General features: G+C 35.2%; 12 protein-coding genes across 12 annotated transcripts; 6 read left to right on the top strand and 6 right to left on the bottom strand.

The window, feature by feature from the left end:
- Positions 1–1,500: 1,500 nt before the first annotated feature.
- Positions 1,501–15,291, top strand: LOC136815324 (uncharacterized). Its single transcript, XM_067071763.1, has 4 exons — positions 1,501–2,773; positions 9,952–10,055; positions 11,184–12,500; positions 12,812–15,291. The coding sequence occupies exons 1-4, from the start codon at positions 1,530–1,532 to the stop codon at positions 13,141–13,143; spliced, it is 2,997 nt and encodes a 998-aa protein (XP_066927864.1). The 5' UTR covers positions 1,501–1,529; the 3' UTR covers positions 13,144–15,291.
- Positions 15,292–19,253: 3,962 nt separating this feature from the next.
- Positions 19,254–24,221, top strand: LOC136815325 (green fluorescent protein-like). The gene is made up of 6 exons (XM_067071765.1): positions 19,254–19,297; positions 19,938–20,088; positions 21,888–22,144; positions 22,761–22,927; positions 23,284–23,405; positions 23,852–24,221. Exons 2-6 carry the CDS (start codon positions 19,996–19,998, stop codon positions 24,053–24,055), a joined length of 843 nt encoding a protein of 280 aa, XP_066927866.1. The 5' UTR covers positions 19,254–19,297; positions 19,938–19,995; the 3' UTR covers positions 24,056–24,221.
- A 6,298-nt stretch (positions 24,222–30,519) lies between these two features.
- Positions 30,520–33,786, bottom strand: LOC136815326 (green fluorescent protein-like). Its single transcript, XM_067071766.1, has 5 exons — positions 33,735–33,786; positions 33,030–33,283; positions 32,458–32,624; positions 31,651–31,772; positions 30,520–30,885 (listed from the first exon to the last, which is right to left on the bottom strand). Exons 2-5 carry the CDS (start codon positions 33,245–33,247, stop codon positions 30,682–30,684), a joined length of 711 nt encoding a protein of 236 aa, XP_066927867.1. The 5' UTR covers positions 33,248–33,283; positions 33,735–33,786; the 3' UTR covers positions 30,520–30,681.
- A 4,733-nt stretch (positions 33,787–38,519) lies between these two features.
- On the bottom strand, positions 38,520–128,493 carry LOC136815327 (uncharacterized). The gene is made up of 44 exons (XM_067071767.1): positions 128,222–128,493; positions 122,326–122,371; positions 122,009–122,107; positions 120,872–121,024; positions 119,855–120,001; positions 119,232–119,477; positions 118,098–118,226; positions 116,248–116,292; positions 115,618–115,668; positions 108,909–109,094; positions 108,433–108,603; positions 106,425–106,883; positions 105,146–105,361; positions 104,039–104,575; positions 102,467–102,771; positions 101,677–101,716; positions 100,159–100,598; positions 99,442–99,649; positions 98,124–98,391; positions 97,184–97,334; positions 95,743–95,865; positions 95,039–95,299; positions 94,134–94,768; positions 93,273–93,359; positions 92,558–92,797; positions 90,136–90,427; positions 89,337–89,589; positions 88,524–88,636; positions 87,616–87,735; positions 77,699–77,842; positions 77,368–77,504; positions 76,212–76,353; positions 74,895–75,662; positions 59,754–59,972; positions 58,515–58,635; positions 57,680–57,842; positions 55,599–55,968; positions 54,672–54,918; positions 53,171–53,287; positions 44,910–45,154; positions 43,141–43,707; positions 42,037–42,238; positions 40,511–41,722; positions 38,520–39,857 (listed from the first exon to the last, which is right to left on the bottom strand). Exons 1-44 carry the CDS (start codon positions 128,258–128,260, stop codon positions 38,554–38,556), a joined length of 12,018 nt encoding a protein of 4,005 aa, XP_066927868.1. The 5' UTR covers positions 128,261–128,493; the 3' UTR covers positions 38,520–38,553.
- Positions 79,580–81,446, bottom strand: LOC136815317 (uncharacterized). The gene is made up of 3 exons (XM_067071757.1): positions 81,337–81,446; positions 80,496–80,756; positions 79,580–80,143 (listed from the first exon to the last, which is right to left on the bottom strand). The coding sequence occupies exons 1-3, from the start codon at positions 81,389–81,391 to the stop codon at positions 79,776–79,778; spliced, it is 684 nt and encodes a 227-aa protein (XP_066927858.1). The 5' UTR covers positions 81,392–81,446; the 3' UTR covers positions 79,580–79,775.
- A 9,330-nt stretch (positions 128,494–137,823) lies between the features above and the next one.
- Positions 137,824–165,944, bottom strand: LOC136815346 (protein mono-ADP-ribosyltransferase PARP3-like). Its single transcript, XM_067071788.1, has 12 exons — positions 165,758–165,944; positions 165,042–165,354; positions 164,183–164,380; positions 163,624–163,774; positions 162,934–162,992; positions 162,328–162,495; positions 160,910–160,972; positions 159,629–159,712; positions 158,353–158,430; positions 145,064–145,241; positions 139,812–139,958; positions 137,824–138,426 (listed from the first exon to the last, which is right to left on the bottom strand). Exons 1-12 carry the CDS (start codon positions 165,898–165,900, stop codon positions 138,257–138,259), a joined length of 1,752 nt encoding a protein of 583 aa, XP_066927889.1. The 5' UTR covers positions 165,901–165,944; the 3' UTR covers positions 137,824–138,256.
- Positions 146,387–155,779, top strand: LOC136815348 (uncharacterized). Its single transcript, XM_067071790.1, has 7 exons — positions 146,387–146,612; positions 147,943–148,120; positions 149,963–150,075; positions 150,230–150,401; positions 151,530–151,655; positions 152,589–152,910; positions 154,506–155,779. Exons 1-7 carry the CDS (start codon positions 146,448–146,450, stop codon positions 154,684–154,686), a joined length of 1,257 nt encoding a protein of 418 aa, XP_066927891.1. The 5' UTR covers positions 146,387–146,447; the 3' UTR covers positions 154,687–155,779.
- A 6,394-nt stretch (positions 165,945–172,338) lies between the features above and the next one.
- Positions 172,339–181,980, top strand: LOC136815358 (uncharacterized). The gene is made up of 9 exons (XM_067071801.1): positions 172,339–172,409; positions 172,809–173,009; positions 174,193–174,285; positions 175,164–175,313; positions 176,269–176,340; positions 177,355–177,489; positions 179,011–179,231; positions 180,934–181,147; positions 181,910–181,980. The coding sequence occupies exons 1-9, from the start codon at positions 172,367–172,369 to the stop codon at positions 181,978–181,980; spliced, it is 1,200 nt and encodes a 399-aa protein (XP_066927902.1). The 5' UTR covers positions 172,339–172,366.
- Positions 181,981–182,273: 293 nt separating this feature from the next.
- LOC136815328 (src kinase-associated phosphoprotein 2-like) lies at positions 182,274–188,049 on the top strand. Its single transcript, XM_067071768.1, has 7 exons — positions 182,274–182,311; positions 183,550–183,600; positions 183,802–183,828; positions 184,311–184,391; positions 184,555–184,638; positions 186,334–186,396; positions 187,773–188,049. Exons 1-7 carry the CDS (start codon positions 182,290–182,292, stop codon positions 187,964–187,966), a joined length of 522 nt encoding a protein of 173 aa, XP_066927869.1. The 5' UTR covers positions 182,274–182,289; the 3' UTR covers positions 187,967–188,049.
- A 5,242-nt stretch (positions 188,050–193,291) lies between these two features.
- Positions 193,292–206,834, top strand: LOC136815329 (uncharacterized). The gene is made up of 2 exons (XM_067071769.1): positions 193,292–193,847; positions 206,073–206,834. Exons 1-2 carry the CDS (start codon positions 193,353–193,355, stop codon positions 206,565–206,567), a joined length of 990 nt encoding a protein of 329 aa, XP_066927870.1. The 5' UTR covers positions 193,292–193,352; the 3' UTR covers positions 206,568–206,834.
- A 1,098-nt stretch (positions 206,835–207,932) lies between these two features.
- LOC136815330 (4-aminobutyrate aminotransferase, mitochondrial-like) lies at positions 207,933–218,606 on the bottom strand. Its single transcript, XM_067071770.1, has 15 exons — positions 218,337–218,606; positions 217,012–217,091; positions 216,413–216,442; positions 215,895–216,012; positions 215,553–215,602; positions 215,028–215,108; positions 214,393–214,485; positions 213,711–213,840; positions 213,072–213,220; positions 212,225–212,362; positions 210,673–210,734; positions 209,868–209,973; positions 209,177–209,323; positions 208,790–208,901; positions 207,933–208,456 (listed from the first exon to the last, which is right to left on the bottom strand). Exons 1-15 carry the CDS (start codon positions 218,422–218,424, stop codon positions 208,320–208,322), a joined length of 1,521 nt encoding a protein of 506 aa, XP_066927871.1. The 5' UTR covers positions 218,425–218,606; the 3' UTR covers positions 207,933–208,319.
- Positions 218,607–223,698: 5,092 nt separating this feature from the next.
- LOC136815331 (UBA-like domain-containing protein 2) lies at positions 223,699–227,417 on the bottom strand. The gene is made up of 3 exons (XM_067071771.1): positions 227,103–227,417; positions 226,918–226,974; positions 223,699–224,429 (listed from the first exon to the last, which is right to left on the bottom strand). The coding sequence occupies exons 1-3, from the start codon at positions 227,208–227,210 to the stop codon at positions 224,280–224,282; spliced, it is 315 nt and encodes a 104-aa protein (XP_066927872.1). The 5' UTR covers positions 227,211–227,417; the 3' UTR covers positions 223,699–224,279.
- Between the last annotated feature and the right edge of the window lie 10,563 nt (positions 227,418–237,980).

A 237,980-nucleotide genomic window follows, 5' to 3' on the forward strand; every position in this document is an offset into this window, starting at 1 on the left:
CATTCTTTCAGGGGCAAAATTTTGACGATCAATATTTCCCAGGGCATATTTTTTGGCCTCTGTAAACTAAAAACTAAGCTTTTGTCAGTTTTTGATATAATGGCAGAAAAAGTTAAAAGCACAATCAAAAATAAATATTGCAATGTGCGTGATGTTCTAATGAAATTTAGGGGGAAAAAGAACATAACTAGCCTAAGAATTGAGTTCAACTGAAATTTCCTCAACTGATGTATGGTCTTTCAATATTGATTCATGTTCAATTTTCATTCAGTCAGGATATGTAATTACTCATTTACTTTTCCAGTTTTAGTTTTTGATAGCATTTGGTTTTTCATCTCTTTTATTTCAGAATACAAATATTAATTGGTGCAAAAAAAAATCAATGAACGATTGATGGTATATTCATTTTTACACTTGAACATATAAAAACATTGTGTCAATATTTTCTTTTCCTTGGTGTAATGTTTGTGTCAATGCTCTGTTTTCTAAGGACAGTTAAGAGAGTAAGAAAGCTTTTGTTTTAAACCAATTCAGTGTATTATATTGCAGTTTTCTTTGTCATTTTTAAGCTCCTCTTATAAGTGAAAATAGATTTGATATACAGTATGTTATTGTTATTAAAGTAACATACTTTTAAGAAAAGTAATTCTCTTTTTACATAAAGTCGTCAATCTCTCAAAAAAACGTTTGAATATGTTATGGTGTTGTCTTTTATCACATAACACGTTTATTAAAAGACATTAGGTTATTATGTGTACAACTTTATTAATGAGTTTTTATTAAGCAACTGTCGTTTATTATGAAATGTGTTTTCCCTTTTGTTTAAGATCCTCTTTGTTCAGTTAACTTGGCAACAGCTATATTTTTCTATTAAAAATGTTCATTCAAAATGCAAAAAAAGTTGTTATTCATTTCTCAGTTAATTGTTTTTGATTTTAATTGCTGCTTGTGTCTGCTGTAGATGACTGCTTTGGAGAATAATAGAAAGACGTTTGTGTATTTTATGACTTTCGAAGCAATTTAGCATTTTTTTCTTTCCATCACTTCCCTGCAAAATGGAATGATTGATACTCCTTTAGAAATTGATTGAAATAGCTTGATTTGATTCATTCTCCAGAGACAAAGTGTAATTTCTACAATTATTTTTCTTTAGTTTGACTGAACTAAGAACACCATATCAATTTTTATTATCCTTTGTTTACCATTTACGATTTCATAGTGTAGCTGAAACCAGTGTTTAGTAATTTTACTTGTTTTATTTAAAATTGCAGTGGTTCAATCAAGAAGATTAAACACAAATGTAGATGGACTGATTTTTATTTACTATTTAATGTTTTACACATTCAATTTGTTTGCATTTTTATCTTGGCAACCAGTTGCTGTCTGGTATCAACCATTTACATAGCATTTTTCATGTTTTTTGAATTTCAAACTCGCTGATTTTTGTGTTGTTGTAAATTTAATGCATACGATAGTAAATATCCCACTTCTCTTTTTAAGGATTATGATTAAACAATACTGCATAACTTATGGATAACAAGGAAGTCAAAGAAAAACAATCAAATGTCTCTTCAAACCTGTTTGCATTAGAATGTCTAGCTACTACCGCAGGACAGCTTCATGAATCAGAAAAATGGAAGAAAACTGAAGATGAAGATACTTCTCATCAGTTAACATCAAATTCAGGTGGTGAGATGACGGAAAAAATTAGCAGTAATAAGGTCCCTGTGGTTCAAATGGCACCAATGTCCTCAACAGAAACAACTTCTTCACTCTTACCGTCAATGAATATGGGAAATTTCTATCCACCACCGTTTCCTCCCACACCACCAAATACAATTCGACCATTTACAGATTTCACCTTTCCTCCTCCATTTTCGCATAGTCCATTTCGTAATTTCATGGATATCCCAGCATCAGGCTTTGGAATCAAAATGGAAGATATGCCTTGGAGGCCAACACTACCACCAGTAATTCCTTCAACAAGAGAAAGTAACGAAAAATCAAGCCCTGCATTGTCCTCGGATACAGAAAAATCAGCTTTTGATATTGTTCATAAAAGGAACTCTGTGTCACCTAATTCAACAAGTAGCTTTGACACAAGTATGGCTACTTTCCCTACATCTGATGCTGCTTCTGTATTAAGCAATGGAAGTAGTATACCTCAAGAGCCGCCACAACAGCCACCATTGCTGTTTCGCCTTGATCAGCCACCTAGTAATAACTCTTTACTAGAAACTTTAGTTCAAGAGAGTCAAAAAATACTCTCTGGTCAGGACGAAGAGGGCTCAAATGCAGCAAATGAAGATGGAAAAAGTTCCAAAAAGCAAGGATCTAAGAAAGATGCTAAGCAAGCAAACAAAACTAATGACGACTTTAAGAGAGCTAGAGAAATGGTCCTCATCTCTCCACAGAAGAAGAGTAGAAAACGTAGTGGTTTGCATTCTGTCAGTGATGTCAAGAGAGCCTATGGAGGACCGCCATTTAAACCTGGGTATACACCTCCCGCAATAAACACTGCAGAAAGTGCCACGTGTTGCTTTTATGAACATACTTTACTTAAAATGGCAACAAGAGGTTTTTGGAGTGGTGACCGTGGACCATTGCAAGATGTGTTTCGTTTGAGTCGTGTAGAGAACTCTGACTTGCAGTACGATATGAAAGCAGTGACCAAACATTGTTACAATGTGGTCAAACAGAAGTTGGAGAATGCTAACGGTGATAAACCAATGATGTATAAGCACATGCGCAATTATGTTGATGAGTTGGATAGGTGAGTTGAAATTCTTATTCTAACGTCTTCTTCATCATATAAGTATTTTTATCAGCTGTAGATAAAAGATGCTCAATAGGGATAAGGCCCGGGGAGTACTACCCTTACTGTCTGACGGGGGTGCTCCGCTGAAGTTCGAAAAATGGACCCTACGTGGGACTCGTTTTTCAAAAGTTTTGCCGAAATTTGCGAAAAAAGTGACCCTGAATGAGACTGAAATTCCAAAATGTTCTCAAATTTTCTAGTTTTTCCCCAAATTTTCCAAAAAGGCACCCTACGAGGGACTGATTTTTCTATTTTGGTGTTTTTGTGACCCTACCTGGGACTCTTGGAAGTTAAAAAAGGTACTCTGACCAGCGGAGCATCCCCGTAACCCATTTTGCCCTAGTACCTCCCCTACTTGCTATGAAAGTATTTATATACAGATATCAGTTTTGAGTTTTAAGTTAGGCTCAAAAGGAAATATACTGTTTGATTGAAGGGTTTAAAGTTATAATTTATCTGCCATGGTTATTCATTGTGTCTAAAAATTATTAGATTATACTGTTTCTATCTTTAGAACACGTTCAATCAAAGAGTTAATTGATTGCGGAAAACTAAACTTTTTTGTTTGAGCTATTACTAAATTGGGATCTCAAGGGGAATGTCAGCCAACAGATTTAATAGCTAGCAATAAAAAATACAAACTGACACTTCTACAGTGCAGTGTAATAATTTTATTTTCAAACACTGTAGTACAAATGAAGCTGTATCTTTTTGAAGAGTTTATTTACTACAAAAACATCTTTTCGCGATTGTTTCTATCAAAATAATCAAAACAAGAGAAACCTATACATGCATCATTCGTGATACTTGATATTGTGAAATCTGAGAATGCTGACAAAATACTCATGATTTGTCAGCTGAGTTATTAAAAAACAATGTTTTTCTTTCATTCTCTGATGTGTCTCTATAATATTGTATTTGCAAATCAATCAGGATTTACATGATGGCGCGATTTTTTTCTAGTACAAATTACTTACAGTAGAGATGATACAGAGTACCAAGCTACTTCCCTATTATGTCATTTTATTACAGAGTTAAGCAGTATTTCAAAACTTGAGCAAAAATCGCCAACAGCTTTTGCTGAAAGTTATCAAAAAAATTTAGAACAGCAATATTCATAATCATGCTTAAGTCCTTAAAATGCTCCCACGTGACCATTACGTAAGCGTTCGACCTATTTGTTGTTTTTTTAATATTTTCTATAATGAATTACAAGTTCTTTTTCATAAGAGATAAACAACTCTTATAATTTTAGGCCTTCTTATAGAACTTTAAACCATGGGAATTAATTTTCGGTGATTGTCGTTTTTGCGTTTTTTTTTATTGAAGTGTTGTGAACATTTTTAATTTTACTATTTAACTTTACTATTAAAACTTTTATTGGTGGGGTAAACTTTTGCTGCTACGCTTAGTTTCCTTCTTTCCTTCTTTCTTTCTTGAATGTTCAATATTTTTAAAGTGTTTATTAAAAGCTCTATAGAGAAAAAACGCATAATCATAGAAAAGAGCTTTTCGACTTGTAAAATTCTGTGAATTTCTTTGATGGTACGATGTTTAAAAACGGAAACGTTTTAATTATAAGAAAACTTTTTAAAGCATTATAGTTCATCCTTATTTAAAGGTTGGTTTCCACTGTGACAAGTATGCGACAAAAAACTTGAGTAATAATATCAAATCGTTTTAACAAACATTCGAACTAAGATTCGTTTATGTTCGAATTTTAGAGTTTAGTGGAATTTCGAGTTTTATAAAAACTCCCTTCTATAAAAAGCAGTATTAAGTCTCTTAACGATAAAGTAATTAAAATATGATCAATATTACTTTCACACACAAAACCATGAATGACGTCTTTTCAAATAAGAGCAATTCTATTCATTGATGACTGACTGACATTTCAGTGATGACTGTGTTTAATAACGTTTTCATAAAAGCTACTTAATTTTATAGTGTACTATTATTCATTTAAGATGTTTTCAAAGTGATAGCTCCTATTTTTAAAAACATCAATTTTTTTTAAACGCTTTCTTTCATCTAGAGATCTTACAAGCTGTCTGTAAAAAGCAATCACTTTTTGTATTTTTTTAAATATAGTTCAGTACATCAAAAACATTTTAAAATAACTTGAATAAGATTTTGAGAACTAACTTTGCAAAGAATGTTAGATTAGATTCCCTTTTCACACATCTAGAGATTGCAATAACAAGATATATAATGTGTCAAGACTACAGGCTAATAATTTCGTATTTCAAATCACTCTGCAGCTGACCGGACAACTTAAAACAAAGGTCCAAACACGTAAATTAGCAGTCGGAAGAAAATTTTGTCCGCGCTGGCGAAAAATAGTCGGAGGGGCTCTATGTCAGACTCAACACAGACTCTATTTTCCGCCCCGCAACATATTACGTTTTATAATATACAACTATGCTATATCATAATATCATAATAATATATTACACGGACGATAGCATTGTATATAGCTTCCATAAGTTCCTATAAAAAATTCGTTTCCCCTTCTGGGTAATCAGATTTTTTAATAAATTTTCAAAAAATGATTAGCTAGAATTCTTAGATAATGAGAAAAAGTACTTAATATCTAAATGAAAACAAATCAAAACTTGTTCATTTACATGTGTTTTGAATTCGAGATCTCGAAGAGCTATTTATCTATAAACCTTAGGCTTCTGCTCATCCTCTAGCGAAAAAAGTTTCCTACATAGGAGATATATCTATAGAGGTTTGCGAATCAAACTATATAAACCTTTGCAAGTCTTCAAGTCTTTTATAAAATCTTCTCTCTCTAAGAAGCGCTCGCTGTGTCATTGGCCATAATATTTAATCGTAGAAATTTTAGCGAAACTAATTTTAGCGTTTTAGCGAGTTTTCCCTATCCACGCGAAATTTTTTGAAATCGTGATTCGCTAAAATAAATCTCGCTAAAACACGCCGAATCGCCAGACCGCTAAATTTTATCCGCGCGAAATTTCTGGTTGTATTGGCTTGATACATTTTAATATAAGTATTCGCTAAAATTTATCTACGCGAAATTTTTTGAAATCGTGATTCGCTAAAATAAATCCAAAAATAATCAAGATTTTCCTGACTCGTTAATATACGCTAAAATTAGTCCCGCTAAAATTTCTACGATTAAAGTACACGCTTTTTGGACCTACCCCGGTGGGGTGGAGGTCCTATAAATTAACCCGTGTTCGTTAGTTAGTTAGTTAGTTCGTTCGTTCGTTAGTTACCAACTTTTCTCGAGATTGGCTCATTCAATTTTTCTGATTTTTTGCACAAAGGTGCATTACTATAAACCCTCGAATGTGACGGAGCCCGATTTTCGAAAAAAAAAATTTTCCGGCCGGTAGAACCGGAAATGTCCCGAAAAAAGCGGTTTTTTGAGATTTTCTCGAGATTTTATCATTAGTTTTTTGCGATTTTTTGCACATAGATGCACATTAGTACTGCCGAAAAGGTGTCGAAAACCGTTTGCCGAAAAAAAATTTTTTCCGGTCTGTAGAACCGGAAATGTGCCGGAAATCGTCGTTTTTTTCACATTTCCGTCACATTTTTTCAACTTATTTAATTGTTTCTTTACAGAAAAATGTTCTTTATGATGGATGCCCAAAACTTAGCATTGTTTGATTTTCCAAAAAAATCATCCTTTGAATCCGGAACTCCTTTAAAAATCGCCGGAACAGGCGAAAACCGGCGTAAAACGGTTTTCCTTCATTTTTTCAACTTATACTCGACAGATTTTCATGATTTTTCGCACAATGATGTAAAATGGCAATGCCCAAAATGTGACAGAGCCCAATATTCGAAAAAGAAATTTTTCCGGACGCTAGAACCGGAAATGTCCCGAAAAAAGCGGTTTTTTGAGATTTTCTCGAGATTTTCTCATTAGTTTTTTGCGATTTTTTGCACATAGATGCACATTAGTACTGCCGAAAAGGTGTCGAAAACCGTTTGCCGCAAAAAAATTTTTTCCGGTCTGTAGAACCGGAAATGTGCCGGAAATCGTCGTTTTTTCACATTTCCGTCACATTTTTTCAACTTATTCAATTGTTTCTTTACAGAAAAATGTTCTTTATGATGATGCCCAAAACTTAGCATCGTTTGATTTCCAAAAAAATCATCCTTTGAATCCGGAACTCCTTAAAAATCGCCGGAACAGCCGAAAACCGGCGTAAAACGGTTTTCCTTCATTTTTTCAACTTATACTCGACAGATTTTCATGATTTTTTGCACAATGATGTAAAATGGCAATGCCCAAAATGTGACAGCTAGAGCCCAATTTTCGAAAAAGAAATTTTTCCGGCCGCTAGAACTGGAAATGTCCCGAAAAAAGCGTTTTTTTTAGATTTTCTCGAGATGAATGATTGATTAAAGTGTCGATATTATTTTTCTTTCACCGTTAAACATCGATGCGTTTCTTAATTGCTTTCTCCGTTCCAATAGATATATAAATCGAAATTTAAAATTATACATTACTTCCATTAAATTCTAATTATTCGTTTTATAAATAGGTAGGTCCATTAAAGTATTACTTGTTTTCATAAGAATGTCCATGATGAAAATGGCAAAAATAATTAAGAATAATGCTAAGAATATCACCATCATGGAATTTGACTACTCAAGCTAAGAATGCCATTTCTAGAGCATTTTCAATTATAAATTGCCAATTACCCCTAAGTAAGGATCACTCCTTCACGAAAATTCCATTTTATGCTTGAGACGTATGTACCGAATGTTAAATCTAGTCTCAATTAGGATCCTAACCTAAGAATGCTGTAAGAATTTTTAGGATGATTTTCCCAAAAAAAGTTAAGAATATCCATGATGAAATGGATTTACACCATTCTTATAAAAAAAAAGCGTGCATACAGTGTGTACCAAAACAGGGGGCATATTTCTTTATAAAGTAAAATCCTCAAAACTCATTATCTAAATCGGGCTTAATATTTGAAATAAGATTACAATTCTCTGTTCAATCAATAGATATTCAATTCCCAAGATGATTGAATTATTAAATATAATTAAGTCATAAAATTTGGTATAAATAATGAGGATTTTATTTTGTATGAAAATGTGTCAGCTTTGTTTGGGACACGCTGTAATATGTTCAAATCTTTCGAGTTTTCTAAACGTTAATTTGTGAATGATAAGTAAAGTCAAACAGCCTCACTTTGAACTTAAACGGTTATATTTCCCTTGGTGGTCGAGTTGAAAGGGAATTGACTGTACTGTACCTTACCAATCAAGAAAAGCTTGTGTTATTTCACGTCTCCTGCTATTCAAAAATAATTTGATATTACGTATCAAAATCGTGTAACAAACATACAACAATTATTTTGTAATATGATCATTTTATTTGTTAAACTACACTACTACCGTATTATAATAATGGCACGTCGTCTTGGATGAGTTTTATAAATTACACACTGCTGTTTGTTTTTAAAAACATCTTACTATAACGACGTTCAAATGTTCAGGCCCGTTAACAATCTGAGATTATACATCCCTGTGTCAGAGATGTGAACCTATCCTCCATCGATAAATGTGTCAAATAAATACCCCATTTAACAGGGCTAAGGTTTGACCGGGGGCACTCGACTCAACCATAACGTGAAAACAACCATACGTGCGGCCCAAAATTTGGCCTTTTAAAAATCGGACCCTTAAAGCCTTAAGGGCAGATAAAACTAATCGTGAAGTTTATGTAGGGGCTCTTCATTCCCAAAATCCTGCATAATTCAGAAGCAAAATTTAAAGAACAAATGCTTATTTGTTTGTAAAATCCATTTTCTCGGACGTCTCGGACGGAAAACGATGTTTTGACCAGTTTTGACCACGGATTCAAGAGAAAATATTATCCCCAATGGGAATATGTACACGGAAAGATGTTCTAAATTTTTGCACTTTTTTTTTAATTTCTACTGTATTTTGGAACTGTTTAACAATGTAATTTGACTTACTCACATATTAAAAATTGGGTAAATTTGAATTGATCAAAAATTTCTCAATAGGTCATTGAAAACTGGGCTGTGATAACTCCTTCATTTTTCCTGTTTGTATAGTGTTTCTAACGTAACACCAAAATGACATGTCAATACCAAGTAAATGCTAACAAAATCATTTCAATCTTTTGTTGACCAACCCATTTCAATATTACTTCCCGTACCTTCTTTTAAGACTTTTTATTTATTGTGATGTTTTCACGTCTTTCCTCTAAGCACTCTAAAATCGAAATCGTTATGACTTTCAAGTCAAGCATACAAATAAAACCTGCCCCAGCCGGCACACAACGTTGTTTTAACGTTCATCTAACGTTATATAGACGTTGTGAACGTTAGATAAACGTTAAAACAACGTTGTGTGCCAGCTGGGGCAATACATCTATCTACGTTCACGACACAAATCAACAAAAATAATCTTTATTCTCTTCAATATGTTCTTCCGTCTCTGACGTAATCTTTGAGCAGATTCTGATACTCATGATAAAGCTCTAAAGGAGTGGGCCAATTTTCTATCGGAGAGGGATGGTAGTCGGTCTTTGATTGTGTTATCTCCAGTCCTTATCTCCTTAAGCGAATGTTTGATAGTATATCAATGGACTCGGCTGGGGTTCATGCCCCCGCTGGGGTTCAGGCATTAAAGTCTAAAGCTCGAAGGGTTAGAGTAGAATCTCTAACCCTTCCCAAGCAAGCAATAGTAAAGCCACTTATTTCCCATCCAGAACGTGCTTAGAACACGCCTCAATCATGACAACGGATTGTATCTAGCGGTTCCTTCGTTTTTGAGGACTGCATTTTTTGAAATCTAGCGTTAGATTTTACTTTCAATCCGGCGTTTGTGTAAAAACCACGTGCAGGCATTCTGGATGGGAAATAAGTGGCTTCATTTCCCATCCAGGAGTCTCACCCTTAGGGCTTGGAAGTCAATGGGTTCAGGCCTTCCACTGCGAAATCCGTGACATGGTCTTGCGAAACTCCGTAGTTTAAACAGTCCAGATATTGAAAATTTCCCCGATATTCAGCACTTTAGCGTGTTAGAATGCAAAATTTCTACATCGGGTATCAGATAACCTCACATGTGAAACTCTGCTTTGACCATTGATTCTTTCTTTTCTTTAGTTACTTGGAACGTATTTACCCAGTGTCTTCGATGGCAATCAATCTGTACTTACCGACTGCTTCCGATTACAGCATTGCAACATGGCATGGAATCGTCCCTACAGGTATAAAAGGATTCTCCTACGTAGGCTTTATATTTATAGTTTTCGAGGGCGCTTTTCAAATAAAATATTATTTTTAAAAAATTTCACGCTTCATACTTTCTAAAGCTTCGTATCTGGGCCTATCGGGGAAAGTCAGTCTGAAATAGCGTTATTCAAAGTATATTACTGCAGGGTCAAAATCGAAATTTTCTCCCGTCGGCTCAAACCATGGTTGCACCCCCATAGTCAGTATATTTTTGGCACCTTCCGGTACATGGTATGGGCCCTGTTCTCTGTTGTCAGACCCGATATCTACGGAAATTTCAAAATTCATACGCTACGTTCTACGTGAGAAACAATCTGGTACAGAGTAGATTTATAACTGACCACCGTTTGTTTCTCATACTGACGCTGGATTGAAGATAACACTTATCGCCAAATTGTGAAAAATAATCCACGCCAAAACAAAGAAATCACTAGATTCCTAAGGTTCCTTTTCTTCTTGCCCGGGAAAGGTTGAAGATTCCTCTCTAACTATCGGCTTTGACGATTTGACTACTACTTTGGACATAATATCATCATTCATTAAATGTTTTTAACGTTTTTTGGTTTTGATCAAGCCTGAAAATGTTCTAAGAATGTTCATATTTTGCGAGTTGTTTGGTGTGATATTAGAATATTCAAAAAAATAAGGGCGGGGTCCGATTTTAGTCCTGGGACGAGTTCGTTTTCTCACATTCTCTTTTACTTTTCGTTTCCAATTTTCTCTTTTAGTTTTAACTTTGAAAGTATATTTCAGCTTGAGATATCTAGCATTCACTCGCTCGAAATGAATTTTTCTCAATATCACGAATAGCTCCATAAATTCGCTCAAACTGGCGTTGAATATAATATCAATGAATACTAAATAAAGAAGCTACTGTTCTACTTTTTATTTGTCTATTTTAGAAGAACATTTATGTCAGGGAAAATTCGTTGAATTTAGACATGGTTCATAAAAAATTTAAGAGTGAAAGTTTTCTTACTTTCATTTTTATCCTTCCCTTTTCACACCATTCTTAATGTCATTATTTTTTGGGGGCTAGTGGCGTGAAAAGAAACTGCAATAATATATTGTAATGATGTAATGTGTTTTCATCCATTCAACAGGTTGGTCAGAATACCGTCGCGCAGTCGTTATTCGTGAAGTCTTCGAAATTCTTTACAACATTTCATCGACCGAATCAGAGACGATACCTGAGTACAAAACGTATTTCTTTTGTAAACCCGACACGGATAAAGAGCTCTTCCCGTTACCCTTTGAGACAGCTAAAAAGAAAACAAGCGACGGTGAACAATCTACTGAAGAAAATTTAGACAGTGAGGCCAAGGATCAGAATAATAATGGCACCTCGGAAACAAATAATAACGAAAGAAGAGAATTCGACTTGGTGGACGTTAAATATTCGCGCGCTTTCGAAGCGCTTTGGAGGCGGGTCGCTCCTCACGAACCTTACGTCATATTAGCTGACGAAACGAAAACAAGCTTACGAGAGTATTTCGAGAAATTCCCTATCGAGGTTCACGCGCCTTCGGACGAAACTTTAATCGTTGTCGACGATAAGAAATATAAAGCTCGTAACATTTTAGGATTTTTCCGCCGCGGTGTACAACTTGTCGATTATTCGAAAGATACCGGCTCTATGGTCATTGATACGATATCTACCATCAGAAATGTTTCAGCAACCAGCGCGGTCCGTAAAATACCTCCCGGTCGGATTAGCAAACTGGTCCATCCGGAATTACATTTAGAAAACTACACGAACACTATTACGCAAGTGGGTTTAACTAATGCCGACGGAAGCCCGACTGAGGTGCCGGTAAAGGCGAAAATAAGACGTCGACGTACCATTAAACACCGTAATTCAGACGGCGTAAACGGGAAAGAAGAGAAGGTAAAGAAACGCAGAACCAAACATACGAATAGCCAAAGCTTTGATAATGATTTTAAGCACGTGTCACCGTTCGCCTCGACTGATCCTTTTCTAACGCCCACTCCGCCCGTTGTTGAAAAACTGGCCAGTATAGAGTCTATTTGTAACGCCATGAAAATTGAGGGCGGTGGAAATCCATTAAAAATCGAAGGCGTTGATGATAAACAATTTCCAAACATGCTAACGCCTTCCGCCATGACGGCAAGTTCGTTACCGTCTATTTCGTCACATTATCCAGTCTTCACGCCCCCGCCCATTCAAAGAGTCAGCTCGGCCGAAAGTCCGAAATGCTTATCTGAAATTCGAACACCTCAGCGAAGTGAGAGTGGTGGGAGTGGTGGTAGTTATAGCGTGGAATCGTTTTTACCGAAGGAAAACGATAAAATATCGAATGAATCGAGAGACCCAAGGGAATCGATGTTAGACATGCATAAACTGACGATGACTAATGCGAACGATTATCGAGTTAATCAATACACACAGACAATTTACGGTACATACAACACGATTTTTACATATATCTTGTTCATGAATTTTACTAAGGAAAAGCTGTGGTTTTGCTATAAGTTTTGATTTCAAATGTCACCACAATATCACGGAAGTTTATGTGCCTTTTTCGTTAATTCTTTCGAACGCTCTGTTTTTCGAAAGCTAGCATTTTCGTCTGAAATTTCTACTGGCGAAACAGAAATTTAATTCTTGAATTACCCGAACTCGTGCTTTTCTTTTCAATGGGTTTAAAACTTCAATTTTACAAATAATCATCCATTTTATGTTTAATTATTTTCACCCTCTTGTTTTCAGATACGCCACCGCAGAGTAAAAACGACGCCCTCTTAACACCCAACCTCTTTTCACCTGATATTTTATCACCCTTCACCTCGCATCTTCAACAACATCCAAGCAACGTCCAATCACCTCTAAACCTACCGCCCTGTCCACCCGGTCCGCCCGACCAACAAATGTTCTCTTTACACTTAATGATAGACTCTTACAGACGTGCTGCTAAATACCTGTTGGACACTGCTAACCATCTTGAATTAGTGGCTCGTCATGGTAACCACGTAAACAATAACACACCTAGCAACAAGAAGCAACCGCCGCATAGTGACGTAACCAAAAAGGAGGACGACTAAATGAGATTAATATAACAAAATTTATTGATTTGGAAATCTGTTTTAATGCTCAATTTAGGGTTATATCTTTATGTAGTGTGTTCGGGAAAATACGGAACAATATTCATATCAACAAGGCCGTGAAGTAATGCATCTTTGTGGCTAATCTGTATAACTCAAACACGCACGGGGAACACAAGTTAGCTAGAGTTAAGGACATTTCGAGATATGAAGTAAGATTTATAAGGCAACGTTAACTGAAGGGGCTTGTTCGAGTTAAGGAAAATCCGACTTATAGAGAGTCGAGTTAAAGAGACTCCACTGTATTATAATAATATGAAAATCCTTCGTCACTATCTCCCCGAGGTAATTGAACATACTTTTGACAAAGAAATTAAATAATTAAAGGTTTCAAACTTAACAACTGGCGAGATTTTATAAGGATTTTTCTTCTCTTTTTAAATCTGTTCCGCTTTTTCCCCGGGCACTCTGTGTTTCTCATTTTATTACGATGTGCTTGGTTAGATGATTATTTAAAATGATATAATAACATAAGGGTGTTGATAATTATTAAAGTTTGTCTGCTACAAAGTTTAGCCTCTTTGGTTCTTGCATTATGCTATTAATTCTGTTGGAGAGCTAGATTATTTTTCCTTTTTTCTTGTAAGAGGATTTAGAGCATATAGGTATTAGCGTAACGTGTTGGAGGTAATAAGAATACTATATTTTTAGCTATGTATTATATATTTTGTTAAACGGCCGGTTAATTTGTAGACTTCTTGGATAGCATTTAGCATCAGTCAATTTTCTTCTTCACTCGTTAAAGTTAAGTCATTCCATTAGCTAAAAGAACCAGGCCAGGTCCTGCGGTCAAGGTTGTATGGTGAAAGCTTTTATCATTGATTCATAGTTTTAGATGCCTAATGAACTTATTATTTAATTTATTGATCTTTCCACTATCCTCACTCTCCGAGAATATCAACCGTCCAGTCTGTTCCTCTAAAGAATCCTGCATTGTAACGCACATGCGTAATTTATCGTTCTTTAAACCATATGTAGTTAATTCCCGTAATAAACTAAGAGAAATGAAAGTGTCACTTTAGGTCGGGGTTGCGGACAGCAAAATTTGTCGTTCTTTTTGTCTATTTTTAGTAAACGAAGGGTTCTTTAGACCCCTCGTCATTCAAAACATTTTTAGTTGTCAAAAGAAAGGTCCCTTATTTTGCTGTATAGAGATTGTCACTTACTTTATATTATTGTTACTTATAATGTCTCCCAGGCTCCTCCTTCCCCGTTTATTAGGTACCTGAAAGTTTTGTGGTTGATGATAATACATTATGTCCCAATTGTAAACACCGGTCCAATAGATAACTAACTAACTGTCCTTTGGTTGTATATTTTTGGGTGTCATTTTACTCCTTTAAAGTTTTGTTAATTATTGTATGTAAAAAACGGTAATATAGATTCTTTATTTTTTTGGTTGTTTTTATATACATATGCTATATTTTTGGAGGTTTTTTTTTCGTTTATTATTTTTGGACATGACTAAAATTTATTCTTTTATTTTTAAAACCGTAAAAAACTGAAATACTGCATGATTTGCATTTGAACGAAGAGCGTTTTCAATTTAACGATTTCAATATTTTAAAATAGAATTTGAAAGTTTTTATACCGCTTGTATACTTTTACGATAGGTCTTAAGACTTGCTATTGCAATGTCAAGTATAACGACATTAGGCAACCTCGTCCCCATGTATCCAAGGCTTTATTTACGTTACTTTGATGGACACGAGAGATGTATGGTGCTATCAGTATCAATAAAGCAGAATACGCTTGGAAGGAGGCTGCCCAAAAGGCTATCCATTAAAGAGTGGATTTTTCCTTTTTTGAAAACTAAACAGACAGAATTATAGGAATGACGATTACCTATGATATGATAAAATATTGAAACCGACCGCCATCTGACTGTCAAACAACGTTGATTCGACGCTTTTCTAACGCCCCTATAACGTTAGTTGAACGTTGAAACAATGTCGTTTACAGCAATAGCTTGAATGCAAACATGCACCAGACATTATTAAAAGGCTAGAGATGATTTGTAAATATTGTAATGGACCTTTTGATATATCTCATGGCGAAATATCTTCGTAAAAATTATACTCGACAAAATATTGTTGTATTCTTTCCCCAACTCATCATACATTGTCTTATTATTTAATCTTGAATGCCTCAAAAACAAAATATCTTCGTAAAACTTATACTCAACAAAATGTAATATGATTCTTCTTTTCCCAATTCCATCATGCGAGGTCAAGAAAGTCTACGAGAAGAGAGTTTCAATAATTTGAATACCCTTTTAAGTTGAATAGTTTATGGCCGTCCCTTGACGAGAAGGAAATTCAGTCCCCTGGTGCTTACGCGTTTATGGTGACTTTACTGCAATAGAGAAGATAAGTATATATGTTTGTTAAGAATTTTTGTTGCTTTTTTTATAGAGGAAAAACCGGGGGGGTTAAAGAAATTCGGCCAGAATATGGCGAATAGTCAAATACACTGGATCAAGATCAGTTAAACCTTTGGGGATTTTGGAAATGGACGAGGAAAATAGACAATGTGATATCTCTGAACATATCGAGGGGTAAATCACTTGAAAAAAGGTGTACGATACTTTTTGACTTTTTGAATTTTCATTTGACTTTTTGACTTTTTATTGACTTTTTTCAAACTTTCATTTGGACTTTTTCCAACAAAAACGCCCACCGCCTTCGGGCGCCCAACATTTTCCGCCCAAATCTGTCAAAAAACGCAAACCACCTATAAATTTTGCTCCACCCATCCGCCCATTCAAGAATTTTTTTGACTTTTATAAGACTTTTTTTGGCCCAGCGCTAGCGATAGGGCCTTTCATTTGCAACTTTCCGTCCGTCCTTCCATCCATCTGTCCGTCCGTTTTGGTAGAAACGGCGCTTAAAACCAGTAACACACTTTTTAATTTTGCCGTTTGGAGAGGGAAAAGGTTGCTAAAGTCGGATACTGGCTACAAAAGATATATTTTCTGATTCCGCGCTCTTTCAAAAACAATTTTCAAAACAAAACAAGATGGCGGTCGAAGCGAGGAGGTTGATTCATACTTTCTTGAACATTTTCTTTGCTTTAGTGGTCAAGAGACTTTCAAACCAAAGATATTTTGTAATGGTTTTCTTTTATAAACCTTTTTCAACATTCTGCCATATCTTATAGTCTTTGCTCAAGTTTTCATAACGTTTTATGAGTGAAAATTCTACCTTAAATTACTTTTATTTTTAGTTTATTGTTTTTGAGAAGACTTTATTTTTAAGAAATAATGGCTTCTGATATAGAAATAAATAAACTGAAATGCAGCTCATGTGTAAATTTGAATAAGATTGGAACTTTTTCCTTGATGCTACACAAGAAAACAGTCACTTCTGGATCTGTCCCTAACATGTAACAACGGTCAGTGGTGGGACGTGGTATGATTTTCAAACTCAACACATGATTATTAAAAGTAAACTGATTCTGGAATTTGGTAATGGAAACTAAAATGGACCTCATGTGTAAATTGGAACAAGATTGGTACTTTTTCCATGAGGCTACGCGTGTGAAAATGGTTATTTCTGGATCTGTCTCGTTTGACGATTGGTGCAGTGGCTTGATTTTTCAAATTCGACACAGAATTATTCCAAGCTGATTATGGAATATGTTAGCGGGGACTAAAATGCAGCTCATGTGTAAATTTGAGCAAGATTGGGACTTTTTTCATGATTCTACGCATTAAATAAAATTAAACGGACGGTGGCTTGATTTTTCAAACTCGACTCACATACCGTCAACCGTCTCTAACTTGGGACCATTGGTCGATACATATCTGGTCTGTATTTTCACTTACTGTAAAATCGAAAGAGAAATCGTGTATTTTTAAATACGCCTTTCCTTAACTCAAATCAAATGACTTTGGAAGTTTGGTGAAATGGTGGCCGAATTGCCGTCCCATGTTTGATTATTTAAAGTATATAAACTGATTCTGGAATCTGTTAATGGACACTAAAATGCAGCTCATGGGTAAATTCAAACTAGATTGAACATTTCTCATGGTTGCAAGGCATGAACAGTGAAAATGGACTTTTTTCTAAAAATTTTCGACTTTTTCTTTGACTTTTTGACTTTATTTTTGACTTATTGACTTTTTCTTTGACTTTTTCACTTTTTTTTGACTTTTTTTTTGACTTTTTGTAGAGGTGTACGATAATTTTTCGAGTGATTTACCCCTCGGAACATATTTTGAATCTAGAGGCTTTTCTTGTATGTGTACATCATGATACTAAATAAAGCATAAGATAGAATATCATTTGTAGGGGGGGGGGTTTCATGGTTGGCGGAGGAGCGGAATCGGCCCTTTTTTCGGACGGAGTGGCGGAATTTGGCGAAAATTTAGACGGAATTACGGAAATTGGGTTCTCTGACGGAGACGGGAAATTAAACAATTTTAGTGCGGAAAAACGGAATTTAGCAAAAAAAATTGCGGAATATCGGAATTGGTAAAAGATATTCAAAATTTACGGAATTTTCGACAAAAATATTGAATTTCAAAGGAATTCTCGGTGACGGAATTTTGGTTCAATTTAAGACGGTTTGACGGAAATCGGAGAAAAAATTGGCGGAATTGCGGAATTGGGTACCCCCTGAAACCCCCCCCCCCTTTGTAGCTTTCAAGAATCTATTTTTTCATGAAAATAGACAATTTAGCCTTGGGTTTGAATAAAATTTTAAACCCCAATGGAAAATTCGGGAAATATTTCTTACAATTCCAGCCCCACTGAGAAATTGAATTTAATGTCAAACCCATTCGAAATTTAAATGTTGAAAATTAACCTCCAAAACCATCCCTCGAGAATATTTGAGCTTTGGAGCAATAGAATTTTAATTTACATTCGTGAGAGGTGTTTTTCTTCTATGATTTTTCAAAACCATCACAAATCTTGCTTTGCCTTATATAGCGCACCTTCTCTCTGATCATTGAACTAAGGTCGGTAAACTGCTTCGAGAATCTTGTCTGAAAACGACCAAGGTCTACACCATCGACCTAACGCACTCAGTAGATAATATATAAGGAAAAGTGGGACCTTCATAACTTGAACCAGCGCGGGGGGATGACACAAATTTGTTCGTGTTATGGAAGTTTTGAGTAAGGTTTATAAGGCATTGTTAATCTTACCCTTGCTTTGTTTTCACGCCAAGGTCAATCTGGTGATAAATTTTAGTTTCAATCTGGTGTTTGTGTAAAAGCCACGTGGATCACGTGGATCATGTTTTGGATGGAGAATAAGTTGCTTTGAGGATCTAGCCCAATGAAGTATAAGCCCTAAGGGCTAGAATCGAATCTTTAACCTTTCTCAGGCAAGAAAAAGTGAAGCCTTAAAATATGCGCCGTATTTTTAACGACGGATTGAATCTAGCGATTCGTTTGTTTTCAAGTGATATCTTTTTCAAAATTTAGGTGTAAATTTTAGTTTCAATCTGTCATTTGTGTAAAAACCAGGCAAACCACGCTAGGCCGTGCAACTTTGGTACGATTTGGTAGGCTTCAAATCATACCAAAGAGATTCGATTCTAGCAGTTCGGGCTCATACTTCATTGATCTAGCCTCTTCAAAATCAATCGTATAACCCTCAATTAGCAAAACCAATACATCGTAAATCCTGTTCACCGGGTTTGTCACCATAATTCCCTTGAGATGTAAGAAGATATATTTTTTGTGTTGAAGGTCATAAAGTAAAGGAACAGTTACAATAAACGTTTTTTTTTTGCAAAAGAACATCCAAAAATTTTGAAGCCTTTGGATGTTCTTAACTTTTTGGGTGTTAAGCCTAGATATGTTCTTAAAATGTTCTTTATCTTGTTCATCTTGTGACCATTTTTACCCATTTTCCTAAAACAAATTTTCGAGTCCGTAAAGACTTAAAATGTTATTAACTTGTTAGCATTTTGGCCATCGAAGCCTTGTGGTGTTCTAATATAGTTTGTTCTTATAAAAAAGCCTGAAATCACTGTCCTGGGAATTGCCATTATAATTTCCTCGTTATAAATCGATATAAAAAATCAACAATTTATGAAAGTTGCACAAGACATCTTAAGCACAAGACATTCATTCAAGTAGGTACGGTTTTATTCTTTCCTAAACTTTCTTCTGTCTTTTGATTTCTTTCAATGTGACTTTGTTCCAATACTTTGGAAACTAATTTTCGATTTCTGACACCTTGTGGAAAAATATTGCAGTGATTTAACTATACAAAACTATTTTTCAAATTGACAAACTTCTAAGACGATACAAAAGTTTCTTGGCAAAGGGGCCAAGAACTTTGATTATTTCTGCTGATTAGATCATAGAATTTGATTTTTGGAGTATATTTCTTCTTATTATATACCTGTAGGCAAAAGCAGCCATTGAATAATTCCTGATATACCATGGCTATTATACCACGGTAGAATTTTTTTTTCAAATTTTGCTTTCAAAGTTTGAGTTTTTTTGTTGCTCTTGTTGTTATCAAAGAAATTCATTAAAATAAATCTATTGTCAATTTCATGAACAAATTTTATGACTTAAAGTAATTAAGAAAATCATTAAGAAAGAAAGACATTCGAACGTTCGATTATGGGAGTGTTTTAAGTGAAACGTTTGGCTCGGTGATGTATATTCAACTCGGCTTGGCCTCGTTGAATATTACATCACCTCGGGTTAATAAATCTCAATAACCAACTTTTACCCATTGAATATCTGCTTATTGTTAAACTCGCAGATCTCTTGTTTCCTGGCTAACACACATCCAGTTCTGACGAAGTAAACAAATTCAAAACATGAACACTATTATAAGATGCTATCGAGTAATGGAAGTTCGAAAAATCGCTTACAATTCTCAAATTAGACGGAAATGTACACTTTTAGAGAAGGTAGGAATATATATTTATTGAGTTACGAGGCACAAATATCTGAACAATTCTTGATATGCGTAAGTCAAGATGACGTCATATTTTTTAACGAAAGCACCCAAAAAAGCCGGTTTTTGACCTCTATCTTTAGTAACAGAGGGATCAAATCCCGGCTTTTTTAGGGTGTTTCCGCTAGAAAAATGACTTACGCATATCAAGAATTAACAATCAAAATTTATGATTCCATATCGAGACTGTTCTTTCCAAATTTTAGCCTTATACTACGAAAGCACCCAAAAAAGCCGGTTTTTGACCTCTATCTTTAGTAACAGAGGGATCAAATCCCGGCTTTTTTAGGGTGTTTCCGCTAGAAAAATGACTTACGCATATCAAGAATTAACAATCAAAATTTATGATTCCATATCGAGACTGTTCTTTCCAAATTTTAGCCTTATCACTAATGTATAGGTTCGTTTTATACCTTTTTTACTGAAATTAGATAAGCAACCTTTTTCAAAGGAATATCAGGGTCTTCATTTCCCCCGAAACTTTCAAAAACGTCTTTTTTAGTTGTGTATGTTATCTTTAATCTATTCTAGGTCGGTGTTTTTTACACTTTTGGCGAAAACGTGACATTAAATTTTCTAAAAAACGGTTTTTCTTGAATAATATAAGTTTCAACGAGGATTTTGGGATGAAATCTTCCAAAAAGGTGGAGCACACGAGCTTAGAGCTTTGGTTTTGGTCCCAGGAGCGAAGAAGGATTCAATATTCCAAAATATTAGATTTTATGAACTTTGGAATTATGAGAGTTACGTGGCTCTTGGATTTATTCTGATGGTCTCAACATGTCACACGATCTCCATATTTTATGAAACAATGATGAAGAGCACTTTTGGATCCGAAATTCCATCCGGAAAACATCTCTGAACTTGAACAATTATAAAAGATACATTTCATCGTTAAAATGGGCTGATTACAATCCAAAATCAATCAAAAGTCAATTGCACTTTACGTTAAAACATTCTCAGATACCAAAAAGTGCGGTTTAAACGAGCGTTTTAGGAGGATTAAAAACTCCAATTTAAAGCGATTGAAGTGGTGCACCCAACCCCAGCCCCAACTTTTCGCAAAATGGAATTATTAATCCTTTGGGGCTCTATCTGAGCTTATTTTAAGGCATAGACGTAACGACATATCACGTATAACGTAAAAAATCAGTTTAGAGCCTTGTAGGATATTTCATTCCAGACTAATACGCTCATTTTGGATAAGGCAAAGTATGCTTCTTTCAATGAAGGATTCCATAATCCTTGGATGCTCTATTCTAGTGGAAAATTTTATTTTCGTGGTCTTAGGGACCCAAACCTTCCAAATAGTTAAATTCGAACTACTTAATGTCAAATAAACATACTCCAATCCTCAGTTCAAAAAGACTCAAACTCAAAAAGAAATCAGGAATAAGTAATTCCAAACTGCTCCCAGCTGGAAGATTTTTTATTTAGGAATAGAAAGTACATAAATGCTCCATCCTGCAAAATTTCAGTTCTAAAGCCACATTATATCAAAAGTTATTGCTCATGGAATCCATAATCCATTTTCATTATGGAATCGTTTAATCCTAACGTGCTCCTAACTTTCAAAGGTTATAAGTACTAGCTTAGTTTCTCTAGAAGGCTCGGGAAAAAAGGAATGGAATCTTCAATCCTTTGCCGATCCCCTGATATCCAATTAAGAAAAGGTGCACTTTGTATTTATTTCTAAAACGTGTTTTAAAAAACTTCACGTTTTCGCCAAAAGTGTAAAAAACACCGACCTAGGTATTCCGTGCACAAAACTTAAATCAAGCTGCTAAAATGTCATCTACAGCATTAACAGAAGGAGGAAAATTATTCGAAAAAGAAATTCCATACATTACCGAGCTCGAAGGAGATGTGGAAGGAATGAAGTTCACCATCAAAGGTGAAGGGACTGGAGATGGAACTACTGGATTGATCAAATCCAAATATATCTGTACTACTGGTGATCTTCCCGTACCTTGGGCTACCATTTTGAGTAGCTTATCTTACGGTGTCTTGTAAGTATAGCCACAGATATATAAAGCCCGATGACGGTAGGAAATCCTACCAAGGTATTAAAATAGAATTTCAGCGCGTGACCAATCAGAAGCTTCGTGAGTTTTCAAAATTATAGCAACAATATCAGCTTATCTTATGGTGTTTTGTAAGTATCACAATTAGAGGTCCGAAACATATTGTCTACTTCACCTGTTTTGATGGAATGGCAGTCTTTACACCTTATTTTTGGGGTAAATTTAAACATTTAGGCAAGAGTGGAAAAAATGGTGGAAGAGCTTTTCTACTTTTAACACCCTTTAAACGTTTTCGTTAAGAAAAGCATGCATGAAAAAAATCTGGATTTTCATTGGGGTACTTTTCTTTGTTTTTTTTTCTTAACCTGAAAAGGTTCTTTGGCTTCCTTTATTTTTTGTTATTCCAAAATGGCTTCACTTTGGAGACGCTGGTCTACGCGCTGGGTATTCACTACCGTGGCTTGTATGTAAAGATTTTCAAGAATTGTTTGAAATGCTAGTTAAGTGGGCCTATTAGTTAAACACATTTTCAAGGTCTTTTCAAAATAAGCTATTTTTGCTCAACCAATAGACTTCGTTATTGCTTCATATATTTTCATAGCTGTTTCGCCAAATATCCACGTCACATTGCCGACTTTTTCAAGAGCACACAACCTGACGGTTATTCACAAGATAGAATCATTAGTTTTGATGACGATGGTCAATATGACGTCAAAGCAAAAATCACTTACGAAGATGGAACCCTTTATAACAGAGTCGTGCTTGATGGTAAGTAGGTCACACGCATCCCTCTGATATATTTTTATAGGGGATATGCTAATCCCGTGTATTAAATTCCCGTCCGAGAGTTACCCTAAATTTAGGGTAACCTTACAGCCTAGACGATCCCAATAATTTGCATGACATCCATATAACATACTTAAACTTTGAAACAAGGAAGAGGTGGGTGTAGAGGATACAACAATGACAGTAAATTTGCTCTACTTAACTCTTGTGACCAATTTGAAATTAAGCTTTTTGATAAAGGTACACATATGGTTATAGGAAGCCACTTTTCTGAGGATCAAAAGTATTTGAAATGATCATTTTGATATTAGGCTACTTTTATTTATTTTACTTAACAGGCACTGGATTCAAATCTAACGGTAACATTTTGGGAATGAGAGTTCTTTACCATTCACCACCGCACATCATCTACATCCTTCCTGATCGTAAAAACGGTGGCATGAAAATCGAATACAATAAGGTAAGGTCTTACTCTTATCAATTAGGTTTTTCATAACAGTTTTAATAAACCTTTTCAAAAATTACGTCACGTGCATCCTCATTATCTCGTATTCAAACAATCACCATAGTGATTATATCCCTTGAGAAAATTGATTTTTTTATGAATAGAAAGTAGTTTTAATAAAATCCGCTGCGAGTTGATCACCTTGGCAATAATTTCAAAACGAGGCAAGTGATGTCGTGACGTCATTTATGAAAAGGTCTATTAGTTTGACCCATACTTTGTGATTTTACGGCATACAAATTTTCGTCTCTTTGTTTTTTAAATTTCGGCCAGAATATAGAGGGTGCATCTTTTCGGTCATGAACGCTGTACAAAATACTCATTCCAATTCAATCGGTATTTGCCAGCAAAAACCATGTTTCCAATGTCGATTTTAGTAATCAACGATTCTCCTTTTTTAGGCTTTTGACGTTATGGGTGGAGGACATCAAATGACTCGCCACGCCCAATTCAACAAACCATTAGGAGCCTGGGAAGAGGATTATCCAATGTACCATCATCTTTCTGTTTGGACATCTTTCGGTAAAGATCCAGATGATGATGAAACTGACCATTTAACCATCGTTGAAGTCATCAAAGCTATCGATTTGGACACTTACAAATAAAGTTCGCATCTCGCCCGTAGTCGAATGTCAAAGCTTATAAAATAACATTCGGCTGACGTAACAGTTTTATTTTGAACACATGTTTTTATATATATTCCTGTAAATTTAATAAATTTTGCACAAACACTTGCATTGTAAAAAGAATACAAAATTTCATGACAAAAATGTTATTCCATCTATTGCTTACTCTTAGGTTCCAAATAAACGGGGGGTTCGAATAAAAGGGGGTGGTGGTGGATGATTTTCGAGATTTTAATAAACCGGGGGGGACTTTATTGCCGGGGGGTTTGGAAATTGTACTTCTAAAAACCCATGATTCGAACTATAGGCTAAAATCAGACTATTTAGAGCAAAATAGCGGGCCTTCTCTTTAACAACTGAAAATTTTCTTAAAAATTAATAAACGGGGAGTCCTAATAATGTCTGGGGGGGCGGGGGCCGTTAATTTGTAACATAGAGTACTCATCAATTTTAGTTGACAAAAACCCCTGTCTCAGTAACCCGTTAGAGTTTAAATGGTCACCGGTGTAGCCTGGAGATCCATGCTATGATTTCTTATTCTATAAACTGATGGCGAAATATATAGCATGGTATGGGTTGAGAGTTTGAATTTCTCAGACCCTAATAACGGTTGAAAAAATAGCCAATCAAATTTTATTATTGTTTCACTGGTCACATGTTAGCTATGCTAGCGAATATCAACACACCTTGGGCATCATTATGCGCAAGGTTGTTGATATAGCTATCAGGTCCTAGAGATAATTGGATGAAGGAAATAGAATATATCGGAGTTCATAGAGTAAAGACATAAGAAAACCGTAGTTACAAATTTTTACATTTATCACACCCCCAGAACAACATTTTGTTAGCTCACAAGGCTAACAAATGGAGGTTCTACCGAGATCCTAATGGGTCTCGGACCATTGTGCTGTTCTGGGGAATGTAATAGAAATGAGAAAATCTGAAGGTTCTTTAACAAAGAGATCAATATTGAATGAATTCTTATGAGTAGCAGTAAGTCCTGAGTAAGACACTAAACTGTTCCCGGGCTCCTTTGAGCAAGGTCAGCACCCGGAAGCTCCCCTTTGTCAGGGTTACGACGAAGTTAATTAGCGTATAATGGCAATTACAAGAGGTACGTGTGTACGAATTTTTGTGATTTGCGGGTATTTGTGAGAAAATACGAATGTTGTGACTTACAAATATTTATGGTGAAATATGAAATAAAGAATTGTGGTGCAGTAAAAGCAATTTGAAGATTAAAGATTTAAGGCGCAATACAAGTAAAGAATAGAAAATATAAATGGAAACGTAAAATTGAAGAACTGAAATTTGAGTATATTCCAGGAACGATAACGCGTTAACGAAAGTCCATGGTTTGGGGATATGTACTGATGCCTTGTGCAGTGACAGCAGAAACCATGGTTGAAAGTCGATCGCATGTGCGAATCATTCGCAGCGAATAAGAATATGTATACATAATGTCAGAGCACGCAATCTTCGAGAATTCATCCTCGAAGGGCCCATTATCGAGGACGTTGACTTGAGTTTGCAAGCCTGAATAGAAATAAAATGTCATAGAGTACGTATCATGAGTAATATAGCCGAAGGAAGGCGAGTAGCAATACACAGATGAATATGTTCCTGATGAGAAAGACAACGGTGTATTTGCTTAACGTAAGCACACATTGAAATGGTAGTCCAGCAAGATTACACATTTAAACGCAAACACGCTTTGGGAAGGCATCTAATAGAAATGAAGTATTAAACAAATAGAGGCACCAAAGATTATGTACCGTATGGAAAAGAGAAATCCCAGAAAGATATAAAGGAAAAACTTTTGAAATCAGCAAAAGGCTAAGATAGAATTCAATATAAAAAAAAAGGGGGATGAGAAATATCATGCGCAAAATGAGAGAAAAATTAAAGTAAAATTAGAAGATTTAAATCAAAACCAATAAATCAAGCATGAACACATGCTGAATGTGAGGAAGCAGTCAAGCGAATAACTTGACTAAATTCAAAATTTCATCACAGAAGATGAAAAAAGTTGTTTATCAAGCTGAAAAGTTTTGAAAACAAAGCAAACAAACGAAATATTGTCTAGATGTTTCGAGAAATGTACCGAAGAAGTGCATAATGTCAAACAGAACTGTTTTAATGATGCACAAACAATCGAAATGAACAAAAAATTGGTATTGCACAAGTGGTTGAAAAGAATGCCCAAAATGAAAGTATGCACATGGCTGCATAAAGAAATAAACATACATTTGAACGCAATTTGTTTGCAATTAAAAAGATAGTTCGACATAACGAATCAAAAGTATGCACAAGAGATGGTTTCGCAGTGGGAAGAGATTAACCTCAACAACAGAAGAAAGCGAGTCAAAAACAAGCTTATCTTCAATCGAAGAAAACGAAGAAGCTAAAAAGAAACAGTCAAACACACCGTTATCAATAGAAGAATGATTAAAATGTCCTGAAAGACATAGTTTGGTGGTCAAAGATGTCCGAAGTGAAGGAACGCATGGTTTCACTGAGAAAACAGAATAACATAACAAAACATTATGAAGAAGCTGCCCATGGTTACGTCGCAGTAAAAACGATTGCATCGACAGAAGAATGCTAAGTTGATCCATGGTTGTAAGACGCAGAGAAACGCAGTAATAGCTTTCCAAGATAATTATGCGTTATCAGATTCTTAAAAGTAAGGTGAATCATGCGGAACTCGACAAGAGAAATCTGAACTATCTTCATCAAGAAACTAAAGCATCAAAATTCTGATGAGAACAAAGATAAGAAGTATTATTATGAGCATATGAACAATGAAGAGAGACATAGATTATAGCAGAAAACTTAAAGCGCAAAACGAAAGACTTCAAGCCAAGATTGAACACTTTCGTGAGAAAATGAGTTTCACTAATATGTGAGTGAGTTTACTTGGAAATAATTGCGCAGTTAGTGAACGATATGAAAATTCGCTACCCTCCATCGCATTGAAAATTGACACTCATTCTATCCGACGACGAAGTCTTTCTGACACTAATGGTTCAATTAACATTTTATTATATCACTAGAAATAAATATTTTATTATTTAAGGCTGTGAACCGTTAGGGTACCAGTAAAAAGAAATTGTTTTATTTAAAAGATTATTTTACAAAATTTGTAGTATTTTATTAGGAGAAAATGTGGAACATTTTTTATTTCAACGGGGCTGTTAGCTATGCTAGCGAATATCAACACACCTTGGGCATCATTATGCGCAAGGTTGTTGATATAGCTATCAGGTCCTAGAGATAATTGGATGAAGGAAATAGAATATATCGGAGTCCATAGAGTAAAGACATAAGAAAACCGTAGTTACAAATTCTTACATTTATCACACCCCCAGAACAACATTTTGTTAGCTCACAAGGCTAACATCACACTTTCTTAAAGAAAGCGCAAGTTTCGAAATTTGGTTTTTATTTTAGTAAGTGAGGACAGCGCTAAATTCGAATTTCTCACTGTAATTTTTTTGAGGCCAAAATTGGACTCACAGCTCTAACCCGTCAAGTATTCATCAGATTTAAAAAAAATACGCAGACGGGTTCCTGTCTATCACCGGTGTGGCTAAGAAAATAACAGGATTTCACCGGGCAGATTTTTTGACTAGTTAATTCGCGGGGTTGGAAAATTTGGCCGAAATAAGAGATTTCCAATCCTGGAAATATCTTGTAAATATGGAAATATGACTTTTATATATTTCCAAAGCTTAGGAAATAGTGTATTTCATTATATTTCCAAATCTGAAAATCATTGAAATATTATATTTTCAGAATATTTCCAAATTTTGGAAATATGATATTTCCAAAACTTGTGAAATTTTCACCTGATTACAGTTTTTTCATATAAAGACCAGTGAAATTTTTTGATGCTAGGACCTCTCTATTTTTAGTTTAAGCCTCAAATTGTTCTAATATATAAAATTTTCATCTACCCAGAAAACCTAAATATAAGATTTTCACCTATGAACGTTCTGAATATATTTCATTTAATCGCGAGGGTTAATTCCTTAGAGGAAGAAATTATTATGAACACGATATTTGTTACCAAAAAAAACTTTTAAACAAAAAAAAACTGATTTACGGTCCGGAATAGCACACATTTGGGGAATGAAAAAAATCAAATCTGGAAGGAAATTAATTTTCTGATGGCCGAATAAATTACATTATTTTGGGCAGGAACTTGATTTACGGGCTTTCGACTAAATCCGCCAAATCCATCAAATTTTCTTCTTTTAAATTAATTTCACAAGACCCCTAAAAACCGAAACGAATATCAAAGAAACTGTTGAATTAAAAAGGAAAACAATTTTCACACAATGCATAAAGAATTAATTAAAAATTGAACAAAACCGATATAATTCTGAATTGATGTCTGCCACAGCTTCATTCAATTTATCTTGAATCAGGAAAATTCATTTTATTCATTACGTAATGTTTTCTACGGAAAGACCCCGGTTTTTGCCAGTAGTGGCAAATTTTATACAACTTTTGTCTAGTTTAAATTCGCCACTACTGGCTAAAACCGGGGTATTTCCGTAGAAATCATTACGTCATGAATATCGTGAATATGAATCCTAAAGAAAACTCCGAATATATTTTCAAATAATTGTTTATTCTGACTGATGATAAACTAAATGCAAATTTTGATTGAAAATAATGATTAGCCCAATTTTTTGGATTAAACTTGTGCCAACCACATCATTGATATGCATCGGGATTCCAGGAAATATTTCCATATTGTACTACTTTTTGGTCAAATGTTGGAAGAATTTAAACTCGTATCACATGTTCATCATATATCTTGCTTTAATGGATTTGATTATATGTGTTTTGAGATCGTTTAACATGTTACCAATATTGTTCGCTCCAGAAACAACGTTAGCCATATTCATTTGTAAAGATATATGGTTACTGCCAACAGCTTTTTCAACTACTTCAATTATGATTCTTTGTGGAGTTTCATACGATCGGTATCGTAAAATTACGAAACCATTCGCTAACAAATTATCAAAATGGGTTGTGAATGTTATATTTGGAATTTCTGTATCCATTGGAGTTTTCATTTTTGCTCCTTATGCCGGTCGAGGTAAACTGGTCGATAAGAGTATCAAAGTTTGTCTTGTTATAACGAAAGATTTAGCCAATGAAACTGTTTTAGCAGCCAGTATAATCCATTTTCTTTTCTCCTGTGTTGTTCCCATATCTCTGATATTATTCTTCAACGTCAAGATTTTTAAATCCCTCAAAAAGCAATGCAAAGAAAACCCAACCATCAAGCAACAAGCTGCATTTCAACGGCATTTGAAAGCATCCAAAACAATCAAGTGTTTAACAATCATTTCATCTATATTCGTTTTTATACCAAATATTTTCTTAGTAACAGTTTCTACACTTTTTATGGCAACCTTGGTATCAAATTTTCAAATCCAATTTCCTGATGAAATTTTGGCCATTATGGATAATTTGATTTTCATCAATACTATAGTTAATGTATTCGTGTATTGGGTACATGTGAAAGAATTCAGACATTATTATCGAAAGAAATTTTACAAACTGCAGAGCACTGAGTATGAATTAAACTTGAAAAATAATACGAGCGTTTCTTCGTCTTTTCGTAGAAGCGACACTATTTGATTTGAAGTATTATGATTTTTTATTAGGGAAGAATTTTCGAATTTATTGTAAAGCACCGCCTCTAGGTTTCATATATTTTGGAAAAACATTTAAGAAAAGCAAAACTAAAGTATGTCTAGTATGAAATTTCTGCAAAATTTTCAAGGTTTAATAGCGGCTTTCAATGTTTTTTTGTGAAGTAACCAGCGGACCCTAAATTCACGCAATCACGCAAATTTTCTGTCGCGTGTAAATATACGAGTAAATATACCTTTATTTGTTGTTATAAAGGCGTACCTTTGATAGATGCTTTTAAGAAGATACTTAGTTACGTTCTGACACTAGAATCAGAAAGATGTCTCAAATTTACTGTTTCTAACATTCACGCAATAATCCGACTTTTCAGAAAATAGAAACATTGGAAAATCGGGAACACGTATTCACGCACAAAATAGCCCAGATTCACGCATACACGCAAGCTCAAAATTGTTTTAGTCACTCTGCCTCCGACTCAATATTCATTACTCGCTATGGACTTGAAATCTTTTGATTTTAAAGGCCTCCAGCGGTTTGCATGAATGCGTGAATGGGCATTTTCGGTTGCGGTTGCTTATAAAGGAAAAACGGTAAAAGGGAATTTAGGTAAATATATAGAAAGGTAAATATTTTGTCACCGGTACAATAAATTTCTATTTTGAAAAATTAAGTATTTAGATATTAATATAATTCATATGAGTAAAAACTATTCCTGATCCACTAAGTTCACTACCATTCCTTAAAAGTTTTGAAAAAATAAACAAATATATAAATAATCTGATCTTTAAGCATGAAAAAGTGCAAAATATCAAGTTTTAATTCCTAACATCTATGGAAAATTCTTATATGAAATAATTTTTGACCTGCTATTTCATTTTTCTTAAAGTCTTCAGAATTCGACACGCGGGCAGGTATTATTTTTTAAAGTCTTAACGGTAAGTATCCAAATCGATAGCTTTGATGACTTCAACGATGGTTAAATGGTCAGTTTCATCATCATCTGGATCTTTACCGAAAGATGTCCAAACAGAAAGATGATGATACATTGGGAAATCCTCTTCCCAGGCTCCTAATGGTTTGTTGAATTGGGCGTGGCGTGCCATTTGATGACCTCCACCCATAACGTCGAAAGCCTGTGTAAAAAATAATTAAGATACAAGGTTATTTATACGTTTTTAAAATAAGGACATCAAACAATTTTGAAGTTTTCTGTTGGAATCCCATCAGCGGCAAAAGTTTCGATATTTCGGGAAATGCATCAAAAACTTTCAAAACTTAGCAATACAAAGAAAGTGTCAAAGAATAGAAGCTCAGAGTGGAGGATGGGAAGGAAATTTTTTTGCGTCACTTAAGGAACCCGGTATGAACGACATTCGGTTATCGGCTGATGTCCTCAACATTTGGAGTTTTTAATCTAAAATTTTATTAAAATGTTCTTATATTCACCGTTTTTGAGTATTCTTGTCTATTTTCATAAGAAATCGGATGTTTTAAAGTCCTCTAAGGCTTTTAGAAATGTTCTTAACTTGTTCTTGATATTTTGGCTATCAAAGTCATATATTCTTATATATATTGTTCTTATAAAAAATGTGCAGCTGGCTTAGGCTGGTGGTGAGCCTTGATTTGAAAATGTGACAATAAGATCTTCCACTAAAAATCGTCTTGTATTCTACTGGGTGCGCCAAAAAAAAGTATGACAGGGTATAAAAGTTTTGTCAATTCGTAATTTCTACCAAAGTTGAAAATTTTGACTAGAAAAAAAACCTCAAAAGGTCGTAAAAAAGTCAAAAAGAAGCAAAATTTTCGAAATTAAGTCTTTCACCTCTTATGGGGGCAGTGGGGGTAAGAAGTATTAAAAACTATAATTAAAAACATTATTGATAAGAGCAAGACCTTACCTTATTGTATTCGATTTTCATGCCACCATTTTTACGATCAGGAAGGATGTAGATGATGTGCGGTGGTGAATGGTAAAGAACTCTCATCCCCAAAATGTTGCCGTTCGATTTGAATCCAGTGCCTTTACAGTAAAATGAATTTGAATCGTTTTTAAGAAAAGGATCACAGCTGGTAATAAGTGTCTAATTGACAATGGTTAAAGCAAGGTTTTTCAGAGACAGAAAATGGATTTTAGACAACAAACCAGCACATATTCTTGAAATTTTCGTTAACTATCTATAGAATTTTGAGACAGAAAAGTATCTTTATATACTCCACTAAGACGAGAATCCAGTGGTCAAAGCAAGGTTTTTCTTCTGAGACAGAAAATGGTTTTCACACAGAAGATCAGCACATACTATTGAAATTTTGGTGAATTATCTAGAACTTTGAGGTAGAAAAGTATGCCAGCAGGTAAAAAGTGTCTAATCGACAGTGGTTAAAACAAGGTTTTTCTTCTGAGACGGAAAATGGATTTTAGACAACAAACCAGCACATATTCTTGAAATTTTCGTTAACTATCTATAGAATTTTGAGACAGAAAAGTATCTTTATATACTTCACTAAGACTATCCACTATCCAGTGGTCAAAGCAAGGTCCTTTGTTTGAGACAGAAAATCGTTTCTACACAGAAGATCAGCACATATTATTGATATTTTGGTGAATTATGTAGAATTTTTAGGCAGAAAAGCATTTTTTTATACTTCACTATGACGAGAATACGTCTAATACGGTAGATAATTTTTAAGACAAATGGAAATCAAACCTTTAAGCACGACTCTGTTATAAAGTGTTCCATCTTCGTAAGTGATCTTTGCTTTGACGTCATATTGACCATCGTCATCAAAACTAATGATTCTGTCTTGTGAATAACCGTCAGGTTGTGTGCTCTTGAAAAAGTCGGCAATGTGACGTGGATATTTGGCGAAACAGCTATGAGAAAAATATCAGCAGTTTTATCCAACAGGAAAAGGGCATATTACAGATGGATTTTCACAGAAAGATTTGGCGAATTTTGATCGGGCGAATCTATACTTCGACCAAAATGATTAAAAACGTCTCGAATATTGTGCTTTTGATTAGGGAGTCTCAAATTACATGGAGCTATACTCACAGATTTCTGTAAAGCCCTAAGGTCTAGATGGCGTACTTTAAGCTCTTCCAAGCAAAAAAAATTGAATATCGCAAAAAATATTGTTGCCATTATTTTGAAAACTCACGAAGCTTCTTATTGGTCGCGCACTGAAATTCTATTGTAATACCTCAATGGGATTTCCTACCGATAACGGCACACTTTTCAGTGCTGCTCGGGCTCTATATATCTGTTGCTATACTTACAAGACACCGTAAGATAAGCTACTCAAGATGGTAGCCCAAGGTACGGGAAGATCACCAGTGGTGCAAATATATTTGGCTTTGATCAATCCAGTAGTTCCATCTCCAGTCCCTTCACCTTTGATGGTGAACTTCATTCCTTCCACATCTCCTTCTAGCTCGGTAATGTATGGAATTTCCTTTTGGAAGAGTTTAGCTCCTTCTGTCAATGCCGTGGACATTTTGGTTGTAAAAGTTTTTTCCTGAAAATGGAATCCCTTAAAAACGAGAATGGAAAGTATCGCATTATACAAAAATGTAATAAAAAAGAAATGTAATAGCAGAAGCAAGAAGTAAATACCTTTAAAAAAAACGAGAACGGAAAGTTAAGACAAAATATGCAAAAAAATTAAAAAAGAAGAAAAGTAATAGCAAAAGCGAGAAGTAACAATTATGAAAATACGACAACCCCTTCGCCTCATGAGCCTGAGGCCTCATCTCCATAACTCAAACTGACAACACACAATAAAAATAATCAATATTACCGTATTATGTCGAATAAACACCCTCCTTCTTTTAAACCCCCCCCCCTCGAATAAGCGCCCCTCCTGAAATTCAAATAATTTGACAAACGCCCAAGGGCTTTTATTCGAAGTTATACGATAATTGTGATAAATCAAGGTTTAAGCATCAAGAAGACAATCTCCTTGAATTCTAATACCGTCTTACCTTTATAGAGTTTTCTTTTTCTCGTCTGAACTTCTTTACTGAAGATGTTCTTGAAATCTTCTCCCTTTTATACCATTCGGCCAAAAGCCTTGGGGTCATGATCGCCCATGCTTTCACAGTTGAGTTATGTATTTTTGTCGCAATAAGCTGTTGTTTATCAAAACCCACATCAACCTTTCAATGGAAAGATTTTCCAGATTTGACCTTTATTGACCTATCGATAAATAAGGCGCATAGATTTTTCTATAAGAATATTTTTGTTGACCTTTCAAAGATCCAGGCTTGATAAGAAATCTTGAAAAAGTCACTCCAGGGTCATAAACTACTTTTACCCACCCATTAAAACTATCTGGGGAACTAATTCTCGAGTAATAATTTTTCTCAAAAATTACAGTGCTTGTAGTCTAGCAAGCCAGACGGCTAATCCAAACATAGTAGAAATAAAGCAAAAAGTAATGGTAATGGAGGGAACACATTTTAGTTTATATAAACTAAATCCCGTAACAATAATCGTATTATAATATAACGCCTATACTACTATGATTACACTGTATTACAAGCATTATAAACGACTCCAGTCTATAGTGCTCTAGATTATCTTTTCAACGATTTGTTAGATTTTAAGCATTGGTTAAAAATGATAAACAAACCGATTTTTTTCAACATTCAAAATGTGCTAATAAATAAAATTTGTAACACCCTTTGATAAAATACAGATAATTTATTTAGGCCGCCCTTCTTTTACACTTGTCAAGTAAAGCTTACATATTGATAAAGGTCAAACACGAATGTCTGTATTATGCAAATCTCCCTTAGAAAAGTCAGAGGTTAAACGCTCAATTAATCTACTAGTGTTGTATTAAATCTTTTTACTCAGGATTTCATACTCCATTCGATGATAACAATTATATTTGTTGATGAATTCAATCATAGAAATTTCTTTACTCCTTTTTTGGGTGAAGAAATCTGCCTGTAAAAAACGTTAGTCTTTTACACCCCCCTCACCGGAAAATTTGGCCAAAATATCGCCCCCGGTGGAAAATTATCCCCCAATAATCAAATAAAGCAATCCTCACTGCAAAATTTTATGCTATTTTTTCTATCCCACTGAATTTTCTGGACATGACAACAAAAGAATTGAAATCTCCAGGCATAAAAAATGTGGGAATATCAATCTCCATCGTGTTTCAGTCCGTTACTTTTACCCCAACTGGCAGATTTTTTTTCTTCACCATTTTCAAGTTTTTTTTGGCAATATTTACTGATTTTTCAAGGTTTTTGAGCAATTTTTTGGATATTTTCAAGGTTTTTCAGAACTTAAATTGATTTAAATAGTACGATATCTCTAGTGTTCTTGACGAGGTGCGTGATAGGCTATTACCAGCATTTGATCCATAAAAAATGATTGCGAGTGATGCGATCAAGAAAATTTTTGGAGCTTTAATATCAATTCCAACAAAGGCACCCTACAAGGGACTGATTTTTCTATTTTGGTGTGACCCTACCTGTGACTCATAGAGGTTGAAAAAGGTACCCTGACCAGCGGCGCATCCCCGTATACCAAAACTTCAGTGAGGACCCAAGCTAAAACTAGACAAGTATTATACTGTGACAAGCATGCTTTTTCATGGCTTTCAAGGAATTCTATCTTTCAAGGTTTTCAAAGTCCCGAAGACACCCTGAGTGATTTTAGTGACAAGAAAATGGTTGGCACACAACGTTGTTTCAACGTTCATCTAACGTTACATGGACGTTATGAACATTAGATAAACGTTGAAACAACGTTGTGTGCCAGCTGGATATTTTTCTTTTAAAATTTAGTCAAGGGACGTTCAGCATTAGATATGGAAACCAAGGAAATCCCATCGAAATCTTAAAAGACTGAAATGGAAAGCTTTTTAGCAAAATGTAAAACATATGAAAGTCTTCCATTCGAATTACAGTTCGGTAGCGAATCTTTCTAGAGTTATGTACTTATGACCTCATACTTCGGTTACGTCATTTTCACCTTGTATTACTTATTCTATTAATCTTGAATCATGCTTTTTTTTAGGACAAAAAAGTGAAATCATAATCCATCTCCAACAGTGAAAAACAGAGGTGATAATCAACAAATTAAACTCATGATCAAAATTTTTGAACGAAGCACGCAAGGGAAGGTTATCTGAAAATTACGATAAAATACACGTTTTTTTTATGAGAACAAACTATATGAGAACATAAAGCTTCGATGACCAAAATAAGAACAAGTTAAGAACATTTTAAGGCTTTGTGGACTCCGAAACACCTGATTTTTAAAGAAAAATGGGAAAAAAATGCTCACAAATTATGAAAATAAAAACATGTTAAGCCCATCCAAAGGCTTCAAAATATTTGCATGTTTTTATAAAAAAGTGTATGATGGGTGAGCACGGCCCAAAATAAAAAGATTAATCCACCCACAAGATGGGGGAGATACCTAGCTGAGGCTCTTCACAAGAAGATTTGATAGTTTAAGATTACATAACTGCGAACAAGGAAATTGATAGTCCTACTGTTAGCCTGGTTAACCAAGCCAGGTTTTACAAGGCCAAGATACTGACGGCAATATAGCGTTATCGGCGCTTTAATGATTTTTATGATGTACGGAATTTTGAAAAACTTTTCAGTCACAACTTACCATCAGATTTTACCAAGTGACTGAATCAATCTGGATTAGATTTCTAGGATATCCTACTGTGTATATCTGGAAAAAGTTGACCTGTGCAATGAATTGGCTTTGATTTATATTGAGGTTACGGTGGACCTCGTCTTTCTCGTCAGATCAACATCTCTTAAAAAATGGTTTGGTTTGGATCTGGATAATTTAAAAATACTTCACGAACCTACTTTAATTTAGTCTAGGCGACTAATACAGACATTGTAGAATTAAAGCAAAAAGTAATGGAGGGAACAATTTTAGTTAATACAAACTAAATCCCGTAACAATAATCGTATTATCATATAACGCCTATACTACTGTATTACACGCATTATAAACGACTCTAGACTGAATCGCAGACCTCTATAGATATACTTCCTATAAGAAACTTTTTTCGCTAGAGGATGAGTAGAAGCCTAAAACGACTCCAGTCTAACTTTAATTAGATACAATTTTATGGGGATTGAAATTTGAAGTATTCGCGGATTTGGGTGTCGTTAAGTCTCGGTAAAATGGCAATAAGTAGATGCAAAAGAATTATTGTAGAGGGTGATTATCTAATTTTCACTGATGATTGGTCCCTGAGCACCATGAAACTCTGAGTTTGAAACATAGATATTGTGTCAACTCTTTATTATTATGCAAAAGATTTATTCAGATACGATTATTTATTTACGTTATATATTTGTAGAAATTATCTTTGAATATTTTATTGAAAGCATTGTACGATGTTATGCATATTGTTAAACAAAATAAATTAAGATCTATTATTTACAATTAATTCACAATTTAATCGTACATTTGCTCGTACAATATGGAAATATCTCACTCGTTCCGGATTTTCCGTATATTTTCCTCGCCTAAAGGCTCGGAAAATATTGAAAAATCTCGCAACTCGTAAAATATTTCTCATATTGTACTCGCAACTGTCCGATAACTATTACTTATCTGTTGAAATTTTACCGCCAAATTTTTTTTTCACGGAAAATAAGTTGAACTTATTCGCAAAAAGAGTCTGTTTTACGAAATGTTCACTAAAAGAGTCCGAAATATAGGGGTTTAAGGAGTATTAAAACTGCTTGACGATGTTAAATAGTTGTTTTATAAAGTGTTTGGATATGAAGGGCTCTTATGGTATTACGAAGTTAAGGCTTGATAAACAGTCAAATGGTATTATAAAGTTAAGGCTTAAAATTTCAATCAAAATTGAATCCAATATTATGTAAAGAAGCTTGCTTTACATAGAATTCAGTTGGTGCAGTTATAGCGGCATCAAAGAAATAAAACATTGATTTAAGTAGATTTAAAAGCCTGAGAATATAAATACAATAGTCTCTTTAAGACGAACGAACTCTACAATTCAAATGTCTCTTTAACTCGAACGAGTTTTTTCGGGTTAACAATGTCTCATAAACCTTACTCCATAACTCGAAATTTTCTTAACTCGAACAAATTTGTGTCCCACGTGCGGGTTCGCCATAAAAATTGGTCAAAACAAACTTTTTCGTCTGAGACGGAAAAATGAATTTCATAAATTAGCACATAATAATCTTGAGAAGAACTTCGGTGAATCCATAGTCATTATAAAAAAACCCGGTCCGGCAATGTATTGTTTTAGCTTTTTGTTCAATTTTCTTTTGTTACAAACAAAAGGCAAGTTGCGATTTGCATACTTTTTGATCACGTTACCAAAATCTCCTCTTGGGATTGGTCTATTTTCTTATCACATGATCAAAAAGTTTGCAAAATAAATGGATTTTGGTACGTAAGCTCCATCTTTTAACAATAAAAAGAGACAAAAGCCTTCCAGACCAGTGTTTTTATAGTGACTATGGTGAATCTTTAGCCTGAAAATCCTTTTTAAATACTTCATCGAGACGTAAATCAGTCTTAGATGGAAAAACATTTAAAGGTTTTGTTTTTAGATAAGAGTGATATCGTTTGCTTACTCATCAATTTTAATTCACAAGCTTTTTTACTTTTCATATTATTAAAGGAAAAAGCAAACAAAAAGTTAAAACTATACTTTCCAGACCAGGGTTATTTATACGAACTATGTTTTAATGTTCACGCAACGACGTTGTTTAGGTCATGCAGATATTGATGTCGCATTGACGTTATGAATGCTGGTTGAATATACTATAGTTTTGGCGGAGCTTTCTTCTTCATTTTCTTTTGTTTTCCCTTCCCGCTTTTCTTTCGTTTCTTAGTACTCGGTCCAGTCTTTTCTGTTAAGTTCGCTGTCGTTTCATTGCTACCATTTTGTTGAAGTTTTTTCATAGAGAAAATATTATCAATAGCCAATATGAATTGATCCGCCGTTTTGGATGCTTCGTTGTCAGACATATCGTTGCTAAGGTCGTCTATTTGAAAATGTAAATCAGATAAAGTGAGATGTGACTTGATTGACATGTACGATTTCTTTGTCGGCGATTCGGAAAATTCACCGACAGTCGATAAAACGGATTGTTTTGTGAAGAGATTTCGTCGTTTCTTTTTATGATTTTTGTCTTTTTCCGAACGCTTAAGATCTTCTTGTTCTTTAAGGTTTTGGATGATTCGGTCTGTTGGAATAACGGAATCAATACTCGACGCAACCGAACTTATAGTTTCTCTTCGTTTTGGTTCAACCTGGTTCAAATCTAACGGCGGTACGACGTTTTGTGGTCCAGGACACGGCGATTTCGGTTTATGTTTTAAAAGTGCTTTATGCATGGCGAAAATTTCTTCATCAGTATCATTATCGGTGCTACTCGAATTCCGACGACTTTTATTTTCGGTTCTCGTCAGCTTTCGGTTTTCCTTTCGCCAGTTCAAGTGCTCCTCGATAACACTCGCGTCTGGCATAGTACCCGTTCCTGCACGGCGTCTCATGGGTACAAAGTCCGTAATTTCCGTATAAACGACCGATGATTTTCGTGACTTAACGACAGGGGAACCTCGGGATTGTTTAGGACCGATCATTGAAGAGGAATCCCGAGTTTTAGAACCGGGTCTAGAACCGGATCTAGAAACGAGCGATTCTCGCCGAACCGACTGTCTACGATTTCGTATATCGTAACTTGAGATTTTTCTTCCTCGTTTAGGAACTTCGGGACTGGGAACAAACTCAACAACTTCTGTGGTAGAAATCTTAACACTACTTCGTTTACGGCGAGGTATCGATGTCTGTGATCCGGACCCAACTAAAGAAGATCTTTCATTAACAAACACATCTTCTTCTTCATTCAAGTTTTCCTTTTCATCTTTATTGGACATGAATGAAGTCTCGGCTACTTCATGGCCTTCATGTAATAAATTCTTAGTAGAACGAGCAGAGTCCATGGCTAAGTCGTCTGGAATCAATCTTCTTTCAGGAGGTTCGACTCGTCTTGCTGACGAATCACCTTCAAGAGCATTTTCGATCTCCTCTGAACGATTACTTCCTTTGAAACCAAGCAAACCTAAAAACAGAGAGAAATAAACAATCAAAGTCATAATATTTGAAAAAAAAGGGAAATCTTACAACCACGAGCAATATGGAAGCGCTCTAGATTAGGTTGGAAGGGTAGAGTTTTAACGCTAGACCTTAGGATCTGAGGTTTCAAAAGTCCAAGAATGGTCCAATAGGGCTCAGAATATAGCCTGGAAGTCCATAAACCCCTCCCAAATTGAAATATTCGAATAAATTTATCAATTAGGCCAAAAGCGACTTCCTCGCTCGAATTTTAAAATACTAAAAACGAGGAATTAACCAAAACTCTCAATATATTTTGACCGAGATTGAAGGTTAGCTTATCAAACTAGAACACTGCCTTTGAGCACTATTCTATTGGTTGTAGGTTCATTGGGCTATTCCAGTAATAGTCTGTACCCCCTATGTTGAGGAAGTGTGACGTCCAGGGTGATCTTGAAAATAAAAATAACCCAGGGGTTCTGGCTTTTCAAGTGTAAAAATCCAGGGTGGTCAATAAATGAAGTGGAAAATCCAGGGTGGTCAATAAATGAAGTGGAAAATCCAGGGTGGTCAGTAAAACGATGTCGAAAATCCAGGGTGGTCAAGAATGATAAAAAAATCCACCAATTCGACAATTAGCGGAGAAGCTTTAAGTCTCACCTTTGAATTTATCCCAAGTGTAGTCAATCATTTCATATTCATTCTTCTGTTGAGCCACTTCAAAACGAACTTCAGTGATCGAATCATTCAAAATCGAGATATACATATTCATCACAATTAAATTCACAAAAATATTAAATCCAAAGAAAAACGCCGGACCCAGGTATTCATTCACTTCATCAAATTGGTGATAAGAGAATTTACCAAGTAGTAAACTGATAATTGACGAAAATGAATTTGATATTGTTTTATAACCATCCAAATAGTTACCGAAGGTTAAGTGTGCAAGTAACGTAAACGCAATGATCACTAAACCAAACGTAATAGCGAACATAAGTAACGGGAATCCGGCGCGACGTAACGTTGAAGATAACATTGATATACGTTTATTGAAACGTAGAAGTTTAATAAATTTGACAGTAACGCAGAAACATATTAAAGCCACGATATACGTTAATAAGAAGTCAAGTTGTGATGCAAAGTATAGGTTGACGTATTTTTGAGGTACTTTTCCAGGGATTTCTTTAAGCGTTTGACGTGTATAGTAATCACGATACAAGTATAAAATAACGGTGACCAACGATAAAATAAGGTTAGAGAATTCAATCAGATTCCAAAAAGCTTTGAAATATTTCCAACGTAGTTTGTATATGATCCGCGCTTCACGTATACAGAATAGTATGGTGTATAGTAGGAATAAAACTTCTGATAAAATCACAAAGAAAGTGTAAGATGACGTATATCGGTATAATTTGAACGTAATGACTGTTTGATAAAGAACGACACCACCCGTCGCCGGTTTCTCAAATACGATATTGACGGAATCAAAATACGTCGTTGCTGGATGGAATAACGCCATTTCGACGATGACGGCACGAGTGTATTGGTCAATCCAACGTTTCTCTTTTAACTGATCTAAGAATGCTTTATTATCTTCGTTTCTGGTTTGATTTTTAGGGAATAACTCAATGATGTAACCTCCACCTGAGTAGGTATTATATTCAGCTGGTATGGGGTACGTATCAAGTTCATCCCATTTGTGATATCTCCATGGTTTATGATGTGGGATATGTTTGGTATTCGTTGGATAGTCGTAAGGTTGGTCCCATGTGAAAAGAAAATCACGATCTTCTTGGTCAAAGAAACGGTACTCGTTATGGCATTGAAATGAAGATGCTTTCTTTGGAAACACTTTGGTGATTGGACAATCCACTTAAAATGAAAATAAAGATAATCGTTTTGAAGACGAAGAAGATCTAAGCAATTTCTACTTTAAATAAACGATTTCTTATTTTTTTGTAAGACTTTAGTCTGAAAGGGAAAAACGGCGTAAAATAAGTCTTGGTAAGAAGATCAAAATCCCTGACAAATGCCACAAAATATAAAGGTACCTTCAAATTCAATAGAGAAAAGTTTTGAAAGTTCTGGTTTCTTAACTTTTCTGTTGAATTGACGTCAGACTAGGCTTAGTAATAAACCCCAAGCAGTTTCCCTTCAGCCAATATCAAACTAAGCTATATTCTTACTCTTTTTGGATCGAAGCTGTCTGATTCGTGCACCAGTCAATAATTTGGTATTCAAATCATTTGTATATAATTTGCTAGGGAAATTCCATACATCATAATCGCCTTGATGTCTAGGATCTAATGATGTATACCAGCGCTGTGGGTAAAGTTGTGGTAAGAGGACTTGCTCCAAATAATCCCATATGTCTTTATCACGTGTCACCTAAATGAGACAAAGATTGAAAATTCATGATAGTTTGGTCCGGCAATTGAAAGTTTAACGGCCAAATCAAGTTTTAACTACAGATATCTTATATAAAACACTAGATAGAGCTACCCCGTCTCTAGCTGAAGAAAATTAATCTTTGATAAGTAGACCATAGTTCGCTGCCGGCAATTTGATTGATCAAGCCTATCTTTTGCTTTGTCGCTTCGCGCCATTCAGGTTTTTTTGCTTGGTCGAACAAATTGTCGGTGCCGAACCGAGACCTACTTTTAGCAAAGATGGCGCATTATTTTGCTTCACCTGCCGTTGCTTGGGAGATACAAAGTAGCTTTATTTAGTGTTTTATATAAGATATCTATGGGTTTTACGTCTGAGATGGAAAGTTGCACACATTCTTTGCTGAGTTGCGCAGAATTTTGAGACGGGATAGCCTCATTACATGCTTCAAGGCGGAATAACTTTTAACACTTTTAACAATTATCATCAGCGAATTAATGAAGCTGGGTCAAACGAGAGATCTTTCCATAGAAACAGGGCATGAAATTGAAAAACTTAAAGTGTTAAGAGCCGATAAAGTTTACTATAGTATGACCCCTACTACAGGTCAAGAGCATATTTTAACCACAGCCAACTGCTGACGCCTCTAAAGTATGTGTCAAAAAGGAGCGCAGTGTTTTAGTTTTGGTATCGTTGGAAAGATATTCAAATGCACTTATATTCTCCACTAATATTCATGATATTCATGACGTAATGTTTTCTACGGAAATACCCCGGTTTTAGCCAGTAGTGGCAAGTTTAAACTAGACAAAAGTTGTATAAAATTTGCCACTACTGGCAAAAACCGGGGTCTTTCCGTAAAAAACATTACGTCATGAATTACATTTTCAGATTTCATTTACCTTTGGAAAGATCGTTCTCGATTCGAAGTCCTCCATATTTGTCACCGTGAAAGTTTTATTCGAAATTTCAGTTTCATTCAATCCACTACAATTACCAAAATATTTCTTTTTCTCCACAATGATTGTCTCATTACATTTATAAGTATATACAACTTCCTTCTTCGGTCGTTCCGGCGCTTCTTTCAAAGTAAGCATATAATCAATATTACGGGTAAGCTGGAATGCGGAAGTGTCCCTAGCAAAGTAACCAATCATAGATACAATAAGCGCATAGACTAGATACAAGACCAATTCTCGTAAAATAGATTTCATCTTCAGCTCTTTAAAACGTATTGTACGCATTTTCTTTAGTTTCAATTTGGGAGGTGGTTTTACGAAATCTGTTCGAGTTCTCTGAAGTATAGATTCGTTTTCGAGTCGGTGTAACCATTTCTGATCTTTGGCAAGTTTCTTTGCATCTTTGTTCAGATTTTCTTGTTCTTTGTTTTCAAGCTTTTTGTAGAATTTGGCCACCACCAATGACATAACAAAGACTTTGAGAGGTTGCATCAAAATCACATCTTGAATCTGTTAATAACAATACGATGAAAAAAATTATAACGAAATTGTATTTTTAAGATCCGATTAGATAATGGGAATTTAGAGGGTAGAATATAGAAAAGCTAAGATGATAAGAGATATTATTACCTTAAGGAAAGAATTTTTCGCGAGAAGAAATTTTCGCGGAATTTAATTTCGCGAATGAGCCGATTTTAAAAGTTTCACGGAGTTTAATTTCGCGATTGAGAAGAAATTTATCAACTAAGATTAACTTTGAAGCATCACGGAGTTGTTTATATTTGATAAAAAATACACGTTATAATGCTTAAAAATCAATCGTGTCCATCTTTTTTGGTAATACCTGGTCAAAAACAACAAAATAAAAGAAGAAGGAAAAAACAAATTTCGCAGAATTCAATTTCGCGATTTCACAATTTTAGTGTGTTTCGCGGAATTTAATTTCGCGAATTACACCCAAATTCGCGAAATTAAATTCCACGAAAATTTCTTCCGCGAAAATTTCTTCTCGCCAAAATTTTTTCCCTTAAGGTATAGGAAATAGACAGGCCCAGTACCTCTTTACATGGGATGGGTTGGCCCAAAGGAAAAAGGTATATCCACTTGTTATGTGAACAACAGCACTGGGAAGGGATCAAAACCACTGACCTTTATTATAACCTGGTTCAAGTTTCTCAATGCCGGCCAAGCAAAATCTTTGATCGGAGTTTTTTGAATGGCGGCACTACTCAATAGCGGTGTAAATGCATCGAAAACGCTAGATCTATTTTCCCTTGAAAACGTTTGATGATATAGCGCCGCTAGACGTTAATATTTAACACTGCATTGGCTTCTTTACGGGTACAAATTCAAAAAAAAACTTAGATAAAAAATGGCGGATATAGCTTGATCCAGGGATATATAAAGGCCAGTGATCAAAACTCATCCTGAAGATCGTTATAGCTGATAATCGCACCGATACCTCGTTTCCAGGGTATCCATGTCTGGTAGTGGCACCAGACAATACCCTAGATTTCCATCTCGTACCCAAAGCCACTTGCATCATTTTTTTAATTTTAGTGATGAACGTGCTACAATCCTTTCGTGAACGCTATCAGAATCGTAAAAAAGCCAATCAAAGGGAATGGGCTCGAGTTTGCCTAGATTTTCAAAATAAACTGGGACGATATTGGCCCGCTACACTACTTAAAGCGCCTGTAGTTTTTACTTACAATTCCTACGGCAACCGAAGCCAACCAATTGATAGACTTGTTGTTCCCGAATACAAATCCATAATACGTAATTAAGCCTGCTGATCCAAATATGGTCAAAAGACATAACCCCCATGTGGGATATAAGACCCAATGTGGGAATTTGAACGGCTTCTTTTTCTGGTTTTTCTTCTTCTGTTTTTCTTGTTCTTTCACCATCTGTTTGACTCTCATGGGACGTGGACCTTTCTCACTCTTGCTTGAACCTGAAAATGGAAAATAATAGCTTTACAGGAGTTATATTTTCTCTAGCAGGACTAATTTCCGCTTGATTTACCGTTCTAGAAGCAAATATGACCGAGTTTATGTATCGGAGGATATCGAGGGCGACGGTAAGTTAAATCGATACAAAACAAAGTCGATAGTTGATGTACGGCTCTATATTGCCTTTGCTCACCTAAACAGACGACGGTATTTTGGTGTTTTTACCGTCGTCGAGCAAAGTGGACAGCGATTTCGGCGATGTCAGCTTTGTTTTATACCGTCCCCCTCGATTTATCTCGAATACATAAACTCGCTATGATTTCATTGTGGGGCAAGTCTAGCTTGCTTTCCGATCAGCCTGTGAAAAAGTGCCGTGGCGTGAATGAAGGCTAGAGAGAAAATTCGTCCGTCGTCGTGATTTATCTATCGATACTTAATCTCACTATTGTTGAAATGTTACTTTAATCGTAGAAATTTTAGCGAGACTAATTTTAGCGTTTTAGCGAGTTTTCCCTATTTTCGCTAAAATAAATCTCGCTAAAACATGCCGAATCGACCGATCGCTAAAATTTATCCGCGCAAAATTTCTGGTTATATTGCCTTGATACATTTTTAGTACCAGTCAATAATGTAACACAAGTATTCGCTAAAATTTATCCACGCGAAATTTTTTGAAATCGTGATTCGCTAAAATAAATCCAAAAAAAATCAAGATTTTCCTGGCTCGCTAATATGCGCTAAAATTAGTCTCGCTAAAATTTCTGCGATTAAAGTAAGTGTTACTCCAAGAATGCTTGATCTACCAAGTGAGGGCGCATGATTCCAGCGGAGTCTCCATAACTGAAACACACACGGGGAATTGAAATTTGTTCGAGTTATCGGAGACTAAAGGGATAATAAACACTGTTCCACTTAGAGAAATAGTGAAAGGTTCGAGTTCTGGAGACTCCAGTGTACAATTCTCAGAAAAGAAGATACCTACAATTTGCTTTACACGTTTTTTTAATAAGAACATAAGGCTTCAGTGGCCAAAATGCTAAGAACAAGTTAAGAGCATTTTAAAGCTTTGCGGACTCGAAAACACCCGATTTTTAAAGGAAATGGGTAAAAATACTCACAAAATGGAGATATATAATAAAAACATTTTAAGAACATTTTTAGGCTGGAAACCCAAAAAGTTAAGAACATCCGAAGTTTTCAACAATTTTGGATGTTCTTATAAAAAAAACGTGTACACTACTTTTCAGTAGTAATTTCAGTAGTTTCATGTTAACCGAATTGTATAAAATAGATTATTCGAACCTTAAGGCTTGGGGACACGAGAAGTTTTTTTTGCTTCATCCCACCAACACAAGAAAAGTGCGTGTCCCATGGTTTCTTTTTTTGTTTTCATGGAACAAAAAGTGAGGGAAATATCCAAAAGACATCCGAGTCAAGTCCCAACTTCATAGTTTCTTTTTTCAAACGAAAAAAAACTCGACTCCGTAAATTGTCTTAACGGGGCCTAAGGTGACGCGCATTGAAATATTTTTTCACTTTTTAGACTTAATAGAGTCAGTAAAAAACCACGAAATCTAATTACTGGAAATTCAGACTTTTAAAAGCATCAATAACATAATTGGATACATAGCGTAAAAGTGACAACAACCGGGCAGAAAATATGACTTTTGAAGAAAAAGAGATATTAGAGAGAGAAAGAGAAAAATTTATAATTGCTCCAAGAAATTTGATCTACTTTCACTTTTAGTTGATAGTATTTCCATTGACGTCGTACGATTATTTTGGAATTTTTATATCAACACAGAAAAAAAGCAATGGAAGGCAATGAAAGGCAAGTTGTTATTTGTTGGTATTAGAGAAAGTATAATTTTGATTGCAAAGTTATTACACGTATTGTTACACGTATAATTTTTATTTCTCTGAGCAGCAGGTAAAACCTAACCTGAGATTGTGATTGTTTTCTGCCCACCACACACTGAAATTGTAAAGGGATGGGTGAAAACATAACAATCTGACGAATATACTATCTTAAAATTGTAAGGACGCGTTTGTCTAAAAGGACTAGGAACAACAACAAAGTTACGTGATCGTGTTTATGAATAGGACGCTGTATCAGTGACTTTCCGGCGCACAACAAGATTCTTGTTGAAGAATTTTCCGTAGGAAAACTATTTTCCTCAGATGGTTAATTTTCAAGGGCCTCCAGAGGTTTACCGTGCCCGTAAGAAAATTATGAATATCTGTTATCACAGCGTATTCGTAATATACTGTAAAAAGATAATTACTGTCTCACAAAAATCTGCTCTCCTGCGCAAATTTTGCGCCCCACTTGTCTAACGCTACTGTATCAGGTTATTAAAACCTGAAAGAAAAGTGGGAGGATCCGAAAAGAGTTTATGAACATTAATCTAAAAGTAATTACTAAGTGATAATTTATAAATGTGAAATTTCCTCCTTTAATATGGAATTTTATTTCATCCATGTTAAAGTTTCTTGTTCCGTTTATAATCTTTTTAGTTGTTGTTAGGGAAGAGAGATATTCAGGTCCAAAAAAGCTAAGAATATTCATGACGTCATATCTCAAAATTCGTAAAGGTTATGCTCGCGCTGAGGGGGGGGGGGGTGATAAATTTGTTTTATTTCCTTTTGTTTAAAAAATATTGTGTGAGCAAATGGTAGGAAATAAATCAACCGCTTTAACTCTCCTTATAAACAGATTTAATACACAGTTAACCTTCAGCAATATCGTAATGGGCCATTCCATTTTATATCAATACAGGGGTGGACGAACTTTTCCAGGGGGTAAAAAGTTATTCTAAAATTTCCAGTGTGTAAAAGACTGGATTTAAGAAAAAATAAATTTTTTGATACTGGTTCTAATAAATATCACAGCATATATCTGAAAATGACTATGAATGAGTTTTGTTCTGGAGGCCCGGAAAACCCGAGTTACAAAAACCCGAGTTACGACGAATGCGACGTCACAAGTCTCAAATTATGACGTCATAAGGGGACTTCTTAACTCGTAAAAGTTATTTTATGTCGTTATATAACTCGAATTATTTATTTTTTTAATTTTGTTTTCGAGTTACGTAACTCAAAAAATTATGTTTTTCGAGTTATCTTGTTGTACAGGGGAAGAACATTTGAGAGGTCGAGCAAAAGAAATTCTAAGAAAACTTATAAACGTACTTGCTGTATGCAGTGGCGTGGTGGGAAAATTTCTCTGGGGTGGCCAAGGCAAACATGGCGCCCTATTTAAAGATTTTTTTGTTTTTGGCGCCCCTCTAAATTTATGGACACAAAAAAGAGAGTGTGCGAGCGAAGCGAGCCAGAAAATTTTGAGGTGATGAGGGGCGCCTTTTTTGTTTTTAAATTTGTCAATCTTTCGATATGGGCGCCTGAAAAATCCTTCTTGGCGCCCCTAATTTTTGGGCGCCCCTTCCCAAAAGGGCTCCGCTGGGGGGGCCTGGCCCCCTGGCCCCCCTGCCACCACGCCACTGGCTGTATGTCAATTATGCCGAAGGCACTTTTAAATTCGCGGAAATAAGTGAAATCATTTCTACTGATTTATTTCAAGTTTTTTATTCCCAAAGATGTTTCATTTTTATATTTAACATTTTTGAGATCATCAAAATTACAGCATAGTATAAAAAACCGCGGCTGGAATGATAACATCTCAACTTCTGTTGTTCTATCTCTGTCGTATTTGATGACTATTTTTTGATCAAGAGATCAGTAATGTAGCATCTTTAATGGTAAATTTTATTGGTTTGTCGTTAATACTTACTTCTCAGTGTGTTTTAGACATTAATAATATACCCTTGATAATACACTTGCATTATAAAATCATTGTAAAGGAAAGATCAACAATAAGAAATTTAAACAAGCACAAAATGGCTGGGCTGAAAGAACTCAAAAATAAACAAAGTGCCTCGAATGCCTTCGCAATATTTCAGTGAAATCTTTTTAGAAATCAATGAAAAAGTACATCTAGATAATACTGTGAAAGTTTCAAGCCAGCACCTTCAAAATTTATTAATCAAACTGACAAGAAAGTTGTCATCTTGAATATAGTTCTTATAATTTCAATTTTAGCAAAAAACTATTTCCACAAAATACCCCTAAAATATGTCCAAATTAGTTCAAGTGTTCTATTGGGTACAGATTCAAAGATATCGAGCAATAAAAAAGCTTTTTGTGAAGGAAAATAAGAGAAAAATTTCAAAAACTATCTACCGATAATAAACTGAGCATTTTGATGTTCTTATAAAGCTCGGAGACAGAGATAGAACAGCAATTAACTGAGAAGACAATGTGGTACATATTCCAGCCGCGGCTTTCTTATACTATGATTACAGGGGTGAAATTGAAAAAAGAGTGGTAGAAAAAAATCTTTTAGTGAGCTAAAATAAAAAAAAGATGTCGGCTCTAGAAAAATTGGCAACATTTATCAAAAGCAATACAACCATAACTCGGTGCATGGTAATCTACAAATTTGGTGAAAACAGTTTTGGGAAAGAAAGAGAAACCGTAATGAATTGAATAAGGAAGTTGAAAATAGTAGTGGCCATTATGAAATAGCCTCTCATGCAGAAGATTACGCCATTAAGAGGCTGAGAAATGAATTGGAAAACATTCCAAGTGATAAGCAGTATGGATGGGTTGGCATATTTATCAATTATTCACCTTGCGGGTCCTGTCTTCAGTTGTTAAAGAAATTCGCCGAAGAATATCAAAATATTAAAATCAATTTGAAATATGTGTGGAATTATAGGAATACCAATCAGACCAGCTATCGTAATCTACCCAATAACCTAACCATAACACATTTTAAGGTTGGCAACTGGAAAACACTCGTTAAAGGTATACGAAGACTTTTACAAGATGAGCATCACCCCAACATGGAGGAATTAATGAGGTGGGTGGATGGGTTTCTAAAGAAATTCCCTATGGGATACAAACAAGCAATTTATATCATAAATCAAATCGTTTCATTCGAAATTTCTGCTAATCCATAAATTTCGGTTGCATCGAAGAATATCTAAATTTCAACAGGTGTTTTAACAAATAAAACACGTCCCTGGAACATCACACTTGCAACAAAACTATCATTATGATGCTCTTGAATTCTTATCTTTGAGGCATCATAAAAAAGATTTAGTATTTTCAGATGTTTTTGTACACATTGACTCTTGCTTATTCGAACTTGAAAGAGGAATTTTAGTCATAACGAGTTATAGAGAAATTCGAATTATAGAAAGCAATTTACAAAGGTATCTTCTCGAAGAGGACAAAAAATTGATTCGAATTATAGAAAAATTCGAGTCCGGGAAGGGGGGTACTAGGGTTGCGAGCTGACGGGGACGGGGTGCCGCCCGACTTTTGGAATCTTACCGGGACTAAAAAAGAGAAAACAAAGGAACATTTTGGGAATTTTACGACCCTTAGCGGGACAAATTTGACCAATTTTGACCAAATTTCGATCTTTCAGGGGGTAAAAAGTTGAAATTTTCCTATTTTTCCGACCCTTAGTGGGACTGAAATTTGATTTTTTGATTTTTCCGTCCCTTAGCGGAACTTTGGAAATCCAAAAAAGGTAACCTTAAGGGCGGCACATACCGTACCCCCCGGGATTTGAATCGAATAATAGAAGTTCGAATTAGTGAGAGTCTACTGTATCTATCTTTGTTATTCATTTTAATTGTTTCCATTTATTTCGAACATTGAATTTAATGTGTAGAACTTATTCTTTAAAAATTGTTCTTAAACTTCTGTACCTCCCGTAGTACAGTCCTCTACGGCAATGAATGTTAGCTGTAGATATCGGTTTTGTGTACAGACTAACTAAGAACTGAATATCCAAATTTTCTCAAAATATTAAACTTTTTTCAACTATCTATTTCATACTTTTCTACATATGCCTCATCGAAGTGAAAAGGGAGCCCGGTCCGCACGGCATACCCCTGTTCTAGACCACTAAAAACTTTTCTGTAACGTAAATATATGTCCAATATTTTTATTTATTTACTAGAAAGATAGAAAATCAACATGAATCAATACCATTCTTAAATCAAAACTCAAGAATGACTGCGTTAGAGAAACTAAAAGCATTCGATGGTTTGAATAAAGACAAACAAGGAAATGAGATTCGGCCAGCAATCACTCGATGTTTGGTGTCGTACAAACTGTACAAGCTACCTCAATATAAATTTTGGGAAAGAAAAAGAAACGAATCCGAACTGAACCTTGAGAATAACATGATGAAGTATCCATCTCCAAGCCACGCTGAAGTTTACGTTTTAAACAGGATCCAAGCGAAGATAAATGCAGGGCATCATATCATAGGTATCAATATTTATTGTAATTATTCACCCTGTGTTGGGTTATGTCTTGGCAAACTTAAAGATTTCGCCAAGAGGAACCCACATATAGAAATACTCATGAAATATGAGTGGCTGTATCGCGAGAATTCCTTAACCCACTATAGGGAGGACGTTTTACCGTCGAATCTGAAGATTGAGAGATTTAGTGTCGGAAGCTGGAAACACGTCTTACGCGCCATTATTGATGACGCCTCAAAAGAAGATATCTGGTACTCAAAGATATTAACAGAATGCCTAAAAATGATTGAAGAAAAATTCCCGATGGATATAAACTTGCCACAAGCGGTGCATGATATTTTGGAGGGGATTGAAAATCCACAGGGAAGGAGAAAGCAAAAAAGGAAAACGGTGGAGAAGAAATTTTTATAGAAAAGTGACGCACCTTTCCTCTGACAAACAGAATGAACTTATGCTTGCGCGGTGCGGAAAGGGAGGAAAGTTATTATTTTTTAATTCGTTTATAAATGCTTTGTAATTCAATGATACGTTAAATGCACTGACCTTTATATATCCCTGGACCAAGCTATATCTGACATCTTTGATCGAAGTTTTTCTTGAATTGGTACCCGTAAAAAAGCCATTGCAATGTTAAAAATCAACGTCTCACGGCGCTATATCAACAAGAGTTTTCGAAGGAACGTAGATCTAGCGCTCTCGATGAATTTACACCGCTATTGAGTAGTGCCACCATTAGGGTACCACTTTTCAAAAAACTCCGATCCAAGATTTTGCTTGGCCGGGATTGAGATACTTGGTCCAGGGTTTATAAAGGTCAGTGGTTAAATGATGTCCATTAGGCGAGAGCAATTTGATTAGTTGTTTTACGGGCCCGACCCTGAAATTCCAAAAATCGAAATAAAAATTGATTTTGGTTGTACATTTTTTTTTCACCGACTGCCAAATTTTCAAATTTTTGATAGTTTTTCCAACGTTTTGAGAATTTTTATTTTTCATTTTATCCATGGATTTGAGCTTTTTGTGTCTTTTTATTTTCGATTTCGCATTTTTGTCAAGATGTAATGATAGTTTATGCTGCCTTTTTAGGAGATTTTATAGGTAAATTCTATTTTCATTTTTATCTTTTCACCTAACGACCCACCCTCTTTTTTGGGTAGCTTAGCCCGTAAAACAACAAATCAAATTGGCCTCTCCTTAATTGTCCTTTGATGTACTTAATTTTTCTATAATTTCTAGTATCTGTATTAGGCTTTCTAGAAATTATAAATAGTCTTAAATTCAGTTGGGGGCCCTCAGTTAAGATATGTAGTACATTATTATTTCGAAAATCGGAGCCTCGAATTGTTCTTTATTTCTTCTTAGGTATGAATGTTTAAAAAAAACTTTAATAAAAAAAAACTTTGTAAAGAGTATCTGCTGAAGAAAACTCAAACAGTGAACACTCGTTTATTTGAATTTCTATCATTCTCCACTCCCCGTCAAAAGATAATTCCCTAGTAAAATAGTATTCCGAACAAATTTGATTCCCCCTTAGAGTTCGAATCAGGGAGGGAATCAACTGTACTTATGTAAGGTCATAACAGATCCTTTAGTTGAACGTCCATCTAACGTTTTTTTGACGTTATGGGCGGTATATAACGGACAAATTTAATACAGAATAGAAGTTTCACTTACGTCTTATGGAGTGACGTGGTCCACTACCGGCACGTCCACTACCGGCACGTCGACTTTTGCCGGACATTTTACGAATGGAACTTTCGATTTTCAGATGAGTGCTGGTTTTTCTTTTACCTGAGATAAAAAAACAACAACATAATCTTTGAGAAGTTTTAGTTTTAAATTCCTTCCCTTGACCCTCTTGAGTGAATTACAGTCGACACTCTCTACACGTTTTTTACAAGGAACCTTAACTTGGCTCCGAGCCTGGAGTTCCTTATTTTTCGAGAGAATTTCAGCCTCAAAGTTCCTTATCCAGTTTCCTTATTTACTAAGCTGCTAAGATTGGATTTGCTAAGTCACATACTTATGTATAAGTATAACAATGGACTAAAATGCAAAAAGAGACGTTTATTGAACGCTGTTTCGTCAACATTTTGTTATCTTTGTGTTTAGGCTTTGTAAATGTGTGCAAATTCAAGTTTAACTTTTTTTACTTTAAGTTTAAACTCTCTGTGACTTGACTTGTTATTCTCAGCCTGAGCAGTTCCTTAACAATTCTTAGTTTTTCGGACCATTTTGAGCCTCAAGTTCTTAACAAACGTGTTCCTTATGAAAAAAAAACGTGTAGTTCGATGTTCTACTATTCGATACGATCCATTATTCGATATTAAATAAAGTCAGTGTCAGGAAATTTTACTTTTACAAAAAACTAGACTTTATATTCAGAAGACTAAAGACTTTAAAAATATAAGTCTAAAATTTACGATTTAACAATATTTGTGTTAGGAAAACAGAGAAGTGTTCACCAATACAAAAAGTTTTTTTTGAAGATTTATCGTGTTTAGGCTTAGCCCGGGGTCCACTTAAAGCTTTTTTCATAGACTTGAAAGCGCAATCAAGTGACCCAGCAGTATTATGTTAATATTCTTTTGCTTAGGCGGACTGTAAAACAGTTTCTCATTCTTAATTACGTTTTTCAACTCCAAGTAGTTTTTTTGTAATTTGGACTTTTAACATTTTTATTCAAAATGGTGACCTCGCCAAATGCTCCTAGTCTTGACTTGACTGGGCTCAGCGTCATAAAAATTCAAAAAACACAGTTCAGCCAGAAGTAGTCTTTTTTAGGCTCCGAACTCACATCCACCCCAACGAGATGTATTTTATTTAAAATTTAACCACGTCCTCTAAATTATTTTATCAACAATGGAAAATTTTCTACGAAAACATCTCGGTTTTGCCATTATTGGCAAATTCACAACAAATATGATGTTGTTTAGGGACGCATAACCTCCTTTGAGGGTCTTTGCCTATTACTTATTAGTGGTAAATTTAAGATTTAGAGAGCTGTTAAAAATTTGTCACTACTGGTAAAAACACGGTATTTCCGTAGAAAACATTACGTCATAATTTCATGAATAGCCAAATATATTTAAAGAGAAAAGTCACCTGAGACAAGGCCTCTGCTCGGCGAAGTCAAAAAGACTCTACTGTATATATATTTAAAGACGTAACTTACCTGAGACAAGTCCTCTACTCGGCGAAGTCGAGTCCAATTCGTCTCTACTACCGTCTTGATGACGTCCAAACTCTCCATCTTCGTCGCTTAATGAACTCTCCCCCTCTGACGATGACGAAATTTCATTATTTCCTAGCATCCTTTTGGAGGTTTTTGAACGTGAATAAGGGTCAATGGTTTTAAATAAACCAACCAAAATGACGTTTACAGGGATGGTAATTAATGCTCCGATAATACCAACGTATACCTGGAATAAAAGCATTTAAAATATTTGTATTTAAGATAATGTAAGTTTAAAACTGCAGTAGAGGTGGCCCGAAAGCTCTATCCTATAGCTATCTATAAAATAATAGGCTGAGGATACCTATTCTATCCCTTTCTCCCCAATCTTGCGATCGTTTCCATTAAATGTTGCAGAGAGCAGCAAATTCTCTTTTCCAGGACCTCCGTTAAAAAAAGGGATTTGACCGCTGAATCGGGTCTTCGGCCGTTAATTCAGGTCCCCGGCGCCGAACGGTGGTCTACTAATTACCCAGCTGGCACACAACGTTGTTTCAACGTTTATCTAACGTTCACAACGTCCATATAACGTTAGATGAACGTTAAAACAACGTTGTGTGCCAGCTGGGTAAAGACGGCGCATTGCTTTGCTTAAGTCAGGAACCTAGTAGCTCTATAAAGTCTTTTATGATATATATCCGTATTGCAGTGGTAGAGCATCCGGCTACGATTTGCAAGGTTATGCGTTCAACCCCAGCCGTGTCATACCAAAGATTCTCAAAATGGTACTTGATGCCTCTCTGCTTGATGCTCAGCAATTAATTGAACGATCAAGGGTCAAGGGTAAGTGGAGCAATCCTGGGAGAAAATGTGGCGCCCTCCTCTACCTACGGGCCTTCAGGTCGCCTACTTATTTGTGATTATCACCTGTTGCCACGTAAATGAAAAGTTTCCAATTTTATTCTCCGTTGCTGGCGTTGCAGGCGCCTCACGCCCGTAAAACAAAATATTCGCTAGCATGACGGTCAACACAAGAGATATTGCTACGGATAGTCGCTGACAGCGTGTAAATGGACTTGTGGGCGGTCGGGCGTAGATTGATAACCAGATATGAGAGTCAGACATCTCCTTTTTAGCACTGTTGACAAAAAGATAATTGAAGTCTTGGAGTTCTACTTCTGTAGCCAATGGAACGATGCATTCAACTTTGATTTCTTCGTCACGATAAACACTTAACCATTGACCAACGATGAAAGTGAATTTTTGGTCTGTTTGAAGGTCAATGATATCAACGTTTCTGTTGGAAAAAATCATTGGGTTATTCTCTTAAAATGACAGAGTTTAATATAAAACAATTTTGCAAAAATTACAAGCAATGAAAAATATATTTCCCATTTATGCTGTAGTCTTTCAGAACTTTAAGAAAGGTCATATCATAGATATCTTATAAAACACTAGATAAAGCTACACTGTATTTCCTAAGCAACGGCAGGCAAAGCAAAATAATGCGCCATCTTTGCTGCAAGTAGGTCACAGTTCGTCACAGTTCGGTACCGGCAATTTGTTCAACCAAGCTAAAACAACTGAATGGCGCGAAGCGACGAGGCGAAAGATAGGCTTGATCAATCAAATTGCCGGCACCGAACTTTAGTCTACTCATCAAAGATGGCGGATGATTTCGATTCAAATAAGGACGGAGTAACTCTAATCTAGTGTTTCATATAAGATATCTGCGAGTCATATAGGCTGATTCCGCGTTACGTCATTTTCATCGACGATCAGTCATTTTTTATGAGAAAAGGCAGAAAGTAGTCCAGGTTGATTTTGTGACACCTTGTTTTAACTCAAGGTTAATAATAATTTCCCGTTTTTGTCTGCACATTGTTTACTTGTTTGTTTTTGTTTTGCGGGTTTAATTTATGTCAGTTAAGGCCGGTATCCACTTTCGCGCGACATGAGCGAAAACTTTTTGACATTTTTGTAAAGCTCATTGGTCGGTTGAAAAATGAAGCCATTCCATTGCCATAAATTGACGTAACGGATAAAAAAAGTAGAACTTCCTTTAACTTTTTTTTGTTCACGCGAAACTTTTTTATGACGTAATCTTTTCTTCAGGCAAAAAAGGTTAAGAAAAAAACTGTCGCCCATTTCGCGCGAAAGTGGAGACCGGCCTTTACAAACTTGAGCTTCGGTTGAAGATTGTTTGTAACTAAATTCTCAGGAAAATTAAAACACGCCTCAAATATTTTTGGCACCGTTAACACCCATTAAAGGACTTTTAGTTTTCCCTTTTAGAACTTGGATGTTTGGTATAAATTTCATGCTTCTATCATAAGCCAAACTAGAGTTATTCAAGAACAAGTTTGCCGATATCATTATCATTTAATTTCTTTGGCTGAAAAAATAATTAAAATACAGTCATTACTGCAATCCATGTCGCTACGCTTCTTTTGATGTATATATAAGTTGACATATTTTAACAGGTGCTAATAGTGCGAAAACTTTTGCAAATTTTGACGTGCCTTAATTTGCTCGAGATTTGCGGAATCAGTCTAGACCATAAAGGCTTGGGGTCACGAGAAGTTTTTTTTCGCGTAGGTGCAATGCAACATGCTCAATCCCACCAACCTAAAATGTTTTCTCGTGTATCCACCCCATTTCTCCTTTTACCAATAAAAGTGAAATCGACAACACTTTAATAACTAAACATTTGTGTGTCTTTCAACTAGAGAGAGGGATTGTACCAGATTATCCCTGGGACAAAATCAGCATGTCTTTTGGGTATCTCCCCTTTTTTGTGAAATGAAACAACAAAAGGAACCATGGGACACGCACTTTCTTTCTTGTGTTGGTGGGATGGAGCATTATGCATTGCACCAACGCGAAAAAAACTTCTTGTGTCCCCAAGCCTTTAATTTGCTCGAGTTTTGCGGAATCAGTCTAGACCATCAAAATAGCCAGACATAAATCAAAAAACGAATCCAGGAAGTTTGGATGATTGAACCCACCTGACATACCAATCATCTTTAGCATTATCATTCCACAAATGAATGAATACTAATTCACCAAGGCTGTGTGGTGTTGACAAAATAAAAACATCGGAGCTTGATTGTTGGAACGGCTGACGTTCGTCATCGCGTAATTGACGAACACCTGATTCGTCTAAATCTCCTATGGAAGAAAAGCAGTCATTCAAAAAAGTAGTACACTCACTGACCTTTATATATCCCTGGACCAAGCTATATCCGCCATCTTTGATTGGAGTGTTTTTGGAATTGGTACCCGAGAAGAAGCCATTGCAGTGTTAAAAATTAACGTCTAATGGCGCTATCTTAGGCCATTTCACAGTCGCAAAGCGTAATGGGTAGTCAGGACCGCTGCGCACTAAAAATGTCAACTTTCTATTGGTCCAAAGTTTTAAAAGATTTTGAAGATTTTTGCGTCTAGCCAACGGGAAGCCGTTATGGAGGCGCAATCAGTCTGATTACCCATGATCCATTTCGACTGTGAAATAACCTATACCCACTGAAAGTTATATAGCACAATGAGAGCAGTCTACGTAAAAATTTGAAACTTATGAAACTTTTTTTGGACCAGCCGGAATGCCTGGACAAGGCTATATCCGCCATCTTTGTTTGGAGTTGTTTTGAAATTGGAAGAAGTGAAAAAGCTATTGTAATGTTATGAATTAAAGTTTTAACAGCGCTACATCATGAAAAAGTACTCTAAATCTTTTGCTATACTGTGAGGTGCGATTGTAAAATCCCATTTCTTTTTACCAAACGTACCGTCAGTTTGTAAACCCACTCCCAACGGAATAATCATGGTAATAAAACCACTTACCTTTGATATTGATGAAAACGTTGGATATAGTTCCAGCACCAGCACGTCCACCAGTATATACGGTGACTTCATATAAATATCGATCTTCCGGTTTGTTGTCTGGAAGTGGTGTAACTCCAACCTGGAATGGAGATGACATGGAGGGTTTAAGTTTTACATTAGTGTTTATATCATCCAGTGGCTCCTATTGTTATATTGTGATCGATTTCGTGCTAGTGTCTAGATGGAAGTGGTGCCACTCCAAACCGTAGTTTTGATTGGACATGGATTAAAAGGTTTTGCTTTGAAAATAATCTGATTTTGTTTGCTTACTTATCAAATTTTATTTAAAAGCTTTTTCATATTGAATTGACACGGATGTGGAGCAAGATAGAGGAAAAGAAAAATAATTTTCATTTTATTCAGCACGAAATCGAACACAATATAACAATAGGAGACACCGGCGACCTGATTAAAAATATGTGTCTAATATGAAACGGTAACATTCATGTACAACTAAAACTTTTAATGACGATATGACATAATTTTTTGCAACGGGTTCATTCGGCGTTTCGTAGTGAACGCATCTATATACACCCCTGGTTAAATAAGACTACGAAAATTGACCAAAAGGTGGTGGTTCCCGGGAGAAGATTACATTGAAATTGTATCCTTTTTGCAAAGTTATCTGATTTCTTCTTCCGATTTCAGAGAAATTCCAGAAAAATTTGTACCCTTATGTTGAGGAGGTCTTATTTCGGAGACGTAACCTCCCTGGAATTATTTTCAATTTTTTCAGGACCCCCTTAGGTTTTTTTCTCATTTTTTGGACCACCCTGGATTTCCGACCTCTTTTCACCGACTTTTCACCTTATATAAATATAATGCTGCAACTTTTTGTGCTAACTGGTTAAATTTTATCGATGCAAATTTCAAAAGGATATTGTGCGATTTATGAAAACTTAAAAAGAAATATCTTTACGGGTTCCTGAGACAGGCTAAACTTCTTAGCCGGGATATGAGCTAAAAGCCATTGATTTATAACAAGATTTTGTGTGGGAAGAAAAGACTGATACAGTTTAGGGTGATAGGCAGACAAAAAATCGCCCGCGCGGTGATTGGCAGTTACGGTCGAAAACATATATTATATAACTCACCTCGGAGGCTTTCCCTGCATGCTAAAACAAATCTGATTTTTCATAATAAACATATGACTAGTCTATTTCTGTTTTTTTTTAATCTTAAACGTGTAAACCAAACCTTTGTGATATCTCGTCGATCAGCACGTCGTGTAAACAGTAACCCAACAAAATAAATCATCAGAATTGAGAAAATGACAGCTAAGAGAATAAAACCTTCTCTGATTTGTGCGATACCAATTGGCGTCAATGGGTTAGGACTGACGAAGAAATTGCCAAATGACGTCAAATGGTTTGTCGTACAGCCGGTAATGTCGAGATTTGTTGTGTTCAAATCCAACTGTAAAGAAAATAGAAGTTACATTCATAAATATTAAATTGAAAATTAAATGTTCAATAATTACGTTAAGAACAGCGAAAGTCAAAGCAGGGGTTTTCATTTGTGATGGAAAATGAATTTTACACAGTAAGTTAGCACACATTCTTGAAATTTTGTTGAGTTGCGCAGAATTTTGAGACGGTACGGAAAAGCAGAAATCCGTCTGAGACTTTAATACCACCCCTGTCTCGTTTTAAAACGATTAGTAAAAAGTTTCAAAGTGATTATTATCTATTAATCAGATCTCCAAACACTCTTTATAGAAAACAATACAAATCTAGGAGCATTAACTCGATCATTTTAAGTGCACCCTAAATTTTCGAGTTTCATAACTCGGTTTTTCAAGGTGCATCTAAAATGGCCGAGTTTATCTTTCACAAAACCAAGTGTGACGTCATAACTTGGGTTTTCAAGGCCTCTAAACTTTTCATGGTGTACTCTCGAAAAATGAAAGAAAGTCAATTTCGTACCCAGAGCTGCTTATAACAAGTTTTTGATTTTACTGATGAACATGATACCACCTAGACAGGAGACCTGTCCTGTATTTTTATAATCTGAGGTATATATGACGGGTACAAGTTGTGAGGCAGATTTCTGCCTCAAAAAATTACAGTGAGAGATTCGAATTAAGCGCTGTCCTCACTTAAAATTAATTAAAACCAAATTTCGGAAATTTTCTCTAAGAAATTGTGACCAGTGAAAAAATAACAGAATTTGATTGGCTGTGTTTTCAACCGTCATTAGAAAAATCTTGAAGGTTCAAACTCTCAGCCTATACCATGCTATATATTTCGCCATCAGTATATAAAATAAGAAATCAGAGCATGGATCTCCAGGCTAGATACCACCGCGACCTTTCGTCATATAAAAGTAAACTAAGGGGCTGGGTTCGAGTTTGGAAAAAAGCGGTTTAAAACCATGTTGACACTGGATTATGACAAACTTAAGTTGTGACGTAAATAATTGACGTCAAATAAAACTGTTGACATGAAGAAGCATTCAAAAGCATAAAAGGTCAGTTAGGAGATTTCAAAAAAGCCGAGGAAGGTGTATGTTATCGAGTTCAACATTGGAAGGTTTGGAAGTACTTGAAAAAGGTATGGTAAGTTTGCTCAAGGGTAACTTACTGTAATTCACAGTGTGTCCCGAAAAAAACGGACACATATTTTTATAGTTTATGAGAAAAAATTTTATGACTTGTATACTTAATATTTCAAACTCAAAAATCTATTCAATTATCTTGGAAATTGAGTATTTATTGATTGAACAAGGATTTGAATTCTTATTTCAATTATTCTAAGCCCAGTTTAGATAACGAGTTTTGAAGATTTTACCCTATATAAAAAATTTGTCGGTTTTTTTTGAGACACATTGTATATACGCACGGAGTTTAACATCCTGATCAACTCTAATAAATTACCGACCTGGGTCACCCAATTTTAGAGCCTCTGAGAGAATATCAATAGGCTATTTTTGTATCATATTCATCTGATCAGTCAACCATTGTCAACAGAAATCTGGAGCTTTTTGGCAGAATTTTATGCACCAAATTAAAATTTTGTTTTTTGAGGTCGATAAGTAAAAACATTTAAGTATATTGAGTTTCTTCAAAAGATAAACATTAGTTTAAAATTAATTGTCAATATAATCTCCCATAATCTGCAGCGAGGAACTTTTTTGGCTGTAACTTTTGTTAGAATTAAAATACGAATTTGAACAATTTTTTCTAAAGTAAAATTTTACGTGAGTGTGAAAAAAGCTTGAATCAAGCCTTGATTAAATACTGTTGTTAAAATAAAAAGGGTACAACACAATTCTTTACAGAAGTTTTTTTCTTCATTTTTCATCTTCATTTTCTAAATATTTTTTGATCTTTATCTATTTGGTAATAAAACACTTTTGAGTATCTTTTCTACAACCACAAAACTGATATTTAAATTCAAATTCTAACAAAAATTAAAATCTTTTTTGTCTCCGCTACAGATTATATTGAGACAAACTTTAATTCATGATATGCACCACTGCAATGTCTTCTGACATTACATCACGGAACCAACAGCTGATTGGTCGTAAGTGACGTAAAAACAGGCAATACGTCACTTTCAACCAATCAGCTATTGGGTGGAATGGAAGACATTGCAATGGTGCATATCATGAATATAACAAATAATTCAGGTTCATGTTCTAAGTATTGGTTCATGAAAATAAAGTAATTTTGCCTCGCCTTGTAAGTATAAATATGTCATAAAATTTCATTCACAATACTCTCGGCTTTTTTATATTCGACTTTTTCATTGAAGTTGATTTTTCAGCCTGAGCATTGTCATTGAAATATTTAATGTTCTCACCATTTCGAGACTAGACTACTACTCAAAGGTTTTGTTTTTACATAAGTGTTCCCGTTTCATATCAGACACATATTTTATATCAGGACAGTGTCTTCCTATTGTTATATTATGCTTATATAAGCAAAAAATGTTTTTCTTTTCCTCTTTCTGACCAATCTTGCTCCACATCAATCAGTCTCAATCCAATGTGAAAAAGCTTGTGAATTAAAATTGATGAGTAAGTAAACGTTATCACTCTTATTTAAAAACAAAATCTTTAACATCAGTTTTACTCAAAAGCTTATTTTACAGTAATACAAAAACCATACCTAGAAATTTGTTTATTTTTCGAGTGTTTGAGCTATTCCAACTTCCCGTACGGTTTTTTTTCTTTTTTTTTGACTCTGAGGCAGGATTGCTCCTACGTTTTGTGTTAAAAGGATAGTGGTCTGGAAATCGAGACTATTTCGAGAGTTAAATTCTTTGATCACATATTTTGATGACTTATGATAAAAGTAATAGCCTATTAATAGAGGACTTTCATACGCAACTTGGGCATTGTGGTATAGTTCATTTGCATTTGGTCGTTAACCTTGGTTGCTGCACAGATATTGTTCCTATTCGTACATGGTTGCTGCACAGGCGACTGTCATCGAATGCGTCTATATTTGTTAACATGACATAAAGCCTTCTGTAACTCAATCGAATGGAAGAAAAATCCATGTCATGTAAGGGGATAAGGTAGTGGGTCTAAAGAGCTAATCGGGCGCTAATTAAAAGCGTGAAAGTTGTAAAAATGGGTCATAAAGCCTCCTGTAACTCAACCAAATAGAAATAGAAATGAAACGACGTGCAAAGTAGTGTTGCATCGAAAAACATGGTGATTTTCTTTTTTACAGAAGGTTCGTGCAAAAAAATAAGGTAACAGATCGGTATGATCACTGGGTATGGTTAAAACTACTTCTGACTAAACTTTGCTCTCTGATGACTTTTGATGGGACTGAGTCTAGTTAATATGAGTCAATATTAGTCTCCGCAATGAACAGCTCCAAGCTTTTACGTTCGAACCGAAATAGATGGCGTAGTCTAGGTAAGGAACGAAGTAAAGTTGCTACAATTTTATCAGTTGACCAATTAAAGGCAAGGGAATCTAAGTCTAAGTTTTGTGAGGAAAATCGACTTCTAATTCTAATTAACGTAGCAAAATAATCTGACGTCAAATATATTTATTCTTGGAAAACAAACTGAAAATTGAATCTCATTGCTGTGAAGATTTCAGAAAAATGAAAACGCTCTTGTCAAATTTCATCAACAATAATTTCATTGATAAAACGGCCCAACTTTTTTCATTAAGTTGGTGCTTTTGTCTAGAAATATTCTTGTCGAAAAGATTGGTGGTAGAGTTGGTAATAAAATTTCTTGGTAGCAATATTTTTGAGAATTTGTTCGAACTTTCTCATTGAAATTGGTGGTTCTTGGAAATATTGTTGTTGAAAAGACTGTTTTTTACGGGGTTTTGTAAGATCTCGTCTCAACAAGTTCTTTAGCAGAGTTTGATAATTTGGTAATGAAACATTTTTGAATATCTTTTCTACAATCACAAAACCGCTATCTAAATAAACTGAAGATAGAATCTCATTGCTGTGAAGATTTCAGAAAAATAATAATAATAATAATAAAGCTTTACAGGTTTGCAGGCCACCGTGAAGACACATGGGCCTCTATAAACCGCTCGTACTTTTTACAATGATCTTTTTGAAATAGAGTTTTTTTCGCGGGCTTCCCCTGACTTTTCATTTTGTGTTGTCTTCATTGATTTTAGCATTCATTTTTTCGGCTTCCTTACACCATTCTTTAATTAACTGTCTTTCATTTTTGGTCAAATCCTCTGTCACTCGGTAAGGAAAGCGTTTTTCTTTTGTTATTGCTTAAAACACTGTGTTCTTGTCCTCTTCGTTCGTAAATGTGACTTTAATTGGTCGGTATCTCGCTTTATCTTCTCTTTCTTTCGTAAATTTCCCGATCCGCTGCGTCTCGGTAATCTTTATATTCCAATAATTTTATCATGGATAAACTCTTCGTCCTCGATTTTTGTTTCTTCTTCAGTTTCATCTGTCGATTCATTAATCCCATGAAAAATTAGGTTGCGTGTTGTAGATCGAATCAGCTGCTCCTCCTGTTTTTCTTTTCGAATCGCATCTCCAATGTTTTTCTCGATGTGTTTGGATGTGATTTTAGCGTAGCTCATTGGTGGTCTTTTCTCTTCTTCTGATGCTTTCAATCTTCTTTTCGAGCGTGGTTATTCTGGTGTCCATAGTTTCTTTCATTTCGTTGACCATAACATTGACGTCTTGTGCTTTCAAATGGTTTATTTCTTCGTCCTGCCTTTTCATCATATTCTCACAGGCTTTGATTTCGTTTTTGAATCCTTCAATTTTTGATGTTTCGTTTGAATTATACCTTTCCATTACCTGTGGCGCGATTTTGGTACAGTTTTGACACTGGAAACTTCTTGATTTGTATGACAAGCATATCTGGATCTGGTAAAGTGGCAGTTCTGTACAAAGATAATGGACTAAACGGTGGCACTTCCTGCATTGTAGGGTATCTTTTAGTGCGTTTTCTTCATTTATGATGCACTTTGACGGGCTGCAAAAGTCGTTTATTGATGGTGATTTTTGATTATTTTCTTGAATTTTTTCCGCCATCTTTGTGCATTTTTAGACGACAACCGTTCAGTTTTGAAAAGTGAAAAAATGAAAACGCTCTTGTCAAATTTCCTCAACAATAATTTCTCTGTTAAAACTTCCCAACTTTTTTCATCAAGTTGGTGTTTTTTGTCCGGAAATATTCTTGTTGAGAAGATTGCTGGTAAAGTTGGTAATAAAATTTCTTTAACAATAATTTTGAGAAATTGCTCGAATTTTTTCATTGAAATGGGTGGTTCTCTTGGAAATATTGTTTCTGAAAAGACCGGTTCTTTACGGGGTTTTGTAAGATTTTATTTGAACAATTTTTTTTGTGGAGTTTGACAATTTTTTCAATAAAGTTAATGATTTCCTTTGAAATAACATTTTGCTGAAAAGATATTTGGAAATTTAAGTGAAACACATAAATAGAAAGCTCACAGTAATTAATTTGAGAAATTTCATTAACAATATTTTTTTGATAGCATTGCAACCTTTTCAATCAATAAAGTTGCAGGTTGTCTAGGAAATATTGTTGATCTAATAATTTCTAAGGATCGCCTTTCGAAGATCGAAACTTCAGTACACCCGGGATTTTCAAACAATAAGTGCTCGGTCAGTAAGTCCCAATCTTTTCATTACAAGTTTTATTTTATAAGAACATCAAAATTTTTCGAAACTTTCGGATGTTCTTAACTTTTTGAATTTTAAGCCTAAAAATGTTCTTAACATGTTCTTATTTTCACTATTTTGTGATTATTTTTGATCATTTTCCTAAGAAATAGGGTGCTTTTGAATCCACAAAGTCTCAAAATGTTCTAAACTTGTTCTTATCATTTTGGACATCGAAACCTTATGTTCTTATATTGTTCTTAAAACGATTGCTGGTAGAAGCATGTTTAATTTTTTGTTATTAGGACCTTTAAATTTTGTCATCTAAGATGCTAGGCTGATTGCTATTGCATTTTTTGGAGGTTCTGATAACTTTTTTTATGAGGAGATTTAAACGTAAAAGTTAAATCATATTTCGGTCCGCACGCCCGCCAACACCCTCGCATCCAGCGGCATCTGAGCATATCATGTCATATCAGAGGGCGCCGTTCGGCACTTTCCACGGTTCGGCAAATTCCTAGCTTCCATTCTCCTCTGATAAACAGCTTCTAACCTTCTTTCTGTAAGTAGAGCTGTGCAAATTCTGACCAGAAAATTTTTTCTCACCCACCCGCCCTACAACTCATATACAAAGGTTGTAGGCATAATTATCAGGATTTTTATTGTTTATAAAAAGGAACAATTTTACCCAAAACATTTCCTGTGTAGTTAGCCAAGAATCATGCCAAATAATGAAGTACGAATCTCATTTTCTTACCCCTCCGTGCCTATGAAAGTACAAATTAAACCGATAATTAAACCGATTTAAACCGACCTTTTTTTATTGAAGTTGGTTCTTTTCCGGTATAGACTGTTGCTGAAAATAAGTCGAAAGAGTCCTTCTGAATGTACGAAAACCACAAAAACAGTATTTTCAAAAGAGAAGGAAATCTTTTGGCAAGTTATCTTATTCAGGCACACTTTAACACCAATTTTTCCTCGCTAAGGATCGTCCTTCGGAGGTCCAACACCCGACACCAAGCGGTCTTGTATAATTTTATCAACAATATTGTTCTGTCAATATGTCTCAACTTCTTAATCAAGTTGGTGTTTTTGCCTGGAAATATTCTTGCTGAAAAGATTTGCAATCTTTACAACAAGAATATTCCCAGGCAAAAGTCCCAACTTAATTAAAAAAAAATAGGAAAATGTGGATGGAACAACATGTTGATGAAAATGTTTAGAATTCCTTCAACCGTGAAAGTTGGACCTGCGCAATTTCAAGACAATTAGATTTTTTTGTGATGTAGATCTTTAGATTTTTTTTACCAGCATGCTAGGCTGTAAAATCTTGAGTTTGCGTAGGTCCAACTTTCACGGGTGAAGGAATTCTAAACACTTTCATCAACAATAATATTCCATCCATATTTTCCAATTTTTTTATTATATAAGTTGGGACTTTTGCCTGGGAATATTCTTGTTGTAAAGATTGCAATTCTAAGACGATTAGATTTTTTGTGATTTAGATCTTTAGATTTTTTGTCCAGCATGCTAGATCTGCAGAATCTTGAGATTGCGTAGGTCAAACTTTCACGGGTGAAGGAATTCTAAACACTTACATCAACAATATTGTTCCATCCATATTTTCCAATTTTTTTATTATATAAGTTGGGACTTTTGCCTGGGAATATTCTTGTTGTAAAGATTGCAATTCTGAGACGATTAGAATTTTTTTGTGATTTAGATCTTTTGATTTTTTGTCCAGCATGCTAGACTGCAAAATCTTGAGATTGCGTAGGTCAAACTTTCACGGGTGAGAGAATTCTAAACACTTTCATCAACAATATTGTTCCATCCATATTTTCCAATTTTTAATTAAGTTGGGACTTTTGCATGGGAATATTCTTGCTGAAAAGATTGCAATTCTAAGACGATTAGAATTTTTTGTGATTTAGATCTGCAGAATCTTGAGATTGCGCAGGTCCAATTTTCACGGGTGAAGGAACACTTGTTTGCGGTGAATTTCTTCGTCGATAAGTCCTTTTTGAATGTCAATTAAATAGTTACAATCTAGGATGACAATCGCTTTTACTGAATAATTAAAATTCAATCTCCGGGAAAAGTAATTTCAATTAAGTAGGAGGTATATATCAAACACCATAATAGAATTTCTTTAATAATATCTCTTGCAAATTATTTATATATTTTTTCGTTGAGAAGTTAATATATTGCTGGAAAATATTGTTGCTGAAAATACCGGTCCTTATCATACAGGTTTTTGTAAGATTTCATTGCAACAATATTTCTTTTTGGAGTTTGACAACTTTTTCAGTTGCTGATTCTCTTGGAAATATTGTTGTTGACAATGAAATGAAATGACAAAATAAGTTTCTAATAATTATTACATTTTTTTTTTTTTGGGGGGGGGGGGGGGTTTCTAAAATAAGCTTCTAATATTAATTTTTTTGGGAAATTTCATTAATAATATTTCTATACAAGTTTTACCACCTTTCATAGATTGCTTCAGTTCACTTGGAAATATTGTTGGTGAAATGGTAAAATACGCTTCTAATGTAACATTTTCTTTGGAAATTTCATTAACAATACTTCTTTGTGAATTTACGACCTTTTCATAGATTGCTTCACATTCACTTGGAAATATTGTTGGTGAAATGGTAAAATATGCTTCTAATGTAACACATTTTCTTTGGAAATTTCATTAACAATACTTCTTTGTGAACTTTACGACCTTTTCATAGATTGCTTCGGATTCACTTGGAAATATTGTTGGTGAAATGACAAAATAAGCCTCTAATATTAATTTTTTTGGGAAATTTCATTAATTATATTTCTATGCAAGTTTTACCACTTTTCATAGATTGCTTTAACTTCACTTGGAAATATTGTTGCTGAAATGACAAAGTTTCTAATGTTACATTTCCACATTTTCTTTAGAAATTTCATTAACAATACTTCTTTGTGAATTTACGACCTTTTCAAAGATTGCTTCGACTTCACTTGGATATGTTGTTGGTGAAATGGCAAAATAAGCTTCTAATATTACATTTTCTTCGGAAATTTCATTTATAATATTTCTATGCAAGTTTTACCACTTTTTATAGATTGCTTTAACTTCACTTGGAACTATTGTTGGTGAAATGGCAAAATAGGCTTCTAATATTATACTTTCTTTGGAAATTTCATTAACAATATTTCTTTGTGAATTTACGACCTTTTCATAGATTGCTTCGGATTCACTTGGAAATATTTTTGGTGGCAGAATAAGCCTTTAATAATAAACTGTTTGGGGAATTTCATTAAGAATATTTCTTGGCGAGTTTTACGACTTTTTTTATGGCTACTTCACTTGGAATTATTGTTGGTGAAATGACAAAATAAGCTTCTAACATTACATTTTCTGGGAAATTTTATTAACTATACTTCTTTGTGAATTTTACGACCTTTTCATAGATTGCTTCGGATTCACTTGGAAATATTGTTGGTGAAATGGCAGAGTAGGCTTGTAATATTAAATTTTTGGGGGAATTTCATTAAGAATATTTCTTGGCGAGTTTTACGACTTTTCTATGGCTACTTCACTTGGAAATATTGTTGCTGAAATGACAAAATAAGCTTCTAACATTACATTTTCTGGGAAATTTTATTAACAATACTTCTTTGTGAATTTTACAACCTTTTCATAGATTGCTTCGGATTCACTTGGAAATATTGTTGGTGAAATGACAAAATAAGCTTTTAATATTAATATTTTTTGAAAATTTAATTAATAATATTTTTGGCGAGTTTTACTACTTTTTCATAAATTGTTAATTCTTTACTTGGAAATATGTAATTGTTATCGGACAGTTGCGAGTACAATATGAGAAATATTTTACGAGTTCCGAGATTTTTCCGTACAATATTTTCCGAGCCTTTAGACGAAGGAAATATAGGGAAAATCCGGAACGAGTGAAATATTTCCATATTGTACGTTTCAGCTTCGTCTAGAAACTTTGTTGGTGAAATAATAGTGAGATACTTTTCAGATTTGTTTACTTTTTATATTCGTTTTTAACTAATTTAGCCTAATAATATCTATATTAAAGTGAACGTAAAAGTCAATGTATATTTGTGCTACAACGTAAAAATGCGGTTGTCTTTATCAAGTCAAAACGTCGTACACATACTGTGTTTTTTATGTTCACTTATATTTATTTTAATGTATATCTCTTGGACCAAATATATTATATTTACATCATTTAGGCCCCCATTTTTGATTTTGAAGAAAAAATAGTGAGATACAAAGTACAGACATTGAAATTTCAATAACATTTTGATTTCAACACCTTCTTCATTGTACAATCATGGTTGAAATATATTGAGAATTCCGGTTATTTTAACGTTTTTCAAGATTTAAAGTTACGGCGAGAAAGTCGATTTTGGGCTATCTCTTTAACTTAATCGAATATTTCAATTTGAGAGGGGTTGGCAAACTTCCAGGCTATATCCTGAGCCTTATTGATCTATTTTTGAACTTTTCGATCCTCAGATCCTAAGGTCCTAAGCCTTAAGTGCAGCGTTAAAACTCAGAGTTAAAACTCTACCCTTCGAACCTACTTTAGAGCACTTACAAATCGATTGTGGTTTCAAAACTTCCTGAGGAATTTCCCTTTTTTCTAAAATATTATGACCTTGATTGTAGTTTTTCATCAAATTGAATTTTCTGAAATGACTCAGTGATTGCTGAGAATACTTGATTAATTCTAGGTTTATCTGAAGAGGGTGATAACATAAAAGGTTTATCTGAAGAGGGTGATAACATAAAAGGTTTATCTTGAAGAGGGTGATAACATAAAAGGTTTATCTTGAAGAGGGTGATAACATAAAAGGTTTATCTGAAGAGGGTGATAACATAAAAGGTTTATCTGAAGAGGGTGATAACATAAAAGGTTTATCTTGAAGAGGGTGATAACATAAAAGGTTTATCTTGAAGAGGGTGATAACATAAAAGGTTTATCTGAAGAGGGTGATAACATAAAAGGTTTATCTGAAGAGGGTGATAACATAAAAGGTTTATCTTGAAGAGGGTGATAACATAAAAGGTTTATCTGAAGAGGGTGATAACATAAAAGGTTTATCTGAAAGAGGGTGAGAACATAAAATGGTTTATCTTGAAGAGGGTGATAACATAAAAGGTTTATCTTGAAGAGGGTGATAACATAAAAGGTTTATCTGAAGAGGGTGATAAACATAAAGGTTTATCTTGAGAGGGTGATAACATAAAAAGGTTTATCTTGAAGAGGTGATAACATTTAAAAGGTTTATCTTGAAGAGGGTGATAACATAAAAGGTTTATCTTGAAGAGGGTGATAACATAAAAGGTTTATCTGAAGAGGGTGATAACATAAAAGGTTTATCTTGAAGAGGGTGATAACATAAAAGGTTTATCTGAAGAGGGTGATAACATAAAAGGTTTATCTGAAGAGGGTGATAACATAAAAGGTTTATCTTGAAGAGGGTGATAACATAAAAGGTTTATACCTGGAACCCTTTTGAATGATTACGGTGAGTATGGAGCAGGCCTGCAACAAAGTCGAGACTATAAAGAGTATGAGAGTCGTTGAACGATTGTGTAAGAGAACGTTTTGAAGATGATAATTCTGAACCAAAGACACTCTGCTTTCAATAACACGACAGCCTGACAGCTGATGCTGAAATCACAAATTTGAATTGTAACATCTAATTTTATTTTATTTTTATTGAACGCAGAACATTTTTGGTGTTTTTTTGGTTTGTCCTTTTTGGCGTATTTCAGTTTTTTTTATTTTTAATTTCATTCCATTTACAGGTCTTGGCAATGTATTCATTATTATACAATCATATATTCTCTCTCAACAAAAAAAAAATTCTGAAGTTACCAAAAATGACTTTAACGTATGACATGAAAATAATTTGACGTCAAATTTATTCTTTGAAACATTATGCTTTTATTAGTATTAAAGTATTATTGTTAGTGAGTGATATATTGATCTTTTGTGTTTTCGTGTGAGATTTACCGCGTTAAATTTCACTGATAATATTTCTCATCTTTGATTTTCAACTTTTTGATCGAAGTTGACGCGTCGAGTGGAAATTATTTTGAAAGGATGTTAGCTAGACGGCGGTCTAAATTTTTAAGAATATTACCTTTATTTTCAGTAAATAATATATTATATTTCTTGATTTTTTCTTCTTTTCTATGCTAGCACAATGAATATCCTAATTTTTTTAGTTTTTTTGTTTAACAGTTTTCAGGCCAATTCCTCTTAGGGAATGGTATCTATTCATTCATTCATTCATTCATTCATTCATTCATTTATTTGGTAAAAATACTGTTGCTGAAAATTTTGGGTTGATATTCAATATAAGTTAACGATTTCGTTGCCTATTGATACTTTTGTCGGACAGACAGAAATATTGTTGTCCCAAAGATTAGCCGAAAATTTAGCGTTCTCGTTAAAAATAGTTTTTGCTGGAAATTTCATTAGCAAAACCTTTTTGTGAATTTCAAAACTTTTGCATCAAAGTTGATTCTTCACAGGGAAATATTGTTACTAAAAAGAAAGAATAAATTTGAAAGCAAAACTTGAAATGAAGTTTATGATCACAATTTTCTGGAAATTTCATTAATAATACTTCCATGTCAACTAACTAATTTGTCATCAAAGTAGATTTTTTACTTGGAAATATTGTTACTGAAATGAAAAGATGAATTTAAAGGTGTGTGTTTTTTATAATTATGTCATTGAAAACATTGAACCCGTAAAGTAAATTCGATGAAAACATTGCAACCAAAAAGATGGATTGGAAAGTTAAAATTTAGCGTAATTAACTTTTTTTGGGAAATTTTATTAACAATACTTCCATGTAAACCTTAACAACTTTTTAAAGAAAGTTGTTGATGCACTTAGAAGATTGTTGCTGAAATGAAAAGATGACTTAAGATTCAAACGTTAAAACTTCGCGATCTTAAAGTAGGGTTTTAGTTGAAAATTTCAATGACAATATTTCTTTTTTAAGTATCTCCAACCTTTTCAACGGGGTTGGTGCTTCGGACAGAAATATTGATGTTGAAAAGATTAGCCGAGGTTTAAAAAAGCGAAAATTTAGCGTTCTCGTTAAAAATAGTTTTTGGATTTAAAAAGTGAAAATTTAAGCTTAGCAATTAATTGTTTTCAGTAAATATCATTTGCTAAATTTCAGTAATAATGTTTTTGAAGGAATGGAACTTTTTCAATAAAGCTAGTGATTCCCTTAAAATAATTGTTGTTGAAAAAGTGGTAGGATAAATTTCAAAGTAGGCTTAGCATTGATTCTTTTCAGTAAATATAAATTTGCTGATATTTCGGTGACAATATTCAAATATTTTTAAAGGAGTGGAACTTTTTCAATAAAGTTAGTGATTTGCTTGAAATATCGTTGTTGAAAAGATGGTAGAATAAACTTCAAAATAAGCTAAGAATTAATAAGAATTAATTGGTTCTTAAAAAAAAAGCGTCTATAGTTAGAACAACTAAAAAGGAAATGTCTATTGTTTTTCTTTCGCTAAAATTTCTACAACAATATTTCCTGGCTAAATTTATCACTTTTTCAAAAAAGTGATACTTGGCTCGGTAGTATTATTGTTGAATTAAAAAGTTAGCGTAGTGGACTGTTGTTATTTGACTAATCCCGAAGGGGCTAGATCCGAAACTCACACAAACGCTAGATTGAATATAAAAACCTAACGCCAGATTTCGAAAAATATGCTGCTTAAAAACAAAGAAAGGGATAGATTCAATCCGTCATTCGACAGCATTACAATATATCAAGGACTGAAAATGACGAACTTTTCTAAGTATTTGACGGATATTCAGATGACGGAAAACTTTTCTGAGCCGGCGCAAATCTGAAGGAAGGCTTCACTTTTCTTGCTTGAGAAAGGTTAAAAACTCCTCTCTAGCCCGTTTGGGGCTTTAAACCCAATGTTCAAGCCTTGACAGCTCAGATACTTTTAATTTCATAAATTTTCAACAATACTCTCTACACTGCAAACATCAACTTTTTCAATGAAGTTGAATTTTGCATGTAAGTATTGTAACTGAAAATATGGGTCGGGATAGAGTGCACATTCCATGTTCTTGTGTAAGACTTCAAAAAAAAATATGGTGCCCTCTGTTTTAAAAAATAAACCAAATTAATGTAGAACAACAAAATAATTTTTCAAACATTAAAAAGTTGACTACCGCCGAAAATGTGCACGGTTGGTTATCAAAGGTCTTTTAATCTTTTCATGAGCAATATTCTCCTTTGTTTACATAATGACAGTTTCTTCAATGCTTCTATAGGCTGCGTTTAGACCAGCCTGGCATTTGTAATTGCTTGCAGTATTCTTTTGAATTCTATTGTTCCGCGCAATTGTTCGGTTTGTCAAATGCCTAATGATGCCAGCGTGTTGGCATTTCGTTGGCTTATGAAATGCCATTTTGAGCAAAGGAATCCCCTTTTCTGGCATTTCAAATCAAACAAAGGAACCAAAACAAAGAGAAAAATGACATTTTTGATTTTTTAAAGTATTTGCACGTTTTTTATTCAGTTCTTTCTATAGATTGTAAAATTTGCAAGATTTGCCATAGCCTAGCCCTACGGCAAAAAGTTTCAGTCTTAATGACTGCAGTTTTTGAGAAATTTCATGCTTTTCATTGTTTGATCTGTCAAAGTTGAACTTGAGGGAATCACCTTTTCAGTAATGACTCTAAAAAGACGATTCCTTAAATGCCATGACAGCAAATACAATGGAAAAGCTATTACAATCGAATCCCTCATGAGCAAATGCAAAATTACAAATGTCAGTTGGTCTAAACGCAGCCTATAGATGCTTTCAATGAGCGTGCCGTCAGCACCTTAGACTGACTACCCAATCCCCTTACATGGCATGGAATTATCTCCTATTTGGTTGAGTTACAGGAGGCTGTTCAGCCCATTTTCTTAACTATAGACGCACTCAATGAGCGCCCCGTCAGCACCTTAGACTGACTACCCGATTTCCTTTACATGGCAGGGGTTGACCCAGGCGAAGGTTCAATCACTTGCCAAGTGAACCGCTGCGAGTGGGAATCAAACCTCAGTCGCATGTGTAACAACCAAGGTCTATGACCTCTACAGCCCAGCGCCTGCGTGTATGAAAAGGTTTGCCCTCCAATATTGCTATTATTTAGCAATAACTGTGTGGCACACCTGAAAAGAAAAATTGGACATACCTTAACTCCATTTGTACGCCATGTCGAAGTCAACACGTCCCAGTACTTGCAATCCACGCAATAAATATTCAATTTGACTTGAAAAACACCTTTTGCGTCCAACACATCATAAGTGTACGGGTTTATAATTTCCATGTTCGGAGGGACAGGTCCTTCATAAATGAACGCAAAATGTACACTTGTGTTTTTATGGTAATCACTAAAGTTTGTGTTATCAAGGAATTGAGTCAAGTTTGATATGATGAATCCAGATTTAGTCAGCTCTGTAACAGCCGATTCGAGGTCTTCTAAATTACTATCGATTTGATCCATTGAAATTTCATCTTCAGTACAATTAACCAAGTTGTGGCTATTTTTAGGGTTAATATGAAACGCTAGATGGATATCATTTTCGAGGGCGGTGGGTGGTTCACCAATTCGGGCGTAGAAATGAAGCGTCACATTTTTATCTGTTGTATCATGAATATTGACGTCTGACAATGCGACAACAAAATCACAGTCTGTTGAAATTTTGCTGACGTTAGCAAAATAGAACTGACCTGGTAAGAACATCTTGATGTTGGTTGTTAAGAGGTCTTTTTCTTTAGCACTTTTAAGTTTCATCTTGATAGGTGATGATAGATTGGTGAATGTTAGAGCTTCTTTTCCGAGTTTGATGGAAAGTGAAGCAACCGTTCCAGTGTTTATTTTCGGCAATTTACTGTCTCCTGTATTGACTTTGTTTTCAGGCGTTTTTGGTACGAAAATGTTGCTGTCATATGCTATTCGCTGAGAATGAAAAAAAGATTAAAGTATAAGTTTCACGGACGAAAATCACGAAAATCAAATCGTAAAATATCATACATCTCCGCTCCTTGCCTATACTAGACCCAGGTTTTCGGGCTCCAAACATTCGATTTTTTGACGTCGTTTAAACTTTCAAAGCTCTCGCAGCAGGTAAAAAATCGAATTTGTTTTAGAACAATTGAAATCATGAAAGATTTAGAACGCCATGATTGAATGGCTTCTTTTGAAAAGGAGACCAGCAGTTCAATCATCTTCCAGAAAATTTTGGAGCGAGGCTCGGCTGTTCTCAATTTTTTTTAATTCAAACATTCCCTGACATTCCTTAAGTTGTTTTCAGTATGTTAATTTGTTTATATATGTTTACTAATGTTTCATTTAATCAATTTCGAGGAAATTTCTTATAATTTGTTCTGAGGTTTCGGCCAAATGCACTATGTACAATGATTCTTTTAAGTGCGAAGAAAAAATCAAAAGAAGATTCTAATTTTCTCATCAAATCAGCAAAACACGGCGGGGAAATTTTGAACTTACAGAGAAACTGAGTTCTCCAGTGGGATATTTTCGATCTTCAAACAACGAATCTGGAAGCCTGAATCCAATGGATAAAGGGCTTCCATCACCAGCAGTAGCATCTTCACCTTCAAATACCGCATTGGACAAATTGTATGGCAATCTGAAAAGTAAAGAAATATCGTAACATACATAATATGCTCATAGGCCCCGGTGAGATGTTTGAAGTAAGGGGGTCAAAGTTTTTGGGAAAAATGCCACTTTGCGCACCTCGCGCATCTTCACAATGGTTAATGCTACGAAAAAACTATTTTACTTTTTGTAGCTTCTGAACCGGTCTTAACAATAAAAACGATTTTTAATTGGATAAAAACAGGTTTTTGTCTTAATAAAAGTGAATTAACAGGATCCATAATGCTTTTCATTGTTATTATGACTCGGACAAGTTTCCTGGTCCCTTCAGTTAACAATTTCTTTATACTCCGTGACTCGAAATTTCCTTAACACAATAAATTTGTGTTTCTCGTGCGTGGTCGAGTTATGGAGACTCTATTAAGAGAAGTTAAACTTGTCCCCTATTTGATTAAAGGCAAAGGCGCTATACTTATAGTAGGGGTCGGATTTGGTGGTACTTCCATGGTATACTCTGAAATACATGCTGATGTCAGCCCGAAAGCTGATTGGCTTAACCGACAGTTATACGCGGTTTAAGAGTATAGCTAAAACTTTGTTATGTTTTCAACAGTAAACGAAAGTGAATGAAGACAAAATGTAAACAAAAAGATTGCAAAGGAGTTTTCGAATAAATTCACAATAGAATGTCTTCATTTAAAAATAGAAGCACTCGATTTCATTCAAAAAGAAAAAGACATTCTTTTTTTCTTTCAGTTTTATGTAAGTCTTTTTGTGTTGTTGTTGAACATTATAGCAAATTATATTCACTTTTTCGAATAAATTTTTTGGAATAAAATCACTTTTGGTTTTTGTTATGATCCAGCACTCCTAAATACTCCTCCGTATGGATGTTTGTGCCAATGCTAGATCAGCATTTCATAAATATACCATGCGTCGTTCCCTGTGCTTCTCAGTAAGCCCTACTCACCCCAAACTAAATGCAGCAGTAGAAGTGTTGATAAAAATATATACCGCTCTGCCGCAGAACATTAAAAGCCCCTACCTTTTTTCGACACTAAAACTAAAGGTTTCAGTTCGCCCAATAGCTGCTTCTTCTCCGGCGACTTTACGCATCAATAGAATGTCTAGAGCATGATCAATGGTATTAGAATGAGACGTGGAAGTGTTCGTGTCCACAACCTTTGAATATAAAAAAGCGAAAATTGAAATGACGTGCCGTTTATTGCAAAATTTGAAAAAATATCGCGAGGTAAAGAAGGAGATGTGGCGAAAAACGAGGTAGAAAAGCCAAAAATATCGCATGATGTTTTTATGGCAAGTGATAAAGGTATATAGTTTTTGCGAGATAACAATGAGGAAATCTAAAAGGATACCTTTTCTTGTTTCATGATGTTGGAAAGAGCAGTGAAAGTGGATTGCATTGTTTGTTCAAGTTGTTTGGCTCCAAAAGACTTATCACTGGCGACAAACATCTCCATTTCTTTGAGGGAGTCAGTCAGCATTTGATCGACTATATTCTAAGGGGCAAAGAAAATGAAAATAGTTGTATAATCATGATCGTCTTTGTCTTTATGTAATACCTTATCGGCCCTTTTTACGCCGGCCCTTATTGGCGTTATTTTTGCACACGCGGCGTAATAAGGGCCGAAAAATGACATACCGAAAAAATACCAAAACATGACATTTTAATGTAAATTTTAAACATTATTTACTAATTTGAAGCATAAGTAGCCATTTTTACAAGTTTTGGCGTTATTAACGGCCATAATTGACGTAAGCCCAATATCAGACTGTGGCGTAATAAGGGCCGGCGTAAAAAGGGCCGATAAGGTAATATACGTCAGATTATACGTCAGATAGTTTATGCTTTCATAAGGTTTGCCAGCGGCGGTAATGGCCTTTGTTGATGCAGTGGTTTTAAGAGGGCGGTGTGAAGGAAGGAGTGTTAAAAGGATAATTAAAACACTCATTTGAGCACTTCTTGCGGCAGAATAGTTTTCAAAAAGAGGCTCGTTACTTCTTCTTGGAAAATTAGATACACGGTTTTTTGGTAACAACAAACTATACAAGAACATAAGGCTTCAATGGCCAAAATATTAAGAACAAGTTAAGAACATCCAAAGGCTTTGCAGAATCTAAAACACTCGATTTCTTAGAAAAATGAACTAAAAAATACTCACAAAATGGTTAAAATGAGAACATATTTTTAAGAACATCCGAAGGTTTTCAAAATTTTCGGAAGTTCTTATAAAAAACAAGTGTTTGACACTTTTTACCAATAAACCGGAGAACATTTTGTCGGTTATCTTGATTATCTTGACAATGTATTGAATTTATTAATTAGTGTGGAAAATATGATGCGAAGGCAAGAATATTTTGAAAATGTTAAGAATAATAGGAATTTATTTTACTTTTTCCACTTTCCACAAAACAGCTTTAAGAGGAATATTTTTTCTCCGATTCTTTTCTTTGTCGAGCCCTGTATCGATATTGCCTATTTAGTAAATTCATGAAATTCATATTAATTTTAAAAAACGCTGATAAAAATTCTACTTTGTAGATATCCAGACTGTAATCTTGTTTTACTTTCGGTGTTTCTGGTTTACCGTCTGGTCTTCCTAAAGTGATTTACATTTGAATATTAGAATGTAGCCCATTCGTATCTTTTCATCCAGGCTACTTTGTAATAGGCTGCGTGCATCAAAGAATTGATTTAAAAATTTCTAGCATCTAATGGTATTTTTGTCTCGATCCTCCGTCCGATATACAAGAAGTGATTTATGCATAACTCTAGGACGAGAATTTTATACACGATAGGGGCTATGTCAAAACATATCAGTTCTCAGAGAAGATGCATACAGGCTAACTTTGTAAACGAGTTAAAGAATTACAAGGGGGGGGGGGGGGGGTTTCAGGGGGTACCCAATTCCGCAATTCCGCCAATTTTTTCTCCGATTTCCGTCAAACCGTCTTAAATTGAACCAAAATCCCGTCACCGAAAATTCCATTGAAATTCAATATTTTTGTCAAAAATTCCGCAAATTTTGAATATCTTTTACCAATTCCGAAATTCCGCAAATCTTTTTGCTAAATTCCGTTTTTCCGCACTAAAATTGTCTAATTTTCCGTCTCCGTGAGAGACCCCACTTTCCGTAATTCCGTCTAAATTTTCGCCAAATTCCGCCACTCCGTCCGAAAAAAGAGCCGATTCCGCTCCTCCGCCAACCATGAACCCCCCCTTACAACAACAGTCATAATTTTAGATCTAGATCTTTCAGAAAATATAAATGCAATGCAAAATAATAATAATACAAAAGAAGAAAATGTCATTAAAAATTAAATGCTCTTAGATAAAATGACAAAAATTATAAATTTAATCCCTTTAAAGATCGTTTAATTGGTTGTTCCGGCTGCATGGTTGGTCTGGATTTTTGTGATGGTTCAGGTTCTTCAATATCTTCTCTTTGGGTAAGTGAAAAATTGCTTGTGAAGGATATTTCTGTAGTAAGGTCGTCCGAATTTTTTGTAACATTTTTTGTAGATTCTTTTGAGCAAGATGCATTTTTTGTATCTGTATCTGATGACACATTTCTTTAATCGGTATGCACTGCATAAAATACAGATACGTTGGTATCGGACACGGCTGAAGATTTGAACCAAGTATTTTGTGCAGACTCGTTTGCCGTAGTAAAATTTCCTACGTACACAACGTACTTTGCGGAACTTGCGGACGATACGTTTGGTGATGTAGCAACGTACTTTTCGGTTTTTGTAGAGATAGATTTTGAAATATTTGATCAATGTCTTGTGACGAGGGTCTGGAAAAAGAAGAATTACAAAAATGAAGAAGTCAACCTTTTCATATGAATTTTGTTGATAACAGAAGGTTTTTATTGTTGCATTTTTGAAATTTAGACAGCATTTAGACAAGATTTTTAAAAATTCAAAAATGAAGCAAAATGGACTCAACTGCATGTGATTGGTTCGAAAGTAGATAGGATTTGGAGACTTTTTGAGAGGAAACCCGTGAATTAGGCTTGGCAAAAGAATTCTCGCAAGAAAGGTAAACCCAGTTCTAAAAGTAGGGGCGTTTTATAGGAATCAATAATCTAGACCAGAAGCGTAGACAACAGGGGTGCACAATTTGTGGAGGAGATTTCCAATGCATACCTTGGCTTTGTTGTAAATCATTTTGCTCATCTTCGTTCTTTTTGTCACTCTCTTCATCGTGTTCTTCAGTTGCTTCTTCTTCTTCATTTGTTTCTTCGTCATTTTGGTCATTCGCTTCTTCGTCACTTTCCTCTTCATCTAACGCGTCATTTGTTTCTTCGTCATTTGTTTCTTCGTCATTTGATGGTAATTCGTCACTTTGCAGAGCAGTTTCAACGTCGTTTGTTTGCAATTCATCTTTATTCGCTTCTTCTTCTTCACCTTTATTATAACATGAATTGTAAAAATGAATACTCTGAAGAAGTAACCGGATATAAACCTGAAATGTTCATTGATAATTCATACATAATGGCTTAGGGATTCTTACTAGAGCAGAGGAACAGGAATTCTTCTGTCTGAAAGGCATCTTTATTACGAGGGTAAGAAAGAAAGGTAACGCGAGCCATTTAGATTCACTGCCTAAGTTTAATCCCGAACACTTTAACGGGAGATTTCCAGTACTACCTGGAGTTTTTAAGTCAACAATCAACATCTACTGAATTCCCCGTGGGCTATTTCTTAGTTGGGCTTATAGGGAATGTAACAAAGCCCTCTCAATGCACAACTCTCGGGTACCTAATAAGCAGGGGTTAGAAACTTAATAATCAGGGAAGGGGTTGGAACAAAAATGTCATACAGCATAAATGGAAAATATGGAACTTTCAAAAATATTTTCTCAAAAATTAATAAGCGGGTTGGAATAAGAATGTCCTTGGTGAAAAATTAATTCGGGGGGGGGGGACGCTTATTGTATAATAAGTATTGTATCAACAAAACTTTATAAAATGTAAAAACAACTTACAATGTACAGTGTACACCAAGAAGGAGATAAGTAATAAAGCTTTCCAAATCTTCATCTTTCAATGCTTTGCTTTTGTTGATGTTTATCCTTGTGATGGTTGTCTTAAGAATGATTTTTCATCAACAAATATCATCCCTTTTATACACCAATGAACCAATAAAAATACAGTTTAAAAAATCTCCTTGGTTGAGAGCTACAAAAATTTCATAATCCAAAATTTGAAAAAAAATGGTCCCGAAATTAATTTTAATGACTTTGAGTGACGACTTCCTTATGGGCAATTTTTTCAGTTTCGTAGAATTAGACATCGAATTAAATCAACTTAAATTTGGCATGTTGCCATAGCCTGAAAATCGAACTTCTCAACAGTGCTCTGAAATTAAAATCGGAAAAAAAACATTTTGCTTGAGCTTCTTGAACTGATCGTAGGATTGAAAATTTATATGAATTTTTCATTTCCAAAAACTAAAAAACGCATTTTTAGCTAACTTTTGCCGTTTTAGATACTATTAAGACTAGATAGACAATTATTAAATTAATTGTTTTAGGGGCCCAAAAGACCGTAAAATTTGAAAAATTAAAATAAAAAATATTTGGCGGTCCAATTTTCAATTCAAATATTACGGAATTTAAATTTCCTAGGTTTTGAAAATTCATCAGCTTTTCCTAGTTTTCGAGAGTTTCATGTTAGCTATTCCTTTCGTACTTGGAATTATTCTTCCCGAGCTTTTAATTTTTTAATTGGTTGAAAGATTAGTTTTCCAAGGGAAATCTAGCCTTTATACTTGTCCCGACCGAACGACCGATCCTGTCTTAATGAATAACTTCACCCGTAATACAAAAAAATGATACTCTCCTCGCCTAATTTTACTGAAAATTATATCATTTTTTATTAAAATCTTTTCCTTTTTGGGGGTTAGGAGTTTTGCCTGCAACGTCAGTTTTGGGGCCATAAAAACTTTTGCCATAGGCTTAATTCGCAGCCCGCTCTCAAAAAAAGTCTCGAGATCCTTTTTACTATCGAGCCAATCACATATTCGGTTGTGTCCCATGAAAGATGCTATGGACCCTAAGGGTTGGCCCCCTACTATACACCGGACATCTTCATTCACAACATTCGTAATTTCAAGTAAGTATAGACATCCTTCTTTTGGACCCGCGACAACAATTTACCAAAATAGAGTAACTATGGCTCAATAGAAAGGAAGTATACGTGTATGATGGGTACACGAATAATATATGTGCGAATAATTTTCATTGGAAAAAAATCGCCATAAAAAAGAAAAATCTCTTGGACTGAATTTTGAAGTCGCTTAATAATTTACCTAAAACTAAAACTATTATTGGAAGCACTTTGCTGAAGAACTTTAGAAAGAACCAATGAAAAGCATCAAGATGGCTTAATAAAATTTGATTATTCTTAGCAAATCTCGAGAGTATTAATAGCATCCCTACTAAGGGTGTCTATACGAACATTTTTCTCACAGCTAAAAAAAACGTTTGGGCGACCAAAACGATTTTGAGCAACCCACAGTTTAATCCCGCACAATTGAAGACGGTAAGAAGTGACAATTTTACGTTTTACGTTGTTCTAGCCTAGTTAACTAATCCCGTTCTCACATGGCTAGGAAACACGACTAATACCAATATAGCGTTCCCGGCACTCTTCAGATTTTAAGCTAGCCTTGCTAGCTAGTTATTTAGTCACAACGTACCTTCAGATTTATCCTAGTGACTGAATCAAACTATTTTGGATTTCTAGGATAAAGTCGTTCTTTGCTCACCCAGGAACTAGAAAATCATAATCTAAACCACACCGCTGCAGAAAACACAGGTTAACTAAAACCTGCATACCCACCCTCGGATAACTTCGATATAGCACATGTTACATTAAAATAGTAACGTCATTGAACAAATTGCAGCTTTAAGCTACATTTATATCAAAATTTTCATCATTTTGTGGGTATTTTTGTCCATTTTCCTAAGAAATTGGGTGTTTTAGAGCCCACAAAGCCTTAGAATGTTCTTAACTTATGTTAGCCTTATGTTCTTATATAGTTTGTTCTTATTAATAAAGAACGTGTATTCCTAATATTTGGGCCATAACAGCGTTATGTTCATATATATGTCTTAAAAAAAGCGGGTCTATAACTTCAAAGTAAAATTATACAATAGGGAAAAAATATTTCACAATAATTTTTATACCGTTAGATAGGATTTTAATTTTTCTTTCCGAAAATCTAACATTTACTTTTAAACAAAATATATTACGCTGAGTATTCAAGATTTTCAGTTATTAATATGTTCTTAATGTCTTAACGATCAATTAACTCGAGATATCAAAAGAAAAACCGGTTTGACTACTTTTGTGATTTTAGTTTTCTTAGATTTTAAAATTCCAGAAGATTTTTTAAGTTGCGATTTTTATACCATTGTGATCCTCGTGAAATTGCGAATCTGAAAAAGTAAAACTTGTTAAAATTGCGTTAATATTTAGAAACAGTTAAACATTAGCACATCACGTCAAAAAGTTATAAGAAAATGTTCCCATAAAAAGTGTTCACTTTATAAAAGGTTTTAATTGATGATTAAGAAGCCACTGGAGGGTATCGGACCGAAATACAGTTAATACTCGCTATTTTGATAACAATTTCGGACAAATTTTATATTTTCAGAAAGCTTAATAAAAGATCTTTCGAATTGTGTAAAAATTATCACAAATAATTAAAAATTAAAAAAATTATAGCACATTGAAGTTGCTGACCCGTTTTTTTTAAGACATACTGTAGTTTCTTATAAAAAAACGTAATCGTAATCGTAATTTGCAATCAATTCATTAGCCAAACCAACAAAATTAATTATCGAACTAATTAATTGATTTCATGATGCCAACAATAGTACTGATGAGACATGTAAAGGAAGTGTAATTATCTGCCCACTGCCATGTGCACCTTGAAATTAGTACTAGTAATCTCATGGTTATAAGGGAAATTCGGGATAAATTTCCCGAGGTCAATTTTTAAATTTTTTGAAATTTCCCGAGTGCAACGAGGGAAATTTAAAACATTTCGAAATTTGACCGAGGGTAATTTATCCAGAATTTCACGAAAACAAGCAAGGGATTCCTGGTTTAGATTGAAATTTTAACAATTCTGAAAGACGTCAACTTAACACTGGAAATCAATCTGAAAATTTAAAAAGAAGTCTCAAAAAAGTCTTAGAAATGCGAATCGAGATAGTATTCTATTTACTTAAGCCTTTTAAGTTAGTAAGAAAGTCGAAAAAGGTGATGAATTTCCAAACGATGAAAATTTCACTCTTGCGGGAAATTACAAAATCTAGGAGGGAAATTACAAAAGCTAGGAGGGAAATTACAAGTTCGCGGGAAATTACAAATTAACCATGGCATGAACCCCCCCCCAGGCCGCAGGGGGGGGGGCTACAACCAAAATCTTCCTGAAAAAGGCTGGGGGCTGGATTTTTTTTTAATTTCAGGGGGTACCTATGATCTCTGGGGGTATCTAACTTTTATGCAGTAAGGTCTGGGGGCTTGGGGACTATATTTTATGTTGCTTTTATCTAACTATCATTATTCTTTTTAATTGTAAAAATATACAATTTTTTCATTTCTTGACATATACTCAAGTCACAGAGGGTACCAATCACAGGGGGTACCTACTAACGTCTGTTGTTTGGGGGTACCTAAAATTCAGGGGGTACCTATTTTCTTAGGGGGTACCTAAACCCCTGGTCCATGCCATGTTAACGTAAACAAAAACGTCAATCGAATTTCAATCAACCATGAGATTAAAGTAGTAATTTACACTATGTATACTAAATTAACACACGGAACACACTCATCAAGCCTGTTATCCAGCACAAGGCTAGGCTGCACACATCCCCTCTGATAAGTTTTGATATAGGGGATGTGAATCAGGCTCACAAAACCGTTCCGAACTTAGCAAAAAATCTGCTAACCAAAAAAAGAGTTGAATGATAGAGAACTTTGATTGACAGTTTGTCGTCTTTTGTTATCTTTAGAGTTTTGTTTGCTAATTCAATTAATTTCGATAAACAAAAAGAAAAAGGAGTTTCTAAACGTCGACCAGAAATGGCGACCACGACCAGCGACCACGACCGGCGACCAGATAAATTTGGGTTATCGAGTTTACCTGCTCTCTCCACCGTCGAGAACGTCCAAATCGAGTCCTGATGTGGCTTTCAAATGAACCACTGAGCATGTGGCTGAGAATTACTCTATAGCTAGAGAATACTAAAAGTGACTTTTGACGTTACCAGTCATTTTCTAGACAAAGTGACACTTTTTGACAAAAATATTGATAGGGTAGTTAAGTGTGATGCCTGTAAACTTTATTACACCAAATATTTTAATTGTACCGAATGAGATGCATTTAGTATGAATAGATAGAAATTGTCAGTAGGAAAAAGCTGGGAAGGCCAGTTTTAGAGATATCAATCTCATCAATTATTCTATTGTCCTTACATTGTCAAAATGACTTATTTTGACAAAATAATGATCTGATGATCAAATATAAAGCTTCCTAAATAAATTCCAGCACAAATTTTGCCACTAACCAATTATTGATGCCGAAAATACAAAAAGATACAAATTGATTATATATTCAAGCTCCAAGAGCGTTGAAATGGCTACTCTACACGTTTTACACGTGGCTTTATAATCACTACATGTGAGACCAGGTGAGACAGGGGTGAGCTTTACTCTTCAATTCCATAAATAAATGATCATAAGAGAGACTCTACGGTGGAGAAAGAGGAAAAACTCGATAACCCAAATTTATCTGGTCGCCGGTCGTGGTCGCTGGTCGTGGTCGCCATTTCTGGTCGATGTTTAGAAACTCCCAAGAAATAGAGGAGAAAGAGAGATTTCTAGCCATATGTTCTTTTTATTTGTTATCTTTATTTGATTTCTATTTACGTCATCAAATAACTCAAACAATACACATCGAGTTTTTTGAAAAATACAAGTCGCCAAAATTCTGCAAAATACAAAGCTATTCGGTAATTTTCTCGGAAGCGATATCAGAGCCCGATTCGCATCCCCTATATCAAAACTAATTTGGGGATGCATGCAGCCTAGCACAAGGCCCCCGTCACCGGGGGGGGCAGGGCAAGGGGGCCATGGCCCCCTTAATGTTTTGCAAAGTAATTTTTTTTACTTTAAAAAATCTTATATATACTGTTTAGAGGAGTGAAATAAGGGTGAAAAGTCGAAAAAAATTTTCTTCGCCAAACGTAATTTTTTGGCCCCCTCAATTCGATTAGCACGCCGTGGGCCATGCAGTAGACTAGAGTCTCCCTTTGACTGAACTTTGCTTTCTAATGATTTTGATGGCGCAGTGAAGTAGACTAAAGGATTTCGCCATCTTGAGTTTTTCACTTTCGTTTTCAAAAATCATAAGAAAACAACAAAACGATAAAATATATTCTAAAACCCAATCAAATTTTACGAAACTATGATAAAAACATGAAAATACCTTATTAATGGTTTAATACTAAAGAATGGTTCATTGGTCATGGTTTTATGTTTGTTTTTCTCTAAAAAGGGACTGCATCTAGTGGCATGTATTTGCTACCACCTCAAGCAAAGCCAAAAAATGGAGCCTGCCGAACTACACCGGCCCACTTATCAGCGCCATTCAGTCTATCAAAAAGCTATACCTTATCGGGGAAAAAATGTCCGGGGAAAGTGACGAAAATTTTGAGGGGGTGACGAAATTTTTCCCCGACATTTTATCACCCGACCAAAACTTGTACCCGATTTTTTCATAAAGGTATTACCAAATTAGTAGACTGATTGCAAACCTATTTAATTTTCAGTTTTGAATCATACACGCCTTCATTAAGAAACTATTAATTCTTAAGTGCATAGAAACTTATTTGATTGTTGTCAAATTAATCTATTTTACTTCTTTGCCATATTTGAGTGCTGAAGGTCAAAAAATTTTGAGGCATTTAATTTTTTCGAGCAAAGACAAGGTCTCTCTCCACTGCAACCTCTATTTATCTTTTCGCTTAAATCTCCATGAAAAGGGGAATGGGCCCAAGTTTGCGCGGGTCAAATGACATCAAATGTCTCACATAAGTCACTGATATTTGATGTCTTTCGACCCTCATAAACCCTATCCCCAACACCTTATGGCGTAAAGGTTTGATATGTTAATAGGGAAAACATAGCGCATTTTATTATATGCCGATTTTACTAAATAAAGTGTTGAAGTAGAACTTAAAGAGACTCACTCTGCTTTGTTGATTGATATTATCCTCAGTAATGGCAGCAACTGCATCTGTCAACACTTTAAATTCACCAACACTCTTCACTTTTTGTTCTGAAAGATTCTCCAATAATCTTTGCTTGGTCTAAAAGAAATTTTTTTTCACAATAATAAAAAAAATGAATACCTTAGGAAAACTAAGATTCGCAGGAAATAATGTTCGCTTTTTTAACCACAGATTTCTATAAAGCCCGAAGGGCTAGATGTCGTGCTTTAAGCTCTTTCAAGCAAAAAAAAAGTGAAAATCGCAAGAAATATTAATGCTATTGTTTTCGAAAACCCGCGAAGCTTCTTATTGGTCAAGCGCTGAAATTCTATTGTAATGTCACGTGACCTAGGTAGGATTTCCTATCTAACCTCGGCACACTTTTCAGCCAACACACGAAATCTAGCCTAAGTTTTATGAATCTATGTCCATAACATTAGAAAAATCATGGGTTTAATTTCTGGCAGGGGCATACCACCAATACCAATCAAGGGTAAACATGACAACCCAGAGAGAAAGAGTGCCGCCCTTCCCTACCTTCGGGTATATAGCTATCGAAAGAGGAGCCTTAGGGTACTAAGGACTAAGGACTAATACTAATTCATGTCAATAATTTGTAGATCACACCTAAGTAAGTAAGTAAGCTTGCGACCCGAAGGCTCCCTTTTCGTATAGCTGTCTACCCAAAGGTAGAGGAGGGCGCCACTCCTTTCCCTGGATTTCTCCACTTGATCCGTCTCTTTAGTTGCTGAGCATCAAACATAGAGGCATCAAGTACCATTTAGGGAATCTTTGGTATGACCGGCTGGGAATCGAACACACAACCTTGCGCACCGTAGCTGGGTGCTCTACCTTTATGCTACGGATCACACCTAAATTGTTTTTACCTCTTGAATATATTGAGTTTGGTTCACCACTTTCTCTTTTTCTTCTTCAAGGTCTATCGGCTCGTTCACTTTTTCCGATTCTTTGACAATCTCACCTTCTTTAATAACATCTGCTGAAAAAGATAGCAACGAAAATATTCGCTTATTATCCCAGCTGGCACACAACGTTGTTTTAACGTTCAAATAACGTTATTTGGACGTTATGAATGTCAAATGGACGTTGTTTTGACGTTGTGTGCCGGCTAGGATTCATTCCATTTAAAAAATACACGTTTTTTTATAAGAACAAGCTATATAGGAACATAAGCATTCGATGGCTAAATATTAAGAACAAGTTAAGAACATTTTAAGGCTTTGCATACTTTAAGAGCTACTTAGACTACACAATATATTGACGAACAATATGGTTTGTGGACCGTAATGTACGAAGTAAATAACTGGTAATCAATTATTAAAAGGAAAACCCAGCTCCCGACTCATGCCAAAAGATTACCCCTCTCAGTGCGGTCTGTTTCATCATCTTTGATTTTTTTCTTAAATATCCCCGTAATATTGCCAAAGATCTTAAGGGCCACTTAGATTACACAATATATTGACGAACAATATTCGACAATAAAGTTTTTGGACCGCAATGTACGGAGTAAACAAAAGGGGCTCCATTATAAAAAGGAATTTTCATTTTGTAAACAATCCCCCTATTATATTGTTGGAATATTGCAAATCGAGCTGACAACTTATTGCAGACACCTTTTCAATATATTGCCGACATTCAGCACCCTGACAAAATATTGTGTAGTGTATATAGCCCTTTACCATTTTTAGTTTCTTCTGCCTCGCCATCTTTGATTTCTGTTTTTTCTTCATCAACAACATCTTGGCTCATTTCTTTCAATAAAGAATTAATAACCACAGCTTTGGTTGAAGATGCTTGTATTGTATACGCAGGTTTGTCGAGAATATTTTCGATTGTGGAAGTAATCTTTTTCACTTGTTCTTGTCGTGTTTGATTTGTTTCTTCAGATCCTTTATTCTGGGAAGTTTCGATTTGAGAAATGATCGGAAAAATCTGAAAACGAAGAACAATAAGAGAAGAGAAAGTACCTACTTTCGCAACATTAAAAAGAACGACAGATTTCACTATCCACAACCCCGACTGAAAGTGACTGTATCACCCCTACGTATTCATTTCTCTTTGTGTATTGCGTATAATAACGACTAACAGTTTATAAATACGCATGCGTTTTAACTTTGTTTTGAAAATGAAACAATAGATGCGAAGTAGACACTTTCTCTTTGTGATAAATAATGTCGACCACCAAATAAGATGATAATATAGGAGAAATTCTAGGGCCCAAAGCAGTTTGGAATATCTAATGTTGGAGAATCGCTTGTCGGGAGGGTGATTCTAAAACAACAGTCAACTCTCTTTAATTCGAATCTCTATTATGCTGATATTTCTGTAATTCGAACTAAAATACACAAGTCCCCTCAGCTGGAAAATGGTTTAAATTACTCTCTGTAATTCAAATCTTTCTCTAATTTGAATAAAATTTTTGGTCACATGAAGATCGAATTAGAGAGAGTCAATTGTATAATAAACCAGTAAACACACCTGAACATCATTGTATATATCCGCATATTGCCCGTATTCATTTACCACTTTGGAAACAACGGTAATTGTATAATTTCGTTTTTTCAGGCCAATCGGTAAGTCAAGCTGAAGTGAAGATATGTGTTCAGAACCTGTGTTCAAAAGTGGTAAGTCTTTGACCAGAGTTGAAGTTGATGAATCAAATTGTTCAGATCCTATATCGTAGTAAAACATATATCGTATTATGCCGTCTTCGTTTTGCCAACCATTGCATTCCACTCGAAGTGACTCTCCAACGGTTGCAGATAAGGGGCTGAAAAATAGAGAAATTGGAAGAACTGTTGAGAATAAAAATGTAATGGGCTACATACACTACACAATATATTGTCAGGCAATATATTGATAACATATTGCTGAATGCCGGCAATATATCGAAAATTTTCCAACAATATAGGGGGACTGTTTACGGAAAGAGAATTCCTTTTTACAATAAAGTACCAGTTGTTTCCTTTGTACATTGCTGTCCGCAAACTATATTATCGAATATTATTCACCAATATATTGTGTAGTCTAAGTAGCCCTTTAAACATAGGGCGAAAATAAAAAAATGTAGTGTTTCCGGAAACCGGCCAGTTGGAAAAAAAATTCTAACCCGGCCGCAGACTATGGGTTCATCTATATGGTTCATCATGAAGAAAATCAAGTTGACCGTTCAAGCTATCAAAAGTCATTTGGTTAGATATTGACGCTTGTAAATCAAGTTTTGTTCGTTAGTAGTTGAAACATTAGTATTCAGGGCTTACTTCATACTGTTTGTAAATAAAAGTTATCTTTAAAGTTCTATTTCAATGATCTTGTTATGAAAAATAGCAACAAAAAAATCTTTTTTCATTTTTCCGGCCGGCCACATGGGAGCTTTCTTCCTTCACCCGCAATCCGAAAACACTACATTTTTTAATTTTTGCCTAGCATACACGCTTTTTTATATGAACATCCAAGGCTTTGGAAGCCTTTGGATGTTCTTAGCTTGTTCATAGTATTTTGGCCATGAAAACCTTATGTTCTTATATAGTTCTTATCTAGTTATATTGTTCTTATTAAAAAACCATGCATCATCAATTAAGATAACAGTACAGGAAATCATATATCTTATAGGAATTCTGTTTTTTTTTGAAAAAAAATGTATGAAATTTTTGAAAAGAGTAAAATTCACGCGCTTAATTTAAGCTGGTGGTATTTTGAAATACACAAAAAACATAACATTTTTGTTGGGGTGTAACCACAAAATTCTCAAGTGATTCTCTAGTGATTCTCAAGCGAATCACAAGTGATTCTCTAGCGAATCTCAAGCGAATCTTAAGTGATTCCCAAGTATGAGAACGAACGAATAAACGAACGAACGAACGAACGAGGTTATTAAGGATTAAATTTCGCGGATTTTGCAGATTTGGGTGTTATCCGCAAAAATCCGCGAAATAAAGTCCCAATGGAAATTTGAAAGGGCCTGCATCCGCGAAATTAAGTACCCGCGAAAAATTTGAAATGTTGAAATCTTTCTTCGATCCGCGAAAATTTTAAATTTCTATCGTCGTTTTTTTGTCCCGCAAAGGTAAATTAGGCACTATCATTGTTTTCACGTGAATACTTTTGAATTCTGTTTGCAAAATTTGGAATCACTTTAGAAAAATTAGATTTAATCCTGATCTGCAAAATTACGCAAAAAATCAGGGAACTCCTCATCCGCGAAATTAAAGTCCCCGCTAAATTTTTGAATTTTGCGGATAAGCCCAACCACGAAATATAATCCCCACGAAAGTTTATCCCATTAAAGTATTATGGTGAGAGCACATCCATAAACATTACCAATCTTGTACCCAGAGCCACTTGCAACACTATTTGATTTAACTGATGGATGTAACACAACCGTGAGCGAGAATCAGGCTTTCAGAATCATGAGAAAGAAGCGAGCTAGAGACTACTCTGTACCAGAGCCCAGCTGGCACACAACGTTGTTTCAACGTTCATCTAACGTTATATGGACGCTGTGAACGTTAGATAAACGTTGAAACAACGTTGTGTACCAGAGTGTATATCATGTTTAAAGCTTCGTAGTACACTCTGTGCATATTGTCTGTTTAATAAAGAAATTGCCGTACGGATACCTCTGCGATGAAGTATGATTTAAAAATAACAACACTTCTCTCATCGTTTCCCCTCTCTCACCAACACTCCATCGCAGCGGTCGGTTTGAAAAATCTCAAATAAGAAAAGACAATGACAACAGACCCTCCATGGCAATGGATTTTGAAATTAGCCGTAGATACTGGGTTTGTGTGCAGACAATCTCCGTCAAAGAAATGTATAAAAAATCATTAATAATCGCAATCATTTTAAAAATATTTAAAATCATAGCTAGAGACTGGGTTCGAGTTAAATAGATTACCTGACAACACATGTACCACCAGATGGCGTTCTTCCCGTCTCAACTTTCATTATAAAGGTGGATATTGATTGATTGCTACCTTCAAAATGAACACGTAATTGTAATTCATATCTTGTCGTCTGTGTTAGCTCGTTCTCTCTGATAACAAGATTAGGTTCTTTGAAACCTGTTTTTGTTTTATTGGGGTTTATCCATGGATTTGGGTAATCTCCTTCAAATACTTTCCATGCGGATATCAATCTGTTATGTAGAAAGAATAATGGGCTCTTTCAGAAAAATTTCGTTATGGGGGGTGGAGGATATATTATTGTTTCAATGATCTAACCCTGGATATTTCGATTTTTCAACCCCTGGACAAGTATCAAATCGACCCCCTGGACACTAAAATTTATCCCTAGACATTGCAAACTCACCCGATGGAGATGGCAGTTTTTCAGGATTTTTTCGATACCCCTGGACAATATATCTACACCCCCTGTGAACGGTTTTTTTTCTGGAAGAGCCCAGTTGACCGAATAGCCATGGCGTATAAAGCAGTCCCCAATTCTGGTCTGGTAAATTAGAAAATCAACATAGTGACCATGAAACTAGACACACTTTCACGGAAAATCTGTAGGCAGTTAGCCTATCTATAAAAGAATACGACATCTGTGACTGATACAGTCAAGGCAAGTAACGAAGAAAATTTAGGGAAATAAGTTTCAATCCATCATACCTAACATTTGAAGGACAATCATCACAATGATATTGAATAACCAAACGTTCCCTTAGATTGACTTTTTCACCACAATTTGATGCACACCTGCAACATCAAAGAAAAGAGGGTCAATTCTGTTAATGTATCAGATTGAGCTAACCTGTCCCTAATTGAAACAAAACAATCCACTATCTTTAATAATAAGTAGACCAAAGTAGATTTCATAGTTCAGTGCCGGCAATTCAATCAATCAAGCCCATTCTCCTGCCTCGTTTCTTCGCGCTATTAATTTTTAGGTTGGTTTAGCAAATTGCTGGGACCGAATTATGGTCTACTTATAGCAAAGATGGCGCATTATTTTTCTTCACCTGTCGTTGCTTGGAAAATACAGAGTAGCTCTCTACTCTTGTCTCCCGAATAGACGGGAGGGGGGGTCCGAATAAGCAGGGGGGGGGGTAGGAAAATTTTCTAAATTCTAATAAGCGGGGTGGATGGAATAAGAGGGGGGGGGGTAATTTGAAGACATAATTTTTTTTTAATTGATATCAATTTCAACAACAAAAGTGAAACTTTAACAAATGAACACGTAAAATAAGAACCAATACTAACAAAAAGTTAAAATTTTTAACAAGTTTAAGGTCTATCTACACTGTAATAAAAAATTTAATTATTCAAATTTAATTAGCAGGGGGGTCTTAATAAGAGCAGGGGGGGGGGTGGATTTTTTTTGCTCTTAACAATAAGCGGGGGGGGACGTCTATTCGGGAGACAAGAGTAGTGTTTTATATGATAATATCTGTGCATAAAACACCTATCAACGGTCCGTTATTTTGAGCTTCATTGTAGGAAATAGATGAAAGGTTATTTTTAAGTACTTACTTCAATAAGATATTCGGTGGTTCTCCACTGACAAATTTTATGGTCTGATTGTAATTGGATGAAACCCCATCACTGGTTATTGTAACTTGAAAGTCATAAGCCAAACCCTCAACAAAGCCATCAGTAGAAAGTTTTATCTCACGTGGACGTTCTTTTAATATTATATAGTCTCCAAGTGAATCATAATCTCTTCTATTACAGGGTTTATTAGTTGGAACATTGAATTGAGCGGCAGAAGTCATGTTAGAGATACGGCATTTCCATTCAAAAGTGACCAACGACTGATTAACAAAATTCGGATCGTTACTTTCAGAAGCATCTAATGTGAAATTATTCCAGACACGCGACGTCGTCGTTTCTCCATCATTTTCGTCTTCCGTTGGTTTAGCAACGTTGACTTTGTAAGGTACGACGCGGTACGTATCACCAATTATATACACGTGAAGATGTTTACGTAAAATCTTGATATGAGAGGCCCAGTGTTCGAACTTAGCGTATTTCCTTACGAAGAGTCCAATCTTGTGGTAGCCGAACCCAGGGTTCTGTTTCATGGTGTAGGTAATTGATTTGGTATCTATAGTAACATTATGGATATCCTGTCTTTCGTCAAATGTCAAATCTTTCCAATATGTAATCTGGAAAGGAAAATATTTTTTTTCAAGGAATCGCAAATTGATTGATTCTTTAACAGTTCAAAGAACGCGAGAAAATTCACTTTAAATAAGGGGACTTTTTTCTGGGACACCCGGTAGCATTCGTTAAATACGATTTTTTCATAACAACATAAGACGCCCTGGAGGAATTCTTCAACTTTTAATTTTTATTACCCTCAATAAATCAAACTATAGTTGACCCTGCCCTTAGCGGTCGATTCACAAAGACTTGACTGTTATCATAAAATTTACTTTGAAATTCTCATTAGCAGCACTGCAATCCGGTTCAAGATTCCACGTTATATAAGCCGTTAATCGGATTACAGAATCCCGTGAATATTTAATCGGGGAATCAAGGCTTCCGTGGGCAAACCATAAACTAGGATCTCGGCACTTGGTCACATTCACTTGAATGGTGCGGTGATGTTCTTGATTAGTGTTGTTTGCAATGACAGTTATGTTGTAGATATTGATTTCACTGTAAACATGAAACCGATTAAAACTAACCGGTACCTGGATAAAATGAGAAACAAATAATTGGTGACAACAGACTATTCCCTATGTTGAGGAGGTGTGACGTCCAGGGTGGTCTGGAAAATAAAAAATCCAGGGTGGTCTAGTTTTTTGAATGATAAAATCCAGGGCGGTCCAAAAAAAAATGAGAGAAAAAAATCCAAGGGTGTCCTGAAAAATTAGAAAAAAATCCAGGGGGTCACCTTTTTGAAAAAGATCTCCTCGACATACAAATGTTTTCTGAAATAGCCCAATATAGTTTTCGGTCCGTAATGTACGAAAAGATCAGGTGCTCTATTACAAAAAGGAATCCGAAAATATTGTTGGAATATTTGCAAATGGAACTGAAAATATTCTGTGGGCACATGTTCAATTTATTATGAATACTATAATAACATAATTGCCGACACAATATATTGTATGAACACAAAGAATCACCTTACCACAGCTTCGGCGTTTCGATCATCAACCAGAAGATCACTTTGATCACCCCAATCAATGGTAAAAACAGCAAAGGATCCTTCTTCGATCAAAACCTTCAAAATGAGTTGTTGCCCAATTGCTACCTGAAATTTAGAAATGTAAGTAAGTATACACAGGAAAAAATGAACATTTCAAACCTTGGAACGTGCAAGAAATACACCCGGGTTGGAAAATCATTTACATTCCCAGGTGTGAAATTTACTTTTCCAAGCCGGTTCTGGTGGCTTCCGGTGTAGCCGAGAATGAAGGAGTCTATCCCCTTTTCTATTTGCGCCAGACCTGGGAAGTCGAATGCTGAGGTGGAGCGCCGCACCGACCCTTAGCTCCCAGTAAGTTATCGCCTATATCAGATTACTAAATCTGAGCTATTCATTCGCTGAATTGGCGGAGACTGCTCTACCGACTGAGCTATAGTATATTCATCTGGTGGCTGGTGGCTGGTGGCTGTTGGCGGAGGCGGGAGTGAAGGAGTGCATCCCCTTTTCTATTTGCCCTAGACCTGGGAGGTCGAAAGCACCACATCTATCCAGGCCCCAGTAAATTACCGCCTAGTTCAGATTACTCAATATAAGCTATTCATTTGCTGAATTGGCGGTGATCGGGGATCGAACCCACAACCTTTGGATTGTAAAGTGAATGCACTACCGATTGAGCTACCCGACCATAGAAAAAATTATTATTTCGTTCTCAATTTCAATCTTGTTTCGATCGAATTGTAGGAAAATCATTTGAACAGATTTCACTCACTAAATATTTAACCGAAGCTCTTTAAGTTACCAGTTTTATAACCAAGTTAAATATACGCCCTATAGCGGAGGATGTTTAGACTATTTGGGCTGACCCGCACTTGTCTTAAAAGAAACGGGTTTCACGATTGGTGGAAGAGCAGAATCAGTTGCGGAATTTAACGAGAATCTGGGCGGAATTTCGAAAAATAGGTCCACTGTAAGAGATGGAATACTTTATCGGCCAAAACTTAGTCGGCCCTAAGTGACTAGATTTTGGCTTGGTGACTAAAATTAGAGCCGACTAAAGATTTGGGCCGACTAAAATTTGGGCCGACTAAAATTTGGGCCGACTAAAAATTTAGAAATTGCAAAAACTTAATTATTAGTCGGCCCTTAGTGACTAAATTTTGACGAGGTGACTAAAATTAGGGCCGACTAAAATTAAGGCCGACTAAGTTTTGGCCGATAAGGTATTGGGTCCGGAGAAATGGAATTTGTTATTTAGACGGTTTGACGGAATTCGGGAAAAAAAAGATTAACGAAATAGCGGATTCGGGTACCCCCTGGAACCCCACCGCTCAAAATGAATCGATGTAGCATTTGAATCTGTTCCCAGATTTCGGTTTTATCTTTTTTTCTAATATCACCTATACATTACCTGGGGGGGACTTACCTGAGGAGTATAATTTGGTCCTGATTTTGGACTTGCGTTTAAATCAAATCCTTTAAAAGGACATGCTACTTGAACGATAGTCGAGCGATTTGAAGATGAGATAGCATTGAAGGTTTTGAATGTGATGTTATAAGTTCCACAAGTGTTGTATCTGGAAAGAAAATGAAAAAAAGGCACTCAACATTCATGAATTTTGCCCTTATGTATTACAATGAAGTGAATATAGTCGCTCTCATGTTGTCTTCTGACCAGCCACCAGAACCGTTGGAAAACCAACGGATCCGGCGAGACTTGAAAAGTGCGTTTTGCTTAGAGGTGGATTCCCGGGGGGGGGGGGGTACTAGGGTTGCGAGCTGACAGGGGGTGCCGCCCGACTTTTGACCTTTTGACCCTTACCGGGACTAAAAAAAGGAAACAAAGGAACATTTTGTGAATTTTACGACCCTTACGGGACAAATTTGACCAATTTTGACCAAATTTCCATCTTTACGGGGGTAAAAGTAGCTGACAGTAGAGAGTGACAGTTAGTTGGTCTTAAAGCGGCTGTATTTATTTGTGTGTTTTAGTCAGAGAGTTGTTGCAATACATTTTTTTACTCAGAATTTCATGCTCTTTCAGATGGTACCAATCATTTTCGTTTATTTTAACTTTTGAAAATAAGTTATTTCTCTACCCCTCATTTCCCCTTGCAGTCTTGCCTATGGCACCACTATTTTGGTCACTAATCCGCGTCCTCCCTCTCAAAAATATCTTGTAATATACTGTTCTTTGGAATAGACTAAAAATGGCTAGATCGTAAAAAAGATGTCACGGGAACCCAGGCTTGGCCCCTCTACTAACTTGCTTAAAATCATACCATCAAAGCCTTATGAAGTTTGTTCTTATAAAAAACGTGTATCTCCCGTCTATGTTTACAAAAAATGGGCCTGATAACACTTACTTTTTCTGGATCTCCAAATTATCAAAACCTTCAACATTATATCGTGTATCCGTGTAATTATCACCAAAATCAATCACCATGGTAACATTGGTACCTTTCTTCATATTGATTGTTATTGTAACATTTTCGTTTTTAGCGACAATAGCTTTGGATGTTATGATTGAGAAATCTTGCTCTGATTTTGATATTGCGTTGAGAACAGAAAAAGTCGTGTATTCTGTGGCTGAACTGACATTGTTGGATAACTCAGCCCTGACATTGTAGATTCCTGGACAAAAACAAAGATAATATCGCGTCTGTGGAAAGTCAATAAGATTTTCTTAAATGAAGATAACCGCATGGGATTCGAATGTTTTGAAATACGAACGTTCGAAAATCTAGGGTAAAAACAATCTTTTTACGCAGACCTAGTTTAATGATGTTTGTAGCTGTAACGTTCGTTAAAGGTTTTATTTTTACATACGTATTCCCGTTTCATATCAGACACATATTTCATATCGGGACAGTGCCTTTTGTTATATTATGCTGATATAAGCAAAAAAATGCTCTTCTTTTCCTCTTTCTGATCAATCTTGCTCCACATCCGTGTCAATCCAATGTGAAAAAGCTTGTGAATTAAAATTGATGAGTAAGCAAACGATATCACTCTTATAGTCCAGTGGCTTATTATTTAAAAAAACAAAACCTTTAAAAGACATTATTTGACGGATCTTCTTGAGGAAAATTTACTAGTTTGCTGTTACATTTTCGAAAGCAGCCGGCGAGGCGACCTTTTTTTCCGATGTGTTCTGAGAGTATGTTTCAGCTAGAAATTTTGATCTGTTCTGATAAGATCTTCGAAAATTAATCAGCTAGAAATAATGATGTGTTCTGACGAGACAGGGTGAGTTATTTGCCGGGGGTATGTGCCTTCCTTAAGGGTGCATTTTTTGGGACCTTAAAGTCCCTGTAAAGATGGAAAAAAAACTATTTAAAAAAAAGATTTAATTTCAGTCCCACTAAGGGTCAGGAACATAGGAAAATTTCTACATTTTGCTCGCTGAAAGATCAAAATTTGGTAAAATTAGTCCCAATAAGGGTCGTAAAAACCACAAAACTTTTTCTCCTTTTTAGTGCCACTAAGGGTCCGAGGGTCGAAAGCTGGGCAGCACATACCCGTCAGCTCGCATCCCCCCGGGGTTATTTTATGCCGAATCAGTTTCACACATTCTTCCATTTGCTTACACAGCAATTTTAGGCAAAGAAAGTAAAACTTTCTCCCCCTTTCGGTGCTGCGCCGACGTTTCTTTAAAAAAAAAGCAAAATGTGAAAACAGTACCTGGATATGTAACTTCTATAATTGCATCATTAGTATCTAAAACCTTGGCGAATCCATTATCGCTGGTGATGATGTAACGGTAATTCAAATGCGATCCATTGGTGAAAGTGGTGGAGATAGCGACAATATCAGGAAAAAAAACATCTTCAAAAAGTCCATAGGATGGTTTAGGTTTGTCTCTCACAAAAGTGATGTTGACGATAGGTTCCTAATGTAATAAAAAGAATAAAGGAATAAGGACTATTTCTCTATCCAAAGAAATTTCCATTATAAGAATCCGAAAAAATAAATCTATCTACAATGGAATGTCAATAACTCGAACACGCATGGGGGACACAAAAAAGTTTGAGTTGGAAATTTCGTGTTATAGAGGAAGGTTTATAAGACATTGTTAACTGAAGGAACCAAAAAACTTGTTACAGAGGTTCAATTTAAAAAGACTGTATATTGTTTTGAATTAACCGTTTTTCAAAGAACTGGCAAGGTTCAACCAACTTAAAACAGTTAAAAATATATCTCAAACCATCTGATTATCCCTTTTAAAAAGAAAGCCAAAGAGTGCTCCATAACTTTCAATCCCAACCACATCATTAACCATACACGTAATATTTTCCTGGTTTTTACCAGTGGTGGCAAATTTGAGCTAGAGATACTAGCAAAAATCGGTAAGTCTTCGTAGAAAACATTACGTCATGAATATTATGAATAAAAGTTTACCTGATATTGCACAGTCACTGATGTTTTGATTGGATCATCTTCATTCAGCACGTTTCTAATGTCAGCTGAGAATCTCAAATCACCAGGTTGGGTCTTTACCATAGTGTGAGTATATTGGAAAGGATAAGTGAAGAAAAAACGAATTTTCAAATATAAAGGTAAACCAATAGGGTACGGTACGGAATTATTGATAGTGAAAAAATCGTCCGATAAAGGTTTAAGTTGAAAAGTAGTAGCGAAAGATGGTGTTATTTTGTCTGTTTTTACTTCGCTTCCAAGCATTGAATTGATTTTCGCGTAATTTATGCCACCGTTTGAATTTTCGTTCAAGTATAAAATACCCATGAAAGTTTGTGGAGGGATCACGATTGAGTGGTGGAATATGTCACTGATTGATATAACTTGTAGCCCTGTTTTGTTTAAGGGAATATCGTCCAATACTAAAGAGAAAGAGAAAATAAAAATAGCATTAGTTTGGGCATCCCAACCCAACTTGGAAAAATAGAAAAAACAGAACTATGTCAAACATGATTTATAGCTTGCTACAGTTCGTAATCTTTGATCGGAATAAGAAAATATACAAACAAGCTACATGTTGAATGGACCTACCTGATAAGGGCAGTCGAAAACATGTGGAATGATGATGAAAATGTTCAAACGAAAAAAAAGTGAAACAAGGCGAAAATAAAAAAATGTAGTGTTTCCGGAATGCGGGTGAAAATTTTTTTTTGTTGCTATTTTTGATAACTTAAGATCATTGAAATAGAACTTTCAAGATAATTTTACGTACAAACAGTAAGAAGTAAGCCCTGAATACTGATGTATCATCTACTAACGAACAAAACTTGATTTACAAGCGGGAATATCTAACCAAACGACCAAACGACGTTTGATAGCTTGAACGGTCCACTTGGTTTTCTCTATGATGAACCATATAGTCTGCGGTCGGGTCATTGGCTATTTTTTATGTTTTGGAGGAAAGGAGAACATTATCTTTTGGAAATCAAACCATGCTAGGCTTGAGAAGCAAAATTGCATGAAGAGTGTCGTGATCGCCGGGATTCGACGCAAGATTTCCTTCATCTTGATCCGATCAGTTGTTGCTTGTCTGAGAGGTGAACGTGCGAGTCGCACATTTACCCCAGACCAAGTAGCACTGAAAGATCAAAAGCTGAACGAAGTCTTGTCGTCTTTCCGTGAGTGAGGTTGTGATATTTTCATTTTTATTTATTTATTTAAAGACAATTAACTTTTGTAACACAAAAGACCCGTGCCGGGACTGGCTCCGGTAATAGTATATACCAGTTTAAGAAAAATTTGACATAAAAAAAAAAAAAATTTATAACATAAAAAAAAAAAAAAAAAAAAAATTATAACAAATAATCTAATTTGTCCCATCCAGGGTTTATTTTTCGCAAATGTTGGCATAAAAAACCAGTCCAACGTAAGGTCTATTTTTTGAACCTCAGAGGCAAGGGTAGTACCCCCCGGAATTCTATTAGCAGCTTGGTGACTTACTTTGAACATACTCAAAACCATCAGTGGTAAGTTTCAGCACCTAAGAAGGAAAAGCGTAGTATTAGCCAAATGAAAACCAAGTTTGAGATTTTTCCTTATGAAAATGGTAACTTTAAGGAATTTATGAAAGTTAGTCAATTGAAAGAAAGTGTACAGATGAGATCAGTACTGTATTCATAGGATCTCTGAAAGTTTCATGAGTATTTCTCAAGTCAAAAGAACAAGTTAGAATGGAAATGATCAGCTTGTTAGATTTAAACGGCACGAATTTTTAAAATTTCCTAAACTCTTTCCGTTTTCCTTATGAAAGTTAGTCAATTGAAAGAAAGTGTACAGATGAGATCAGTACTGTATTCATAGGATCTCTGAAAGTTTCATGAGTATTTCTCAAGTCAAAAGAACATATTAGAATGGAAATGATCAGCTTGTTAGATTTAAACGGCACGAATTTAAAAAAAGTTAAGTGCCATAGACGTTTCGTGGGCGTTGTTAAGTAGTTGAGTGCTTTAACACTGAGCTTTAAATATATCCTAGAGGCAGTTTGTTAATACCACCCAAGCAAAATCTTTTGATCAAAGTTTTTTTTGAAAGTGGTAAATGCACTACTCGATAGCGTTGTTAACTCATTGAGAATACTTTATGATATGGTGTAGCACCGTTAAACGTTTTAACATTATAATGCCTACTTTATGGATACCACTTTTTAAAAAACTCCGACTTAAATTGCAGATAAAGCTTAATCCAGGGTTTATGAAGGTCAGTGGTTGGGAAACTGAAATTCTTTACTTACACATAATTTTAAGATACCAACTTCTAATACATCCAGTTCCACCGTGTTTAATACGTTATCTTCTTTCTCTGAAACCAACGTACCCAGTGAATATCTATCCATGAAAGAGAAAACAAGTCCAACATGCTGGCCAGATTCAAAATATATATGATCGCTTGATTGACTGGACACGTAAGAAAGACTGTCTTCGAAGGCGTAATATTGTCCCTGGTATTTTGCTGTATCATAAAAAGACGTGTTTTGGATGTGATCAGATGACATCATTATTGATGGTGATGCGCCTGCTTCTTCTCGTTCAATGATATCTGAAAAAAATGGTAGAAACTAAAATAAAATGACTTAAGGCCGGTCTCCACTCCACTTTTTTTTGTTCGCACGAAACTTTTTTATGACGTTAAAAACTGTTGTCCATTTCGCACGAAAGTGGAGACCGGCCATTACGAAAAATGTCACGTGATGAACTGTAGAAAACCACTAGGCACATATTGTGCATTACAGAACGTACGAGAAACAGAGAAACGAAAAGGGTCTTTCAAACTGACTCTGATCGAGGTTGGTTCTCACTGTTTGGGGAGATTTATTGTTTGACACTGAAGAATACATGTGAGGCTGATAAATGCGTGAAGGAGTGAAATGAAGCAGAGGCTTCGCTGATCCAACAGTAGAGGGTTTTGGTGAAATGGTATTGATATTATTGACTTATTAAGACTGAATGGATTACTGAGACTTTATTATGTGGATTTTACGGTTATTTATTTTATTGAAGAATTGATGCATCAAACTTAAATCTGCTACTACTCGTAATTTGAATTTTAAAATACCTAACCGGTTCTCTTCCAATAATAGCTTGGGATTATGAACTAATCCGGGGACAAATATAAATATTGCTGTTGATGACTACTGTTGATGACTACTGTCGGGAGTTACTTATTGAGCGGTAGCGGCCCGCCCGCGACAATACGCCTAACCGTTAGCGGCGATGTTAGCTTTTGAGGAGACTGGTGATGGTTTTACAAGGAATTTAGGCTGCTCCTCGGTTAAACAAGAAAATTCAGCCAAAACACATGTCCTTGAAAAAAGTTATATTGCTAATCCTACTCTGTCAGCATAACGACCGTAGCATGAAGGTAGAGCACCCAGCTACGGTGCGCAAGGTTGTGGGTTGGATCCCCAGCCGGGTCATACCGAAGATTCCCAAAGAGAAGCGCCTTCCCCTGCCTTCGGCTAGACAGCTAGAGAAAAGGGAGCCTTCGGGTCTCCCTCGGCTGCGGTCGCAAACTTACTTACTTACTTGCTTACTTGTCAGCATAAAAGACCCGCCCCCTTTCTATATCATTGAAAATTGAAAATGCATTATTTTTCTCATCAAGAGAAAACTGAAAAAGGGCGTTTTTTGCAGAAAAACAAATACAGTGGAGCCTCCATAACTCGAACTCAAATGGGGAACACAAATTTGTTCATTTTTTACTGAAGGGATCATAAATCTCGTCCGAGTTTAGGAGACATTCAAGTTAGAGGTTCGAGTTATGAAGACTGACAAATGATGTTGGTATTATTCGAACCAAAACTTACCCAGGAAAAAAAAATCAAAGTTCTCAGTTGTTTCAATGTTGGGTTCAGCAAACGGTTGGAAACTTTCTACCAAGTGCAGCTTAATTCCAGTCCCAAAACCAATACTAATGAGAGCATCAACTGAAACTCCAGTCTTGACTATAATTTGAGAATCTGTAAGATTTCCTGTTGAAGGTTCTTTGATTTTAAGTACGACATTCTTGACAGGCCCTATTACATCTCTGTAGAAACTTTGATGATGGGTGTCTGGAATTTCCAATATTTCCCCCGTCTCATTGAAATTATACATGGTTGAATATATTGTTTGTGTAACGTAAATCAAATGTTGACCAGGGGGTAAATAAAGTGGCGACGAATAGTTTAATAATGGTGCACTAGTTGTTGTTGTGTTTATGACGGATTGGAAATAAGGATCACGTGACTGGAAAGGAAGAGATTGATTGGATATCGTATCAATTATTGTTAGATTTTGTTGGAGTGGTTGATAACCGTTGATTGTGATGGTGTAGTAAAAACGTTTGTCTGAAGCTGCAATCGCTGAAAAAGTAAGTTGATTGCTATAAAAGATTAAAGAAAAATAACCCAAATCAAAATTGCATATCAACAACTTTCTTCTTTCAAGAGATTTGGGTGGCAGAGCAGCATATGCCTTTTGCCCTTATTAAGGCCACACTACCCACTCAGCATTTTATGGTCGGCAACCAAGGCGCACGGCTCGAGCACTTTGGTTGAAACGCTTTTCTCAATCCACTGATCCAAAATAAGGGGAGATGTGCTGCATATTTCTCTTTTCTCTTTTGTTGAAATTCTTTTGCACACGGTATAAGAAAGAAAAATGTCTCTTCTGATTGGCTATTTAAAAAAGAACAATAGGAAAGCTGCACAGCCTAGCGAAAAAAGTTGAAAAGTTTCAACTCTGGTTGTGCTCAAAGCAACAGCCTTTGAAGGCTAGATTTATGTAATTTATACAATAAGATGTTCGCCGACCATAAAATGCTGAGTGGGTAGCGGCCTTTAGGACTCGTCAGCACTGCATAATGCACCCTGTGGCTAGACAGATCGAAAATACAGTCACGGCTATTAATAGAAGTTTGTATAAACACCTACCTTTGCAAATGTAGGAGACACTATTTTCATTGCTTATCATCACAGGAGCAGTTTTTCCATCAAAGAGGATACACTCCTTCGATGATGCAATATAAGAGATCTCATAGCAACTTGGTGAAGACAGACACTTTTGAAAACAATCTTGTTCAGAAGAGATATTTTGAACGGTTTGATATCGTACTTGTTCCATCATAGTTTTCAGGTACCTTTCACATTCTGAAGATAAAAATCATTAAAAACATATGAAATACCTTGAAGCGTAAAATGTTTTCTCGACAGGTAAAGCTCTCTTTCTTTTGTTAAAACCACACGGCCCCCGTCAGCAAGAGGGCATGCAGTTCGGCCATGGCCTTCGCAATGTTCATAACTTAAGCTCGTCATCGTTTTCCCCGGAATTCTTTTCGAATACATCTTTTCGACCGTAGTCGCGCGGTATTTAATTATCCCCCCAAACTCTATCGAATCCTTTTTTGACACCTTTTTCTATTGTCTATATATGCTAAAAGACTGGGACAAGTTTTAGTGGGATAAAGCGGACAAAAAAATGCCCGCACGGTAATTAGCGGCCACAGTCGAAAAGGTGTATTGACTCAAAAATGTGTTCTTAAACACCACTTACTTTCAGCCTCTCAAACTTCTCGTCAATCAACGTCAATCTACCCCAAAGTTTGGCTCCCTCAATTTACCGCCCATGTTAAAGACGTTGAATCTTAGTCATCACCCTCTTGAAGCTAACCAGAAAAAACTTTAAGGTCACAAAATGGGCAAAGTTCAAACTTTGGGAAATAATAAGTTTTTTGCCTGTCGACTGCTAAACTAGACGATGCTATCGTCCGTTTAGAGGGTCAGTAAACGCGGGAGAGTATATACGTACCGAGTCAGGGCGTCAGGGAAGTTTTCGGGAAAAAAGTGGCGGTAGAGTTTTGGAACAACTGTACACTGTACTCTAGTTACACTGTAAGCACCTCCGCCACTGTCTACTCCGCCTCAGGCTAACCACCATTATCAAATTTATCCCACCTCCTAAAACTATTCCCTTTTTTAGTGATCTTGTGTAGACGATAGGATCGTCTACTGCTAAACTAGCAAATATCTTACAAGAATCGTCTTCAAGATTTAAAGTAAGGAATAAAGTGCAATTTGGTATGTTTTTACGAGTAAATTAATGAGTAAACAAGATAGGGTTCAGTACTAGAATCCTACACACTGAACGGAAATTTTAGTATTGTGCAATCCTGATCAGAACAGAACAGCCTTGGTTTTATAGTCACAAACTTACCTAACGATTCCAAATCGAAATTGACGCCGTTCTTTGAAAGAATTTTGAACAAAAACATCCCTTTAATGTCGAAAGATGGCAGAGTGTAAGACAAAACATTGAAATCGGATACATGACATAATCGAGTATCATCATCTGCGACGCAGGGCGATGTTGAACTTCCCTGGCAAGCTGGCATCAAATTCTCGACACACGATTGGTTAATCCGGTCATCACGTGACAAACAAAAACATAAACCGCTCATAAAAGGTGCAGCACGAATAAAAAGTTGCTCTTCATTTACATTATTGAATTCAGCGCAAAATTTTGGACATTGCTCCAAAGGGTTGCCATCTTCGAATGTATCCCAACCGGAGTAAACTAATTGACCACTATTGAATTGTTGATGAAGATCTGTTCCGTTGAAGCATGTTTCACAAAGGTCTTTGGTAAGTTTAGCTGAATCATTAAACATTGAATCTATAATGAAAAGTTGAGTGAATATTTGCCATGTTATGTTTTGAAAAAATATATATTTTTGAAATTAAGATAAAAAGCTTTTATGGGACAAATAAGGAGATGTTTGGTTGTTTATTAAGGAGGGGGTAGGTGTGATTCCTGTAGCCTAGCTGACATACGATATTCTTTCAACGTTTATATAATATTCACAAAGTATACGTTAAGGCGAGGTCATTTTAATTTTTTTATTTTACGGGCCAAGCTACCCAAAAAAGATAAAAGTGCCATTTCATCTGTAAAATCTCCTTAAAACCGCATTCGTCAAAGCAAAAACTACTACATCATGAAAAAAATAATAAGTAGAAAATAAAAATACACAAAAAGCTCCATTTCATGGATTCAATGAAAATTGAACATAAAATTCTCAAAATTTCGTAAAAATTACCTATATGTATTTAGAAAAGTTGGCAGTCTTGTAAGCCAATGAATATGAAAATGTACTACCAAAATCAATTTTATCTTTATTTAGATTTTAGTAATTTCAGGGTCGGTCGGGCCCGTAAAACAACTAATCAAAATTTATTGGTTTCGCCTTAGATGAAGGTTAAAACAACGTTGTGTGTCAGCTGGGAGGGGGTACCAATTTTCTAAAAAAAACTTTCCGGGAGTAATTTTGTCCTAGGATATATGTACTGGGGAGTAATGATTTTATGGGAGTACTTATTTTCCTGTGACACCGTTTAATTGATTAAGTTTTCCCTCGACAGATGGGCAGCTTTAATATTCAAAGAAATAGAGAACATTGAATTTGAATTTTTTTCGTGTTATGTCGTGTGCTTTATTTAGTTACCACAAGAATTAAAATTAAATTTTTGTCCGCAAAAAAAGTATCTACGCTAATTTCTAATTTCTGGTGTTATTGTCTTTTCTGATTTGAGATTTTTCAAACCGACCGCTGTGATGAAGTGCGGGTGAGAGAGGGAAGACGACTAGAGAAGTGTTGTTATCTATATATCATACTTCATCGCAGAGGATTCCGTACGGAAATTTCTTTATCAAACAGACAATGCGCGCACAGAGTGTACTACAAAAGGATAAACATGAGAATCACTCTGGAGCAGAGTACGCGAGACTGCGAGAAAGCTGATCCTTGACGGCTTACATTTCAACATAAATGTATCGAGGATGCAATCTTTCTGCTGAAACTACGTGGTTGTGTTTGGCTTCCCTTGCAATAGTGTTTTGTAGAAATTTCACTTTTTAAATCGTTCTTTATATCAGAATATAAAGGCAGCACCTTTTTTGCAGGTTTTAATAGGTATCCACTGGTGTAACGAAAGAGTTTTATAAAGAAATTAATTTTCAAGTCATTAAGAAATACAGTTCTCGCTCTCTATTGGAAATTTGAAAGTAAGAAGACTTTGTTGGTTTGAATGAATGCCAATCAATACAAATAAAGATCACGCTGGAAACGTAATAATTGAATTGTCCGAAAGGCCATTATACACGCTATACAAAGAATGAGAGAGCGTCGACACTGTGTATTTCCAAATTTTCACAAAATAGTTACTTGGACAGGGATCTGTGTTACAATCATATGACTCTGATGCATTTCCATCACAGTCTGCTCCTCCGTTGTCAGGTGCTGGATTTGAACACATTCTCCATCGTGATTGAGTTCCTGTACCACATGGTTTCGTACAATCACTCCAATTGGTCCATTCAGTCCAACCACCGTTCACTAAAAGGGAAGGTGCATCGAGTCAAGGTTTAACAGTAAGTAGCAATTTCTCTGGAATTTGAGTTTTTGACTTATTTGAAAGGAAAATGTAGTTAAGGACTTCTTTGAGTCTTTTGAGTCGTACGTGATGTTAGGCCCAACTTCCGCCATTATGGAAGCAATCGTTCGATTTGCGTAAGGAATCGCCACTACAGATCGGAACGTTTGCTTCAAAGATGGATGAAATTGCATAATCAGAACCTCTAAAGTGAAGGTATTAAAGTTAAAATCTTGAATATATCATTATTAAATTCTATCAGTTTTACCAGGTGCACACGGAGCGATTTGACATGAAATTATTTCTTGTTGAGATGAAATTCCTAGACCACCACACTGATTTGATGAAGCCAAACTATTATCAACACACAAGCGAGTGCGTAAAGAAGTTCCCGTGTCACATGTTTGACTACAAGCACTCCAAAGACTCCATGCAGACCAATGAGCATCAGCACCTGAGTAATTAAAGAAATAAATAGATTACGGACAATTCTTTAGATCTCCTCTCAGGGGCCTTTTTTAGGTCCGGTGAACGGCAGATTTCGCCGTTCCAAGGCATATAAAATTACAATTCCCCGGTCTAAAAATTCGGCTCGCCACCACATGTACATATTCACGCTTATAAATACACTGAGTTCGCTAAGATTTCGCCGGCCTAAAATCTAGAATTCAACAGAGTTAATTTTTTTATTCGCCAACCTAGCAATAACAAACCAAAAACCATAAAAACTCTGATATGATATCATAAAGTACGTCTGTGAGGGGTTGGTCTAAAAAGCAGGGTAGCCAATTGGGGTAGCCAATTGGGCTAGGTTGTGGGGTACCTAAATATTTTACAGACCAGAATAGAAATACCGAAAATGAATGCATAGAACCACATTTTACTGACCAGGGAGCACGAATCTGATTGATACTTAGATTGATCATGTATGATTACAAAGATAAACAAAGATATAAATTACCACGTGTTAATGCTTGAGGAGTAAGAAATAGAGCTTCATTATAATAGAGCTATTTCAAAAGACTTTTTGTACCTATTATAAGCTGCCATATTAAAAAATTTTGAAAGGAATTAAAGGGAACGACGCATGGTATATTTATGAAATGCTGATCTAGCATTGGCACAAACATCCATACAGAGGAGTATTTAGGAGTGCTGGATCATAACAAAAACCAAAAGTGATTTTATTCCAAAAAATTTATTCGAAAAAGTGAATATAATTTGCTTTAATGTTCAACAATAACACAAAAAGACTTACATAAAACTGAAAGAAAAAAAGAATGTCTTTTTCTTTTTGAATGAAATCGAGTGCTTCTATTTTTAAATGAAGACATTTTCTATTGTGAATTTATTCGAAAACTCCTTTGCAATCTTTCTGTTTACATTTTGTCTTCATTCACTTTCGTTTACTGTTGAAAACATAACAAAGTTTTAGCTATACTCTTAAACCGCGTATAACTGTCGGTTAAGCCAATCAGCTTTCGGGCTGACATCAGCATGTATTTCAGAGTATACCATGGAAGTACCACCAAATCCGACCCCTACTATAAGTATAGCGCTATTGCCTTTAATGGTTTGAAACATCTAAACATGATATAAATTAAACAATAGATTCAATAACAAAGGATTGTTAAGATATGACAAGATTAGAGATCATAATGGCCCAAAGGCGATTTCAAAGCTATTATCGTCGAATTACAGCTTCACGGAAATAACAATTAAAAACATAAATAAAATCTAAATCTAAAATATTAAAAACTGTTTTGTATATATTTTTTATTCGGGTCTGTAAATTTTCAAACGAAGCCAAGATGGAAGACAAAATGGTGCCAGGTCTCTTGAGAAGTAACAAAGTCCAGTACCTTTGGAAAAAAGGCTATTGTGGCTGAAGTTCGAAAAGAATCTTAAATTTTATTACATGGAATCATTAACAAGATGTTGTATAGTTATTTCCACATGAAAACAGGTTTTAGATTTCAAAAGTTTAGGCAAAAAGAGGTACCCCATAACCTAGCCCAATTGGCTACCCCATTGGCTACCCTGCTTTTTAGACCAACCCACCTGTGAGTGCTAAATAATTTTGGTAGAAAAGTAGAAATTCCCAAAAAAAGGTTACTAGCCCAAAAAATGCGCAAGATATGCTGCAGGTCAGGGTGTCGTCTTGCAAATCAGGTAAAGTAGCAAGATGTCGCGTAGTCAATAAAGTATAATTTGAATGATTGCTTTTTTTCTTCTTTAAAGCTGGGTGTCCACTGAAAAAAAATAAGCTTGTCGCAAAAACCTGTTGACAAAAAATAAATCCAGACAATTGTCTGGAATTAAAAATCTATTTTTCTTTCTTACGACAAATAGTAGGGGGAATTTTGTTCGATTTTTTGGAATCGCTTGACTGTTTTGTTAGAAGCACTTGTTATACATTTTTGGAAAGCTAAGGGGTAGGGGAATCGAAATTACTATGTTTCCAATTTTTTTTCGGGCACTTTGGTGTGATTTTCGGACAAATATGACCGTCTCGGGTAGCCTGGTTAACCAAGCCAGTTTTTACAAGGCCAAGATACGGCTGAAGACAATATAGCGTTATCGGTGCTTTAATGATTTTTATGATGTACTGAATTTTAAGTTTGCCTTGAAAAACTGGCTTGGGCGAAGCGCGCGTTCATTTTTTGAACGCAGAAGTCGGTGAGACTCGGCGAGCATTTGGGCTCTTCTAATTGGCCATAATAGACCATGTGATAAGAAACGAAATTTTTCGTTTGTTTTGAAAACGCTTTTCACTTCTCAACGAAAGACTTTTTGAACATATTTTATTCTGTACTTTTTGCATAAATCTGTACTTTTTGCATAAAAAGAAAGATATGTTTTTCTCTCTCCCTCTTTTAATTTGAAAATCCTTTATATAACTGAATAAAAGAGAAGTTGAGTAAATAGGGAGGAGGGTGTATTTATTTAACAAATTCCTTATTTTTGTATTTTTGCTTTTTTATGCGAATGAGTTTTGGGAAATCTTTTGTTGAAAAATATGTGTTGAACTAATTATACAAATTTATGTGCATTTAGAAAAACGTGCCCGGGAAAATTTGAAATTTCGTTTCTGTCAGTTGATAAGAAACCGAGTTTACTTGTACTAAGCCAGATATTCAGTCACAACTTACCATCATATTTTACTAAGTGACTGAATCAATCTGGTTTAGATTTCTAGGCTACGTCTCGGGCAAAAATCATAGGGTTAAAAATTAATGAAAATTTTAGCTCGAGAAAACGGAGACCTGTTGTATATTTTTGGAAATCTCTCAAAAAATTAAGATTAGAGATATATTGCAAGTATAGGTGATTTCTGTACCTAACTCGAGATATTAACCCTTAAAAACCGTGTTTTTCAGCCAGAAACAGCTATTTTATCCAGTTTTTGCGCTTTTTGAAGCTCAATATCTCGAGTTAGGTACTGAAATCACCTATACTTGCAATATATCTCTAATCCTAATTTTTTGAGAGATTTCCAAAAATATACAACAGGTCTCCGTTTTCTCGAGCTAAAATTTTCGTTAATTTTTAACCCTATGATTTTTGCCTGAGACCGTCATATTTGTCCGAAAATCACACCAAAGTGTCCGAAAAAAAATTGGAAACATAGTAATTTCGATTCCCCTACCCCTTAGCTTTCCAAAAATGTATAACAAGTGCTTCTAACAAAACAGTCGAGCGATTTTACAAAATGCCCTCTACTAAAAGTAAAAAAATAATAAACGATATAGAATGAAAACGCTAATTCTTTTTCGCCCTATCGCAAATGAAACGATAGGTTTTTAATTCCAGACATCTGTCTAGATTTATATTTTTTTGCGACAAACAAATTAGCGATGAAGTTAATTTTTCCAGTGGACACCCAGCTTAAGGGTTCATGGTCAACTTCCACCACCTGCACAATACCTGTATTTTACGGACCAGCCGAAATCGTGTTCCCTTTTTTAACTTATTCATTAGGTCAAAATCGTTTTTATCTTAAACTTTAAAGTTTAGACCAGTGTCTAAATCAGCGAAAAACCAGCAAGTGAAAAACCAGAAAGCCACCCTACACAATCTTTTTCGGCCAGTACGTTCCAGGTGCATATTTTGAGCCTTGTTTGAAAATGGAAATCTTACTGGGTAGTTGGCACACATGTTGTTAGGGACTGCGAAAGACGGGGGTAAAATGGTTGGAATCGACCAAAATGTTGTTTTTAGGTTTTGGACCACCTATAACCATGGGATAAGTTTTAGAAGCATTCTTATCATTAAATAAATGTCCTGTAAAAGTTTGGTGGCCATAACTTTATTTTTTATGAAAATATGAGCAATTTTGTAAAATTTTGAATGGCAGACGACCTACCAACAGAAAATTGGATTTAGACAGGTGAGCGCGTCCTCAAACCCCCATGATGTTATACATTTTTGGAACTGGAAGAGATCAGCGCTGTTTGTTTTTTTTGTCTCATTGACCCAATCAAATCCTACAAAAAATTATTCAGTTTTTTCTGGGAAAAAGCCACTTTTGAGGGCTTTAGCTGTCCTCCCCGGCATTAAGACAAAGATAATATGAAATTTCAACCTTTTTTACATATTGTTTGTTAATAAAAATTAACATTTTCAACCGCGCTCTGCTGTCTTTTTTGGCTCAAAGTTTATTGGTATTCGAGAAATTCTACAGAATTGTCGAGCGCGTGTTTGTTTACAATTCGAAAGTTCAAAGTCCACGGAGAGTGACAATCTGCCAGCTCTCCGGTATACAGGATATTTTCGATTCATTCATAAATAAATTTGACGTCAAACAGAAAGGTTGTGCTCTTCGTTTATTTTTCAAAATGAAGAATTTTCAATAAAATTTCAAAAATATGGAAAAAATAGCCAAATTTCAACCAAAAACGACATCACCTGGCAAGATCCTGATCCCTGATGAAGATGCGAGTGACAACAATCGATGTACCGAGCATAATTGTATAAAAGACGATGAAAAAATGAGAATTCAATGTCATAAATGCCAACGAACGCTACATTATGCCTGCACTGGACTACCACCATACCAGTTAAATATGTTTTTAAATAAAGGTTACCGAAAATACGTGTGTATAACTTGTTGCTCTCCGGCAAAAGAACTCGGTAGAAAAGTTCATAATCAAGTGGAAAGAATTAAAAGCTGCACGCACACAGTTATAAAGAAATCGAATCGTGCGAAAGTATAATAAAAGTCAAAAGTGAGAGTGAAAAAAGTCTAAACACAATGATCAAAGATTTACAGGCAAGATATCAGGAATACATCAAGGATAAAAATCAAGTTACCAATCTAATACAGAGCCAGTTTTCCACGCTAGAAACAAAACTAACATCCAAGATAGAAGAGACGTTGAATAACAAGACTGCAAAAATTCAAACCGCAACAGAACCACGTAAGAAAAGTTTTGCTGAAGCGACTAAAAACAATGATCAATTAAGCGTAAATAGCATGAAACAGCTACTACGAGAGGAAAAAATCGACGAACAAATTGAGGACCAAAGGAAACTATCGACAGACGCAAATATCATTATCCATGGGGTAAATGAAAATGAAAATAAAGAAGATATCGATTTCGTTACTGAGCTTCTGAATGACGTTAATTTAAAGACTCAACCAACCTACGTCTCTCGTGTTGGAAAAGAATCTAAGGTTATGCGCCCAATCAAAGTTGTATTCAAAGACAGTCATAACAAATACAGATTCATGAAGAAGTTGACTGAATTGAAACAACACGAGAAGTACGTGAAATTAAGTATCACCGACGACTTGACAAAAATGGAGAGGGAACAAATCAAAGAGTGGAAAAAGAGAGCAGACGATATGAATAAAGCCAGATCGAATGACGATTTTAAATGGAGGGTACGAGGAAGCCCTCGTGAAAAATTATATTTTAAAAAGATTTTTTGTACAAGAACGGTTTAGAGGCCCTTGTGCCTCAACTGTAATCACCTTACAAATTGTAAAGTAGCGTTGACTTTTATTAGCCTTTGTTGCTACCTGTTCGTCAACTTGAAATAAACTATTACATACATACATACATTCGTACGGCAAACGAGAATTTTGAAAAAAAAAAATTGATAAAAAATTAAAACTTTGTCTTGAGAACCTTCGTGCCAAGTTTCAATGTTATAGCATTAATAGAAGTAAAGTTATTGCAAAAAATGTATTTTTCGACATAACCCCCGGATTTTCACTTTTAAACCTATTTAACCATGATTTTTACAAAAATCCTCGAAAATCGTTCCATAAAAAGGGTCATTTTCAGGAGATAGAAAATTTCATATCTCGAGAACGGCTTGGCCGATTTTGATGAATGACCCCTCATTTTTTTTCTTTTTTGATGCTCTTTCCAATGAGCATGGTTTCAATGCGCTAAAAACAATTTGAAAAAATCATTGCGGTCCCTAATGTTGTTTTAACGTTAATCTAATGCTCATAACGTCCATATACATTAGATGAACGTTGAAACAACGTTGTGTGCCAGCTGGGTTGGTAGTTAATGACGTCACCAATAAATGTGACATATTTCGGGCCATTTGATGAAATTTCATTAACAATCACGTTTTTTATCTATTTTTTACAATCTTTCAGATTGTGAATGTCGAAATTTACTTTTTGAAAAGTTTTGTTTAAAGTTGTTTGTATTGAAAAATGACGTCATCATAACGAGTTCACGACCTTTCGGTTTCTTGTTGGTTATTCTGGTGGTTTTAGCAAGAACGAACTCCTGTGCCAAATTTCAGCGATATATCTTTTTCGAGGTTAACATCTTTTTGTGCTAATTCTACCAAACTATGTAGCAAAAGCTCTACTGTTATCAGCTTTGTCTTGTAGTACAGCTTTTGCAGACTTTTTCGAGTGATTTACTTTTTAGTTTGATTATGTGAAACAAAATGTTAAACATGTTATAATATAATACATAATAAACAAGGAATCAAAATCTAGATACTTGTTATTGTAGTTGCAGCCGTAGAAGTTGTAGTCATTGTTGAAACGGGATCTGAAAGAAAATTGTTTTATTTTCATCGTGAAGATTAAGTTTTTGCTTCTGTCTGATACCGTAACTTGGTCTAATGTCGACACCCCTCCTCTAATTCCGACACCCTTTTTATCAGCTGAAATTTATAGAAAGGTTGAACCTGTTTTTCTTTGCTTAGTGGTCAGAGAGCAATAATCCTTTTTCAATCAGTGATTCAATCTTTCATAAATTATTCCTGTCTCTAAAGAAGGGTGTCGGAATTAGGCGAGGGATATCGATATTAGACCAACTTACGGTAATTAGATCATCGCTTCATATACATATAGAATGGATAGTATATATGGAAGTATATACCAAAATTTTCAGAACATTCTAAGAACATTTTAAAGTTTTTCAGATCCTAAAACATCAATTTCCTGAGAAATTAGACCGAAATACTCATAACATCCTGAGCATAAATAAAACTTTAAGAACATTTTTAAACTTGAAACCCAAAAATTAAAGGACACACAAAGGGTTGACGTTCTTATAAAAAACAGCGTTTAAGAAGATGTATTAACTGTTGGCTTTAAAACAATAAAAAAGTTTAACTTGACCTACTCTCTAAAGTAGTACTTGCTGTTGTAGTTGTTGTAGTCGGTAGTTCTGAAAAGAAAACATTTTATACCATTTTATTCAAAAGTCCAATCAGAATCTGAGCGGAAATTAATCGGAAATCTATTCAAAGACTTACATATTACTTGAAGTAATCCATTTCTAAATAATTTTAGAATTTTAGATCGTACCGTCATTATCCTCAAGGGTGCTGATTTTTACAACATAATATTTCATTTTAATATTGATACTTAAAAAAAATGCTCTTTTATGAGTTGAGCAAACATTAAAAATGCATTTTGACTGAATGCAAAAATAATTGAACTTGGGAAATTTTCTTTAAACGAGAAATTTTTTTCATTTTAAAAAATTGCAAAAATCACAAAAAATTCTGAAAAAGTTTCATAAAATCATAAAAATTACTAATTTTAGTACCAATTTACTAAAGAAATTCTCAATTTCGAGTGTGGATACCACCTTTTTGGTATTTTAGTACCCAATGGTACTAAAAGGATTTTAAAGTTTTTTGGGTATACCACCACGTCACTAAACATCATGATGTCCTACAATCATCCACTAAATATTTGAGACAAAGGGGAGTTCCCGGTGTAATTTTGAACACCACAACTGATTTTTAAGCGCCTTAAACTACAGTTGGAAAGTAGAATTTTAACTCTGAGTTTTAACATGAGACTTAAGACTTAGGACCTTAGGATCTCAGGATTTAAAAGCTCAAATTTGCTCGAATGAGGCTTGGAATATAGCCGAGAAGCCACCAAACCCCTCTAAAATCGAAATATTGAATGGAAGAAAGTGGAAGTGCTAAAATAGCAATTCTCGCCCGAACTTTAAATTCTGAAAAACGTTAAAATACACTAAAATCTCAATATATTTCGAGAGTGATTGTAGATTTTAGTACTGACCCCCCCCCTTGTTTGCTCTTATGTTCAAATAGGGAGTACATTACTTAAAAACATTACTTAAAAACATTACTTAAAGCTGGGAGTTCACTAAAAGAAATTGGTTCGTCGTTATTGCAACGGAGGTAAAAATACTGCGGAGAAAGAAACAACTATTTCCATTTTATAGCTTATTTGTTTTGGCCCTATCGTATAAAATGAAACAATAATTTGTAATTCCATTCCAGACATTTGGCTGGATTTATTTTTTATGACAAAAAAAATTTGAGACAAATTTATTTCTTTTCCAGTGGACATCCCGGTAAGAATTACGGTTATATCTTATCGGGGAAAAAAATGTCGGGGGGAAGTGACGAGAATCCCTCTAGGTGACGAAATTTTCTCTGACGAAAAAAAACCCCGACTAAAAAAAACTCCGACATTTTTTTCTCCGATAAGGTATTCAGATTTGTTCTATTCAAACTAATGAAACATAGGTGCATAAATCATTATTTACAGTCAAGATACAAAAGATACCATACTTCATGTCTTTACAAACTTCATTTGATATATAAAACTGTAAATTGCTCTGATGTCGACATCCCTCATCTAATTATGACACCCTTCTTGAGAGATGGGAATGATAGGAAGGTCTGATGTCGAAAATTGGTCTAATGTCGACATCCCTCATCTAATTACAACACCCTTCTTTGGAATTAGGAATAAAAGGAAAGTCAGAATAGCTGATTGACACAAAAACAAAAACCATTAAATCTAATTTGTCTATCTTGTCTCTAAAGAAGGGTATCGGAATCAGATGAGGGATATCGACATTAGATCATGATGGACATAGCTTTCCAATTTTTTCGAATGATCGGTCATAATGGGAATGAGTTGAAAAAACCTCACATAAATAATGATTAATTTTATATTGATAACAAGCTAAATAATATTTACCGAATTGGCAAAGTGGTAAGTATTGCTCTTGGCAATTGTTGAATTTAATTTTCTTTCCATGATAGAAGAGACATTCTCTGCTTCCATTGATCATCAGGGACGATTCAGGCTCTGGTAACCGTTGTCCATCTAACAAACAAAAAAACATAAATCATTTTATCTTGTAATATGATTTTTCAACAGTATAACACTTCAGACATGGTGGGTCCCCTGCCCCATGGGAATATTTGACCTTAATTTTGTCCCCGTTGAGAAAAATACCCCACATTTTAAGCCTCACTGGGAAATAATTAACGTTGTATTGCTTAAAAAGTTTCACCGCGGGGCTATGAGACAGTATCGTCTATTGTCTGACAATATATTGCTAGTAATAATATAGCCTTTAAATGATTATTATATATTAAAAGGTAAAAGGACAAATTTATTCATACTTTTAGTACAATACCTACTTTCCAGCATTCATAAAAACTGAAAAAATTAGGAACTTAAAAGGAGTATGAATACATGATTTGAGCTTTTGTGTCTACTTTTTGTCTGATCATAGTCATAGGCAACACGGGCCATCGCGGCGAAATTTTTCAACGGCCGTACAGGGAGTGCAAATAATTTTCAAAATGGCGGCGAACACTACGACTGAACCTGCAGAAAGTGAACTTGATTATTTCAATCATCAAGAATTGGAGACATATCTTGCTTCTGAACAGTTTGAGATAGACATAAAAAAGACACTTCTATATAATTGATTGTGCTGTCCAAAGATTTGTATTTCCCGACGGGGCATGACACGACATTAAAGCTGCAAACATCCAGATAAATCAACCAACAAACCCAAACGACCACAACAAACAGCCTCAGGAGAAGGCATCCTACCACTTGAAACATTCAAAAAACTATTGAAAAATAGCCTATTCTGGAGAAGAATGCTATCATACCAACATTACTTCACAGTTCAAACAATTTTTTCTATGACTATGGTCTGATTCACAAATTTTGGTGATTTACATGATTATGATAAGAGAAACGAAATTGGAAATTGGAAATTGGAAACTGGAATTGGCCAGATAGCCTGATGGAATGGTTGAGATTGCCGGTCATTATTTGAAATTTTATGAATTTGCAAAATTACAAACGTACCAATGCCCTTGTATTCGTAGTTATTGTAAAGTTTGTAGTTAGTCCACACCCTGTCCAAGGATGTGCCATTGATCTTCAAAGCTTCTAAATCTGAGTTTGATAATGGTTTTTTCATGAACATTTCATATTTCGTATAACAATGCTCAGTAATATCTATTTGACCAAATGACCATCCCGATAAATAAAAACATTTACTGTCAGCTGGAAGTACAGTGTAAGAAGATACTTCAGGGCAACTTCCATCATCTGTAAAGTAAGACAAAGTTGAATGTTGGTATCATTTCACATATTCAAAACTAAAATTCAATAAACCATTCCTTGTCAGTATAGCTAGGGTGATGTTGAGGTTTGATAATTTTGGGCTCAATTTCTGAATTATTTCTTATTTCTTCAAATTTTTACTATAAAACAGTAAAACTAAAAAGTAATTTTTTCGTTAGTTTGTGGCAAATTGTAGTAGACATCACCTCAGGCTGCCTCAGGGGTTAATGCATAATTCCCATTGTCCACAATCCTAATTTGGAGGGACTTCCCATTACTCATAAAGATATGATTTCCAAGAATTGTATACTTTGAAATTTGAACAATACACACTTAAAAACGAACTGAATTAAATTTTTTACCTTTCCTATCCACTTGACACACCGTACGGACCCTGTTCCCGCAGTTTTCTAAAGCAAACTCTTTAGAAGATACATTATATGTCACACATCTGTCAGCAGGTATAGGCTGATCCCAATTTTCGTCATCTTCAACCACTTGATTAAGGCCTTGAGAATGCAAAAGATTTCAAAACAAAATTAGATATTAATAGAGAAAAGAAAACCTTTATTCTTAATGGCCTTGAAAGATTCACGTAACAATTAACATAGTTTTTAACCCCCTCTGACAATTGCAAAGAGTTATTATTTAGGTGAATTTAAGTAGTGAAAAAACCCTGATAAAATGAACCATTCGACCTTGAACAAATCTGGCTTACATTAAATTTTGAAAGGGGGGGTGAAACTAAGGTAAAGGCTTGATCTAGACCAAGGAAGTAACCTCTTTCTTGTTTCTGACCAGGTTAAATAATATTGTTTAGCCAAGAACTATTTGTACAGATCGGTTTACTACAAAAATATACAATTTTAAAGATAAACCAACATAAACAGGTATTTAAGACCATGTTCGCACGTAACAGTTCTGTTTCGCTTTGAAACGAAATGAAGCCATTCTATTGGTTACATTCAAGTGTTACGTCACTTCTAACCAATAGAATGGCTTCATTCCGTTTCGGAGCGAAACGAAATCGTCACGTGCGAACATGGTCTAAAAAATCAATGTAAACAGCAAGGGTGCTAGCATAATAAAGATTCCTTACTATATTGTAAAGAAAAAGCTTTTTGGATAATCTGCCGTCATAGAATTATTTTTTTAGAAATTGAACTAGGTAAGTAAATTAAGTAAATCCCGCCTCGAGTCAAAAGTCTGTTGGCTTTCAAGAAATTGTCTAATAACATTACCAGTTCGCACGTGACAGTTCCGTCTCGCTCTGAAACGAAATGAAGCCATTCTATTGGTTACATTCAAGTGTTACGTCACTTCTAACCAATAGAATGGCTTTATTCCATTTCTTTCGAGAAATTGTCTAATAACATTACCAGTTCTTCCTGACCATACATATCTGAGCTTGCTCCACTTCCCAGCAGTCCAATACTCAACTGAATTATCTGCTCCCATAGCTTGTAAAGCATTAAAAATTGAATCAATATCATTGCCATCCCAAAAGGCCAGTGAGCTCCTTGAATCCAAAGCTAAAAATTATATTGAATCATTTGATCATTTGAAAGATTTTATTATAGACCTTTAGGCGAAAGCCATGGTCTATTGTGAATAACAAATTACTCCAACATACATCTTGCCCTCAGTCAGTGCGAACGGGAAATTTCTGTTTCTAGGCAAAAGCATCATGAAAAAAATTATGCTTTTTTGAGAAAGAATAATTTGGAAAAAGTGTTAACAGGTTTTAAAATATGAAAGCAATAAAGAAAATGTATATAGTAAATACAAGGAGTTCAACTCTTTAAAAAAATCCATGAAAATGAAACCTGTTTTTTGGAAGAAATAAAAGTGTTGTAATTGCAGAAGTTCGAATAACTGAAGGTGATTAGCCTATAATTGGCCCCTAGGGGTATATAAATCGTTTCAAATAACCAAAAGTTTGAATAACTGAATGCTTGAATAACCAAGAGTTTTTTTGCCCAATTTGGATAAGCAGATACAAGGCAAGTCCATCTTACTTTGAATAACTGAATTATTCAAATAATGGGCAGGTCGGAATAACTGAGAGTCTACTGTAGTTTCCTTTTACTGCTTCTTAAAGAAATAGGTTACATACTTGAATGGGATCCAAAAATCGAAAATATACTTTCCAAAGAAATGTAATCAAATCTAGCCTGGATATCCAATTCAATAATTGTGGGTTGCTAGGAATCTGCCAACCCAGCTGACACACAACGTTGTTTCAACGTTCATCTAATGTTCAGAACGTCCATATAACGATAGGTGAACGTCGAAACAACGTTTACAAACCCTTGGTTTACAAACATCTTTGTAGACTAAGTAGCAAACAGCAGGAAGTATCAAGCTATCAAAATAATTAACTAGTTTAAAGCTTGGATATATCCAGGCTATTCAAACCTGCACAATAAGATTGCACATCTAAATGTGAAACAAAAAAGTATCAAACTAATAATAAACTATATTTTAAAGCTTGGATATATCCAGGCTATTCAAACCTGTACAATAAGATTGTGCATCTAAATGTGAAACAAAAATATCTCCAACAGAAAAGCAGGAGTTTCCACTCTTTGTGAAACCAGATGGACAGTCATTTCCTAAAAAGAGGAAGATTTGAATGATGAAAATGACAGTAATACTGTGTATTGTGAAGTCCTTAAAAAAATGTAGGGCTATTTTTTGATTATCTTGGCAATATATATCTTTGAGTTTGAAAAAGTATAACAAACAAGGACACCTGCTCAAGAAAACTTAGAACTAATTCAAAATAACAAAAGCTAGTAACTTTGAAATTTAATACAAATACAATACTCACCAGCAACTTCTGTGATGAAAAATCCAATTAATAATATGTGCAATACCTTAAAATTGAAAATGAAAGTAGATAATACTTTGATGAGAGACCAAAATTTCATCCAAAACTATCAACCTTGGTCAGAATTTATGATCGAGCGAGAGAGAGAGCCGGTTTTCATTTTTCAAGCTAATACCTGTTCACAAAAAATAAATTTCTAGACATACTATTACTTTTTTTGTGACAGAGTAAAAAAATTATAAACAATGTTTAATGAAAAAGTTTTTTATTTCAAATAAAACAATAGGTTTTATTTCAATTCCTTTGTGGGATACAAATGTCTCTGAGAGACATAATATGTGCGTAAATAAAGCCTACGGGATACACTGAGACAAGGTTGAGGGGTTGTTGAAATCAGTCCAAATTACTGGTGATCAGTTTAAAAAATAAAGGATAATAAAGGATTAAACACAAAAGGCTAAAGCAAAAGATATGCAGAAAGTACACATATGTGTACATGGTATTTTCAGTTCTTGACGGAATAAACACTGTGAAAAACGGCACAGACATAATATGTACAGGCATATAAACTAGGAAAATAAAACAAATAATTACAAGAGCACAGTATAGTAAATAATGACACAATACAAACATGTATATAAAACCAACTAGCCAGCAAATGGCAAGTACATAGTATAGACGGTTCACATAAAGAAAATCTAAGAAAAATATCAGAATATTCGGTGACCTGCAAGCCAAAGACAATCTAGAAAGTTCCTGAAAGGGGTACAAAAATCACTAAAAGCAATCAAGCCTCTGTAAGGGTTCCAAAACCACAAAAATAAAAAATTGACTCCCTCGAAGCGTCAAAAACAACCCAAAGGGTCATAAATTCTTGAAATTTGGACTTTGGGGAAATAGCCTCTCTAAGGGTGGCAAAATCGTCTAAAAATGGTAGAAATTCAGTATCTTTAAGGCAAGCAAGGGTAGATTTTCAAACTTTGGTTCAGACATACCTGTTATCTTGCCAACCTAGTATCTCCCCCCCCGTGCAATAGTTCTTTAGGAGAATGTGACAGTCTATTGAATAACAAATTACTCCACATACATTACTTTCCCTCAGCCAGTAAAAACGTGCTATTAATCATCTTGTCTCTACAATCCTGACAAAAGGTTGTACACAACTTTTCAAAAATACATGAAAAAATTCAAAATAAGCTCTGAAAAGTAACCCATTTTTACCAGAGCCATGTCGTTTTTATTGGATGGAGAATTGGGTGACAAGTCTAGAAGCCTAATCCACTCGACATTTAAGGAATTTTTGCAAAGTCTTCAGGCCTTTTTTTAGTCTGAGATTGAAGATTAAAGGTTCAATAAGTTTTGCACTTCAACTTTTTCGAGAACATCTAATTAGACCATATTCGAGATGGTTTAATCAATTATAAACAACTTTTTAGAGCTCTCAATGCACCCACCACCCACCACCTGTGTGTGGCTGAACTTCACCCATTTTCAGTCTTTAGAAGTCTAAAATTCACAAGGACTGCTAGCAAGCCTGTGGGTGTCTTCTGCCAAATAATCACCTGTGGTTCATTAGGGGAATTTCCCAAGTGCTAAAAGGGCTTTTTTTAGCACTATTGACTAATTTTTGAAAAGTCTACAGACATGATTGTAAGCAACACTGCTGTGGAGAGACTAGTTATTCAAAAGACCGTCGCGTTCTCCTAAATATACCCACACAATAGACCTTTTGTATGGCATTTTTTTTAAGTCTTAGATAGATAGATTATGTAGTCAGAAGCAGTCGACGGAGAGATTTTTAGAAATATGTGTTCTTATCTTCTAGGAGACCACAATGTTATTATCTTCAATTTTGTTATATAAATGACGTGTTCTGGTTTCTAGGAAACCTCTATTGCACTATTTGTCTGCCTAAATTGATTACTACTTTATGGTTGGATGTGTTCTTAAATCTAGGAATAACATTTTGCCAAGATATACTTGCAAGATATTTGTTTCTTCCACGAAAGATGTATTTTGAAACTTTCTAGGGTTACTAGGCAACAAGATCAAATCAATTTTTTCTTGATTATACCACTGTTTCCTTAAAAGATGTGTTCTGAAGCTTTCTAGGGTTACCTAGACAACAAGAACACGTTTGATTACCTTGATTAAATAAACCTCTGTCTTGTCAGAACACATCATTTTCTAGCAGAGGTGGCAACTCTCACGCATTGGGTGTGAGACTCCGCATTTTCACATAGTCTCACGCAATTTTTGAAAGTTTGATTTCTCACAGTTTCTCACGCATTTTGGATTTTTGAGAAGAATTTCCCTGTTTTTCCGATTTTTGGAAAAAAGTTTTCCCACTTTCCTGATTTTCCGAAAAAGATTTTCCCGAATTTCCCATGGAAAAATGTTTACCTGATTTTCCGATTTTCAGAAAAAAGTTTCTCTATTTTCTGGATTTTTGGAAAAATTTCCCGATTTCCGATTTAAGAAAATCAGAAAAACTGGGCTAAGTTTTCGGATTTTATTTCAAAATTTTTATCTCACGCAAAATGAACATTTCAAGTTGGCAGGTCTGTTTCTAGCTGATTAATTTTCGAAGATCTTATCAGAACAGATCAAAATTTCATAGAAAATTAGAAAATAAGGTCGCCCCTCGCGGGCTGCTTTCGTGTAGTGCTAAAATACTACTAAAATATATAGATAGATAGAAGTCATGTTGAATAAAACCTCCACTGACTCAATCAAAATTTTTCTCCTGGTTTGAATCTTATCTGTCAGACCAACGATGTAAAAATAATAGATAACCAACTTGCCTTGATTCTCAAAAAACATCCGTGTTACGGTTGTAAAAATATTAATGACATTTTGCATCGTAAAAAGTGCAATTAAATAAAAACTTGCTTCATTTGCAACCTTCTATTGGACAGAATCGATCACGTGATGTATATTTTTCCAAAATTTGGGTTAGAAAAAGTGTATTTTCCTATAGGCAGCCTCACAGAAGGAATTTTTTAATTAGATATTATTGTTCTATAAACATTCATCTGTTTATTTTGTATCAGGCAACCTTCATGCACTTTTCATTCGTGAGATATCGCACTTCAAATCACACATATATTTTTCAGATAACAGCATTTTATGAGCGTTTATCTATCCAGATGAAGATTAAGTGGTATCAGGCCGATCCGTAGTCAATTTGTCTAAAGATTGGTACCTTTATCTTTTGAAAACAATTCCAAAATTTGCAGTAAATAACAATTCAAATTTTCTATCAATTCAGTGGATGTCAAAAAGTGTGTCAAAATCTAGCTAAAAGCATAACACGCACTGCACACAGAGCTTTTTAAAGGAGTGCTCATTTCAATAGGAAAACAATGGTTGTTCTCTTGGGAGAAGTCCCTTCTAGAGGTAGTTGGTTATCTATTATTTTTACATCGTTAGTCAGACCGTCTTCAATGTACACTCCTAGGAGATACTTGCTCGGACATGATGAACATACGGGGTTCCACAAGGATCGGTCCTCGGACCATATTGTTATTTCTCCTTTACATAAACGATATTGGTCAAAGTATTCTACCTTCTGTGTTCCACCATCTTTACGCAGACGATACCATCATTGCTGTCAGTTCTGACTGCCCCGTGAGGCTTAGAAAAGATCTATCTGGCCAACTTTCTGAACTCGGACATTGGTTCAGCCAAAATAAACTTACGGTAAACATGGGCAATACCGATCATATATTTTGGAAGAGCAAACAAGCTGAAGGAATGCAAGAGGTTGGTCCCTATCCAATTTCAAGGCGACACTCTTGAATGCAAGGAGAAAGTGAAATATCTTGGTGTAATCTTTGATGAAAACCTAAAATGGGATGCCCAGGCCAATAGTGCTCGCCAGAAAGCCTATCTCAAACTAAACAAGATAAAAGGCATCTCTAGCTTTCTTGACGACCACAAGAAAAAAATGCTTATACCAATGCCACACATTACATATTGTTCCAATTCTTGGAGCACTATGTCAAAGGCAAACCACAACAAGTTTGATTCACTCCTGAACAACATCTCTAAAACCATGCCCATCAATAAGACATTTGATCAGATTCTCGAATACAATAAAACACTGATGATGTTCAAAGGGATGCGAAACATTGCGCTAAAATATTTGTGTGATCAGGTAAAGCCTGCTAGCGAGAGACATGAACGCTGCACTCGCTTTGCAAGAGAGAATAATGTCGTTGTCTCTCTTGCCAAAAACACCTTTGCTAGTCGATAACGTTCATTACCTCAACCACACATCTGTGGAACAATCTACCTTTAGAGATAAAACAATGTCAATCCCTTTTATCGTTTAAAAACAAACTCAAAACTCGTATTTTCAATTAGAAATTTATTATTTATTATCTTAATCAGTTATTGTTCCATTTATTGTTCTGTTATGTTATACAAGTGGCCCTGGGGGAGACAATGGCTCAGCTGCCTAAAAGCTGATTCATTATTCTATGGCCAGCCACTTAAAATATTAGTCATTATCATTATTATCGGAATCACTTACAAAAAGTCTATGCTCAGAAAGTAAAGAAAAATCAATTCTTCGTTTATTTTGTACAATACTAAAGTTTAAATTTTTAAGTTCTTACCTCTTGCTTTATATATAAAACCATAAAACGCACATTTAATTTCCCGCGCTAATTTATTATTCGCGCCAAAAAACTATGGCTGTTGTTACGAGACCGATGAGCCTCGGTGATGGGTGGTTCATGCTTGGGCGGTAGACAGGGCGAATATTTTTGACGGTGTATTAATTAACTCGTCAATTTATGGTGCACCTTAATCTTACGAGTTAATTAACTCGTCAATTTAAGGTGCACCATAAATTGACGAGTTGAATTATCTACTTGTGACGTCATAATTTCCCATTGATGACGTCACATTAAACGTAACTCGTGTTTTTTAACTCGTGTTTTTTAACTCGTGTTTTCCGAGCCTCATTAAAAGGAGTTCTTTACCACCTACCATTTCTCTACTGGGTTTTCTTATGAGAACTGGATGTTTACCTACCATTTTTTACGGGGGAGAGTGAAGTATCCCGTGGTTGCCAAAATCAAAACAATGGAAAATTGTTCATACGCGTGCGCAGTCGACACTGTTAAACGCTGTATTCCCTTCTAATGGCTTTTGTGCCCCTCTTTGAGGGACTTTTGTGAAAAACAGAGGGACATACCCGGTTCCTCATTCTGCCTAAAAATTACCCCGGATTCGAATTTTCCGTCCCGCCTGGGTTCTATTCCATGATTCTTTTATGTCTGAATTTCGATCTTACAAATAGCCTTCGGTTTGCTTGGGTACGAGAGGCGTCTTTCATTTTAAAGTTAAGTACGGAGTTTAAGAGGTTTATGTACTACACTAGTTTGATTCCATGCATCCTCAGCTTTCATAAATTATAATGGCCATGAACATGTTATAATAATCAATTCAATGGGTATTGATATAATTTGTCGTGATTAAATAAAGCGCAAACCCATGTTTTCTTATTCACCAGAAAACAAGTTTATACACGACAATTATGAAAGATTCACTATGGTCAGAGCCCTTCAAAGATTACTCTTGGGTACCTAATAGCCGGGGGGGGCCGCTAATTAATTTTTCGAAAATTTTCCACTCAGGATATTCTTATTCCAACCCCCACCCGCTTATTAAATTTTGAGATTTTTTTCAAACCCCCTGGTTATTCCAAACCTCTCGGCTATTAGGTACCCGAGAGTAAAAAGATCGACTTTCGTGAACGGGTTTTACTACCAAGGCGGGTGTAAACGGAAGATTTGGCGGTCGTTTATTTTAAAATCTGTAATCACTATCTAATCAGAGCTTGATTTCACTGCAGATTAATTTGATATAGACTTTCATTGCTTACCCCTACTCCTAGCAGCTTCTTCTGAGACCAATACATCATGCTCTTACATCAGTATCAAGTTTCTTGTCCACTAAAGTGATTAACGTCTTTGAATGAGATATAATCAAAACCAAGCAGAAATCACAAGCCAAAAAAAATTTCAAAACTATAAAATGATAATTTTTTCAAATCTCACGATTTCATTGAGAATTATATAAAGCGGTTCTTTTTTTGGATATGTATGATATACTGCATGAAATATACTTTCGTGGTTAAACTTACTTAAACCGACTGAGAAAATTTAAACTTGAGAGACTTTTAATAGAATTGTTTGTAAATCAAAAAGAGCAGTCAATAGACGCTGCTTGAACTCGTGAAATGTAATATTGAATGTAACAAAAAGATATCATTTCTTCATTATTCAATAATTAATAAATATAATACCATTTGGAAACTGTATTCAATCATGAATTTTTTTAATAAGAATGCACTTTATAAGAATGTCCATGATAAAAATGGCCAAAAAAATAAGAATAATGCTAAGTTTATCACCATCATGGAATTTTTCTACTCAAGCTAAGAATTCCATTTTTAGAGCATTTTTAAATTATAAATTACCAATTGCCACCAATTGCCCCTTTCACAAAAATGCCATTTTATGCTTGAGACCTATGTACTAAATGTTAAATCTAGTCTGGATTAGGATTCTAACCCTCTAAATATTGTAAAGATATTTTAGGATGATTTTCCCAAAAAGTTAAGAATATCCATGATGAAATGGATATTTCCCATTTACACCGTTCTTATAAAAATAAAAGCGTGTATTATTTTTCCAACAAAATCATAAGAATATCATGAAAGAAATGCAAAGTTGATCAAAATAATAAGACAAAGTTTCTTTGAAATCACTGGTTCGATATCGTCGAAATCGTCTATCTATATAATAGAATTTCAGCTTTACGGTTGAGCAGCGTTTTCAGATAACTAAGTCTCCCCATGGCACACAACGCAGCTGGGCTAGTTTCTACTACTTTTGAGAAACCATGTTAAAAATATTTTGCGAAAAAAAAAAGTTTATTCTTATAAAAAAAAACCACTTATTCAGCATAAACATAAACAGTCTCTTTTTACGTAAAGAGTATTCACAATTGAAAACAAACAGTTACACGTGGGCAATAATATATAACCAAGGGCTAGAGTCAAATCAGCCATATTCATGGTATCCACCATTGCAATGTTTTCCACTGACCCAACAGCTGATTGGTTGGAAGTGGCATATTGACTGATTTTAAGTCACTTACAACCAATCAGATGTTGGGTCCGTGATGTAATAGTGAGGTTAAGTAAATCGGTAAAATCACGACGAGGAACGAAAATTTAACAGGCTAGTGAGTTTCAACCAATCAAATTTCGTATTTCCACTAGCCTATTACATTTTTCATCCGTCGTCGTGATTATCCCGACATACTTAATAACCTCACTAATGTTAGTCTAGCATGCTAGACGACTTAACTCAGTAAAAAATAGGAAGTAGAAAACTTGTCAGGAGCATCAATATAGTTTATTTTAACCATATCCCGACATAAAAATTTCCCGCTTTCAACAAAAACGTTATAAACGACTGGATTCCCAGTCTACACTAATGTCAGAAAACATTGCAATGGTGCATATCATGAATAGGATTTGAATTGACCTTTTTCCTACGCAGGTTGTGGGGGGGGGGTGGGCGTTTTTTTAAATTTCTTAGTTCATCAGATTTGATTTTAGTGTATTTTATGGAAGAACTCCAAAATTAAAAGTTCAACTGAAAATATTTTTGTTGCGTTTTCACCCTTTCCCTTTCCCTTTGACACTCCCTACTCCCCGAAAGTCATCTTTTCGACTGTTTTTGATTTGATTTTTTTCAGACAGGCCTGTCTGTTGTTGTTGAGTACTGTATGAAGATTTTAACTTGAATATGAAACTCTTTACCTTGAAATTTTGTCTTCACAATTAAACCACAGTAATGTCTATGGTTAAAACCAAAGACCAACAATTAACAAACTGTATCTTACTCTTATTAGGTTCTTAGTAGGGGGAGGGCTAATTGTCGGAGGGATTGGAAATTTTAATTCTAAAAACACAAAAATAAGCTAAAATCTTGCTTTATAGAGCAAAATAAGGAGCCTTCATTCCCTCTGTCAGCCGAAAATATTTTTTACGCGCGCAGCGCGTCTCCTTTGGTATAATGTGCGCGCGGTCGACTAAGTTCCTATATATCGCTCAACCACTTTCAAAATTCAAAGTTCGTGTATGACTACATGACATCAATTTTCGTATCAATTTTTAAATCCTCAGATCACTCCGATCGCAAGTGAAGGATCCTCAGTGCTTTATATTTTAAATGATGAGATTGCTCCAAAACAAAAATCTTCCAACCCCCGGACCTTATTAGGACCCCCCATCGTTTATTAATTTGTAAAAATATTTTCAGCTGACAGAGGGAAGGAAGGCTCCTTATTTTGCTCTATAAAGCCTGATTTTAGCTTATTTTTGGGTTTTTAGAATTAAAATGTCCAACCCCTCCAACAATTAGCCCTCCCCCTACTAAGAATCTAATAAGAGTAAGATACATTTTGTTTGTTGGTTCTTGGTTTTAACCATAGACATTACTGTGGTTTAATTGTGAAGACAAAATTTTGCTTTATAGAGCAAAATAAGGAGCCTTCATTCCCTCTGTCAGCCGAAAATATTTTTACAAATTAATAAACGATGGGGTGTCCTAATAAGGTCCGGGGGTTGGAAGATTTTCGTTTTGGAGCAATCTCATGATTTAAAATATAAAGCACTGAGGATCCTTCACTTGCGATCGGAGTGATCTGAGGATTTAAAAATTGATACGAAAATTGATGTCATGTAGTCATACACGAACTTTGAATTTTGAAAGTGGTTGAGCGATATATAGGAACTTAGTCGACCGCGCGCACATTATACCAAAGGAGACGCGCTGCGCGTAATAATGATAACGGTTTAACTCAGCTAGTTGTTGGTATTTTACAGACCAAAATCAATTATTTATTTTTGCAGTTTGAATTTTCTTTCAATTTCAACTGACGTTAATCATTAGGTAGGTCCATCCAGCAGAAAAACAATGATAAAACCCATGCATAATTATTACAATATGCATGATACAGTAATTATGCATGGCTGTATCATTGTTTTTATGGCTGGACTACATAATTATTCAATAGGGTGGCCTCTTTGAAAAAATATCTATAGTGGTCAGAGTATTTTCCAAGAATTTTCCCTTCTTCCATTTTTTTGGGTAAACCAGCTAAAATAATGTAAAGTCCTTCGAGGCGAGATACTTCTTATCTTTTTATTAATGTTAAAAGTGTACTGTATATATTGTTATCATACGTCTGTTTCATTTTGGAATGACAGATCTAGTCTTTAGAAAGAGAAATGAGTGAAAGCAAAATTTCACATGCATTTAATATCTGTATCTAGTCTACACGTTTGTTATTTTGTGAACCAGTAAATTTTGAGTCTCAATTGTTCTTGATCTTTTGAAATCTTCAGGCTTAAATGTTCTCAAGTTGTTCTTATATCTAGAATTTCTTTTGACTACTGATTATTCTCAAATCAAAACCTAACTTTCCAAAGGCAAAGTTCAATCGACAGTAGACTCGAGTCTAGCTTATTTTTTGCCACTTTGAGCATAAATTAATCAAACAGGGATGGACGAACCTTTCCAGGGGGTATTTTGGAGAAAAGGTGAAAATCGGCGTTTTTCCAAGGGGTCAGGGGTTATATTATCCACGGGTTTTTTTTTTTTTTTTTTTCCACAGGGTTTACGGAAAATCTTTGTTTTTTTCCTGGGGGTTTGGGAAAATTTTCCCATTTTTCCAGGGGGTATTTTTTGACCTGAAAAGGTTCGAACACCCCCCCCCCCCTGTATGGATATTAAATGAAATAGCCCAATGTATGGAGAGCTGTTTGTAGAAATATTCACTCGATTATTTTTTTGATAAAATTTAACATTATCATTCGGTAAATTCAATTATCATTCGGTAAATTCAATCATCATTCGGTAAATTCAATTCTCATTCGGTAAATTCATTTTACATTCATTTCAAAGTTTTCATTTGATTTCTTTCATTTGGTTTGATAGAAGTTTAATCTCATTCTGCAAGAAGTTCAATATTTTATTTTATTAATTTATTCAACCATTACTTTTAAAGGCAACACGTCATTTTTCATGTGGGTTAGGATCGCAACAGATAAAACCGACGTTTTTGTGACTTTTTTAACAAGTAGTAATATCCCCCATGATGCAACGGGTGGGTAGGGTAAAAGGGAAAACAAAATGTGCACTTTTTGATGAATACCCAGATTGCTCACGAGAATTTTTTGACCCGCATCCCACGCGATCGTATTTAATCGCCCGCGCATGTATGCTGTGTCCATCGCAAGAACAAGATTCTCCTCTCTTGAGACTTTAAGGTGGTCGTTAACAAACTTTTTGAAAATGTCAAAAAATATTCAAATTGAAATGTCTCAAAATGTATAAATGATATATTGTTGAAACTTTGTATGATGGTACTTCATTATTATGTTGTTCTAAAAATAGAAAAAATAATTAAAAATATCAAAGACGGGGGTCATGACGTCACTTCTAAAAATAGATTCGAAAATCTCTTGGCAGAAAAATCTCAGCAATTAGAAGGAGTTAGCTTTTGATATTTGGCAGTTATGTTACACTAGTGACCTTCTGTGATCTGAGTGAGAAAAAAAATTTGAAAAAAATAAAATCAGGGGGTAAAAACCCAAAAAACTGTTTTTTATAATTATAAAATCAACAAAACATTTTTTTAAAAAACTGTTTCACTCAGATCACACCTTTCCATGAGGGGAAGCTGTGTTGAAAATTTCATGCCAATCGGACCATCCAATCCAGAGATATTTCCGCCAAGAGATAAAAAACCCCCGGTTTTGCTGTTTTGCGTAAACTGGCCTTAAAACTATTTATTGCTGTAAAAAGAGGAAAAAAAAGCTTTTAATATGGGATTTTTGACATATTTCAGTTGAACTTGATGCACTTATCCAATTTTCAATATAAGAAAGAAAGTAAAGCCATTTTTTTTGCATGTGTCAGCAAATTCATGGCTTCGCCTGGAACCCTGAGATTTACCGCAAACATGCAAAAAAGTTGCGTAAACCTTACTTTTGCCTGCGAAAAAGCTAAAAGTTGGTGAAAAGTGATTGAAAATTATTCCCTAACCTTTTCATTGGTTAAAGTAACACATTTTATTGTAGAAAAGCAAATTTCCATCCCCATTACTTGAAATACAAGCTGCGCTCAAGTCTAGTAAAGAGCACTTTCACTTTCACTTTTGCGAAAACCCCGAAATGCACCAAAATCAACTATATCACTATCGAAACCCAACTAAAGGTGTATGGTTAGTTTCAAGAATATATTATGGACGTTTTTAAAAGTAAATTATCAATTAAATAACTTAAAAAGAGAGAGAAAACAGAAGAAACTTTTCACGTACCCGTCACACATTTGTGGCGCTGAAATTTGATCCCAATGGGGAGGAAATTAGAAAGATTATCAAGTAAAAATATTCCTTGGAGTTTTGAGAAGCTCTTTATATAAAATGGAAGCATTAAACCATCACTTACTACAAGAAAATAAGCCATGAAACAGTTATTCCCTTTACCAAAAATCCACACTTGAAGTTTGACAAGATTCAAGATGGCGGGTTTGTTTTGATTGTCATAAATCCGGAACTATTAACAGTACCGGTGTAAAATTTTCCGGAAATGTTCTTTGTGGCTCTAAGTAGCGACGGTAAAAATTTAGAGTCGCTCCAAGGACCAGAAGAGCGAATATTGCGGTTTTCGTGACGGGCGGCGGGGTGGGCGGTTAGGGCGGACCACAAGATCTGCTCAGGTAGGTGTCTAAAGACCTAAATTTTTCCACTTTCCTCTTCTTTATATCAAATAAAACTTTGGGATATTGTTTAGTAAGGTTCAAACTTTAATTTAAACCAAAAATTGAAAAATCGACCCAAAAAAAATGATCCTATCTCAGAAGTGTTAACGACCACCTTAAGAAGATTGGAAAGTGTCTTAATCATCCCAGATGAAAATAAGGAATATTTATGTAATCAAATTTATGGATGTAGTAAGTAAGGGTGGCTGAGTGGTTAAGGCGATGGTTTGAAGTACAGGCGGTGATCTGTTTTGAGAGTTTGAATCCCATACAGTGCGGTGATGTTTGTGTTATTTTGTCAGTGTTGAACAAACTTTTCTGGTTTTATAAGCCATGACTTCGTGTTGGATACGCACGAATCAGACGGATTAAAATGTCGTTCTTTCTCCAAAAAGGAGATGGCTATGACGTAGAGACGGCAAGACACGCTCTGCACCGAGACATGATGATCGATGAATCTCCATCAATTGAATTTACAGAATGAGAATAGAATTTACCGAATGAAAATAGATTTTACCGAATAAAAATAGAATTTGATTGATAATAATAATAAAGAATTTACCGAATGAAAATAGAATTTATTTTGAATGATAATAAAATTTACCGAATGATAATTGAATTTACCGAATAATAATTGAATTTACCGAATGTAAATTGCATTTACCGAATGATAATATTGAATTTACCGAATGAGAATTGAATTTACCAAATGAGAATTGAATTTACCGAATGATAATTGAATTAACCGAATGAAAATATTGAATTTAATCAAAAAAATAATCGAATGAATATTTCTACAAACGGCTCTCCATACCAATGTTCTTATTTTTTGACGCATTTTAGATCGTTTTTTGCCTCGACCCTTTTTGTGCCTTATTTTACCCTATTTTGCCCATTAACGGTCAACAAAATATCAGACATCTTAGCCTCAAGCCTGTTCTTAAATTGTTGTTATTATTTGGCCATTTCGAACCTCATTGTTCTTACAGATTTTTCTTATGAAAAAAGATAATAAGCGAAAACCGTGTTTTTTTTAATAAGCGAAAAACACGACTTTTTTAACAACCGAAAAATATGACTTTTAACAAGCGAAAAATGAGATTTTTAACAAGCGAAAATACCATTTTTAACAACCAAATAATATGACTTTTAAGAAGCGAAAAATGAGATTTTTAACAAGCGAAAATACCATTTTTAACAACCGAAAAACACGACTTATTTAACAAGCGAAAAATGAAATTTTTAACAAGCGAAAATACCATTTTTAACAACCGAAAAATATGACTTTTAACAAGCGAAAAATGAGATTTTTAACAAGCGAAAATACCATTTTTAACAACCGAAAAATATGACTTTTAACAAGCGCAAAATGAGATTTTTAACAAGCGAAAAATGAAATTTTTAACAAGCGAAAAATGAAATTCTTAACAAGCGAAAATACCATTCTTAACAAGCGAAAAACACGACTTATTTAACAAGCGAAAAATGAAATTTTTAACAAGCGAAAAGTGAAATTTTTAACAAGCGAAAAATAGGATTTTTAACAAGCGAAAAATGAGATTTTTTAACAAGCGAAAAATACGTTTTTTAACAAGCGAAAAATACGATTTTTAAGAAGCGAAAAATATGACTTTTAACAAGCGAAAATGGCCATTCCGTTTTAACCGTAATAAATAATTTTGAAACAAACGGCACGTCATATATGCGAGTGTCTCTAATTGGTCAGTACGCGCCCAGTCGCTGAGCAGAATTTTCGCGGGGTTTTTGATATTTTTCGATGCGCGCGCATAATTTATGGAAAAAGCTGACCTTGCAAAAAAAGATAAACAAATGAAAATGAAAATGCAGGTTCATTTCTAAACAAAATGGCCGCTGGAAAGGAGCCTTTATAAATGTGGCTGATGTTTTGATGTAGCTTAAAGTAGTTTTGAAAGTTTTTTGAGTTTGTAAAAGAGGTTTTATAGTTAGTTAATTATGTGTGTCTGCCTGGGTTAACAAAGTTTTGATAGTCCTGTCGACAAGGGTTCACTCACAGGCAGTATCAAACAAACTGTACCCAACTTTTTTAGTTGCACCAGACTCTAAAATTTTAGAAACTTTGTATGTTGAGGTAAGAGTGTTTTTTTCTGAAATTTTGAGTCTGGATACCCAGGCTAACTGTTTGCACTCAGTTCGAACAAAAAACGCAAACGGAAAATCTCGAAAACCCGCTGACCTCTCTCAGAGGTCAGTCAGGCAAAATCGTTTGAGTGAAGGTGCGCCAAATTGGTATCGTCCGTTTCTTCGAAACTCTCCCGCCGATTTTTTTCAGTATACCGCCATAACGCCATACCGCCATTTTTCCCGCCTTTATTATCACTGAAACGGACGATAACATCGTCTACACCCGACCAAGATTTGTACCCGATCTTATCCCCAACCAAAACATTTACCTGAAAAGGATTGAAAATTAGGGGGAAAGGGTATGATTTTCCGATTTTTGCTGCACAGTAAGGGTGCAATTTTAAAAGCCAATTTTTGGCCCGCACATACCGTCAGTCCGCGAACCCAGTGCCCCCCCCCCCCCCGGAGGGGTCCCAGCGGGGCTGCAAAACAGGAGTGTTATACAGCACTGAAATTGAAAAAAAATACTTAAAAACTCTAACCAATAATATATTACAAGCATAACAAAATAATTTGAAAAGTACAATTAGCAAAAAGCCCCTTCTGTGACAGTGAAATATACAATCAATTCATATACAATCAAAAAAAGATCAAAAGAAAAACAAAAAAATCCTAAAAATTAACCATATGAAAAAAAAACTACAAAAGTTAGAAAATAAGGTCTAATAGTAATAGCAAACTCAAACCCAGTCCCCTGTAAGGGACTCGCCATTTTTATGATCCTTATAGCACTTACGAAACGTCAATTAGTAAAGGCTGGTCTCCACTTGCGCGCGCTGCGATCGCATCTTTTGGCTTCAATCCTTTTTGCTTGGAAAAAAGATTACGTCATGAAAATGTAGCGCGCGCTAGAAAAAAAAAGTTGAACACTTTTCAACTTTTTCCAACCTTGACGTCAGATCGCGCCAATGGAGTTGCTTCATTTTTCTTTTGACCAATAGCGTGGAAGCTTTGCTCGAAAAAGTGCGATTGAAGCGGGTGGAAGTGGAGACCACCTTAAAGAGGCGAAAATGGTGAAAGTGGCTCTGGGTATGAGATTAGCCAAATATTAGTAGGTGAAAATTAACAATATCTAAAAGGGATCAGCTCTCGTGAGACAAGGGACCTTTAGCATCTAGGACGGCAACTTTGAATAAGTACGACAGGACTGAACAAAAAACAGAAAGGGCTAGGGTACGTTACATCTGATTCAGAAAGGTCTCAGATGAAGAATTTAATGGAAAGAAACTTATGAACTTTTCAATTTGCGAAAATTAATTCAGTTGAATTAATTTTCGCAAATTGAAAAGTTCATAAGTTTCTTTCCATTAAATTCTTCATCTGAGACCTTTCTGAATCAGATGTAACGTACCCTAGCCCTTTCTGTTTTTTGTTCAGTTCTCGTTGACGAGAAATCTAGTCTTCTGCTCAGCTTGCAAAATATTTTATTGCGTGAGCCTTATTTGCCAAAGTTAATTTTTGCGAAATGCAATAATTTTTCGAAATTTGCTTATTAGCAAAGTTTTCTTCCACTAAAGTATTTGTGGTTTAGACAAGACTCGTAAAAAGTAACTCTTAGATAAGCTAGTAATCTCGAGTCCGCCTAGCATTCTATTATGATAAAAACTTTTAATATAAACATTAAAAAAATCCACTTAGACAAAAATAAAAAAATGTAGTGTTTCCGGAAACCGGCCGGGTGAAAAATAATAATTTACTGACCCGGCCGCAGACTATGGTTTTCATCTATATGTTTCATCATAAAGAAAATCAAGTTGACCGTTCAAGATATCAAAGTCGTTTTGTTAGATATATTTCAATGATCTTAAGTTATAAAAAAGCAGCAAAAAAATATTTTTCCGGCCGGCCGCATGAAAGCTTTTTTCCTTCACCCGCATTCCGGAAACATTACTTTTTTTTCGTCTTAATACTTACTAATGCATTTTGAACTTCAATAGATACCTGATACGACACTGACTTTCTTTATAAACCAAATATTCACTTTGATGAAAGGATGTATAATCGAGGTCATTGCTGATTGGTTTACCCTGTGGAACAATGACGTCATTTCCATCCATTTGAATTGTAACTTCCTTTGATGGGTCTAAAAATTCAAATTGAAAAAAAAACAAAGACGAGTATAAAATTCGCATCCTAGACTTTTCAAGGGTTATTTGTGAGGCTCATCATTCGGCATTTATGATGTCACAATTTTGGTCAAATCGTCTCTCTCAAAAGTTTAGAACTAGAGAAAACAATGTACAAGTTTTTTTTATGAGAATACACTTTATAAGAATGTCCATGATGAAAATGACCGAAAAAATAAGAATAATGCTAAGAATATCACCATCATGGAATTTTGCTAATCAAGCTAAGAATGCCGTTTTTAGAGCATTTTTCAATTATAAATTGCAAATTACCCCCATATGTAATGCTCACTCCTTACAAAAAAATTCCATTTTATACTTGAGATGTATGTACTTCGCACTAAACAGCACTAAATGTTACTACAATGAATTAGGATCCTAGCCTAAGAATGTTGTAAGAATATTGTGTATGATGATTTCGACCAAATAGTTAAGAATATCCATGATGAAATGGATTTACACCATTCTTATAAAAAAGCGTGTACCCTTTTAATGTAATCTGTTTGGTTTATTCCTATGAAACTATCATGGGACTACGAGCTTGCCCTCCCTACTGTGGTCTACACAATAGACGGCTTAAGGCTTTAAGGCCTCACTCTTGGTCTATAGGCACTGCTATAGGCGGTCACTAGTAACCTCACCGGGAATTGCTTATTAATAGGTTTAAACATAATTGAAAATTTTCACAAAATATGTTTATCAATAGAGATTTCAAATATAAGAATATTTAAAACACAGCTGATTGGCTTAGGTTTGGCTATTGTTTCATTAAAACCTCAGTGCGCATGCGATTTATCCGAAGAAATTCAATATTCAAAACAAGAGCAGTGTGCATATCCTGAAGAGTAGGATTTTACGCTCGAAACGAAGGAACATATAACGTAGCCTATCCATATTTTTTTTTTGGCACTTTCAGCCTCGAGTTCTTATCCTGTTCTTATTTATAAGGTTAATTGAGGTATTTCAGGCTTTTACCCAATTTTTACTTAGTCTGAATCGCAGACCTCTACAAAACAACAGGTAGTATAGGAGCACGAATCCGTTAGTGGATACCAGCAGCCTTTATTTACTACTAGTAATTGCAGGCTCAGTATTGTTCTTAAATTGTTCTTATTGTTTGTCGGCGCGCGAGGTTGTAGTTGAACCCCCAGCCGGGTCATTCCAAAGACTTCTTAAAAATGGAACTTGATGCCTCTCTGCTTGATGCTCAGCAATTAAGAGAAAGATGAAGAGTAAATGGAGCAATCCAGGGAGAAAGAGTGGCGCCCTCCCCTATCTTCGGGTAGACAGCTATCGAAAGAGAAGCTTATTTACTATAAAAGAAAAAAGCGTATCAACTTACCTGGTTCTCGGCATCCTTGGGCCAGTACGGAGTCGGATCCCTTGGGTGCAGCCCTGAGTGAAGAATCGTCTTGGTGGATAATATGCTGCTTTCCAAGAGCGACTTCATTTAAAAACATAATACCAGTGCCATCGCGACTGCTTCCAACTATGAAAGTTAAATTGTAAAGTACAGCTAAGTATATAATGGACTCTTCCAGAAAATGTCCGGACATGGGGGGGGGGTAGAGGATATAGGTGGGCGGGGGGGGGGGTAGTGAAAAATCTACAAAATTTACCCTGTCCGGGGGGGGCGGCGTGTCTGGGGGTAATTTCGCCCTGTTTGATGGTAATTTTGTCCAGAGCATCAACTGATGCTTGTCCGGGGGTTAGACCTGCTGTCCGGGGGTCAAAAGTCACAATGTCAGGGGTGAATTTCCAAGAAATGGTATGTCCTCCAACCCCCACAAATTTTTTCTGGAAAAGCCTAATATAGTTTATCCGAAGGCTAGAGTTGAATCTCCTTTGAAGAATTTGAAGCCGCTTTTTATCCTAGATAAGTCGCACGACCCGAGTGGTTTTCATACAAACGCTAGATTGGAATTAACATTTAAGGGCTCTGACCATAGTCGGAAAATTTATTTTAGTATTTGAACATAAAAGTTATGTTTTAGGTTCTTTAACAATTTTAACAAAGAATTGCCTTTATAAATTACTTTTTAATCAAATCCCTTAACCCTTTAAATGCCGTTCGTATTTTTTAAGGTTCGACCTATTTGCCAGATGTCGGCATATGCCGACATGGGCAAAAGGTAGCGATTTTGACTTAATTTTCTGTATAATATATGAAGTATCAGCCAAGGACTATAATTTTGAGTTGAACATTGTTGAATAGTTATTTTTCAACATAGAAAAGCTTTTAACTATTATCTTTTTTTTCATTTAAAACCATCTAATACAAAATCTTTGTAGAAGTGTTAAATTTTGCGTCAAAGGAATGGAAAGTGCCCATGTCGGCAAATCCCGAGATCGGCAAAGAAATCGAAAGTACCCATATCGGCATATGCCGACATCGGCAGTTAAAGGGTTAAGAGTAATCAAGAATTTAATTGCAAAAATGACGTTATGAACTTTAAAAAGACGTTAATAATATGTGGCATCACCTTCTTTTATAAAAATTGCTAAGTTTTAATGGGTAATTAACCTTTTTGTTTCGAAGTTTTTTCAAACTGTCCGCAAAGAATTGAACTGTTTTAGATTTTTCGGAAAAATTTTATAAATTTAATACATCAAAAGTTATGGCTGTTTTTCTATGAAAAATTGGGAGTGAAAATTGGTCAAAAAGCACTATTTTCAAGATTTTGAAGCAAATAACTTTTAGAAAAATTTCCTAAGAAGAAAGTGTTAACTTCAGTCCGCCATCCGAAATGCGGCGCAATTTAAAACTTTACTTTTCCTTTCTTAAGGAAGTTTGAAGAAGTTTTATTCGTCTCTAGCCTTCGACTTAGAACTGAATACTTGACTTAATATAGAATGTAGTTATTATCATATAGTTGACAATCCCAAATTCAGACAATCTCTCAGACGGCTTAGAGCTCGTGGTCCACTTAGCTTTTTTGGTCGCCCAACTACGCACACGGCTCGAGCGCTTTGATCGCTGAGCGCTTTTATACTTCCATTGAAAATTAGAAAAAGGTTGCGCGTAAGAGAAATTCAAAACAAAAGCAATTGTACATGATAAAAACAAACACACAATCACTATGTTTACCTTCTCGCTGATTGGATACTTCAAAAAGAACAATAAAAGAGACACACAGCTTTGCGCACAAAGTTGAAATTTTTCAACTTTCAAAAAAGCTCACGCCGTTCATTGCGACAAGCTGTTATGCGCAGATATGTAATTTTTGCGCAGATATGTAATTTCTGCGCAGATATGTAATTATTTTGCGCAGATATGTAATTTCTGCGCAAATATGTAATTATTTTGCGCAACTATGTAATTTTGAGCTGCGCAGATATGTAATTAAATTTCTGCGCAGATATGTAAAACACGACCTTTTTGACTTGGTTATTTTTTGAAAAACTAACTAAATTTTAACATTAATTTTTTACATACAAGAAGTAATATCTTGAACATTGTTCTTGGACTAAGGCAAACATTTGGCGATTGTTGTTTTTATTACAAGCATCATCTTTATAAGAAACAAGTCAATATCTTTTTATCAAAATGATATTGGCTTTCGGCGTTTGGTTCTATCAAAGCAACTAGGGAACTGTGCTAATGAGGAAAATTTTGTTTTTCTTGTAAGCATCAGCTTTATAAGAACACAATTCATAACTCTTAAACCAATGATTATTAGCTTTCGGTGATCGGTATTTTCAAAGCAAACATAGGATAATGCTTGAGCTAGAAAATTTTGTTTTTCTTATAAGCATCAACTTTATAAGAACACAATTCACAAGTCCTAAACCAATGATTATTAGCTTTTGGCGTTTGGTTTTTTCAAAGCATATATAGGATTGTGCTTAAGCTAGAAAAATTTATTTTTTTATAAGCATCAACTTTATAAGAACACAATTCATAACTCCTAAACCAATAGATATTGGCTTTCGGTGATCGGTTTTTTCAAAGCATATATTATAGGATAGTGCTGAAGCTAGAAAAAATTTTTTTCTTATAAGCATCAACTTTATAATCTCAACACAATTCATAACTCTCAAACCAATAGATATTGGCTTTCGGTGATCGGTTCTTTCAAAGCAAACATAGGATAGTGCTTAAGCTAGAAAATTTTGTTTTTCTCATGAGCATCAACTTTATAAGAACACAATTCATAACTCCTAAACAATATTTGTTGGCTTTTGTTTGATAAATCAAATCTCTGAAAGCCTATTCCACTTAGAAAAAAACCTTGTTCTTATAAAATTCTAATAAACTAATGTTAGATTTAGCAAAATTCCCTATTTCTTTCGATAGAGCCATTGTGTCATTGTGAATGCCAATTCCACTTCAAAAAAAATTAAATTTGTCTCCTTTTAGATGGCTTAAAGTCAAATATTTTGCCTTAGTTTAATTTGTAAAGGGAAAATAAGAAAGACATGTAATTTTTTTAAATATCTTTAACAATCAGTGTCAAAATATTCCTGAATTGTGTAACATTCTTCAGAATTTAAAGTTCGAGCGAGAATCACAACTTCGATAATCCCACTCTATTTCATTGGATAATTCAATCAAATTTAATGACTTTGCTCGTAGATCGAGCCATGAAAAGGAAAAGGGAGTTTTTTTATCATAAATTAGTCCATGTATTGGTAAAGACAACCAATGGAATTTTACTTTATCTCACTGTAATGTAAAGAAATGCAATTCATATCTACAAAATCAATAAAGTTTACATAGGTGTGACTATCTCGAGTCGAGGTTCTATCGAAAATCTCATTTGTACTTTTCTATTAGGTTGTAAAAACTACCGTATTTCTTCGAATAAACGCCTTGGGCGTCTTTTTAATTTTAAGACTTTCAGGAAGGGTGTTAAAGAAAAGGGTGTTAATTAAAAAATTTTAAACCTCTCATTGAGGGAGTCTTTTTTCTCAGAGAAGGAGCGTGTATTCGTAGGAATACGGTAATTACCGAAAGGTAAATACTATTCTACCAAGAGTTATTTGATTCTCATAAAGTAGTTGCTTATAGGAAAAATTAATATGCTCATATTGTGCGCTGTCCCTTGTTTACTTTGTAAGAACTAATAAACGAAGGGTATATCACCGTCTATTAAGAGTTATTGATTTGATTCTTTATAAAGTATATGCTTATCAGAAAAATAAATATGCTCATATCATGCGCCGTCCCTTGTTTACTCTGTAAAAACTAATGACCGAAGGGTATATCACCGTTTATCAAGAGTTATTGATTTGATTCTTATAAAGCTGATGCTTATAACAAAAATAGTCACATCCATTTAAGGCGCTATTCCATTTTTGCTTTGAAAGAACCAATCAACGAAAGCTAAAACTTAGTCGTTGAAAAGTTATAAATAATTTTTCTTATAAAGATGATGCTTATAAGAAAAATAATTATTTTCATTTTAGGCGCTATTACATGGTTTGCTTCGAAAGAACCAATTACCGAAAGCTAAAACTTAGTGGTTGAAAATTTATAGAGAATTTTTATAAAGATGATTCTTATAAGAAAAATAATTACTTTTCATTTTAGGCGCTATTCCATGTTTCCTTTGAAAGAACCAATTACCGAAAGCTAAAACGTTAGTGGTTGAAAAGTTATAGATCATTTTCTTAAAGATGATTCTTATAAGAAAAATAATTACTTTCATTTTAGGCGCTATTCCAATGTTTCCTTTTTGAAAGAACCAATTTACCGAAAGCTAAACTTAGTGGTTGAAAAGTTATAGAGAATTTTCTTATAAAGAGATGCTTATAAGAAAAATAATTAACTTTAATTTAGGCGCTATTCCCATGTTTCCTTTGAAAGAACCAATCACCAAAGCTAAAACTTAGTGGTTGAAAATTATAAAGTTTCTTATAAAGATGATGCTTATAAGAAAAAAATTACTTTAATTTTAGGCGCTATTCCATGTTTCCTTTGAAAGAACCAATCACCGAAAGCTAAAACTTAGTGGTTGAAAAGTTATAGAGAATTTTCTTATAACGATGATTCTTATAAGAAAAATAATTACTTTCATTTAAGGCGCTATTCCATTTTTGCTTTGAAAGAACCAATCACCGAAAGCTAAAAACTGTTGTTATAAGATTATATTATATTCTTGTATTTGATAGGAATTAGCTAAAATACCTTAAGTCGAAAAAAAAGGTAAAAGTAATGGTAAAAGCTATCAAGGGGGTACCATTGATTTTAAAGATCGTGTTTTACATATCTGCGCAAAAATTTAATTACATATCTGCGCAGCTCGAAATTACATAGTTGCGCAAAGTAATTACATATTTGCGCAGAAATCACATATCTGCGCAAAATAATTACATATCTGCGCAGAAATTACATACCTGCGCACAACACAAGCCTTGAAGGCTTAATTTATGCAATAATCGAGCCGTGCGCATTCGGCGACCAAAAAAGTGCTAGGGTCTATTGGCAAAAACATAAACAAAAAAATGTGCTTTCTGTGCTCTTACTCTGGACATTTTTTTGTTTATGTTTTTGCTTTTAGCCAATGAGATGGTTTGTTTACTCGAAATTTTGGTGACTTTTTATACGAAGCAGTTAACCGTAAAAAGCTGTATTCATCGTAGTACACTTACCGTAAGCTGCAGATTTCGAATGTTCCGAAGCAAAGTAAATACCACGACCAACACGACCCCCTGAATGCGGCATGATTCTCAGACCACTTTTCAAAATGGCCACCACCACTGCTACGTTTGTCCCATGCCATAATAATTTTCGATGTTCAATGTCTTTGTGCTCGTCAAAACGTTTATCCTGGTAAAAGGCGAATGGGAGAATGAATTATCGATTCAATAAAAGAATAGTCGAGAACGCGAATCGTTCTTGGCTAAAGAAAAAATTAAACTCAGAAAATCACTTTTTATGAATTTTATCCGTTTAAATATCAAACACATACATTATCACTTATTTTGGCTGTACCAATTTTTAGTTAAAGAGATTCCCTTTTTTTTTGTATCCCGTCGGGAATTTTTACTTTAATATGACTCGGCCAGGGATCGAACCCACGACCTTGCGAACCGCAGCTAGATGCTCTACCTTCAAGCTACAGTCGCTCTAGAAAATAAGACAATAACACTTTAACGTTTTACTCATGACCACAGAAGGTTTCTGCAACCTAAATATCTCAAACATCTGATTATCCTTTAATAATTTATTTAAATTTGCTGAATTTTGAAACGGAAAACTTTTCAAATATGGGATGCGACAAAAATACGTACAGTATGGGAAGAACGATGAATAATGGCTAGATTTTGTTGAAATCAACTGTACTATACATCTATCAGAAAAGTTTGAAGTATCAGGCTTGAAGCATGAAACATGATTAAAAATATAAACTGTATCACGCGAAGAAATAAATAAGTAATGATTTATATGTATTTATAGCCCTATTGTCATGCCCCCTAAGCGAAACGTATTGAGTTTATGAAGGAAAGGTTATCATCTGCTGCTGACAGCTCGATCATGTTTATCAAGGGCACATTATATACACCATATCCATAGAGTTGTACGTCTCCCGTCGACGAATTGATACACATGAAACAAAATTTTTTTAAAAGAGAAAATTCAAATTTTAATTTTTTACATACTGTATGTAAAAGATATTTTGTTTATGAGAGTGTTTTTGGAAGGTTTAGCAAAAAATTTAAAAAAAAAGATTCGTTTCGTTTTGAATATCACGAAGAACAGAATAAAACTGAGTTACTTTAATATTAGCAAAAATAGTAGAAAGATTTTATCTTAACACAATTTCTTGATTTTTACTGGAGAAATTTTGGAAAATAAATTGGGTTTTCCTTTTTCTTGCCTTTTGTAATTTTTTTTCATTTTGATTTTAAGCCGATACGCAAAACATAAAAAATATGTTCATCTAGCGTTTTATGGACCTCATATGAACGTGAAATGGGCGTTATTCTGACATTATTATTTTGTCATAGATTGATGTGAAACAAAAGTAAAAAGATGATTGAAGAGCAATGCGTGACAGTACTATGTATTTGTTTTCTACTCTTCATCAGACCTCGAGATGTTTTAACAAAGGACTTGATCCTTCGTGGAGAAGATCGTGAGGCTTATTGGGAATTGGCGTACGATCAAAAGGTTCTGGATAGGACACCAATAATTGAGGTACATGTTTTTTTTATAAGAACAAACTATATAAGAAAATAAGGCTTCGATGGTCAAAATGTTAAGAACAAGCTATGAACATTGTAAGGCTTTGAGGACTCTAGGATCCCTTATCACCGATTCGATCTTCTGGAGTTACCTGTGTGTACCCCTAAACCCTTATTGGGGAAGTTGTTGGCCCAGAACACAAGTCACAAAGACCAACAACTCTCACCATGGAAACAAACAAAACTCAAATTGACATCACATTGCTAAAAAAGATATTTGATGTCACAAAACAAAACTCTATAAAAATCCCTGCCGTAAAAACGCTTACCGCGCCCATTGGTTTATCCTTGGAAGAAACACAACATCAACTAACATGATTAACAAACAACAATTTATACAAGCAACTAGATTTTTAAGAAATATACAAAAACAATATACATAGACGGCTTCAGATCCTTTTAATCGTCCAATATATAGCTTGTAAAGGTATATGATGTCTTTAGGTTCAAACAGTAAATGTAAAGGGCTACTTAGACTACACAATTATATTGACGAACAATATTCAACAGTATGGTTTGCGGACCGTAATGTACGAAGAAAACAACTGGAGCTTACAATATATTGCGAACATATTTTCAATATATTACTGGCACTCAGCAATATATCATCAATATATTGCCTGAGAATATATTGTGTATTGTGTAGTGTATGTAGCCCTTAAAAAGATGAAAGATGTTTTTGAAGGTTATTTGTCAGCTGGGCCCTGGTTTTTCTTGCGATTGAGAGCTTGACAAAATTGGGGAACAATCCTTGAAACAGTTGATTTATCAACTCCAATAACATCTCCCACAACTTGTTGGAAACTTCCACATGCCAAAAACTTCAAAGAAATCAACACTTGACTTTCCACAGACAAAGCGTGGTTTCTTTGTGTAGGTCTTTGCAGATCTTGTCTGAGAAGATTGGTTAAAAACACAATGCCTTGTCGTGAAAAACGAAAGCGCATCCGAATGTCCTCATCTGAAAAAGTGTTGTTATGCATAAAATCTTTCAGTCTGTATGTTCTTCGACGTCTTCTTTGGAAATTTCCATATAAAATCATGTTCATGGCGGCAATTTCTCACTTTGTTTTAAGCTTAATCTTTCCTTAATCCACCTCCCGAGCAGGATTAAGTTTTGGGGTGTTTAAGTCTAAGTTAATCTCTTTTTTAATCGTGATATTTTTTGAACAACAGACAAATTTTCGTTAATCGGCGCTAATCGCTATTTAATCCGGACTTAAGCTAATCGGCCGCTAATCCACTTTTGAACAACCGGGCCCTGGGTTTATCTAACTCTTTAGGTTAAAGTGAATGGCGATTTCGCGTGTTTACAAGCCTGTCTACAAACACCTGAATGTCGGTCAGTCAATTATGAAGCCAATTACAGCAGACAAAGATGTCAATTATTGAAATATAACCGATTGAACGCGCCAGTTTATAAAGATGCCCCTAATCCATACTGGAAACATTTTGATACAGGTATGATAGTATCCCAGCTGGCAAACAACGTTGTTTTAACGTCCATCTAACGTTATATGGACATTGTGAACGTTAGATAAACGTCGAAACAACGTTGTGTGTCAGCTGGGATGCAGATTATTTTATAAATTAAAAGAAAGAAACTTTGATTTATTTTTTAGAACTTTAAGTTTAATGCCGTCCGTATGGTCGACAATCATCAGCTAAAATCCAGGGTTTTTTTTGAACACAGATATCGTATTTCATCGACTTTCTACCTATCCAATAAGGTCAGCGAAAACCGTCTTTACTTTAAATCTAAGGACCCGTCCCCGTCCTTAAAAAATAGGGATCCGTAGATGGCCGTCCGTATGGTCGACAATCATCAGCTAAAATCCAGGGTTTTTTTTGAACACAGATATCGTATTTCATCGACTTTCTACCTATCCAATAAGGTCAGCGAAAACCGTCTTTACTTTAAATCTAAGGACCCGTCCCCGTCCTTAAAAAATAGGGATCCGTAGATGGCTATCAGGTTTTGCTAAGATAGATAAAAAATCAATGGTCAGATAAATAAGATCATACATTTGGAATCAAAGAAGTAATACTCGGGCTGCAAAATTATATCAATGTAGTCAAAACATGTGATTACCTTATCGGGGAAAACTTCGTCGGGGAAAAGTGACGAAATTTCGGCCAAAGTGACGAATATTTTTCCCCGACGAAAATTTTCCCCGGTCTTAATGCGCTTACCAAAGCCAGCAAGTGACGAATATTTTTCTCCGACGAAAAATTTTTCCCGACGAAGTTTTCCCCGATAAGGTACTAGAAAAAGTAGAAAAATATATTTTTTTTAAGAAAATCGGGCTCCGTCACATTTCAGGCATTGCCATTATGCATCATTGTGCAAAAAATCAGAAAAAAATAATGAGTCAACATTGAGAAAAGCTATATTTTCTTATTTGGTTAAAGGGAATTTCCCCAAAATACGAAAATCCGTTTTTTAAGGCGAATAAAAATTTTCCGGTAAAAACCACTTCAGCCATTGTTTAGAGAATCTTGCCATCCATCTTTGTTCAAAAAATCAGAAAAACCTAATGACAGGATTTTGCACAAAGTCCAAAAACCCTATTTTTAGGCAGTTTTTGGCCCAAATTTGCCCAAATATATTTTTTTTCGAAAATCGGGCTCCGTCACATTTTGGGCATTACCATTTCCCATCATTGTGCCACAAATCAGGAAAAACTAATGAGCCAATCTCGAGAAAAGTTTGTAACGAACTAACGGACGAACTAACGGACGAACTAACGGACGAACAGACGAACAGAGGTTAATTTATAGGACCTCCACCGGGGTAGGTCCAATAAATGTCATGTAACAAGCACGTAAAAACCTCGAGTAAAAGCATGACTTGTCTTCAGACTTTAATTTTGCAACCTGTCTCAATAAATTCGAACCAATAAAAAAATAAATGTCATGTAACAAGCACATAAAAACCTCGAGTAAAAGCGTGACTTGTCTTCAGACTTTAGAATTTTGCAGCCTGTGTATTGCTTACGCGAATTGGATGTTTGCTTCCATATTGGTGGAATATATCTTAGTCAAAACTGAAAACCACCTCTATTGTCTCTTCCAGAAAATGTCCGTACATGGGGGTGGAGGACTTATTGTCCGGAGGGTAGCGAAAAATCATCATTTGCCTTGTTCGGGGGATAAATTTGCTCTGTCCGGAGGTAGGTAATTTGGCTTGTCCGGAGGGCCAAAAGTCACTTTGTCCGGGGGTAAATCACTGGCAAGCGGTTATATCCTCCACCCCCCATATTCAATTTTTTTCTGGAAAACCACCTCTATTGTCTCTTCCAGGGCTTTCACAATTCGTCAGAATTAAAATGCATCGTGACAATGCGTGTTACGTCACCACGTGCAGTGGGAATAAGGAAGCTGTCCTTTCAGAAAAAGATCAATCGAAATGTCAGGTAGGATAGGAGATAATCTTTATAAAAATTTACATAAGAAAATACTTGGAAGCCTTTGAAACTCGAACAATCTTCAAATTATAAAAATTCTATTATAAAATATTATTCTAACTCGTTTGGTTGAACGTATAATTCAAAAAAATCTTCTTTTTAGGAATTTACAGATGAAAATACGTTTGAATATGACATGGTGTCAGGCACAATCAAAAGTCACTGCACTGATAACTACCTATGCCCACAATACCCTCACACCAAATGGATGACCGTGATGAGTGGTGATCACCCGTGCAAATACGATGACAAATACAAATTTCGCCGTGCCTTTTGTAAGTGTAAATCACTGATCTCAAACTTATTGATTGCCTAGCGACCGTAGCATAAAGGTAAAACATCAAGATACGGTGCGCAAGGTTGTGGGTTCGATCCCGGCAGGGTAGGTTGGGTAGGGTAGGTGGTACTTGATACCTCTCTGTTTGATGCTTAGCAACTAAAGAGGAGGATCAAGAGTAAGTAGAGAAATCCAGGGAAAGGATTGACACCCTTCCCAACCTTCGGGTAGACAGCTATAAAGAAAAAGAAGCCTTCGGGTCGCCTTCGACAGCAGTCGCAAACTTACTACTACTCTTAAGGTTCCGAATAAACGTCCCCATCGGGTCATTAATTTTTGCGGTCGCAAACTTACTTAATTTACCCATATCGGGCTTCCCATAATGGAAAAGAGGTACCCACATCCGAAACGGTTGATTTGTTTTTCATTAGAAGTTTGTTAAGAAACGCCGCTGCTGTCATTTAAAGATATAAGAACTGCAGTGGCTACTTTTCAGGTACCCTTTTTTCAAAAGACGCAATTCATGATATGCACTACTGCAATGACTTCACGGAATTATGCAACTTTTCTGTTTTTGTTCCAACCAATACGTCATTTTTTCTATTGTTTAAGTGACGTACTGGTTGGAAAATTTTAAGAGTTCTCAGAAGACTCTCCAGTGGTGCATATCATGAATTGAGAAAATGCCTCTAGGGCACTGACCTTTATATAACCCTGGACCAAACAATATCTGCCATCTTTGATTGGAGTTTTTTTAGAATTGGTACCCAAGGAGAAGCCATTGCAATGTTAAAAATTAACGTCTAACGGCGCTACATCATCAAAAGAATTTGAGGAAAAGTAGACCTAGCGCTCTCGATGCATTTACACCGCTATCGAGTAGTGCCGACATTAGGGTACCAATTTTCAAAAAACTCCGATCAAAGATTTTGCTTGGCTGGGATTGAGAAGCTTTGTCCAGGGTATATAAAGGTCAGTGCTCTAGGGTGCATATGAAGCTCAGTTGAAGCGACAAAGAATCATCCAACCTAAACATAAGAACTAATTAACAAAATAAAACACCCCTATCTTAACAATAGTTTCTACGCGTAATCTTTAATCTATATTACTTCGACCATTTAATTAGATGGAGCGATCATGTGGGGTGAATGGTGTTTATTCCCTGAAAATTATGGAGTTTCCATCTCTGGCCAATTATTACAAATTGGCTTGTGTACAGAAGCTGCAAGCAGAATCACTTTCGAACACCAAGGTAAAACACATCATCACACTTATTTCTACTATATGTGTAGATATGTAAACATCCGTAAATCTACTATTCCTATATCGGCCAGTATCGGCCAAAACTTATTCGGCCTTAACTTTAGTCGGCTTTAACTTTAGTCGGTCCTAATTTTAGTCACTTCGTCAAGATTTAGTCACTAAGGGCCGACTAATATATAATGAATAATAGCGGACAAAATAATGAATTGTAGCGGACTTAATGATGTGGTATTTAAAAGAGTTGTTTCAGGAAAGCTTAATTATAAACTTTTAAATTGGCCCAAATTTTTAGTCGGCCCAAAATTTAGTCGGCCCTAATTTTTAGTCGGCCCTAATTTTAGTCACCGAGCCAAAATTTAGTCACTTAGGGCCGACTAAGTTTTGGCCGATAAGGTATATTGGTAGTTACGGTAAATACTATAGTTGAAGAGATTGTGAACTGTATGATAATAATTACATTCTATATTATTTTAACAAAACTGCAAAATTTTCATTACCTAACTCGAGATATTTCATGCGCAAGTTCCACTTTTCGCCACATTTTGGTCTAAAATTGACCAAAAATTGCATCTTCTGCGTGAATTATCTCGAGTTAGGTAATGAAATCGGCTATACCCGTCTCAAAGTCTTCTATATAGTTTTATGAGAGCTTTCGAATGGTATACATGATGTTGTCTCAAAAAGAGTTTGAAATTTTCAAAAACTTTTGACCTTAGGGTTTTGCCTGGGGAAAAAAGAAATTGCCCAAAAAAGGGATGTTCCACCAGTGGGATTTTAGGGAATTTTTTCCTGAGGCATAAGCATCCTATAGAGAAGGTCTGGAGAAAGTTTCAGCTATATATTATTTTTTTTCCTACAAACAGCCTGTACTTTTGTAACACGACCACACTAAAACTTTCCTCGTAAATCTCTTCTTTTCTAGCAAAACCTCCTGTCAAAGTGTCTTTCTACAAAACTTCTACGAATAGTCGGTCTAGCCTGGACGCTGCCATTCAAAATACCGCAAAATACCCGAACACACCTGACTGGATTGGCTATGGTGATACTTTTGTATTCAATGATTGGAACGATTACTATATGCTTCGATTACAGGCTAATTTTTTAGCCCCGGAGAATGGGGAATACAAATTTTACGTGTCGTGTGATAGTTATGCTAAACTCTACTTGAGCACAGGCAAAGACGAAGGGAACAAACAGGAGATAGCTCATTGTTTATCATGGGTTTCTGGATGGGACTGGAGCATGTAGGTAGACTGAGAGTAGATCATAGTGGGGGGGGCGTACGATCTGGCGGTATTCGGGATAAGGCCTAATTTAGGGCCGGGAAGCGGTAAAAACGATAAAAAGTGTTCGGGAAACGGTATTTTGCAAGAGCCACGGTGACGGTAAAACACCTGATTTTTCGTCCGGGATGAGGTAATTCTTATAAAAAACAACGGTATTTCGGTAAAAGCCATACGTAGACGGTGTACTTAAAATTTTCGGACTATAAAAAAGCTTGTCACAGGAGTCAGCAAAGGTGAAAAAACGCGAAAAACACCCAAAAAATAAGGATCTTACATTTCATAAAAAACCTTATTTAAAACGTTAATGCAGATGTGCACGGGGCTTTATAAAGCCCGGTTCCTATGAAAATGTCTCCTTTGTTCCGCTTGAGCTTCTCTTCGTAGAGAAGAACTTTTACGTCCGGAGCGCAGGAGATATGACCGTAGCTTAGGATAAACCAGACAAAGATTCGAATTTTTGAATGTTTTATTTTCGAATTCGATCAGCTTGTCCTATCTGTCACCTTGAAACTTTGGGGTAGGCTGGACTCTATAAAAATGGTCGAATTGTCGGCTGAAATTTTGCACGCTTTTTATTGTTCCTTGGGTGAATCCCTGGGGTTCTTTTTATTCAATGATTTATCATAGCCCAAAGGGCTAGATTTGCAGCAAAAAAAATGAAGTATGATTTTGTGACTTGATTAAATTTCGAGGTGATGGATAGGATCTAGCATTTTCATTGTTCTCGGAGTGCGAGATCAAGAATGAGCTTCACTTTTTGATCTAGGCCGCAGATCTAGCCCTTCCGGCTTTACAGATATCTGTGCTTTTTTTCATTTTTTCAAAGTTTTGATTTCTTTGGGCGTGGTCACAAGTTTTAGCATCAAAACGAGGCTAAACTTTGGGGCAGACTAGAAACTTCTAAAATTGTCTGATTAGGCTGAAATTTTGCAATCAAAACAAAATACAAAAATAGTGATCGACCTCATACACATTCTATTCCATTTTGCCGAATTTTTTACTTCTAGTCCTTAGAATTTTATGGGAAAAACAGCGGGACCGGTATTTTCGAAAAATTTGGACGGGATAACGGTGATTTTAAAAAAATGGCCGGGATGGCGGTAATTCAAAACCTCGTACGCCCCCCCCCCATCATAGATGTCATATTCTTTTTTGAATTGTACGAGCGTACGAGCATACGATATCCTACCTAAGCGAACGAACGAACGAACGAACGAACGAACGAACGAACGAACGAACGAACGAACGAACGAACGAACGAACGAACGAACGAACGAACGAACGAACGAACGAACGAACGAACGAACGAACGAACGAACGAACGAACGAACGAACGAACGAACGAACGAACGAACGAACGAACGAACGAACGAACGAACGAACGAACGAACGAACGAACGAACGAACGAACGAACGAACGAACGAACGAACGAACGAACGAACGAACGAACGAACGAACGAACGAACGAACGAACGAACGAACGAACGAACGAACGAACGAACGAACGAACGAACGAACGAACGAATATTATCTTCATATTTTTTCATTATAGTGCGTATGTGTCTCAAGCTGTTACACTAACTGCCGAACATCTTTATTATATGGAGGTGGTATTTTACGAGGATGGAGGAGGTGATCGTTTACAAGTTGGCATGAAATTGCCTGGGTCCTCAACAATTCAAATGGTTGAAGCATATCATTTACAATTGATCGCATCAGAAATGGAAGCATAATTTTTTTCGCATTATTTTTGAGTTTCTTCAATCTTTATTTATAACTCACGCAAATTGCAAGATACAAATCCTCAAAAGTTACCTTATCGGCCAAAACTTAGTCGGCCCTAAGTGACTAAATTTTGGCTTGGTGACTAAAAATAGGGCCGACTTAAAATTTGGGCCGACTAAAAATTTAGAAATGGCCAAAACTTAGTTATTAGTCGGCCCTTAGTGACTAAATTTTGACGAGGTGACTAAAATTAGGGCCGACTAAGTTTTGGTCGATAAGGTATTCGATATTGGATCGATAAAAGGGGAAAATAAGGTGGTTAAAGATGACAATTGAATAAAAAGATTATGTTGGAAAGCTATATAGAATAGAAGCTATAAGAATGCTATATTATAAATGTATTAAGATTTGCAGTTTTATTTCTGATTTAAGAGAATAGCAACTTTGTAGATTTGTCGAAAAACCGCGAAAATTTCTTTCCGCAAAGTAGTAACGACGGAAATCCGACCAAGATTTCTGTCCCACCCGACAAAATATGATTGATCGTATGAGACATCAATTTTTCCGAATTTTTTTATAATTAATTTCAAATTTCGAATTTGGCTCTTATATGGAATGTACTTTCTTGTACGATGAGCTATTTTTTCTTATTTGGCGCCCCTTCAAATAGAGCAATTAATCGTTAATTGCATCCTATAGAGAGAAATTAATTGTTAATCACACTCTTCGATGCGCGCCAATGTTTACAAAATTGATTTTAGTTTTTTCTTACAATTTTTTTCCATCGAACGTTTTAATTGCATTCGAAATTCATTTTTGTGAGTAAAAAAAATCTATAAATAACAGTAAAAGAAAAACATAGAGGAAAGAGAAAAATACAGTTGAATTCATGTAATTCGAAATCTCAAGGGACCGAGTATTTTGTTCGAATTACATGAGTTTCGAACTAGATGAGTTTTCGTATTTTTGACCTAATGCGATGAGAAAAGTCTTTCCCAGGTTTACTTTTACGTCTTTATTGGACATACTATCCTCCAAATCACGGAGAGCTTCATATTTCGTTTTTAAAGTGACTTCTTTATGTTTTCTTTTTCCCATCTTGTCTTGATAAGTAATGGAAGTCAAAATTAGTATAGACGAGCTTGCTAATCGAATGTGAAAAAGAAAACATTCGATTGGCAAACAACGTCAAAAACGTTCGATTGACAAAATATCGAGTTTGTCAGCTTCAAAAACTCAAAAAATTCGAAAATTCGAATTATTCGAATTACATTTCTTGATGGGACCGGAAAATCTGTTCGATTTATATGATTTTTCGAATTACATGGGTTCGAATTATAGGAGTTTTCTTGTAATGTTTTCAAGGTAAATTCCGAGGGGACCACAGAATCTGTTCGAATTAGGCGAGTTTTCGAATTATAGGAGTTCGAATTACATGAGTTCAACTGTATAAAAATTGCAGTGTTATTTACTTTCCTAACGGGAAAAAAGTAGTGGAACCCATTGTGCGATTAGCTTGTAATCACATAATAACTCGTACAATTCGAAAATTGCACTCGTGATTTTTTTGTTTCAAATTTTCCTCGTTTTTCAGACTCGGAAAATTAATAACAAAAAAATCGCGCGTGCAATTATTTTCGAATTGCACTCGTTATCATGTCATTTTACATATACTTATTCTTATGATAACATTTTATTTACAGTATATATCACCAAACTTTTTATTTTCATCCTGCACGGTATATATTTTATATTATTGTCTTTACACACACCGGATATCTACGGCTAATTTCAAAATTCATTGCCGTAGAGGGTTAGTTGTCATTGTCTTTTCTCATTTGAGATTTTTCAAACAGACCGCTGCGATGGAGAGAGAGAAGACGACGAGAGAAGTGTTGCTATTTATAAATCATACTCCATCCCAGAGGTCTCCGTACGTGATTTTTTTTATCAGAAAGACAATGCGCACAGAGTGTAATACGAAACGATAAACGTGAGATACACTCTGGTACAGAGTAGGGATATATTCGAATATACAGTAGACTCCTGCTAATTCGAACTTTTATTATTCGAATTTTTCTATAATTCGAACTAATTTTTAAACACCGTTAAGAGCAAAACGTAAACTAATCTCTAGAACTCAAATCCCTCTCTAATTTAAACAATTTACATACTCCCTATTTGAATTTGAATTAGTGAAAGGTGCCTGTAGCACATATTGTATAAATAAGCACCCTATTTGGCAGATTTGTGAAAGAAAAATATAATGTATTGAATAAATATATATCATCGGAGTTTTTGATTTTTCTAAAAAAGTGATGCATTGTGGGATTGTTTCGACGGGAGTATTACAATAGAATTCCCTCGAGGAATTCCTAAGAGATTTGTAATAGTAATGATATGGCATTTCGTGAAATTAGGATTAATACCCCTCGTATCATTTGAAATACTTTGAAATAGCCCGAACTTCGTTCGGGCTATTTCAAAGTATTTCAAAATGAAACTCGGGGTATTAATCCCTAATTTCCCTCCTGGTTAATTATATGACTGATTTTATTATTTCCTAAAGAGCTATCCGAAATGGTTTCCAAATGTAAGACAGAAAATTTATGATGTATTGCTATAGAAATGTGATGTATTGCTTCAAAACACAAATCATTCCATCCCATACTTTCAAATTGTTGCAGATAAATATATCATAAATATAATGTCAAACAACAAAACTAATAATCCATTATCCAAACTGTCAAACAATATTATCGGTATAGAGGGTCTTCACAAAAATTGTATTTTCGGCTCCTTTACAAAGACGCCTGCATTATTATCAGCGAATCAAGTTCGTAATCATTGCCATACTTTAGGCGTACAAACTTTCGCGAGCAGAAACTTTCGCGAGGACGAAAAATCGCGAAATTCACGACATTTACTATTGTAATACTCCCAAAAACAATTATAAACGCTGAACATAAACGAATCTACCCTTCAAATTTTCTACTTTCTACATGACTGTTTGGGGTATTCAAATTTCAAGTGCTATGACGTTATCAACAATGACGTTATCAACAATGACGTCATCACGTAGTTTGTTTCCCAATTTCTCAAAAAAGACAAAAAAATAATCTTATTAACAGACATTTCTGAATATGCTTCTTATATATGCTTCTTCTGGCTGCCAGTTACTCTCCGCCAAACTTATTACAATTTTACACCCATGTCTCACAACCCCACTAGAACTTTTTTCCTCAGCGGGAATAAAAATTCCTAATGAAATCCCGAAGGGGATAGAAATTCTATTGTTCCAAGGTTAAAAGAATCCAGTGGCGATGGTTTTGGAGAACAATTTTTAAACATTGAATTTCGAATGGGAATGAAATCAAAATCACTTTCCCAGTGGGGCTGAAATTCTGGGGTATTTTCCCACCGGGGACAAATTTTTGCCAAATTTTCCAGTGGGGCTGGGGTCCCAGTGGGTACACTGGGTTGTAATTTTGGATATACCATAAGTTACTCGAACGAAAACCATATTTGTCAATATATTGTATAGTAAAAGCAGCACCCAGCTGGCACACAACGTTGTTGCAACGTTAATTTAACGTTATATAGACGCTGTGAACGTTAGATAAACGTTGAAACAACGTTGTGTGCCTGTTGGGTAACTAAAGATAATATCAAACCTCTCCGTCTCTGTCCACTTCCCATACTTCAAGCAATGTTGATCCATATTTTGTATTTTGTACGTAAGTGTCAATAATCTACAAATAAAGAACCGTTACAATCACAGATATCTTATGTAAAACACTGGATTGTGATTTTCTTACCCTATTTAAGGCCGGACTCCACTTTCACGCGTAATGGGCGATAGTTTTTTTTCTTAACCTTTTTTTGCCTGAAGAAAAGATTACGTCATAAAAAAGTTTCGCACGAAAAAAAAAAGTTGAAGGGAGTTCTACTTTTTTAATCCGTTACGTCAATTCTGACCAATGAAATTGCTTCATTTTTCAACCGACCAATGACATTACAAAAACGTCAAAAAGTTTTCGCTCATGTCGCGCGAAAGTGGAAACCGGCCTTTAGAGCAAAATAATTCGCCATCTTGGTTGAAGTTTTGCAGTCATTGCAGTGGTGTCAACAGTGTCAACGGTGAGAACCAAGGTTTCTACTTTAACCTACTGTGTTTTATATAAGACCATGTTCACACGTTACTGTTCCGTTTCGCTCTGGTATGATTTTCATTGCGGGTCGAGTGTGTTCTTATTGGTTTCGGAACGTTTCGGAGCATGAAAACGGAGCAGTTCCGTTCCGATGAAAAAAGTGGAGCAAAACCGTTTCGATCTGTTTTGCTTTGTAACGTCTTCTTTTTTGACGTTTCGAGTTTTGACGTTCACACTTGTTTCGGAACCGTTTCGGAACGGAACCGTAACGTCTGAACATGGTCTAAGATATCTGTGGGTACAATATCCTGCAGACGAAAACTATAAACATATACGCTTTGGAGACATAATAAAAACCTGGAATAGTGAGTACTGTAGCTAAAAGCATTCACTTATATCCGTCTAAAACCGAGTGACATGAATAGACTACAGCTCTCAAACATCGTCAGCACGGAGTTTAACCAAGCCTGGCGGAAGCGGGGAGACTGGGGAGACTTCAGCCTCCCCACTTTTGAGCAAATGAGATTTTCTGATCAAATGCCTAGCAAATTTTATCTCATTTTGAGCCTTCAGCCTCCCCACTTTAACGGTTGTTCCGCCGGGTTTGTCAACTCCGGCTAACGACCTTCAGGAATAAAATCATTGCCTTAAATCTTGAAAAGTTACTTAAGATACTACTGCTAATATTTACCTTGATATTACAAAAGATACTATATCATTCAATTTCACTCAAACGGAAAATAAAAACTTAAGCTTTTTAAATAGAATCCATAGTGCATAAAAACAACAAAACATTTACCTTATAAGTTTCAGATTTTTTATCGACGAGTGTTAAACCACAGTTCAACAATCCATAATTTGCATCAAGTGGGTGAGGTACATCCTAAATGAAGAACAAAAGAATAATTATCGCAGTGAAAAATTCATTGAAAATCGAATGAAGAAATGTATTCAAGGCTTATTCATAGATTTATAAAGCCCAAAGGGTTAGATGTCGGGCTTTGAGCCATCGCAGGCAAAAGAAAAGTGAAATCGGAAAAATATTGTTGCTATTGTTTTCGAAAACCCGCAAAGCTTCTGATTGGTCAATCGCTGAAATTCTATTGTAAAGTCAGGTAGGATTTCCTACCTAACAACGGGACATTTTTTAACAAAAGCTTTACATCTAGCCCTTCGGGCTTTAAAAATCTATGGGCTTATTACCAGAGGAAGGGGTTATGTTACTGTATGTCAAGCTTTTTCTGGACTGGATACAAGCAGTAGGGACCTAAGAGCGCCACGACTAGCACAACATTTGATGGCACCCGTAGAGGCATACCTATCTATCGAGTATAGTTGACATTTCGAAGATTAGCCGTCGAATAGGATTATTTTCTTATGAAGAATGAGATGATATTTGTGCTTTCCATTCCTCTTATTATCCTTTTCAATTCTCATCTTAAAAATGTGCTCAACAATATCACATCACAACACCTTAGAGGCTTCATACACTACACAATATATTGTCAGGCAATATATTGATGATATATTGCTGAGTGCCGGCAATATATAAAAAAGGTGTCCGCAATATATTGTCAGCTTGATTTGCAATATTCCAACAATATAGGGGGATTGTTTACAGAAAGAAATTTTCTTTTTATAATAGAGCACCTGTTATTAACATCGTACCTTACGGTCAGAAAACGATATTTTCATATATTGTTCATCAATATACTGTATAGTCTAAGTAGCTCTTTAGAGGTAGCAAAAGAATGGGTACTGGTCTAAAAGAACGTTAAATGAATCAAAATATTTTCCCTTTAAAGGCCGGTTTCCACTTGCGCGCGCTACGATCGCAACTTTGGCTTCAATCATTTTTGCTTGGAGAAAAGATTACGTCATAAAAACGCAGCGCGCGCTTGGAAAAAAAGTTGAATGTATTTCAACTTTTTTTTCAAGCGCGTGATCGTTACGTCATATCGCACCAATGGAGTTGCTTCATTTTTCTTTTGACCAATAGCGTGGAAGCTTTGCTCGAAGAAGAGCGATTGAAGCGCGCGCAAGTGGAGACCGGCCTTAACAACGGTTGGTAAGCGCTTACCCCATTTTCCGTTTTGACAGGTCCTTTTTGTAAACTTTGAGCAACTTCAATATCACCTAGAACCTGTGAGAAAAGAATGAAAAAAAACTAATTTCAGTACAGCGTCAGTGTCAGATTATGCACAAAAGTAAGTTAGTTCAATGTTAAACGATATGTTTATTTTTGGAAATCTGGGAAATTCCGGGAAAGTCTTTTTCCATCAAAAAGATCAAACTTATTTTGGCTTGCATTGCACTTGCTCTTACTATACACAACAAACAAGATTTTACCAGGAATAAAGACCATATCCTTTAACGAGCTCTTCCAGAATAATATTCAACTCACCCGTTGTTTTACCAAACAGCCTCAATGTTTTTAAACTTTGTCAAGCTTAGAGGATGCATGTCGATAATACAATAGTCTAATAGACTAATCTACGGTACTTTCTTATCTTCTATATTGATTTTCTGACTTACTCAAGTGTTTCTAACTGTTAAGTAAGTATTTCATAGTGTGCAGAGGGGTCCAGCCCACAGCATTTTTCAGGGGGGGAAGTAGCAAAGGAAAATAGCCCCCGGCTAAATTCTAGAGACATAGCCCCCACCTTCACAAAACAAAATATCAAAGAAATTTTGCATGTAAATTCTCGAGAAAAAAATTTTTTCAAGAGCTGGACAAAAGCTTTCCCACAGCACATAGATTTTTAACATAATTGAAAATATTTTCAACCTATCAGCTCTGCCCCCAGTTCTATTAAAGCAACACTCAGCCCCCCTAGCAAGCTAGCCCCCAGTATTTTTTAAAAAATACAGCCCCCAATTAAGCAAAAATGGTTTAGCCCACCCCCCCCCCTAAGCTCAGGGGGGTGCATTCTATGTATTTTTCTGAAACTTCACCTTGATTGGAAGGTTCTTAAAAAAAAACGAATTAAAAAATGTTATTTTCTCATTCTCAGCCTCAACATGTTTCTTAGATGTTTCTTAGTTTTTAGGCATTCTGAGCCTCATGTTTCTTAAAAGTGTGTTTCTTAAAAAAACGTGTACTAACTGGAAGGGCCCACTGAATATCAGGATATCTGCTCTGTTTCAGTAGTTTAAGTGGATTAAGTTTCGCGTGGATTAATTTTCGCGGTTTTCGCGATTTTTGGCCGTTTTCGCGAAATTTTGTCCACGCGAAATATTCAAAATCTAAAAATTGGCCAAAAACTCTTGGAAAATGAAAGAAATCGGGTGAAAAAGAGGCTGATTCGCGAAATTTTGTCCACGCGAAATTTTTAGATTCTTGATTCGCGAAAAAAAGTCCACGCGAAAATTTATCCACCTAAGGGTAACCTCTTGTATATCCGATATTCTTAGAAGTGCCTGTTAAAAGTATTTTTTTCTACAAAAGCCAAAGTCGAAAATAAATCGAAAAAAAAACACTCATTTAAAAAAACCTACCATAAGCATTTCCATTTTCTTTTGTAATATTTCCAAACCATTGATAGTTGGTGGCCGTTTTCGTCCGAAATTGTGAGGAATAAGCGTGAAGAATTTGGACGTTAGATTATTCATGGCGGTTGTGTTTCTTGCATTTTTCTTAATGACTTCTTCCAGCTCTTCTAAAACCTAATGAGAAGATATTGAAAGGAACTTTATAAAGGCCCAACCTCGTTTCAATGTAGCCGAGGTTGTATTGCCTAAGCTAAAGGTCGTAAGAGAATATCTGGTGCCATCAGTACATATTGAAAGGCTAACCATACGCTAAGGCAATCGACGCACGAGGTCTTGCTACGAAATTCTTGGTATTTTCCCACTAAATTAGACATAATCTAGAAGAGTAAAGATTTCGTATTTTCTTGGATCTGGTAAGAAAGTGAGAAAGGAAAAGTTTTTCTTTAGCTTCAGAGATCGAATCAAAATAATCATATTGGATAAGACAGATTGCACCAAGTAAGACTCTACATAGAAATCTTTACATACTATATGAGACTGAGCATGTGAAGTTATCTTTCTTTTAAAGTTATTTGTGGTTTAAACAAGTATTCAATGTTTACAACAACTTACTTCAAATCCTTTAGCAATTTGTGCTTTGCTTAATTTGCCAAGTGGCATCTTCTTAACATCTACAAAAAAAAGAAAAGAACTTTATCACAGTAATGGGTTATTCAGAACTGTTATGTTGGGAAGATCAAATTGCCCATTCAGGAGTATGTTCTCAAAATAACAGGAAAATTCAGAGGGGGTAAGTGAAAACTCGCGAAAACTTTAGAGGAGGTTTCTAAAATTTCGTCAAAATACTAAATCATCAAGACAAGCCCCCCTCACCACTTTATTTCAAATATTCTTAAAGAATGGCCTAATATCCAAATGAATCCAGGGGGTCAATGAAAATTCTTGAAAAATCCAGTGAAAAGTGGTTTAACTTCTAGAATGGTCTAATATCCAAAGTACGCCACACATTGAGATTCATTCAGTTAACAAGAAATATTAGGACAGATTGTCCGGAATCGATGCAATTGTTTGGAAGATGTGCTAAAACCTAGTTGTTTGTAAAGAAAATGTAAAGGCTTGTTGTTGGTTTATTCTGTTAAAATGCAGAAAAAATTTGCTCAGGAACTTTAATCGGAATCGATGCAATTGTTTGTAGAGAAATGTAAAGGCTTGTTGTTGGGTTTTTCTGTTAAAATGCAGAAAAAATAATTTTTTTCACTAAAATTTTCTCAGGAACTTTTAAAAAGTTCTGTTGAATTATACCGATATCGAAATTAGCCATCGCTTCTTTAAACATATCGTTGTCAAAGATGAGCTTTATGAGATCTTGTGTTTCTTTGTCCAGAGTACATGGTGACGTTTGTTTGGATTTCTTGGACGAAGATGGACCATCAACATCATCTAACGTTGTCAACTGAAAAAAGACAATTATTAAAAGAATGTTGATAAATTAAAAGGCCACAAACACGTCTTTCATACTCTTGAGAAACACCTCAAGATTCTAAATCTGATTTTCTTCCCTTTGTGATGGGTGTCTAGGAGGTAAATTTCCCTTATAAGATTGAATGGAAGCCAAGCCAGATAACGGCTTTGTCATGTTTTTTGTTTTTTTAACCGACCCTTGGCACATACATACCCAGCGTCGACTTTTGCACGAGCACTATCCCCCTCTGGATTACAAATCATTCACATAAACAAGTTCTAGGAAATATTGGAGCTTTTAGTCCTCTACGTATAACCACCAAAACTTTTTCAATCTGTACATCAAATGGGTTCTCAAATCAGTTGATTCTGTGGAGTGAGCTGAATAAAACTTGTTAACCTTGTTTTCCATTTCAGCAATATCTTGAGAATCAGCACCAGTATCGATTTCGATCATGGTGTACTTGCCAGAAGCTGGTTTGAAATTTGCTCTGTCTTCCCATTTATTTTTTGTTTTATCTCTGAACTTTTTCTCAAATTCTTTTTTAGCAGCATCCAGTGAAGTGGGTCCTTTCAATGCATTCTGACCAGAATCACCCTAGAATCAAGCATAAAAGATACTTTGAGGTATGCATGAGTATACTAACCAAAATCAAGCTTAGCTTGGCAAACATAGATTAATATTTAAAATCTTCAATGAAGTTCATTGCTTCAATTAAATGCGCAGTTGAAAAAACAGCAAAAACTTTCAAGTACGTAAGACAGATAAAAATCCTCTTATTTTCCATGTAAGAAAAGTTTTAAAAAGTTTTTCTATGAAACATTATATGACAAACAATAAGCAGCAGCAGAACACTCTGCTAGACAGGGCACTTTTTTTTTAATATTAATATAATCATAGCTTAGTAAGTGCTACATACTACACATATCATCAAACACTATATTGATGAGTGACGGCAACATATTGTAAAGTACTCACAATATATTAAAAATATGTCTATACTATATTACCAGCTCGATTTTAAATACTTTAAATTTAAAAATACTAAAAAAATTCTTCATAATAGAGTACATCTATCCAAAGACACGTGTTTCGTCCTTCCAAGGACTCGTCAGTGCGGCTCGGGTAAGCGAACATAGACTGCTGTTGTCACCAGAGTGCTCAAAACACTAAGTGTTGAGCTTTGCATAATAGAGTACATGTAAACTATATTTATCAAATTACAGTCATAAAAACATACCAAAATAATTCAGCTTACCACTCTACCCCATCTAGTCCATACCCAATAATTTGTACCAATACTGAACAATTGAATAATATAAAACTTGTTGTTATTTGCACCAATATTGGTCTGATTCAACATACAATCATAATCATCCACAATTTGCGCTCCATGATAATAAGGGCATTCAGTATCAACTTTGAAGCGTTTAGGTCCTTTTTGGTTCTTCTTTTCTTCTTCTGCTAACTTTTTCAATTTTTCTTTCATTGTTAATTCTTTTTGCTCTGTTTCATCATCAACATCTTCTTCTTCTTTCTTGATCACAGCACCACTTTCGTAATCTTGAAGTCTTTAAAAATAGCATGAGTAATTTATTCAGCGAACATAATTGAGAAATGGCTGTCATCAAAGCAAAAGGTCCAATCTCAAAATTAGTGTCTGAGAATTAACTAAGAATTTTTCTGTTTTTCTAACTTTAAATTTTGAGACTGATCCTTTTTTACATAGATGGGATCCCCCTCATTATGACAAAAGGGCCAAACTCAAGATTTAAGGTTAGCCAAACAGAAAAGTTCTCAGTTTTCTCAAACACTAATTTTTAGATTGGACCTTTTGCCTTGATGGCAGCGAAATTAAAATGTACAAAATTGTGTCCTGGAATAACACAGAGGAGGCATTGTTCATTGCAAGGCCAAACATGGAACAATTGATACGGCAGGTCACAGAGTGCTTTGACTCGTTTAAAGGTTTACCTTTTAATCAATTCAGCTTTCTTTCCAGTGATCTCAAGTTGTCTTTGCTGGCATTCTTGTTTTAGAAGGGGAACTGTAAGCTTCTTAAAATCTACCGTTGAAGCTGTAGAAGCTAAGTTTGTTGTTGCTTTTCGTTTTGACATTACCTCCTCTTTATATAATTTTCAATTACAATGTATTTGATTCTAAATCAAATTAGAAATATAAAAGAACATAAATCGACCAATTTTAACCAACAAAAAAAATAATTACGAGGCTGGGGTAGCCATGGGTTTTCTACAGAAGGCCATATTTTGAAAAAGCACCGGGGAAGAGTCTGTTGTTTGCTAAAAAAAGCGCTTTTTCTGATAACCGGACGCCAGTTAAGTCCATAAAAATTGGCCTGTATAGCTATTCTATTTGAAGATAAGAGAACTTCCTAGTGGGCCTTTAGGACAAAATGAGGAAAAAAAGGGATTCTTCTTCTCTTACTCAAAACTATGATCATGGTCAAAAATAGTGTGACAGCCACAAAATGAATACAGCCAGGGGGGTACAGAAACAGGGTACTGACCCATAGCTTACTATGGTGGTGGTGGTGTCTATTTTTGCATTTCAAACACTCTTCAAGCAAGTACAGGATACTATTTGGGTACCTTAAGGGAACTTTTTTTGGCGGGAACTAATTTTGGCGAGCAGCGAAAATCTTTAAAATGTTAATTTTGGCGGGAACTAATTTTGGCGAATGACAGCGTAAATCTGTTCTATTTTGCCTTATTTTGAGCAATTTTGATGAATTTCAGGGATTATTTAGGTATAAGGAAACAAAAATTTTAATTTTGGCAGGAACTTATTTTGGCGAGTGAGCCAAATATTTAATTTTGGCGGGACCTTATTTCTTTTTTTTTTTGCTTCACCTCAGGGATGAATCAAGGCAAGGCAAGGCAAGGTCAAGGGAACTTATTTTGGCGAATTTTGTCTAAATTCGCCAAATCCGCCAAAATTAGTTCCCGCCAAAATAAGTTCCCTTAAGGTACTTTTTCACAGAATTTTGCTGTTTTTCAATAAAAAAAGTAGTTTGTTGTAACATTTTTAATTTTTGATTTGAAATTTTTTTAATCGACAAAACTTCCAAAATGGTCAAGAAGTGTGTGATGAAAATCAAAGGACAAAAGCTTCTGACTCCATCATTGATAGTTTGCTTGAATTATCTGTCAATTTTCAGTCTGGAAAACTAACAATAGTACCTCTTGGTCTAATCTCTTGGTGTCCCCTATTTTTTACAGCAAAAATGAAGTAGTACCCGTTACTAAATATGGGTGGGTGGTACTAAACAACATTTTAGTAAAAAATCAAGTTAGTACCCTATGGGGAAGTACCCTGCCTCTGTACCCCCTCCCCCTGATACAGCTTGAAATGTCACTTTTACCCCTTTCATTTTTGACTATGATCCTATCATTACTCTTATCATTTTTTATTTATGTATGTTAAGATTTATTGCTACATAAATTGGCAAATTATTTGATACATCAAAGAAAGGTTTGCAATGAGATTTTAAAGTTTAATTCACATTTACCTTTTTTAATGGTATTAATTATTAGTTCAATAAGTACAGTGGTCGAAATGAGGTTTTTTCTGGTCGCTCATTTAAGTGAAACAGTCATGTTACATTGTCACTGAAATTACAATTTTGAGAATTTCTCCCTTTTGATAGCTTTAAAATCCTTAATTTCATGTCAATTACCTATTACACAAAAAAAAGTAGACACGAAAAAAAGTAGACACGTAATTAATGGACTTGAAATTAGCACACAAAAAATTAACGTGAATTTCATTTGCTTTTTCAAGGACACCATCGTTGGTCTTAATTTTTAAAGGGTTTTGATTAACATGAAATTTCTTAATCATATGTCTACTTATTTTTGTGTGATAAAATAGTTTTTAAATGAGCTTGTAATGAAGAATGGTAAAATTTGCTTTTCAAAGCTTTAAAGCTATTAAAATATCTCTCAACTTAAAAAGAAACATATATAACCAAGACAAACTGTCGTCAGTAATAAAAAATTTCATACTTTTAACACCCCCCTGGCTTTTGGTTTATCAAAACCCAAGAACCCCCCCCCATGTAGGGGGTAGAAACTATGAAAGAATATTTCCACTTCTTCATAGAGTCGAAGTTAAAAAGATCTTCTGGATTTGTCCTGGCAAAATTCTCAGGCTCTATATATAAACTCTATGGTCAAAAGCAAAAATATTCCATTTTATTTTCAAAATTATTGACTTTTTCAATGCCAGAACATGTTGCAATAAATTTGTTAGTCTTAATATTAGATAGCTAGAAGCAGAATTTGCCAAGTAAGTGTCCAGCATCCATGGTTTCTGCCTACTTTTTCAGTCCCCCCTTAAAATGCAATTTTGCCCTTAAAGAACCCCCCCCCCCTTAAATCGAACAAAAATTACCAGTACCCCTTGTTAGAATGCCCCCCCCGGGGGGGGGGGTACTTAGGCAAAAATGGGTGCTGGGTATGTGCGTGCCTTTAAGGGTAGGGTTTTTCACCCTCCCAAAGGGTTACCAAAACAACAAAAGTTCAAAAGGGTCGGTTTTTCAAAAACTCGGTCAAAATTGAAAAAAAGTGAAATTTTCGAAAATTGTGAGAAATTTTAAAAAAAAATTTCTTTTTCCCAATTAAGAAATTTTTTTAAAAATCGAATTTCTTTGGCCCATTATAGAAATTTTTTGTGAAAGTAAGGGTTCACAAAATCTCTAAGGGTATTTTCCCCTGATTCAGTCCGGATCCAGAGGTCCACGCCCCCCCCGAACCATCACCCTATGGCCCCCCCCTTAAAATGATTTTTATTTTTAGAGTTTGACAATAACAAAGTACAACGATTGGTTTGATATCAATGCCATCAACATTATATTGGGTACAAAATGATATCTAACTAAATAAAATTCAATAAAATAAAAGAAATCATTGGAAATAAACTGGATCCTATAATCAAATGATACAAGTAAAACCAAACAAAAGATGCAGTATCTGGTAACTTGTAAAAATAAGTCTCTGCTGCAAATGTCAAAGATCATTAAACGTCAAATACTTTTCGCATCAAGACGTCTTTTTTTTAAGCTGGCGAATCTTGCAAGGAAAATGGAGGAAAAAATCGATGAAAATGACCAAGAATTGCTGCTTAAAAATAAGGTTTACACCCCAGAAAAATGCATTATTAGAGAAGGAACAACACCAAAAGACACTTTGACCTGTAGGAAGTGCCACCGAGATGTTCATTATGATTGTTCTGAGCTACCAATCTAACAAATACAGATTTGCTTAATTTTTAAATCTCGAAGTTTTCAATGCCAAAGTTGCGTTAAGATCTTGCCAGAGCTGACTGAACGAGTTGAAACATGCAGAAACACCAAAATCGAAGGACTTCAAAAGGAAATTAAAGCATGTGAAAACATCATGAAAGTACAAAATGAAGAAATTTCCCAACTGAAATCAAATGATGTGAACTTTCTTACAAAAGAAATCAAAGAAAGCCTGGAAACAAAGATGAGCATACTCGAGAAAAAGATAGAAACAAAGATCGAGAACATCGAAAAGAAGCAAGAGGCGAAAGAGGTTAGTTATGCTGAAGCTGTATCCAAACAGATGAATCAAAAATCAAATAAGGTGGAGAAAATAACTCGATGTGAAACAGTCGGCAAACAACGATCCACAGCATGTAACCTAATTTTCCATGGAATCAAAGAACATCTGGAGGATCCCGAGAATACAACGAAAATCTACGACGAGAAATTTATCAAGTACAGAATCCTTGGATTACAACTGGGTATCAAGGACATAAAAATTATAAACACACAGAGGATTGGAGTATTCACAGAAGAGAGAGAGGAGGAAGGAAGGTTTCGACCAATCAAGGTAGTATTCGAAAATGAGCCTTTTCTAGAGCTTTCATGTTTTGTCTGATGGCCAACCCCAAACTGAGGCATCTAATAAATCAACAATTTTCCACAGAGGAGTCACATGGTTGGCTGGCTATTCAGGCAGGCTACAAATGTTTTTTGTGGAAACACTTCATATATATATCATCAATCGTTGTCTTGTCGGACAAAATCTTTTTCGGAAAACTGGCGCAACCTTCAATTGCATAGACCTTTTTTTAAAGAGGCAGCCATATTGAATAATTATGTACTCCAGCATAAAAACAATGATACAGCCATGCATAATTACTGTATCATGCATATTTTAAAAATTATGCATGGCTGTATCATTGTTTTATGCTGGAGTACAACATAATTATTCAACATGGCTGCCTCTTTAAAAAAAGGTCTATTGTCGGAATTTTTAGCTGTCAGACTCCTAAAGACTCCCCTAGCAATTATTACTAACACTTATTAACTAGCTAAACATGAACACCACATGGATGGAAATGCCCACCTACAAAAAAAGCAAAAAAAAATATGCATATACATACAGTACAACAATGTCAGTCGTCAGTCACTAAATGCAAATGGACTAAACTGTTATAGTTCTCTTTTATACTGATAACAGAGAGCTCATTTCAAAGGCAGGCTACATAGGCTATCCCACATGTTTAAAAAATGAGCAATTGAGGTGTTGAGAAAAAATGCTTTGCTGTGCAGAAATTCTAGCCATGTCTCGAGTTGCCCATCAATCAGGTTTTTGTTTACACTTTCGTTTTCGAAACCACTAGCCTGGAGTCTGAGACTAGCTTGAGCAAGCGTTGATGTTTTTTACCCAGACCTCTCCTTCGTAATTCCTGGAATTTTGTGAAACAGGAAGTTGATCATTTTCTGAGCAAAATAGTAGCGAAGAAAGAGGCCACGCCCCATTTTTTCTTCATTTAGCTTAGCCAGTACACTTACTAGTAAGCATGCTTGGTGAGTGAGCTATGGCAGCCTTGGCATTATACTGTCGAAATCCGGGTGGGTTCAATATCGGAAACCATTTTTTGTTGTTTTTCTGGTTTGTTGCCATTTTTTTCCTTTTTAGTATTATTGTTTTTTTGTTAAGAATTTAGGTACATACATTGCTGATAGTGTTATAATAGCTGCTGAAAGTCACAAATGAGCAGGTTAATTTGGTGTTTGGTATCAATCAATTATAAATCTCCTTTGTTCTTTGATATAAGAGTCGTTTATATTCTTTTTCTCTATCATTTTCTTCTGTTCATAGGCACAGGAAAACTTTCGATGAAAATTGTGGTGAGAATTTTGATAGATCTTTTGCTAGACGAATTGTCATGTTCTCAAAGCTAAACAAAAACAATGACACATTAATGCATATTTATCATAAGTTTCCAGGCAATCTCAATGAACGGGACCAACGATGGAACCAAATTGAACGCATGCGACTGATTGAAAATTGATTTTTGTTGAATGTGATCGAATCTCAATGTATCTCAAATCAAATATGACCAGCGTCTGAGATTCAAAAAAAGGCCTTTTAAAAACAGGTTTTTGTAGGGCACCTTTAGATCAAGACAAATTTTTAGTATTATTCTCCTTATCAGCTAGTAGGTAGCCTGGAGTTCTAGTGTAGGGTGTATAATTGACAGAAAAATGGCTGAATCTCCTGGCAGCAGTTTTTAAGTGAATCGGTTTTTAGTTAATCGATAGAGCTTTTGAAGTGTGCTATTGACAATTTGCCTCTCTGATCTCCTGCAGTTTTCCCGTGAATAGATTTTAAAACTTATCAAGGCCCTTTTTTACTAAAGATAAACTTAACAAATAACCCCATTTTCTTTATCTACTTTTCCTGCTCAATCCCTTAGTAACATCAAAATATTTGATTTATATACAAACTTCAAAAAACCTTTGATAAGTTCTATCAATTAAATGAAAATCTATTCACAGAAAAACTGCAGGAGATTCAAGAGGCAAATTGTTTTTGTCAATTCTTAGAAACCAGGTGGGAGGCAGAAAATTGGGTAATTTTAATGCAGAAAAAAACAAATTCAGAATTTGCAGAAAATATTCAAAATTTCTGAAATTTTTGACAAAAATCTTGAATTTCAAAGGATTTTTGATGGCCTTTTTTTAGACATTTTGGTAGAAATTAGGGAAAAATTGGCAAAATTGCGGAATGGGACACCCCTGAACTCCCACTAAAGAAAAAATAAGATTTGGTCAAGGGGTTCTTTTAACTTTTCATATAATATATATAATCATTAAAATAATTTGAAATTTTGACCTAAAGTACACACGTATCAATAAATAGATTTTTGATAAACAAACATTTTCTATCATTTTTTGGCTTAATAACTCGACAAGGAACTTTGAGGCTGAAACACGCTGTAAAAAAAGGAACTCCAGGCTTGGAGCCATTCTAAGTTTCCTTTAAAAAAAAAGTGTAATTTGCTGAATTGCATAATTCATGAGGTTTACAGTTTTACAGGTTTACAGGTTTTTTACAACAAAATCTTACCTGCAACCTGGATGGACAGACATGGAAGGTCAAACTTTTATGATTTGTCTCACAACAAAAAAAACGGGTCAGACCTTATTTTCACTCTTTACTTTTATATCACCAAAATTTGGTAATGAAATTAAACAGCAGGGCAATAAATGAATGGTTTTTCAATTTCAGATAAAGTTAAAAAATAATGGGTGAAATCACACCAAAGGAAATCATCAAGCTCTTAGAAGGTACAGTATATTATGTTTAAAAAATGTGCTTCCTATTTATTTATAACATATAATGTATGGAGTTAATAGTCATTTGAATTTGGAAATCTGTTAACTTAACTATGTATAATCATCCTTTGACTGGCTGAGCATTAACCAGTGACTTCTGTTTTAGTTAATATGTCATGAAAAAATTTTAGCATTACATTATTTTAAACAAGAGAATTTCAGTATAAAACTGTTGCTCAGCATTCAATTTTGACCAGTTGGAGACCAACTCTCTCGACCTTTAGTATGATAAAGTAGCTATGGACATAAGTGGCAACAAGTCATTTTTTTAAAAAGTTTTTCATTGAATTCAATCAAGTATTTTGTACCAATAATTATTTAATAATAATTCTTTGTTCTCTCTCATTTCAGGGTGTATCAATTTTTTGAACATTGACGTTAAAAATGAAATTTCTTCATCTTCAATTCTCATGGATATTGAGGATCAAGTGGACAAAATGAATTACGCCATCACAAAACTAAACAATATGCCATCCTTTGAGAAGCCCAGCAAAGAAGTTGAGAAACCTCAACGTAAAGGCTTCTCACAGCCAAGTCGAACTGATATCAAAGGTACGTTTTATACTTCCGTTCAACAAACTTTACAAGTACATCATTTTTTGTCAAGGAGCCTTTAAAAAGATTGGTCTAAACTTTTAAAAGCATTGCCGGTTACTAACCAAAAGAAAATGATCTGAAAAATTCAACATCATCAATTTTTTAAATAATATTTTGAATACTTTTTCTGAGACACATCTTAGTGATTTTATTACAGCTTTTTACCTTTTTTCCTCAATCCCATACCACTGTTATTTCAAATAAACTTATCCATTTCACTTTCATCAGCACTTTTTCCTAGGATTATACAATTATGATATAATACAATCTGCATTTAATTGCAACTCCACAACTAAAGTCTGTCTCAATATAATCTGCAGCAGCTGAGACAAGAAGGGCTTTAACTTTTGATAGAATTTCAATAAGATCTTGTGCGGTCTTGTGCTTGTTGAAAAGATATTCAAGTGTGGAATATTACCGGATAGAAAAATATTTAAAAAAAATGTAAAATGAAGATGAAAAAAAAAAATCAACTTTGTGAATAACTGTGCTGTAGTTTTCCTTTTGCACAACAGTAATTCTTTGATCTTAGATATCATCTCTGTAAAAAGTTGTTTAAAAATATCAATTTGATTAAAAGATATATAATGAAATTAATAATATAGCCCAAAATATATCACTAATCAGCTTAAAAAGTCATAAAAAATAACAAAAAGAGCCCACTTTTTAGTCAACCAGACAGTAGTTTCAAGCTATACTTTTGACTGAATTTTTTGAAATTTTTCTCCCAGCGATAACCCTCTAAGATTGAAGCTTTCTTTAATATGAAAATGAAGATTGGAGAACAATCTTACAAGAAATTGACTTTTTCGTCTTCGTTATTTCATCTCCATTTCACAAAATCTTTTGAATTTTTTCTGTTTGGTAATATTCCACCCTTGAATATCTTTTCAACAAACACAAAACCGCCCTCTAATTCGAATTCTATCAAAAGTTACAGCCTTTTTGTCTCAGCTGCAGATTATATTGAGAAAGACTTTAGTTGTGGAGCTAGAATTAGATTCAGTATGTAATATCATAATTATTATCGAATCAAGATTAATCTACTGCAGATTTATATTGAGACAGACTTAAACACTGACAGAACTACACACTCACATACACTAACAACAATACACACACACTTTTCACATCTTAGCTGTTGTAAATCGAAGACTTTCTCAAAAGTCCAGTAAGAAAAAAGACACCATTAATGATTCCAGACCGAGGAGTCAATCCTGTAAAGGAATGGGTAATATTATACTAACCAATTTTTAATTTATACATTTCTTATTAATGATTCATATAAGTAAGTTTGTGACTGCAGTCAGAGGCAAATCGAAGACTCCTCTTTCAATAGCTATCTACCTAAAGGTAGGGGAGAGCACCTCTCTTCCTCAATATTTCATACTATTTCTCTAGGAATTATGAATTTTGAATACAACTAAAGCATTTGTATTCAGAGATGAAGTGATCTCAATATACTATATTTCGTATTCTATCTAATATACACGTCATTCAGGCAAAAAGTAAGTACAGAGAAAAGCTACTATTTTATCTGTATTCTATTTTAAATATTTATAAAGGGATGCAAAATTTAATTGGAAGAATAGATTAGACTGTTTAGTTTGAATATCCATACACGAAGTTGGCCTAATATAATAGCCTAAAATACATGAAATTATTTTATTTAACATTTGTTATTTAGCTAACATTTGCTTGTGATCATGATACAACAAGTATCGAAACGTCAAGAATGAACAAAATTTTGTTTTTCGTCTTTACCCTTTTTTTGAGAATAATCTTGCCCAGAAGAAAATATTTTCAATTATTTTGTTTGTCATGACTTTATTTGTCATGACTCACATTTCAAAAATGACCAAAAAAATAGTAATTTTGGAAGATTTGATTTTGATAGTGGATAAAGGTATCATTATTATCAAAATGCAAGAATTAATCAAAATGTGCTTTAGAAGTTTTTGTTAAAAATTCAGCAAAAGAATAAATAGACCTCTAGTAACCATAATTCAAAAATATCAGATCTTCCTACACAGATTTTTCATCCCTCTTGGTAAAATGGAATTTAGGTACCATCACAAAATTTCAGTAAAAAAATCTACACGCTTCTAGATGTTACATCACCGACATTGACTTCACCACCAGCTCAACAACAACAACAATCTCCAGTACCTCAATCACCAATCATTACACCAACTCCTACACCAATCACTCAAGATGACATGTACGAAGATCCATCACAAACCACTAACAAAAATTCAGGTTCATAAAATGCAACTCTCTTTCATATCATATCAGACATAATTTATTGGGCTATTCCAGAAAAATCTCGAGGAGGTCAAAATGTCCTTAATTTTTGTAAAATTAGAAACACACCTGAATTCTTCAAAAATCTAGAGACCAACCTGGATTTTTTGAGAAACTTTACTGACCCTTTGGATTTTCCAGGTTTTTAGGGTAGCCCTGGACTGAGAACGGACCTCATCGATTATGTGGAAGTTTAATCCAATCATTCATGCCTGTCAAAAAGAGCATAAATAGCTTCCAAAGACCTTCTGAACAACTCTATTACTCAAAATTTTCATAGATAAAATTACATTAACTTATTATGACATTATAATAATGGTAATACCAATATTGACATTACATTACATGACATGACATTACAATAAGGACTGCATACACTACACAATATTTTGTCATGCAATATATTGACTATATATGGTCCAAAATATCTGGCAATATATTAAAAAGATGCTCACAATATATTGTCAGATTGATTTGCAATATTCCAACAATATAGAAGGATTGTTTACGGAAAGAAAATTCTTTTTTATAATAGAGTACCAGTTGTTCACTTCGTACATTACGGTCTGTAAACTATATGGTCGAGTGTTGCCCACGAATATATTGTGTAGTCTAAAGTAGCCTATACGTCAATATACCGTATATTGATCCAATTCAGATATCGATTCTTTTTCCACGAATTTGAATGGAATGGGTCTGAATTTGACATTACTTAGAGCAAATGGCATCAAATTTTATTATTCATTACATTATTGTGCTCAGAAACACAACAATTTTAATTTAGAGTACTTGAAGCCAATCTCCTTGTGATGATAAGGAGGGTTGATAGATGTACACACTCTTTTGCACATTCTACCAGGTTCTAAGTTTTCAAAGTGCTCAAATTCAATGGAAATTTTTCTCATCATAGATTTGCCACCACCTCCACCACAACTAACACAAGATGACTTTTATGAAGAAGCACCTGGATCGGCCATCAAGGGTAAATTAAGGACCTTTAAGCTGAGTATCCACTGGAAAAATTAAGTTCATCGCTAATTTGTTTGTCGCAAAAAATAAATCTAGACATATGTTTGGAATTAAAAACCTATTGTTTTATTTGCGATAGGGCGAAAAAGATTAGCGATGGACAATGAAAACGTTTTCATTCTATATCGTTTATTATTTTTTTACTTTGTCGTTAGAAAGAAGAATAGACTTTTAATTCCAGACATATGTCTGGATTTATTTTTTGTCAACAGGTTTTTGCGACGAACTTATTGTTTTTCAGTGGACACCCAGCTTTAACACCTAGGACGGCAACTTTGAAAGAGTACGACAGGAATGAACAAAAAAGAAAGCCCTTAGGGATTGATGTCTGGATCGCAGCTAGATTCTATTATTTTCATATTAATTTTCTCATGAGAATAGTGAATTTTAGTGGGGTAATTAATGGACGTTTTCAAATCTCATAACGACTTGAAAACTTTTTTTTGACGTCTTCTTTGGGACGAAGCAAATAAAGAAAGAGTACAATACCTATACAATATAGTTTTAAATGAAATGAATCCCTCGAGAATTATAATGTTTCATTGAAAACATTTCAAATACCGGGGGGTACTACCCTTGTCGACCGACGGGGGTGCTCCGCTGAGGTTCGAAAAATGGACCCTACGTGGGACTCGAAATTTGTGAAAAAGGGGACTCTGAATGGGACTGAAATTCCAAAATGTTCTCAAATTTTCTACTTTTTTCCCAAATTTTCCAAAAAAAGGCACCCTACGAGGGACTGATTTTTCTGTTTTGGTGTTTTTGCGACCCTACCTGAGACTCGTGGAGGTTAAAAAAGGTACCCTGACCAGCGGAGCATCCCCGTAACCCATCTTGCCCTATTACCCCCCGGGTTCAAATAGCCCTCACTACGTTCAGGCTATTTTGAAATGTTTTCAATGAACCTCGGGACTATTATTCCCAAATCACCCTCCAAAACATGGTATTTCTTTTTACACATTTTTAGACAAAGCAGCAGACGAGATTTCGAACACTTCTTCTGACCAATCTTTGTCAATCACTAGCAACGATACTGAAGATCGGATGAAAACATTGAAATCAAGTTCTGCCGAAGAAATGAAAGCGAAAGCCATATTTTATGGTATGATCCTGTTTTAAAGGTTTTGTTTTGATTGAAAGGTCTGATGATGCTGATGTAGTAAAAACAAGTGCGACAAGATCCCGGGGAGGTACTAGGTTTGCGAGGTGACGGGTATGTCCGAGCCGAAAATCGAAAATCGACCCTTTGAGAGACAAAATTTTGGTGATTTTGGGACCCTTTGAGAGACTTTTTCCTAAATTTTGGTTCATTTTTTCCAAATTTTGGTTTGATTTTCACCAAATTTTGGTCAAAATTCTTGGAAATCGTGACCCTTTGAGAGAGAAATTTTTCATTTTTGTGATTTTGGGACCCTTTCAGAGACTAACTTTTGAATTTGTACCCCTTCGAGAGACTTTTGAGGAATGAGAAAAGGTAACCTTATGGCTCGCACATACCCGACACCCATTTTGCCTAAGTATCCCCCGGGAACAAGATTAGAAAAAGGTTTTGAAAAAATAAAAATATATCGATTAAAAAAACATTCCTCAAACAAAGGGATTTTTACTGATACTCTTTCGAATGTTTTTATGTTTATGATGAATAGAACGTTTTCAATCTTGCAATCAAAACATTCGATTGTAAATTTGCTCGAAATCAACTTGCTATTTTTTTGTTTACAAAAGCAATAGAATGTGAGGTCACATTTCGAAACAACTTTCCATTTTTCACTTGTTTGCACCCTCATGCAGGGTATCGTTGCGTAAAAAATTAGCTTTAATTCATCTGACTCAGCATGAAGACACTGCCTAAAATAAGTTTCTTTTATTCCCGTAGAAAACCTTTAAGTTTGGAAACTTTGATTTGCTTTTGTGGCTGGTTAGCTCAGTCGTTAGAGTATTCGCCTTACAATCCAAGATTTGTGGGTTCGGTCATCACTAACTCATAAGTAGCTTAGATTGGGTAAACTGGTTTAGCTAGTAAGTTACTGTACTGGGAGCTGAGAGTCCCAGCTGGCACACAACGTTGTTTCAACGTTTATCTAACGTTCACAACGTCCATATAACGTTAAATGAACGTTGAAACAACGTTTTGTGCCAGCTGAGAGTATGTGTAGCATTCGACCTCCCAGGTGTAGCGCTAATTAGAAAAGGCTCCGCCGACAGCCACCAGATGAATAAACTTATTTACCCTATCGGCCCTTTTTACGCCACAGCCTGATTTTGGGCTTACGCCAGATTAGGGCCGTAAATAACGCCAAAATTTGTTAGAATGGCTATTTATGCTTCAATTTACATTAAAATATCATTTTCAGCAATAAACTGTTGAAAATTCCATTGAAGTTTTAGTTATGGAGTAAAACATTGGCCAATTTTTTATCTTCGAATCATATACCCAAAATCCTTTTAAACAGAGAAAAATGTTCAAAAACTAACGCCACTTTTCAGTAAAATTTGCAAAATTTTGGCCCTTTTTACACCGGCCCTTTTTACACCAAGAGCCTAAAAATAACGCCAATAAGGGCCGGCGTAGAAAGGGCCTATAAGGTACTTCGCATTTAAATTTATTTACTTTCATCAACAGGTACCATCCGAAAGAACAAACGCTCATTGCTTTCTCTTCGGTGGAAGAAACGATTTTGCGTTCTCTTGGATTCTCTACTCCTCTATTACGAGACCGAAACTGACAAAGAAGCAATGGGAATTATCGATTTGGCAACTGGGTACCGGTTGAATGTACCAGCCAAAGGAAATGGATTTTTATTTCATCTTGAACACCCCGACAAGAATCAAAGCAGCTATACTGTGAGTGTTTTTCCGTAACTCAGTCGGTATAAAACGTCAAACGGCCGTTCATCTAACGCCTTTAACATCCTTAAGGCACAGTATTCTCAACTTCAGTTGGGCTAGAATCTGACAATGTGTGTGTGTGTGTGTGTGTGTATGTATGTATGTCTGTCCGAAAACTTTGGGGCAGGCTGGAGACTTCAAAAATAGTCTGATTTTGTTGAAATTTGTCACATTTGTTCCTTGGGTGAATATCTGGGGGCGTTTTTTTTATTTTTTGAAAATTTTCATTTTTAAATGCGTGGTCACGAGTTTTCGCCAAAACGAGGCTAAAACTTTGGGGCAGGCTGGAGACTTCAAAAATAGTCTGATTTTGTTGAAATTTGGCACATTTGTTCCTTGGGTGAATATCTGGGTTTTTTTTTTTTTGAAAATTTTCATTTTTAAGGGCTTGGTCACGAGTTTTCGCCAAAACGAGGCTAAAACTTTGGGGCAGGCTGGAGACTTCAAAAATAGTCGGATTTTGTTGAAATTCGGCACACTTGTTCCTTGGGTGATTATCTGGGGGGGTTTCTTTCATTTTTTGAAAATTTTCATTTTTAAGGGCGTGGTCACGAGTTTTCGCCAAAACGAGGCTAAAATTTTGGGGCATGATTATTATTATTAATGACTAGTTTTTGCATTCAAAACAATTCTAGAACCCTCTATTTTTTATCAGATTTAGCCTATTAAGTTTACAATTGGGCCTGAAAAACGATGAAAGAAAAACACTGAAGTTGAGCCCAGTGCGGTTAGCACGTTCGACAGTATTGACAAACGATATTTGACAATATCGTTTTCGGACCGTAATGTACGATGTAAAGAACAGGTGCTCTATTATAAAAAGGAATTTTCTTTATGTAAACAATCCCCCTATATTGTAGGAAAATTGCAAATCAAGATGACAATATAAATTGCAAACATCTTTTCAATATTTTGCTGGCACTCAGCAATATATCGTCAATATATCGCCAATGTATTGCCTGACAATATATTGTGTAGTGTATGTAGCCTTTTATAACGTTATATGAACGTTTAAAGAAATGTTGCCTAACACACTCTTCCTGACAAGTATCATTCTTTCTTCTAATTTGTGAGACATTCAAACTGTGACTTTGTGATTTAGCCAGATGTCGTTTTCCAAGATTTACCAAATTTTGGCAAAAATTGTTCAATTCTATTTAGAATATTAGTGCTGACATCAGACTAGGGGCATTGAGGGATTCAAATTACTAATGGAAAGTGCTGAACTTAAAATATAAAAAATATAACTAAGAAACAACACTTTTGAGCCCTCCCAGATGGAGGGAAGCAGAAAATTGTACCACTGCAATGACCTCACGAAATGATGCATCTTTTCTGTTTTTGTTCCACCCAATACGTCACTTTTTCTATTGTTTAAGTGACGTATTGGGTGGAAAATTTTAAAAGTTCTCAGAAGACTCTCCAGTGGTGCATATCATGAATATAATGCAGTGTCTCAGAGTCTCTTTAACTCGAACCTCCTTAACTGGAACAAGTTTTATGATCAGTTAGTAATGCCTTAAAGGCTCCATTACTCAAATTTTCTTTAACTTGAACAAATTTGTGTTCCCCACGTGCGTGTTCGAGTTATAGAGACTTCACTGTAACTGAAAACTTCATGTAGGTAGTCAAGAAAATTTTCTTAACTGTTTTTTAGTTTCAAGCTGATAGTTTACAACATGCTGAGCAGTGGAGAAAACATCTAGCAGCGGTTATCGAGACAACAAATGAAGGCTTCGTTAATGATGCTTTCAACCAGAATGCACCAGGGAGCAGTTCGAGTGGATCGGCGGAGAATAGCGGTAGTGCCATGGTGACAGATATTGTGGATGCACCACCGACGAATGTGTCCGGTGGAGATATGGGTGGTGGTAAGCTATTATTTATATCAATATGCCTTCTGGATTTCTTCTGAAAGGGATAAATCAGATGGTTTCCAAGATTGAGATATTTCACTTCTAAAACTACAGGAAATAATGGACTGCATTGTTGATTTAACAGTTTTATCTTTCTCACAATTGGCTCTTATTTACATGTGGAATTTTATGTTGGCTTGGATTACGAGATTCTACATTTGGCTACGTTTTTTAGAGATCCTTCGTGCATCATCGGGTAGGATGACGGCGGATGTTTTCTCCACTGTTTGTGCTGAGACATTTTTAATTACCCATAATGGGCTGCTCCATTAAAAAACCATACAGGGGGTGGACGAACTTTTTCAAGTCAAAAAAAAATTATTGCAAATGTGTCGATACACCCTGGAAAATGGTGTAATGGTGAAAATACCCTTGGAAAAATTATTTTCATACCTTAAAAGTAAGGGTGGACGAAGTAAAATCAGTCTTTTACCCCCTGGAAATTTTTAAATAACTTTTTACCCCCTTGGAAAAACACCCCCTGAAAACCTTATTGGGACTATCCTCTGGAAATGTTCGTCCGCCCCCTGTATGGATATAAAATGAAATGCGTCAGTAATTATCAACTGGTCATTTTGAAAAATCTATTTTACTGTGTTTTTTTTATCCTCTCAAGAATATGCACTGGGCTTTGAAAATCACCCCGCCGCCCCTGCCGCCCTGTTTTAATAAGTTTCCATAGTTTTTACTACTATTGGAGAAAACTTCCTCCTTCAGGAGTTTTCATTCATAGAAAACTTCAGATACAGCATTCCAACTGTATCGAAATTGAAGCTTCTTCTACTTGAATCGTTGAAAGTAGCAAAATCAAGGCGTTTATGTGCATCTAAGTGCGCTTAAGTGCGTTTAGTGAACGTACTCACTAGAAAGCAAAAATGTGTTCGGTGCACTTAGACGCACTTAGACGCGATTTTTTGCACAAATGAGTACTAAGCTTAAAGATTTCTTATTCTTTTTGGATGTCTAGATCATTTCTACGATTGATTCATTTGATGGATTCGTTTTTCGAGAGAAAAGCCGTCAGTTTTATCGATAGTTGTTAAAAGATTGTTTTATTCGTTTCTTATTTAATTCTAGATGACTTCTACGATGACATCATGAACCACGTTAATAATAAACGTAAGTAAACAAATTTTGACTTTATTCCAAAAGGCTGTTCTATTTAATTTCCATACAGGGGAGGGGGTGAGGTGGAAGAACTATTTCAAGCTAAAAGAAATCTTCAAAATATGTGGCTACCCCCTAGAATATTGTAAAATTTGCTACAAAACCTTGGAAAATTCCTTTCTTCAAGCGAGTGTATCAACCTTATACCTTAAAGAAGGTGGACGAACTAAAATTAGTCTTTTACCCAATGGAACTTTTAGAATAATTTTTTACCCCCTGGAAAAATAAAAAGAATTCTGGAAATTCTTCTCATATTACCCCCTTAAAAATGCTCGTCCGCCCCCTGTATGGATATAAAATGAAATGGCCTAATTAATGCGTTGAAATTAGATAAAGAATTTTTCTGCTCCTCTACATAGTGTCTGCCCCTACTCTAAGATTCTCAAATAAACAAACAAGCCTTGATTCTTTTCATAAAACAAAATTGGTATTACAAACAACGTGTATTCAGCACAGATTTATAAAGCCCGAAGGGCTAGTCGTGCTTTAAGCTCTTCCAAGCAAAAAAAGTGAATATCGGAAAAAATAATTTTTCAAAATAATTTTTCTTTTCAAAAGTTGTATAGAACTGCTAAAACCCATAAGTTTGATGACATATCAACAATTACCGTAGATAAGTTGAAATTCAGACATTTAAGCGCCCAAACAGGAACATGTACGTATAATGCTGCAAAAGTGATCTCGAATTACCGGAAAAAATATTGTTGCTATTGTTTTCGAAAACCTGCAAAGCTTCTGATTGGTCAAGCGCTGAAATTCTATTGTAATGTCACGTGATCTGAGTAGAATTTCCCACCTACTTTCCTACTAACCTCGGCACGCTTTATAGAAGAAGCACGACATCCACCCCTTTATAAATCTATGGTATTCATGTGTGTATTGGTGAAGAACATCCTGTTTTGAAGAAAGTACTGAAAAAAAGAATTCAAATTTTTCTGTTATGAAAAAAACGTTAGTTGTCTATAAACAGTCTTTGATTTTAAAGTTTATTGTCATGAAAGAAATATTATTTTAGAAAAAACTAATGATATGTTATACGTGTGAGAATACCCTTTGCAAGGGAAGCTACGAAAGTTTGATTTCCCTGGTTAGAATTCTTCAGAACCCCATGATCGAGTTCAGAGTTCTTTTAATCCGGAACAAATTTCAACTTTAATTTAAAGCGACACAAAAATCTTCTCTTTTTTTAGCTGTTATTCAACCCACCATCGATACGGCCCCCAAACCGCTAAATCAACAAGGTAGAGTTTAAGTCCGCAAAAGCCTTAAAATATTCTTAACTTGTTCTTAATATTTTGGCCCGCCAAAGCTTTGTTCTTATATAGTTTGTTCTTATCATGTGTGAAGTTGTTGTTTGGGGCGTTACAGTCATATCAACTGTTTTTGCCCTTATATAGTTTGTTCTTAACGTGTAGTCTAAAATGTTATTTCCATTTTCTTAGGAAATACAGAAGGTGCACAAGGCGAAGGTAAGACCAAATTTTCTGTATTGAAAATTGAGGGTAAAATGATATGTCGATGTTAAAGGGTGCTTTTGACTTCAAACCCCCGCTTAAGGGGGTTTTGTTATTTTTCAAGACCTAATTTTAGCCACATTTAAAGGTTATATAATTAGAATTATTTTTGGTCCTTGAAAAGGTTGAAAAACTTTTTGGTAAAATGAACCTAACGGTGCAATTTCTTGTTCCTCTAAAGGGTCCTAGTACTAGAAATATTGTCTTTTATAAAAGAGACTGGGTGGAAATAGTACCTGGGAAGGTGTTGTCCAGTCCCAATTTGATTTGTTTTCATTCATCAAAATGTTCATTTTAGGTGCAGTGTTTCTTTAAAGAGCTGTCTTTATTAGGGAAAATGGGTTTTAGATTTGAATCCTAAGTTATGGTGTTTTTCAAAGGGCGGGGCCGAAAAAAGGGAAAACTAACGCCAATCATCTTTTTTTATTCTCCATCAGAAATATATGATGACGTAGTACAACCAACAGAACAAGATGACGGTGGAGAAATTTATGATGACGTCAGTAACCAAGTTCAAAGTAAGTGGCACTTTTTCAAGGAAGAAAATTTAAAAAGAAATTTTGAAAATTCCCTCATAGCTTTCAATTTCAGTTCTCTCCGGCAAACTTTAAGCACCCAATCAAATCTTAAATTCTACTGGCTGATGGTGATCGTTATTAATTATCTGTCAAATCTTTTTAGCACCGACGCCCGCAGTACGCCCACAACCGCCTACTCCGATGGGTGGAATCACCCATACCTCTCCTCAACTAATGAATAGTCCAGGTAATTTCATCAACTAGCTTCGTCCAACTTAAATGTTTAGACCACTCAGATCCAGTAAATATAGTTTTTTTTTAATATAAACTACATATTGTTGGAGGGGTATAATGGCTTATAGGCTATAATGGCTTATAGGCTATATTCTCAGCCTAGTCGGACCATTCATAAGTCTCATTTTAAAACTCAGATTTAAAACTCTACTTTCCACCCTAAGTTAAGGCACCTAACTTTTGGAGATGCCTTGGAGTTTTTACAAGATACTTAACTGATTGGTTATTTTTAAACAATAGGGATGACGCGTTCTTTAGAAAAAGTAGAAAAATCGTTTGTCTCAACATTTAACGACCAACAGAGTCATCAAAGAACTTGTAAAAACTCCAGCTTGACCCAACTTTTGCTGGGAAATTCCCTTTGTGCCAAATATAATGGCCAACATTGTAGGCTCAAGTTGTTAAAGCTTGGGTTTGTGGCATATTCACCAGGGACTGCTAGCCCCCAAAAACAACAATTGAACAAGATGGTCAAGAGTGTCCCAAAATGTGAAGTTCTTAATACCTTCTCTTTTTGGACCTACCTCCGGGTACCCCGGTGGAGGTCCTTTAAATTAACCCATGTCCGTTCGTCCGTCCGTTCGTTCGTTCGTTCGTTCGTCTGTTGCCAGCTTTTCTCGGGATTGGCTCATTAGTTTTTTCTGATTTTTCGCACAATGATGCAAAATGGCATGCCCAAAATGTGACGGAGCCCGATTTTCAAAAAATAATTTTTTCCGGAAAAACTGTTTTTTTGACACTTTCTCGAGATTTTATCATTAGTTTTTTCTGATTTTTGGCTCAAAGATGCGTATTAACAATATGCCCAAAACATGGCCGAGTCCGATGCCGGAAATTGCCGTTTTTCTGGATTTTCATTGGACTTTTTCCTTATAATTGGTTGTTTTTTCATTCAAAAACATTATTAATAGCAATGTCCACCATCAAGCATGTTTCAATTTTCAATAAAATTGATTTTTGAAGCTGGAACTATTCAAAAATCGCCGGAACAACCTATTTTCGCCGGAAAGACAGTATTTCTTGACTTTCTCGAGCTGTACTTTATATCTTTTTATGAAATTTTGCACACTGATGCAAAATGACAATACCTAAAATGTGACGGAGCCAGATTTTCGAAAAACATTTTTTTCCGGCTGAAAATGCCGGAAATATGCCGGAAAAACCGGGTTTTTTTGACATTTTCTCGAATTTTCATCCTTATTTTTCTCTGATTTTTTGCAGAATGATGCTTATTCGCAATGCTCAAAACATGACAGAGTTCGATTTTTGAGAAAATGTTTTTCCCGGCCAAAAAAGCCGGAAATTTCCGTTTTTGCAGATTTTCATTGGATTTTTTCGTTTCATGTCTTTGTTTTTTTCAAACAAAAACATCATTTACAAGAATGTCCACGATTAAGCATGGTTCAATTTTTAATGAAACTGATTTTGGTACAGGAACTTTCTAAAAATCGCCAGAACAGCCGAGAATCGCCGGATTCCATGAATTTCTCGAGTTGTTCTCGTATTATTCTGCATTTTCACACTATTCTTCTCATTTTTCAATTGTCTTATTACATCAATCTTCAGGTAGGTCCATTCAGCATGTAGCTTGTCTGTAGTTGAACTTATAAAGTCTTCTTTAAAAAGGTTTAAATTATTTCAATTTCAGCACTGATCGCTTCAAGACCACCGCTGGTTCCACCGACACCACTAGCACCGCCGACTCCCACAGGTAAGCATATAAGATTTCGAAGTTTTTGCGGGTTTTAAGCCTTAACGCTTTTTCAAGATATCTGGCATTTGTCATTCGTGATTTCATAAAGAATTGCGTGTTCTGCAGTCTGAAAAGTTTTAGAATGTTCTTGCAAATGTTTTTTCTACTTTGCAAGATTTCAACAAACCGTGTAACTATTGATGTCAGCTCATGAGGAAAGAACCTCGTGGATACCTTCAATGATCCCTCTTGGAAAACCATAGATGTTTTTTAAATTTAAATTAAAAGAAAGAGACTGCTCCAGGGTATTTTTCAAAGTCTCTTTCTTTTAATTTGAACAAGCTCTGATATCATCGAGCACTCTCGGCAGATAGAAGAAAATAGACTTGTACATGTTTTTTTATAAGATTTTTTTAAGCCTTTGGCCGTTCTTAACTTTTTGAGTTTTTATCTTTGAAATTTTCTTAGTATTCGCCATTTTGTGAGTATTTTTACGTAATTTCCTAAGAAACAGTGTGTTTTAGAGTCCTACAGTCTTAAAGTGTTCTTAACTTGTTCGTGGTATTTGAAGCATGTTCTTACATAGTTTATTTATATATAAAAAATGTGCAACTCAAATCCTTCCACCCCCTGGAAAAGTTAATCAATTACCCTGTATGGTTTAAAATGTTTTTTGTTTATAAGCAACCAAGTTGCTAAGGCTTCAGCCCTGAAATTAGCCAATTTTTTTCGCTATCTCGTAAAGTAATCTAAGTATGGCAAACGATAGCCCTTGGTATGGTTTATAAGCATAGATATGGTTTAATATCAGACGTGGTTAAAGCAAATTTTTCAGAAAATGAACTAGAATGGTAAGCAACCCAAACAGTGAAGAGAAGAATTTCCGTGGTATATAAAAGTATTTTTTTCATTTTTCCAGTGGGTAAAAGGTTATTTCAAAATTTCCAGGGGGCAAAAGACTGATTTTAGTTCGTCCACTCTTCTCACTTTTAACATATGAAAAGAAATTTTCCAAGGGTTTTTGTTGCACATTTTCCAGGGGGTATTCACACATTTTTAAAAATCTTTCTTTGCCTTGAAAAGGTTCGTCCACCCCCCTGTATGGAAATTTTATGGAACAGCCCATTGGAGTTGCTTATACAAAAATATGTAGCTCATTTTGACTTTATTATACATCTTAGTAGTAGAGGGTGTTTATCGTCTCCTCGTAGAAGGCTCGATAAGTAAATAGAGCGTTACTATAATAAAGGGTTGACATAATATATGTTTCAAACTCACAGTTTCATGGTGCTCAGGGACCAATCATCAGTGAAAAAGAGCACAATGAAACTCTGAGTTGTTGAAACAGATATTGTGTAGCTCATTTTGACTTTATTATACATCTATGTTCACAGATCAATATTCGATTGACAACATTTACATGGGTATATATGATTGCGAAAGTGAAGGTGACCAAGATTTAGCCTTTAACCGTGGTGACGTCATGTACATCCTGGAGAAGGTTCATGTTGATTGGTGGCTCGCCTATCTGGAAGGGAAAGTTGGGCTGGTGCCTAGCAACCACTTGACAACAGCATTCGTGAATTAGACTATATAGTGGTTTGACAAGAATGGAAAAGACTTTGTATAAAGTAAAATCTTAAAAACACAACTTCTTATTGGGATTTGAAATTATTAAAGTAAGATGGAATTTCTTTGTTCAAGCATTACAGTGCGCCCCTAAAAATAGCTGACAAATTTTTGTATAAGGTAAAATCCTCAAAACTCTTTTTTGATCCCACAAAGCCTTAAAATGTTCTTAATAATATTCCTCACATTTTGGCCATCGAAGCCTTATGTTCTTATACAGTTTGTTTTTATAAAAAATCGTGTAGTGCCTCTTACTATCTACCCCCAGCTGACACACAACGTTTTTCTAACATTCACAACGTTCATATAACGTTAGATAAACGTTGTGTGCCAGCGTTTTGTAGAGATCTGCGATTCAGACTACACAATTGTTTGATTAAGATTTTGGCGTTATGCACGATTTAGGCTATTGTTTGCTTATTTTCGCTAGTTTTTTAAAGTTGAACCAATTTTGTGATCGTAATGATAACAAACAAAATTGGTATGAGGGTTGCCGCTGGGGCCTTTTTCTTAGGTGGGTTGGTAAATAGTCTTCGGTGAGATATTTTAGTATTGTAGAACAATTTGTTTGATTTATATACCTAGATCATTATACTACCGTTTTTTGTTGTTTATAGATGATAATTTGTAAATAAATTTTGATACCCATTAAGATTTTACATCTTTTAAAAGTTTTTTTTTAATTCCAAAATTATTTTTCTATGATTCTTTGAAAATTTTTGTACATTTTCTTACCATTGATTTAAAATGATTATTTTTGAATATATTTTTATACGGCATACATTTAATTAAATTTTTCTTCAGAAAGGGAAAACAAAAATAAATGATTCTTCAAATTTAAAACTAAATTTTCGTTAAAAAGATAATTCCGAGTAAATTCCATACACATTTATATTAAAAATATTTCGTGTAAAAGTTGAGAAAATATCTAAGTATTTTTAAGTAAAAGTACCAAATTTCTTTGATCATCACTTCAAGCTAATATCAAAAAAAAATTCTTGATGATGTTATGAAACTTAAAATCAACTAATTAAATATCTGCTCCAAATAATCAAGTATCTGTTTTTATAAGAACAATGAGGCTCAAAAATGTTTAAAAATAAGAACAATTTAAGTACAGCCCTCAGTCTGGAATGACTAAATTTCAAGCATATTAAGGGTCAAAATAGCATAAACAGGGTGTAAAGCCTAAAATACCTCAATTGTACCTTAAAGATAAGAACAACTAGAGGCTCTAAGTGCAAAAAAAAATAGGAATAGCCGAGCCTTAGGAAAAATTTACTGGTTCTTATAAAAAAAAGAGTGTAATTCAAGTAATCCTTCGTTTCGGCAATAAATAGAAAACATAAAGAAAATGAAGAGGAAATTAATAAGGGTTGGTTTGTTTATAAACAGAATACCAGGATATTTTTAATAACGACCACGCATGCGTTTAAATCTTCTCAGTCCGGTATTTATTGTATTTAATTAATCTGAAGATTAACCAGATTACCTTTTGAAACTGATTTGTTTGTCAATAAAAGTTTTTTATAAGAACATCTGAAAGATTTCTAAGCCTTCGGGTGTTCTTGACTTTTTGAGGTTTAAGCCTAAAAATGTTCTCATCATGTTCTTGTTTTCACCATTTTGTGAGTATTTTTTTCCCATTTTCCTAATCAAATTGGGTGTTTTAGAGCCTGCAAGCCTTTTAATGTTCTTAACTCGTTCGTAAAATTTTGGCCATAGCAGCCTTTATGTTCTTATATAGTTTGTTCTTATAAAAAAGGAACGTGTATTAATGGAAAAATTAATGAAGTGATAGAAAAAGGTAGACATGTTTTTATAAGAATCATTGAATTTTGGATGAGGTGTTCTTTTTTTTGTGATGACTTTCACGATAAATTTTTCTCAGACTGTACTTAAAATGGTAACTTGATTTATCTATTGGCTTTAAAGGTTTTATTTTTCTATAAATGTTCCAGTTTCATATCAGACACCTATTTCATATCAGGACAGTGTCTTCCTATTGTTATATTATGATGATATAAGCAAAAAAATGTTTTTATTTTCCTCTTTCCGACCAATCTTGCTCCACATCCATGTCAATCCAATGTGAAAAAGCTTGTCAATTAAAATTGATGAATAAGCAAACAAAAACGCTCTTATTTAAAAACAAAACCTTTAAGAGGGTGTAAAGCAGTAACCAGCCAATTATAAAGTCTGGAGCTGTGATATGTTCTTAAGTATTGACCACGACTGAACCTCGTGTTCTTAAAATAATTGTTCTCATAAAAAGAGAGAAATTATGGATATTAGATTTATAAACATGACATTTGTTCTTCTTCCTTTACATCCTTTCATTATACAACTTGTCACTAATATACACGATTCTTTATAAGAACAAACTAAATAAGAACATAAGGCTTTGATGGCCAAATTGTTACATTTTAAGGCTTTGTAGACCCTAGAACACTCAATTTCGTAGGAAAATGGACAAAAATACTCACAAAATGGTGAAAATAAGAACATGTTTAGGCTTCAAACTCAAAAAAGTTAAGAACATCTACAGACTTAAAATTTTTTTCGGATATTCTTATAAAAAAACGTTTATTGACAAACAAATCAGTTTCAAAAGGTAATCTGGGTAATCTTCAAATTAATTAAATACAATAAATACCGGACTGAAAAGATTTTGATGCTCTTATAAAAAAAACGTGTTTTAAATTAAAGTTTTAAATGTTCTTAAAAGGTCCTTCAGGTCAAAGTCAGCATGCAAATACTAAAAAATTGAATAAATATTTTCAATATTACGGGAAGTCAATTTTACCCGAACTAACTTGCTTCCATGTAGCACTAAGATAGCCTGTGTGAAGTGTGTTTAATTTCAGCCCGGGAGGAGCACTCATACGGTCCATCCCACGGCATGTGTTGCCCTTAACTCTTTCGAGACTGGTCCAGCTAAAATCATGCCTGTGGGCATGATGACTTCAAAACGCGATTGCGTGCGAGTTACGCTTTGTTACGCTCGCTGTAAAAGCTCAAATGAAAGCTCTTAAATCGGCCAATCAGATGGCTTGATTTCCAAAGCCGTACAAAGTCTAGATTTTTTTTTTCGCTTTTTCTAACCTATAAATCACAGGCTAAAATATCAACAAACTTTGAAAAAAACAAAATGGCGTCTCGTGCAAAGCCAGTGATCAAAAAGAGCTAAGACCTTCATTTTTTCTTCTTCTTCTTGCCAAATTAATTTTGAACAACTTTTTAGGCTACAAAATATACATAAACCTTACACAATTCCCTGGAAATAGGAAAATAAATCAAAATTTTCGAAAAATTTTGCTACTTTGGCCGCCATTATGGATTTCCACCATTTTGAAAAAAAAAAATTTTTTTTTTTAAGTTTCTAAATTTTTGAAGTCTTGCGGTTATTTTGAGGGGTGAATGATATGATGAAAACGTCTCAATCCCAAGATATAGCATTTTTAAAAAGGTATATGAAAAACAGCGAAAATAGGGCAGTCTCAAATAGGTTTTTCGAGACCCTAGAAATGAACTGTAAGGGTGCACCCATTTTGATTTGTTTTGCACATTGTATCGACACCCAGGCTCATTTTTTTTGGGGGGAAATAAAAGATGCAATCAAACTACACTGTAATGGTGAGAAACATTTGGTAAAATGCATTGTAAGAGTACCATTTCACTGCAAGGGTCCGGTTTTAAAAGCCATTTTTTTGGCGGCACATGGTGCCGTTTAGAAATCGAGTGCTCCTTAGTTTATACCTGATTCTTACATCCTAATACGCTTCTTTTGATATATCAATGACCATCCCTAAGGTCCCCATTTTTTGCACCCATCAGCTTATGGCATTTTGGGACATGCAACAATTTATACAAGAGATAAAATATTTGACTTTTTGTTTTCTTTATGCTGAGAGAATATTTGAAAACTCTGGCATATTTCCTTTAACGTTCATTTATCGTCAACGTTATGTATTCTCATTAACAGATCATCCATTCTGCGCATACCATTGTCTGTTCTAAAGCGATATGGCGAATGTCACCGAGCTGACTGATTGCCTTTTGCTTGAGAACGAATAAGAGAAAGCGACTGGGTTCTAATGTTATGCTGTGATTTGTGTTTGATTTTGGTGCAATCTTTTTGCTTTAGTTAGGCAATCACTCATTTTGATATTCATCCTAAATCTTGATAAAAAAGATTAAAGAGTCCGCCAGCATGGGCAGATATGCGTAGCCATGGCCTTGAAAGTGAATAAGTGCCATGCAGAGTATCAGAATCTGCTCAGAGAGACATACCAGAAATATGTAATATTTATCAGACAGTTACGAGTACAATATGAGAAATATTTTACGAGTTCCGAGATTTTTCCGTACAAAAAAAGCACTTTTTGTGTTGGAAGAAAGCGCAGGGTACTTTTGTAGCAAAGTGACGTTAGATTGCTGCTACTGCTACAATGCAACAGCATCTTTTCGTCAATTTATATTTTGTACATGTAAAATACAAGATATATTGTACTCTTTTTAACCAATCAGATTGCAGATATTTTTTGGATCGCCGATAAAGATAAATACAGTAAACTCTCGCTCATTCGAACTTCTATTATTCGATCCTTGCTCCTTGCTATAATTCGAACTTGTTTCCAGTCCCCGTTAAGGAGAAACCCTCTCAAAACACTTTTTTTATAGTTTGTAAATCTCTGTAATTTGAACAAATAAGATTCTCCGTTCGAATTCGAGCTAGCGAGAGTTCACTGTACGCTGTTTTTAGCATTTAAGGTGATTATTCGAGCAAAAGTCGACTCCTATATTTGCACGAGATTTTACTCTTTTATTTGGCAGCATCTCTTCAAATCCTCACGTCCGCAATATTTGGGCACGTAAAACCCAGGTTACTCCGTCCAGACCGATATGACTTTGTGACCTAGGCTACTCAATACACCCATGACCTTCAATGATAGTTAATGACGTAACTTAAGGTCTAAGGAGGGAAGGTGTTAAAACCACGAATCGGAAAAAAGCGAACACGTAATATTTTTTTTTGCTGAGATTACGAAGAAAAGGTCATTAAATTCATATGGAATTAATTAATGACGTGCTTCAAGAAGTTTCTTCTCGAATTGTTTTTGTTTTAAGGGGAAATCGTTAACCTTGACTAATGTGTTTCACGATTGTTGATAGTTAATTACTTTTTAATGACTTTTTAATGACTTGTCAATAGAGACAATAAATAGAAGAATCCGCTACATATTCTATTCAAGTGTCTTCATTCTTCTCTCTGACAATCAATTTCAAATAAATCTTTTGAATAGAAAGACTGGAGAAACGAAGAGAAGGTTTGACTCGAAAAGATGAAGTCTCTACTTTCGATTTTGATTATTGGTACATTTTGTAGCATCGCTGATGTCTCTGGTGAATCTCAACAACGAATGTGCTTCTTTGGGAAAGGTAACATCTGTGATAACGACTTGGCGGGATATTATGAATGCGACGGCAACGATCCGTGGGGAAGATATCACAGATGCGAAAAAAATCAAATGTGCTCATGTGGGATATTTCACCCATGTTCCAAAGATCAAACATTATGTGTTGATCGACCTGAATTTCGTGGTAGTGAAATTCCAGAAGATTTTACAGTGACTTTTCATGGGAAACTCATTAATGGGTTACCTAATTCAGTTGAGACGCAATCCATATCTGGCAATATAAGACAATCACTTGAGAAAGGAAACTCTGTTCTTCGAGAAGAAATTAAGTATAGATATGAAAATGGTACCGAGATGAAAGATGTTATTCGGATTACACAAGAAGAACACAGACTTCACTTTGGAAATGCAATTATTCAGGTAACATAATTTTTCGAATAATTTCAACTTTTTTCAACCCTCTCAGACTACACGTTTTTTTTATAAGAACATCCAAAATTTTTGAAAGCCTTCGGATGCTCTTAACTTTTTGCCCAATTTTAAGCCTAAAAATGTTCTCAACATGTTCTTATTTTCACCAGTTTTTTGAGTATTCTTGTCCATTTTCCTACGAAATTGAGTGTTCAAACAAAGCCTCAAAATATTCTTAATTTGTTTTTGACAATTTGGTCATTGAAGACATATGTTCTTATATAGTTTGTTCTTATAAAAAACGTTTACAGTGATGGGTATCAAGGTCGCAGCTCAAGACTTTAAAGAAAAAAAGGCTTAACAATGATACCTCGTGGATTTTTACATTAGCTCTTGCCTTTATGACTATATGGCTACAGAGCATTTATGACTAATAATACAGCTTTAATATTTATGGTCTACACGGGAAAAACAAATCATTAGTGAATCTTATGTATTTTGATAATTATCAGAATGCGGCATTGAGCTGATTTTTAATTGCTTCATAACGAATTGACGATGTATCATTTAGAAAATTAATAAGGTTCACTGTTACTCCGTTTTTTAAAAAACTCTAAAGATATATAGTTGAGTGCTAGTGTGGAATCTTCTACATTCTAAAAAATGAGAAACTGGGTGTCTTGAAATAAGTGCCATATTTCGGATGTCGGACTGGCGTCTAAACATTTAAACCGGTCGACATATCGTAAATTTTGTTTGTAATGTATGATAAAGAAGAAACTTTCTGTTTGGCTAGAGTGGCTGACTGGCAAACCTACCGACTATAAACTCATTTCGTCAAAAAAAACCGTTTGCAATTTTTTTCGGCTTTGGTTTTTTTTCTTAGATAATATTTCATCTTAGACTATATCATAGTTTAGGTCAAAATATGAATCTCGAAAGATTAGCTTTCTCATTCTCTAACGAAAAAGTTGTTTTTATGTAGAAAATATTTAGATCTTCATGTCAGACTACTTAAAATTTTGATTTCGCTTTAGCGTTCACTTTTAACTTTCCCGTTTCTAATGACGATATTTGCTATAAAAAGCTCCTTTAACGATCTTCCTGAGTGTCAAGGCCTTCAGTTGTATAGTGAAAAGATGAACTCGTTTAAAACACGCGTTTCCTTCCACTGTTAAATATTCTGATTTCACTTTTATGAGCTTCGATACTGATTATGTATAACCTTACCTCATTTAATTCATTATATTCATGACGTAATGTTTTCTACGGAAAGACCCCGGTTTTTGCCAGTAGTGGCAAATTTTATACAACTTTTGTCTAGTTTAAATTTGCCACTACTGGCTACAACCGGGGTATTTTTCCTATTAGAAAACATTATGGCATGAATATCATGAATGACATCAATATCTTTATACAATTATCATATTCTTTATTGCTGGGGATTTCGATCCTTTTGTTTTGAAGTCAGAACATTCAGTGGGGATTGGGAAAAATAGCATAATATTTTCAGTAGGGACAAGAATTGGAGGATAATTTTCCACCGGGAAAATTCCAACTTTTCCAGTGAGAAGGTGTCCCAGTGGATCTGTGAGAGAAGGGTGTTGTAAAGGTTGCAAGTGTCAAGGTAACCTTGTTACTAGTGTATTAACCGTTTTTCGAAACTTGCTGATGGCGTCAATTAGTATTCTTCGGCTTGTATCAATAAAGTGAATAATACCTGTGATACACGGAGACGAGTTTGGTGTTAAGGCAGTATATGAATTATGCGAGATACATTTTGCCACTGGTTGATGTTCTAAGAACTTCACTGTCTTTACATTTTTCATTCTGATCCAAGAGAATTTGCTAGATTAGCCCTTTGCAATTTAAACACCCCTGTCTCTGTGCCCCAGTGGGTGTTGAGTACCCAATGGGGTGAGAATGAAAAAAACCTGAAAATCACTGGGGTGAAAAATCTTCTTTCAAATATTGAGCGGGGTGGCGAAAATTTCCTTGAAATTCACTGGGGTGAGAAAGAATTTTTTGCATGAGCTAAATTTTGGTTAGCCTGTTAGACAAAAAACCGCTTAATTCTATCGTGTTTTAACTATGGAAGGTACTGGCTAACTTTTGGTTTAGTGCTAGTCAAAATCTGCTTCTTACATGCTACTAAAGTAGAAATATCATCTTGATCAGGTGAATATACTCTTACAGTACTGTAACAGGAAATGTAATGAGGTCTGGGGGAAGGGGGCTATAGAGGAGCAGTATGGTTATATCAAATTTTACTCTGGGACCTAGTAATGTTTAGTCAACATGGTTAAAGTAGAGGTCTTTCTTTCAGTATCTATGCAAGTGAGAAAGCCTCTCGAAAACCTTTGAGGCTACAACCTAGCTTTAAAGGAAGAAAGGGCCAAGTACAACCGTGGTTTGCGCTGACAGAGAAATTTTTGATTTTCAACCCCTCTTGTTTGGCACTTTCCACGTTTTAAAATGACCATAGAAGTCGGGTTAAATACAGTAAATAGTGGAACATTTGATGGCGATTTTTTTTGGCTTTTTCAGATATTTCACCTTTAAAGAAGGGGAAGGAGAAAATACTACTGGGGCGATTTTTTGAAAGAAACGTTCTACTGGGGTACGTTAAAATAAGGGCTTTTCGAGTGGGGTGTAAACTTTTTATCATTTTCAATGGGGTGTTTTTTTACTACAACATTCCAGTGGGGTGAGTGATTTGTCCGGTGGGGCTGAAAAATGAGCCATTTTTGGAAAAAAATTTCACTGGGGTGGCCAGTGGGGTGGATCCCACTGGGTCACAGAGGCAGGGGTGTATTTAACATAGACGTCTAAACTAAGTCACTGTAATCGGTGTAGTTTTAGGAAGGTGGAAATACCGCCCGTTTGGAAAAACCTTTGGGCTGAGGAAACAATGGTGTTAACGTTTGTTTCAAACTGTACTCCCGCTTTTTCCCCGTAAACCACGTAAACGCCGTGCATATGTGTTTTCCCGCGTTTACTATCCCTCTTGACCCCCGTCACCGGGAGGGGGCATGGCCCCCTAATATTTTGCAAAGTAATTTTTTTACTTTAAAAAATCTCATAATACCGTTTAGAGGGATGAAATAAGGGTGAAAAGACGAAAATTTTCTTTGTCGCCTTACCATGGTGGGCGACATATTTTTTTGGCCCCCTCAATTCGATTCGCACGCCGGGGGCCATGTCCCTCTAACGGACGATAGCATCGTCTAAATTTAATGATATCCTGAACGTCAAGGCTGCATGTAAGCCATAGGAAAATCATTTATGTTTTTGCTTCCCCACGCAACTAAGCAAATCGTAAATCGTAAATCAAAAATTACGTACAAGAAAACGAAACCACAAAATATAATGAGCTGTTTTAAAAAAAACTTATATTGCACTGTGATTACTCGTTTTCAAGTTATGGAGTAAAGCGTGCCTTAAGATTTCCGGTATCGGAATTCTTTAATGAAGGAAATCTTTCAATCCTTTAAAAAGAAAAGAAAATCAAGTCAGCAAAATTTTAAAAGTAATGAGTAAAGTTTTTCATAATTATTGAGGTATTACTCATTTTCAAGAAATATTTATGTGCCTAAGTACTTCTGATATCGGAATACTACATAGTAATATATAGGAAACATTTTCAACGCAGAAAGGACTAGTGAGTCAGCAAATTTAGAAATAGCATAGACATAGACATAGAATGTTGAGATCATTCATTACGTCTTTACGTTTCCGATGTCGGAATTCTGTAGAAGGAAACTGTTAATAAGTGAATCATAGTCTGTTTTGTAAAATTCAATGCTGAATCATTTGACTTCACTGTCGCCTTCATAAAAATCAGGGGGTGAGAATTTGATGGGTTATTGTCCTCACGTGTATATACATTATCTTCCTTATTTCCAAAGAAGTAACAAGAATCGCAAAATTGCGACTAAATATTTCCTTAAAAATGAAGGTCATTATTGACATATATAAAAAAGCACACATAATAAAGTATACATATATATTTGTCCAGAAAGAACTGGCATGTTGTTTGCTTTGATTTGGTGTTTAAAAATATGTACTTATCAGTCCTAAAAAAAATACAAATTTGAATATAATGAGGGCAATAAGTCTGGTTAAATGTTACTTTATTCACAAGATTTAAGGATTACTGAAAAAATACTACTGCAGATGAACTAAACTCAAAAACTAAAACTTTACAATAAATTTACATTACGACAAAGTAAAAATCTATCTTTAATAGCAACAAAGAAAAAAATGTGGCTCAAAGTTTTAAAGCATTTAAAATAGCTTGTAAACAGTAGACCTTTTTTTAAAGAGGCAGCCATATTGAATAATTATGTACTCCAGCATAACAATGATACAGCCATGCATAATTACTGTATCATGCATATTTTAAAAGTTCAGTAGGTATAGAGAATTCAAGATTTGAAAACAGACACTGCATTGGTTTACAAGACTAGACTAGAGAAAGATGTCAACCATCCACACGGTTCATGAAAAAAATAAAGTATAAACTTCACTCTCCCCCGTAAAAAATGGTAGGTAAACATCCAGTTCTCATAAGAAAACCCAGCAGAGAAATGGTAGGTAAAGAACTCCTTTTAATCATAACTTCTTTTCCTCTTGATGAATTTTTGTGAAATTTTCAGGAGAGATACATAAAATTGTCATTAATATCATGTTCAAACATCTAAAACATTCTCGTTAAAGGAAGGGAAAAAAATGACAATGTTTACATTTCTCTAACCTTCCAGCCACAGTACTAAAGTGAGCATTTTTACCTACCGCCTCTACGGTGGAGATGGCGAGACTGTTAAACGGTGTATTCCAACAAACAACAATCAATATACCGTAACAGGATCCCACGGTGTAAACATTATCAACCAACAAAACCCACACCACCAAAATTGTAAAAATAAGTCAATATAATTTCTATCAACAATTTCTCGTAAAATGTTTTATTTCCAACATTCTGACTGTCTGATACCAATCATGGCTGGAGTCATCATGTGTAAGAGTGACTGTGTATAACAACAAAAGTTTATTGAAAATCATCCCACGGTCATGGTGAAGCTAAAGATTTATCAACCAAACAAAACTGACGCCAAGTCAAATCTGTCGCTTAAAAATTTCCATGAAAATTACAATAGAAACTTATCTCATAAAATGCTTTTTTCAACATTCTGGAGGTGTTCAAAGTTAGAGGTATCATATGTAGAGCCAATCTGCCAATCAATACATGAAAAGTCATTTGCTATCCCATTTGCCATGAGATATACAAGTCAAGAAATCAAACAATAACCAATAAATCATGTCTCTTCACTTTCATGTCACATTGTGTTTATATGGGGTAACCAGAAAGTCAATCCACAAGAACAGCCATCTTCCTTTATTATGGAGTGTTCCAAAACTATTGGTAGGTTGTTTGGAAGTAAAGAAACCCACACAGTTTGATTTATTTTAAAGATTTAACTTGGTGAAAACAAACTGCATCTTTCTAGCAAAAACTCATGTTTCAACCTGCTACATAACAATTGCCAGTCGGGTCTGCTACTAACATGTAATAGTTTTATTATAACCGGGCTTGAGAATCCGTAAGGAACTTGTAACATATATTATATATATAGTTTATCAGCCGACTCGAATCATGATACATTACTTATACTTCACTGGGTGCATTTTTCGCTGTGAAATTAAAAACGGGCGTCAGTCAGGGCGTACGGAAGGCGTTTTGACACGGGAAATTATGGAGAAAGCCCGTTTTAATTAGCCACATTCCGCGGACGCGGTCGAATTGGCGTGTAGGGATAAATTTTTCAAAATGGTAGATTTCACTTTCGTTTTCAGTTAGGCGGCCTATGGATCTGAGCAAATCTGAGACTATAAGACTGGAAAAATAAACAGATTTAGCAAAGAAGAAGCTGAGGAATCAGGGGCGGATCTAGGATTTTGAGGGTACCATGCAAAAACTGAACCTTTTTATCAGGTTTACATTAAATTTTAGTCAGAATTAGTATGAAAAGTGTGTCCTTTGCTTTCTCTCATAAAAACCATTAATTTTCAGTACAGTAATTTAAACAAAATCGTTTTTTTCTCTGTATAATAATAACAAGACCAAATAAAAGAGAAACCATATAAATATTTAATGAAAAGCAAACAGCAAAAGAGCAAAAAAAATTTGAGAGTTTTATCTATTACTGTACTTTGTATAACAAGAAAAGTGTTTAAAGAGGGCAGTATAGAGTGATGAGAAAGATCTTCTTTCAAATTTGTTTTTTTAAATATTTGAAGTCATAAAATATTTTCCATAAATTACATTTTAAAGATAATACATATATACCTACAAATATATTACAAACAATCCCACCAAATAGAAATTCTTGTTGATACAAAAAATTATTTTGTCTGTTTTGAAATTTATTTTGCAATCTTGAATTCCAAGAGTTCCATACAAAAAAATGTCATTTAACTGTAAATCCCATGTTGTAATTTGATCAGTGTCCATAGGCTCAATCTCGTTGTCTCAGTCCACAGTGGGATTGAATTGTATGCAAAGTTTTACAACTACGCAAATGAAAATAATATAATACACATCCTGAATTCAAAAACTAGGGGTGGAGAATTCATACCGTGATTGACTGATTGACTGAAATAATCTTGAGGACCCTCATATTGTTTGTATATGTAATTTTTTTATGAACTTCAGAATTCAGTTCTATAAAAACATCCATTATTGGCATTAATTTTCATGCCAGCACATAAATAATGTCTTCTGCAACCTCATCCTTGAAGCATGACCTTTGATGTGTTTGTATCCTTCGTGTATCCTATTTGCTATTAAACATCGAGCTGTCAGTAAAGTGTTCAACAAAGCCAAGACCAAAACCAAAACAAAGCTAAGTGAGCAACTATCAAAAGAAATCTCCTGATAGTCAACCTCCTGGTTGTTGTTGGGGTTTCGATTGTGTGTGTACTGCTTGCTCATTTTCTCCATAGCATTGTTGTTCTTGAAACTGATAGAATTCCAGATAAAAAACCCAACGTTTCTTTACTCGTTCGTACTTAATTTTCTTGATCAGTTTGTATTGGGATTCAGGAACTATAACATCTGGTAAATCATTAGAAGATGATCTGAAACAAACTCCAATGGTCAAACATATGACACCAAATTTCCAAATCCTTCTGTTTTGAAAAGTCTTTTGTACTGTTTTCACAATTCAGGATCCTTTGACAAACGATGGAATTTAATAGGGTTACCATTACAGTCTTTCACAAAAACACAAGCTGGAACTGCAGTTACTTTTCATTGTGGGTTGTGAAAACAACTCCAATCTGCTAAAAAATTCAGTCTTCTCTATCTTTTCCTCTCAATCTTGCCTTGTTTTGGTTTGGAATTTTCGCAAGATGGCGCATATCATCGAAAAAGTCCCTACAGCTAGTTACCAGGCCCTTTTACGGAATGTGGCTAATAAATATTTCCCTTTTGGAAAACGGGAAATATTTAATAAAAGCGAATTATAAAATCGTGAAAAAGTATGTAAGACTAAGATTAAAAGATTAAGAGTTAAAAATAATTTTTAATACCCAGAACTGAAGATGGTTCAACTGAAATGCTCTTGCTTCAATAAGATAAAAATTTGTTGTTTTTTGAACCGGACGTAAAATACGTAAAATTTGGCCAGTAACTCCAAAAAATAAACTTAATAGGCACTTTAGGCCGATTTTCGAACTTTTAACTACCCCTGTCAAACTTGGTTCATTGGAAAGCTCTATCTTTTCTCGTTTCAACGAGGGGTCACTGACCTCTGTAACATTTATAGAAAAAAAGTTATTGGATTTTTTGTGAAGCTAATTGGAGCAAAAATTAGCGGACTTTTACTGCAAGGAGCCTTCCAAAAAGTGGGCAAAAAACAGGCATTTTTTTAGTCAAAAAAACTTAATTTTGAGCAAGTTTTGTCTATAACCCAAGTTCAGGTGAACACCTTTTCGATTTTTTTCTTTCAGTTGATCTTTGATCATCATACTACAGGTTGAAAATTTTTTTTTGTTGAAACTTCACTTTTTCACAAAATTAATACCACTTTTATACAGGGAGGTAACGTAAAAACGAAAAAATCCGGGGGTAAAAAGTAACAAAAATCGCAATTAAAATTCAGGATTTCAATATTGAATGTCCATTTTGATTCATTTTGGTGCTAAAAATGATGTCTCGTGATGCTGAATAAAAAAATTTACAAATTTTCAAAAATTTGGCCTCAAAATTAAGAAATTTCAATTTTAGGCCATCTGATGACGTCATAAACCCGTTTTTTGTAATAACTCTTGATACACTTTGATTGCAAAGCTAAAATTTTGCACACTGAAAGGTATTGTGGTAAACTAGATTTTGAAAAAAAAAAATTTGAAAAAATTGATGACGTCAGCATTTTATTGCAAAAATTCGATTTTTGCTTATTCCTGCTGACGTCAGCAGAAAAAATCGAAATTTTTGATTTGTAAATTTTTTGTACCTGAATATCTTTCAGTGTGGCAAATTTCATTGCCTAAAGTGGTTTCAGTCAACAAGTATTGAAGATTTTAGATTCGATGACGTCATAAATGGCAGATGACGTCATTAATCCGTTTTTTTGCAATAACTCTTGAAATATTTTGATTGCAAAGCTAAAATTTTGCACACTGAAAGGTATCGTGGTGAACAAGAGTTTAAAAAAATTTTTTTTGAGAAAATTGATGATGTCAGCATTTTATTGCAAAAATTCAACTTTTGCTTATTCCTGCTGACGTCAGCGAAAAAAATTCAAAATTCTGATCTTTAAATTTTTGGTACCTGGATATCTTCCAGTGTGGCAAATTTTATTGTCTGAAGTGGTTCCAATCAACAGATATTGAAGATTTTTGCAAAAAATTAGATTTTTGCTTATTTTTACTGAGGTAAGCGAAAAAATTGAATTCAAAATTTACTGAAAGATATAGTATACTATATCTTTCCATGTGCCAAATTTTATTGTCTGAATTCGTCCCAGACAACAGAAATTTAAAATTTAAAATTGGATGATATCAGAAAAACGCACTAAAATAAAAAAGATGGAATTGAAGAAAATGTTGAAAACTATCATAAAAAATGTTTTTTTGCAATTCTCATCAAATAAAGGGTCTTCAAAATTTGGTTTAGATATCTCCTTTCATCAAAAGATTTCCACATTCCATCTACTATCTAAAAAATCAAACGAAACACAATATTTTACTGAAAGTGACACAGTCAATTTTATTCTTGTAATGAATAACAATTTATTAGACATGTTCACAGATGATAAAAACTTGTTAAGAAATTGCATGCAAATGATAATCATGAGTAAGAAAGTGCTAAAATATCTTGAGATTGTCTACTAAGGGACCCATGGAAATATGGCAATGAATTTGGGAGATATCGCAATGCTGTACACCTTAGTTTCATATGAAAAATTTCCTTGTCATCAATATTTTATACCACCATAATATACCATTCACAAATAAAAAGTTACTTAAATGGGTCTCCTCCTTTACAGATTTGGATTTCCAGTGCATAACATGTTACTTTAGTATTCATGATAATATACCAAATTGTCAACCTCGAAATTGTCACATTTAGTTATTCCTAAATATTTACAACACTTTCCAGCAATCTTTTTTGTGAAATTTGTGTCTTCATAAACGAAACTCCATGACATTTGTATTATTGATATTAAATCACAGTTTGGAACACTAGAGTTGCTTGGTCCAATTATTGCAAGAATGTTTATCTTTGTTTGCATTTTCATTATGTGCAACATTATCATTACATCATTGTCAGCAAGTTACGTTGTATTGTCAGCTTTAGAGGTTGTTCAACTTTGTTGAATTTGTAATCCTGGCACCTGAATGTGAAAGGAAAAAAAATCAAAATTTCATAATGGGAAATAATCTCTTTTAAAGGAATCAATGCCAAATGTGTGGTCATTCGCTAAAATCTGCTGAGAAAATAGACTCTAAGGTGTGAGACTCTGCTTGATGGTTAGGGCTATGTTTTCCATGCATATATACTGAGCCATTGAAGAAGTTTACAGGAGAGTACAAAAAGGACCACAGGGAACATACAGAAAGAGTCACGAGAGCCTACAAGAAGGACCATGGGGAACGTACAAAGGTACACGGAGAACGTACAATAAGGTACACTGGGAACGTACAATAAGGGGACAAGCTGGAGTTTTTACAAGCTCTTATTTGATTTGGTTGGTCGTTAACCTGTAATTTAACAATTTTGTTACTTTTTCTAAAGAACGTGTCATCTCTTTTACTTTTAATGACCAATTAGTGAAGTATCTTATAAAAACTCCAGAAAATCCTACAATAAGGTACACGGGGAACTTGCAATAAGGTACACGGGGAACGTACATAAGGTACAAAGTGAACGTACACAAGGTACAAAGTGAACGTACAATAAGGTACACGGGGAACGTACAATAAGGTACACGGGGAACGTACAATAAGGTACACGGGGAACGTACAATAAGGTACACGGGGAACGTACAATAAGGGGACAAGCTGGAGTTTTAACAAGCTCTTATTTGATTTGGTTGGTCGTTAACCTGAAATAAAACAATTTTATTACTTTTTCTAAAGAACGCGTCATCTCTTTTACTTTTAATGACCCAATTAGTGAAGTATCTTATAAAAACTCCAGAAAATCCCACAATAAGGTACACGGGGAACGTACAATAAGGTACACGGGGAACGTACAATAAGGTGCACGGGGAACTACAATAAGGTACACGGGGAACGTACAATAAGGTACACGGGGAACGTACAATAAGGTACATGGGGAAATTGCAATAAGGTATGTACACAGGGAAATTGCAATAAGGTACACGGGGAACGTACAGTAAGGTTCACGGGGGGAATGCACAATAAGGTACATGGGGAAATTGTAATAAGGTACACAGGGAAATTGCAATAAGGTACACAGGGAAATTGCAATAAGGTACACGGGGAACGTACAGTAAGGTCCACGGGGAACGTACAATAAGGTACATGGGGAAATTGTAATAAGGTACACAGGGAAATTACAATAAAGTACACGGGAACATACAATAAGGTACACGAGGTACGTGTACGTACAATAAGGTACACGGGGAAATTGCAATAAGGTACACAGGGAACGTACAATAAGGTACACGAGGAACGTACAATGAGGTACACGGGAAATTGCAATAAGGTACACGAGGAACGTACAATAAGGTACACGGGAAATTGCAATAAGGTACACAGGAATGTACAAAACGGTACACAGGGAGCATATATACAAAAGTTACATGGGGAACATACAAAAAGGTACACAGGTGACAGGGATATTTTAACATCTTTAGCATCATCAGACATCAAGACAAGGCTAAATATATGGGCCACAAATAAAAGTGCAAGCTTTTCCAAGTTTTGATCATTACTATCTAGACAATATACATGAAATCAGAAAGAAATTTATGCTTACCTTCTTCTCTTCTATTCATTAAAATAGGAATAGATATTTCCATGTTTTTCAGCTTCTTTCTCCACCCCTCTTCTTCTCCTTTCTTGATCCGGAATCTCAAAAAACCCGTGCAAAATCGAAAGTGATTTCGGGACGGGGGTCATGTTGGAAATTTGAAAATCACAATATTGAATTTTGGCATGGTCTCTAATACACTGGATATAAAGTGTTTATAATTTTTGGAAAGTTAAGTTTTTTCTTTATAATACTTAGGGTGTGCTATATTTAAAAATTGAGTTTACAAAAAGTTATGATTAAAAAAGATTTTCAAAGCTCTGTAGAATTTTACTGGGGAAAACAATAATTTCAGCACACACGAGAGAAACTCAGGCAGTCATCTGAGCTTTACACACAATCATTTGTTTTATGAAAGGCTGGTAAAAACCCCTGCCATATTTTGATAGAAGAATGTTTACTATTTTTTGAAAAATCCGAAACCCCGTCTTTATAAAGAAACGATTCCCCGCTAAATTTTCGCGACAACTTTTAGTCACGTGACTGAAGTGCCTAAACTTAACTAAAAAAAACTCGAAAAAACTGAATTTTTTTAGATGTAAATAGAAATTTGTGCAATCTGACAGAACACTAGTATTTTTTATAAGCTTGAGAATACCACCGAAATATATCGCTTGACTATTTTTAAATTTTATACTTTCCTAATTTCCAAATGTTTTTTATTTCAGTACACTTACCTTAAAGACGCGAAGTCTGGTAACAAGTCATGCACTGTCCGAAACACACGTGGTCAAGTCGATTTCTTTCACGATTTACGAAAACTCTCATACAGACAACAATTCAAAACTGACGAATACTTCTTCACAGATGGTCCCGCCCGAAATCATGCCGCCTCCACCATAAAGAAATGGGCGTTCCGTCAATTCCACCCTTCCCAACCAAAATGTCCGTCATCATTCTATAAGGTGAAACATGGTAGCAACAACCATAAAGGAACCAAAGAAGAATTTATCAAGTTTCATTATTTCTACCTGACAAGACCAAGACCAGATTATTTCAGACTACCAGCTGAATGTTTGAAATTAATCCAATACCATGATGACCAGAAAAAACGCCAGTTAAATAACCTTGATGATGATAATGAAAAACGTGAAGAATTTAATGGAGAAAGAGCTGCTGAAATTGAACGTGAACTTGAAATGGACTTTCATAAACTGTTTTAAAAAATCGTGTATTTGCAAAGTTAGCCTATAACGTTGTTTTTAACATTCATTGAACACGGACGTTACGAACGTTAAATGAACGTTAAAAGAACGTTGTAGGGTGACTTCGGTAAAAAATTTTGTATCAACCAAGTAAGCACAATGCGTTGTTTTTACGCATTCATTTAACGTTAAACGAACGGTACGAACGTTAAGTGAACGTTGAAACATCGTATATGATTAGCTGGACTGTAACATTGGGGGTGAAAGGGGATTTGAAATTTGGATAATGCTGACACAATCTCTATTGTAATTTTACCTATTTTACCTGTTTAATCACATTTTCTGTACATCCCCTTCTCACAGACCTACTGGGAACCCTTCCCCTTCCCGTCCCCAGTGAAAAATTATATTCCAATTTTTGTCCCCACTGAAAATAATCAAATAAACCAATCCTTACTGCAAAATAATTCTCCCGTCCCCACTGGATTTTCTAACTTGAAAACAAAAGAACTGAAATTCCCCAACCATAAGAAATATGGGAATTTCAATCCCCATCGAGTTTCAGCCCGTTATTTTTATTCCCACTGGCTGAAAAAATCCTACTGGGTCTGTGAGAAGGGGGTATATCTGTCAATCCGTAAATTTGACATACTTATGTGACATAATAGCAATGTTTATCCCAAAAAATGTCAACACTTTCAAAGCCTTTTAAACACAAATCAACCTTGAACCTAGCTGGTACACAAAATCCAAATCAAGGCCATCCAACGTTCATAACGGAACGTTGAAAGGATGCGAAACAAGAAAGTTTTTTTCCCACATTTTTAAGGTGTTAGTACTCTCAGTCTTTTTTTACAGTTTTTTTAACAGTCCCCACTTTCCATTAATAGCCCAATTAACGTTTTTTATAAGAACAAACTATATAAGAACATTTGCCAAAATGTTAAGAACAAGTTTTAAGGCTTTGTGGACTCAAAAACACCCAATTTCTTAGGAAAATAGGTAAAAATGGTCACAAATATTTGAAAGTAAGAACATTTTAAGAACATGTTTTAAGCTTGAAACCCATAAAGTTGAGAACATCCCAAGGCTTCAGAAATTTTGGATGTTCTTATAAAAAATAAAAGAAACGTGTATACAGTTGATTCTCGCTAATTCGAACTTGAATTGGAAGTCTTCGAGAAGATTCGAATTAACGAAATAACTTTACGAAGGTAAGTATCTTCTCAACGGGGAAGTTAGAATTATAGAGAGGTTCGAATAATAGAAGTTCGAATTCGCGAGAGTCTATTGTATATTACGATTTTAATTTTTATTTTAAAAAGTATTTCTATGAATTATGATATTATTGTATTGTTATTAATTAATTGACGAAATCAATCATTTTATACCAATCTTTTGTTGTTCATTAACAATATTTGCCATGAAAAATATCTCTTCTTTTGTTAAAAAAAATTATTTATAATATATTACATTAAAATGCTTAATTTCATTTAATTAATCCTGAAATAGCAAAAAGAATTATAATTTCAATGTGTTAAATCATCATTCAGTAAGATATTCAATAAATGTGAAAATAATTTTGAAAAAAAAAACTATTATTTTTGAATATTTAAAACCATGCCTACTGTAGGCCGTCGAAAGCCTTCAGCGGAGAACACTTTAATCCAACTATGGCGTTTTATGGATATTTTTCGCAAGCATGAAAAAAGTGAGATCTGGTTAGTAAAATCGACCTTATTAAACATTACACCAGATAATTCTAATCATTTAATTTGCATCTTGCGCTCGTAGTTTTGTGAATGCTGTGTCCATAAGTTCGTAGGTCATTTTGGCGTGAGCTTCGGAGAAAATGAGGGCGGGACGGAAACGAACAGCGATATCACCTGAGCCAATAACACCAAGACCTGTAAATACAAACAAAGATTTTTTTAGCGGATAATAAGTTTCATCGATTTTTGACTGAAATATTTTCTTTTCATATATTTTCCCCTCATAACAAAGAACGAAACTAAAGAATTATCTTTGAAGTACTTTCCCAAACCTTTTCCCTAAAAACCCATAGCAAAAATCCATAAGATTTTGTTTACTTTGAGAAAAACCTGCCATTAAAGCAAAGATGTGCTCAAACTTAAACAGGCGATTTTTTACGCGTAAAACGAATAATTCTTGCCTCGCTTAGCCAACATGAAAAGCTTTATAAAGCTTAGTAAGAACAACAAATTAGAGCCAAGTATTACCTTCGTTTCTGCATAAACCTAAGAATTGATCTCTCTTCTCCGTTGATGGCATATCGAACGCACAGATGGTACCATTTCCACGGCCCTTTGATACGTATTCTGGAAAGTCGTTCTGAAAAAAAAATAAGTCCGAATAATACAGAAAACATTTCTTTCAATTTGGCGTTTTTGTGAGAACCACGCGAGACATCCGTTTTGGATGGGAAATAAGTTGCTTCATTTCCGATCTAAGAGTTTCGTTAAAGCCTCTTCGGGGCTTTGAAATCGATCCCAGCTGGCACACAATGCACACAACGTTGTTTTGACGTTTATCTAATGTTCACAGCGTCCATATAACGTTAGATGAACGTTGAAGCAACGTTGTGTGCCAGCTGGGATGGTTATTACCTGTAATTGATTGATTCCCTTCATCAATTCAACACCAGCTTCTTTGGTTCGTGTCATCAAGTCATCTTTCTCAACAGTCTGTACAACAGCATCTAACATGGCTAAACGAGCTGGATCACCGAGCCATGTGTTCTGAATTCTCATTGGCTAAGATTGGAAAATAGAGAGATTTGAAAAAGAAAGTTTTGCAGATTGTTGACACCAGGAAAATTGGGAGGAAGAAAGTTCCAAAAAAGTCGCTGTCTAATCGAAGGTAGGGGAGGGCGCCAATACTTTTCCTGGAATTCTCCAATTGCCCTTGATCCATCTACAGCATCAAGCAGAGTGGCATCAAGTATCGTTTTAGATATCTTTGGTGTGACCCATAGTAGTTAGGTAGGAAATCCTACCTAGGTCACGTAACATTACAATAGAATTTTAGCGCTTTACCAATTAGAAGCTTCACGGGTTTTCGGAAACAATAGCAACAATATATTTTTGCAATATTCAATTATTCTTTGCCTGTGATGGCTTAAAGCACGACATCTAGCCCTTCGGGCTTTATAAATCTGTGGTATGACACGGCTGGGGATCATAAATGTAATAAGTGAAATAGAACGTCGTGGTTTACTAGTCTAGGTTTTTCAACGTGAAATTTGGACCGATTTAAACAAAATTATTCTTCATTTTGAGCCAATGAAATTAATCTTACATGTTGTGGAAATAATTCTTCTCTGAAAAAGAAACCACCAAATAGAAATTTTTTGGAGAATGTAACCACGTCTGGTGGTACTGGAAGGTTCCATTGTTCGTGTAACCTAAAGGAATAATGCATTTGTAATGTGTTGTTTTTCACACCCCCTTCTCACAGACCTGGTGGGATTTTATCAGCTAGTGGGGACAAAAATAACGGACCAAAATTCGATTGTGGTTTGGTATTCCCATATTTTTTATAACTGGGGATTTGAATTCCATTATTTTTTAGCCAGAAGATTTGGTGGGGATGGAAAAAACAGCGCAATAATTTGCAGTGATGATTTGCTCATCTGATTATTTTCAGACGGGGACAAAAATTAGAATATAGTTTTCCACCGGGGACGATATTTCGGCCAATTTTTCCAGTGGGAAGGGTTCCCAGTGGGTCTGTGAGTAGGGGTATTTTTTCAGTGTATCAGGACAGACTTCAAATTAGATCATTGAAAGACTTTGCTCTTCTCGAGTGTTCAATATTTGAGTACAGGTTGTTTAAGATTAATGAAACGGGTTATTTCTTTCAAGAGTTTTTTCTATATAAGATTATCGCAGCAAAGTAACTAATAGTCTAGCCCAATCAAAAAGATCAAAACATTCTAGAAAATCGATTCCATCAAACCCAGTGACAAAATTGTTCTACAAAAGAATGAATCAAGCAAGAAAATAATTGGTCTTTTTATTTTTCGGTGATCTAATTATAGCAAACAGTATGAAACTTGGAACATTGAGCGAGTCATAAAAAAAATATCAAAAAGATTACATACCACCATTCACCACTGGCGCCACCGCCCGTTTGCACTTCATCCACAATTAATGATGCGTTGTACTGAAAACGAAAATGAAATGAGAGTGGAACTGTTGAATCAGTGGTAACCCAGCTGGCACACAACGTTGTTTTAACGTTCAAATAACGTAATTTGGAAGTTATGAATGTCAAATGGACGTTGTTTTGACGTTGTGTGCCAGCTGGGAAGGAGGTAGTATCTAAATGAGTCTTACGTCCACAGTTTGAAGAGATCCGAAGACTATTTTTCCGATAACTATCTACCCGAAGGTAAGGGAAGCCACCGCCTCACCCCCTTTATTACCACGCTTACTGTTAATTTCTCTTTTAGATTTATAACAATATAAGATAATTTATACGTTAGTTTTTCCTAGACGATACTATCATTCGTTAGAGGAATAATAAAAGCGGGAAAATATATCTGTATAATGTTTACAGCCTTAATGAGTGGTAGATAAAAATAAAACAGCCCTGGTAGATTTTTAAACAAAAAATGTAAACACCTCCATAACTTTTTACTCCGCGCCGAACTAAACTTCGTTTTCAAATTTATCCCCACCAGAGTTATTCCTATTTTAGTGACCTTGTGTAGACGGTAGAATCATCTAAAGTCTATTCACGATAAGTGTGCACTAAATTTTGCTTTGCTTGTTATTTCTCAACCAATGCTTCAATCTTAAAAAGTTTGGTATCGTTGAGAAGGTAGGAAGGAGCTTATTAATTTACTGCTAGTTTTTTTTTTCGTGAAATTTGAAAAGAACATGAAGAAAAATGAAGAAGAAAAATTCAACTTTTTATAGATAGGTCGTATAAACGTTATTTTTACATCTTTGGAAAGCTTAAAGCTTTGCGATTTCAAAAATATATACTTTTGCTAGGAAATATAATTTGAAATTTGCAATATTCAACAGAATGTAAAGTAAACCACTTTGTCAACCCCGGAATTTTACATTGTGTAAGAAATTTCTTTTCAGAAAAATCAGTCAAGCTACTTTACATTCTGTTGAATATTGCTAATTTTTTAGCTTTCCAAAGATGTAAAAATAACGTTTATAAGATTTATTTAAGATTAAAGCATTGGTTGAGAAATAACAATCAAAGCTAAATTTAGTGCACACTTATCGTAAATAGACTTTAGTTTTGCCTTGAAATAGCTACCGTGAGGTCAGCCCAAACAAACCTATATATGCTTTTGAGATCACAGCTTTTATTTCAAAATAAGCCCAAGATGTGGTACTCACTGCATGAAAAACCGTCATTTTGCATAAGATTCAACATCCCGCACTAAGATTCCACTGCAATTTTTCTATCGGGAAAAGACCAAGACCCCGGATAGATGAAAAGTAAGCTTCAAAAAGTCAGGCAGTTACGTAAACACATGATTTTCCGTACCTTTAGAAAAAAAGATCAAATCTCTTTCACATTTCATCCCATCCCGGGTAAAATAGCGGAAGAGTCTTACCGCAGGAAGTTGAATCTTATGTAAAACGAGGGCAGCTATGTAAAAAATTGAATAAAAGAAATAAAATTACTTTATGTAGGATGGCTTGAACACCTTGGAAGAATTCGTTGCTCGCATGTCGGTCTCCGCCCTCTGATTGGATGGGTTCAACGATCAATCCAGCCACATATTTACCACTTGCATTACTGTCACGGATCAAATTGTCAAGCTAAGGCCATATAGAAAGTGTATTTTATATAATGTTACCGTATTTGCGGTTAAAGATCTAAAAGTTCGTTCAACAATCAAACGGGCCAAAGTCACTGACCTTTATATACCCTATATAGACTAAGTTTCTCAATCCCGGCCAAGCAAAATCTTTTTTGAAAAGTGGTTCCCTAATGGCGGCACTACTCAATAGCGGTGTAAATGCATCGAGAGCGCTAGATCTACTTTCCCTCGAAAACTTTTGATGATGTAGCGCCGTGAGACGTTAAATTTTAACGCTGCAATGTCTTCTTTACGGGTACCAATTAAAAAAAAAAACTTCGATCAAAGATGGTGGATATAGCTTGGGATATATAATGGTCAGTGGCCAAAGTTGCGAAAGTTCGGATAGTGCTATGGTATAAAGCTTTGGACATTGGAAGGTAGCTAAAAGTTAGCAAAGATGAATTGCTCTACCTCCTCTATCAAGTTAAAATTTTATATCTATAGGCTTAGCGAGATACCCTGCAAAATTTATGGACGAGAGTGATTTCTACGAAACTATAATTAAAGTCTTCGTTTTATCAAAAGATAATGAATATGTCATAAACGTCTGCACTCCCTCATAAATTTTGCAGGGGATCTCGCTACGCCTATGGATATCAGATGGATAAAATAGGCCAAATTTTGTAGTAAAACCGGCACTCAAGAGAAGCTTCCTCAACACTTACACTTTCCAAGCATCTTTGTTCTTCTTCACGATTTTCCTGTACGTTATCCTCCAATGGGTATTTCAAGTTGGGGAAAGTAGCAGTCGGCCAATGCCATGACGGATAATCAAACTTGTGCATGGCTTTTGATCGTGAGATGGCAAAGGTAGCTTTAGAGAAAAAACACGAAAAGGAAGCGTCAATAAGATAAGCTTTTACTCCAAGAATCAACTTGGCGCTTTTTTTTGCTTCCAGAAAAAAAGTTTACAGTAGGCACCACAGTTAAGCTTTCTTTGAAATTTAACATGTGAGGATGGGCTATTTTTATTGTCTAATATCTTGTAATATTCATACACTGTGATACTCACGTCCGTTCTATTCCAGCCGTCTAAATCAGAATTGCGGGTTAATACTCTTATTTTATATTAGAATCTTTTATCGGAGCCGGCTGTTCTTATATTTAGCACTTTGAGCCTCAGTTTGTTCTCACTTTTAGGGCAAAATTGAGGCCTTTTAAATGTTGTACTCCAAATTTCATAGGAAAAATTTGCTTTTAATTTATCATTTCAGGCATCAATTGTTCTTATTTCTAGCGTTTTCGTTTTATTTTATGTTTTTATAAGAAGTGGAGCGTGATTTGATAAAAAAAATGTAGCTAACCTAAGGATCTTCCGTGGAAGGCTTTATCGAAAGCAACTATACATAGATCATCAGGAGCCCCAGGTGCACGACCGTCCATGCACGTTTCTAGTTCTAATGGTGTTGGATCGATACTGCCACGTCTCATCGCCTATAATAAAGCGAAGACAAAATTGTTATTAAGAATAAACCTGGAATAAACAGTTTTAATTTTAATTTGATTTAAAAATGCGTCAAAATCTCGGTGGTCGGTACTGGGTACCAAAGGAAAGATAGCAATAGCAAAGAAAATATGCGACCTTCTAGCGTAAAAATCTAGAACATTTTGCAAGCTCCATTGATATGTTTACCTTCATGCAATGAGAAAAGACTCCTTACCATAGACTTATAAAGACCGAAGGGCTAGATGGCGTAATTTTGCTGAAAAGTGTGCCGTGGTTAGGTAGGAAATTCTACCTAGGTCATGCGACATTATTTCAGCGCCCTTTGGGCTTTATAGGTTTATGCTCCTTATATACTATTTCTAGAGAAAACAGCTTTCATGGCATTTTCGTCAAGCGTAAACTGAGCTCTAAGCAATCCAATTGTATTCAGGTGTATTTCTCTTTTACTCATAATGTTCTTTTTATGTCAGCTTGGCCATTAGAGGAAATCCGCATATTTGCGGCTCTTGTTATATTGTCAATGGGAAAATTCTCCTTACATTATATCTTGAGAAAACAGCCTTCATTGCATTTTCGTTAGCGCATGCTCCACACATCATTTGTTGCACGTGCTTCAAGCCACGTGGGGCCACCTGAACGAAAAGAAAATACAAAAAAGTATTTAGAATTCTCACTACATCTAAACTTAGATAGCAAAACCGGAATTTTTTATTCCGTTCTTATGAAGAAAAAGCCGTGGTATAGTATAGACTAAATCCTGGTTCGTATAGTTCAAAATGCTAGTACAGGGATCTCTACCAGAGTATCTACATAGATGGTAGCATTTAAACTATAAGACAGTGTGTCTTAAGAAGTACAGGATAGTTGAAAACAAAATCACGCAATTAAGTCATAAAAATCCATATAAATTATGAGGATTTTATTCATAAAAGATTATGGACAGACTGTAATGCGGATGATAAAAGTTGACATTGCTACGAAAGCTTTACGTTACTTCTAGACCATGTTCGCACGTAACGCTTCCGTTTTGCTCCGATACTAAATGAAGCCATTCTACTGGTTGAAAGTGACGTAAAGCTTAAATGTAACCAATAGAATTGCTTCATTTCATTTCGGAGCGAAACGGAACGGTAGCGTGTGAACGTGGTCCAAAAGAACATCTGATCACACGTACCTTCATGAGTGTATTTTCCATTCGATCCATCATTTCTTTACCAGGAGAAAGACCCTGTGCTGGACGATTGATCAAAATTTTCTGAAAAAATTAAAGGTCTTCTACGGGAATAAAAGGAGCTTATTTTAGACAGTGTCTTCATGCTGAGTCAGATAAATTAAAGCTACTTTTTTACGCAACGATATCCTGCAAACAAGTGAAAGATCGAAAGTTGTTTCGAAATGTGACCTCACATCATTTTTTCAAAACCTTTAACCGTTAATCCATGAGAATGGCTTCCTCTAAATGATTTCGTACCTGCGGTTCTGTATAGGGATTAACAAATTAGTTTAAGTAAACGAAGGAATATGGCACAATAAGTTAATACATTGCACATCACAATCTACATGCAGGGGACCCTTTAGTTTTAATTCCAAAAGATTGCCTAGTTCAAAAGGTGTGACCCAGGGCTTATGCGACCGGTTACCCCATAAATCTTTTCTCTGAAAAATCATTAAGTTTCCCGATATGAAAGCATGCACTGACCTGGAATTCTTCTGTTTTAACACAGTCGAGTAAAGCTTGATGGTTATAACCTAGATACGAAAAGAAATATTGAGAGAGCCATACCATACTCTTTGTTTTGCGTTTTTCATCCATAATCGGGACAAAAGTTTTAAATGGAAACCACCAGCCTATGTCGATTCTCTTGCGGAGCCATGGCTCGACGCTCACAGAAAATTAAGGATCTGTGCCAGCTGGGTTATTTCCCCGATTTATGAGTACCGAGAAATGATTGTCCTACAAACTAGAGTTCCACTACTTTTAGATTTAAGAAAATGGACCGTAAAAAGACAAAAGGGACTGGATTAAAGTATTTTTTAATACCTAATGGAATAGAAGCGATTTGTTGAAAGATATCTAGAAATACGTTGCCGTCAATGTCTTGCAAGAAATTTCCTTTGCTGTTCTCAAAATCACAAAACATCACCAATTGGTCAACACGCTGAGAAAATGGAAACGGAAATTTTTTAAGTGTCTTTAAAACTCCAAATTTTCATAAAATGAGACTCAAATATAATTGGGCCATGCTTTGAAGAGATTTGAAGCTAGAAATGTACCATATATGCAGTTGATGCTCTCTTATCTGATTTTCAAGAATTGGATTTTTATCGAATAAGAGAGCGTATTGAATAGTAGAGCGTAGTTTGTGAGAGTTTCTTGTTGACTCTTGACCTTCAATATTATCGAATAATGGAGTAATTGAATAGTCGAATGTCAAATTAGAGAGTGTCAACTGTAAATATGTCATTCTTACTTAAAATTAGAAAGGTTTCGTCAACAAAAGGTAGATAAAAGAACTGACTTTGAAAAGAATGATATGGTACAAGAACAGTTCTAAATACCTGGTGCTTTGCCAGTCTTCCTTTGTGTTCCTGAAAATGCATTAAACAATAAAATTCTTAGACAGAAGCCTCGGATAAAAATGAGAATCAAATCTCTTAAGGATGAACAAACCCTATTTCTAACATTTGGGGGTATATTCTTGTATGAAAAACAGCATAAATTTCACTGTTGGCAATCTCCAAAAATATCTTATATATAAATGTCAACTGTTGAGTTTTCATGCTAAAAATCAACCAAATAACTGCTCAATCTAGGGTTGTAAGTAGATCAATCTAAAACAACCCTGTGTCACAGCCCCGCTAGGACCCAAGCACCACTGGAATATTAAGAAAAAATTTCGTCCCCGTTGGGAAAATATCATGGAATTTTAGCCCCACTAGGAAATTGACTTTGATTTCATCCCCACTCTAAATTCCATGTGGATTTTTTAACCTTGGAACAATAGAATTTCTATCCCCATTGGGATTTCAATAGGAATTTTTATCCCCACTGACGAAAAAAGTCCAACCGGGGCTGTGGAGACAGTGGTGTTGTAAAGATATTTTTAATTTGCTCATAATATTTCAAAAAACCTCAAACTTTTCAAAAGGAAACTTACCAGAACTTTTGGTCCAGGAAAAGAAGTGACCATTTTTGGTTCAGCAAAATGTCCATCTTCAGGACACAATGATGTTAATGCTAAGAAGAGAAAATCATTTAATAGCTATATCAATTCTAGTAAGCAAGTTTGCGACCTCAGTCAAAGCCCCCCTAGTACGAACAGGGTTAAGCTATCATCCTAGACATTATTTATAAACCGGAATTTTTATTGATATTAAGTCTCATTTTACATCTTTAGAAGTGGCGAAAGTAAGTTAAAGAGAGGAATATAGTGCACTTGGTAAGCTTTATCTATTATCCTTTTGGCGATATCATGAAGTTCATGGCGATATTAACAATACAATTCAAAATTCAAATGATGGTTACTATCAAATCATCACTCTTTCAGCTTATTATTCGAATCTTTCTTTATTAATTCGAAATAATTCTCCCGGAATGGACTTGAAACTTTCTGGAGACGTCAGGCATATCGAGAGGAGTAAAGTCACTTAGTTCCCGTCAAGGGAGAACCCTCTTAAAATCCTCTCTCTAATCGAACAACTTAGACTTCCGTTCGATTTCGAATTTGCTAGAAACTGTGTTTGACTGCTTGGGGTCCTAGTTATCTCAATGTAAGTCTTCTGACGGTTGGCTTAGTAAGTTTATCACCATGAATTAAATCATTTGCTTTGTTTTCTGATAGGCTGGCGAATGAAAAATTAACTCTGGTGATTTCTAGATTCTAGGCCGGCAATTCTTAGCAAGTGCAGTGTATTGATTAGCGTAAATATGTACTTGAGGCGGCGAAACCGAACTTTTCGGACGGCAAATTGTAACTTTTTTTGTGCCTTGGGCCGGCGGAACTCGCCGTTCGTCGGGCCTTAATAAGACCCCTGCATTTTATAAAAGGGGAGGAATTGATCTAGACTAGTTTAACTACCTGGGCTTCTTATTACTTCTTATTAACTACTACATAGAGGTTGACATAAAACCTGATCTCAACCAAAGTAAAACCGTAATACGGTTGAAAAAAACAATAACTCAAAACCACAAAATGTTAAAACCTATGTCACTTCGCTTACACGTTTTTTTCTTAAGAAACACACTTTTAAGAAACACGAGGCTCAGAATGCCTAAAAATTAAGAAACATCTAAACTAAGAAACATACCGAGGCTAAGAATGAGAAAATATATTTTTTAATTCGGTTTTTTTAAGAACCTTTCAATCCAGCCTTCCATGAGGCTGATTGTGTCAAAAAGTTTAGAAGATTTCTTAAGAAACATTGAGGCTGCTTGGTAAAACTGGTTTCTTAAAAAAAAAACGTGTATATTTTGAGCTCATACCTCGCGTATTTATTCTTGAAACTTTTCCGCCAGTGCTCAGCAACAAATGTCGGCTTTTTTGTGCAAAACATCGGCTAACTTTTTCCATTGTGAACTTTCAAATCAAAAACCGTACGTAATATTCAAAAGAAACTCCAAAAATAAATGACACAAGAAAATCAACGTGGCTCCTTGAGCTGAATATACAACTCGAGTGAGGATTTATTGCGAAAGCCTTCACTATTTTTGCAAACGATTTTCCCTTTGCAAATCTACTTTGAGAACGCGAACGAAATGATATAAAATTTCACTAGGACTAAGCTATGAAACAAGTTTGACAAGTCATACGGGTTTCTGGAGCTCTTTATGTAAAAATACAAATGGATTTCGCAAATATTTATTTTATTTTGATGATGGTTTGTTTATGTCTCGGTTGGATCATAAGTGAATCTTTATTTATAAAGTCATAAAGTCACCATCAGAAGTCAAAACAGCTTGTTAAAGTTTTTTTTGGCAAAGAAAAGCTATAAGCTTGACTGTCTAGACTTCCCTAACTACCCAGGGGGGGGGGGCAATCGATTCAAAAACGACCATACATGTGGCCTAAAATTAGGCCTTTGAAATCGGACCCTTACAGTGCAGAGAAAATTTTGCAAATTTTACACCCTGAAAGTGCATTTTTTCTCGTCTTTGCTGATATCGACACTTACAGTGCATTTTGGGAAGCTTGAAAATATACCCTTAAGGGTTGCACGTATGGTAGGTATCACAGGTTTGCTTTTACCCTGAGTGCCCGGCCCTAACTACCTTCTACTTTTTTGAAACTTTCCACCCGGGATATATTTCTTCCAACGCGTGAGTATCACAGGTTTGCTTTTCTTTGAGATGAAAATTATGATTGCAAACAGCAGATTTATTTTTGCCTTTTATTCTACTAAAACGAGACCAATTTGATTAGTTGTTTTACGGGCCCGACCGAGAATTCAAATAAAAATAAAATTGATCTTGGCAGTACATTTTTAATTTCATTGCTTTACAGAATGCCACATTTTCAAAATTTTGGTAGTTTTTCCAAGGTTTTGAAAATTTAATGCTCAATTTTTCATTTTATCCATAAATTCAAGCTTTACGTGTCTTCTTCTATTTTGCATTTTTGTAAAGATAAAGTAGCTTTTGCTGCCTTTTTAGGAGATGAAATTCTACTTTTATTTTGATTTTTTCACCGACCAGCCGGCCCTCTTTTTGGGTAGCTTGGCCCGTAAAACAATAAATTAAATTGGCCTCGCCTTACCCACCTTTTTAATTTTGAGGCTCATTCTTATTTTTTTCGTGAAATTTTAATATTCGTGTCTGTAAAATACACATCTTTAAATTTTGTACATGCAATGTTCAATGTCTTATCTACTGCAAAGTTCCAACAGATTGCAAGCATATTTCTTGAGGTATGGTTTCCCTACCCAAAGAAAAATAGCTAAAAAAGTGTCGTCAAATGTCCTAGATCAAGGAAATGGAGGGACATTGTTTCTATCTAATTAATCTGAAAACCGTCGTGATTCTTAAAATAATGATTTGGAACCCAAACCTTGTTAAACCAAAGTTATAGTATGTTTATTGCACTTTTATTCTCCTTTCCCGTAGTTCAAATTCCCGGGAAAATGTACGCTCCACCGTTGTGTATAAAATTGTTTGCGAGGTAAACGAGCGCGATTATGCCTGCAAGGGGTTAGGGAAAGTGGGTTTTCAGCTTCTAACTTTTGATAGCGTCCTTTTTTTGGCAAAAAAATTTCAGGGTTGCGTAATATCATGTATAGAAAGAACATACTAAAATTTGAGGGGATTTTACCGACAGAACTTAAGACAAGCTAAAAAAACCAACCTCCCGTAAGGAAAGACGGGCAAAAATGGGTTTGTTTACCTCCAGAGACCAGACGGTGGAGAGCATCAAAATGGGAATTACGGGAAAGGTGTATTCATATTTCGTGATAATCCTAATTTAAAGTGGACATACAAAATCTTGCTCGATCCCGTCACCGCCAACTCACAAATGAGTAGCTTAGATTGGGTAATCTGATCTAGGCGGTAAGTTACTGGGAGCTAAGAGTAGGTGTGGCACCCCACCTCAACATTGGACATTCCAGGTCTAGCGCAAATTGAAAAGGGGGCTATATTTATTTTCACTCATTCCCTGTTCTACCAACAAAATCTAAAAGTAATTTAAAACATGTGATAAGGCTTCGTGATAACTATAAAAAGCACTATGTAATGGATGACAAGCTGCAAACCTTTTTGAGTGCGAATGGTCGTCACACCAATCTTTCCAATAATGTCCTTCAACATTGCCACTGGGAGAGGGAGGGAGTGAAGCTTATATATTCAGGCTAACTCTTGTCTCGCCATTTCCGTTCTTGATTGTAGCTTAAAAAGGTCAGAGGATCATTATAGGTCCAAGAAACACCAAAATAACCCGCAGTCGATTCGAAAAGTTTTGGATCCTTTTGGGGAAATTTTATGATCACTTCAATTTTCAGCACCCCTGTAAACAAGGTTTTTAAAAAGTCTAAAAAAAGAAATTTTAGCTGTTCCATTCGAAAGATCATGAAACGTAGATAACGAAAAAAGGGCCATTACGTTAATTAATTATTTTTCGAGGAAACGTTTTTTGCGTGTACTAAATTTCGCGATTGCCAGTTTCTGGAAATTTTTGTGTGTATTAAATTTCGCGATTCACTAAATTGGGCATTTTCAAAAAGTGGGAATGAGGCAAAAAAATGACTGATTTTGCTTGAAACACAACGTATTGGATGTAAACATACCAAAAATAGTAACAAAACTAGTGACAAAAATAGTAACTAAGTGTAACAAATAAGTATTTTCGATTTTTGACCTATTTCGAAATTTTTTCGCGTGTATTTAATTTCGTGATTTTGTATTTTTGAAAAATTTAAACGGTATTAAATTTCGCGAAATTTGGCCTAAAAAATCGCGAATTTAAGTACTGTACCCGCGAAATTTAATACACGCAAAATATGATACCAATAAGGTAACGTCATTGATCTTAAAGCATAAACATTTCCTGATCTAGACATCGAAACTCTAAACCATACCATTTTGAATTAGTACATTTCAAGGCCCGTCTTCTGAGCCTGGTTTGAAAATGTAAATTTTCCTTACCAATTTATGACGTCACCTCTATGCCAAATTTCCAAATTTCAGCAAAGTGAAAATCTACTTTAGGCGTACAAACTTTCGCGAGGACGAAAAATCGCGAAATTTACTTTCGCGAATTTAACGAAAAAATATTTTTCGCGAGCGAGCATAAACATATTAATTGAGAATTTTCACATGAGAAAATGGCTTAGAGGGACAAATACTTCTTGGATTGGCTTAAAAAAATTTGTCCTTTAACTTATTAGTCTTTTACCAGGCTAAAGAGTGCCATCCATAACAGTTACATTTTATTCAAAGTTTTACAGATTTTCTATTTTGTCAAGAATTTTTCGCGAGGATAAACTTTCGCGAATGGCCCTTCTTATAATTTTTAAAGACATTAGCTTTCGCGAAAAGGGCCAAAATTCGCGATAAGTTTCTGCTCGCGAAAGTTTGTACGCCTAAAGTAGTTCTACAGGACTTTCAGATGAATATCTTGGCTTATTGCAACCCATTTCCCTCACACAAAAAAATATTGTCTTTTACACTTCACACACATACACCGTCTTACCTTTCCATAAGACAAGTCTACCTCGGCTATCTTTTACCTACGATCACACCCCCGGGGGGGTACTTAGGGAAATGGAGGGTACGGTATGTGCCGCCCTTAAGGGTACCTTTTTTGGACTTCCAAAGTCCCGCTAAGGGTTGGAAAAATCAGAAAATCAAATTTCAGTCCCAGTAAGGGTCGGAAAAAAAGGAAAATTTCAACTTTTTACCCCCTGAAAGATCGAAATTTGGTCAAATTAGTCCCGCTAAGGGTCGTAAAATTCCCAAAATTTTCCTTTGTTTTCTCCTTTTTAGTCCCGGTAAGGGTCCAAAGTTCAAAAGTCGGGCGGCACCCCCCCGTCAGCTCGCAATCCTAGTACCCCCCCCCCCGGGATCACACCCTACTTATATGAAAAAAATCAGAAAGGATTAATGATACAATTTTTCACACAAAGTACGAAACGGCGTTTAATTTTTTTTTCACAAAAGTCGGTCTACGTCACATTTGAGGGTTTATAGTGATCATAAAATTAGAAAAATTGAAGGAAAGCTGGTAAATACAGTTGATGTAATTCGAAAACTCACTTAATCCGAACAGATTCATTGGTTCCCTCAGAATTTACCTTGAAAACCTTACAAGAAAACTCCTATAATTCGAACCCATGTAATTCGAAAAATCATGTAAATCGAACAGATTTTTCGGTCCCATCAAGAAATTTTAATAATGTATAATTCGAATTTTCGAATTTTTTGAGTTTTTGAAACTCGATATTTTGTCAATCGAACGTTCCACCCCCATCGTAAAATGAGATTGACGACGCGATTGAGACTCTCAAAAAGATGACCCTTTTCGAATCATCGAACGTCATCCCACTGATTCAGAAGATCTCCGAAGAGATTTCCAAGAAACGAAAGCAGAAAATGAAACAATCAACAATCAAATTTCATTATTCTAACTTGAAAATACAAAAAGTTGTTCAAAAGTAAAACTGGGAAAGATTTTTCCCATCGAATTAGGTCAAAAATACAAAAACTCATCTAGTTCGAAACTCATGTAATTCGGACAAAATTCTCGGTCCCTTGAGAACTCGAATTACATGAGTTCAACTGTATTGAAAACGCACAGGAATTAGCATAGTGTCCTCCCCCCCCTGGATTCAGGGGGGAATAGGTTTTGAGGTCAAAAGGACGTATTGGGGGAAAGAATTTCTTTTGAAGCCAGGGTGGGGGATGGAAAATTTTCATTCTAGGCATGAGGGAGAACTCACCAAAATCAATTCAAAATTGAAAAACATTTGGTTCTTATTTTCTTTAGGACTTGTTATTATTTTAGCAGTATCTTTTACTATCACTCAATTGGGTGTATAGCATATGCTTAGTTTTTCTTTCATTCATTTCAACCAGCAATATTACGGTTTAAAAACAACCATCCTTTCCATTTATTCTTGAATTAAAACTACCTTAGGGAAAAGAATAAGCGTTAAATTCATTCTAGGCATGGGGGGGGGGAGAGACCCTGAAGGACACTAGATTAGGATTCTCAGTTGTAACAAGGCCTGGCTGACCCCAAGATAATACGCAAATTATACAAAGCAATACAAAAAAAGAAGAGAAAAAGCTTACTAGTGATCAATGGAGAATCAGTCATTCCTGATAACTTGTGAAGCAAAGTAAAAGAACAAAATAATTTCATTCGCATTTGAACACCATTTTCTTTTACGAATAACAATATATTCATAAACATTATAACCAATTCTAATATCTAATTATCAGATAAATACAATCATTTCTTGATCTTATATAATTTCTTGGATATAATTCCAACGCCAAAAGAACTGAGTGATCTTCAAAAAATGTTTCTGCCACAAAGGGATTTGCAATCTTAATGCGTGTGTATGTTTGCTTGTTTGTTTTTCATCAATGTCAATAACATTTTACACCAAAAATTTTCTTTTTTGTGATTCAAAATTGAATCGAATACTTTTTACATGAGTATAATCTTTTACGATAGTGTTTGAAATTCAATCTTTGCATGTTCCATTTTACATACAGAAATCATGGTTTTACGCATATAAATGGTATTATGGATAGGGAGGGTATCAATCAAATATACAACAATTATACAAGCAGGTGCTGCGACCGTAGCAATCTATCACTTTAAAGTGTGACGAAGAAAGGCCATTGCATAAATGTCATTTTTTATTTGAACGTTAAAACACAATTAGATGAACCAACGACCAGCAGCAGTTATCATGCCTTATCCTTCTCTCAACTTGGAACTTGAGTTCCTGACTGCGTTTTAGATTGGTTATTGTTATTATTTGGGCTAGTTTCATTCGATGTTTTCAATTTCGAGAAAGCCAATAATGCATCAGGAAAATTTGGTGGAGTCGCAGGTGTGTTTGTAGGAGCAGCCACCTGAAGAAGATAAAATAAAGCATAAAAGGTACATATCACAGATTTCTGTAATGCCCGAAAGGCTAGATCAGGCCATTTTTCATGCCCTTTTAGCGCCCGGTCATCGGACGCTGCCTCTCCTGAATACACTAAAATTTTGGTAAAACAGCCTTTTTAGCGGAAAAACAAAAGAAAAAGTGCCCTTTTTAGCCACCAACAGACGCTTTCCTGCCTTTCTAAAACATTGTTTGTAGATGTAGATTCCAAGCAAAAAAAGTGAATATTGCAAAAGATATTGCTGCTACAGTATTGTTTTGGAAAACCTGAGAAGCTTTTTATTGGTCTAGATTTCCTACCTAACCTTAGCACACTTTTCAGCCAAAACACAACATCTAGCCCTTCGGGTTTTATAAATCTATGATACATACCATTATAAAACCTAGCCTAGATATCCAAACTGTAAGCTACTTTGTTATTCTGATGCCTAGCCTTGGTTTAACATATTGAGTTTAAAGCCCCAAAGGGGGTCAAAAAACCCTGCTTGAAAAAAGTTGAAAGTTCCTCTGTAGCTTTCTCAATGGATCTGCCTGCATTTCAAAATATGAAGGCAGAGCATGCATACTTTGTTACTTGGCTGATTGTGCACATGTAAGATCAACCATGAGTTTAGAGCATCTTGCTAGACTAACTAAAGATGTGCGAATCGAATTGAGGGGGCCAAAAAAATATGTCGCCCACCATGGTTGGGCGACGAAATTTTTTTTCTACTTTTCACCCTTATTTCACCTCTCTAAACGGTATATACGAGATTTTTTGAAATAAAAAAAATTACTTTGCAAAATTTTTTTTTTGGGGGGGGGTGGCCCCCTGGAGTCTATTAGCTCTTCTTACAATAGCTATCTACCCAAAGGTAGGGGAGGGTGCCACTCTTTCTCCCTGGATTGCTCCACTTACCATTGATTCTTCTCTTCTCTTAATTGCTGAGCATCGAGCAGAGAAGCATCAAGAATCATTTTGGGAATCTTTGGTATGACCTGGCTTGGGGTACTTGATGCTCTACTACTGAGCTACAATATATTGTCTAAGTGCAGCCTTCCTTAATAATTACCAAAACCAACAATAGCTGCTATTGACCTTCCCATCGTTCTTAACTTAAAGAAGGGTGTCGAAATTAGATGGGGTATGTCGACATTAGACCAACTTACGACATCAAACCTTCCTATTATTCCTATCTCTAAAGAACGGTGTCGAAATTAGATGGGGTATGTTAACATTAGACCAACTTACGGTAAACTCTTATCTAATGAAGACAAAAGAAATCTTCATGCTAAGCCTATCATGTTGTTCACATCCAGAGCAAGTATGTACAGTTGTTTTGGGTAAGATTCCACTTCTCTGACTACGATTTCTAGAAATAAAAATTCTACTGCCACTTTTCTGGCAGAAAAAACTTGAACTCATTTTTCCTCAATGGACACCAATTTGACGTTCAGGGGGGTATAGGTTTTCGTTTGACGTGATCTGTAGCAAATTATTGATATTTGTTGATAGCCTTCACATTCAAGATCAGACATTTGATATTTGCCATTTTAAAGCAAAATAAATGACCTACTGTTTTTTCCATGTAGATCTTATCAACGGGGTCCTTGAGTCTCTTTAAACAGCCCCTTTTTTAAATGCTATCTCTTTTTTTAAAAAAGGATTAGGGAAAAATCTTTAATGTCTAATTGACGTTTGTCATGGCAAATTAGTTCAGATGTCACAGACAAGATTTTCCATACTTTAATGGGATAAACTTTCACTGGGATTAAATTTCGCGGATTTGGGTGTCGGCCGCGAAAATCCGTGAAATTAAGTCCCAATGGAAATTTGGAACGACCTCATCTGCGAAATATTTCTAAACAAAACTCAAAATATGTCAAATAAATACTATTTCAATGGTTACTTGCATCAAAGAAGCGCAAATAATGCGTATTTCAACAACCAACATGCATGATTTGACAGTAAGAGTCACAAAATTGTGATAATATTGCCACCCAATAGTGCCACACGCAAAATTAAGTCCCCACAAAAGTTTATCCCATTGTACATTAAAAAAAATCCAGGAAGTGGAATCTCACTCTCAAGATTACAAGAATGACAATGATAAGGTGGCATTCTCTTACATAACACCACTTTCCAGATCATACCACAGGCCCTACAAAAACCACTCTTCAAATCGCTAAGTAAGTCTGATGTTCAAACCAAAACATTTTGTAAAAAAAATAGTTGAATTATTGTGAAAATTAAAAAAATGTTTTGTTGACAAAAAATAGTTTCCAGTGAAGGTGAGACAATATTTCCAAAACTGTAAACAAACACGATTCTCAACTAATCACATGACTAATCTCCACTAAGCTACACATATGAAAGTCACGTGACAATAGCGATCACATGATGTAAACATTGCAGCGAGGTTTCGGCAAAGTGAAATATCGCAAAAACGTGGTTGAAAAATGTGATAACTTACGGCGCTGTGAGAAGGATGTGCCACTGGTACTTCTTGAAAATAGATACTCAGCGCAGCCTAAAGACATAAAAAGCAGTTTCTAAGTAAGGGAATCCATAATGTAAGAGAAAAACCTAAAATGAAGGAGATTTTTGATAAAATGATCAATCGGGAAAAATGCAAACCAGGCATTTTCACTATCATACCTCGAATTGCCATTGAGATGCTTGTAAGATCTGTTTCGCCTGTTCTCTAGCACATCCAGCAGCCATAATAAACTGGTTGATCATAACTTGCTCTCGTAAACCTTCCATGTTTAGACGTTTCAAACCAAAATAGTTATACAGGCGTAAGAATTTTTACTTTTTGGTGACCCAAAGTTCAAATTTTACACATTCGCCACTTTCTTTTGCTATCTCAACAAGAAATGAAAACATTGAACCTATAGCACTCTATAAAGGAGATAATTTTCAAAACTCAAAATTTCCACAAGAACTAAAAACGTTCTTGTTATCTCCTCAATGGTTTGCTACGACTGGCTACGAATTTTGCTTCCAAAAGCATGTTTTGGCTTGATCGTAAATACTTTCTTCCGATTGGTTAACTATAAAAACAATCTATTTCTAGCCAATCAAGTCAATGAACCTTCGTTAGCCACGTGCAAAAATATTTACTATTAAATCATGATCAAGTAACTGGTTATGCAGGGGTAGGCTAAAGTCATGAAATTTCAAATTTTTCAAGTTTTAAAGAACGAAATGTACAAAGTAATTAACTATCATTCAAAAATAATTTTCATTTGCTTTTTTAAAGCCACATTCTGAGCTTTTTAATGAAAATGATTTCGAAATTTAAATCTGTTATCATTATATCCTTAACCCCCGGGAAAATAACAGCATGTTTGTTTATAAAATTTGAGATTTTTAGCGGGAAATCAAACATAACAAACATAATGACGGTAAAAAAAAATTCATGCGGTCGGTGAGAGGTGAGATTTTTGTAGACTTTAGAAGTTGTTTTAGTGTTTTTATTTTTATTTATTTTATTTATCCTTTATTTAGAGTTGGGTATTAAAATATAGATTTTACAAATGAAAGTAAACTCTAATTAAATCCAACTTAGTAAAAATTAAAAAAAGAAGTAATAAAGTTAAAAAACACGTTACAAGTAAAATAAACTACCGTAAACAGCCATAACTTGCAACACGGACTTAACTTGCAACAGCTTTGTTTATTTACGTTTTCTCCACGTTGATTGCTTCGTTTTCTTTCATTTTTTCAGGGAATGTTCGAAATGGTAAACTACACGTTAATCAAGCAAAACAAGCCCGATTGAATAATTTGTTGCGAAGATGAAGATGAAAAAGTGAAAATAATTAGGTCACTCCAATAAACCCCCACGCGTGGGCGATTGACGTTCTCTTACGATGCGATTTCTAGAAAGTTCGAAAGAAGAAAGACGAGGCCTTGCTGGGTCGAAATCCGCAGCTCGTACAGTTTTTCGTTCTTCCGTATTCTTCGATTGAAGTTGCTAGATTACATTTCACAACGAAGAGACGTTTCGATGCATAAATTGGATAATTACCAATGCTTACATGTTAAATCAATCAACCATGTAACTGAAGGATCTCAGCTGAAGTTCTGCTTCCTAATGTCCCATACGAAAACTAATCATGTTAATAACAAGACTGGTGTCATAAAAGTGCCTCAAAAGAAATCAATAAAATCATTCGTCGTTAAACTGTAATCATCAATTTTACGATCAGGGGGTCAAGGATTATTCAAGTGCGTTTCTTTTATAAGAAAAATTTAATTGAAATAAGTTCTACAATTCGTTGGATTTACGGAAGAAGAATGAACAAAAGACAGGACGGATAAAAAAAAGCAACCCTTCAGGAATGAGGAGTAAATATCAGAGCCAATTTGTAAGAGTATAAGAAATGCAAGAAGGATAAGAGCTTCGGAAAAGAAAAACACACCCTGTACACGCTAATTTTGAATTTTTCTTAAGAACTTTTTCAATCAAAAGTGATTATTTTTCCTACAAACCTGTTCCGAATTTAGTTGAGATACAGGGGTGTAAAAGAAAGTATATGTAACACTGGATATGGACGTTTCGTCGATCGATATAGATTGTGAGACAGGGGTGTGTGCAAAGTCAACGCCAAATGAGCGTTATGAGTATTCTGATGAAGATGAGATGAGTATTCTGATGAATATTCCGGTATCTCGTCAATGGGAACCAGAGAAGGAGTAGCGTATTAGACAATCATTTCTCAGTCTAAGAGGTGTCACTCTTTGCGAACGCAGAACTCCGGGCAGACAGTGACGGGATACATGGTAAAAAGTAAATATCCGTTTTCTTCTCGAATTTTTACAAATCTCCTATATATAGATACGGTAAATCATGTCATGCCGAAACACCTGTCTCAATAAGCCCCTGTGGAATTTTTTCCCACAACGGGGCCAATACTTTCTATCAAAATCTCTATGGGGATAGGAATTCTATTGTTCCAAGCTTTAAAATACACAATGAAGATGGTTTTGGAGTGCAATTTTTTACATTGGATGGATTTCGAATGGGGATGAAATCAACGGGGACAAACTTTTTTGTATCTATTCAACGATTCAATGCAAAAATTAGATTCTGTATTTATATAATATATAAGATCGAAAACGCTCTCTCTCCGCTTTCACCCCGGAAGTAAAGTTCAATAGCAAAACGATGAATGAATTTGGCATACTATGACGAGGATCGGGGATTCCAACGGTAGAAGACGAAAGACTTAAAACAAATAATATATTGAACCGTTATTTAAACGTATAAGCTTTCCCGAGCCTATAATCTTCCTCGATGTCTTCATTTTGGTTTTATCACCACCAAAAAAATGTGTCAAACTTAAAATTTGAAAGAGCAAGGTGGTTGTTTTTTTGTGGAAACACGCAAATAGTGATACCCAATAATATTCGCTAAAGATTCTTCCCGAGAAAAATTTTACGTTTTTAGTGTTCTATCCCTATGAAAGTATATATTATATATGATTGAATCTCTCCAGTCAAAAACATCTAGTACTATATTTCGATAAAACTTTCCATTTTGTTAAGGGAAGACTTCTTGCCTTACAAATTTGGCGAATTCGGCAACATTTTTCACTCAAAAATTTTCATGGAATCTATACGCTATTTCCAAATTTTGAGTCCCATAAGATGGTAAATCACAATAAGGTACGGATGATGGTCCTTGATTTGTTACCGTAACCTGCCGTCGTAATCCCAACTTTTAATTCAATATTTTATTTCGTTTTCATCTCAGCATACTTTAATTGATTAATTTCGTAAGCTGTAATTTTGCGAGGCAAAAAGGTTCGTTTTTTTGAATTTATATTCACTAATCGGCAATTGCAAAACAAAAGTTTTGCGAGTATTGAATTTCGCAACTCAGTTTTCTCTCGCAATTTAGCAAGATTTTATTTTCGTGAATGAAAGGCAAACATTTGCAAAAAAGCGAAAATATAAATTCGCGAAAACTAATCCAATTAAAGTAGACTTTATTTTGCTTTAATTGAGATGGGGGTGTAGAATTATCATTCAACTCGTCGAAGGTACGAAATCCCAGATCTTCGTTACACTGAGCTTCTCCGCTTAGTAATGCCCCCCGTCTTTCTATCGATGTTTTTGCAAATGTTCCCTTATCGTCATAAAAAAGCCGAACCAATTATGAATTTGCATGTGTGAGAAGTAATCGTAATTCACAAATTGATCCGTCTTTTGTCTACAACAACGCACTCCATCGTTGTGCCATTTTTTAATTATGCTATTAAAATTTGTTGAAATCAATTTTTTTTCATGTGATAGAGTTGGCGCGTGTTCAGTATTTTGTTGTTATGAAATTAGCACCGTTGCAAGTTGTGGACTTTGAAGAAAAGTTTTTGGTCATCTTTGGATTAACGACGTTTTCGATTGAAGTTTCTGTTTGGATCAATGTATGGTAATCTAAAAAGGAATAAGGGAGAAGCTTATTTTGTGAAAGTTTCATTGCTATAACTTTTCTAGGTTAAAAGATATAGCATCGTTTAGTCAAAAAACGCTGTTTTTCGTTGCAAGTTATGGCCGTTTACGGTATAACTTTAAATGCAACCTTTGCAGGTGCATATCGGGGAAACAGATTTCAGAGCAGCCTTAAATGAATTTAGTGAGTCAAGATTTTTTATATTGGATGGTAATTTGTTCCAGGTGGAGACTGCTCTGAAGTCAAAGGTATTTACAGCAAAAACACTATCATATTTTTTATACAATGGTAAAGCTAAGGTGTGACCAGAACGGAGGGTATAAGCAGATTGTCCTGTATTGAAAATATCATGCATAATGCTAGGTCCGATGTGCTGGATTGACTTGAAAACCTCAACAGACAAAAGTTTTAGATTACGTGCATGAATAGTTTCTACATTACAATCTGCTAGTAAGTCCTCATAACTAACACCACTACTGTTTTTAATAGCACGGAGTGCTCTGTAGTGGCATTTGTCTATAAGGTTGCTTCCCCCTTTACCACAAAACATCCAAACCAGTGGGCAGTAATTAAAAGGTGACAAGATATAAGAGTTAACAAGAATCTTAGTTTGATCATCAGACAAAAAGTTCCTCAACCTACGAAGGGCCCTTAATTTTTGGTTGGATTGTTTACAAAGCTCAGTCACGTGAGGGACAAGAGAAATTTTATCATCGATTTTGAGCCCTAGAAGTTTCACAACCTCAACATTATTTAGAACAATATCCTTGATTTTCAAAGAGAGATTTTGATTGAATGTTCCCGGGTATATCAGCTGAAATTTTGATGGGTTAGCAACCATATAGTTATGCTCAAACCACTCTAATAAAATATTCAAATGATTTAATAAATTTCTATTTACATCGTCAATACTCGAACCAGTAGCGGATAAAGTATTGTCATCAGCAAAGTTTGAGATTTCTTGAATAATATAAAATAAATCATTAATGAATATGTTGAATAGTAAAGGACCTAAAATAGATCCCTGGGGAACGCCTAAGAAAATGTCGAGCCAAGAACTAAGATGTGAACCTATACGAACACGATGCTTTCTATTGCTGAGGTAACTATGCATGAGTTTTAGACTGTCATTTTCGAGGCCATACGCTGAAAGTTTGGCTAACAAAAGGTCATGAGGTAAGCAGTCAAAGGCTTTCGATAAGTCAATTAGAACAGCACCCACTTTTTTGTTATCAGCAAGAGCATTTTGCCAATTTCTTAATAGATTTAATACGGCATGCTGCGTGCTATGCCCCTTCCGAAATCCACAAAGGAGCTTTGAAAACGAAGATTCCAAATGCTCGTTAAGCTGATCTGCTAAGATACGTTCAAAAATCTTGGAGACGACAGGAAGTAAACTAATGGGTCTGTAATTTGACTTATCAGTCAAGGAGCCTTTTTTAAAACTTGGAATAATGTCAGTGAGTTTAAGCCTATCAGGAAATGTTCCTGACAAAAGACAGTCATTGAAGCAAAATGTTAGAAATGGAACACACGACCTGGCAGCAATTCTAAGCACTCGAGTCGGTATATTTCCACTTACAGATTTTTTTGGTTTAAGGCTCAAAATAGCTTTGAGAATGTCTTGCTCTCCAATTTGGGAAAACTCAAACTTAGCCTCAGAATTTCTGTGTGTAATGATTTCCCTGATGCTAGGATGATTTTCAAATTTTGAAATTAAGGAATTATCAGAATTCAAAGGCAAGCTATCGCAGTCCCAACTTGGAATATCAAGATTTTCGGTGATCCTATTAAAATAGGAATTGAAAACATCTGCAACTTGATTATCAGATGTATATAAAATATCATTTTCAAGCAATTGAATTCTTCCATCATTTACACAACTTTTATCAGAGAATTTAGGTTTGATGGCATCCCAAAAGTGTTTTGGCTTTTTAGTTGTGTTCATGAAGTAAGACTTCTTTGCTTTTTTATTCATTTTGACAACCAAATTTCTCTGACGCCGATAGCGATCCCGGTCCTCAGGTTTTTTAGATATATCAGCCAAAGTTTTGAGATGTGATCTCATCATGATAGCTTTTCTGAGATTCTTGGTCACATGGGGTTTGCTATTGGCTCTAAGATACTGGTTTTCAAAGGTGCATGTCTATTTATAATATTTGTAAAAATATTTTCAAATTCATCATAACTACTCAAAGCATTGTTGAAAATACACGTGTTAAGCTCTGAAAGAAATTGATCTTCGTTAAAATTTTTATAATCTCGATATTTTATAATTCTAGGTGGTAATTTTACATACTTAGTCTTAAGCATAGCATAAATCAAATGGTGGAAATCACTCAATCCCGTCTCTACTGTCCCTGATTTTTTGATAGAATTTGAATTATTTGTTAAAATCAAATCAATGCATCTGCCATTGACCGATTTAAAGCATGTTTTAGATTTTATTACGTTGGCTAATTCATAAAATTCAAGGAAGTTTTTTAGTTTCAAATCAGTAGGTTCAAGATTGAAATCTCCAGAGATATAGATGTTGTTATAATTTGGTTCATAATAATGAATAACTTCAGATAAAGTAGTAAAAAATAAATCAACTTTTATTCTATCTGGTCTGTAAATATTGATGACTAAAATTTTTTTAGATCTGAGCCTTAGTTCCAAGGGCAAGATATGTAGGGCAGGGTCTATTTCAAACTTAGTTAATTGACGCACAGGGATGTCGTTTTTTACATAAGTTAACAAACCCCCACTGTCTGAGCTACAATTGATACGAAAGGGAGGAAAGTGATAACCCTCAAACTTAAAATCTGAACTCGGAAAAGACTCATCTAGTTTTGTTTCTGCGATGGTGAGAACATCAAAAGTATTCCCAGCAAAAACTTTTAGACCAGAGAACTTATATCTTATCGAGTTTATATTCAAATAGGCAAGAAGAATATTGTTAGAGTTTTTGAGCTTAAGATTAACTACAGTGTTCAAACCATTCAATGCATTCAAATCTTCATCAACAACATCATTAACAACAACAAACTGGTCATCACCGTCAGCTTTATCGTATCAACAATTTTCCAAAATAAAACATTTTAGATTTTGCGCAAAGCAAGATATTCCTGACCCATTGAGATGCAATTTTCTCTTGGAGAGCATCTTAGGAATAATGTTTTTATGGTCGATCATATAGAGGTTATTTTCCTCACAAAACTTATCAATAACAGTATTTATACCTTTTACCATACTCTTCATCCCTGGTTTATCTTCTCTCACCAAGACTTGTGACATAACCAATTCAGTTGACGGACTATGATCATTTATCAAATTACGAATTGTGTCAAGGTTCTCTTTCGTATTGCATCCACTGGTCAGGTCGTTCGTCCCCACATGAAGTATGATACGTTTAGGTTTCCTTTTCACCAGCGGTCGAATATGGTGGATCATGTCGTCACTATTTGCTCCTGGGAAATTCCTCACTGTAACTTTAACATTTTTGTTGGAGAGTGTTTGCTGTTCTGGTCTAGCTTCATCTGCTATTCATCGTACAGAAAAAAAGTATGAAACAACAAGCCTCTTTATATTTTGTCTTCTTTTTGGAGAAGACTTGTGTCTTTATGGTTTTTTGACGATGACGACACATAGACCTTTTTTCAAAGAGGCCACCCTGTTGAATAATTATGTAGTCCAGCAGAAAAACATTGATAAAACCATGCATAATTATTACAATATGCATGATACAGTAATTATGCATGGCTCTATCATTGTTTTTATGGCTGGACTACATAATTATTCAACAGGACGTCCTCTTTCAAAAAAGGTCTATTGTCAGTTTAGTCTGGGGAGATCTATACAATACTCTCTATTCAAACTTACACCAAATAAGCAAAAATTCCATCAGAAGCGGAGATTAAATTATGCTATTTAAGGTGCCGTGGTATAGTGGTAGTCGACCTTGGCTTCTGTGCAGGAGGCCAGGGTTTGATTTTCACTCACGGCAGTTCACTTGGCAAGTGAACGTTCCTTCTCACCCGGGTCACGTCAACCCATGCCATGTGAGGGGAATTGGGTAGTCAGTTCAAGGTGCTGACGGGACGCTCATTAGTAAGCGTCTATAGTTGCGAGAATAGGCCTCTAAAGCCTCCTGCAACTCAACTAAATAGAAATAGAAGCTATACTCATTGAGAGTATGGTATTTTTGACCCACATTTGGTTTGAATTTCGTGCCAAAAAAGCTGTTGATAAGGTTAGCCAATCTTCACTTCAGGAGGGTCCCGCACTTCAAATCGAAACGATAATATCACGTGATTTCAACAATTGTTTAGAGTCAATAGAATTCTGCGACCAGATTTGGCATCTACAAAAATACCCGCCTACTCTGTTATTTCTATATTATAATTCGTTTTTAACTAAATGTTATACTTCGAAATCCACACAAACAGAGTATTTCTATTTCTATTTGGTTGAGTTGCAGGAGGCTTTGAGGCCTATTTTCGCAAAACTATAGACGCTTTCAATGAGCGCACCGTCAGCACCTTGGACTGACTACCCAATTCCCCTCACATGGCATGGGTTGACCCGGGCGAAGGTTCATTCACTTGCCAAGTGAACCGCTGCGAGTGGGAATCGAACCTCAGTCGCCTGTGCAGTAACCAAGGTCAATGACCACTATACCACAGCGCCAGAGTAGACGGGGTCTCCCAGCTATTGTCATTTAGTCACACTAGGAAATCAAGCTTTCAGAAAAAACAACATCAGTCATCTACAAGATGTATTTGCAACAACAAGGATGAGAGTTATCTGAATCAAGTTCAAGTTCCCAAGACAATAATTAAAACTTGAAAACTTAAAATGAGACAAAATGACCGATTGCGAAAGTGCAGCATCAACCAACTAAATTTTGTTATTCAATTCCCGAGACAGCACTTTGATTTTTATGGCCTTGTTTATACGCTAAAGTAAAAATAATTCCGTACATGTAAATGGTCAGTGTTTTAAGTCCAGCAATTTTGCGGTGCGTGGATCTAGGTGGGTTCCTTCTCCCCCGTAGATCTTTTTCTTGGGAAGTTGATCTTCAAATTAGTTTTCAAGGTTGGCTTGGCTCAAATTCTTTCATTTATGGCTCAAATTTTAGGTAATTTCTCATAGTTTTTGAAAACATTGAAATTTCATTAAAAAGCGCTGGGTTATTTGTTCATGAATCCCTTTAGAAGTTTTGCGGTGCATTTTTTTGCCTGCGAGATTGTGTCGCCATAAATTTTTTTTCAAAACTGGACCCTTGCAGTGCAGCCCTTAAGTAGGGAAAAGGTACCCTTACTGTGCATTTTAAATTGAATGGACCTCTCTCTGTTTTCCTAGTCAGAGAACCCGGGTGCAGCGTGTGCCATGGGTCGGACCATATGAGTGCCCCCCCCGGATTCTCAGTCAACGCTGATTATCAAATACATGGAAAAGAGATTGAGAAAGTTGATAAAGCGAAATACCTTGGTGTGACATTGCAAAAAGGTCTGTTGTGGAATACACATGTATCAAATATCTGTGCAAAAGCAAACAATACCAGGTTCTTTCTACAGCAAAATCTTGTCAAGAGTAACCCAGAAATGCGGCTTAAATGCTTTAAAATCTTCGTAAGACCAACATTAGAGTATGCATCAACTGTTTGGGACCCAGCTGGAAATGAAACTTTAAAAGCTAAAATTGAAATGGTTCAGAGAAAGAGTTTGCGCTGGATCTACAGCTCGTGGCAACAGACTGTAAGCCCAACAATGTTAAGAAGAAAAGCTGACCTTGAAACTCTAGACCAACGTAGATGCAGAGCTCGGGTAAAAATGCTACACGAAATATATCATTCAACAAAACAGGTAAATAGAGAAATGATACCAATAAAGCAAAGATGTGCTAATACAAAGTTTAACCCTATCCAAAGCAGGATAAAGATACACGCAAACTCTTTTATACCAAATACGGTGGGGCTCTGGAACAAATTACCAACAAAATTGACAAACATAAAAGACCTGGATGTTTTTAAGAAAGAAATGGATAAAATATCAATTAGCGATTTTTAATCCTATTAAAATATTCAATACTTTAAACATTATCTTATTTATTTTTACCCAAAATTGCGAATATAAACCTTTGTCAAGCTCTAACAAATTCACAACTCACTTCAGCTTTTCTCAACTTCTCGAGTTTACTTTCCTTCGACTAACTATCAATGCCAGATTACACCCTTTCCAATATATTGAGCCACGGAGGTAATGTTTTTAGATTAGAGGCTAATATTTTTATCTAGATCTTTATAAGGCGTAGTGGTGTAGTGGTTATCGTGCTTGACTTCTGTCCAGGAGGCTCGAGTTCGATACTCACTGTGGCACTACGATTCACTTGGCAAGTGAATGCTCCTTCGTCCGGGTCAACCCATGCCATGTGAGGGGAATTGGGTACCATAACTCTGATACAAGAGTATGGGTAGATATTTCAGACATTGTGGTGCGCCGTGACACTCAGGAGGTTCTACACCTGCGAGGACATCCGTTCTCCCGTGTAGTTCGAGTGTCGTGGTATACACCATGGCTCGGCAGCTCGCATCTGCAGGGTTGCAATGTCTGCTTGCGCTGTGATTCCTACTCCACCGTGGGTAGGACCCATTCCGATGCATCAGAGGGCATATCTATATCTAGATCTTTATATGTACATAATAAATTGATTTTTACTATTTATTACTAAAATTTAGTTGTTGCTGCACGCTAGCAATTTGGTCATTTTGTTTCATTTCAAGTTTTCAAGTTTTAACTAATTGTCTTGGGATCGTGAACTTGATTCAGGTAACTCTCATTCTTGTTGTTGCAAATACATCCTGTAGATGACTGATGTTGTTTTTTATGAAAGCTTAATTTGCTAGTGTGACACTCTTTCTCTTCAAAGCATTCTTGAATGCTGCTTTGTTATTATCTGAAAACACCACTTTTTAAATTTTTCTTGAAGTTACAACTTCTCCAGATTGCAATTAAAGATGAGTAAAACAACTGTGGTATGCAAATGCTTCATTTCAAAAGTAAGACTTTACAGTGTCAATAAATCGAAGAAGA

Source organism: Clytia hemisphaerica, unplaced genomic scaffold (assembly GCF_902728285.1).
Source record: "Clytia hemisphaerica strain Z4C2 unplaced genomic scaffold, Clytia hemisphaerica genome assembly, whole genome shotgun sequence".
NCBI classification, from domain to species: Eukaryota; Metazoa; Cnidaria; class Hydrozoa; order Leptothecata; family Clytiidae; genus Clytia; species Clytia hemisphaerica.

Coding starts and splice junctions, on each gene's coding strand:
- LOC136815324 (XM_067071763.1), top strand. CDS start 1,530: ATGGATAACAAGGAAGTCAAAGAAAAACAATCAAATGTCTCTTCAAAC. Junction 2,774..9,951: donor TATGTTGATGAGTTGGATAG/GTGAGTTGAAAT, acceptor TCTTTTCTTTAG/TTACTTGGAACGTATTTACC. Junction 12,501..12,811: donor ATACACACAGACAATTTACG/GTACATACAACA, acceptor TCTTGTTTTCAG/ATACGCCACCGCAGAGTAAA.
- LOC136815325 (XM_067071765.1), top strand. CDS start 19,996: ATGAACACTATTATAAGATGCTATCGAGTAATGGAAGTTCGAAAAATC. Junction 22,145..22,760: donor AGCTTATCTTACGGTGTCTT/GTAAGTATAGCC, acceptor ATATTTTCATAG/CTGTTTCGCCAAATATCCAC. Junction 22,928..23,283: donor TAACAGAGTCGTGCTTGATG/GTAAGTAGGTCA, acceptor TTTACTTAACAG/GCACTGGATTCAAATCTAAC.
- LOC136815326 (XM_067071766.1), bottom strand. CDS start 33,247: ATGTCCACGGCATTGACAGAAGGAGCTAAACTCTTCCAAAAGGAAATT. Junction 32,625..33,029: donor AGCTTATCTTACGGTGTCTT/GTAAGTATAGCA, acceptor TTTTTCTCATAG/CTGTTTCGCCAAATATCCAC. Junction 30,886..31,650: donor TGAAAATCGAATACAATAAG/GTAAGGTCTTGC, acceptor TTTTTTACACAG/GCTTTCGACGTTATGGGTGG.
- LOC136815317 (XM_067071757.1), bottom strand. CDS start 81,391: ATGAAGATTTGGAAAGCTTTATTACTTATCTCCTTCTTGGTGTACACT. Junction 80,757..81,336: donor CTTGGTGTACACTGTACATT/GTAAGTTGTTTT, acceptor GTTATAATAAAG/GTGAAGAAGAAGAAGCGAAT. Junction 80,144..80,495: donor TGATTTACAACAAAGCCAAG/GTATGCATTGGA, acceptor TTCTTTTTCCAG/ACCCTCGTCACAAGACATTG.
- LOC136815327 (XM_067071767.1), bottom strand. CDS start 128,260: ATGATGTATTGGTCTCAGAAGAAGCTGCTAGGAGTAGGG. Junction 122,108..122,325: donor TTTCATCACAGAAGTTGCTG/GTGAGTATTGTA, acceptor TCCTCTTTTTAG/GAAATGACTGTCCATCTGGT. Junction 115,669..116,247: donor AGCAAGTACTACTTTAGAGA/GTAGGTCAAGTT, acceptor ATTTTCTTTCAG/ATCCCGTTTCAACAATGACT.
- LOC136815348 (XM_067071790.1), top strand. CDS start 146,448: ATGATTGAAGAGCAATGCGTGACAGTACTATGTATTTGTTTTCTACTC. Junction 148,121..149,962: donor CTGGAAACATTTTGATACAG/GTATGATAGTAT, acceptor TGTCTCTTCCAG/GGCTTTCACAATTCGTCAGA. Junction 151,656..152,588: donor AATCACTTTCGAACACCAAG/GTAAAACACATC, acceptor CTTCTTTTCTAG/CAAAACCTCCTGTCAAAGTG.
- LOC136815346 (XM_067071788.1), bottom strand. CDS start 165,900: ATGTCAAAACGAAAAGCAACAACAAACTTAGCTTCTACAGCTTCAACG. Junction 160,973..162,327: donor AGAAAATGGAAATGCTTATG/GTAGGTTTTTTT, acceptor CTTTTCTCACAG/GTTCTAGGTGATATTGAAGT. Junction 158,431..159,628: donor AAAAATCTGAAACTTATAAG/GTAAATGTTTTG, acceptor CTTTATTTGTAG/ATTATTGACACTTACGTACA.
- LOC136815358 (XM_067071801.1), top strand. CDS start 172,367: ATGGGTGAAATCACACCAAAGGAAATCATCAAGCTCTTAGAAG. Junction 174,286..175,163: donor TCAATCCTGTAAAGGAATGG/GTAATATTATAC, acceptor ACACGCTTCTAG/ATGTTACATCACCGACATTG. Junction 179,232..180,933: donor AGAATCAAAGCAGCTATACT/GTGAGTGTTTTT, acceptor ACTGTTTTTTAG/TTTCAAGCTGATAGTTTACA.
- LOC136815328 (XM_067071768.1), top strand. CDS start 182,290: ATGAACCACGTTAATAATAAAC. Junction 183,829..184,310: donor AGAAGGTGCACAAGGCGAAG/GTAAGACCAAAT, acceptor ATTCTCCATCAG/AAATATATGATGACGTAGTA. Junction 184,639..186,333: donor TCAACTAATGAATAGTCCAG/GTAATTTCATCA, acceptor TTTCAATTTCAG/CACTGATCGCTTCAAGACCA.
- LOC136815329 (XM_067071769.1), top strand. CDS start 193,353: ATGAAGTCTCTACTTTCGATTTTGATTATTGGTACATTTTGTAGCATC. Junction 193,848..206,072: donor TTGGAAATGCAATTATTCAG/GTAACATAATTT, acceptor TTTTTATTTCAG/TACACTTACCTTAAAGACGC.
- LOC136815330 (XM_067071770.1), bottom strand. CDS start 218,424: ATGGAAAAAGTTAGCCGATGTTTTGCACAAAAAAGCCGACATTTGTTG. Junction 210,735..212,224: donor TTCAAGCCATCCTACATAAA/GTAATTTTATTT, acceptor TTTCGTTTTCAG/TACAACGCATCATTAATTGT. Junction 208,902..209,176: donor AGGGAATCAATCAATTACAG/GTAATAACCATC, acceptor TTTTTTTTTCAG/AACGACTTTCCAGAATACGT.
- LOC136815331 (XM_067071771.1), bottom strand. CDS start 227,210: ATGGAAGGTTTACGAGAGCAAGTTATGATCAACCAGTTTATTATGGCT. Junction 226,975..227,102: donor CATCTCAATGGCAATTCGAG/GTATGATAGTGA, acceptor TTATGTCTTTAG/GCTGCGCTGAGTATCTATTT. Junction 224,430..226,917: donor CACATCCTTCTCACAGCGCC/GTAAGTTATCAC, acceptor TATCTTCTTCAG/GTGGCTGCTCCTACAAACAC.